We start from the raw sequence: 288358 nt of genomic DNA, 5'->3' as shown, positions 1-288358 counted from the left end.
ACTAGTATACAAATTTAAGGATTTCAAATAATAAAAATTACATGTTAAACTAAAGTAAAACATCCTTTTGAAATTTATTAACATTGTTTCAAAATGACGTATTTTTTTTTTTTTTTTACTCTAAAAGATATAATTTAGATCATTAAATGTCCGATTCCGTTTTTACTTTAGATTTTTAAACTTTTTAATAAACAAGAAAAATATTTCTCTTTTTAATATTGATTTGATTTATAGATTAGTAAAACACATTGATTCAATAGATATGATTTCTTATAGATTGGCAACCCACAGTTTGTCGTAATTCAATAAAATGAATTGTTTTTGATATCAATCTTCAGGAAATGGTGACTGAAAAGCAATTTAAAAGTAATTTGAATTTGTAACATTAATTTTGAAAATTTAAATTTTAAGAGAGCAAAAGTGATAAACACGTAAAATGAATAGAATCATTGACCTTTTAAAAAATCAGCAAAGAAGAGAAAAAATATTTTGTTCTTTTCTCTTATCTGACATAAGCGTATGAGTGTAATGGCCAACAGGTATTAAAAGCCATTGAAGCGTTGTTATTGAACTGCTCGAAACTGTCAGTTCTCAGCAATAGTCACCTTTATATCTACTTCATATCTTTAGTACCTTTCTGGAATTGAGACTTAATCTGATAGAGCAAAGACACTGGTCTAAGCGATATTTCATGTTAGTAGGAATGGATCGTTAGGTTACGACCGAACTGCATTCCAATAATGGTTATTACAATGGAGAGCAGTTTCTCTAAAGATGGATAATGTACTTAAGGAAACGCAAAATCAATGAAGAGTGTTTTTCTTACTTTATTCTTCACAATAGAGCAAGAGTAAAATTAAAATATAAGAAGTTATCTTAAAGAATAATAAATCACTTCCTTTCTTCCAATATCTGCGATTTTTTTTATACATTTAATTAATTTTTATTTAAAAGGAGTTTTATTCATACATTTAATGATAAATCATTTATTATAAAAATTATGATTTTTTACACTAGTATGCTATTTAAAAAGATGATTTTGTATATATAATTTATTCATATTTTTGATATATTTTTGTAATTTGTTTACTCGTTCGCAAAGGTTAAATTTATTTTTCATAGTCTATTGTTTTTTTATAATGGTTTAAATTTTAATTTATCTTTAATATTGAGTCTAAAAAGTAAGATGAATTAGTAGCTTCTGAATTTTAAATTTTTATGATATTCAATACTTAGTTAAAATCAAAATATTAAAAATAGTTATATATAAAAATGAAATTTAGGCATTTATTTGCATTAAATATAAATACACATGAAAACTTTAGAGGTAGACTAGACAACAAAACAAAATAAACAAATTTTAATGAAAATGCTGATAAATTAAACCATTAAACTTCTCCAAATTCCAGATAATGAGTAAAAAATAAAAGCTTTAAAAGCGATTATCAGAATTATTTAATATATTAAGTTACCTTTATATGTAATTAATTATTTTAAAAGCGATTATTCGAAAATAATTAGTAATTAAAAACAAGGAATTTAGTTTAACACTGTTTAAAATATCTTAAAATGTATTAATAATGTTATAATTTGATATTTGATTGAACAGGAAATGTTCAATCAATTATCAATCTTATAAAAGATTTTGAATAAATCATTTAAAATATTAATTTATTGAATAATTTATCAAACGCTTATGAATTATGCAGAAAATATGAATAATTAATAGAATAGTATTTTAAAATTAAATCATTTGCAAATCTGTATATAAAGCGTATTTTTCTATAATGAATATATAATATTAAAACGAATCTTCTCAACTTATTTATTGTAAATTTTTATATTGAATTTGGAAAATTAAATTCATTGATAAAAATAAAAGTGAGGAACTTATGCCAGCAATCAAACCTTTAAAATATTTTCAAATAATGAGTAAAAATTTCAATTATTATATTCAATTTAAAAAATAAAAATCAGAGCGATAAAGTGTTAGAGATTACTCTCATATACATCTATAGCTTAAACTTTGACAAATTGCTCAGAAATCAATAATATCGATTTCCCATAAGGATGCAGAATTAAAGAAATGCGATAAATATGTAATGAATGGTATCGAACCAGAAACTATTAATAGAAGCTAACCTCATGCTTTATTTTTTCTGAAATATTCTTTGGCTATATAACTGATAAATCTTGTAAAGAAATAATAATAATAAAAATAAATACAATTTAACTCACGAATTAATTTAAATTTATAAAAATTAATTATTCTATGCATCGAAATTCGAATTTAACCATAATTTTATTTGTTTTCTTAGTTTAGAATTACAATTTGATAATTCGTTCATTTACTGTATCTTGCAATATGTGAATGATTTTGGGATTGGCAATTACAAATATTACCAAATTTAGCAATAATCTGGGATTTGGAATGAATTAAATTATGAATTGTAGTATCTAAATTTAACAAGTTTATAATTTCTCAGTCAGCCTTTTGTGTCCTGATTAATTTAATCTCAACAAAGAGTCTTTCGCAACAAAGAAATTTTAGGTTTAAACGGTGAAAAATGCATTAAATAGAGCTTAGTACATAAGTCACACGTTCCATAAAAACGGAGAATTGAACCAACCTCCTTCGTTAACAAAATGTATGTGTTAATCATTACTACGGGCCGGATTTGTATGCATTATTTTAGTCTCACAAACACGTTTTGCATTACCATGGAAACTTTTTTATTTCACAAATTCTCAAAATCCTTTAAATTAATTGAATTAAAATTATTTTAAATGTTATATTTATTAATTTAATAATATTAAATTTTAAAAATTTCTACAAGTTTAATGATTTCAACTGTTTTAGCATGTTGAAGTGTTCTTATATCAAAGCAATATGAAGTATCAAACGTCCTAGCTGCCTGAAGCTATCTTTAGCATTTATTATATCGTTTGAGAACGAAACGTTATTATTCACTTTGACACTAAATCCATAATTAGTTAATAACTTAATAAGAGCGTTTACTCATTTCACATCATCTGTACAGAACTATAAACAAAAATATAATAGTACTCTCTAGACTAGTGACAAAACTACAGGACGAGAGAAACTAGGTTAACCCAGTCATTGTCATCTCAAATATCTTGTAAACAATTGTATATATAGAAATAAGTTTCATAGTGATTGATGAGATAGCATAGAAGGTTATAAAAATTTCCTGAGCATGTAATTTTATTCGTAATTGACTTGATTGCGCAAATTCTACATGAAACATTTTATTGCGTGTATTGTGACTTTATATTTCTAAATCCTTTGTTACGTATTTCACTTATTGTCTCATGTATATTCCCTTTCACATAAAAAATGTGATGTAATATACATTAGTAAGATTTACTCGTGGACAAAAGTGAAATATGTATACACTTCAACCTACTGTGTAATGCATATTTAAAACAGTCTAAACGTGTATATATCTGGCATTTCTACTTGCATTTGTATGCTGTATATGTTGCAATTTTAAACGCATGTAAATTCGGCCCTTAATTATTTCGAATCCTGTTTAAACTTTAAAGCACAGATTCCTAGCCTTTTTCTTGCGTTGACTCCTATAAAGGAAAAAAAATTTTTTTTTCAATCGACTTCCTAGATTTTTGTTATTTCCCAAGATTTTGCATAATATATGAAATGAATTATTAAATCGGTTATTGAATTTTCCACTGTTGTTATTATTCTTATTTGAAAATTATCTGAAATTCTCGAAAAAGAACAATAAGTATCTGATTTTTTCCATTAAACCCTTGTGTTCCATCGACCCCTTTTAAAACTCCATTGACCCCAGGGGGTCTATATCGATCACGTTTAAAATCCCTGTCTTGAAGCATCCAGTTTGTACTGAGAGAAGGAAGTGTTAGAACAAGAATTTGAATTCCACCTTGAGCCAGATAAATTTTTCATTAGTTCCTCGGATATATTTAGTTTTGAAGATAGATTTTATTCTTAAATTTCGATTAATAAAGAGTAATTATTGAAACAATAGATTTTTGAAAATTGTAACATAACGAGCAATTATTTATTGTGAGATTGTTACAAAGCCGGGCTGCAATTTTTAATCATATTTTTAAAATTTATTTAATTTAAAATATACTGTATGCTCTGGACTTCAAATTATTAGTGTTTGCTCCTGTACCTAATAATTTTCCTGTTAGAAACAGAGTCATGCCGTCATCTATCTAACTCCTTACGGGGGAATATTTTTGAATTGAACTAACGTGACTTCCAGTTTTCATCGGAAGTTCATCTACGAGGGCTCACTGCCTCTACAATTTTCGTATCTGATCTCGAATTTTATCTATCTAACTTCATTCCCAAGATTAAGGAAAGACATCAGATGGTCAGACGGACGACAGTGGGAATTTATAGATCTACCATTGCAGCCCAATCACCATTAATGTTTGGAAAAAAACCTATAGCCTAATAGAAATATAATCTTATATAAATGACGAACGTAATGATTGAAAATTTCTGAATAAATAAATAATTTTAATAACACGATAATCAAAATATATGCATTAATTTTTTTACATTAATTTAAAAATAATTTATTTTTAGTTAAAAATTCCACATTCAATTATTATAAAACAAATGAAGATCTTAAAATATTTATATTAAAAATGTTTTATTGCCTTTTTATTTTAATATTCTTCTTATATAACATTAGTATTTATACAAAATATGTGTTAATATTATATAAATTGGTAAATAAAAGTATTAATATTTAATAAATGATTTGGAATCTTTGTTAAAAGACTTATCAATAGAAAACAATATTTAGTAGTGTTCATCTTTCTTATTCTTAGTATTTTTTTATTTTCCAAAGTTTATTTTAAAAATTTACGAAATTGTTACCAAATAACAATTTAATGTGTAATTTATATTTTTATATTAATGTTTAATTTACTCAAAATTATTAAAAAATGTTAGTTTTTAAACTTTTTTTGATAAATAAACTGGATAAAAAAATTATAAATGAAAAATTTACGACAAAGTAAATTAATTTTTTAATGAAAAATAGCAATAACAAATTAATCCAATTTTTATTACCAAAAGTAGCGAAAAGTGTTTTTCATATTTTAAAAGATCTCATTCTTGATTTTTATGTTTGTAATTAGTTTAAGTAAATTAGCGTATATAATTTGTTAGTTATCATTAATCTACTTTAATTGACTCATCCAATTAGATTAAGTCAATATATATTCAGTAGAAGGACTCCTAAAGAGAAAATCAGGAAATTAGTCTTTTTCCTGATTAAAAGAAAAGATCTCATTATGTCATAGAAAAGCTTCTCAATTGTTAAGAGAATGAATACGAGGTGAAACTTGTTAATCTTCATGATTTACTTTACCAACTAACATTCACTCCTTATATGTTTTTTTTCTTTCTTTCTTTCTTTAGTTTGACAATATTTGTTAGTTATTGTTAAAACTTTTCTAGTTTATTCCGGATTTAAACATTTATGTTTGCATTGGATTGTTTATTACATTGCAGAAAGTAGAACATTGTGATGATCGTATATCTAAATTTAATCTAATTAGCAATATGCGAACGAAACTTTCAAATGCATGTAATTATTTCTAAAATTTCTAACAATTTTGAATTTATTAGAAGTGTAACAGCTGTAAATAATTTTATTTACAATAAACTTGTAAACTTTTTTAAAATAAACTATACGAAAATAGGGGAAAAAATCTATCTTACAAAGAGCTGCATAAGTTATGAGCATGTCCAAGTACAGGGCAAATAGCCTTGCTGGCATCCCCTGAAACTGAATCTGATTTGTTAATTTCCACATGAAAGGTGTAATAAATCTATTTTCATAAGTGATAAATTATCTAGTTTTGTTTTTATTGACTTATTTATATATTTACTATTAGTAGGAAGAGTGGCCTCACATTTAGACTGGCCGGGTCTCGTTAGTAGACCCTGTTTAAGTAAAATAAAATAGAATTTATATACAAGTAAAAACATTAATATAAATCCTAATAAAATTGTTTAGTTTACTTCAAATATATGCGTTTAAATTTCAACGATTTATATTAACATAAAAATGAAGGATAGAATTATATCTAAATAATCTACTTTAGTATAGTACCAGACCAATTATCCGGTAAACTTGGGATTGGAAGTGGTCTGGATTTCGAGATTTTTGTTTTCCTGGTCACGGGATAAATATATACTTAAAATATAAAAGAAATATGGAAGGCCTGTTTGATTATTTTAGCATTATAGAGTAATATTTACGATGAAAATTAAAGGAAGAAAAGTAAAGAACGTAATGGAATGGGCGTCGTGCGATGGGTACACCATGGAAGACAAAGCGGCGAATTACAGTTGTGCTAATCACGTCAAATTCAAAAATAACCATTTTTCTGGTAATTACGGATTTCTAAAAGCCGGATAATTGGTTCGTTACTGTATTTCCGGAAGGGTAAGATCATCTAACTTCAATATGGACACACCGATAGCAGATAGACAAAAGAAGAACAGGATACTAAACGAAAACTTTCCCTTACATAATTTAAAGTAGAAACCTACCGTATACACAATAATAAAATTTTCTTTTGATTCCACTATTAATTTAAACTTTTGATATTATGATTTTGTTTCTATACATATTATAATGTCTATAATATTTATTTTAACAATACATCATCACCTAATGCCATCTATTAACAGAAATTCAAAGTTTCGTAATAGTATGTGTTAAATCGGTTAAAATAAAATCTTCAAATTTTTAAAATAAGAAATATATGGCCCTTTTTACATTATAAAATAAAATAACTGTTAAATTTTATTCGCTTTCAAAGTCTTTCAAATGTCTATTCTTACTTCGAATAGAGTTCATTTCAAAATTGCTTTTGGAGCTACCATTTATCCAACGATTCTCTTGAAGTTTTCTCTAAAAGATAGGATAAATAATGTTTTCCCTTGTCTAAAATACTATTACTTGACGTCAGTAAAAAATTGTATTTTAAAGTAGAAACATTATAGAAAACGCTTTTATAATAATTTAATTCATTTAATCTTGAGTAACTTTAATAAAAAAAAAGTTCATATTTTTTCTAAATTTATTCCCATTTATAGAATTGCGTTATAGTAGAATTACATGGCATGTAAAATGTTAAATTATAAAAAATAAAATTGAATTAAGTTAACAAAATCATTTTTATAGCCTTTACATTAAAGTAAAAAAATATTTATTAAGTAATTTAATTACCTTGAGTTAATAAATTTAAAAAAAACTACTGCTTTTGACAATAAAAAACAACTTTGTTGTTTATAGTTAAACTATTTTGACAATATTGTGTCTGCTAGCGATTTATGATTGGCACATTACAAGTATCAAATGAGACGTCGCGTTGAAGTCTAGCGAATTTAATACTTGTCATCTATTGTCGACATCAGATTAAAGAAAACGATAAAAGACTTCCATAAGAAAAACAGTAGAAGAGTAATAAGATAATGCATAAAAAATGCACAATCTGTAGATGACAAACATGCATCAGCAGCATCTGGTGATGAATGACAACAATCGGCATCTCTATTCAAACATGAACTGAACACGGAAGTGGCAATGTACGTGCCTGAGGAGCACCTAACAAGAACTCGAAAATGATATAATTTGTCTCTTCCTTTCTATTACTCTTCTAATAACTGTATAGTCACGTTTGCTATATAACAACCATGAAGTGTTTGGATGAGATGTAATATTGATCCGTGCATTAAAATTGCTTTAAAAGTTTATAAGATGAGAAGTATATCAAATACTATCATTTTAAATTATTTCTCTACCAAAGAAAGTTTAGCTATAATTTACTATATATAATCACGTTTCTTTAAATTATTAATATAGGAAAAATAAATTTACTTAGGAGTTTTATTTATATAACTTCACTTCACTTTTGAGCTTTTCTAATTTGTAAAATTCTTTAATTTAATATTTAAAAATTTAAAAGCTGTTTACATTTTATTTTTAAAATATGAATGATAAAAATTTTAATATAAGATTATGTATCCTACAAGCAGTTCTTTTACTTCTACTGATATTCAGAAATTTTTTAAAAAAATTGAATATAATTTTAAAGCATAAAAAAACTAAAAAGTAGAAAAACATATTCTAAGTGAATTGTAGTCCTCAAATATCTGAATATTATTATAAAATATTTTTAAACTTAAAAATAAATTTAGAGTTATATTTTTATTTTTATTATTTAAATGGTTTAGTAATATAAGTACATATTTTTGTTATATGTTTTTTAAATATCTTAAATATAATACATTTATAGTATGTATATATATATATATAACAAATGAACGTTTTATATGTAGATATATATGTGTATTTATGATAATATGTATACACATGGTATACTGCATAGTTTGGGAATTATCAGTTTGTCATTGTCTTCTCGTCTTTAGGTATATTTTTGTGTGTCAACCAGTTTCCGTTTAACCGAAGCGATTTATTATGACGTTTCCGTGTCCTCTCGTACTTTGGCTTTAACTTTAACAGAAACAACTCGTTGAGTTGTTTAGCATCTTGGTCAAAGAAACTAATAGGTTGTCGATAATTCCGATTGCTAATGGATAACAAAGATTTAAATAATGGATACTTTGTAACAAAATCATCACTTGAATCTTCGTGTTTTCATTTTACTCATTAATAATTTGGAATAAAAATCTAGTAAATACTGAAAAATTTATGATTTTCTTTTTGATAGCTTTAATCAGAAATATAAATTTTAATATATTGATGGATCACAAAAATTTTATAAACACTGTTTTTCGTTCTTCTTCATTTCGGTAGAATTATATATTTAAGAAAATTTAAAATAGCTTTATTTTCATATTAATTAAATTAATTACAGCATATTAAATTTTAAAAAATCGAATTCATTTCATTAAAAGAATTAATTTTTCTGAGTTCATTACTGATAATTATACAATTAATTAAAAGAATAAAATCTTGTTAATAATTAAATTTAATTTTATACAACATGTCGAAAAAACAAATTTTTAAATAAAATCGATTTAAAATATTTCGAATTTATAAAAATTATCTTCAAACACAAAACAATTATTCAAGAAAAAAAATTCTACAATCATTTTAATAATTATCTAAAAACAATATGGTAAAGTTTTGAATAAGTTACTTCAATTATATTTATTTATTTATTTATTCGATTGTATAATTTGAGAAAAAAAAAATGCGAATTCTTGAATAATTCATAAAATATATCTTTCTTGAATTTATAGTTAGATATGAATTACTTTCTGAGTTATTGATGTTTACATTATTCACATTATTAGCATATTATACTCGAAATTCTCTGAATAACAATCAATACAGGAAAATGATTATTGTGTAACATTACAATAATTTTCATTAATCAGTATCTGAATATATATATATATATATGCAAGTATAATTTTTTTTTTTTTTTTGCTTAAGTTTTGCTATCTAAATGTAGAGTGTATGCTAATAACTCTCTTCATATGAATGGGTCAAAGTTTGCAAAAGAACTGTTTAAGAATGCAAATAATATTCAAAAAATCCTCATTAATTCTTTTTTCACTTGGAAAATAGTTTTCTATATTTAGCACTTTAGTATTTTCTCTTGTGTAAACATTGAATGTTTTCTTAAATTGAACGAAATATTTTAGACATATATTTTTTCTAATGTATTCATTACATGCATTAATTGCTTCAAAACTTGTACACGAATTTCAAAAATATTCTATGGCATTATAATATCCTACTTATAATACCTAATTTTCATGTTAATTTTGAAATAGTTCATTGTAAACCTTCATTTGTAGTTCTCTTTAAAAATTATATTACTTATTATTTATTTGATTTAAAAAATAGTAAACTGCACTTTTTATTTCAGTTATTAAAAGTAAGAAATTATTATTTAGAATATTTATAAACATGAAATTTAGTTCTGCATTATATATGATGCACACAATTAATTAAAAACTTCTTCCATAAAACCAACAATTGACATCGAAACTGGAAGACAAAAGTGTGATTAAAAGGTAATAGAAGAGTTTGATACAACAATTATAGTTCTTTGTGGCAAAAGTAGATAAGAAAGAATTAGATTTATCAACTTGGAAATGGCAAGTTCAGAAAATCATTAGAAATGTTGGCTTTTTATTTGCAGGTAAAATGGTTTTATATCCATTTAAGTAAAGTTACTCATGGGAAAATTATTCTTACTTTAGGTCTCTTTCGTGTCTTGATCTCCACTTTTGTGGTGTTTAAGATGTGAAAAAAGTAGGAAACTAAAGTTTTATGATAGAAATTGCATCGTATTTTTTAGCAAATAGCCAAGAATTACCCAATTAATTTTGTTTTATATCGTATAATTATTATTAAGAAAGTCTTTTATCTCTTATTTAAAAACAATTTGATATTGCCTTTTTAGGTGTGTCTAATAATCATTAGATAACCTTAATTTTATATTTTGTATTCTTATTTCTGATTCCCATCACATGAATATAAAGAAAAACTATTCCACGTCCTATGAAATAACATTGTAACTATATACTAGATATTATTTTTAAAACAACGCTACGAAGAAGCGAAATATTCATGCAAACTCGCTAGAAAAGTTCATAAATTTTTATTATGGTGTTATTTTGAAAAATATTGCAAGTGAGAGAATATTCATTGTAAAGAAGTACGTGTTATTCGTTAATGGTTGCAATTTTTGCAGTAAAAGAGGGTTCTTTCGTCGTTAACTGCTATTTTGAAACTCGCTCCTAAAGGAATCAACTTTGGTAGAATCTTACCATTATTAAATATTAAAAATAACTTTCTTAAAAGATCACTATTTTATTTTTTTGTAAGAACTGGTAAATCATTTCAATAAGTAAAAATTAAATTAATATTTTAAAAAAACTTTTAAAAATGTAAGTTTTTAATTAAACTAAATGAACATTTTAAAAATTATTTAAAGTGTTACTTAGCATTAAAGAACTTAAATATTTTTATTTGGGTATTTTTTTTATTTAGATGTGTTTAAGTAATAATAATTTTATGATAAATTAAATAAAGTCAAATATTAAAAAAATTTTGGAAAGTTAATAATTAATTTAGTTTGAATTTTGAAATTTTCTGTTATAATTAAATAACTATGAATTAAATACTGTACAAAGTTTGATGATTGTAGACTTATTATAATAATTAAATCCTTTTATTAATTACGTTCAAATAACTGTTTAATAATGGAAAAGAATTATAATAGAACTATTTATTTTCTTCAAAGTTTTTTAAAGATATTCTAAAGACTTAAATTTTTTTTCTCAGTTTTTTAACTTTACTGTGCTAAATGATAGACCCATCTAAGACATTCCTCACATTGCAGCTAACTGCATTTTCCCAAACGTATTGAAGGTATTCTATTTCTTAGAAGAGAATGCAATGAATATAAAACATAAGATTTCTTCTAATTTAAATACAACTTTGAAGAATTTTACTGTTCATTGACTTACTAATTAAACAAAAGCACCTATTTAATAAATTACTTTATAAAACAGTTTTATTTCAGGCTTTAGATAATATCAAATACATACTATATAAAAGCACAACTTTTAACATTGGAATTAATTATAAATGAAATTAAAATTTCATTTATTTTTTTATTAGTAAACTGATGTGTTTTTGTTGTATATGAACTATACAATAGGTAAATATATTTAATAATATAACTATTATTCATGTAACATGAAAAACGTAATGTTTGCTTTACAACACAACTTCTTATAAAAATTATATTTAAAAAAACTCGTATTCTGAAATGTTTCATCTGAAATAAATTAATAAAAAAATATATTTTTACTTGTATAGTTATAAAAACTTTAAATGCAAAGTACTTAAATTTAATAATAAATGCAAGAATTAACAAATTCATTGCATTACATATTTTTAAAAAGTTTCGGTTTGATGTATTTTCATAGATATTTTGTCATCTGTATATGGAAGCTAGACAGGATAGTAATCTGCATAATATCTGAAATGTACGATTAAACATAAACTAATTGGGCCACAATTTGAAAAACAGTGTAGACCTATAAATTTCACTGTTGTCCATATGTCTTTCCTTAATCTCAAGAATGGAGTGAGATAGATTAAAATCAAGACCATATATAGAAAACTTATGCACAATAGATTAACTATATATGAACTTCCGGATTGCACCAGAAGTCACATTATTTCAATTCAAAAAGTTCTCCTGAAACGAGTTAGATGAACGACACGATTCTATTGCTAACAGGAAAAGTATGATGTACAGGGGCAAAAACTACTAATTTGAGGTGGAGAGCATATAATTTAAATTAAATAAATTAAAATATATGATTAAAAATTGCAGCCTGGCATTGTAACGATGTCATAATAAATAACTGCTCGTTTGTTTTTAGTTTTTCTTGGATTTCTAAGTAAATAAACAATAGTATTTTCTCAAACTTAATTTTCTTTTAAAACCAACAAAAATAATTTTTGGAATGGTATTTTTCTTACTGAAAATAACGGAAATTTTAGTGTTTACCCCTTTCAAATTATTATCGCATTATTGAATAAATTTGCAATACTATAAGATGATATTTTAAAATTCATTTTAAACAAGAAACGTGTACACACACATTTTTTGTGAATGTTATATATCTAAATAAATCTACCTAGATTCAAAATTAACTTTTCAACAGTTTACTACTATAAGTGATAGTTTATATTGGTAGAATATGTTAATAATTTTTAAAAAATTAAAAGAAAAAAGCATTTATTAGTCATTTTTCGAGATTGAAGTTTAGCCATCCACACCATATACAATACTGTAATGCATTCACACACACATAAACGTAATTAAATATAGAATTTAATCACATAGCATGATTAAATTCTATATTTAATTACGTTTGTCGGGTTTCGGGATGAAAAGGATAGTGAGGTGGTCCATGTCCTAAAATATCATTAAAATGCATTGTAATCGAACTTAGATATGTTTTCCTCAAAAGTTTCAGCCTTTTATCTTAATTATAAGTGGATTAAATTTGTTTACTTTTATAGATTGAAAGAAAAAAATGATGAATAAACTATTGATTTATCTGTGAAATTAAATACTGCATTATGAAACATATTTTTTTTCACATTAAAGCATGATATTTGCTTATATAATATATAAAATTTTAAGTGCCAAAAATGATTATTAAATATAAAAATAAATTTATTATTATTTTTTATCAGTATAAACTTGTTAATATTTATTATAATATTTCAAGTACAGAAAGATCAATCTCGTTTATCCGGCCGTTCGCAAGTTCGGCTCGTCCAATAATCCAGCATTAGTTGAGTATTGGTTATTACCGGCTGTTACCAAGTCGTAGAAAAGCTTCCTACTAGTTTAAAATATTTAAATTTATTAGAATCTATAAAAATTCAGTAGAAACTTGAAAATCTTTCACAAAAAATTTTATGGAAACTATAGTAGTTTGAACACCACATTAAACGTTGCATGGTATCGAGCCGAACACGAAGACTACACTATATTAAAGATTGTTAAGATCGTCGTCATATTGTAATTTTTTGAGTAGCCTATCTTGCACCACAATACTCTATAAACATAACGAACAATTATTTATTGTGTCATCGTTATAATGCCGGGCTGCAATTTTTAATCATATTTTTATTTTATTTTATTTAAAATATATGCTCCCCACCTGAAATTAGTAGTGTCTTGTCCCTGTACATCATACTCTTCCTGCTAGCAATAGAATCATGCCAGTCAGCTATGTTATTCCGTTCGGGTGAAAATTTTTGAATTAAAACCACATGACTTTCGGTCTAGACCGGAAGTCCCTATATAGTTAATATGTGGTATCTGGTCTCGATTTTCATTGTCTAACTTCATTCTCGAGATTAAGCTAGAACAGACAGACTGGGTATTTATATATCTATAATTTTTTCAAACTGCAGCCCAAAAATTAATTTACCGAAATATTTCATCAAAAATACTGTATTTCTCGCTAAAGTTGTCACGGTTGCTTCAATTTTCCACTAAATTTAGTACATTATTTTAAAAGAATTGACAATTAATTCATGAACTCCTAAATACAATAACATATGAACTCTCATTTCATATTTTATTCCTCTTCTACATATTATATGATTAATATATTGTACTAATATCATCCAGATAAACAAATATTTTTTTTCCAAATGATTAAATCATTGAATTCACCTTACTTCCAGTAATCTTTCCTTAAACCAATATTGGTCCGATCTCATATATGTCAGAATACCAAGACTGTACTTATCTGTATTTATTTCATTAGTAGAATTTCAATTACTCATATTATTAACTTAACTTCCGTAATAGTAATGCATCAAGTTTATAATATTAATAAAATATAATCAGATAGAAAAAATAAATCGGTTGCTAAAAGTATAAATATTAAATTTTGATCTACTGATTATAATTTAACCATAAAAAATTCATTATGTTCTTTTGAAATGAAACTTTTAATTAATCAAATGTTTGATTTTACAGCAACAGTTCATACTTATGAATATATAAAAGAATGTTTACCGTGTAAAATATCTTAAATTTTATTACTGATTTATAATAGTGACTAAGATATAAACTCTGAAATATCATTTCATTCTTTATATTAAAATAAAAAATATTAAATTTTATGTATTAGAAGTATTTGCTTAATTAGGAATGAATGTTAGATCATTTCAAATACTTTTTATTAACAGTTTACAAAAACTTTTACATCATACTGTATGAAAATGCTTAATTCTACATCTTTCGGCTAATAACAGTTAAAATCAACCTATTCTTTGTATATATAAAGCATTAACATCGTAATTATAGATTAAATTTTCATTGAATTTTTAATATTATTTTTAAGATTAAACAATAAAATATAAGCTATTTTTAAGCTAATTTTTCTTAAATACTATTACAATCAAAAATAAGTTTTGTGGTTTGGAAAAGTTAGATATTAAAACTAGCAATGTATTAATATAAATGCCGAAAATCCTCGCTTAATTGCCCATATAAACAGACTAAATCGCCCATTGCTTTCTTAAATGCCCATGAGCGACTAAATGAAACGTTTTCCAATAAAAATTACGTTCAAAACAGCGCCTTACTTAATCGCCCATGGGCGATTAGTTGAGGATTTACGGTCTTTCTCAAAGATATATAAATTCATACTGAATATTATAATTGTTAGAATACTAGATATATTTATTTTGAAAATTTTAAATTTCTGAAACTGTACATAAAAAGTAGAAAATATGAAAAATAATTAATCAATGATTTAAGAAGTTTTAAAGTGCGAGTCAAAAATAGTTATGAACATAAAAAATAAAGAAATAACAAGTTATTTATGAATTAAATAACTTAGTTTTAAATTAGAATTTATAACTTTTTCAAGAAACAATAAATTGTTATTCTTAATTCGAATTTCTAATTAAATGATCCAATATAAAAAGACGATATTAATTTGTGAATATTAACTATGAATGAATTTCTCAATTGAACAAAATTCTATCCTATGAAGCGTATTGCTTATTGAAATGTAATGAAAAGTTAACATGAAAACATTTAAATTTAATAGTTATTTTCCTGTTAACACTTTAAACATTTTGTTAATTACATGAATCTGATATTCGTCTCATTCTGTAACAATGGAACAACCTTATATCTAAGTTATTACATCTATTATTTATATTGATGTTTTTCCAAAATTTTCAAATATTATAATGAGTGCTTTACATTAATAAAATATATTTAACATTAAAAGTATTGTAATTTCTTTCCTATAGCTTTATAAATACACGCTGTTAACATTATACCAACTACAATACTATACATTGCTAACTTCCAATACAATAAGTCTTCAAAGCTTAATCAAGTATAATAATAATAAACTAAATAATTATTTAAGTATATTTAGATTTGAATAAATGAGAAATTAAATTGAGGTTTTTCGTTTTGATCCGAAGAGAGACAAAATTTTCTAAAATATTGACCGCTTATGAAAGTAAAATTGCAAGGATACGAGAAATATTGAACGAGTTCAATATTATATATTTTCCTCATGAGATTTATTTTTCATAATCTCAAAAGGAACATTCAGTGAGATATCTTTTTATTCCCAAATGATCTCAAATGATTACTAAAGAGGAATTTTAAAACCGTCCATTGTAAATAATTTATATTTTTAACATTTCTCCCAAACAGAAAACTTTAATTAATGTTCTATTCAAAATATGAATAAAAATATTCATGCAAGAGAAAACAAAGTTGTATTGAATTCAATTTCGAAAATTCTGATAGAATCCTTCATTTTATGTGATATTTTAATATTATTTGAAGATAACTGGAAAAAAACTGTAAACACAATCTACAGAATTTTATTTCGTTGATATTTTAAAGTTTATATATATATATATATATATGTAAGCAGAGTTTAAAATCTGCTATTCATTAGCACCCCTCCCCTTTAACTCCACATCTGCGATGGTCAAGAATTCGGAGAACTGTGAGGGGTCACGAAGGGGAAGGAAGAGCTTGGACAGGGGAGAGAGGAGAGAAAGGTCACCACTTTTTAGACCGGACATGTGTGTAACAGACGTTGAAGTCATCTGTTCTTGTGATCGCCTTACTTTTTAGTTTAATTATTATATTATTAAATTTTGTAATATTACAAATTGGCGCAGTCGACAGGATTTCAGTACCCAGCTGTATTTATATAGTAGAATCATGCTTTTTAGATTTTTGGTTTAGAAGACCGAAGACTGCTACATTATCTCCCGATATCAACTAGAAGGGGAAGACGAATGGACAGAAATCGACCAAGAATTTCAAGGAATCGAAAATCATGCCGCAATTTAGACCTCGTCGGTTTTTTAAACTGCTATCCGGACGATGACGAATTATCGAACACTATCTATTTCATTATCGGAGACAGAAGGTGAGCTCTATCTTAACAAAACTTTAATACGATCTGTAAGGTATGGAATCGCCAAGACGCGCGATTCCCACCTGTTTGTTATAACGAACTGTCATAACGGAAAAGTCGTTAGGATCGGCCGTTGGAAACGACCGTTAGGAACTTCCGTGGGAAGAACCGTTAAGTTTCGAATCGTCAACCATCGGACGATTGGCCGGCGGGAAGTGACCGTTGGCGGCCGTTGCGGGAACATTCAAATTTGATTGGAGCAGGGTTCGAACGCCGTCGACTATTTAAGTTCGTATCGGATCGGTGTGATCGTATCGGAGGTGATCGGATCGGATCGGATCAAGGGAGATCGTCGTTATCGAGGTGCTAACTAACTCTCTCGTGGGAAGTTACGTGTTTGTGTATGAGCTTGTTCCTGACTCGGAGGTTTTGTTAATGACAAGTCTGTTTGTTCGTAAGGAGTTCTTTCGACGAATTTGTACGGGAATAGTCGGTTGTTGTTCAGACTAGTGTTTGTGCCTAATTAATTGTAACTCTAATTTGGATTATTTTGTACATTTACTGTAAATATAAAATTTGTGTTTTTCGTCAAACCGACTGAGTGGTTATTTTGAACATTACTGGCGCAGTCGGCAGGATACTTTGGATACTTTGGATTACGTTGGATTATCCTGGATTATACTTCAAAGAATCGGAAGAACTGAGCTACGACAGAGAAGCAGACGTACAGAGCATCACCAGCAATTAGACCCAGGTAAATTTTTTGTTTCTCGCTAGCACACAGAGATGCCTAGACGCGCGAAACCGCGGCAGCTAGATGCTAGGGACTGGGAGGATGACGAGCAGGGAACGGCGCGTAGGACAGGCAGGTCGAGTCGTGAACTCGAAGCACGTAAGTTACGGGCCGAGATCGCGAAAATCAAGGCGGCGAGCAAGGAGAGAATCGCGGAAATCGAGGCGGCGAGCAAAGCAAAAGCAAAGGCAGAAGCGGCGAGGAGAGCAGAGATAGAGTTAGAACGACTTAAGTTACGGCTGGGGATCACCGGGAAATTAGACGATACGAAGCGGCAGGAACAGCAAACACGATCCGAAGGACTTAAAGTCAAGGGGAACCGCGACTTCGGGGATAGAATTAGCTTGTCGGGAAACAAGCCGCAGGGGGAATTGGATAGGCCAAGGGAAACTGACCGGCAGAAAAGAGGGTGTCCTGATAGGCGGGTAGACGACGAGGCCGAACGCATGCGACCCAAGGCAGCGGACTGCGTGGTGGTGGAGGTGAGAGCATCCAAACTCTCTTGCCCACCGGGGAGCGGGGAAGCAAAGGATCGGGTCAAGGCAATGCGGGGAGAAGGGAGGCCCACGTACGTAGCCGGATCGAGGACGGGAACCGCTGGGGTCAGGGTGGTCAAAGTCCCCATGCTAAGAGTAGAAAGTAGGCTCAGCTCACAGGTAGACCGGGACATTAGGGAGCCTAGTGGAGTCGCGGCAAGACGAGAGGAGGCAGTTCATAATATCCAACCCGAAGTCGGGAGGTCGCTGAAGGAAGCTGAGACAGTAAGCGGCAGAAATGGTCCCCCAGTTAAGGACGTTTCGGGAACGGAAGCGTCGGGGCCAAGGGAGTCATGGGTCCCTAAAGCGGTGACGGGAACGAAGGAGGAAAGCCAACTCGTTGGAGCCCTCGGTCACCAGGTAGAGGCAGGCCTAGCGTCAGTACCGCTTGGATTGTGGGAGGAAGGACGCGAAGAAACGCCTGGATCGGCACGGGTGACGCGTGCGATCACCAATAGGTTAGGGAAAGCGACAGACGCTCTCTTAACGGAAAGGGACTTCCGAGCGCTGGTAGAAGCGAGAGAGAAAGCAGATTCCGAGGCAAGAAAAAGGGAATTAGCTGAGGAGCAGAGTATATTAAGTGCGGTAGCGGGGATGTTCGTGGAAGCGAGCGAGGCGATTAAACGAGAGCCGCCCGACGACAAAAACCGGGGGATGGTCATAGGACCGCTTGACCAGACACTAGGGCGGCAGCGCACGGCCCAGTGTGAGCGGAGAGCACTGTCTGAGCAAAATAAAGCAGGGGACGCGACTCCTATTGCGAGGAGATATTCCGGTAGCGAATCGGATAGCCAAAGCGAACGACCCGCCGCGAACAGGAAACTGGAGGGCGAGGACGCTGATGAAGGGAGGCCGGGAGTCAGAGCAGTAAAAAATGGGGTAGCTGGGACGCCTCAGGGTCAAAATGGTGGCGTCGGGGAAATAATCGACTTGGGAGATATCGGCCGGGAACCCGCGACGCAGTTGGCGCAACACGCCGATGACCAAAGACGAGCGATCGGGGAAACTAGCGAACCGCTGCTAGGGTTACTGAATGCGACACGGGATAAGCCCCTGGATGCTACGAAGGAGTGTTATTCCGTGGACGACTTGGCCGGATTGATTGGGCAACAGGCGAACGTGATCTTGGCGACCGTCACTCGGGTTCAAAGAAAACACAGAGGTGAAGAGACCCGGAGGTCTCGGGCCACGGCGGGCGCGGCCAGTGGCCAATCGGAACCACCCACACACGTGCTAAATCCGGAGGGAGGCATATCGCCGGTCCGGAAAACGACGGACAACGGTCACAACCGAGCTCGCGGTAAGAAACCCAAATTCCGTGAGAAGGGCCGAGCGACATCTGGTGACCAACAAAACCGGATGACGCGCCGAAGGCGACGGGGACGACCTCCTCGTAGGGGGACCCGCGCGGATAGGTCTCGGGGATCCAAGGGGTCCTACACTATCGCGAGGCATCTCTGTGCGCGGGTTATAGCGAGTTTGCCCGGTTGTACCGGAGGTAAGGGTCAGTCCGCACCAACGGACATGTGTAAAATTGCTGAGTGTTGTTGGATCAAACAGGCTTGGGCTAAGCTCAGTTCGATCCTTGGCCGCGGAGGTGTAAGGTATGGAATCGCCAAGACGCGCGATTCCCACCTGTTTGTTATAACGAACTGTCATAACGGAAAAGTCGTTAGGATCGGCCGTTGGAAACGACCGTTAGGAACTTCCGTGGGAAGAACCGTTAAGTTTCGAATCGTCAACCATCGGACGATTGGCCGGCGGGAAGTGACCGTTGGCGGCCGTTGCGGGAACATTCAAATTTGATTGGAGCAGGGTTCGAACGCCGTCGACTATTTAAGTTCGGATGGTGTGATCGTATCGGAGGTGATCGGATCGGATCGGATCAAGGGAGATCGTCGTTATCGAGGTGCTAACTAACTCTCTCGTGGGAAGTTACGTGTTTGTGTATGAGCTTGTTCCTGACTCGGAGGTTTTGTTAATGACAAGTCTGTTTGTTCGTAAGGAGTTCTTTCGACGAATTTGTACGGGAATAGTCGGTTGTTGTTCAGACTAGTGTTTGTGCCTAATTAATTGTAACTCTAATTTGGATTATTTTGTACATTTACTGTAAATATAAAATTTGTGTTTTTCGTCAAACCGACTGAGTGGTTATTTTGAACATTACTCGATCGGTCGCCTCGGACAGTTCGTCTGACCCGAAGTCGGATGTGTTGGCGCAAATGGTTCAGTTGCAAAAGCTGTACATGAGCCAACAAGCCGAGACGTTGAAGATTATGAACTCTTTTCGGCAAACCATCGAAAAAATGTCATTAAATTCATCTCGCGATACGATCAACATAGAAAAATATGATGGAAAATCGGAGGAAGCGCGTGTTTGGATAATTTCATACGAACACGCGTGTGCATCTCACAATTGGATTACAGACGAACAAAAGATTCGTAACCTTCGAAATTATTTGGAAGGAATTGCCGTGAAATGGTACAATTCTCGAGTATTAGATAAGGTCGGTGATAATTGGGAGGAATGGAAAAACTCTTTTCTTAGTGCGTTCGGACAGAATCGGATCCAACTTTCCATATTAGCGGATATGTGGGAATATCGTGGTGATTCACTATTGGAATATTATTTTGAAAAACAACGGCGTATTCAACTTGCATATCCGGATATTGGGGAACAAAGCTTTATCACCATGGTAATACGTGGACTACCGGCGGATATGCAAGCTATTCTTCTTCAACACAATTTAAACGTCAAAGAAAACTTACGTGTTGGATTGAGCAAATTGGTACCTACAAAAAACTCTGTACCGAGGAAAATTGAAAAAAGGAATAATATTCATGATAACCGAAGTTTTACCTCCGTGAATGAAATTGATAATGGTCCAAAAAACGAGTAAGGAAGGGTTTACCGATTTCTCAGACAAAATCGGATCATTGTCTAGTCACAGATCATAATGATCCCCGCGTGAAATCGAGGCCAGTCCACCAAATCGACAAACACAAGTGGAAAAAAACCAAGAATGGCCGGTTGATTGTCCCGAAAAATATTCAAAACAGCATTATGAAGCGGTATCATGACGATCCGGACAGTGGGGGTCATGATGGGTTTTGGAGGACTTATTACAAGTTAAGGGCACGGTTCTGGTGGCCTAACATGAGACAAAGTATCCAACGTTACGTGCAGACCTGTCCGATATGTCAATCCGTCAAGTTTAAATACCGACCCCGTCAAGACCAACTCTATTTGCCCCCACAATCGAAAATACCCTTCAATACAGTACACATTGATTTTGCGGAGCTTCAGAAACGCAGTGAAGGGGTAAGAATGACTAAATCATTTCTAGTGGTCATAGACGAAGCTACACGGATAACTTATGCTAAAGCTATGAAGGAGGATGTGCGTAGTGTCATCCGTTATTTGGATAATTTACCATTATTCAATAATGTAACTACTATCATCAGCGATTGCGGATCTACCTTTAAATCGGACAGTTTCAAGCAATGGGCCAGAGACAGGAATATCACATTAAAAACCACATCACCTTATCATGCTGCCGGGAACGGAGTGTGTGAGAGAAAGATACGGGATCTCAAGAAATTCCTTAATTGTTATCCAGATTTCAAAGGTGGGTGGAAAAATTGCTTGGATGCTGCAGTTCGCCACGAAAACCGAAGCTACAACTCTTTTTTAGGTTGCTCTCCATTATTCAAATGGCAACGAACAGTTGTTAAGCTGGAAGCTGACAGCGAATTCGGAATTACAGATTTACAATCGTATGAAAAGGAGCGTACCGAGGAACAACGAAAGAAATATAGAGAATCTATCAAAAAATATTATGATAGGAAGCATGCAGGACCATTGGTAAATATTAAAGTTGGATCCTGGATTTTAGTTCAGAGTGGTATGAGGGGAAAACATCCGAACATTAAAGGACCGTATCGTATCGATAAAATAATATACTACGACAACATTCCTAAAAATGTGATGTATAGAACGGAAAATGGAACTAAAAAGATAGCTCACCTTACCAATATAAAATTGTATCATCACAGGGGTGATGACAAGGCTAAGAAGGGGGGTGTAAGCAGAGTTTAAAATCTGCTATTCATTAGCACCCCTCCCCTTTAACTCCACATCTGCGATGGTCAAGAATTCGGAGAACTGAGGGGTCACGAAGGGGAAGGAAAAGCTTGGACAGGGGAGAGAGGAGAGAAAGGTCACCACTTTTTAGACCGGACATGTGTGTAACAAACGTTGAAGTCATCTGTTCTTGTGATCGCCTTACTTTTTAGTTTAATTATTATATTATTAAATTTTGTAATATTACAATATATATATATAATTTCACATATTTTATTTTCTCACCTTTCTTGTTTTAGTATATAGTTAATTTTGTTTTACTTATATTTAGTCACTTGAGGTCTTATTTATTACACGAATGGAAAATAATATGATCTATTTTATTTTAATCTAATCCAGATAGACTTAGTATGATTTAAATTCACGATCATTCTGAAAGTTGATCGTAATCACATTCTACATGATCATAATTGAAATCTGTAAAAAATTTTTAAATCTCCTTTGTAAAGATTTATTAGTTAGACTTAGTGAGTAGTCTTTAAGGATTCCTTTTGTGTCAAAGTAATTTGAAAAGAATCTGCTAAATGATCCAAAATAAATTAGTGAGCAAAAAAAGAAAATTTTAAAATTATAAAATAAAATTTTATAAATTATTTTAAAATAGTTATCATACATCAACACATCATTGTATTATTTTAACCTTTTTTATCATTTTAATTTAGAGCTTCATTGCTTATACTTTTGAGAAAGAATTTTGTTGATTATTATGAAAATATACTATTAAATAATTTAATTAAAATGTATTAAAGCATGGCCATGTTTGTTTCTTATTGCTAAAAGGAACTTGAGTACAACTCACTTAATATATTACATCCTAGTATAGACCATTTGTGTTTAGATTTTTCGTCTAAAAATATTAAAATCTGAATGGAAAAATAATGAATGTCTGTAACATAATTATATTGTAGAATATTAATTAAAGCTGTAGTATGAAAATAATAAAATAAAAGAAATATACTTAAAAATACTTATAATTAGGCTTGCCATAATATATTTTTTTTTTTTTAATCAAACCGGGACAATTTTGAGAAAATACTCGCAACAGAAAATTAAGCCTACTAGGATAAGTACCTATGATTGAAAAAGCTAAATAAAGTAGTTGTTAACAAAAACAACGAGTTACAGGTAATTTTTAAAAACTGAACTAAGCATATATTATTATTAAGAAGTTATTAATATTATCACTAGTGTGAACTTTTTAAAAAATTCTTTGTATCTTAAATCGGTTACATTTAAAATATGACAATATATTTGAGGAATTTTCTATTGCTTGTCTTATGTTTCGCTCATTTTGAGAGATTTTTAATGTTTGAACGTTCACCATGAGTTATGAAAATTCTGAAAAGCACAGTTCATATTTCACTTCGTCAATACGATCACAGACTTTTTTCAATCATCAGAAAACACATGGTTTCTTTTTTGGCATTTTAGAGATTAAATGAATTTAATCTACAGTACGAAATAATCTCGACTAAAGTATGACATGCACAAGTTTGTAAGTTTGTGCAAGTTTCAGTGTTGTAAACTCTAATTGAAACAAAATATTTTTTAAAAAATGAAATAAAAATATTTGGATCTCATAGGCTACATGCTATTATAAATTATGTGAAAAGTATCAGAATGGAAAAATAAAACGTCTAAATTCATTAGGCCGTATGCTATAAATTTTGGGGGAAAACATCTAGACGACATTAAAAGTACTTAGGTCTAGATACGAAATATTTAGAATAACGACAGTGAGTGTAATAGAGGGGATTATTTAGTTGCCAAATCGTCATTTTACTCGAGGCTGCACTATTTTTTAGTTTTTGTATATTCGGCACTTTTAAAATTTTACCAAATAACCAGGACAAAATGACAAACAAGCCGGATCGCTGGGACAACATCGTCAAATCGGGACAATCCCGACCAAAACGGAACGTCTGGTAAGCCTACTTATAAAAAATATCAACATTACATAATGAAGAAACAAACCAAATACTCAAATTCCATATTTTCTTTGGATTAAAAAAAAACATAGACTAAGTTTTCTGATTTTCTTAAAGATTAGGCTATATGTAAATTTTTTCTTCACTTAAGTCATTCTGTGCTATTAATTTGCTTTAACAGCATTTTAACGGATAGTTTTAATTTTGTGCATTAATGACTGACATAGCGCATAAAATCTAAACTGAAGACGTTTCTTTGCAAGCCATACTCTAAAAAAATAACTTCTTATATTTTATAAGAATACTAGAAGTATTTAGATATTCTCAAATAATAACCATTAAACTACTAATTGTAGTTAACACTGTTTATACTTTCTCATTTTAATATTTATTAAGTGGCTTTTTATTATTATTCAGCATTTTCCATCATACTATTTAGAAATTTTTACAAAAACTAGGTGCATGTTAATATTTCTTTCGAAGATACTGGAAAAAAAATGAAAGACACTATATAAAAATTGGAAAAGAACTTTTTATGTATCCGTTACATTTTGCATCACGTGGCTAATATCCAAATTTTAATTATGCCTAATTGAACAGCGTGTTTTTTGAGAAACTCATCAGCAATAAGATGGGATGTATGCTAGTGTAGTCTTAATGACGATGATTCGAGTGCTTGATTACAATTAAAATCGATACGTAAATTACAATATCAAATATAGTTCATAAAAATCTGTTAACGTCTTACAGTTTTTTGATGCTTCAAAAACTATTTAAGTAATTAATAAGAATTTCAATACTAGATTATCTGTTTTTGAAATTGTTTTTGAATAGAACTTATCAACAAAATTTCTGAAATTGTCTTGAAAAGATTTCTTTAATTATTCATTTAAAATCGCTATTTTTTGATAAATACTAAATTTACGTCCGACTTAAATCGTATGACACAGAAATCTTTTTATTGCTGTCTTATTTAAATATACAAAGTAAATAATACTCACAATATGCAAAAGTTTTATACATATTTTCATATAAACGTACTTAATATCTATGAATTTTTCAGAATATTTAGGTATAATGATAGAAATTTATTATAGATGAAGTAGGATGAAACACGGTTTGGATTTCATATATATATAATTATGATTATTTTGTAATAATAATTAAAATTTTAATATTTAATAACTTAAATTTTGAAACTCTCACAGTCAAGAAAATATTCAAATATCTACCTTAGATTTTCTAAATTTAATTATTTAAAAATCCTTCGGTAAAACTTATTTTTATATTGATTTTAAGTTTACAGGAGAACGAATGTAAGAAATGTTAATGGAATAAACTTAAAAATCAACAATAATTAGATAATAGCAACATTAAATTTATTTCTGAATTAAAGTATTGACATTTGATGATTCAGAATATTTAAATAAGTTATGTATTAAATTTTAATACCGAATACAAAGTACTCATACAGTATTTTAAGATATAAATTTTAAAAATTTTAAATTTTGGAACACGTAATTTATTAAATAATATCTGATAAAATCATTTTCAAATACTATTTTTTTCATATTAAGACTACATTTCATAGCCTACATAATAACTAATTCTTATATACTAGAGAACATTAACCAAACTTCTGTAAACAAGTTAGTGTAAAGAAAATTCTAAACTGTGTAATTTACTAAATTAAATATTTTATCGTAAATACAGCATTAAACGCTCAAATAAATAATTAAAATTAACTAGATTATAAACTACTTCAAACAACCTTTACTCTGCAGTAAAATTAATTCTTTACTCTAACGTTTTCGGTTAGAGTAAGATTTTAAGGCAATGTACCCATCGGTAAAGTTGGAGCCATGTTTTGGTCACTTGAGGGACTTTTTATTAGAGAAGGTGGAAAATGCAGCAAAAGTAAGAAGGCAAATATTAGAATTGGCGCACTTAGCCACTTTTTCGTCGTTCTTCGAGTTTGAAGATACTACATACAAGCAGCATAGGGGCATGCCAATGGGTAGCCCTGTGTCAGGGTTATTATGCGAATTAGTAGTAAGATCTCTGGAAAGTAGCAAATTGCACAAATATGAAGGAAAAATATTGCTGTATGCAAGATATGTAGATGATGTATGTATTATATGGAAGGAGAAGCCAGACGTGGAAAAATTTAGTCGAGATATAAACAACAATATCTTCGGGCTGGAGCTAGAAATAGAACAGCAGAGCCATAGAAAAATACATTTCCTTGACATAGATATAGAAGTGGAGGAAGAAGGAAAAATAGCTACTAAGGTGTATCGTAAACCATCGTACATTCCAGAGATGATACCATGGACTTCCCATGACCCGACGAACTACAAGTTGGCAGCCTTCAGAGCACTGCTTAGAAGAGCGTACACGCATTGTAGCAGGATGCAAGACACAAGAAGGGAGGTAGAGTACATCAAGAAAATAGCAGAAAGTATAGGAATAAAGAGTAGCAAATTAAAACGGTTGGTGCAAGAAATAGAGAAAGGTAATAACGAGCGTAAAGAAAAGGGAGAATTTACCATAATGGAGTATAGAGCTCAATTAAGCAACATATAGGATAGGATGTTAAAGGAAAGGCCTGACTCAATGGTATAGCCTTGGGAAAGAAAGGGGGATAGGTAAGGTAGTAGAGAGTGGGGTGGGTGGGGATGAGGAGGGGAAAAAAAAAAAGAAGGAAAGGAGGGTTGTAGGGCGTCTGCCGGGAACTGAGGAGGATGCAATTGAAACAGAAGGGACCGCAAGTAGAAAGTAAACAAAAAGGGGGTAAGACGCGACGGTAACCGATTAGGGGGAGCGAGCTACAGGAATAACCATAGCAGCAGGGAACCGGAGAGAGGAGGTAGAGGTTAGTAAGGGATAGGTGTCGGAAAATGATGCACCAAGATACAGGGTATGGCAAGGAAGTTACGTAGAACGGATGTTGAACATAAAACAGCAGAAATACAAAGACCAGTGGATAAAAATGTAACAGAGGATGAACGGTACAGGATACGGAGATTGTACATAATACGGGGGGAGACGAAATACAGTGGTTATACAATAAGCAAAGAATGTACAGTACATTATACAATGGTAGCCTTATGATAAAGGATAAATAAAATATAATGGTTAAACATGATGAGAAAGAGCTCGATGATGCCAAAGTTAAACAGGATACAACACACTAGGCTGAATAGGAGCATGGTAACACTGCAACGAGGATGTGGAATTATGAGTTGCTTAAGAAGGTCTGTTGATAGTTCATAAGATTAAGGTTGTGAACAAAGTTTGTAAAGGCACGGAAGATTTTCCTATTGTCGATGAAGGTGTTTAGTTTACAGGGCCAGTGGTGCCCGTCTTTTTCCACCAGTTGCCTCAGATGAGAGCGGTGAGTAACGTACTTAGTGCAAGTAAAGATAAGGTGATGAGGGTCATCACCTTCTACACCGCAGTCACACAGACCGTTGCCTTTCTTTAAGAAACGACAAAGGTAGGCCTTAAAGTTACCATGTGCCGTCATAATCTGAGTGAGAGCATGCGAGGTTTCTAGGTGTTTGTTAAACATCCTATTGTTAACATTAGGGATGAATTCATGAGTGATGCGACCGGTGTTGCTTTTATCCCACTCATTTTGCCACCTGTCCATGATGATATTATTAAGTTTGCTACAGAGATAGGACATTGGGAGTGACGAGTGGTTGCAATTCGTTGCAATATCCTTAGCTTTTTTGGCCAAGTGGTCAGCTTTATCATTCCCGACGTTTCCAGAGTGACCTCTTATCCAGTAGAAGTTTATTTTGGTGGAGTCTTCGAGTGCATATATTAACTTGAGGCTGTTTTCAATTATGGGGAGTTTGACATTTTCATTTTTAATTTGATGGAGGGCAATCCGGCTATCACTGATAATATTGATTGTCCTGTGTTGTAGCCATTGGATATTAGTATGAATATACTTTAATGAGTTGAAGATTGCTAGTGATTCTGCCTGGTTAATAGAGCAGTTTTTATGCAGTTTGTATACTGCTTGCCAAAAGTTCCTTTTTGAAGAATCTTCGAGGCATACTGAGGCACCTACATCATCTGACGTTTTCGAGCCGTCGGTAAAGAAGTTGAGGCCGTTCGGGATAGAGGTTTCTTTGAGGTAAAAGTTGCTAGAGATATTATTGGCTGGGTGTTTGTTTTCCATTTTCGTGTTAAGGTCAATACCATTCTTAACAATTTCATTGACAAGAGAGTGGGTAAGATCAGGAAGCTTTAAGTCGGAGATGTGTTTATGGAGTTGATCTTGATTGATGTCTGCTGTGATCATCTTTATGAAGAGATTCTTAATATACCTGTATAAGATAGTCAGATGAATAGGGAGTAGCCCTGCAATAACCAATAGGGCATCCGTAGGAGCTGTTCTATAGGATTTGGTAATTGCAATGGCTGAGGTCCGTTGTGCTGAGAGGAGTTTACGGCGTATGTGGGTCTTGGCAACAGCATGGCCCCAGACCTCACAGCCATACGTGAGAATTGGCTCTACGGCCCCCTTGTAGATTGTCCTGCTGTTTTGATGATTTAAGCCCCAGTAATTACGGGCGATGCACCTAAGTGCATGATTAACTCTAACAGCCTTGTCGTAAGTGTAGTGGATGTGGTCCCTCCAAGTCAGTTTTGGGTCTAGGATCAGACCTAGATACTTGATATTGTTTGTCCACTGGATTTTTTGATTGTTAATTTTAATAGAAGGACGCTTCTGAAGGGGATTCCCTTTAGGGAAAACCATACAGTTACATTTATTATAATTGATAATGAGCTTGTTCTCCTCACTCCACTTGTGCACCAACTTCAGCAGATTATTAGTATAAGTCTGTAAGGTATCATGATTATGATGGCTTAGCAGGATGGCTGTGTCGTCTGCATAGCCTTGAATATATGGGTCTCCATTTAGATTTGTTCCTTTAGTGATGTTCAATAGACCATTATATAGGATATTCCAAAGGAGAGGTCCTGATTTTGAGCCCTGAGGGCATCCTCTGGAGATAAACGATCTATAGTGGATTTTACCAGTCTCAATTGCCATTACCTCCCTTTCCGAAAGGAAGCTGCGAAGAAGTTTTAGAATGTTGGCCGGACAGTTTGTTTTGATCAGAGTAGACAGGATGGCTGGCCACCATGCGTGGTCGAAAGCGCCCTTGAAGTCAATGGTGACCATCATGGTGTGCCTACCTTCGAGTTTTGCAGTCTGAATATATTGGATGATTTTTCCAATGGCCTGATGTGTATTCTTACCTTTTCTAAAGCCATATTGTGCTTCATTTAGGGCTGCCTGATTCTCGAGGTGATGGAGGATTCTTCCCGCCATCAGTGCATCCAGAACCTTCCCAATCACTGCTAGGAGAGAGATTGGGCGATAGCCGGAGGCGTCAGTCGGTGATGAGTTCTTCTCTTTTTGAATGAGTCTAACAGAGGCTTCTTTCCAAAGTTTTGGGAAGTATCCCAGAGATAAACACTTGTTGAACAGTATGAGAAAAGTGGTGGGGATGGCAGAGAACGCATGCTGGGCCATCCTCCAATCGATAAGATCTGGGCCTGGGGCCTTTCTCTTCTTTATCCTTTGAAATTCTTTGCCAATTTCGTTTGAAGTGAAAGGACAATCATTGCAAGTAGTTAATTCCTTTTGGCTTTTTTCCCTCGTGTTTTTATGTTCTGCGGAGTCGTTAATAGGATCATCAGGGGGGAAAAGAGCTGAGAAAATAGCTCTATATGTCTCTCTCAGGTTGGTGGTATGAATATTGGGATTAGAAATGGTGGCCGGAATGGTAGAGGCTTTGTTTTTTTTAATTACAGTATAATATGGAATACTCCAAGGGCCCTTTGAGTTAGAAGAAGTGCAGAAGTTCTTCCAAGAATTACTTCTAGTGCGATTTATGAGAGTTTTATAATCCCTGAAAAGAGTTAGGTACGTCTGCTTAAGAGAGAGTTTAGTAGTGGGGTCTACCTCTCGCACGTAGCGCCTCTTTGCCGCCCGGACTTTTTTCCTGTTTGTCTCCAGTTCCTTGTTCCACCAGGGAGCCGAGGGCTTTTTAGCTTTGATGTGGGTGGACCAATAGAATGCTTCCCTTAGAGCCCTTTGGAGCTGTTCAACAGCGATGTCAATTTCCTGACAAGAGTTGATGCTAATGAGGTCAGAGGGGTCCCACATACATTTGATATTTTCCTCATAATGATCCCAATTTGTGTTGTTACAGATGTTGATGTTAGCAGGGCAGTTGATGTCTGTTATCTTGGTGAGGATGTAAGCATGGTCGCTTGCAGAAACCTGATGCTGAGTCCTGCAGTCGATGTTAAATATGGTAGATTTCCTGTTGCCCAGACATAGGTCGATCCAACTTTTCCCGTTACTACTGGAGAAAGTTGGAAGCGTGCTGACGTTATAGGACTGAATGTCCAGTTCTGTCATAAGTTCACAGACTGCACGGCCCCTTGAATCTTCTACTGGGCTGTGCCAGATCGGTGATTTTGAATTAAAATCTCCACAGATGAGTATAGGGTTAGCAGGGAGTTCTTTAAAGATGTCTCTAATTTCTTGTAGGGGAGCCTCTATTTCCTCCGAAGGCGGGCAGTAGGCACTGATAATAAAAATTTGACGCTCTCCACAGTCAACACTGATCGTAGTGGTATAAATTTTGCTACACTGAGTGACTAGCTGGCAGTTAAGGTGCCTATTGGTTATCATGAAACCTGTGCGGATCGGGTAATTGTCTATTCGTCTAGTGAGGATTTTACCACTTCCGAGCATTGAGACCGTATTATCGCGAAGGTAGGGCTCCTGGAAAACTAGGATGTCTGCTTCTTTCTCAATTATTGCTTGTATTGCATTAGTGGAAGCAGCCATGCTCCGTTGGAGATTGATTTGCAGTATATTTAGAGAACTTTTTGTCTTGTTTTTATTTTTCAGATAGGTAGCTTTTATGTTATTGTCCATACTGGGGGATGGGATAAGAGGAGGCTGACTATTCATAATGGGTGTTGTGAACTTGATTAGCTCTGTGCCATTTTGTTATTGGGCAGTGTTTATCAAATGCATTATGATTAGTATTCATTGCCTTATTCTCTGGTACGGTTTTGTTATAATTGATACAGTTTATACATTTCGGTTCCTTCTGTAGGTTAGGACAGTCCTTAAATTTATGACGTTTAGTGCAATGGCTACAGCGTTGCCTATCCTCACATCTATGTGAGGTGTGCCAGTATCAAGCAACATATATAGAAGAATAGGAATAGAGAAGAATAAAAAAGTAGCATACAGGAGGAACCCTACTGTATTTCAGTTGCTACGGAACGACAAAGCGCCCATAGACAGAATGAAAATTCCAGGGGTTTACAAATACCAGTGCAGGATAAAAGGCGGAATACGGAGCTGTATTATATAGGGGCCATGAAGAGATCGCTGGCGGTAAGGATAGAAGAACATAAAAGAAATGTAAGATGCAGGCAACCAGTTACGGCGTTAGCCAACTATGCGATAGCGGATCCGGACGAGGTGTCTATCAACTGGGACGATGCGAAAATTGTACAGAAAGTGGCAAATATAAGGCAACATAAATGTACGGAGGCGTGGTGTATTGGCAAGTACAATGAAAAAGGGCAAAGCATTAATTTTAAAGAATCGTATCGAATCCCTTCCGCTTGGAGAGCGGCCGGTATACAGCTGTGAAAGAATGATCTGAGATTGCGCAGCCAGAAAGTGTAAAAGCATTCTAAATTGTAAAGAGTTTTTCGAACGTATTTTTCGAAATAACTGTTTTTTTGTCAATCCTGAAGAGGGTTAGTAAAGCTAACCGAAAACGTTAGAGTAAAGAATTAATTTTACTGCAGAGTAAAGGCTTTTTGAAGTAGTTTGTTTGTAGTAATGCAGTGTACAGTACATAGTAATTAAGTAGATTATATTTGAAACTTTGTTCTGTAATATTTATCAATTGAAAAAAACTCTTCAGAGAGATATTTTTATGTAATAAGTATTTTTGGTATGTAAATAAAATACTTTTATTAAAGTGTTTCCTTGTCGTATTAAAGAAATTTTATTTTACTACAGCAATTTATTTTAATTCATTACATATTAATATAAATTACATCTCAAGGCATATAGATTTTTTATTCTTTTATTTATAGAAAAATAAAAACTAATCATGTAATATATTTAACTTAATTGGCAACAAATAAAATAATTTAATTATAAAGCTCAACTAATAATACTTCATTAACTATTGAATATTTTGAAGTTAATAAAATTCTATTGAATTCTTAGTTGGCTTATATTTGCGCATTTTTAACATAAAAATATATACTTTCCGCATTATTTACATATACTAAGTTGACACTTATTAATAATAAGACCTATACTTTTTAATTTCCTAAGCGTTATGTGCAACTGAAAAATATTTATTTAAATTAATTTGAAAATGTTTTAAATGTGTATACATTTCTAAAAAATAAATTAACATTTTCAAATGAAATGACTATTTGGAATACAAATGTGGAAATTTCTTTAGTGAGAACTTCCTTAAAATTTAGACATTTATATTCCAAAGAATCATTTAATTTTAAAATTGTATATTTGTAACACACATTCGGGTGTAAAGAACGTTTTATATTAGAAAAATAAATTTTTCAGTAGCAGTTTGAATTTAAATTAACAATAAATATTAACTTTTTCGATTTAAAAGTATTTGCAGCATTTTTCATGTTTTAAATGTTTTTGTTTTCTTTTTGTATCTATATTCTATTTTTTAATATTTTAAAAATTTGTTAAATTCATTTAATTTTTAAGGTAATTTAATTGTTTAATTTCTTATATTAAAAAAATTTTTGAACTTTAGTTTGCATCGACTATTTGCTGCCACTTTTGGGAATATTTTAAATATATATATATATATATTTTTGGTTATGATTATTATTGTTTTTGGTTGTATTTGTTATTGTTATTTTCACTGTATTGCTTTTAACAGGTTTATTATTCTGCGCTGTATTATTAACATTATTTTATTTTGTGTTGGAATTGATATTCCTGAGTGTAATATGTCCTTTGTTGTATGTTCGTACATACAGGATTTCCTTGTACTAAATAAATATATAAATAAATAATAATAAATTAAAAGTTTGTTGTTTATATTTATTTATTTTATTTATTTATTTAACTGTTTTTTTAATAAATATAAAATTCACTTTTCAGAGAAAAATATCAATTATACAAGACTATTTTTCAAATTATTATTACTTGATTTATTTGACTGCTGTTTTAGATCAACTGTTCAAAACGATTTTATATTTAATTAAGTTTCGCATAATTTAATTCTTTACTTTATTTAACATTTTAATTGTAAGAAATAATTTACTTAATATTCGTAAGTAAATGATATATGACGTTTCTTTTATATAATGTGATTGGATTTTATATAATATATAATTTCTTGATATATCACGTATCAACGTCTATAATTACTAATTAAAATTAAACCGTGTCATTTAGTCATTTCTAAGTCATTTTAGTTTAATTTTTTAAAATAAAATTTCAAACCGTATCTATGCTTTAATTATATTGACAATTTTAATTTTTCAAATAGTAAGGTTATATACATAATTATTTAAATTTAAAACATTAAATTAAAATTAAATTTTAATTTAATATTATCCAATTTTAATCGAAAGAGTCAGAAGAAACATTATTCCTTAATGTTTACTATCCAATTATATTATCCACGTCTTTTCTATTAATTATTTTATCCTTTAAAATTGCCCATTAAAAATAATTAAATAATAAAAACCTTATTATTTAATGAGGTAAATTTACAGTAAACCTAGAAAACTTTTAAAAGTTTTTATGTTTTTCTCCATTTAATTTTTTAAAAAAATCATTTAAATACTTTAAATAAAATTCTATTAAAGATGTAAAAAACAAGCAAAAACTCTACACGCATCTGCAAAATATATATATATATATATTGTTTTCTTCGGTCGAAAAAAATAATTTGAAGATGTATAAAGTTTTAAACAAGAAATAGCATTCGTTCCAGTTTATTTCTTACATAGGTTACATCTTATAAAGGTCTTCTCGTTGAAAAAATAAAATAAAATAGTTCTTTACTTTACGATAGAACTAATTGAAAATTTTATAATACTTGAAGAAATTTTTAAAAAAATTATTAATAAAAATATAACTTTGAATATTTATATATTGATTTAAGGTAAGGTTATAGTATTTCAAATTTTATTTTCAATATGAATTTATAAAATATTGTAAATGGAGAATTATGTAGATCAATATGCTATTCATCTGCTGTTAGATGCAAATTTTGAAATATATTACGACTAATAATTTATTTCGTTATTGTAATTTATTGAAATTTTTTTGTAAGAAAATACTTTATTTAGTTAATAATAAATAAAAGAGATAAAAATCTAGTCCTTATGTAGTCCTTTTCTCATTGTTTGACATATCCGAGATTTATCTTTAATCTCAATCATAGTATATAAAACAATTTTAAATCATATCGATATATTGAAAACGTAATTCAGTACGTTAAATCAAGTTTAAATTCATTTTTTTATCTGGTATTCTTTAATAGTTTTATAACATCTATAATTTATAGATTTTTATAGAATTTTTATACATTATAATTTATTATACCTATAAAATTCTTTTCAATTCAAAAATTGTAGATTGTTGTAATGAATCCTGTATTTTTTAAACTAATTAAAACTGATAATTTAATTACAAAGTAGAAAATAGTTGCTAAAATCTTTATTTGATAATGAAAGACATATAAATATACTACTAATAATAATAAACTTAACGTAATAAACCTAGAAATTAAGCATTATATCAGCAACCTGTTTATATTTAAATATCTGAGTATAATAAAAAGTAGAACTTACCGTCAGGTAAGTTCTACTTTTTATTGAGGAACGGAAGATGAGTAAGTCGGAAATCTGCCAAAAAGGAAAAATTACGGGAAAAAAAGCGTTTGGTATGTTAATTTTTTCTATAAACTGGAAACCGTGTAACGCGGAATAGGTTTTTGAATATAAACAACCGAGTTTAATCCGAACGAGCATCTGTTTATTGTGACATCGTCACAATTCTAGGCTGCAATTTTTAATTATATTTTTCATTTCATTTAAAATATATGCTCTCCTCCTTAAGTTAGCAGTAGCTTGCCCCTGTACATTTTTCATTTCCTTTAACAATAGAGTCGTGCCGGTCATTTATCTAACATTTTTCGGGAAGAAATTTTTGAGTTCAAATAACATGATTTCCACTTTACATCTGAAATTCGTGTATAGATAATTGGAGCCTGCTGCCCCCAAGGTTTCTAAATCTGATCATCACTTTCATCTGTCTGACTACTTTTGCGAGATTAAAGAAAAACAGGCATACAGCGGACAGATAACGGACAACAGTGAGAATTTATAGGTCTATAATTTATTAAATTTCAGCCTAATAAAGCAGAAATTAAAATTCCATTTGTTGTGGACAAATAATTAAAATTGTCTCCATGTATGATGATCGCAGCAAACCATGAGAACCTATTCCGGGAACGAGTTCGAACCGTTTTAGCGAAGCGAAAGTCAGATGAAGAGAAGCATAAAGATTCAATGTGTTTGTTAAGTCTTTGCTGAAATAAACCAAAAGTAGATTTGTAACTTTCAAGATTCGAATGAGATCTATAGATTTATATATTTTTATAGAATTTTTATACATTATAATTTATTATACCTATAAAATTCTTTTCAATTCAAAAATTGAATTGGAAAGTTCCAATATTAGTATCGGAGAACAGAGTTCTTGAGAAGAAGCAAAGAATGTAGCCTAATTTGCTTCAAATACTGGAAATAAGCTAAACCAGTGCTGTCAACTCGTCTTATACGAACTAACTAACTAGCACTGAGTATTGAGAACAAGTTGTTAATATTGTCGGTAATTAGAGATTGAAGTGAATGATTATAGTATTAAAATTCCTCTATAAGTCAGATCAAAGTACAGCTTGATGTCTATATTACTGTAATGCTATTAGAATTTCCGACGTTAGAACGAGACGATAGTTCCTGGCACTCGAACTGATTTGCTCGCTGTCATCTGAGCTCGTAAGGACCACGTCCCAGAACTTTCAGTATTCAAATACATAGCAAAGTTCTTGGAAACAAGTTTTTTTGAATGGAATAGCTTAAATTTTGTATTCGAATTCTCCCATCTTTACATGAAATTGGATTAATTTGTATTAGACGTAACAATAAAATGTTTCTTATACGCAATAAAAGTGATTTTATTATAAAATCGATCCCCTCTGTACGACATTTATCTGGAATAATTTAAAGATTTAAAAAAACACAATAAAACTTGTTTAAAATAGAAAAATAATTTCGGTACCTTGAGATTCTGGTTTACATAGGTTCTGGTATTGTGTATAGGCCTATATAAAATAATTTAACGTATATTTTAATCAATACATAATGAATTATATTTGATAAAATCGAACTATACAAATGTTTATTGTATCCTCAAATTATATTAACTTATCAGTGTAAATGGCAACAATATATCAAAATTTATCAATGTTAATTCTAAAGTTATAAGCATATCTAAGCAAAGTAATCAATTATTTATAAACTTAATGTATCTTATTAGTGAAAATATCAACCATTAATAGCTTTATTATGTTATTTTGATAGAAACAAGCCGTCCATTTTCCTCGAAATGTTTGCTGAAGTATTAATTATGAAACTAATGTAACGCACTTCATGCTCCGATATGGAATCGTCTGCGATTAGATTCGTGGATATTAATTCAGATTGAATCCATTATATAAAATCAATAAAACACAAAGTTATAAATGTTGAGAAAGCTTAATATTGTTGAGATTATTTATTATGTAAATATCATTAAACTATTCTCTTCATAATTTTATAATTTATTTAAATTTGTTTAATTTTAAATTACATATATTTTTAAGAATTATTAAGTTAATATTTTAAATTGAAAATTATTTTAATTAAAAATATAAATTTTGAAGACATTAATACAATGTTTAAAGAATTTAACCTTTTTTATAATAATTATGTAAATAATAACTTTAAATCAGACTTGGATTTTAGTAAGCACAAAATTAATTTTAATATAATTTTCTAATAAAACACTAATACAAATCTTCTAAACTTTACATTATTAATTCATACGCAATATATTATAATTTAGACTAAACTTCAGATTCATATATTTGTGAATAATTTTTTTAAAATCCAAATTGTTATTAGAAAGTTTCAAAAATATTCTGTGTTTAGCTATTAAAAATAATTTAAAATATGAACTCCAGTATGATGGATCACATCACTGTTTAGGGATATAAAATTCAAGACAGCAAAATGTGTTTTGTTCCGGTTGTGAACTTAACCGACGTAAAGCTACTTTGGAAAGATGACAACTGTGTTAACAACTGTGCTACTGGGACACATTTAGAAACTTAGACTTGTACGACCATTACACCCTTACATTCTTCCTATTGCTCCTTTCTGGTCTAGAAAAACTTTGAAATAGTCTAGAACAGAAAATATACCGCACATTATAGCTTGGTCAGTCCCGAATAGAGATTAAATGAAGAGCCAGTCCAACATCATTCATAAATATTGGAGGTTTAGGAGTGGATGCTATTCTTAAATTTCTACCATAGCAAGTGATACCATCGGTACTCAACTAGATTAACTTGATTCATTATTAAATTAGTGAGCATGGAAATATAAGTTAAAATTCATGCAATAAGGACATTAAAACGTGTTTTTTCTCTTTAATTTTGCCTCAGCGTGTTCCTGATTCTAATTAGAACCTAATTAATTCATAATTCACTACTTAAAATGAACATTATTACGATAGTCTCACTTATTTCCATGCTTCCAGATATAAATTCGACCGAAATCTGTAAATAAATACATATTGTTGAAATTACATTTCATTTTATTTTCTCCCAATATTAAATTACAATCAATTGCAAAAGCTTTTTAAATACTATATTTAATATTATCCGTATTAGCCAAGAAAATTTTTATTTCTAGTATCAAATCTCAATGTCTAAGTTATATCTGTGACAACTTTGCAAATATTTTGGGAGGGAAAAGATGAAAATTTTCATATACATGTGAATGTTTCTAAATATTTCACTTTATCGAAAAATAATAATAATGTACCTCTGTCAGGATACATTTTATAAAAGTTTGGACAGACATATGGAAGATAAATATTAAAGAAAAGAAACATGAAATTTAGAAGATTGACTCTCTATAACAAACGGCTTTGTTTTTGTTTTCAGTAAACTTAAATCAGAAAATATTGTCTTAGAAACTTTATCATCAGAGAGACAGTTTGTTTATAAAAATTTTTAATTTCTTTTCTTTAATTTTCTTACGTGTTTTATATAGTCTATATTTCATTATTTTACATTGGTTGCTTCTAGAATTATATTATTTTTAAAAATTATTAATTTTACTATTAAATATATATTTTTTTTCTTTCAGTTTTTAAATTTTATGAAATATCTTTCTCCATTTTATTAGCTTAAAAGTAAATTGACTTTTAATTATAATTTTTAATTCCTTTCCAAATGATTTTTTTTTAAAATCGTGTTTAAATAACGATTAACGCAAAATGACGTTCTTAAATTCAATATTTTAAGTAAAAATTATTCAAATAATTTGAAATTTAGAAGAAAAGAACTAGAGTATTCTCTCATTCTAGTTACATTTTAAATGATACTTCAATTTTTAATATTGTAATAAGAATAATATTATAATATATTTAATATGTAAAGAATTGCTTTTAATTTTGTTGGATTTATTAAATCTTATCTGAATTTTTTATGAAGAAAAGAAAATTTTTGATGGATTTCAGGATTTTTTTAATATAATTTAGATTTACTTTTTCTATAAAATACTAAAATTTAAAAAATTTAAAGTTAATTATAAATATTACAATGAATTTATTTATGCTTTATTATACACACATTTAGTTTTGTTCCTCAGTTAATGAGTATTATGAATTAAATAGAAAAAAAATATGGACATAGCATTCGTTTATAGATATTTTTGAACTGAAAACATTATTTTTTGATTGATAAATACTGCATTCGTGACTTGAATATCAAAAAGTATAATCCGGATTATAAGTGGGTCACATTTCTTTGAAATGATAAGTAGCCTAATCATTGTAACTAAGCTACTTTATCTGACTTAGTGGCTAACTCCTCATATTTTTCATCACTCTAGTTGACATTAACAAATAACAGTAGGAAAAATTAATTTTAAACAATAATTTAGTCGAGTGTATAATACATTTATGTCACTTTAAACTTATTTTTCAACATTAAAACAATCAAGTTTTCAACAGAGCTATTTTAATAATATAATTTAATATAATAATGCTGTAAATAAGAAAGCTCCTATTGTAAATCTTAAAGATAAACAAACAGAGAATTTTTGATATTTTTTTTCCCCTTTAATCTGATAGAAAGGATGGCAAAATTTGACATAATCCTTTTTGATACACGAGGGAAAATAATAATATTTTTACTATAGAATGCTATGATAAAAATTGCTGTTGATCAATCAATAAATAATCTCTTATATCACTATATTGATATGAGAATTTTGATATGAGAAACAAATAGTTTTGTTACGCTGTCATACTATAGGCTTTCATATTTTATTAGTATCAGATGATTACAAAACGATAGCTTCAGTGATTGTCAATATCTGTTTGATTACCTATATAAAACTCTCTCAGATTCTAGTAGATTCTCAATATATTTGTAATAATTTATTAAAGTAAAAGATATAGACATATTTAATATTATATAAAGTCAAACTAATAGAAGTATATATCTATAAATCGTTAAAACATTCTAATTTAAAACATAATTCATAGATTTAAAATATAAAAATTAAACAATAGCCTAATGTATCAATAGATTATTCATAAAATCTTCAAAATATTAAAGAATTAAAGTAATTAAACATGTTTTCATTAAATAAAATAAATTTGGCAACTTAATTTATTTAATTTTTGTAATAAATTTCTATTTATAACTCTCATAAAAATTAAGTTTTATTGAATTGGTAAAATTTGTTATTAAACAGATATAAAATGATTTTTTAACGTGTCAAATGATAAATATTTGATATTACTGATTAAATTGTTAGAGATAAATAAAAGATCCTGTGTAAAATAGAAATGGAGAACATCTAAAATAATCAATTGTTTACTTCCAAAATAAAATGTGGAAGTTTAAATCGTATTCAAATTTCGACGAATAAAATACAAATTTCAAATGATAACACTAACAAATTCTTATAATAAAAATTGGTAACTTTTATGAATAATTAAGAATGACTCACTTGAATCATTATTTTGAAAATTTTACTACTAAAAAATAAAAAATGTGTATATTAATTTTAAATTTTATTAATTACAGAAAAACCAATTTTAGAAGCTGGTGGTTTAAAATATTTCATAAATTTGATTTTTTCAATAAGAAATCCATATATAAATATATATATGTGAACATTGAATATATAGTAAGAATATAATATTAAAGGAATAAATCTAGTTTTCATTAGATTTTTCTTATTAGAATTTTAGATATAAATATTGTTTATGTTGATATATAAGAAATATAGCATTTTTTGTAATATTTCCCTTTTTTTACATTTTTTTTTCCTATTTATTTTCTACAATATTATATTATAATATCAACATTTTCCTATAGAAAAGTATAAAAATAAAAGTTACTTATACTGTATATTTTTTCTATTTAATTAGCTTATTTTTATTTTTCTTGTAACTATAATTAAATTATGATTTTAATATAAAAGGGAAAATATATTTATATATATGTCCTATGTAGATCAAACTGGATTTTCTGTAGATTTTAGTTTCCCGGCTCTGTTGTATATAACAGAGGAAAAGTATGGTGATCGATCAAAAAATGATCTCTCCCAAGATTTTTACAATTTTGGTTTTAAGGGAACTTGAAACGTCGTAAATGAGAAAAATTTGGAGATTTTTTTCTCTATGTATGGATGTTAATGTGTGTGAAGGTGCTCCTCACACTAACATCCATACGATTTTGTTCACTCTTTTTGAAGCTTAATAATTCCTGTGTGTTTTGTCGAAAATTTCTGAAATTTTGCAAAGAGGTTTGTGTATTAAGTGAATAAATGCTGTTAAATTTTGGTGGTTAAAGATCGAGGGGAGGGGAGATAATAGGGTCGTGTGTATCTCCGATAGGGTTGGACTTAATGACGATTTTACTTATTACTAGCGTTTACAATTTTTTATAAAAACCCATCCCTACTCTCAAAATTAAGCTTTTTGCCATTTTATAATAATTAAAAATATAAAAAAGTTTTTAAAATAAAATATCATTGCAGATGGTGCCACCAAAATTTTAAATGGTGCCGGGAAAGTTAAGCAACTCGTAAGGTAATCGCACCATGCTATTTGCTGCAATTACCTTATCTCGTTAACTGTGAATTTTCGATTATAATTGAATCATCGAATGAGCAAGCAATTAAAACTAAAATCCAACTTAAATTAGCAATAGAAATCATAAAAATCGGGTTAGTATAGAACGTGGATCTTTCGCTTCTATGAATGAATCCACTAGCATGAGGCCATACAGTCTACTTTTACATTACATACCTATTTAAAGAAAACAAAGTCCACTTAATTTTCTAGAAACAAAATTCAACAAAAAATTATTTAAATTGATTATTTTATTTAATAAATTAAGTTTAAAATTTTAATCTCTTTTCTCATTTTTTAAGGTTTTTTTTTCTAAGTATTTTTGCATAATTTAATTGCCTAATACAATTAATATGTTATTCAAACATATGAATATTTATTATGTAATGAAAATAAATGTTAAAAAACTATTTTAAATATATTTTTTAAGATGATTTTAAGATTATAATCTCATAAGATGTTACTGTAGGCGTAGGGAACATAAAAATTTCCTTAAAAATATTTTAATTAACTTCACTGTATGATTAATGTATATATCGCTGCTTTTATTTATCATCTTATAAATAATTTAGTATAAATTCATGCTTTACACTAATTTTATAAGAAATTTTCATATAAAATTTTATTACATAGTGTATTTATTTTAATTATTGTTGTCCTATTTTTTCATTGTAAGCAATAATATTTAAAAAACATTGTTTTGTATTCTATTCACTGATAGCCAGCTATCTACAGTACAATATAGCAATAGTCTAAAATTTCATAGTTCTTATATTGCACTTTCTTTCAAATAAATTTTATTTCACAAACAGAAAATGGGCTAAAAACGATCATGAAACAGTTTTAATCTCTCATAAAATGCAAAGCAATAAGAATTGAATTTTATGAGATATATAAGTAAAAACATAAACTGTTATTTTTTTATAAAATAACTATTTATTTTTTGATATATTAAATGCAATAAAAATTACAATGATATACGCGTACCATATCCGTTACTGAAACCATTTTTCTGTTATCCACTGTAAGATATAAGTTTAAGGGGAAAAACTGGTTAAATTATTTAATTTTTTATAATATTTTACAAAATATTGTAATATTACACTAAACCTACTGAATTACTTTATTATTTGCTTTTATTTTTTGTAAACTTTTATTTTATTCTACTGAAATATTCTCCGTAGTTGTATCTATAAGACAGATGTAATACATAATAAAGTCGTTTATCAGATAAAATATAAAAAAAAGAAAATTTTAAATGTATTTTCGAGGAATACAAGAATATACGTGAATAAATAATAAATTTATTTATAATGTATAAACTATTTTATGAACGGAAAATTTCATCGAGAATTGTATGATCATCATCATTATGCTTTATCTCCTAATTATAATTTAAATTCCGTTATTAATCATTATACAGGTTAGTGCCAAAATGTCAATAGCTTCTGTATATATCATATATCTTAACAACAGTCCAAGTTCCATATTATTGAATAAGTTAAATTTAGATATAAAAACATTTGATTAACTTCAGTCCTTCATCATCACATCACAGCATTGAAAATCTCCGTAATAAAATAGACCATAAATGAAGAACCTGTGGATTTTTGTAGCTTCTATTACAGCCTGATAAAATACAAAATGGTATTACTGTATAAATATAAAAAATACTCGGACACTTTCTCAGAAAAATTATCAAACTATTTTTATAACTAAATATTTGCAGTATCAAATGTTTTTTTTTTTCTTAAAAGTTTACATTATATATCATGCCTATGAGATTATTAATATAAAACAATTTTTAGTTATAATTATTTTAAATCAGCAAGAAAATTTTCAAAAAATAAATTCTAACTTATAAGCTTTAGATTTTTTTTTAATTAATATTTTACCCTTTTAACTGGTTATTTGACATTACATTCTTGTTTTTCCAATTATAATTTTTCAAACCTATTTTCCTTATTTACCGACAAAATTATTAAAATATTTAAATGTCAACGTCAATACCATTATAAAAATTAATGAAAATATTCTAAAAATATCTTCAGTATAAATTTTTAAACTGAAATTATAAATAAATTATATTATAAAAACTAACTAATTTAGTCTCTAAAATCAATCTAAAATTAACAATCATCGGTTTTAAGATAAGAGTTTTTTCAAAGTAATTTTTATCTTTTACATTATTTTATTAATATAAAATTAACAATTTCAAATTTTAAAAGTTTAATGTAATTTTTAGAAAATACTAAATTATTAGAATAACTAATAATAACAGTTCCTTTTTATTTAATTAACTATGAATAATTGTGTTATTAATGTACTTATAACTTTCAAAAAAATTAATATTTTTCTTTTCTTTTAATTCAAATAAATAATTATTATTCCTAAAAGGAAAAATGTTTAACAATGAAAGTTCTAATAGAAATAAAAAAAAATAGAATTTATTTGTTTTCACTAAAGTTTATTTCGGAGATTGCCTGATGACTTTTCTAGGTAAGAACTTCTGTATTCTCTTGCTTCACATCGCTATATAAATCTAAGATAAAATAACATGGAAAAAACTCACAAAAGAACTTCAAAGGTCAACTTGAAAGCAGGAAGATAAATAAATGACACTTATGTACTTGGTGAATGATGAGAGGAAAGATACCAAATGCATTTCTCTCATGATAATGATGGGAAGTAAATAAACCAAATTAATCTGTAAAATGTTTTCTCTTTGAGGGATTTCTGTGACTTTGTCTTTAACTTCCTAACATAATTAAGGATTTGAGTTATATTCTATTGACTATGCTAACATATTTTAAAAATAACTTATTACTCTTACTTTCAAGAATTTTTCCTTAATAATTTTAACTAATAATTGACTCATATGTATTTAATAAATATTCTACATTTTATTTTTACTTACATCATATGATTTTTCTATTTCGTCCACAGAGTAAATTGTTATTTAAATAGTATAGGATATATGCAAGTTGTATTTATTACAGAACTGTTTTAGATGTAAATCACAACCTGAAAAAAGATTTTAAAGTGAGATACTCAATTATATACAATTGATTTTAATTACGTTAAAAGTAAAAGAAAAGGAAATTTAGAAAATAAATTTTACTATTTCTATTTCAGGAATAATAATCAGTAAAAAAATATTAATACTGTTCTAGTAACATAAGAAAAAAATTAAATTCTAGACTGATCTGTGGCGATTTAGTTTTCGGAATAAAAAAAAAATTGTGGTTGCAATTCAACGTCAAGTTCTCAATGAAAAAAATTAAAAAATGCCATGACAGTTATCGATATCATGTGACTGATGAGACAATATAACGTAACTCTGGAGATGTTAACTTTCCATTCAAAAAACACTAAAAAAATACAGACATAATCAAGTGGCTACAAAAAACAGTTCTAATAAAGAGTCATACTAAAAAAATACTCTTTATCTCAAACTGCTTAAAGATCGAAATATAAAATTGCTTTGGGATATTCATTGTATTGACTATTGAGATTGAATAAACAATATCCACATTCAAGTCAATTATTATAACGCTGACTGATTAAAAGAAGAAATTATGCTTTATTTGAATAATAATTTTTAATAACTATAAATCACTTATAAATAATAATACAAGAAAGAATTACCAGATAAAAGGATTCACGCAAAGAATTAAAACATAAATGATACGTAGATGAGAAGTTTATTACGCTCCTCTTTATGCGTTTATTTTTATTTTGTGTTTAAAATCTTTGTAAATTTAGCACACAGAATGATTTAAACTTTGTATTTAATATATATCAAATTTTACACTAATAAATAAAAGTAGGCAATAGTCAATGCAATGGTCAAATGATATTTTTCATTTATTCACATGTTAGTTTATTTTTTTTATCATAGTTAGTGGTAAAACAACGAAACTTTTTTAATAAAAAATATTTTACTTATTTCTTACTTAAAGTACGAATAAATTAAAATAATTGTAAATTTAGTTTAATAATTTATCCTTATGTACAAAAATAATTAACTGGATTCCAATTCTCATCATATACTTAAATTGTATTTAATTTTAATTTAATTATACATTACCTTTTGTACAACTGTATTGTTATTTTATGCACAAATCCTTAATTTTTTAATAATTTTGTTGATGTATTTTTATTTACTATTTCTTCATTTTAATCTGCGTTAGTGTTTGTTCTGTGGCATTGGAGAAACAACTTTCTGGCAGTTTTCTGTCTTTTCTGTAATATTTAAAGAAGAGATAAAACAAAAATAATATGCAATTCTTATCGATAATTTTAAAGATTTCTTTGACTTAAATTGAGTTACAAATTACAATAAGACCTTTATAAGTAGATTTATGTTTATTTTAGATTATTAAGTACTGATTATATTATATATAAATTTACAACCTGTTAGCTGCCGAGTTAAATATTTAAAAACTCTTATATATAAAAAATATATACAATTTTATAAAAATTATAATACAAAATATGAAGAATATAAATTTAACAATAAATAATATCTGCAAAATTCCTTCTGAACGTTTCAAGTTTTTCTGATAACACGGTTTAACATGCTAATTTAATAAATACGAATTCAAAATTCATTGTTTTTAATGTTTCTTCTTAAAATATTTCTTCAAAAATACAATTTTAAAACTTTGATTTATAGCTCTTATCATAGATTTTTTTTCCAATTTCTTTTAACTCATCTTTATGAATTAGTAATATAAATAATATATTAATAAATTTGAATGTAATTTTATGAATAAGAGAATATAATAAAACTGATAAATATTTTATTAAATAATAATAATAAAACAATAATAAAAACCAGCTTAAATTAAATATAGTATGTAAATATTTGTAATTTTTGAAAGCTTAATTTATATTAACATTACATTATTATTTAAAATAATAATAATAATACCGGTACGTATTTAAATTTTATATTTATATATATTAATACTTCCTGTTTATATTATATTTAATAAAATTTCCCGTTTATAGGAATAATTTTATTACTTATATGAATAAATTATTCATTTTTATCATTTAAATTCATAAATGTTAATTAATAATTATTCAATGTACTGTTATTTATCTATTTATTGCCTTTAGGTTTTTTGATAGTATATAAATAGCAAAACATTAATAATATAGAGGTTATATATTGTGAAGAAATAGATATAAATCATATAAAATAATCGAACAAGCAAATAAATATCAATTGTCTTGAGTATAAATCAATAGAAAGATTCAAAAATGCTTTATGTCTAATCAATACAGTTAAAATTTATTAAAAATAGATTCTATTAATAGTAAAATAATTAATTTTTAATAAGAATCGTTAAATATTTGCTTCTGTAAATGTATGAATTTCTTATGAAAGCTGTATTTTCATGCTATATCTACCCATATTTAATATTTATAAATTTAAAATTTATTTTAAATCTATAAATATTACATACGAGATTTCTTAAAAGAATAGAAATCTTAAAATTCATAGATTTAAAATTTTAATATATACATATATATATATATATTATAATGTATATAGTTAAATTGGCATTTTAATATTTATAAACCCAAAATTATCAATCAATAGTTTTGAATTTATTACAATAGCTTTAACATTTATAAAATTAGGCATTAATGTTCATTAATTATCTCATAAAGCATGCAATAAAGTATCGTAATAAGTTTAAACTTTATTTTGTTTATATGCTGTGCTTATATCGACAACTGATATTATATTGCAAAGGTCACAGTGTCATAACAATAGCTGTGGTTTTCTTGATGGTTTCTGCTGGCGACCATCGTCCATCATAATGTTTCACCTGCAGACAGTGAAAGGTGTCTGGAAAACCATAAATGTCAACTAGAGACACGTAGAAACTTTTATTACAACACTGAATAAAATATGTTTAATTTCGCCAACGAAATGACGGCATATGAAATGGGAAAATGTCTTTTTTGCAAGATTTTATCAGTTATATAAAACCCTAATACTATTGCTTAATACTACAGTGTGAGAGATAAAACTATTTTTCCCATAAAAAACAGTTTTTAAATGCAATAACTGGTATATTCATTTTTATCATATATAAAATGCTTTTATTTTTAATTTTTTATGATGGAATTTTATGTCAATACTTTATCATTATGATTTATTCTTAATTAAACGAAGATAAAATATTTATATATTAACTTACGATATAATTTAAGAGTATTATTAGAATTTTTGATAAGACATATCAAATTTTTATGTTTTATTAATATTATGATAGAGATTTTTATAATCAAGAAAGCAGTAATGTAAGGTTAGGTTATGAGAAGGATGAAAATGATGTGTGTGTATTCATTTAAACTAAAATTTGAATGTTTTATTTTAATATAATTTAAGATTCAATAATTTATATACAATATAGAGATATTATTATTATTATTATAAAACATAAAAGTTAAGTTAAGTTGTTTGAATTTACATTTAAATCTTATACTTTAAGATTTCTTGAAATCAAAATATAAAACATATTATTTATGCTAATTATAAAATTCATGGCGTACCAAATATATTTTGCGATTTTATAAATTCAACGAGATGATTGATAAATATATAACGCACATAGTTTCAAAGAAAACGTTACGTCTATGTATAAAGAATAGTGAAATTCGTGTTGTTGAGAAAGTTTTTAGAAAGTTCCCATGGGTACAGTGATAAGATGAATGCAAGATTCAAGCAGGCGCATAAAGTATTATGTTAGAAAAGCCAGAGTGAAAGAGGCGTATGAGTCATGTAAGTTGGAAACTATAAATATGTTGGGAATTGGTGAAGAGCAAAGTAATACTGATAAGTAAACGTCAAATATGCGAAACTTTCTCTAACTCTGCAGATGTTGAAATAGCATAAACATAAATAACTACAATATATTCTTAAAGTAATGTACTCAGATGCTTTTTTTCATTATAGTGTACCGAGCATTTATCAATTTTCTGCTTAGACTATTTATAATAAAAAGTTGAAAAAACGAAATACATTTCATAAAAATCTAAATATAAAATACAATAGATTATAATTTTATATTTTTCATATTTTTGCAAAATATTTAAATTACTATACTAAATAGAGTATAACAATTTAACTTTATTATTACCTACTAAAATAAAATTTATCGATTCGGAAAAGAAATATTAACAAATATATAAATAATACTTCAAATGTTAATTTTTCATTTAATTAAATATATAAATTATGAAATTTAATTTTTTTAGATTTTTTTTGTAGTATTTACCAACGTATGTTTACTTTAATTTCATTGCGACTTAAATCATTTAATTGAAATTACTATTGATAACCATTATAATTCAAATTAAGAAATTAATTTAAGAATTGTTAGTTTGCTATTGATATGTTTTTTCGCTTTGCTTAGGATTAAAAAAAATATTTACACTCGAATTTTTATTCTTAACAATCATAACCTCAAGAGTATATTGGATATTGTTATCATAACAAATAGTACAAAACAACAGCAATGATAATGTGAAAAAGATATTTTCTTATTAAATCCTCAAAATTTTCAATATTAAACGAGGAAAAAAAATCAAGTTATACTTGATTATTCAGTTAAATTTATTCGAAATTATAATACATTTCCATTCTGAAGAGAAATTTACTTTAGAAACATTTTAAATATTTAGAGAAAATGATGCAGTTTGTGTTTATATGAAATATTTTATGTACTAAAATGTCCTTAATAACATATATTAGTGGAGAACTGGCAAGACAAAATGACTCTAAAATGACGAGTTCATTTCTCAGTGAGATAGTAAAAGGACATCACATGTCATCTACTATCAGACTAATTAATGTTACAGACAGACGATAGAGATCGTTGCATCTCTATCTCCCTCTAAACGTAGCATGCGGAGACTCTTCTAATAACCTTGACTAATTGTATCGTAGAGAACAATAGAAGCAAACAGTTGACTACAAAGTTCACATTTTCGTCTCATGGGGTTTATGAGAAAAGACAAAACCAGTGGAAATTGCTGTTTGTGAATGTTTAGCAAGGTTTGCAGAATTACTGCTCCTGTATTGAGATAAATCTAATCAAAGAGGCTCCCTGGTGATTACAATGTGAATTAATGTCACTCACATTTTGTCACATTTACGGTACATCAAGTAATATTTTGAAAAATTAACTAAAATTTAAAAAAATATATATACATTTCTAGTTAAACTAATGTAAGAATGACCGAGATAAGGGGAAAAAAAGTCATTTAAAATATTAATAAAATTGTCAGTGTTTAAATGTTTAAAGTAAAATTATTTTGTTTTGATCAATTAAAGCAAAAATTCATTACATGGATTAACTTTCCGCAAAAGTTAACCAATTTGTAAAAGTTCACGGTAATTAGATCACGTGATCGCAAAATAAAATTTTAATGAGGTGAAATGCTTCAGAGAATTAAGGCCAATTTTGAATTTTTCAAATAAGAATCTTGTTCAGGTAAAATATTCAAGAGAAAAGGATTTAAGTAAAACTTTGTTTAGTTTTGTTAGTGAATTTTCGACTTTCTCTAAGAAAACGTTTCTGCAAAATGTATTAAGTTTACTTAGTTGAGAAATGCAAATCTTTTTATATAAATTTCGTGCAGATTTCAGTCTTCTCTTCTAAAAACCTATTTTTATCAGAGCATGTTACAAAGTATACTAGATTTAATGCATTTAACCTTATCTTCAACTGTTTGGGAATACTTTACAGAAAAAACAACTGCAGTAGCCAACTCTTTGTAAACTCTTTACCGAAAATTACATCATTCGATATAAATGTTGACTAAAACGTGAAATGCCCATTTACCACTGATCCAGCATTAAAGTTTGTTATCTGCAGCAAGATAAAAGTTACGCGATCTCTTCTACTATCAATTGTAAACGTGTTTTGATTTCTTAGAGGATGTTAAATAAAATATTTTGTGAAGTTTAGAAATATTTATTTATTTTTAAGTATTGCACGATTTCAAAATTTTTCTTGAAAATAACATAAAAATCTTTTAGAAAAAGCTTTAAATGCAAATGTTTTAAAAGTATGAAATTCCTTAATTTATTCTAGTTTATATTTATTTTTTAATTTAATACAGAATTAAGAAAAGTGAACTTGTGAACAAAATGTGAACTTTCTTTTTTATTAAGAAAAAAATTTTCATTTCACTTATATTCTAGGAACTATTAAGAAACAAGAAAGAAATAATATATATCTATAAAGCATATCTTTATGTTTATAGATATTTCTTACATGTTTCATTGTTTATATAACAACATATTGGTCAGCCAGAATCATCTGCAATAAACAACACAGCCACAAAGTACTAAAAGCAACAATAGAGCCAACTAAGTTTCCTTTAGCTTGCTCTAAGTAGGTCTACATAAATTATGGAGCTAGTAACAGTAAAAACATAAAGCCAAAAAGATATTGACTATCATAGCTAAGATAAAATATGTCTTCGATAAAACATCCTTTATAATGAACCGATCAATTTTTACTCTATATACCGATTAAATAAATCCCTATACTTAACATAAAGACAAATGTGTTTTTAGTGTTGGAGAGAGAAAACTGCCAAGAAGGATATGATGAATCACTTAGTAAAATATTCACGTGTGGACAATTTGGATCTATTTTCGGTGCCTCTTAGGGGCGACACATGGACGTCGTAGTACAAACTTTTGACCGCATGCTACAACTTCGTCAATAAATTAATCGTAGCCGTGTTATTATACTGGAGACACAATAGAAGTTAACAGGATTTATTACTGATGGTTGCCGTAATAATTGCTGCAATACATCACGTCAGCTGGTTCCTCTAATGACAGCTACATCAATTGGTCGTGTAGAAGAGGCCCTGCCATCAACGTAATTCAGTAGCTAAGCTAATGTGGCACAGTCAAAGTTAACACAATACCCGTTTAGAAAGACAAACAGATTGACGAGGGTCACTTATTCGCTCCGTAAATTCTCATATATGACTTATAGCAATTATATAGAGCTCTTGATGCAGTCATTTTCAATACGAAATTTAATGAGTGAAAATTATATCGTAAACAAATATCCGTCTACCGTGAAATTTACAAGTAGTCAGACATTGTTGGCTTCATGAATTCGTGTTTAAATTTTAAGCTACTACAAACACTTAATGCATTTTTCTAAACACTGTAATAGGTAAATAATGTTCAGAACTTTAAATTTAGTGTATCAAGAAATTACAATAATAATTCATTTAAATTCCGATTATTTACGAAAATATTAGATAGTATCTTAAACTACAAAAAATACCAGTGAAGATAAAGTATTAAACATGACTCCATATTAGGCTTATATCAGATATCACTTCAAAATGTTCGATTTTCTGATATCACTGGGTCAATATATATTTTTTACTTACAGTTGAACTACAGTATTGAGTTAAAGTTTTATAAAAATAAAATAAAATTGCTCAAGCTTGAATTGGCGTGGTGACAACTATACTTACTACTTTCCACACGTCGATTAGATGAAAGAACTATCCTCAGATAAAATAATAGCTAAATGTGTTAAGATAAAGAAGCAAAAGTAATAAAGTCAAATTATAAATGGTCTTAGGTATTACCAAAATAGAATCTAATATTTTTATCAAAGAAAGAAAACGAAAAATTATCGAAACAAGCAAACCAAATCAATAAATTCTATACAAGTCTTGTTTTAAGACTTTAGATTTAAAATACTGTATTTATAATCACTTATATAAGCGAATTTCTAGATACTATATTATAAAACACACATAAATATGTTATATAATAATAATTATTATTATAATTATATACATAATATTAGAAGCAAGAAATAACTATAAATGGCAGAAAACGTAAAGTGAACTAAACAAAAGACAGTATTTAAAACACTTTAGAATATTTCTAAATATTAATTACACCGTGGAAATAAATTCCAAATAAATGTATTCATTCGTTTTAATATTAAAAAAATGTATATTTTAAAATTATAAAACAGCTAAATTCAACTATTTTTTGTTCTTAGTTACATATGTATATACGTATATACCTTTTTTCTAATAATAGCAAAGAAAGATTCGATTTTCTTTGTAGATATTAAAAAAAATTTTACCTCATTCTCTCTACACTTACTATTAAAATTAAAAAGTTTGATTAGAATTATTGGCCAATTTATGAAAGAAAACATTTTAAGGAGAAGAGCGTGGTATACATTAATTCAAAATTTATTATGAAACATATTAAATAATTTAATGAGAGATTTTTTGTGACAAAAGTAAATGAAGGAAATCAAATCTTTTCGAATAAAACAAAATATATGTTTATGCATGTATATAGATAGATAAGTTTATAAAAAATATATAAATCTGTTCAAAACGAAAGATAAAAATTGAAACTTCGAATTGAATTAGAATTTATGAAGCAGAACAGTTTACTTAATAAGAAATGATAGAATGAAGCCAGCGTTACTCAACCTTATAAGAGGTTTCCTATTTATGTTACTGAATAATGGAAGTTGGATTACTGAAGGTAAAAATTTAATGCAAGTTATGAATCTTTAAGAACGATCAAATAAAATATTTTATTTTGATCTAAATCATACTAATTGTGTAGGATATGGAAAAATTTTTATTAATCTTCATAAAAAATATAAGTTAATGTAATTTCTGAAATAAATAAATTAGTTTGTCTTTAGAAAAATAACTTTTTAAAATGCAATTGCTTAAAAAAGAAAAATTTAGATTTTAATTAATTTTTTTTAAAAATAACTTTACGAGATTTTGAGTTAATAATACGAAGTAATATTGATTTAATTTTTCTAGAAATTTCAACAAAGTCTGGTTTGTTTTATGGCATTCTGTAAATTCCATACACAATTATCATTCTTTTATCATTGAAAATTGATAAAAATTTATTTATATTTCTAAAAAAATATATATATTCATTACATAAATGTATGTCATTAATACATATAATAATTTCGAAAAGCTTGGTAATATCATAAATTAAATTGAAATGTATTTAATAAAAATTTATTTTTTATCTTTTAATTTATCTTAAGTTAAAACTGATTTGAATAATTAAAAATATCATAAAATTTAGATTTCTAATTTAAAAAGATTAACTAAAATTTAAATATTTGAAGGTTTTATTTAAATTTGCAACACTTCAAATGTATGATTTTAAAAAAAAATTATTTAATTTAAAGCAATGCAATAAATGTAATGAATACCAAACAGTGTTTAAATAATTAACCACATAACACTATCACACAGTTGTAGAGGTTGAGTGTGTCCTTTTTTTTTTTTTTTTTTGATTTGTTGTCTTCATCAATGTTTTCAAGAGGACCAAAATAATCAATAGCACTAATCAATTTAATCCTTGGTCTGTGATACAGATAATGGTTCACGTTTACTAATGATAAATTCTTTGTTATCTAAAGACTAATTTACTCAATCGTTTCCTATTATTATTGTAATATATTTTTTTTAATATTAAATTTGGATATTCTGTCATATTTAGTCGCTAATTTCTAGTAGGTTTCACTTTTGCAAAAAACAGTAACTATTTTTTAATTCTCGAGATTTATAACTTTGTTAATCCAACTGTAAATGTAGACAATATTTAAAAATGTTCAATATTTTTGACATTAATGTCTGCTACTTTATATTTAATACGATGATTCGGTTTGAAAGCTGAAATAAATTTTAATCAAATTGTTTTTTATATAACTTTTAAACATTATCAAGAAAGTCAAATATTTTAGAAGTTTTAATATATAAATTCTTTAGAAGCATGATTATTAAAATGTATTTTAATGATTTTGCTACGTGCTAAATGTAAAATACTTCTCATAATCGACTTCAGGCAATAATTATTTTTAATACTTAATAAATTTATATTGATATAAATGAAAAGAATTATACAGTAGAGAAATATCTCATTAATAATAATACTTTATAGGCAAACATAGCTCTATACGACTATACTTTTTAAATAAATTTTGCAAAGAACGAACTGAATATTTATTAAAATATTTAGAAGAATAGATTACAAGGAAATATTAATTATTATTAATTCTTTAATTTTTTTTCCTTAAACATAATTAAAAACTTTAGCTACAAATCTGTTACAGAAGAGAGAAAACGATTCTCATTTCTCCAATCAATATTGATAGATAGATTTGTTCTTGTCCAAATATTTGTACTTCTGAACTTGTCAAATCTACCATATATAACAAGTATATACAGTGTGTAAATGTGAATTCGAAATTTTTGAAAAGAGAAATCAATATAAACAATTTAATTTGATTTATTTTATATTTTAACGAAGTTTTTTCTTTATAAAAATATTAACTAATTATTCCCCCAATTAAGCTTAAATAATTAAACTTGATTAACACTTCACTTATATTAAACATATTATAATCTATAAAAATATATATTGCAAGCTCTACTTGGCTTGTTCGATACGATTCGACTTATTAATGAGATGAGACTATACTAAATTATTTTTCATTTTTATTACGGTACATATATTGTACAATTATCAAAATTTATTCAAATTTTGTAATAAAAAATGACAAAAATAGATAATATAAAGTAGCGAAATGATATTAATAGAAAAATTTCGATAAAAAATTTATATGGTTCTTGTGCTGTTGAGACCAGACTTCATAAAAGAAATTAAGAAAAGTACTTTTATTCTTTGTTATCTACTACATGAAACGGTTGTGTAACTTCTCTTCCAATCAAAGCAATTGAAAATCTATTTTTGGATTGTTAGATATCTACTTTCAATTGATCAAAGCAACAGGAGGAATTATTTATAAATTCTATTAAAAAATGCATCAGCGGAAAAGTTTAATATTCGTAGCAGCTCAATATTTCTTTTTCTTTCAATATAAATTAAAAATTATGGACTAAAAAACTTTTTATTTTAGCGAAATTAAAATTTTCTCTGTATAAATAACATTTTCCCATTATATAAAAGTTTTTATTAATATATTATTCATAATAATATATTATTATATTGAATTAAATAAAATTAATTTTTGATTTTATGCTTTTAAAAATTATTTAGAAACAAGATATATTTTAGTTAAAAAATTCAATTATTTTATTTAAGTTTAGATTTCAATAATAAACATTTAACTAAAAATTTTCTAATTTTTAGAAAATTAAATAAAAAAATAATCTTACGTTAAATATATGAATTTTAAACTTTAAATATAACTAATAAACATTATTTAATCTGTATAAGTTATAATTATTGACATTCTGATCGCTGGATAAAAATGGCGTTAGACCCGCAAATTAATATAATTGTAGACTTATAAATGTCCACTGTATGTCTGTCTGTTCTTCCTCGATTTCGAGAACCGTGTTAGATAAATGAAAATCGAGACAAGATTAACTACATACAAACTTCCGGTCTAGACCGGAATTCACGTGATTTAAATTCAAATATTTTTCCAAAAACGTTACATAGATGACTCTGTTATCATCAGGAAAAGTATAACGTACAGGAGCTAATTTGAGGAAGAAGGCGTACATTTTAAATTAAATAAATTAAAAATATGATGAAAACTTCCAGCCCGGCATTGTAACGATGTCACAATAATTTTTGCTCGTCATTGTTGAGTTCTGTATGTTGATTTAGGATCGTACTAAACAATGTACTTTATTTTCTTTCAATGTATTTACAAAATGTACGGTTCTATCGCTACTTTTAATTAGTATGCTTTTATGTGATGGAATTGAGCAATACCCCAGTCCAATCCAGCGAATGCCATCCCGTATTGATTCAAAATTCTGTGCAAGCTACCGTACGAATTTTTTTTCGGAGGTCTTCCAGATACCTCAGACTCTTCATCACCCAGCTGTCCCTTATTATGGGCCTGACCGAACTCCCAATGGGTGTGAAAAAGACTCTTTTAATGCCCACAGAGTGAAAAAAAAACCTGTATGCATTAAGTGAGTCTTTTTTCATGTTTTTTCACATTTACATATTTTACGAATCGAAATGTATAACTTGACTAATAAATTTGATTTAGTTTGCTTCTGATATGAAAAAAAATGTCATCGTCTTATTTAGTAAACAAATACTTGTTTAATCATTAACTGAGTTCTATATTTAATATATTAGTACATTTCAAAATATTTACAGTAAATGAATATTTACCATGTAAAGAAATGTGTGAAAAATCAAATAGAAAAAATACATTTAATTCTAGATAAAAGCGAAATTCAAAATCTTTCGGATTCATAGGCTAGACACTAAATAGTTTCAGTAGCTAAACAAATATCTTCCATGTTTATGGGTTTGTTTATCCTGGGAATTGTCCATTTTAATTATGCAATATGTTTAGGAGGTTCAATTCGGTTTCCATTCGACAACAAATACATTGCATGTCTGAGTTCTTTCATTTGTAGACGTTTGATTTATATTGCAAGAATTGTGTTTTCATACACGTTTACTGATAAGTCAAGTACTTGGTTATTTTATGAATTTATTTTCCAAATTTTATTTTTATTTTATTAATATGCGGCAGGAAAAAGGAAACTTATTACATGTACTGTACGTGAAACTTTATAACAAAAACGCAGAGAATTGAGTGAATTTTATTTTATATTTAGGCGTGACTGAAAATATTATATGAAAGTCTTTTGAATATACCATGCATTTAATTTCATTTTAATAAATTTGATAAATATAATTTATTCTGAAAAAAGAATTTTTTGAAAAAATAACATTAAGATAAAGATATATATTTGAATATTTAATTTAGGACATACTTTTTTTTACGTTGCAAACTTAATTGTGTTTTTTATCTCATTTAGAAATTGAAAATATTTACAATTTGTGAAAAATAGACATATATTTAACTGATAATATGCATGTAGATTCTTGCTTTTTACTTTCTAAATTTAGTTTATTTTAAATAAAGGTTACATTATTTTAAAAACATCAGTTATCTAATCATCTACTTAATTTTCTCTGTACTTAATGACAGTACAAATGTCTTTCATTAATTTCAATTAGAATAAATATAGTAATTTTTAAAATTTGTTTTAAATTTATATAATAATTACTCATAATAATTTTTTATTACCAAAAGAACTATTTTTTAACATCTTTTTTATATTCCTCAACATTAGTTTAGTGTTTCAAGATGTAAGGTGTCTGTAACATAATTATAATAAAATATTCATTTACAATAGTGATATTTATAATTATAGACATGAATGTAATTAATACAAATGAAATAGTATTTGTAACTTTAGCTAATTTTGGCCTCTTATGAGCACTGTTTCTCATAGGTTTATTTGATTTTTTCAGAATATTATCTATGAAGTTTCACTTCAGGGTTTAGTTCGATATTTTCGTTTGTTTTATAATTCAATTTCTTGAAATGATGAATATTGAGAGTTCTATTCTTATTCATTTAGATTTATCATTAGTAACTACACCGACAAAGAGGAAAAAAAATTAAACTGATTAAAAACATTTATGAATGATATAAAGTAATTTTTAAAATCTTGGTGATTTTTTAACAATAAATGTTTTTGAATCAATTAAAATAAACTTCTCCTCCTGTTTTATATTACATAAATTGTAGTTTAAATTTAACGTGTCTCAAAATATTTATTTCGGAATAAAAAATAATTATTCAAATAAAATTAAACAAGAGTTAATTAAATTCATAGAAAAATGTTGAAATTTTGTATTTATTTTCTTAGTAATAAAATCTTATAGAATGAAAATTAATTTCTTCGAAGACTTTATTCATTTTAAGATTTATAAAATAATGCCTAATGGCAAGCAAGAACATCTTTCAATTAACAATTACCAGGTAAATGTATATAACAGAACAATTTTCTTTCTTTATGCTTCAGAACAATTACGATATTTTTGATGATAACATAAATATTAAAAATTTTCAAATATTATCGATTTTTCCTCTTTTTATTGCGGTATTTTCTCAGAAAAATCGACTAAGAAGTATTACTGTGTATTTTTATTATTAAATTTTCAATCTCTATTATTTAATAAACTATACTCGGGTTTTGAATGAAAAATTCTTCTAAATTAGAAAATATTTAGCTATTATTTTTTGTTTATAATTTGCTTTAAATAAATTTAATAAATATTATGCAAATTGTGTTTATTTTATATTTTTCTACATTTCCTACGTCTTACATAAACATTAAAAGTTATTCAAAAGCTATATCTTATTATACCGTAAATAAATGAATGGGAGGTATTTATATAATTTTCTAAATAATTTTTAATTAATTCTTTATTCTAGATTTACAGAAAATATAAATTTATAACATTTAATCCATTTCTACACAATTTAATTTAACAATAAAAGTAATTTAACGTGTAAAATTATATCATTTTTTTTCCATTTCTTACAAATAGTTTTATCAAGTTGAAATTCAGAATGAAAATTAAAATCCAAAATAAAATTTAGAACACGTTATAAAAAATTTACGGATACTTATAACAGGTTTTAAATAATTTTTTAGAGAATTTTGAAAAACTGTAAAGATTTATTTTGTTCTCATTCGTAGTAGGTTTAAACCAGGAAAATCTTGTTCAGGAATTTTATTTTTCTCTGAAAAGAAATAGACATTCAATGTGCTTTACTAAAATACTTCCGACATGTTACATCGAGACATTTTCAAATGTTTTTTTTTTTAAATATTTTAAGTCAAAAATAATAATAAATAAAAAAATCAACATCGAAATATTTTAAACTCAAAATCCAATTTGTTATACCGAATTTAGAAGAGACAATTGATTGATTAAACATCTCTTAGGTAAGAAGTTAACTTTATCTTTTAAAGAAGTCATCCCTTTACTTTAAGTTTACAGTTTTATTTACAAATTTCAGTAATTCCTATTTGCAAATGCAAGACAAAAACTTCTTAAACCTTTCTAGGCTATACTTTTTCCTCAACATTTCTTGTTTTTCATGAGAAGTAGTAAAAAGTGTAGAATAAGTTTAATCTTATTTAAACATTTTGTTTTGATTCCTGCTTCTACTTAATTATAATTACTAGAATTTCGGAACAGAATTTATTCGTTCTCGCACTTTGTGATAAAACTATTTAACATTTTAATAAAAAATAAATAAACAAACTTATTGTTAATTAATGATTAATGTAGATTTCCATGCTGATTAATTAAAAAATTAATTAGGAAAACCCATGCATAAAATATTTTTGTTTTCTACTTTTATTAAACGAAGAACAGTCGTCAATTATTTATTATGCATTCTCTCCATTCTAATTAACTTATATTTTTTACTTGATTATAGAACTGTAATAAGAACTGTTCATATAAAAAATACTACTTTAAATATAGAAAATATTTAAATATATTTAAAAATTATAATAATCATAGAATTTAATTGTTTTTTAATACTAAAATTATTAATTTTAGTAAAAAATAATGAATTTCGTGTTGTCAATGAATAACAGTTCAATGAAACAATATAAATCAAAGTAAAAAGAAAATAGAATAAAAGGGCATTTAATTTCTATTTTATTATACAGTAATGATTTTTATTGAATAAAAAATATAAAAAAGTTTTTTAAAATGTCAGCAATAAATAAGAAATAAACAATAAGATTAAGTTCTATATAAACAATTGTTTAAAATATTATTACTTATATTCAATAAAATTTAAATAATACATTTTTTATGTAACTTTTCATGTATTATTTTATAAAAGTAAATACAAAAGTAATTTTTTATAATTAGTTTAATTCAAAATTTTATATTAAAAAAATATAAAAACATTTTTATATAAATAAAATTAATTAAGAATAAAATATTATTTTTATGAAATGAATAATTAAAAAACAAAATAAATATGTTTTTTATGTAATAAAAGTAAAACTTTTTATTTTATTTCAAAATTATATTATTTATTTTTCATGCAGAAAATGCTTAGTGTGTAAATATCTTATTATAATTTATAACATGTTTATTTATACTTAATCAGTCTAAATTTTAAAAATAAAATTTATTATATATCAACGTAATAAATTCCTTATATAATACAGTGGAAACTGCTTAGGCGATCACCTGCATTCGACGGACACCTGTCAAAACGGGCAAAAATTTCTGGCACGGAATAGTTTATACATAGTCTTCGTATAAGTTACCTGTATTAAACGACCACCTGTGTAACGCGACCGCATCGATTTTTGGTCCGAAACAACTGTAATAAGTTACCACTTCCGCGAATATATCCGGTCTAAACTATTGTTCGAACCCATCTGACCAACGTTTCCCCTTCCTAATGTAATGAATTAGTCTAAACTCTTGTTGGAACCCACTCGCCCACCCTTGAAATTAGGTGCAGGTATTAATGAATTAGTCTAGCAACAAAGGAAATTCATTTCAGTTTGTTCGAAATTGTCCGAAAAACGAAAGAAATGCAAAGTGCTGTCATTAGAAGATCGTGTTAAAGTTATCAGAGAAAGTGAAAATGGTTTATCAGAACGGCAATTAGGGAACTGTGGGAAAACGAAATTTATTTTACCGTATACCTACAGTTTTTTTCCTTAGGAGTATAAATTATTGTACACGATACAATTAATCGGCTGATCTCATCGTTTGATAAAATTTATTTTATTTATTTATTTCGAAGCTCATATACAGTACAAGTGCGATAAATAGTTTGTGTCAATCTACCTTATTTCCACTTTATTTAAAAAAAATAATATCCAAGTAATTTTCGAACACAAAATATTCAAAAACAATAAATACATTAATGCAAAAACCAGTTTTACAGGCAACGTTCTTTTTTCGATTCCGCGATTGTCATTGAATCGTATCACGAGAAAAAATAATAAAATCCTTTTATTATTAATTAATAATTTTTCTTGTTGTACTTAAGAAAATATTAAATATTAAAAAATACAGTATTTTAAAGTTAAATGGAGCACCACCTGTATTGGACGACCAACTGTCTAAAAGACCATTTTTTTGAAGGAACCGTGGGTGGTCGCCATAGACAGGTTTTACTCTATATACAATTTTCTTAATTTAATCATATCAAAACTTATATAAATAATTTATATTCGTTCTTCAGATTTAAATACAGTATATCTTATGAAAAGTATAATAATATTATGTCTTAAATTATTATTATTATTATTAAATTGTTATATATTATTAACTTTGTTATTACTTTTTCGGCTCTGTTATATGTAACAGAGGGAAAGTACAAGATTGGTCAAAAAATGACCCTCGAAGATTTTACATTTTTGGGCTCACAGGGCCTTGAAACGTCGAAAAATGCAAAAAAAGGTGTTTTTTTCCTAATATATTGATGTTTGTGTGCGGGTAATACGATTTTGTTCACCTTCTATGAAGTTTAATAACTCCTGTGCTTTTTGTCGAAAATTTATAAAATTTTGCAGGGAGGTTTGCGTATTGGGGAATGATACTATTAAATGTTGATGGTTAAATGTCAAGAGAGTGGAGAAATAAAGGGAGAAGTGTGTCATATCTCGTGTAGGGTAATGACGATTTTACTCGTTTAAGCATTTACAATTTTTTAAAATAAAATCAGCCCTACCCTCAAAATTAAGCTTTTCGCTATTTTATAATAATTAAAAATCTAAATATTTTTAAAAATAAAATATTATAACAAATGGCGTTACACGCAGTATTAAACGTTGTCGGGAAAAGTTAAGCAACTCGTTGCTGGATTTTTTTTTTTTTTTTTTTTAATATTTACATTTTATAAATTCATAATTAATTTATACAGTGTTTTTACGATAAAAATTTAAATAGATTTAATGGTAATTTATTAAACGTGATAAAGTAATTTGTGTATAGAAAAAAGTAAGCAAATAGCTTAAAAAGAAATATCTTCATAAAATAAAAATGAAAAGTTTTATTATATGAAATAATTAACGATATATTCGTCTCTTTAATTAGTATTTTAGATGCTATAAAAGGAAGAAATTTGTATTAAAAATTCGTTTACACGAATAAAAATTTTACTCTAATGTATTTATTCGTTTTGATTTTATTTATTTATGATTTCTTTCTTTTACTGTTTATGAGTCTGTAGAAATAAATGATAATATGCACAAATTTACTCATGAAATTTTCTTTAAAATTTAATTTCTCCTGTCGATATGTTTATGCAGTAAAGTAAATCGATATTTGTTAATATGTTCAGAAAGAACGATTGTTATAACTTAAATGAAATTGTCTATCTACTAATTAAGATTCTGATATTATTTAGAAAATGTCCACTTCAATTTTATATTGCTTTTGGCAACACACTAAGTAGCGCATAAAATTTTATTATTATTACTATTATTATTAATAGAATTCAATAAATTTTAATATTTAACATTACAAAATCTGCTTTTAAATTAAATAAAAATTATTTGCGGTTATGTTTAAAATTTATAAATTATTATTTTAATAAAATTAATCACAGTTAATAATCTAATTAAAGATATTATTGTAATTTTTATTAGCATAAATTTTGTCGATATTATTACCTTTATTTCTTTGAATTATGTAGAATATTGTATATAATTTAGAATAGAGGTATATTATAATATAAACTAGTGAAAATGTTAAACATTAGAGAGAAAATATAAATATAAAATATTTTAAAGTTTTTACAATATTTCAAATGTTTTTCTACTTCGTTAATGACAGAGAAAAACATTCTTAGTTCAAAATTTGCTAATTTAATTAGTAAATTGTTATTATTAGCATATTTTTTGGAGTTAAATAAAATTTTACATCAGGTATGAAGTAACTTTGGCATTTTCTAATGTGACTAATCTTTCTCTTCAATATACTTAAACCTGATATGTTTCACACATATTCTAATGGTAACTTTCAGGTAAGTAAAATCAAGATACATTCACTTTAATACGCCAATATTTTCGTTTTATCAACAACCATTATAATAATTGAAAAAAGTAAATTTTATTAACAATGACTATTGATAGTAAATAAGCTAAAATTTATATTCAGCATTATACTTAGAAAATGCGAACAATTATAAGATTTATAAGAAATAAAATTATTTATAATATTCACCTGTTTTTAAAACTATTTGTTGATTAATAAACCGAAACGTACTCGTATCATTCAGTTTTATACTTTTATTTCTGTGTAAATACTAATAAATTGCTTATCTAAAGAAAAACATTCTGACTTCAGTAATTGAACCTGTAGTATTCTTTATTTTTATTGTTTAGGGATTAAACTTATTTTAAACAAAGTTTAAAATAAGTTTAATCCGTAATACAAAGCTGAAAAAGTTTAAAAAGTTATTTCAGAATATTGGACGAGAAAAAACAACCACATTATGCTGTAATATGATGGAATTATAGACAATATTTTAATTTTTCGTGCATATTACTATTTTACACTTTACTTTTAACGATATATATACATCTATGTAATATCTTCGTTGACTCACAAATCACTTCGTTCACTAGTCGTCTATCCAGTTCGATGTCGAGAAAAAAATGTCGTGTGTCTGTTTTTTTGAACGACTGCGAGACCTGATTTTTTTATGGGTCATTTTATAATTTGCTTTTAATCTTTTTGACTCTGAGCTAAACGGTGATGAACTTAACTCTGTTCTTGTTCTATATGCCCCCTCCTACGATGGACAAGAGGATATTATCGTCATAGTTTTGAAATGCAATATATGTCGGAGTCTTTATTTCTTTTTATAAGTTGCATAATAGGAAACGTTTGACAATTCATTTTACATCTATGTAGTAATGTTCAAAATAACCACTCAGTCGGTTTGACGAAAACACAAATTTTATATTTACAGTAATGTACAAAATAATCCAAATTAGAGTTACAATTAAATATGCACAACACTAATTCCAACAACAACCGACTATTCCCGTACAAATTCGTCGAAAGAACTCCTTACGAACAAACAGACTTGTAATTAACAAAACCTCCGAGTCAGGAACAAGTTCGTACACAAACACGTAATCTCCAACGAGAGAGTTAGTTAGCACTTCGATAACGACGATTTCCCTTGATCCGATCCGATCCGATCACCTCCGGTACGATGCCAGCCGATCCGAACTCCCGATACGAGCTTAAATCCGAGCTTAAATAGTCGACGGCGTTCGAACACTGCTCCAATCAAATTTGAATGTTCCCGCAACGGCCGCCAACGGTCACTTCCCGCCGGCCAATCGTCCGATGGTCGACGATTTGAAACTTAACGGTTCTTCCCACGGAAGTTCCTAACGGTCGTTTCCAACGGCCGATCCTAACGACTTTTCCGTTATGACAGTTCGTTATAACAAACAGGTGGGAATCGCGCGTCTTGGCGATTCCATACCTTACACCTCCGCGGCCAAGGATCAAACTGAGCTTAGCCCAAGCCTGTTTGATCCAACAACACTCAGCAATTTTACAAATGTCCGTTCGTGCGGACTGACCCTTACCTCCGGTACAACCGGGCAAACTCGCTATAACCCGCGCACAGAGATGCCTCGCGATGGTGTAGGACCCCTTGGATCCCCGAGACCTATCCGCGCAGGTCCCCCTACGAGGAGGTCGTCCCCGTCGCCTTCGGCACGTCATCCGGTTTTGTTGGTCACCAGATGTCGCTCGGCCCTTCTCACGGAATTTGGGTTTCTTACCGCGAGCTCGGTTGTGACCGTTGTCCGTCGTTTTCCGGACCGGCGATATGCCTCCCTCCGGACTTAGCACGTGTGTGGGTGGTTCCGATTGGCCACTGGCCGCGCCCGCCGTGGCCCGAGACCTCCGGGTCTCTTCACCGCTGTGTTTTCTTTGAACCCGAGTGACGGTCGCCAAGATCACGTTCGCCTGTTGCCCAATCAATCCGGCCAAGTCGTCCATGGAATGACACTCCTTCGTAGCATCCAGAGGCTCATCCCGTGTCGTATTCGGTAACCCTAGCAGCGGTTCGCTAGTTTCCCCGATCGCTCGTCTTTGGTCATCGGCGTGTTGCGCCAACTGAGTCGCGGGTTCCCGGCCGATATCTCCCAAGTCGATTATTTCCCCGACGCCACAATTTTGACCCTGAGGCGTCCCAGCTACCCCATTCTTTACTGCTCTGACTCCCGGCCTCCCTTCATCAGCGTCCTCGCCCTCCAGTTTCCTGTTCGCGGCGGGTCGTTCGCTTCGGCTATCCGATTCGCTACCGGAATATCTCCTCGCAATAGGAAGTCGCGTCCCCTGCTTTATTTTGCTCAGACTGCGCCCTCCGCTCACACTGGGCCGTGCGCTGCCGCCCTTGTGTCTGGTCAGGCGGTCCTACGACCATCCCCCGGTTTTTTTCGTCGGGCGGCTCTCGTTTAAGCCCCTCGCTTGCTTCCACGAACATCCCCGCTACCGCACTTAATATACTCTGCTCTTCAGCTAATTCCCTTTCTCTTGCCTCGGAATCCGCTTTCTCTCTCGCTTCCACCAGCGCTCGGAAGTCCCTTTCCGTTAGGAGAGCGTCTGTCGCTTTCCCTAACCTATTGGTGATCGCACATGTCACCCGTGCCGATCCTGGCGTTTCTTCGCGTCCTTCCTCCCACAATCCAAGTGGCACTGACGCTACGCCTGCCTCTATCTGGTGACCGAAGGCTCCAACGAGTTGGCTTTTCTCCTTCGTTCCCGTCACCGCTTTAGGGACCCATGACTCCCTTAACCCCGACGCTTCCGTTCCCGAAACGTCCTTAACTGGGGGACCATTTCTGCCGCTTACTGTCTCAGCTTCCTTCAGCGACCTCCCAACTTCAGGTTGGATATTATGAACTGCCTCCTCTCGTCTTGCCGCGACTCCACTAGGCTCCCTAATGTCCCGGTCTACCTGTGAACTGCGCCTACTTTCTACTCTTAGCATGGGGACTTTGGCCACCCTGACCACAGCGGTTCCCGTCCTCGATCCGGCTACGTACGTGGGCCTTCCTTCTCCCCGCATTGCCTTGACCCGATCCTTTGCTTCCCCGCTTCCCGGTGGGCAAGAGAGTTTGGATGCTCTCACCTCCACCACCACGCGGTCCGCTGCCTTGGGTCGCATGCGTTCGGCCTCATCGTCTACCCACCTATCAGAACACCCTCTTTTCTGCCGGTCAGTTTCCCTTGGCCTATCTAATTCCCCCTGCGGCTTTTTTCCCGACAAGCTAATTCTATCCCCGAAGTCGCGGTTCCTCTCGACTTTAAGTCCTTCGGATCGTGTTTGCTGTTCCTGCCGCTTCGTATCGTCTAATTTTCCGGTGATCCCCAGCCGTAACTTAAGTTGTTCTAACTCTATCTCTGCTTTCCTCGTCTCTGACTCAATTTCCGCTCTTCTCGCCTCTGCTGCCTGGGCTTTGTTCGCCATCTCTGCTTTGATTTTTGCGATCTCGGCCCGTAACCTACGTGCTTCGAGTTCGCGACTCGACCTGCTTGTCCTACGCGCCATTCCCTGCTCGTCATCCTCCCACTCTCTAGCCTCTAGCTGCCGCGATTTCGCGCGTCTGGGCATCTCTGTGTGCTAGCGAGAAACAAAAAATTTACCTGGGTCTAATTGCTGGTGATGCTCTGTACGTACGTCTGCTTCTCTGTCGTAGCTCAGTTCTTCCGATTCTTTGAAGTGTAATCCAGGATAATCCAACGTAATCCAAAGTATCCAAAATATCCTGTCGACTGCGCCAGTAATGTTCAAAATAACCACTCAGTCGGTTTGACGAAAACACAAATTTTATATTTACAGTAATGTACAAAATAATCCAAATTAGAGTTACAATTAAATATGCACAACACTAATTCCAACAACAACCGACTATTCCCGTACAAATTCGTCGAAAGAACTCCTTACGAACAAACAGACTTGTAATTAACAAAACCTCCGAGTCAGGAACAAGTTCGTACACAAACACGTAATCTCCAACGAGAGAGTTAGTTAGCACTTCGATAACGACGATTTCCCTTGATCCGATCCGATCCGATCACCTCCGGTACGATGCCAGCCGATCCGAACTCCCGATACGAGCTTAAATCCGAGCTTAAATAGTCGACGGCGTTCGAACACTGCTCCAATCAAATTTGAATGTTCCCGCAACGGCCGCCAACGGTCACTTCCCGCCGGCCAATCGTCCGATGGTCGACGATTTGAAACTTAACGGTTCTTCCCACGGAAGTTCCTAACGGTCGTTTCCAACGGCCGATCCTAACGACTTTTCCGTTATGACAGTTCGTTATAACAAACAGGTGGGAATCGCGCGTCTTGGCGATTCCATACCTTACATATGTCCTTAATATTTTAATTTTTTGTTTTATATTGTCTGCTTGAACCTTGTTTATAAATAGGTCTTATTATACTGGTGTAGTTTCTAATTATAAAAGAGAGGAAGTCTTAGTCAAAAGGTAAAACAAAATATCTTTATTTATACCTGTCCTATTTATAAACAAAATTTAAGTAGACAATATCAATACAAAAAAGTAAAACATTTTACAATTTTGTACGGTCTTATTATTATTATAGGCTCCAATTTTCAGCTACTGATTTCATTTTTCTTTTCAACAAGGACTAGTTCGCCTTTTTTTTAAAGTCAACTTTAAAATAAACTTTATCATAATATTTTTTATTTAGATTGTGTGAAGGTGTGGTCTTGTTTAAAGCCATTTTCCTTTCCAACTTGGGAAAATTACCTTTGATCATAGGTTTAAACGGTGGCACATCATATATTAGGAAACATGAATGAGTTTTGTTATATCATGTTAAATTCTTGAATGACCAGTAATTTTGTTCAACACATATTTCAGTGTTTTTTTTTTTTTGCTTGATGCAAAAAGTTTCGTACATAGTTTGATTTATTCTTTTACATAGTCCGTTTCACTGTGAACAATTAACTGTTGTGAACTTTACCGCAATGTTTTTTTCTAAGAAATTGCATAAATTTTTTTGAGTGAATTCAGTTAATTTGTCTACAAATATTAGCTCTGGTTTTTTCGAATATTGAGTCTTTTCAATTATATCAAGAAAACTCTTAGCAGCTTGTATGCCTGATCTAAAGTCCATACGTATCGCCGTGAAGTGATCTACAGAGACAAATATAGTGCGTGTTGCTTCTAGAATTGTACTTTAAAAGTCTTCCTATTGTGTCGATTTCAATAATTTTAAAAGGATTGGTTTTATGATCCAGCCACGGTTGTTCTTTTAGCTTTAATATTCGATTAATTTTGTTATTTTGGCAAACCGTGCACCGTTTTACCATATTGTTAACATCACCGGTAATCTTGGGCTCAAAACAGTCTAATATCTGATCTCTAAATCGTATTGATTGAACGAAATCTTTAGTGACATTCGAACAGTCTAGAATTTGGTTTCTTGATAGATTTGAGCCACTTTAATATATGATGATCCGTTATTATAGTGAACTTGATACTATAAAAATAATGGTGATGATATTCGATTACCTGTACAATCCTCAAACATTGCAGCTCTGCGATAGTTGATTTGGTAAAGCAATAATTTTCTAGAAAAATGTTCTATAGGGTTGAGTTTATCTTTTTGTTTTTGTTTCAGTACTTCTCCTATCCTTATTTTATTTGCATCAGTATAAAAAATGCATTTTTCCCTTGGGTTGAATATCGCAAGTATTGGGCCAGATATTAATGTTTCTTGGCAGTTTCGGACGAAGTTTGATAATTTTCTGTCCACATAAATTCCGAATTTTTCTTAAACAGTTGGTATAGTGAAGATAACAATTTCGTTGCACTGGGAATGAACTTGTGATAAACATCACTTTTCCGAGAAATTGTTGTAATTGTTTCACATTTTAGGGGGAGGAATTTTCGAATTGACCTTATCGTTTAATGGTGTAAATTTATTTTTAGAGATAACGTGACCCAAGTATCTAATAGCTTTTCGGAAAATTTATATTTACTTAGTTTTAACTTCGTTTTTCTCCTAAGGGTATTTACTACTTATTCAAGATGTACCAAATGCTAATCATAAGATTTGGAATGTGTTAGAATATCGTCTAGATAATTATGAGTATTCTCACGCAAATCAGATTTATTCAACAGAGTGTAGGTTTTATTACACACTTGATCACTCATTGTGACAAAGACAGTTTTATGCATACCTTTTGGATTAATTTTTACGTGTCAGAAACCGAAGCTAAGGTTAAGGATGGGGTAAAGTATTCCGAATCGTATAATTTATCCAATATTTTTCTATCCTAGTAAAAAGATAATTATTAGCTATGACAAATTTGTTTAATTTTCGATAGTCGACGTTCAGGCTAGATTTTTTGCCATCGTGTCTTGTCTACTAGTTACAGGACTCTCATAGGGAGATACAGATTTTATAATAAAGTTAAGCCATAAGTGCATTTTGATTTATTCGTTTATGAATTTCTGATCGTTGAGGAATCATCCACAGGGTCTTAAATTTAAGATATGTTATTTGTTAGCTTAATGTTACACTGTTCTAATTCTAACATCCTATATCAAATTATTCCCTCGAAAACACATTATGAAATTTGTCTAAAGTTGATCTAACCGTTTGTTTTTGTTTTCACCCACTTTATCTGGAATATCTGTTTGTAATTTGTCTCATCGAATAGTTCCGCTAAAGAGACATTTATTTGGTTCTCTTGATTTACATATTTTCCTGAACGGTTCTGCTATAATTTACAGTGATTTCGTTTATTATTTCTTTCTTATCTCGAAAGATACTTTGAAATACTCTAAATTTTTATCCATACTTAGATTAAAATGTTTCATTTAATATAGGCCGAGTAGGAATATTAGGATGCAACCCTCTGATACATATTTTTTATGGTTAAGTTTAACTTGATTCGATCCAAATGCTTAATGATGTTTTTTATCGTGCGCAACATTTACTCTTTCTGTTTCCTACGTGAAAATTTTTGTTCAATTCGTTTGCGAAGCGTTTGTTTACAATATAAACATTTGCCCCACTCTCAGAATACTCGCACCATTATACCATTTATAAGACAAGCAAGCTTGGATAAGAGATGAGATGCACTTGGATCAGTCTTTCAACGGTTCGGTTTGCTTCCTTCTTCTTTCCATGGATGCTTTCAGTTTAAATCTTGTCAACTTATAAATTCTGCACTAAGTAGCCAATCGAACTTAAAGTGGTAGTCGTCTGTCCGGTTCCATATCAAGACAAAGAATGTCCTTAGTCTTTTCTTTAATGAACAAACGGAAGATTTGATTCTCCATGGGTTATTTTACAATTTGGGAGACTTTTTGTTTTTAATACTTTTGATCCGAGGTTAAACAGGTAATCAATTTAACTCCATTTCCTATTCTACATATACATGCATACAGTATACACATTTTTTAAAATATAATCTTTCAATTTAATTTAAGCAGAAAACTTGTTCATAAATTGTCGAAGTTTTTAGATTGATCTGAGATACTTTTTTGTTTTATTATCTCTACTGTATATTTCAGAAAGAGACAAATCGCATAGTCGAGTAATCATTATTATTATTATATTTCTTGAAAGAGTTTATTCGTTTTAAAGTTAGTACACTAACAACCACTAAAGTTACAAGTTGATATTTCTCGAGAGATTGTCTTCAGGTTTTCTTCGCTGTTAGATAAGAAGTGAACAATGAAATGGTTAGTTTCAAAAAGTTAACGGAGATTTTTGATATTGAGAGAAGTATTTTCGAAGAAGGACCTTTTGCAGGAGTGATTTAATAATCTTGGAAATGTCAGATCGTTTATTTATTCTATTTTATTAATTTTAAACAATTTTATAATATAGTTATGTAATAAATAAGTTTTTTCATAAATACAGTATACATTTTTGAATTGTTAAAACATATTTTATATTATTCGTTTATAACATTCAGTGTAAAAATTTACTTTTATAAATTTTCTTCTTTATTTATTTAAAATGAATCATTTCATTTATAGTAAATTTGTTAAATTTAACTTTATTTTACTTAATTTTTAATATTTTATAAAGTGCGAAAACATTGGCAAATCTAAACGCATAAAATTCATATAAATACCCGAAATGGACTTCACTACTTAAACACGTTCTATTTGAATCCGCCATTTTATTCACGATGACCACTTGCTCGTGGTATAGGCCTACACACTGTTTGTATTGCACTTGCTAATTGGTCAATACACATTAAGACGTGTCTATTGTTATGGCACTTTCATACTGATATTTTCCGACGTCACAAAGAAAGATCGTTCTTAGTTTGACACGAACAATGAACTTAGCTTTTTATCTTCTGTTACATCATTATGTTGTCTAATTACTAATTAAGAAATAAATATAAAAATGTGCTTTGATTTCTAGTTATAATATCTCTCAGAAAGCAACAAGTCAATTAAAATATATATTAAAGAAAAAATCACAATACTTTTGAGTATTTCTAAAATATTTAGCATTAAAATATCGACATTAAAAAATATATAGATTATAAAATAAATTGCAAAATTACGGTAATTACGGCTAATAATAATTGTGATTGATAATAAATTTTCTTAAAATGAAAAACGTTTGGAAAATAATACTAGTAATAATTACTTTAATAATAAAATATGCCAAAATTATTCCGTAAATATAAAAAATAATAAATTAATTGTAATATTTTGAAAGTAAATAATTAAATTTTAAAATCTATTTATTATTTGATAAATGCTTATTGAAAATCTGTAAAAAACACTAAAAACCTCTCAATAAAAATAAAATTAATTAAATTATAAACAATAGATATGAACAAATTTAAACATGAATATATTATGTATTTATGGTTGATAAATTTTCATATTTTATATGTTTTCACACGTAGGAAGAAATATGTTTTTTTTATTGAGAAACTTTCCATATTTACTATGAGAACAATATATAATATATATGTTAATAGATCGTATATGAAAATATAGCCTTGGTACAAAAAAATTGAGTTATATAATAGAATAATTAAGAAAAAGGATAAGAAAATTAATTAATAAATTCTTATTTTAACTAGATTTTTTTTTAATAAAAACATTTACAAATGTTCTTGTAAAATTGACTCAAAATAAAATGATCAATGAAAAGTTATCACTTTGTATCAACATTTTAATTATATTTAGTAAACAATTTATTTAGATATAATCTACTTTACCGTTATTCCAAATAGGAAATCCTTCATTTCAGTAGTTATTTCAGCTTCTTGCTATTTCTTTTTAAAAGAACACCTGTCTATAAGCTAAAATTTTTTAGGAAATGTGTTACATATAATTCTAAGCATTTCTCTAACAAGATTTTATTTTTATTAACAAAATAATTATAACAAAATTTATTAAATACAACATTTATAATAAAGAAATAAATGTAGCCAAAGCGTTTGGTTTTGAGCATACAAATAGATGATGCATTTAGAAATTATATTTAAATCTTTTACGTAAACATTCTATATATTTTTAATTTTAATTTATTTATGCTTATATATTATTACATCAAAACAAATTTTTAAATATGTAAACAAGTTATTAAGAAGTTTATTCAAATGAATTATTTAACATATAAAATAACGACATATATTTAATGCTGATTTTAAAACAATTTGTAAAGTGTGTACACGTATATTGAAACATTTATTTTTTTTAAAAATAAACTATTCACATTTAAATTATAAATGCATACAGTTTAGGTATTATAGCTTTTCTATATATTTCTATTGATACTTTGAATCCACTTATCTGTATTTTATTTACATTTAAAGATATTAAATAGTTATTCATAATTTTACTGTAAATAAATATTTGTTTCAATTAGTTCTGAATTTTAAACTTTGTAAAAAGAAGAATTATCTAAATGTCAAATAATTACAATAAAGAAATTTAAATTATGATAAAAAATTTGTATAAGTTTTTCTGCTTTTTTATAATTTTTTTTTATATTTTTATAGTTATATTTCCCTGTACAATAAATTGATTTTAGTATTCATTCCCTTGGTAGCATACTACTTTAATATTCGTTATTTCTTCGAATTTCTATTGCAATCTGTATATTTATTTTTAAAATAAATCTGTACCTTTGTTTTTATAGGAATTTAAATTCTGAAATTTTTAAAATATTGTTTGCTTATTTTAAACACTGTTGATAAAAAGCATCTTTTTCCCTTCAGTATATACTTAAGTACGAAAGATCGATAATTTAAATTCAAAAGAATATTTTAAAACAGTATAAACATTTATTATGTCTAATATTAAATAATCTGAATAATAAAAATAGAAATTATTAAAATTTTAGAATGTTATAACGTAAATTATGATGATAATAAAGTTGTTTTTGAATATAATTTTGAAATAAAACACAAAATACGAAGAGAACAAATTAAACTTTTAAAATTAATTTAGACAAATCCTGTATATTTTTTTCTGTTATTACTGGTGATAAATAAATGAATAACGTGTTAATTAATTATTTTATTTATTTAATTTAAAAAAGGTCAAAGAATAAGGAATTACCTTCTCCAAACAAAAATCACAGAGATAAAAACAATATCGATAAATAGAGTAAAAGATAGAATAAAAAATAACAAGAAACAGGAAAAAAAAACGAAAAAAATACTTAAGAATAAATGGTATATAAAAACATTTAAAAATTAATACATAAAGTAAATAAAATAATGTATAATTTTTATTTATATAACTTTTTTAAAATTAACAAAATCCAAAATTAAATGTTAATAAAACAAGAATAAAATAAAAATCTTAAAACTTTAATTTATTAAAAAATAAAAAACACATATCAAAGATTTCTGTATCTTTTAAATATAAATATAGAAAATTAATTGTATTATATTTTCTATATTTTTTCCTGCATAATCCACTTGAGAACTATTAAAGCATTTGTAGCTAAATGTTTTAACATAACTACATTAGGTTTTTCATCTCTATACCTATTCAGGCTTTAAAGTTACTACATATATATATATAACGTTGTGTGTATATATAATACAATATATATGTATATAAGAGTAAACTTCAAACGTATATCTACAAATATATGTATATATATATATATATATATATATATTATGTATAAATTCATTTCAAAGATTAATATGAAAGTTTTCTATATATGAATAGCAAGTTTACGCATCTTCAAGGCTAGGAATTTTTCAAAAAATCAAAACCATGAATATATTTAAGAACGCGTACAGTTAGTATTCATGTAAAGAATCTCACAAAAAAGTCAGGTTTAGATCGATTCGCGTGTAGCTTATATTTGATTGAAAAAATAAAATTTTCCTGATGTTTTTCTAATTCTAGATTGAGAAAAAATGAATATATATCTGTAAATAAATAATTTTGCGCAAATAAATCACTATATATATATATATTGTATTTCTTTGTTAAATAAACTTTTAAGAAAAAACCTGAAATATTTTTTGTAAAAATTATACATATTTTACTTCAATTTCGAAAAAAATATGACGTAATGAATCATCATAATAGTGTCTAAACGTTCTTAAGAAATTTCTTTAAAGTAGTTTCCTAATTAGTTTAAAATTATTAATTCTGTAAATAAATATAATTAATAATTCCTGAATTTATCACTTTTCTATTATTTTTCTGCTTAATATTTCCAATTCTAGTTCAAATTTTATATAAAAATAGTAAAAAAAAATTATTATTATTTAAATAAATATCAAATTTATATTTTTATGTTATTATTCTTGTTGAGACACAACAGCATTGAAGGAAACATGTAGGTAATGAGCTATTGAAGTCACTGAAAAAATATCACAAACAAATAGGCTAAAACAAGAACCATGTTGGGTTTTCCTATTTATTTATTTATTTATTACGCATACTGGACGGGTTTTTCTATAAAAATAATAATAATAATAGCTTCTAAAAAATTTTACTTTGAAGCCATTGTATAATGGAAATTCATTATAAATTTTTTCGAATATATTTTTTGGTAAAAAGTCCATTTCTGGGTTCTATTTTTAGTAATTATTTTTATTATTTTATTCAAAAGTTCGTTTCTTAAACAAATAAAGTATGAATCCAAGATTATTTTATTTTATGCAGAAATGATCCTATTTATAATTTCAAACTAGTATCCAATAATAATTGTAATTTATTTTCGTATGCAATTTCTATTTCAGAAAAGAATCTACAGTATTTATTAATATTAATATTGAATTGGGTCACTTTAAATTTATATTATTATAATAAAAAGAAAATTCTGCAAGAAGAGATATTATTAAAATAAAGCTACAGGCTAATCGATGTTTACAAGCATGTTCATTGAACACGAATGTAGAAATATTAATATTAATAAAATTATTTTTAATTATTTCGTTCATAGAAAAATACATTTTATAAAAATAAATTAATATGTAATATTTTTATATATCATTCTCGTTAACCTATATATTTTAATTGGAGTGTAGGCTACAAGAACTTTCCTGATTTATTTATACAAATTATCTATTATTTAAAGCAAAAATTGTAATAACCAATTACGAAAATTTTTTTATTTTAATTTTTTTTTATCCTTACATAAAATAATGATTTATTCTCTATTTGTAAGACTGTTTTGATGTTATATACATTAATAAATCTTTAAGTAATATATCATCGTAAATATTTCTTAAGTCATGTAGAATAGTGAATAATTTGATTTATTTATTGAGTAAATATTTTTAATTTTTGAAAATTATTAAAGATATTCTAATTTTCTAGAGAATCTAAAAGAATTTAAATCAAAGTAAATGAGTAAATCTATCTCGTAAGTTATGTGTTGCTTGATAAAACAAGCAACATTATTTCTTATCAGTTCATTTAACAAAAAGAGATTAGCAGTTTTCCATTTAACATGTGCAATGCAATTACTTTACAAAAATGTCTGTTGTAAATCGAAACATATATCTATACACACACACATACCTTAATATATATCCTGATATAAATGTTAAAGTATGTAACACAAGATTTTTATTTCGATAATTTAATTTATGGCTTATATAAGGAACTGTAATATAATTTCTGATATAAAATATATTGCAAATAAAATTGATTGGTAATAATATATATATATATATGTTTTAAAATTAATTCAAGATAATAAAGGTGGAAAATTTTAGAATATATTACCAAGATTTTTACATTAAAGCTTGTATAAATATCTTATGTTTTTAGTTTTTGTAACTCAATTTAATTTTCAAATCAAACTGTATAATTTAATGAGTAAAAGCTTATGCTTAACAATTTCTAAGATGTAATTAAGCATATATTTATTTACATAGAAGGAAAAAAATTAAAGTTTTATTAATTTCTCTCACTTTAAAGATATAAGATTAAAAGCCTCTTTTTTTTCATTATTAAATAGAACTATTTTATTTAAAAAAATTTTAAACATTTTCTGTGTATTTTTAAAGTCATTATTATATTCCAGGCAGTAGAATTAATCATTAATCTTAGAGTTTATATAGTTTATGTATTTTTAATAGATTTGGCTGAAGTTTGATACACAAATTAATTATCTTTAACAACTGTAGTAAAATCTCGCAATATGTCATCTCGTTTAGCTGTAACAAGTGCAATTAATCTAACCAACGAAACTTATAAAGACTGAACGTAAACAAAAGAGAATAGATAGGAAACCCATAAGTGCCTTCAGAGGAAAGAAAAGGAATTCACTTGAGTAGCGAAAGAAAAGTGGAGACAGAGAAGAAATGGAAAAGACTCGTATATCAACCAACTTTGGAACGACACCGGATGTGTAGAATAAACAGAAAAAAGCAATTTTAAACGTAAATCTTTAAGAAAAAATTGTCGTGATTCTCTTTAAGCTTCGACTTAAATCCTATTTATCTTTCAATAAAAATTCTTCGTGTATTTTGTGGGTTTTGAATCAATTGCATGTTATGAGTTGAGTGTAACTTTTCCTTATTTAACATATATATTGCATTGACAATATTTTGATATGGCATAAAGCTTTAAATTTCTTTTCTTACAAAGACTTGTATGTGAAAACTAAATATTCCTCTTTTATACGTAAACTTTGGTTGCGATATCTAAAGCACAAGATATGCTGCGTGAATGAAAAAAATATAAGCTGACTTGATTATACTTAAAATGCTATTTCCAACTCTTACCTTTTGTAAAATACTTAATATTCTCTATAATTTTGTTTGTTATTCCACTAAATCTTACATATAAACAAATTTGAAGATTTGTTGAAAGAAGTAAAAAAAAAAAAAAAACTTTAAATCCTTATTTAATATAAGAGCTTTAAAAAATCTTTTACTTCTATAAATTAGTTTTTGTTTTATTTTTATCTTGAAGATAAAACATTTTAATTTATTTTTGTATTGTTTTAATTAAAATTTTTATTATTAGCATACATTATTCGTTTTATATTTTACTTATACAATAATTGTTTATAAAGTTAATATCTTGTTTTCAAATTTCAATTATTTATTTATTAATTTAGAATAAGATTTATTTTTATTTATATAAAAATTATCTTTATTAAGTAATAGAAAAAACATTTAGTAATAAATATTTATACAGTATAAGCCATAAACGTAGGCGTTAAAAGTAATTTCGAATTTAAGATTTACCCTCAAAATTAAAGCAAAATTGTTTCTGTTAATTAAAATTTAATTCTTTTCTAGATGTAGAGTATTAAAGTATTACTATAGGAGTAATTATTTAATTAAACAAATTTATAATTCTTTATAAGTACAGAATTTACCTATTTAACAAACATAATAATGAATAGAAAAATTACAAAAAGAATCTTATTGGTTCAGAAATTACTTCTTCACTTCAAAAACCTGAAGTAGGATTATTCGTTAAACTTTTTAAATACAAATCAATTTTTATCTTAAGAAAATCATTATAAAATATTACTTAGACAAATATTTTGTAACTTAAATAAGTTCTAACAGAAATAAATGTGGATTTATAAATGCTAGGGAGTAATCAATAATAATAATGTTATATTACAGGTGGATTGTTTTGGCCATCTTCTCCAACTAACATTTATCTATCCTGGGGCTAAAATAAAGTCAAAATTAATTGACAGAGCTCCTACGGGATAACTTTCATTTCATCAAAAGTTATTTGAAATATGGAAACATTTTGCACAATTTCTTTTATTTGTATCGTGAATAATTTTGCTGTATTACGTATTCTAAAATTATAAATATTAACTAATTAAATAATCTACACTATTAATTATACACAATTATATACAAATAACTTGTTTACTTTATTATTTTCTATTGTCTTAAATCATTAAGACATTAGAAAATAATTTAATTATAATCAAAATTGGATGAGATTACAATAAAAGCACCAACTAACACCTGTAATGTAGTTAAAATGAATAAATTTATTATAAGAAAAGAACGTTTTCTATTGTTTTTAACAGCCATCTTCAAGTCGTTCTTATAATAAATTTGTTCAATTTAATTGTATTACAGGTGATAGTTGGTGCTTTGACATTAATTATAATCTCTTCTAGTTTTACTTTCAAAAAAAAAAAAAAAAAAAAGAATAAAATTCGAAAAAATAGGAAAGGTAACACGAAGAATAGATACTAGTTACGTTACTCGAATGTAAATAGAAAAAAAATACATTGACAAAAATGTTTATCCCGTGATAGGTTGACAGTTCTATGTCTGTAGATATGTCAAATTCAGAGATAACAGATATTCAAAGTTTGTAAATATCTACAATGTTCACGTAATATCATATTATAGAACATCTGTTTTTAAAGATTTTTTAATAACTATTCGAAAATTTTGTAATGATTTCGATCTAAATACACGAACACTCAACAGATATAAATAACTTTATATATGTCCTGCATACATTTTTCTATATTTTATTCTGATACTTGTTACAAATATGGATTGAGTTTCTACCAAATATGTGTGTTTTTATTTGAATAAATTTTAACGTGTTCTGTTTTTCTGATTTATTTCTAAACATATAATTTTAAACAGAAAATAAAAAGAAAAAAATGTGAGAATGAGTTTAAAGATTTCTCAGACAAATTTTAGAACGATTTCGTCACAATTATTTTAATATAGATATAAATTTGCAAACTTAACATTATGTAAATATCAAATTAAATATATATAAAAAAGAAAAAGAAGTGTCATGCTAAGTATTTTACTTCTTTTAATTCTCACTCTAGAAAAGTATAAAAGAAAAAAATTGCTGAATGCCATCTATCAACGCAAGCAGACATTCTGACTGCAACTTTAGACAAGTTGGTGCTTTCCTTTTTTGGAACATAGAAGCAGATTTCTACACGGATCGCCAATTCCGTATAGAGATTAGTAAGTGTTATGTGCACTGAAACTAAAGTTCTATGGGCATTTGATGTTCTTTTATTCAAAATTTTAAATGAAAATTTAAAAAAATAAAAAAAAACATTACTGATATTGACTTCGAAATGATTTGATAAACATGCTCTTCTAGTTAGGATAAGTAGTATTTTAAAAATATGTTTCAGATATTAATTCATTGTAAATTTAAAGTTTAAATTATAATATTAATAATTACTACTTTTTATAATTTAATACTGAATATTAGGATAAACTTGGAGCATTATAGCTTACCGAAATTCCTCAAAATCTTATAAGTAGAGATGAAAGAATCAATTTTGTGACGTTCAATAACTAAACTTTAAACGCTAGAGATTATGAAAAGATATTATTTTAAGTACAGATTTTGTTCTTAGAAATGTTATTTCAAGTTCAGTAAACTGACTTTGACAATCCTAAGTGTCATGGTCAACTACAAAGTGCTGCGAGTGATAGAAATCCGCTTACTTCGCTAAACATCTAAGCCCAGATTTAGTTCACTCTTATTTCTGGTTTAAGAATTGTGTCTAGAATATATACAAGTTATTTTTATCTCGAAAACGCCGAAAAAGTGTACAAAAAATCTTAAAATAAAATGATTAAATAACGCTTAATTTAGAGTTTTTAGTTACAATAATTTGGAATGTACTTAATCTGATTTTTCTAAATAAATCAATAATAATAATTATTATTATTATATAATATTAAATAAATTATAAAATTGAATGCAATTAATGATACATATTTGAAACGTTATAAAATTAAAATTCGGTTATTAATATATTTTATAAGAAAATAATCATTCTCTGATGGATTAATTTCGCTTTACGTTCATTATTATTAAATATAGAAAAATGCTTTCATTTTATATAAACAAATTGTAGAAGTTGAGTTTGATAATAAAACAAAAAAAGCATATTAATTACATTTTTGTTTCTAGTTCGAAAACTTTTCATTTTAAGTGCAAAAAGCAAGTTAGTCAACGAATCTGTCAATATACAAAATTAATTGTGAATTCAGTAACAGAAGCAATCTTTACAAATTTCAAGACTGTTAAAGACTTTTTTCGATCTCAACGAAATTTAAAATTCAGATATTTTTTAAAAGGAAAGATCAATTTCTTCAAAACAAACTTTACTATTCTTTTTTCTTTTGTTTTTCCTTCATACTCAATTAGCAGAGTTTCTCTCAATGTATTAAATTTCTGCAAGTTTCGGTTAAAAATTTTCTCCAATGAACATTAATGACAAGAAAGTGGCAATTTAGAATTTCATCGTTAGAAATAGATATCCAAAAAAGGAAAAAGAAACTTAAAAGTCATTTTCTTCAAGCTACATATTAGATCCGATGGGTAAAGAAAAATAAAAATCGATCCGGAAGAAAGAGATACATGAAATCACGAAAGAATTTTCTCATTATGAAATCTCTTACTGTACTGTCCTTTTGTTAAGACAAAGGGACAGTGTCCGCTATTTTAATACTTGATTAATGATACGTTCGCTCATCAGTGGTTTCTCCTTAAGTCTGGAGGTCTTTGGTGACTTTTTTCTCTCGTTGTAGAAATTCTCCAAGTGATCCCTGGGATTTGTCCGTCTCGTCTCCTAGCAACAATCTATCATCCGTCTTTTGCAGCTGATCTTCGCATCATTGAACTATAAGATGACAGCAAAGATATCTGACAGTCCAGTTTGATTGATACGCTAAACATGCATTTACGGTGCATCGTAGAAATCAGCTTATCGGTAATTAAGTGCTAATGTAGTAAATTGGCTTAAATTGTAGTCGAAAATTATCCTTATATATGTATTTGGTTTTTAGTTTGGATAATTCATGCTTATTAACTTTTTTTTCCAAGAATAAATTGCGCAATTATGATACCTGTAGTAATTATTAAAGTTTATGTTATTTTTCAATGGCTAATTTATATAATTAAGCCTCAAATTTTATAATTACGATTTAATAAAATGCTATTTTTCCCGAAAATACAAACTGAATTAAGTTTAATTATTAGTTAAAAATGTAAATTTTTGCGTCTTTAAATGCTTGGCGAATCGTGATTATAATTAGAGAAATTCTAAGAATAAAAAATAATTAAAGAATATATATATTAAAATATATGATATTTTTATAAATTAGATTAATTTTAACATATTTAAATTAAAATATCTTACTAAAATCTTTCTCTCTTCATTAATAATTCGTTAGATGAAAATCCTTAATATTTATATTATATGCAGTTATATTTTTTAAATTAAAATAGTTTCCATTCGTCGATTTAGTTTAAGATAATAAATAAAATTCTCTTTCTTTTGGGGAGGGGAAACTTAGATTTTTATAGCTGAAGTATCTTTTAGATGTCGGTGCAGTTTGTCTCAAAACGATCATAAAGTGCAAGTTTTACCGAAACCTTCATCCTTGTCTGTTCATGTAAGGAAAGAAAACTTCTATGATGGTTATATCATTCCTTGAAGGGAAATAAAAGAATTAAACTTTCTTCTTCGGTTTGAAAATGTTGTAAGTAAAAATAATTTTAAATTTATTATTTTTTATATTAATGCAATATTCAATTTTCATTTATAAAATTTTACTTTTTTTTTGAAAAAAATTTTGGTAGAATCTTTTGCAAATATCATTACTTATTACAGTACATTTGAAAATTTTCTCACTCGACATATTACGAATTCCAATACTTAATTTGATCGGATATTTCAACAATAAAACTTCCTTAAAATTCATGAATAGTATGAATTATATTGAGAAAATTAATTTCCTTATATGAAATTTTAATAAGTAGATTTATACACAAAATGACAATACATCATATGCAATTGATCGAAATATTTTGCTTGGATAATTCAGAATATCTGAAAATTACAGATATTTGTCTGTAAAGTTTGAAACTATCTCTGAATTAAATTGCAGAAAACTGATAAATCAAATCTTTTAATATCCATTCCAGAGATATGAAAATGAAACAGTAAAAAAATTCTGAATTTTTTTTTTATATTTCTTTCTTGTTTAAGTGAATGTTTCTTATAAACGTAGTAAAGAGTTTTGGAGATTGGAGAGTATCCAATCTTCTGTCATTCTGGGTGCAATGGTCGGTAAGTTTTGAGGATACTAGCTGTAGTATCTCTATTCAAACCGTATCTATTCATACATTGTGTTCAACCGACCAATGACCTTAAGATATAATGGAGTCAACAAACAGGAACGAGAAAGAAATACATTTCTATCTGTTTCCCGGTTTTCTTACAAATGGTACAAATTGTATCATTCATTCATTCGGTACAGCAACAAGAAACCGTGTGGCAATTGTCCAACGAAGGTGTCGATAAAGAAGGGCATTTGTTTTGTTATATTCAGTTTACTTTCATAAAAGAGTTTTTAAAAAATGAATTGCAGGAAAAACTGAAACTGAATTGTTAAAATGATTTAGTGTATGAAAGGAAAAGATTGAAACTCAAGTATAGAGATTAAGGATATTGAAGTGAAACTGTTCTATGGAAAATGGAAGAAATAAAAAATAAAATATGAAGATTAGAAATTGATACAGAATACTATCGTTTAAGAAAAATGCAAGAAATTGATATAAGAGAACTGAACTAGTATTGATAAAAAACGTCAGAAGAAGAAATGAAAAAAGTGTAAAAAATTGGTGCTAAGTTAAGCAATAAATAAAACAATGTTTTCCAAAATTTTAATTTATTATCTTTTAAAGTTATAGTGAAAATTTTCAGAATCATTGAAAAAATTCGATCAAATTTTGTCTTTCAAATTTATAAACAAGAAAATATAAAATATAATACAAAACATCATATGAGAAAATTTTGCAAGTAAATTTAGTGAATAATGCGTGTGGTTGAAATAAATGCTTTCCCAATCTTTATATCAAAAGGTCACTTTACAAAACTAAAACCTAGAATGCATTATTAGCAATGTTTTCAAAAGAAAAATTATCAGTATATTCTAAGTTAAGAAAAAGTTAAAGTTTTTGTATATTGAGACACATACAAATAATAGAAACAAAAGATCACATTTCATTAAAATTTAAACAATTCTGGCTGCCGTTTATGTACATATTAAACAGTAAATTATTTTAATCAAAAATTAAAAATTAACGAGTTAAATTCTAAATTATTTAAAAACACTTTTAAATACATAAAATATTCGAAGCAGCAAAGAGATGCTTATCTAAGTAAATTCTAAATATAAAATATATTTATTTTTTAAATAATTACATATATATTTAATTATTTTAAAAATCTGAAACGATTTTCAGCTTAATTATATATATATGATTCATTTAAATAAGACTTTTAGAATACCATCGAATCGTTTAATAATAGCATGTTTAAAATTACAAAAACTTTATAAATTTAATGTTATTTTTGTAAACCGTTCGATATTTTCGTTAATTATTAACTGAGAATGATTAGAAAAAGAGACAAAAACGTTATTAAAACTTTAATTGGCTTTCATAATTAAACAAGTTTTTAGTTATTATGTTTTAATGTAATAAAAGTTAAAATATTAAAATCATATATTTTATCAGCAATTGCAATAGAGAATATTTTATCAAGTTTATGTTCAATTGTATTATTTGCATTAACAAATAAATAATTAGATTGATACAAACTAGTTGGGCTGCAATTTTCAGATTGCAGACCTATATATTTCCACTGTCGACCGCTCGTCTCTCCTTCGTTAATCTCGATAACGAAGATAGAGTAGATGAAAATCGAGATCTGATACGGAAAGCTTAAGTACCAGAGGCCACAATTAACTATATACGAACTTCTAGTCTGGACCAGAAGTCACGTGATTTCTTTAAGTTTAAAAGATGATGAAAATTGCATCCCGGCATGATAACGACGTCACAATACTTACGATTTTTGATGTAGTTTTCTTTCTAATCAAACCAAACTTAAAGCTAAATTATAATAATTTAAAACCGATATAATTATTATAATTAAAACAATTTTAATTAAAAATTTATTCTTTATATACTTAATGTTTGGTAAAATAGATATAATTAAATATAGGACATAATATAAATAATATAATGAGTATAAAGGTAAAGTTCTTGTTAAAAATTAAAAAAAAAATAGTATGCCACTTAAAATGTACTCAAAATATTCTAGTAATTTAAGCTGAATATATCAAATTTTGTGAAGTGAATACTTGTATTAAGCATAAATGAAATTATCAAAACTAAGTCTTAATATAATGTATTGATGTCATTCAAGGAAGTGGAAGGACATCCTGCGGAAATCTGGTCACCCGGAGTTACATCCGGTAACGTGTTTATCTTCTTCCGTTATCTATAGTAATCCTACAGATGTACACATTCATCTACTTATCTCCAAATTTTAATTATCGCAGAAGCTAGAAGCTGAAGCACAATCGACAAAATGTATAAACACATAATTCTGCAAATGAAACTGTTACTTAAAGATAAAATTTGACATTTGTTAGAGACACCAATCAAAATTTAAATTATTGCTGTCATTAGGAAGATAAATTTTCTTTGTTTTCGAAAATTAAATATTCTTTACTGATGTATTCCTATAATTTAAACTCGATATAATTTATTCAATTTAATTATTAAAGGATAATTAATAATTCCAAATTAGGAAATCTAAATAAATCTTCTAAGTTGTAAATTTATTTGCAATTGTATTTTATATAGTAGTATTATTTATTATAGTAATTAGCATAAATAAACGTTTATATTTAAATTAATAAAAATAAAAATAATTATATTTTACTTATTTTAATATTATTAAATAGTTTTAATTAATTAATTGAAAAGATATTCTTCTCAGTTTTAAATCTCATAAATAATTATTAAGATAATTTTAATTATGACTTTAAAAATTTTCTGGCATCTACAATATAATTCTTCATTTAATCTTGAATATTAATTTTTAATTACTATTTTTATTATCTACAGAACATAATATTGTTAAATTATGAGATATGATTAAATTTAATTTCGTTTACTCCGAAATATAAAATACATATAAAATTTAAGGACTATTTTAATATTTTATAGATAGAATATGCTATTCTTTATTATCTAATTAATTACAACAATATAAATAACTATAAAAAATGTTTTCTTTTTTATTTGTATACATTAAAAAACTAATAAGAAAGAACTATAAAAGTTAGAATGGAATTTAATGAGATCTTTACGAGATTTTGCGATTTAATTAATTTTTATGAGAACATTATGAGTTTTGACACTATACTACTCGAATAAAGGAACCAGAAATTTCCCCCAGTACTACGAACTTAGATGAAAGTTTTAATTAATTTATGCTTTTATTTATGTTTCATTTAAATTTATAGATTAGAACTTACTAAAAAGAATGATATTTCGTGTACATTTTCAGACTTTTTCTGTCTCATTTTACAAATATAGTAAAAAGAAAATTATAGTTATCATCATAGACAAAAAAATACTTCAAGATTAAATTAAAACATATGCAAAGATTATAATATATCAGTAGTATCTCTATCTCAGTAGAATAATATGAAAAAAACATCATTGAAAGATTACGGGATTTACTTGAAATAAAACATCTAGAATTTTATTTTAACTGAATTATTTGTTACTGCTTTTATATATTATTTTAATTTATAAAAAAAAATAATATTTGCTACTTTAAAACAGATGTACGATTGTCTAAGATATACGAAATATCAATTATATATAGATCTAATTAAGAAATAAATTTAGTGGTCATATTTTAACTATAAAAACATTTAAATCTTCATTTATAAATATCTAAAAACCTTTAAATATTTCTATATAGCGAAGTTATAAACTAATCTTTCCTATATTAAATTTTCCATTTGTTAACAGGTAAAGAAAATATGTAAGAAGTAAGTTAAAGTGACATCCAGAGAAACCTTTATATTAATTTGAAGTTTTAAAAAGATATAATGATTTGTTTGAATGATTTTCTGTCTGCTGAATTTATTGCAACTAATGTTCGTCTGGATCGAAGTTATTTCGGACTGCACATCTATCTTTTCTGAATTATTTATAAAATTTCTTTAGAGAAATTGCTCTACTCCTTTAATAAAATTGATAATTTTAACTTAAATCTATAAAATTAATCATAAAAATATGTGCCATAAAATATAATAATTATGATAACGTTTAATTTAATTATAAATTCTAATAATAATAATAATAATCCTAATTTTATACGATTTATTATTGTATACAGTTAATAGTATTTCACATAATCAATATTAAACATGTTTTACGCGAACGTTATAAGAAATGGGTGCAAATAAAAATGATAAAGGTTCATCATTGATTTTTCCAGAATAAATGAACATTAAAATAGTATTATCTAAATTTTTGTTATTAATATTATCGTTAGCTGTTATCTATTTTAAAATGAATATTAACTACATTAATATAAATACTTAATGTTCATATCACTAATATATAACTAAACGAATTTATGATCAGTTATTAAACGTAAAATCTATGTTGGATCTTCATCATTGATTCCCATTTCAAGCAAGATTTGTCTTCAATGTCCCATCGGCATTCAATGACATCGATAATAATTATACGATAGCAAATCTAATTCTTCATAGATAATATGTTGAAAACAGTATCAGTGATATCTATAAACATGCTTTGAGTAACATGATTACAGCTAACAAAAGAATTATGAGAGGAAAAAAAAGAGATGTTGTAAATAAGAAAAAAGAATAATTTCATAAAATTTACAACTCAAGGTAACAACTTTAACGCTCTTAAGGAATAAAAGTAACTGATTATTCCTGTGACTCTTAGGTTGGCTGCGATAGATCAATCATTCTTGTCATAACCTCCTGCACTTACGACATGCTGATGACGTCAGACTTAACAGCTTCAGTGTTAATTTTAACGAGTTTAATAAGATGTTCATTATTTTCTTCATAATGCAAGAAAGAACGATATCGTTATCTATAATTATGGGAAAAACAACTCTCCATTTGCATTATTTTTTTCGTTTTCTTTTCTTATCTTAAAATGATGAATTGTAATCAATAACAAACGCAATTATTTGTAAACGAATATTAAATGCTTATTCTTATATAAGTTATTCAATTATTCACTTACATTTACATTGAGAATTTTTTTGCTTTAGAAATAATACTAAATTTTATATTGAAAGTAGAGTTTCATTATATAAATTATCGTAATAATAAATAATTTACATTGAAGTAAGATGATTTTTGTTTTTAATACAGATTTACTGTTTAGTAACTTGTTCAAGGATAAGCAAATATTCATTTAAAAAATAAATGAATCCTTTGGTAACTGTATAATAAATAATAATCTTAATATCACGAATAACAAAACTGCTTAAAACTTATGAATAATACTCAGCTAATTTAATCTTCTGATATAATATTTTAATTACAAACCTTCTATTTTTCTTGATTATAATCTTTTCTAAGTACACAAAATTAACATCTATTAGTAATTAATAACAACTGTTTCTAAATTCACAAAGTGTTGTTATTGTTATAATAGTTCATTTTTTATTCTTTACTATTATAATAAAATGTTTGAATTAATAAGTGTATAAGATATATTCTTTAATTATATTTCCGGTATAATTAAAATAAAATGCATTAATAATTTTTGATAAATTCAATACTTCCTTATGATTTTAAACTGATATTTACAACCGCTAGGTTAGCTAACATTTACTTGCAAACGAGAATGGATAATATAACTTAGGATCGGAATTGTCCACCCGAAACTAACAAATATGTTGCAAGTATCTGACTGCTAACTCTACAATGACTCCTGGGGGAGAAAGAAGATCAAAATGCTTTCCGTATAAATCAGAAAGAGAAGAGAAATGAAGGACATTCATGCCTGAGGAACCGTTATCTCCACCAGCAGTTACAATTTAGCTCCTTGTCTTCAAGGACAACCCGCCTGATTAAGAACGACTCCCAAAGGACATCTGTTTCTCCAGATAAACACGACTTGGGAACGGATGAAAATGAAAAAGAAAAAAATTATTTTATACGCAAAAGTGCATACACTTAAAACAACGATAAATATTAGAAAAGGAACGTGAGAAGCGTCGTTAGTATACCTGAATCATTTGCGTGACTAATTGTAATGGGAGTAAGTGATTATCTCGTCTTAGAGATCTCATCGCCTACTTACTAAATGAGAAACTTAAATTCATTCAGTTACGATTAGTAAAACTTAAATGCATGATAAGGAAGTATTGGTGCTAAGTATAGATCTTTATTCTTGTTTTAATCAGTAAAATTGACGTGTGATGTTAGTAGAAAATTGTTTTAAGACGAATGGATGGGATTTCTCTTATCTCTGTTTGATAGTCTCGTCTAATTTTGTTTGAAGATTTATCTCTTTTCATTTATTATCTTTTAATATAAACCATATTTTTGACTTTCGATGTGTTAAAGATAAGAAGTAATTTTACTTTACTTGAATGAATAATTCTAGTGAGATAAATTTTAACAATATTTTATTCTGCTTTTAATTATTTTCACAAGTTAGCATTGAAAGATGTTAAATAATAAAAGCTTATAATATTATATAAACCAATTTTCACATTTTAATTCTCTCATAACGAAATTTTAATGTAAACTTACATATGATACTAATTATATTTAAAGATAAAAAAAGGTGTCAGTTGTTTAAGGATTGATTCTATCCAAACTTGAAGAAAAAATATTATATTTAAATCATTTAAAGTAGATTATATATCCCGCTTTATATTCACAATAAAATAAAATTTCTTATGAAAAATGTAAGTTATATAATTATGAAACAGATACTATGCTTAATGGAAAATAAACCTATAAATCTTAAAGACGATCAAATATCATTCAATGAAATTTCATTGATAATGTATGAAAAATGAACAAAGACTTTCATTCGTGTTACTGTAAGAATAAAATTGAATAGATATATATATTAGTTTTGAAGATAAATTTTAAATAAATATATCTTCAATAATTATTTTTATTTAATTTAATGCGTAATATAATGGTGTACTTATTTTGAAATAATAAAATTAATTCCATTTTGAAATAAATTGCTAAAAATTTATTACTAATAAAAAGTTTTATAATCATTAAAATCAATAAGCTTACATTTACACCTGTAATTATATTATATATAAGATATAAATATTATAATTTTACAATATATCATTATTATATTAGAAATATAACAGTGAGAAATATAATTTATCACTGTCTTGCAGACTTCATTATGTTCAAATAAAAAATATATTTTATTAAAATTGTTCACAACATAAATATGATAAATTAATGTCAAAATATATGAAAGTATGGTAGATTATTGTTAACATAAATTCCTGTGGGATTATCAGTAAGGATTGACATTAATTGATAGTTGACCTTAACGAGTACTGTACAGTTTCGTCTTAAAAGAAAGTTATATTGCATAGATACAGTAATATTTTACTATATATTCATTGTAAAACTGAAATGTTTGTTTGTTGATAAATTCTGTATTTAAAGAACCACAGAAATACACCTAAATAATCATCAAATACCTATAGAAGTACCAGATTCTCAGGCATTTAAAAGAGTGTAATTTAAAAAGAATTGTCATAGTTTCTTAAGTACAATTTTTTTAATGTATTCGTCTAAGTTATCAACGTAAAAAAATGAATATTCAGAACTTTCTTGTTTGAATAAATTGATAAAGACAGTCAACAACAAAAACATAAACAACAAATGCATAATTTAATGTATGATCTGCTAAATCATCACGCATTTATTAATTAATTTCATTTTAACTTCGTTGAACTTCATTACTTGTACATACTTTCTCATTTAGATATTGACATATTAAAACAAAAATTCATAATACAACTGTATTAATACACTAACACAGTATACCACTTTTATTTAATTCTGACAAAGGAACGGTAGAGACTTTGGTGTTAACCGATATTACTTAGTCACTTTGTATGCAGTATGCTTAGACTATTTAAAAATTCTCAGAATAGTATTTTGAAAGAAATGAAAAGTAGCGAAGTGAGTAAAATTTAAAAATAGTAATTCAAAATATTTATAGAAAAAATTATGTATTCTAAAATCAACATTATTGATCGTATAATTATGTTTTAGTGATAAAATATTTCATTTATAATTTACATTCCAAGAAATTTATGCCAATTAAGTTTCTATATAAAGTAAAATCACATAAGTTTGCCAGTAACTGTTGGCCGCTCGACAAGGGAATCATTAGGTCTTCATTCTGTTCTGGCACTACTGATTGTTCAGGTAAACACTCCCTTGAAAAGGTGCCAATTGGTTTTCTGTCTTATAAAGATATTACGTCATTAAGAGAGAAAAGATGGTTCATGGTTTTACTTCCGGCTTGTTGTTGAATTAAATTGCGATATTTATTAAAATTATTCAAACTTTCCTTAGTTCATTACAACGAACTGAATATTAAAATTTCGTTTAATTTTTCAAGTGTTGTTTCCGCGATTAAATTCATTTATTAATTTAATTAATAAACGTTTAATAAAAACATTTAAACATATTAATTAGTTTTATTAATTTAATTGTGTTTTTTTATGTATTTAGTTTAATTGCTTTAATGACGTTTAATTTTTCGCATTCATTTTTATATTATATCAATAGTTTAAATAAATCAACTTTCCAATATTTTAATGTTTATTATTATACGTTTTATATGTATATATAATGTTTATTATTATTGTTATTTGTTTTAGTAAAATATATTAAAATTTAGATACCTTTTTATTCAAAAATCCTTTAACTGTGTTTGAAAATAATGAAAAAATAATATAGTCAGAACTGAAATTTCTTTCCTTTTTTTTCATAGTTTTGAGAGTTTAACGAATTTATCTGATTGAAAAGTGTCCAATTTTTCCTTTTTCCAAAAATATCTCATAACGATGATAACAGTTGGAACAATATTATTTTTTATAATGATTTCATGTTAATGAAATCTTATCCACGGTATTTTTCTGTCAAAGAAACTTTTCCACTTATCACAGCTTGAAATTAAATACATTTTATGTGTTTTTTAAACTAAATATATTCTTAGGACATTGATTAAAATGAGAGAATCGCAGAGAAAAGAAATGAATATGCTTTCTTCTATCTATAATTTAAAGTTTTCGGATATAATCCGGTGATAAGCATTAAGACACTACTCATTATCGCCTAAGTAAGCAACTCTGTATAATCTTTGGTATTTAATTTAAATCCTACTTTAAAATTTTTTTACTTTATAGCACGATAGGAAGAGAAAAAGAGAAATTTTGAACTTATTTTATTCGGTTAATCTTCAGATTATCAGTGTAGTGGTAGTAGAAAAATGGAATTTTTGGAAAGAAAATTGCAGATAAAAGAGATAAGAAAGCTACTTTTTACGGATAAAAGAATGTATTGGTGTTTTAAATAAGAAAAATATCTTTTATTTTATTTATAATAATTTTTTAAAAAAAACGACAAAAGATGTGAGATTTTATTCAACTATAATATAAATTTTCCATTTGCAGTATCGGCTTATTTCATTTAATCAGTTCATTTATTTAATCAAAATGCTACGGAAGCGAGGTGTATGATCGATAAGAAAATGTAAATTGAAACAATTTTATTAAAACTACTTTTATAGTTAGAGAATTGAAAGAACTGTGACTTATATTACTGGAAGAAGAACAGAAATTAAACGAAAGGATCGTTCAGGAATTGGAAAGAAAAGGCATTTGGTGCCGGCATTTATTCAATTAGCAAGCAAAGAAAACAGCCAAACCACGTCGCAGGTCCATTATAAAAACAAACTGTCTGAACCAAAAGGTGATGGTTAAAGTAAAGAAGAAAACTGGACAAGGAATTCCCATATCTCTTTCTCATCCCTGAGAGATTTCTAGTGCTGGACACGCCATTACGTCTCGTTAAGTACCGTGTAAAGCCTTACCGCTAGGCAGACTAGTGGGAAATGAAATTATCTTCCCCTCCTTCAGCGACAAAGTTGGAAAGTTAAAAGTCGTTACAATTCGAGGCACAATTAAAGTTTAATAGGGCATAGCTGACAGTTATTCTTGCTACGAAGGAGGTGAGCACTTTTAAATATTGTTACGCTCGGTTGGTTCGTTACTTCTACCCATTTTTGGTCATTTTACCTCTCCTTTGCATTTTTATTCGTTAAAAGGTAATATAAGATAAAAATATAAAAAATATTATTTTATGTACAGTTATTTTTGAAAAATTTACATCACAAAATTAAGAAAACAAGCGAAAATTGTTTTAGAACATCCAAACAACAATTAGGTTATGACAATTCTTTTACAAAGCATCAAATTTTACGAAATTTACGTTTTAATACTTTCAGCCGAATCAATATTTTGATATAAAAATATAATAATTAGTTAAGTAATTATAATGTGTAATTAATAATAAATTAAACAATAAAACAAATTTTTTATCACGTGCGTACATGATAAATTATGGTGATTTTTGAATTATAAAAAAATAATATATAAAAATCGATATAACTTAGTATAATTACAATGCATAAATTTACTTATACAATAAATAACGTTAAAAAAATAAATATTTTATTTTGTTTTAATTATATATTACGAAAATTTAGAACAGATTTTTAAAAGTAATAAATCATTCGCATATTTTTTAAAGATTTTGACTATATTTTAAGCATTTATATATGTAATGCTAAATAAAATAATGCTGTAATGTGGGCAAAATGACTTGTTTTGTGTAATTATTATATTAGTTAATTCAATTTCGAGCTTCTTAAAAAGTATTTTAGATGCTTAGTTTTTAAAAAATTTACTAAAACTTTCCTCAACAAATGATAGTTCATAGGCCTTACTATAAATGTGTAACTGTTTATGAAGTTATTTCTCAAATAAATTTAATATTAGTGTAATGAAAATAATAATATTGATAAGAAAATTTTAGATTGTTACCAACAGGTGGCACTGTCTTGAACAGCTATGTAATATTTTAAATTTTATATGTGAACAATTTGAATATTCAATAATTTTATAAATTTACATGCAAACCATCGACATGTAACTATTAATATGTAAAATAAAAATTATTTATTTGATGAATACATGAATTAATTAAATATAAAAATTTATAATTAAAACATTTAATTAGAATTTAATTTATATAGAGAAGATTTAATATTATTCTTATACACATTAATGTTAAATGAATAATTTAGGAGTTAGTAACGAATTATTTTAAAAAATAAAAATAAAAAAATGGCTGTTAACTGTTAAGTATTAATATAAAGTTTAAAAACAAAGTTATTTAACTAGTTTTTAAATATTTAGAATTTAAAAATTACATAGAAAATAAATAAATTGTTAGACCATTTAATTAAAAGTTTTATATAATTTTTTAATAAAGGAAAATTAGAAATTTATTTTTATTATTTATAAAATAAATAACTCTTTTTATGTCTAACGCCTATTTATTATAGAAAATAAATTAAATTCAGATTTATATTATTTGTGTTTTCGATAAATTGATAATTTAACATGCATATTAACTAAAGGCTAAATTGATCATTTTCTTGATAAAGACGTAACATATTTTTAAAAAGTTGTCATCTTATTATAAATAGATAATTCTTATATTTATTAATAATAAGCATTTTATGGACACATTCTTATAACCTGCAGTAAGGAACGAGGTATCATTGCAAGTAGGTATCAGAATGCTCATTGATGATACTTGGATCCTTTATATTTATTTGCAAAAAATGTACACAGATATAAAACATAAGGAAAAGATATATTTTTTAAATATTTATGTGTATTATTGATAATTTTTTTATTTTTGGTTAAAGAGAAGTATATGACCTAGCTGCATCTCTTGCATATGCCTACGATTAACAATATTTGATAACAGAAATTTCATAAAACATTAAATAGTTATAGTATTATACTACTGTTATTAGTTTTGAATAGAAGTATGTATGAAATCCCAATTTATAAAACACGGATACAATTATTAGTTCTAAAAATATGTTATTGCAAAAACTATTTATAGTAAACATAAAAGACTATAGTATACCAAAAGTAATATATCTGCCTTCTTCAGGCAGCCTGTAGCCATTTGTGACTTCCAATGAGGCTTGATAAAATATAAAATAGTATAAGGTTATTACTCTCGTTGTCATGAACTTTGAGCCTTGAAAATGGGTAAAAAATAAAGACACATTTAAATATAATATATTTATATATTTTGTGCATGTTTGCTGAATGCATACAGTTATGCAACCTGCAATATAACCAATGGCATTATGAGTTCTCTCTGAAATGTACAGTATCTCTACCGTATACAATGTATATGTTCATATTTTTGTAGCACAAGGGGGAAAAAACCCAATATATAATTTTTACTATAATATAAAGTAAACATAAACATTTCAAGTTTTAGAGAGAAAACAGCTATTTTTATTTTTGCAATTTACAATACGTAAGCATCATCAAATAAAACTGCAAAAAATCCTATTTCTACAATAGGACTAGATAGCTAAGATTAAACCGATGTACAGGTTATTTTACAAAAACTTCACGTATAAACATAAATTTTAAACATTTAATTAAAAAACACTGACATTCAATTTTATAATTAAATGATTTAGTTTAATTGCATTATTATTATTATATAAAATTTTAACAGTGTAAATATTTAGCTTTTAATTATTAGTCCATATAATAAATTTCTAGTATTTGTTTATATCTAAATATATATATTAATTACATAAAACATTAAAAAAATATGGCAATTATGTAATTATAGTCTAAAGAAAACAATCCTTTCTCTAAAATGTCTTATCTAAATGTAAAACAAAATATCCAATTATCTTTTGTTCTTTTACATGTTAAAGTAAATATCTGATATCTAATTTTCTATAACTTGCATTGTTTTTCATAACAGAATCTTATTTTGAATAATAATTAGATAAGGCTGTGAATACATCAGTAATAGTTTACAAGAACTGGGCTTTACTTTAGGTTAAGTTTAATGCAATATATCAGAAAATTATAGTGATGGATGTAAACAGTTTTGAGTAAATAAATATACTAAATTAATAAACAAACTTAATTCGAATTTCGAGAGAAATTTAATCTTTTAGAGTTTACGTTTAGCATTCTAATTGGAGATGTTAATTTAATTCTTCCAAAGTATAATTATAGAGGTTAAAAATAGATAATTTCTCGAGAATTTGGTATCAATTAGTGTTTCGTTTAAGATGTTTCGTAACTTTAATGCTTAGTTTGCTAGAATATTCATTTGAAATTACTGCTTTGTTTCAGCCATTGAAATCAGTTTTATTTTTTTAAAGATATTTATAAATTATTTGATTTATGAAGAATTATTACGTTTCAATAGAAAGGGATTGATAAATAAAATAAGTCTGTCGATTTATTTTATTTTGGTAGCATCAATTTCGATTTTGTATGAAGACGTTAAGCATTTTATACAGATACGGTTTTAGGTTGTGTTAGACCATAGAGAGGCATGAGCTTGGTGATCCCTTATACATACAGTCAAACTTCGATTTATTGCTACCATTTGTTTGCTTCTGAAACTGACACTAAGTCCAATATGGCGCCAAAACGAAGAACCTCAAACAATAAAACTTATGTATAATAATGATAATTATGACACAAGTTTGAGAGTTTGAAAATCGTATAATTTTGAAGATGACAATGTCGTTTGCAGTGTAAAATCATAACTTAAAAATTCATAGATACTGAAAATTTCTCTATTTAATTTTCATGGGAAGATCCACTCATGAGTATTCATCAGCGATTTACATGGATGGGACTACTTAGGTGAGCGCTATATCGAAATTTGGGGCTGCATATACTTACTAAGTAATATTATAAAAGGTCTAGAATCTTAAGTAACACTGGATTCTAAGTAGTAAGTCAAGACCGAATATCGAAAAGCTTTATATTTATTCGTGTATGAAGCCTCTGAAAGTAAGAGGCTTGAGGCAAAAGTCTGTGTTTACACCTATAATCGCCACTAATCCTCCAACGAATATTAATTCTTATCTTAGGGGGAAAAAAACATTATTTTAAATTAGAGCAATAAATATAATCGAATTAAATAAAATTTATTTGTAATAAAGATAAATTAAAATACGTAAAACTAACAAGTTTCAATTAAATTTAGAATTTTAATTTTTTAATAAAAAAGGATATCGAAAAAAATTCATATGCATATATATAATTATTTTAGACGTAATTCTGTTTATAATAATTAATTTCAAATTATTAGTTTGTCTCTTAATCGATGTCAACTGATCCGTAAAATATTTGACATGATTTTTACTTTCGCAGTAAAGTACTTAAATATATTGATTTACAACATGCTAAAGCAAAAATCTTCATCATAAAATATTTAATGAATTAATTAATACAGTTAATAATTAATTAAGTTAATTATATTAATATAAAAATAGAAATAATTAATGTGACTTATTTACTTAAGTTTTGATAAAGAATTAATGGTTATACGAATAAAATACCTTAAAGAATAAAATAATATATATATATAAAGGTTATGTATATTAAGATTCACTTAATTTCATTAATTTTTTTTCTTTCGTGTAATATAAATTTTAATAGATTTTTATAAAATTTAAACTGTGTAAAAGAATAAAATTTAATACACTGAATGATAAATGTCATGGAAATCTATATTACATGAATTTGTAATTGATGAAACACGAGATTTTGATTTTAAATGAGAATTTAATATATGATATTCTGATGTCACAAAATGTCTCAATTAAATAGATTTATTTTCTAGAGATAGACTCTACGTATATTTAAATGTTAATGATGTGGAATATTAAATTAAATTGCATAAATATACGTTTTTAAAAGTTAGAAATGTCCTGCTTTGCTCTATTCTCAGAAGGTGCATTATTAATTTACTAATATTGAAATCCATAGTAAATGAAAGCTTTAGGTACTAAAATTTTCTTATTTTATAGAAAATTCGACGCTTTTATCAATTTTAGAAAAGGTGAATAAAATTTGCACATTAAAAATTAATGTAGATTATATAAAGAACTCCGTTAATGACTGAATATTAACATCGAATGAAAAATTTTAAATATTAACTGATTATATCTAATGTTGAATATATAAATAATAATTTTATCAAAATTTTTTGTAATCTATCTATAATAAATTCACTGAATAGCACTAGAGAAATATAAATGCGTAAGAACCATTTATCTGTAACAGAATAATCACCTCGGATAAACTAATTTCATGAATTTTGAAGAACTGACATTAAAAATAGGAATCGTATGTTAATATATACAATATTAATTTAATTATCTGAAATCGTCTTAGTGTAATTTGCAAAAATGCAAGGTTTTAAAACCAAATGTATTGTTAAATGATTAATATTAGAGATAAAGATGTGTGCCATACAAACATCAACACGAAAATAATATACATATTTGCTACAGCTCGAATGTATAGAGCATTACACTGTACAACCTTAATAAGAGATGCATGCTTACAAGAGCTGTTTCTTGATTACAGCTATATAGCTTTACGACATGTGAGATATTTAACCCAATTATCTTAGTCTAGATGCATTTTTATATATTTATAAGCGAAATATAAAAAAAAAATATATTACAATAAAATTTTAATTTACGTTAAAATAACAACGCTATTATTTTAAAGTAAATTGTTTAATTTAAAATAATAGAGCAATTTATTTTTTACTTTATATATTATTCTCATTTGTTTAAGTAATTCTATATAAAACAATGGCTTATTTTAAATATATTTAAGCTAATAATTTAAATTTATAGGTTTTAATATTATCATTTGGATAAATATTTCATTGTTTTGTTTTAAATTTTATTCTTTAACATTAAAATTTAATAATATATAATGATATTATTATTATTATTATTATTATTATTTAAATAACACTAATGTGTAGTTTTTTAATTTAAAATTTTTGAAAAACTTCTGTTATAATAATTGTATAAATATTTATTTTCATAAGAATAATAATTTAAATTCTTATAATACTTAAATGCAGTAGTGAATCCACAAAATTTTAATTATATTTTAGTTTTTCCTTCGTCAAGAAATAATTCAATATTTTCTACATTTTCAGTTTTTTTAATTATATTTAGAAGTTTATGATTTTTTAACAAAAAAGAAAAAAAACAACATTTTTCTGGAGTAAACAGTATTTCCTATTACTATAATTTCAGTGTTTTTTATAATATAAACAGATCATACTTCTATCAATAAAAGTAAACATAGATTGATTAAAATAATTAAAAATGTAACATGTAATGTTTTTAAGCAAATATTTACAGCTAATATAAGTAAAATGTAGCTTCAAAGATTAAACTAAGTCATAAATTTATATGATAAAAAATTTTTAAAAATTATGATTATTTTGTAATTTTTATTAGAGAAAAAACTTGTGTTTTCCTTAATTTTTTTAAATAAAATGCGTTATAATGGTTTCTTTATTAAGTTTTGATACATTGTGTGTACATAAAAACGAGTGATGTAAATGAAAAAAAAGAAAAACCAAAAAATAAAATTATGAAATATTATAACTTTATAATATATAATTAATTTTGAACATGTTTTAACTTTTTAAACTTTAATCATGAATATTAATGGAAACTTCCAGCATAAGATAAATGATTATGTTAAATTTATAACATGTTTCCTAACCAATATTATATCATTAAACACAATAGCAAAAATCCATCTATTATACTATCTACAATGATAAAACAACATTCTAACTGGAGCTAAATGTGCACTTAATGGTCTTTATTCTATCCTTTATCTCTTTAATCCTAATAAATCTTAAAATAAAAGCTTCGTATGGCTCGTAAATAAAATGCTAAGTAAACACTTATCTGAGAAATTTTACAATCGTCAAAGATAAAATATCCAAATTGATTTAGAAAATATTCTTGCTATTAACCCAATTTCATTTATTAATTATCAATGAAGTTTATGCAATTGCTTAAATGTAGTTTAGAATATTTGAACTTGATTGCAATTTTCCAATATGCAAATGATGTTTGGCATTGTTTGAGTTTAACGAAGCATTAAATTATCTTCCTTGACTTTATACCTTTAACTATATAAATATTCTGAATTATGCCACGACTAAAATTTTTAATAAATATACTAATTAAGTGGTTGACATTTAATATTTAAGATAAATGTTGATACTTTATCATAATTTTATGAACATTTAACAGTTGTGAATTATTGAATTCCTTTAACATCTTCCAAAATTTAATTAGTAAATTTTATAAATTTATTTTATTTTATTTTTTTTTTAACTATATTAAGAATTAAATAATAAATATTTTGTAGAAATATCCCTAAACACTTCTTTAAACTTAACAGCCTATATATAATGTAGAATACTTAACTGATTACAAAATAAAATATATTTAATTATATTTTATTTATATTCCGCTATAATTAAGCACTATATATATTTTAGTTCATTTTAAGGTTATTTAAACATGTATATTATTAAAAATGTTTAAATTATGAAATAATTAATATAAAGAAGCGATTTCTAAAAGCAATTATATATGCTAATAAATAATTTGATTTTGACGGACTGAAATCAAAAGTTTTTATGTAGCTGATTTATACATCAATTATTATTTTCTCTTGTTGCACAACACAAAGAAACGAAAAGGAGAGCTTAAAAAAAGACAAAGCACGATAGCAGATAATAAATTAAAGATTGTTAAAAGGATCATTAATATTTGACGATTACGGTGAAGGGTAGAAGAACATTAAACCGAATTATAACATTAGACGTAACATAAAATTCTTTTTTTTTTGTGCGAAAACCACAGGTGTTATACTAACATTAAGTGAGAGGAAACGTAAAGCAAATCAAAAAAGAAAAAAATTATACGCAACGAATCGAATTTCTACCTTCTACATCTTCTTTCTTCAAACACAACAATCGACAAATTGAACCGAATTCAATTTGCTTTCCTTCCCTCTTTCAATAACTTCATCCATCCCTCTGAAATCAGTAGATTCTCCCTCTGTTACTGCGCATGCTTCTGGAGAAGAAGAGGAGGAAGTAAAAGATGCGAGTTTTAGTAGTAAACGTAAGCCAACCAGAATCGGTCTGTTCGCGACCTGATAAACAACTCCCGTCTTCCCAATACAGGATAATTCGAAATACTTAGTTTGAAAAAGTTCCAGTAGTAAATTTAATACTTGTCATGTTCATTTTTCATATAATTTCTGTACTAGTGAGTACAAAAAGATCGAAATATGGAAGGTGCAAGTTTTGCTCATATTTTCTATACTGAAGATTTTTTCTGGATTATATTTCAATCATTTTATAATCATGAGGATAACAACTGTGTTTATATTGTGCCTTTTACTGGACTTTATCAAAATCTTGGGCATTTTAAACCCCTAGATTGAAATGAAACTACTTTCCAACTCGAACTCTTTATCATCTGGTGTGCTTTTCTGATTAATTTTTTGTAGTGATTTAAAGAAGGATAAAAATCTACTATATTATCAATTCTTCGTGATTCTGATGAAATCGTCAGCACTATTGGGATCAAAGTCGAGTTCAGTATGTGATAAAGAATGGCTACGTTAAACTTCTTGATGATTTTCTTGACTGTTGCCATTACTACATGGCAGTGGGTGGCTTCCGATCCCAGACGTCTCGCATCCCGCGTGGTACCCACCAAGTATGGGGATTTAAGAGGATATACCATATCTTTGCCTCATAAAAGTCTTCAACCAATAGATGTATTTTTAGGTGTTCCCTATGCTAGTGCCCCTGTGGGGTCGCTTCGTTTTATGCCCCCGGTAACTCCACCACATTGGAAAGGAGTAAGAACAGCCGATAGATTTAGCCCCGTTTGCCCTCAAAGGTATCCCGATGTCAGCAATGAAACAGAAGCATTGAAACGGATGCCTGCTGGAAGGCTCGAATATCTAAAGCGATTGATTCCTTATCTTAGGAACCAGAGTGAAGATTGTCTTTATCTTAATATCTATGCCCCTTCTGGAGGTAAGCGTTTTATTATTTAAGCAATTTTTAAGTGAGACTGCTCTTATATTAACTACATTTGATGGAATTAAATTTAAAAATTTTGTTAAAACCACTAATATTAATAATTTTTATGTAATTTAAAGTAAATTAATATTAGCATTTTATAATATTTGCGCACCTCAAATTTCCATTTTTTATTTTTTTACACAATTCCTTAAATAAAGCGCGAATAAATATAGCTTGTAATTTTTATATTTTTTACTTTATATTAACCTAGACGATATTTAAGAAATGCAATAGATGCTTTAAACGGTATCTTATAATAAAAAATTTAATGTATTTTTTAATGATGATAATTAAATTTGATTACTATGATCGTAGATATAGTCAATCTATGTATGAGTATGTATAAAAGCAATCATCATTAATCTGATCTTATGCGTGACAATTTATCGCATTTTGATAAGAAACACATTAGTTCATCGGCATGAGAATTCTAAAGTAGATATTCTTCGATTAACCTATCTTTTCAAGTACGAGTTCTCAATGTGTTTGGACAAAACGTTTTGACACGCAATTCCATCTTGAGGATTCTCTATCAAACTTTTCATATTTATTATGTTTCACATTGTAGAAGGTGATACACGAAATATTATATTTGAAACGAGCTTAAAATATAAAATTTTATGAAAATATTCCTTAACATCTAATGCATTATTAAATTTATGTTTATGCACTAGTATTAATTTAATGTAGTAGCACATTGTTAATCACGCATTATATACCGTATAAATCGATAACTCCGTTTTAATGGGATAACAGTAATTGATAAAACGTATAATACAACGTAGCACATTACATGTTAAACCAGACGGAAAGCGATTTTATTATCATAGTAACAAGGCGATATGTAAATTATGACTACGGCACACGAAAAGTGTAAAGTGGAATATGTGAGTATAATCAGTACCGAATTCAAATTTCGAGAAGTGTATAGGTCAAAAGAACAATCCGAAACGATATTGGGAACCAGCCATTCGGAAATATTTGCCATAAAAGTTGTTAACGTCATCAGAATATGAAAATTTTTTCTTCATCATGAGAGAGGTGGTGGTAGTTTCAAGTTGTTTCCATGCACATCAGACATTCTGTCAAGATGCCTTTACGTTTTGGCTATCGACTTTTCCTCTTAGATAAGCAGAAAACATTAAAGCAATATCCATGTGATTTTACACTGGAATTTTTATGTTCGAATTTATTTTATTGAAGATATTTTGAATGAATGTTGTACATCAATGTCATCGTCTATTTAAATTAACAATTTAATTTCTCAAAGATTAAATGAGTAAAAAAGAATCTATGATATTTGTAATTTAAATATCTTTTCTGTTCGTGTTTAATTTGAAAGTTTTGTAATACCCGTTATTACTGATGTAATGGTAGAGGTTATTCCAGTTATAAAAAGTTTTAAAACATTCTAAGAATGTCGAAAATTATATTTTAAAATTATTTTGTACTGTAAAATTGTATTTTTAATGTACTATTACCTATTTAAAAAGGACATTACACTATATCAAAAAGTGTATTTAACGACATCGAGGAGATAATATTAAAAAATAAATTGAATATTTTTGAAAATGATATCAAGAAAATTAATTTTATAATTTATTTATAAAATAAACATTGTGAATATGTAAAATCTCACATTTAATGTTTAAAACTGATGATAAAAACATATATTTTCATACTAAGTTGCTAATATATTCACGTTAATTGGTAAGTACATTTTAAAATACTTTAATGGCCGAATTTTATTATTTAACACTTCGAATGCTTTCACATATAATATTTTAAAGAAAGTAAACACATTTACAATAAACTAACACTTTCTGTCGTAAAATAATTATTTTAAAATGGAAATTACTTATGAAAACTACTATCTGTAACTCTATTTACTTCACAAAACATATTTTGTTAGTGTAAGCAAATATATTAGACATAATCTAGCAAGAGTTATGAATACCGAGTCTTTTTAGAAATACATGTTGTAATATTTGTAAATTAGCTCGTAAAATTTTTCTATTAATTTAAATTCATATGAAGTGTTATTTCTTTATAATTTCATATTTATCCGCCTAAAGCATGTAATTTTCTATGTATGTTAGTTTGTAAGACTTTATGGCATTTTTAACATAACACAAATTTCATTATTCTACATCATACGTAAGATGAATATTTCATTAAAATTTTTAAAAAATATATATTAAAGTTCCTAAAAATATATAAATTTTAAAAAGGTTTTAAATTATATTTTTAAAATAATTATTTAAAAATAAAAAGAAGACTTTTTAAAAGTGAGTAATGAGTTACTAGAAAAATAATATACATCAAAGTAGTTTGCAATTGTATGCTCTGTTAAGTATCCTGCATATAAAATTTATATTTTTAATATATACGTTCAAAAATGTAAGTTTATATTAAATTATTTAATATATAATTCATTTATACTTATAAAACTTGTAGTAATATTTTATAGAAATTAAAAAGTTTGGCTAGTAATTCTAGAGAAGATCGGTTAAATAAAACTTATTATGCATTAATGTAAAACATCCGGCAGAACAATCAGTAATGCTAAGCGAGTGGAAAATGATATAAGTTACAGTTATATGAAGTCACAGAATTCATTTCTCTGCTTTACTTTGACGTGAAATGTCGGAAAAGTTAGTCTTGATTGTAGGACAAGCCTGCTGGGTGACAGATGCTAAACTGAATGGGTGAAATGCTTCAGGCCCGAAGTTACTTAATTCCTTACGGCTGAAAGACACAAGATAAGGATAATTAAACAAAGTAATTTAGCACAAGATGCGAACCGACAGCCTCCTTGATAAGGACAAACAGTCCACAACAATATCTGTCCTTCATTTCCGTATTCTAATGTAGAAAATGACTAACAAATTTTGCTAAAACAAATATTTAAAGTAAAATAATGAAAATTTTGTGTGTTAATGTAATAACGAGTAATTAGTGCTGATTTCTAAAAATAGCTGTACAGTTGGTCTGGATACTCTATTTAAGATGCTTCTCATATCTAACCTCTTTCCTCGATTATAAATTTTCTACATCGACGATTAACATTTCATAAAAGTTAAAAAGATAATTAAAAATATATATACGTTATTATATGTAAACCAAGATTTTATATATTTTTAGTGATCAATATTATATTTATCATATTCGAATGCAAGATAATGCTATGATGATAAATCTTCGTCTTCCTTTTTATATAGATCATTCAGGTATACCTTATTTCAGAAGCACATTCGAAAAATGTCTTCGGGATATATATAGATACAGATATACTTGTAGGAATTTTATCACCGGATAAGATGTAATCTAAGATATATCGTTATTTTATTTTATAGATCCAGTCTTACACCATTACAATTCCGTTTACAAAAATGAAACAATTCTTTATACGTGACAGATAAAAATGATTATCCGAGAGGAAATATATAAAAGAAATTGTCACGTTTTCCTTTTACATACTTTTACGCCTCATAACTAATCTTTGCCATTTCTTGCACGGATTGCACTCAATCGTGTGTATTGTTGTACTGGTAGAATGTTGATCGATGTTGCAGCTTGTCTCTCGTCTACTCTTGGGGGAGAAAGGGTCACGAAACAATCGCTGCTTCTGTCATTTTGTCAAACCTTTTAATGCAAACTTTACTTGGAAGACATTAAATCAAAATTAAGTTAGATTGAATAATAAATCAATGAATTTTCAACTACTTAAACAGACAAAGTTATTTTAAATAGTAAAACTTGCTAATGAGCAAGTATAACTTGATAAGTTCATTTCTTCATACTCGAGTTATATATTTCTGGTATTATTTTTAGAAACTTAAAAATTTTCCATTAGATTTTTATTTTTTACTGAAGAAAAAACATTATAAATAAAACCTTTTGTTTCTCTATTTAAATTAAGTTAGATGGATTTAAAGAACAATAAAATAATCCTAATATATTCCCTATATTTCTGTATAATCTCTCATAACTTCTTGGTTTAATATAGCATTATTTTATACTAAAATTTTATATATAATATTTAAAATTTATTTTTAAAAAAAGCAAAGTAGAGTTACGTCTCAAATAATAATCTCAATTAATTCTCAATAGCATATTATTAAAGAATTTTACTAGATATAATTAATAGTAAGCAACAAAAATGTTTGGAGCCAAGTTAATATTTTATGTTTGGAAACAAGTTTAAAAAATAATACAATTTGTTTTCAATTTTTTTTAGCTTTTATATTTTATTTTTCTTTATGTTTTATATATTCTCAATTTATATGCATTTTTTCATATTTCATAAAAAAATCGATTTATGTAGTTATCTCATCGATAACATCTCGGAATATCTATTTCTTTTTCAACAGTCAAATAATGTCCATGTTTTTTCTTAGTATAGCACTCTTGCAAATCCTTAACATGTAACATTTTTTTAATATATTTTTTTTTTTTTGCTTACGAAGCCATAATGCATCTTAAAACACTCTTTCCTTCAGACTCAAATAATCAATTTAACTTCCTTTCCAGTTTAAATTTCCATAATTTAGATACAAACTCTCCTTAAAAATAGAAACATGATTCTAGTAGATATAAAAATAGTATGAAAACTTCGTGTAACTTCAGTTAACTTTTTACATTTGAAAATTGACTTACTAACTTAAGATTGTACTTTTATAATGAGCACATTTAGTCAATTAGAGAATGGATTTGACAAATTCAAGCAAATAAAGAAAAGAAATCTGCTACTTATATGAAATCGAGCACAATTTAATTAATAAGAGTTCATGGATTTTTAATTCTTCCATTACGATTTCCCTACTACTATAATAATAAAATAGCACTCCTAAGAGCAATTCATTTCAGTTGGCGAACCGTAAAAAATGCAATTATAATTAATAAACTCTCTTCTTTCCTTTAGATGAGACATCCTCTTCTGCATTACTTCTTATCCACTCCATTAGCCTATCTTTGTATCGATTGTTTCTCTAGTTGTACAGAGAATATCTAACTTTAATATCATTCTGAGTAATATAGGTTTTTTTTTATTTTTTATATTCTTCACATTGCGTTTAAATAATTTATATTGATCATATGTTTTCTTTTGCTGTTTTTTTTTTCCTTTTCAATTCTGTGACAGCTTCTTAAATAATTTAAAATGTAAAAGCTATTTTTGAGGATAATCCATTTTGATTTAGTATGCATCTTTTATTGGATTATGCACAAATGAAATATTTTCCTGTTTTAAATAGAATCGTTCAACGAATACAAACTTACTGATTCACGAAAATTTATTTTAAATTCAAAAAGTATTAAAGTAAAAGGAATTGTTTGCATAAATGAATCGTTTCATGTTTATAATTTAAACGTGTTGCGACTTTATTTTCTTAAAATAATTAATTTTGTGCAATGATTAATAAAGATATATTATTTTATTATTATTTAAAGTAGCATAAAGTAGCAACATTTAAATATTTTTAGCTAAAATAATAATATTTACTTTAAGAAAAATAGGTTTACTGAATTGTTTATATTTTACAAAAGAAAATGTACTGTGAAACATATTTATGGATATCAGAATTTATCCTAGCACAACGAAATAATAGGATATAAAAATATTTTTTAAAAATATATATTTTTAAAAATGATTTTGTGTTTTACTGAAGGCAAAAATTAACAATGAATACGATACTAGAAAATAAATTATATATTTAAAAATAATGTGAAAGATAGAATTCTTCAAAAATCAAACTCGAAAATAATGAAAAAATAACCGTCTCTACTATGTATACCGTCAATAGATTCTTTTTTATTAAATAAAGTAGCTTACTATACGAACATGTCTTTCAAAGTACTTTATGTCATAGAGTATTTTGTTCAATGGGATTTCTGCCTGATAGGATATATTGTACAGTAATACTGTCAATCTTGGTTCAAAAGAAAACGCTATTGTTTGTGATTTCGTCCATCACAAAACTTTTCCAATCATTCGATTAATATGAATAGATACAAAAGAGCAAAGAAATAAAATAAAATAAAAAAAAATTGTAACTTTACTGATTGTTTCAAAAGTTTTGAAAAATATAACATTGCTTATTAAATATACGCCATTTGTTGATTAGTCGAAATGTATTCCATTTACTCAGCATGAAAATGTGCTATGGTTTGTAAAGAGAAATGTTGAAATTACAGAATTAAAAATAATCTATATTTCAATTTAGTTTTACTTCTTGTAAGAGTTTTTTAAAAGAAATCAAAAAAAAAAAAAATTTGAAATATTCTTAATATTTCGAATTTACTATACATGAATGGAGAGGCTTTTATAGATGAAAATATTTCTATTTACAAAATAGAGAAAAATAGCTTAAACCGTTAGGAATTGATAATTGGGAAAGTTGGAAGAATTCACTTCTTCCTAATAATTTTTACCTTTCTTTCGCTTGTAAAGTAATTATTCTGAATGTTACTTCTCTCAAATAGAGAAAGTGGCAGCTGACGAAAGATAATGATTTCCGATGAACATATTAGTAAAGAAAAAGAAGAGAATCGCAGATAAACAAAACGTCTAACTATCCTTAGAAATCAATGCCAAGTCAGCTCGACTAATAAGTGGCATTACTTCGCTTTGGTCTTAGCTAACTTTCTTTATAACTAACGCAGATGTCATTCACATAAGTTGTGATTGTTAGTCACCTTCGTCATTTAATAAAAGAATACCACCAAACAATAACTACTAACTGAAGAAATCGATATGTTTTATGGTAAGTAAGAGGTTTAAAGAGTTATCCTTTTAATAAATTCTTTAGAATGTATATAATTTTGTATAATAATTTTTTAACTGATGGCCGAAGCGTGACTGAAAGACACTTAACAGTTAAGAAAAATGTTAAAGCTTTAAATTCTTCTGAAAATATTTCATTTGTAGTTTTATTTTAAACGAATAAATATATCACGAAATAAAATATTCATGATGAAAAATTTGTTAGTAGTTAAGTGTCCCCTTAAAAGTATACTTTTGATATTATTAATTAATGATTTATTAAGTTCTATTGCAGGAAAAAAAATAAACATAAAACACTTGTTCTGATTAATTATTAACCTAAATTATATATATATATATAAAGAATTCTAAAATAATCGAGACGTAGTCAATATTTTGTTACGCTTGATAATATAATTCTACACGCTTCCAGTTTGAAACTAATCACAATAACAAAATTAGCTCGAATTGACTGTCCGATGCCATAATCCTGATTTGCAATTAAAATAACCCAATTCAATCAAATGATTGTTTTCAAACTTCAATTTAAAAATTCAAATTTCAGATGTGAGCTGGTAATGATGAAAATTTTCATTGAATTTCAAACTTAATTTGATAATAAGAATCTTAAACAAGACAAAAATTGCTAATCTACAAAGTAGAAATCGCATCTTAGAAACAAAAAGAAAAAAAAAATCCATAGTTATCTCCATGGATAGAAAATAAATTCACTTTGTACACGGATAATTGAAGAAAATAAATTCGAAATTTCTTCTGTATATAGACTATTATGTTATTATTCAGTTTTAATTTATTCTGATTGAAATCATATTAGTAATCCTTAATGCCTCATATTAGAACCCAGAAAACCGATTTTGTCAAAAGTATTACAAAATTCCAGTTTTAATCATAAAAATAAGAACTCCAGTGTTGACTCAGTATAATCGGATTTATCTTTTTATTTCTTTTTTTTTCTTTTTTTAAAGAATTATTTGTTAACGTAAAATTCGATTGGATACTCACCAAATCAATATTTTTCATCAATAAGACTACTTATGAAACACCATAATTAGATTCCAAGAAAAATTACAATCTCGAGAGAAAAAGTTCTTTTCATGTCATAACTTTAAAAACCTTTAGTAATTTTTGTCATCGAACTTTTTGGTTTTTATTTCTTGTTTTAAATCAATATGGTTAGCAAGCGCGAGTTTATAAGGAGTTAATGAAATTTTTTATCGTCATTATTATGGCAGTTATCGGGAATATCGGCGGAAAAACTTGCATGCTTTTTTTTAAAAAATAAAATAAAATAAATTTTAACTAGATTTAAATATAATTTAATTAGATGTTTAGCAATTATTGTAATTTCAGAAAGTTTTCTTACACTTTTTTATATGAAAAATTAAACTTTAAATTAAGGGGAAAAAAATCTAAAGTAAAAATAAAGTTAATCATTACATACTTCTTGTAAGAGCCATAAAATACAAAATATTGATTATATATTTTATGATTACAATGATTAAATATTGTGTTTTTAAATTACAACTACTAAAAATTTCAGTCTAACGTAAATGTCTAAATATATCTATTTATTATTTATGTTGAAAATAAATAGCAAAATAAAATATTTATTTCTTTTTTTTCTTCTATTAATTATTCTATAAAGTTATTAAATATAAAATTTTAAACTAAGGAAATAAAAAGAATCTAAACCCCATTTGATAAATCTTTAAACTTAATAATGCAACGTACTTAAATAAGATTTAAAAGTTTAAAAATTGACATAAATTACAATTTTCAGTTGACAATAGTTTAAATGGAAAATTCATGGAATCATTAAAATAATATAGGTTATCATTAAAATAAGTTTAAAAATATTTCATTTTGATCCCCTTCTAGCAGAAGTGGAAGTTAAATTGCAGTTTGACATCGTTATGTGGAATTTGCACAAATGATTATTTATAAGACCATCGTTATCCACAAACAAACAATAGTCTTAGATTTGAGAAAACATGATGTTACAGGACTGCATTAAGCAAAAAACTAAAGAAATGATGGTTGTATATAGTCTTGTAGAACTCTGCTACTATGGCAATAGGGCTGTCCAATGCCCTTGAGGATTAGGAAATGGCCAAACCCATTAGCTTTACTACTTTCGCTTGTTTTGTCTGCCTTCTCGATACGTTGGATACTCTACGATACTGGAAATGATCAGTAAATTGTATGCTACCACTTATGATAGCGATGAAATAATCATTCTGATTTTCTCATCTCCCATTCATCTACATCATGAACTTATCCACTTCCGTTTAATAAATGGTTGAAATCGTTGGAAAAATTTAGATTTTAATATATATTTATGGCAGTTTAGACAGGAATATGTAACTGCTTTTTATAAGTGGTTTTAAAAAATGTTTTAAAACATTTTTAACAATTAAAACTATAACAAAACATCTTAAAAATTATAAGTGTAGAAGGAAATTTATAGATAAGGAAAAAAAATTCGATAAAAATATTTTTAAAAAATTCTTTTTTAATTAATAATTAAATTTTTTTAAAATAAATAATAAAAGTAATTAACTTATAACATTGTTATTGACACAATGTATTAGCGTGCTTAAATATACTTTTAATTTTAAATTTTTTTATTAAAATTTAAAATAAAACTTTTTTTGAATATATTATTAAAATTATTATACCAAATTTAAAGGATATTTTATTTATTTCTAAGTTTAAAAAAATTAATACTTTAAACTTAAGTCTAGTCGATTTGTGAGTCTATATAAACTAGAAAAATAAACAAACTGATAGCATCTTGTACCGAGAGTTAACAATAAATCATTTAATGGTAAACAAAATTACTATTTAAAAATATTTTGAAATGTTATCCATCTAAAAATACCATTTAAATTTGTAATTGTAACAAATTAAATTTTAATGAGACAGAAATTCAATTGCACAAATAAAATACTAAAAACACTAGTTTTTGTTTTAAAAAAATCATGATGATTTCTGTACAGTAAAAAACAATCAGAGAGGCTAAAGATCATTAGAATCTAACTGTAATTAATGTTTATGGATTCTAATTGAATAATTTAATTGCTAAGGGAGCATTAACTAGCTATTTGCTTTTTATTGCCAACTATGGCAATTAGCATTTATAACCTGAAATTAGTAAACTAAGCTGTTTAATCATAAAGCAAAGAATTTAAAATAAATTTAGAGAATTTTTTCATAGTTTGCTACATCATTATAGACACGGAAAAGTTAAATGATAGATTTTTATCTTTCAAAATTATTATTATTATTTTTTTAAGTTTTAATCGCGAGAAGTAATGAGAAATGATGTTTGAAAAGAAATTTATGTATTTTAAAATAAATTTTATAATACGAAAATTAAAATGTATATCAAGATTTGTACATTTCTAAAATACAAAATAGATTGAGTGTGTTTTTACATTGTATATTACACAATGAAAAAACACTTTATGTTTACTTTTAGGATAAATATGACATATAATTTTCAAAATTCATTGCAATATTTTATTACATTATTGTTATACGAACAGCATCAGATAAAAAAACAATTAACCTTATCTTTGATCAATTATTTAACATTACTGATACTACGAATACATTTTTGTTTTTTTACATACCTTTTAGCTGTTTATTTCTGCTAATTATTTAATCGATGTATCAATTCTCATTAATTTTTATTCTGTTTCTTTTGATATACATCGTAATTAATAGATAGAAAATTCGAATATTCAAGAATAGGTCATTATCCTCAACCGTTTCGCGAAACGAATATTACTTAGATTATAAATAAGACATCGTTAGATATGCTATTGTTGGAAAGATTCATAAGGAATGAAATAACTTACGGTTCTAACCGCCACTAGGCAAAATGAGATATTTAAATTAAGCCCGCAAGACAGTAAAGTTTGGATTATTATAAAAGTATTTACTTACTAGTCTATGATTTTGATTACATCCGTAATGTTACTCTGAATACTTTACAAGCGATATAGAGTAACTCATCGCTGCTTTTGTCCTATACGTTTGAGAAATAAAGTTACGTCAAAGTAATTATGATAATCGTCAAATAATGTCGCTAATTACTTTACATTTTTAATACATTTTATTACATAATAAATTCGTTTTAAAAATATAAATAAATAAGTTTTATTAGATTTATTTAAATTAAAATGCTGAATGTACAAATACAGAATGTGATTTTTATTTAAAAATATTGGTATTTTTATATTATAAACTTAATCTAGTATTTTTTTTAATAAAAAAAGCATATCTCTTGGAATGTTCTTTACATTCGTTCTTCACGTGAATGCTTAAATTCCATTTGGATTCAAGTTTACTCTGATATAAATTGAAAATGATTAAAATAAATTTATTATTTTATTTATTTTAGATTATAAATTTTTAAAAATAAATTTAAGATTATTATACTTTATTACATTATATAATTATGTTTAATGCCATAAGAATTATTTCTGTAAAAATTATATTATAATTAAAGTAATTAAATCTTTTATCCAAAACAACTGCTGTCAATAATCGCATATGGGGGTTATTCAGATCGTATAATCTGTGTTGACTAAATAATGTTTTATAATAGTAACAACACAAAATTTATGTTTTATCTCCAGAGAGAAAGATGCAGATCTAAGGAATGCTCCAAAGATCATAAACAATTCGGATATATCTGCATATGATATGAGATATTTAATAATTTTATCAAAATCTTATAATATAATTAGAATAAAAATCACAAATGGGATATTTAACTCTTCATGCTGTTCTGAATTTAAATATAATGGACCTTCTGTTGAATTGTGTTTAAATAGTCTAATTGCATGTAATCTTTATTTTAGATTCAAGAAGAATATATGAAATATAAAAGCAGATATTTCTGTTTAAAAGAAATATTTGAAGATTTGTTAATGAAATTCTTTAGAAATTAATCATATATATTTACATTGACAATTTTTATTTATATACATTTGTTTAATAACAACATAATTAATAGCAAATTAATGTTTTTGCTACTAATTATTTACATTCTATTACAGCTTAAAATCTATTTTATTGAGCATTTAAAATTTTTGTATTATTAAAAAGCTATCCTGTTATTATTATTTTTTAAAATAGAATAATTAAATTCGAAATTATAACTTAAATTAAATAATTGTTATTCATATTATTGTTATTAAAATAAATACTTCTGTTTGTTTAATCAATTATAAAGTTTAGTAAAAGAAGGATGAAAAAATTCGAAGGTTGTTCAGAATGGTAATTCGTTTTTCTGCATTTTAATTAACCATTATATACGCTTTTAGTATCTTAATGAGACTAGAAAGAAGTTCAAATGAAAAATGTTCATTTATTTATAGATATATTGTACTTAACCTGATATAAGAGAAGTCATTTCCTTTATCCATGCAATTGTCTCATTTTTCATAGATTTTTGTAAGAAAGTTTCTAACATGTGCTTCATTCTATACTATATTTTATATAAAATAATTCATATTTCACTTTATTATTTACATGCTGGCTCATTAAATCTCATTTTATAAAGACCGACATTAATTTAAAAAAATAAAATAAGATATATAGAATTTATTTCAATTAAATCTTATTTTACGAATGCGTGCAAAAATTTTAATATAAGATGAATAGTAGGTAATTTGTACTTTTTTTTAAAATCTATTTTTGTTAAAAGATGTTATACTTTGTTTATTATTTAGTCTCTAGAGAAGCTTGTTGTAAGGAGAAACGTTCTGCTTTGATGATAATTTTTTATCGTATGATGTAATAATCCCATTAAAATTTTTCGTGCGTACATTTTTATTTTTAATATTACTCAAAAATCGATGTAATTACAAAGAAAATATAATAAACCATTTTTTTAAATTTATAGTTACAAATAATTTTTTTTTTAAATTTCAATAAAAATTTCTTAAAATAGTCATTAAAAATTAATGATAATTTTAAATTGAAGTTTAATAATTATAGCAACATATTTTTCTAAGAAAATCTTCAATAATGTTATTTAATTTAATGATTATTTTAATGGTATTTTAAATATAACAAAATAATAATTCTTGTTGTTCTGTCTTAAACATAAAAAAATTTTATTTAATCTTAAGACATTTATTTAAATTTAATGAAATTTTTAAATTATTCATTTGAAAATATATTTTTAAAAAAGTTCTTTTTAATAAAGCTAAATGGTTTTTATTATTCTCGTAACGAAATTATTTTTATTATTGATGTTTCATTTTTAAAATATAACATGTTATATGATATACTTTCTAAAATTTTAATTTAAAATTTTTCAATAATGCTTATTACTATCAGGATATTTAATGAATAAAACTTTTTCTTTCTTATAAAAATAAAAAATTTTTAATAATTAAAGTTATCAGGACAGGTGAGATACTTCATTTTTACTTATTAATTTTCTTTTTAATTTCTTATCAGTATGAGGTTTTACGTTAACCAAATTTAAATAAAATTACAAATTTTACTGGAGATAAGTAAAGTAATATAATTATATATATTTTTAACGAAACTAATCAATAATAATCTTAAATGAAATATTAAATGTCTTCCAATAATTACAATAACCTTATTCTTAAATTTCAGCATATAGGGAGATAAAAATGTTCTATAAATAATTACATACATTCTTAAATGATTAATTTTTTAAAATTTCTGATACCATTTATATCAGAATAAATCAATTATCATACATTATAGGAAACTTTCTTTGCCTCGAGCCCTATTCGTGTCTTCTTTATCAAGTAATTTTTTTTATTGGGAATGTTTTATACATAAAAAAAATTACTTTCTTAAAATAAAAACTATTTTTTTTTCTCTCTTTTCTTTTATCATTTTATTTTAATGTTCAAGCTTGATGAGAAACAAAGTTTGATTTAACAAGGAGTAAGGTTTCTGCTTATTTATGCATATTACTAAGCTAAGTATTAAAACAAAAACTCAATTTTCCATTTTTCTGAAAATAAAATGATACAAATTATTTATTAATTGTACTTTAATTAAAATTAACTGAGTATTTAAACACAATACATAAAAATTATATAACTTAATAAGTGTGTTGGATTAGCTTAATATTATAAAAATGACGGGATGTAATTAATTTTATTTAAATACTTAATTTTGGCTTATTTTTAAAGTTTTTAATATAACATAATACACATTTTCGAAATTAACAGATAGTATGCTGCGCAGATTGAAAGAACATAAATAATTATAAGTTGTCAAGTGATATTACCAGTTACAACATAGTTCGATAGAATCAGAAAAAAAGACAATGTTACCTAAAAGGTAATGTCCCGTCGTTTGACACAGTGTTCAATCACAGACTTCACTACTCACTATAGAGGTGTATATATTTCAGTCTTGTATAGGCTAGGCCGTTATTTCTGTACACAGAAGATATATACTACTGGTAGAGATTGAAGCAACGACCCACTATGTTAGAACGGCTCTCTAAATCACTACAGCAGCCAAAAAGGGAGATTGAAGTATACTCTCTCTACAGATACTGCTTGTTCTGGTTAACTTTAAAACTTCCTCTCTTCTGTCGTAATAACTACATAAGAGTAATGCACCTTACATCGTTTTATTTCCCTCATATATGCTATATATTGGTTGTAGGCTTATAAACACCATTTAGATTTCTCTTTACTGCAATAGAGATTACATTATAAAATATATAAGAAAATGCTTTACTAAATAAAATTGACTATTTGTGAGAGAATATCTTCTATTTTTGTAAGAATCGCAATATAGCTGTATATCTTTTTTCTGAATTACTGTAGTGTCCTTTAGCTTGATGAATGACTTTTTTTCGATTCTCGAACTTAAGTGAAATACCTTTACTGTGATAAAAATAATTTCAGTGTTTAGTCAGTATATTTGCTTTGTACTAGGCAATATATTCTAAATAAATTTCTTATGTTTTGCTACGAGTAAAAATGCTATTAATTCCTTATAGCATAATAACGTGTAATTATACAAGGCAGAATTACATCTGCTTTAAAATATTGTTATATTTTAAAATAATGTAAGAAAATATATGCTAAATTAATCATATTCTTAAACTAAAAGCTCTAAAAGCTACGTAACTGTATTATTTAAAATTTTATATTTTAAAATGAAACCGATTTTTATGCATTTTCATTTAAATGTAGCTTTGTGTGAATATCTGTATTTGAATTAACATATATCCCTGTTTAGCATAATATTTTTCAGAGTATATGCCTATCTTACATGAATTTTTTTAATGTATTCTTGTCATAACTGAGATACAATTATTTGTGCTAAAATATAAACTTTTAGAAAAAAAATCTTTAAAATGGATAAAATAAGCTGATAGAATTTCCTACAGATGTAATACTAGAGGAGATTCTTCTCGCGTATTTCTTTTTTACTGAACAGCATATTTTCTTGCCCTTTATTTTACATGCAATGGATTGAAATAGGTGTTAGAATAAACTATTAAAAACAATCTATTAGCTGAAAATTTAAATAGATAAGTAGTGAATTTAATAAAAATATTCTGTGCTAATGGATATAAATGCAATTTTTTTTTATCAAAATGAAAATGTTTCATTGTTCTAAGAATTTAATAAAATATATATATTTTATTCGTAGTTATTGACCTATAAATCGTTAGGACGTAAATTTATATGGATTGTCATTACATGTAGTATAATTACGTAATAGGATTAAGTTCAATTAATCCGGATTGTATTGTTCGTTATCTAATTTGCTATATCTGATAAATGTATTTAGCATACAGCTTAGATTTTAAGTCAAAGTTAATTAATTCTCTTTTTTCTTAATTTCGAATTAAAGCTTTATTGCTCTAGATTTGTTAACGTTAAATATCTTAGTCATTTTTTTTTTCTATCGAATTATGAATTTACAGAATACATATTTGAATTTCTAGCGATTAAATAATTATTTTAAAAGGAAAATTGTGTAAAAGTACTTATGTAATTTTACTGTCCAACTCACTGTTGAAATTATTTGTAGCATTAAATTAGAAATATCATTTGTTTTAAAATTTGATGTGTTTTTCGTGTTCCTTAACATTTTCGATAGTTTATATCATTTTTGGAAGTAAAATTAGGAAATTTCATTTTACACATCGGTTAATAATTACATAACACCATCTGTGGGTAAAGAGGAAAATCAAGTCGTTCATCTTCCAAAGATCACGTTTATGGTCCAATTTTCTCCAACAGATTAAAGTACAAAGTTCTGTTTGCAGTTTGATGTTAAAAAAAGCTTAGATGTCGTAATTTATTCTCAGTTCATAAATTTTATCTAGTTCTCAAACATCTCTTCGGAAAATCCTTATGTTGACACTTTAAGTTTTTATGTAACTTTTCTTACACTTTACTTATCTGATATGAAGAATTTTGACGGGGATAATTGTAAAGGAGTCGTTTTTTGGGTAAAACAAATTATCTAATGGCTTTATATTTAGTTGAAAGAAGACGTTATGGTAGAAGTTTTCTGGCAAACTGTAAATCTTGGGTTCTTCATGCAGCGGAACAAACAGGTAAAGACAGAAAATGACAGCATTGCACTCCACTTTTGATTAGTGTAAAATCAGATCGATCGACTGGAAAATGGATTGGTTATTTTCTTATTCTTTTACAATCAACCAAAGTAATTTATTAAAATTCATAGGTAGTGCAGTGGTTAAGGATAAAGATATCGTTTCAACTTTTATAATAGAAGAGAGAAAGGTTTTAGTTGTTAGTTCTATAAAAGATGAAGTTGGATTTTATATTGCTTTTTGACAAAGAAGATATATAAAAATTTTTGTGCAATGTTTTTGCAATAACATATATTTTTAGAAAACATTTGTGTTAATATTACATTTGACATTTCATTTCCTAACTTAATAACTAAATAAGTGTACATATTTAATTATTATAATTGTTGTTACAATAATTAAATATGTAAAATTCTATTTTATCAATAATTAATTAATAATTAAAATAATTTAAATATGAAATTCTAAAACTTTCCATGTAATTTGAAATGAATAAATAAAATGTCGAAAACAGTAGCCCCTCTAAAATAACAAAAAATAATAGGATTTTCATAGAAAAACAAACACAAAAATATCTAGTTACAATATAAACTATCGGTTAACGTGTTAATATAATTGATTATATACGTATAAATTTAAAAATTTTTATTATCTAATGATTCAAATTTCAGTTTTGCATCCTCAAATATTAATTTCTATATACAGTTGTATCTCGTACTTTGAATGACTCTAACTTTGAGCATCACGGAGTTCGAACGCTAAATTCCAGAGTAATTCAACTCAGAGTTCGAACGATGCTTCTATGTTCGAACTATGCACGCAGAAATAAAAATGCGCTCCCTGCCCAATATGTTGTGCGCCCAAGTTGTCTTTCGCTCTCTCTGCGAAAGCATCTCTTCCGTTACGCTCGTATATTTTTAGTAGTACTTTTGCACTGTATTTTTTGGTGTTTGGTTATATATATATATATATATAGCCACTATCCATGAACCATGATATCCAAGAATACTGTGGAAGCAACGAAACCTAAGAGGACGGTCGTAGTATCGACGATTGAGGTAGAAAAGAAACTTACTGAGAGGCATGAAAGCGGTACATTTATGGAGGATCTGGCGGCCATGTTTAAGATGCTGAAGTCGACGTGTGCATCATTCGAAAGAACAGGAAAGCAATGTAAGCAGCAAACGTGGCTAAAGGTGTAACAACTATGTCCTACAGGAGGTAGAAAAACTGTTGCTTGTGTGGATAAATTAGAAGCGATTGGCTGGTAATATCAGCTCCGACAGGATCATTTGTGAGAAAGCCAAGCAATCTGCATGGTGACCTTAAGAAACGGGACATCACACCACTCCTCACTAAGGTACAGTAAAATCAATTTTTATTTTATTATACAGTATTTACGTATTTCGTTTATTGTTTTCATGTTGTAATTTATTATTCAGGGCATTTTATTGTGTTATTTTTACCTTAAATTATATGTATTTAATGTTTAATTTTATCGCAATGGGTATTGTTTAAGGCCCGGGAGCGGATTAATTCACTTTCCACTATTTTTAATGGCTAAAATTGATTCGTACTTTGAACCATTCACAGTGAAATGACCTTCTTGAATGAATTAAATTCGAAGTACGAGACACCACTGTACTTGAAATTTTTTATTATTTATAGTTTTTGAATTGTAGCCTGTATCTATTATAACCTATATAATTATATATATAATTAAATAATTGAGGCGGAGCATTAGCGAAGCCTCTTCTATATGACTTACAGAATTCTGTTCATTCTTAAAATCTGTTTGATCGAATTTGATTAAACTTTATCATTTTCTGTTAATAGCAACGAGGAACCCAAAAGTCTGATAAAACACGTGGTACCATAACTTCGTTTTCGAGATATAAAATCATAACACGAGCGCGCGCGACAAAGCGATATCGCACGAATCGCGTGATTTTGTCAAGCGATGTTTCATTTATTTTTTTAGGCTTATAGAATTGAGTTCGTTCTCAAAGTTTGATGAACTATTTTGATCAAACTGTGCCATTTTCCATTAACTGCTACGGGGAATCCAAAAATGTAATGAGGATCTATTAAAATATAAATGATTGAGCACGCCTAACAAAGCTTAGGCCTAGGGTCGAAAATAATAATCGTATTACCTAAGACCAACAGAAAATAAGCGCGAAAAACGAACAAAACACAAGAGCAAAGCAATCGCCATCGATTGCTTTTGTTCTCGTTCTGTCTTCAAGTGTAAGGATTGTCTCTCCCTACCGGGCCAGTGCAAGGATCCTGTCTCCCCATGGCCGGCAGATACAAGGATCACCTCTTCTATGCCTAACAGGTGCAAGGATCGCTTCTTTCTTTCCGGCTCCGCCTTTATTTTATCACGATGCGACAAATTCGTGCTGTGTCCTAGTTAATTATAGGAATCATATATTCTAAATTTATAATACTTCATAGAAAATAAATAAATATATATCAAAGAGATTATTAAATTATTTTACCTTAAGCAATCGTGAAGCTTAAAATTTTCAGAATTATGAATATTAATTTTTGTTTTGCGAGAGTTTTGTTATTGCATACGATTTTCGAACAATTCTCAAATTACTATCACTGTTTAAATTATTTATATAAATATTTAAAAAATTATTTTATGCATATTTTAATTTTTTTTAAATAATAAATAGGCCTATTCAATTCTTTTCAATTTAAGTTGAAATTATACTATTTTTATTATTTTGGAAATTTAACGTCACTTTTAAAATACTAAAATATCTACGGTAATTTATAAACTTATTTATATCTCTGCTTTTTTTTATAAAGTATGTTTCTAAATATAAAAGTCGAAATTTTATTAAATAAATTGAGCATTGTTAAAATATTTTATCAAACTAATAAAAAAAGTATATTTTGCTGCGAAAATTTCTTATGAAATCATAAATATTTATATGTATAAATGTTTTAATTTTAAATATCATAAACTTGGCAATTATATATTTATTTAAGCTGTAATATTTTCGACCTAAGTTAGGCTATCTTTCTCACGTTGAAAATAAATAGAATGCAGAGCTAAAAATCAAACATATATTAAAATTATAGAAGAAAATCTAGATTATGCATTTAAAATTTGAATTTTTAATTCTCTATAATCATAATTATAAATTATAATTTTTAGTTTCAAAGTATTCGTCTTACATTTGCTATATCTTCTACTCAAGCTTTATATCTTTATTCTTTATTGCAGTTAATACTAATATATATTTCTGTAGATTATGCTAATGGGATGTACTGTATCTATAATCTTTGTTAGAGAGAATAGCTGTCTACAGTAACTCTTTAATAAATAATAATACATCTTTTAATTAAGATTTATTAGACATTTAACTATTATCTCGGAAAATTTTCTGAAGTTACATTATAAAATTTAAATTGAAAATCGCTTACGAAAGTTTCTTGTAAATAATCTTTGTATATTTGCTTCGTATCTAAGAATTATTTTGAATAAATAACCATAAATATTATTACATTAATAAATATAAAATTAGTTTCCTTAAAAGTGTAAGTTTTCATGCAATTTATAATGGTAATTCAAGTTAATTAAAGCATTTCACAAAAAAACTAAATATGACATTAGATTTTTTTATAAATTAAATTAGATAATAAAATTATTTAATATTAATTAAATACCTTATATTATTAACTATAATAATTCTTAACAAATAAACTAAAATATCCTAGCTTATAAAAGTGTTTAAAATGTTTAATTTATATTAAAGATGTTATGAAAAGCTTAAAAACATTTCCAAAAATAAATTCATTAAAAATTACATTTACTTTAAATTTATTATTAAATATTTTTTATTTAAAATTTAAACATATTTTTAAAATTAAAAAAAAAAAAAAAAAACTTAAATGTTCAGATTTTATTTTCCTTAAAGACAAACTAAGTTTAATGCTTACATTTTTATTATAATTTTTTATGTAATTCAAAATCAAATAATTTTTATTATATTCATGAATATATAGATTTAAAATATAACATCGTAGAAATTAAAACTATAAAAGTAATTAAATTTATTAAGAAACATTACACAAAATTTAAAAAAAAGTAAATAAAAATTAAATCTAATAAATGTATGCTTTCTTTCATACATTTTTATATATAAAATTAATTACACAGAGCAGCTATAATTTTTCAAATTATATTTAATTAGCCATTGTCCTAGGTGTGAAAAATATTATTAATCAATCATAATTCCATAACTTCATCTAATTAACATTTTTCTTTTGTGCTGTGATGTGAAACTGTTTCAATATTTAAAAAAAAACTGAATAGATTGCTGAATGAAATTATTATAAATTAAAATAATTTTATTAAAATATTTAGTTTAAATAGATTTAAAATAGAAAAAAGAAAATTGCTAAAAGTATTTCTAAAGTATACGCATTGATGTTATAAGACTTTGCGTGATGTAAAAGTCACTTATATGAGACAAACAGGCCAACACGAAAGCAGCTGTATTTATATTAAACTAAAACTTTTTTTCTCTTCAATATAAAGTTTAAGATAAAATTATGTATTGGGTTATTAAATAAAAATAATAACAGATATTTATTATGGATTTAAGTTATAAAACGTATTTTTTGTGCTAAATATAAATTATTTATTAATATTTTAAAAACATTTTCTGGTATTAAAATTCTTTAAATTACGTTTTAAAAATTACTTATTTATTATTAATCTAATTTGAAAATGAAGTTTTAATGTAGATGATATTATGTAGTAGTACGTTATGAATATTTAAAGTTTGTGCTTAAATCAGATAAATAAAATGAGGTCAGCATTTCAAATCAGCAATGAAAACAGTACTAAAATTTAAACATTACAAATTGATATAAAATATCTTTCAAAGCTTAATTTATAAAAGTAATTTTTCCAAGCGAATAGATGCCTCGTTGTCTATTGTGTAAAGTGTACGGAAAATTAATCTCAATTCAACATTGTTAATTACATTCAGCATCGTCCGGAAGCGGCGAAAAATGTTCAGTTTCTAACAGATACTACTGTAGTTAGATTCTCCCAAGAAATGATCTTTATCCTCCATTCTCCAAAGATTTCCTTTAGTAACCTACTTCAAGTTGTAAAGGTGTTACCAAAGAAAAAATAAATAAAGAAAATTAGTTTCGACAAAACAGAGCACGAGTGGCTTAACAAAAGATCACAATCAATGAAGAGTTTAGTTACGTGATTGCTTTAGACAATAGAACAAGTTTTACAAAAGTATAATCTGAAAAATATGATTACATCAAAACTTATCACTTTGCCATTTTGATATTGTGCAAGAGAAAAAGAAAATATGCGAAACAATTTTATTCATACAAATTTCGTATCACTCCTGAATAAGAACAACGTTAATAAAATCGAAATATGTCTTATCTCGATTATAATGCGCACTTATTTTTGAACTTTACTTGTCTTTAAAATTGGGATACGCGTTATAATTTGGCACAAAGTCGACTTATTGCAATCTCATTCGCGTGTATTACTCCGCACTCTGCTTGGCAATTCGTCGATATAGACGTGGTGCACGTTTATCCCACTACTTCGGTTTTGGTTTCGGAACTCAAAAAATATATCTAACAGATGAGTCTCCTGTGAAGCTAAGTTTAAGCGCAGAGTTACCAGCTATGCTGAAGAACGTTCGTACAGATACTTCAGTGTGACGCTACTTATCAGGAAAACTTCATGCTGATACGTACGGACATAAAATCTCTTAAAATGTTAATTATAGGTAATTTTGACTGTGATTTTGTTAGTCGGCAAATTCTCTATACTTGATGATGGAGTCGGTGATAAATGAATATTCGGAAATGTGAACATCATGAAGCATTGTAAAACATTACAATAAAATGTGTTTAAATATATTTCTAAATATATATATATATATATATATATAATATATATTCTTATATACTTTACACATCCGCGTAGTTAGTGATATAGTGCGCGCATTATATTCACGAACTAACTTTGTTTTCGGGTTAGACGTCTCGAAAATAGGGCACATTATATTCATGAAAACATGGTATATGTATACCATGTTTTCATGAATAGATCAAACGTCAGTTAACTGAGATACACTTTTAAGAATATTATATGGGAAATTATATAGTATATGGATCCTATTTATGCTTAATTTTCTATTAAAAAGAAATGCTGGGTTATTTAGCTATCATGAAAACTTAAAATAAGTTTTTGATAATTATTTTATTATATTAGATTAATAAAAAGAACAAATTAATGGTCAACAAAACAATATACAATTGCTAAATATTTGTTTTTAATGTACATTTTATACATATTTAATAGAATTATAATTAGAGTTTACAGCTAATAAAATCGGAAATTTAGAAAGACGAAGAGGAAGATAACTTAAGTAGGCTTATTTATGTGTAGTATAGTGTAAACTGTGACTTTGTACAGTTCCGACTCACCTTTATAAAATTTAATTAAATAATTAAATGAGTTTTCATTCAAGATAATTATTAACTTCGAGTACAGATATCATAGAGTTACATTCGTATGGTAAAGTGCTAATTAGTTGAACTGGTATACAGAACTACTTATTTATCTTTTGTTATTGTAGTATCATATTCTTCATTTGTATACATTTCAATTAACTGTGCAACTTTCTTACAGATAATCTATATGAATTTATCTATAATAATTTAATATTTAATATATAAAATATAATTTATAAACTTGTAAAGTAAATATTATTATTCTTTAGGCAAAAGTTTGCGAATTATTCACTATTCTTTAAAATGAAAATTCAATATAGATATACAAAATTTCAGCTTATTTGTTTACAATATTATATTTGTTTGAAATAGTTTCTAGTAAAATTTAAGTAAACCTTAACTAACATCATGTTTGTATACTGACTTACTGTTTATGTGAAAGATATTGAACAGTATTTCAAAGATTACTGGAAAAAATAAAAAGTACATAAAATCATCATTGTTTTTTATTCATGCATCAAAAGTGTAAATAAAAAACAAAGAATGAAGAATATCAATCGAGATACTATTTTAAAAGACCTAGATCTGTATATTATTAGTCAGAGAGAGAATATATGATTAAAATTCGATTCTACAGATCAATTTGTTTATCATTTCAGTTGAGTGTTCCTGATTAAAATAAAGAGAAATTTCGTATAACAGTTTTGTATAAAGATATATAATATAAGATCGTTAAAACAGACAGACATAGATCAATTTTATATTAATTTTTATATTAATATATTAAAAATTAGAATGACAGATACCAATCCACTTTCAGAATAATAACTTCAAAGTTCCAAAATATTATTCTAATCATTTAATATTCTGTTTTTCTGTTAAAATTATATATAAAAAATACTTTTATGGCAAGTTATTTTATATAAATACTAGCTCAAAAATGAAAAAAAAAATTGTAAAACATTTATTAACTAGAACGAACTAAATATCTTCAATTTTGGTATCCATTAACTGTGTTATAGTATCGTACAAATCACTGCAAACGTGATAGCATCATTTTATTTACTCTAGTTTTTACGTATTGTCACACATAAAAATCTCTTCATTCGGACGAGATATTCCTACAGAATTTGAAAGCATTTTTTAAATGAGAATTTAACTGAAATTTTCCTGATGAAATATTTTCATTTCATTGATTTCAACAAGAATGTTTATAAAAACGGATACTTAAGTATTTGACTATACTCTGTTTTTAAAAATATAATATACCAATAAAAGCTATAATGTTATTATTCTATATTAAATACAATTTATATTAGGCTGTATACTAGTACAGTATTTGATATTCAGAATATAGCTTGTGATTGGCATTTATGCTATAATACATAAGATCCAAATATAATACACGTTTATTTTAGTGTTTGCAAAGATGTTTTTGCATATAAAACACCATTGCAATATGTATACTGCAACGAAATATATCAATGCTGTAAGGATATTGTATATATAGACGATCTGTACTTGCAATTAGTAATGATACAATATAATTATATAAAGTACAATTTAATTTAATGCTTCGTTTTAAACAAAAATATTTTAAGCACTTGATAAGTTGAAATTCAAATCTAAGTTATATATTAATTCACTCAAAAATTTTATTAATATTTATATTTCTATAGTAGAACTGATGATTTTAAATATATATATATATATATAATTCTTGTTAAATGAATTTGGATAAAATTTTTAAATTTAAATTTATGAAGTACACAAGAGATTTTTGTAATATAATTAGAGATAAAGGCTTTTTATAATTTTAATTTCAAAATATTATAAAATTGTAAAATTTATAAGAAGAAAACAATTTAAAGAATTCTAATATAAAATTCTTTAAAGTTGATACTCGAAAAGTTTAGTGTTAATTTACATTGACATACTTAATTTTGTGAAATTTCCTTCCTTCCTTTATTCCACTAGTAATTTTGAAGATATGGCTGTAAGATTTCCTCTGATACCAGTTTATTTACATATTATTGTTAGTTAATGAGTAACCGAGTGACAGAGATATTCGCTTTTAAAAATTTATATATTTTAATTTGTAAAATGGGGGCAAAAGTTACCACTTCAATTTAAACATTAATAATTAATTTTATATAATGTATATATTGCTCTTCCACTTTAACATCAGTTAAATCTTACATCCAAACGCTACATTAATAAATACATATTTACAATTTAATTCATTTTAAAACTAATAAAGTTTTAAAATAAAATATAAATGAATAATTGTTAACTAAATATATATTTTTTAAAATTTTTAGACAATTCAAAAAATTTACCTCTAAGTAGATTTTGATCTCATCTTACCAATGAAAGTTCTATCAAACCTCTGATCTATAATTTAAATGTCATCTGTTCGTGATTAGCATATCAAAAGATCATTAGTAACTTGGTTTACTTGAAATGTTTGTAGAACTGAAGTGTGCTTTATTTAAGATATCTAAAGAGTATTTTATTTATATTTTAACCGAAACTCGATTAAATAGTCAGAAACTAAAAAAGTTTCCTTTTTTTTCTGTTTTTCACTCTCTCTTAACTGATGCAATTCATGAACTGTCAACTTGACTTCACCAGTTATATAAAATTAGTTTTCAATTGCACTTATTCTCTTATTTAATATAAACTTTGACTAGACTCGTTCTTATTATAGTCGAAATTTTTAAGAATAAATTTCGTTTGAGTTTAGAAAAATTAAATAAATAAATAAAAATTTTCTTACAATGAATTTTCTTAAATTTTAAAGTACTTTTTCTGATCTTTTTCAAATAAATATTATATATTTCCAAATTATCTACTTAAAATAAATGTTTATAATTTTTAAAAGAGAATAGAAAAGATTGTATATTCTACTATTGAATTCAACAAATATGAGAATTCAAGTGCAATTTTCAGTTGAAAAATTGAATGTTTGTTTCTAGTTTCTTACAATAATCAAATTGTTGAAATTTTCAAGAGAAAACATTTTATTGATTTAAAAAAGAAATGGAGTTCAATTTTGAGCTTTCATCTAAATGTTGAATGTTTAAATGAAATTCAATTTAAGTCAAAAAACTTATCAGAAAAATCTTTCAGTTTTCAACACAATAAAATATTTGTAGCTTCGAAAAAAATAGGAACCATTTAGTTTTATGTTTCAACGAAAAAGTTTGTATTTTGTTTTAAATTTCACATACAAAAAAAGCAAATATCTTTTCTTTGTTTAAAGATAACGTGTTAAAACATAATGTATTTGATTTAGATACATTTTCTGTAATGATATGCATTATTTGAATCCGTCATCATTTTCAATAGGATTCTTCACGCATTCTACATTAACATTGTGATGAAAAATGAATATTATTATTACGCAAATAATACGACAAAACAAATCATTAAATTTCTACTTTATTATTAAAAAGAACAAGCTTTTTTTTTAGTTATTATACAAAGTACATCAGACAAATTTGTTTTCTCAATAATAAAGAAATGATAGAGATTGAAAGGATTGCGTGGAATCGATGACACATTTTGTAATGATTTTATTTAATTTATTTTGTGTTAGTGTAAAATCTCTCTACACTCTTAAAACAACTTTTGTTATAGCAAAACTGTCTGTCATCGAAGAAAGAATTCAAGGAGAACAAACTTTTATCACGTTATATATGAGAATGGTAGATCGAAATGGTATCCTTCTGAAACCCAATTTCTCCCCTATAGGGGATGGTTAGGTTAGGATCTCAACTAACATCACCTCGAGAAAAATCCGCAAACCCTAGAGGCTTCTCCTCCTTCCATTGATTTTCCCATTAAACAGCATCTTTGGCTATCAAATGGAAAAATCTATAGGCTGGTCGGACGGACAACCTGTGATGAGGTTTGTCCGAACGGACTCGGAGAAGCTCAGTCTAATGGATTTTCTACCTGCTGTACCGTGTTGGGCTGATAACCCCCTCAGCTCCTCCAAATTACTCTCATCCCGCTTCTTGAACAGCCGATCTGCATGCAAAGGATCGTTTATTATTAAGTCTATTGAGAGCTATTTAATGTAATAGGATCGCATGTTTAAAACAAAAAGAAAAAATTACATTTTTACTCAGAAAACAGAAAAATAAGCTTCCTGCACTATACCCTAATGTCTTAATAATAGATCAAAGAAAAAAAAATTAATTTATAATTATCCCAGGAGCACCTATTGGTTAACCACGTTCCATAGAATAAATCCTTCATCAGGATGGACTTTAATTTTTATGCCCAAAGTGATCTAAATAAAAATTCATGACAAAAATCTTAGTCTATTTTTCAAAGCTATTGGAGATAAAAATTAAAAATTATTAGAATTTTATTCAGTACGTAGTTTTTGAAACTATCAATAAAATTAAAACGAAATTTGTTAAGGTGAAAACGGGATATTTTATTTTGTTAATTTAAGAGCAAGATAACATCTAAACATTCAAGACAGCAATGCCCACATGCAAACTAATAAATCAGAAATTAGCTAACTCTACAGAAATTTATCTTTGATCGAAAAGATATGCAAAAAGATAAATACATTGTACTTCATCACAATAAATTTTACAAACCCAGATTTGAAACCAACACTCAGTTGAAACAAATCATCAATTTTCAGTAATCTTAAAGAAGATTGCAAACAAAACTTTTTCTAAATTTATTTTATTTTATTATTTTTTTTTCGAAAGCTACTTTTATGCATTGTGTAAATTACTCATGTTCTTGCTTCTCTCTCGCTTTTAATATATTTCCAGCCAAAGTATTTTACAACAACAAACAGCTGATAAATTGAAAAATGGGTGCAAGCAGAATAAAGATGTTCTTCATACGAGTACTCAAAAGAAAACACCAGGAAAAAATTCCACCAGCTTTATATTGAAATGCAACAACAGAGCAGAAAACTTGCATTTTTCAATATAAAGATCTTCTCCAATACTTTAAACTGCACGGCTGTAATAAATGTTCAAAATGTTCCAATGTCAAATTATTCGTAAAATAGGAAGGAAACGATAAATAAAACTAAAATGTGTGCAGCGAATCTTGACTATAAAGTTTTATTAAACTCCATACAAATGCTATAGTTGCCTAGATCCATTGTGCTTCTTATATTGTATGGCTTGTCATAAAAATAAGTAGGCCTATAACAACATTTCTGTTACAGATTTTCAGTTATACTCTTTAACAATATATTTTATCCATTATGCAACAAAAACGATCATAATTCATTGATTTCATATAATTTTAAGGAGGATTCCGTATTAGATAGAATCTCTTGATAATATCTGACGTTCGGTTGATCATTCATTCTCCAAATGCCATCTCTTTGTGATGACATCTAAAAAATAATTTATTTTGGATTTATGATATACTAGGAATGCATGTAATGTAAATATATATAGATAATAAATGTTTAGTTTATTGTTTAAAGATTGTAAAAATTTGATAGACTAATAGTTAAAAATAAAATTTATTTATGTAATATTTATTATTATTGTTTTTGAATTATTATATGCGCTGAGTCAGGGGATGTTTAATAAATAAAATTCGTATAAAATTCTTTAACCTCTTTATTATGGAAACATTATTTCGAATTTCATAAATAGTTTATATTTCTGAATATGTATTTTTAATATATGCTTATAAAATATTTAATAATTTTAAGGGATTTAATTAATTAAAAAATGCGTAAACACTTTATTGAATTTTAAAAAATGAACAATGTTAGCAAAAACTAAATAAATTAAAATTTTTAATTATAAAAAGAACTATTGAGAAGTAATTAAAATTATTTCTCATTCTATAACAATGATAAAGGTATAAAATTTTTATTTGTAATATTTACTAATTTTTAAATAACCAATTAAGATTAGATATAATTAGAAAAAATAATAATAATTTATTTAAGGGATTTAAAAAATAATTTCAGCTGAAAACTTGTCCAAACATTTTTTTAACAAAAGCAAACGTATGACATTATATTATTATATTAGTTATTTATTTAAATAAATAAAAACTTATTTTATTAACATGAAATATAGAATATTTACAAGAGTTTTTTAAATGCATAAATAAATAATTTAAAAATAAATAAATGTTGGAATAAAGTAACAGAATATAATACAATTGACAGATATTAAGTAGATTAAGTTCATCTTTCCTAAATTTTTTATTTCATTCTGAATTTTGATCAATTTATTACTTATTGAATTATCCTGATACCATGCTTCGATAATTCTCCACATTTACTTTTAATAATTTATAACTTATACTTTAAATCATTACTAAACTTTATTACTCAATAAATACATTAAAGTAATTCATTTAAAATTAATTTCCCACTGATTAATAATAATTAAAAATGCATAAGATTTTAAGATAAAGAAAATTAACAATAAGAAAAACATTTGCAGTTAAGAATCAATTATTTGTATAAATGTATTTATAGCTATATATTTTAGTATAATTGAATTATCAGTTATTATATCAATATTTAATTATAATAGTTTGTAAACTTATCATTCTACTTTAATCTAATAAAAAAGCATGAAAAATTCATTCTATTTTCTATTATGCTATGTGTATAATTTATTAGAAGAAATAATAAATGCTTTTTATATAAAAATCCTTTAGATTCATGTTATGTAAAGTTATCTAATACATAATATAACATAATTTTTATGTTTAAATAAAGTAATAATTGTTAAGATGTTAGATTCCCTGTAAACTGTCTAAATGAAGCAACAATAATAAAATATAAATAATACTTCGTAAAAACATTTAACCGACGTGAGGAACGAATAATTTTCTACGCTAACGTTTTCGGATCCCTCCTGAGTCCTTCCTCAAGCTATGTTCGACAGAAACTAACCTTTAGAACGAAGATCAGTCGTTTATGGAATGAAATTTGAAGTAACGAATTTCAAATTCCAACGGGGGAATCATGTGCCTCCAGTTCGAAAACTAAGGTCGTTACGTAATGACTGGTATCTCATAAAGATGGAATACGTAAATTTTCTTATACGAATAATTCCGTATTATCGTGTCAGATGTCTCAAACAACGCGCGTTACAACCTCCTAATTCTTATAATCATCCGCGCATGTTTACTTTCCCTCATCTTTCAGTAAGTGGGCTTGCCACGCTATGGATAAGGTTATTTCATCCCTGGAATAGATGGGAGTAGACGAGATGTAGGCCTTGCAGATTTCAATCTGTTCTAACCACTTGAGGTGGTTCGCATATGATGTTGTGATAAGGAGCTTGGCGTTTGCAAAGTCCGCGGAGATCTGTTTCTTCCATCTGACTCCAACCGCCCGTTTCGTGGTTCCAATGTATACTAACTCCCTGTCACAACTATGGTCGGTGAGCGGTACTGCGTAAACCCCGGGTAGTTTGTCTTGACCCGGGCAGTGGCCCAGGAGATGTGACAGGGAGTTAGTATACATTGGAACCACGAAACGGGCGGTCGGAGTCAGATGGAAGGACCCAGGAGGAAGGACCCATATAGCTTGAGGAAGGACCCGGGAGGGATCCGAAAACGTTAGCGTAGAAAATTATTCGTTCCTCACGCCGGTTAAAGATTTTTACGAAGTATTATTTATATTTACTCCGGTGTGCGTCGAGTATTATTATTAATAATAAAATAATTGATACTAATATTAGTATATAAATATAATTTCTATATTTTAATTGAAAAATTTAAAGACATAAAAATAATTCTGAACTTATGATAAAAAATCGTTTAATAATTACATTAATTAGTAACTTTTGAACAATAAGATAATTAATCAAAATCTAAACACTATAATTAATTAATGAAAAATTGCAAATTATTCAAATATTAATAATTATCCGAAACAGTCAAAACGAATTTAATAAATATAAAAAAAAATTCAAAACGTCAAAAATAATTGTGTCATAATAAATTACCATAACTAAATTCTTTTTATAAAATTAATAAATCAAGCGTGCATCATTGATTTTAGAGAAAACAAAAGTAAAGAGGTAAATACTTTTGAATTAATCAATATTTGTTCAGGTTAAGAGAGATAAAGAGGATATATAAGATGAAACCACAGAAATTTAACTCATCAGCTGATTCAAACACAATGTTTGTCTAATGTTAGAATTAAGTTCAGATTGAAGCGTACCATAAATCTTTAGAAATAAAATGAATTTGGAAAAATGCAGCTTAAACACTTTCTCTTATCATTCATTAGCTTTATGAAAATAAAATTAATGAGTCCGATAAAAATGATGTAAATTAAAAATATCATTTAAATTTGTTTTGTCTCTCATTAAATTTTAAAATAAATCTATTTTGAATTCTTTTTAACTTAAAAAGTTCGTAGTTAACATTTAATTTGTGTTTAGGAGGAAAAAAACGATTTTATTTCTTGTGCCGATCTAACTATAAATAATGTTTATGCAGTAATTAAATTTATTAATTTAAAAATTAACGCATTAAAACTCTATTAAAGTGATAATTTATATATAATTATATCATCATTAGTTATTATCGTAAATAGAAGCAACCTTTCTTATCTATAGGAAATTCGCACTTCCTAGGAATAAGAATGACCGACTAGTACTTTGAGTTTAATTTAATAGTTTATTGTTCTTATGTGTTAATGCGTTCATTATAAACTTAATGGAACAATAGCATAATAGAGTATTTCTTATAATCTCGTAACCTTATCTAGAATTCAAATTTTTTACAGAAAAATATTATATTTCGTACAATGTGAATCAGTGCTATTATTGTATGACGATACGAGAGGATTGACCATAGGAAATCATAAAACTTGTTGAATTTTTTTTTATAAAAATCATCCCTACCCTCAAAATTAAGTTTTGCCATTTTATAATAGTTAAAAATATAAAATATTTTTTTAATAAAATAAGATAACAGACGGCTTTACCAAAATTTTAAATGTTGCCGGGAAAGTTGAGCAACTCGTTGCTGGTTTATTTAGATTAGTAAGCAGAAAAGTTCCTTCTTTTGTGCATACCGTAATCTCTGTAAATGAATATATAATGAAAAACTCAAATAAGTGCAGGAAAAAGATTTGAGAGTGACCAACACCTTATACACCTGTATATACGATATGTAAGAGTTTTTTTTTTTTTTTCATCCATCGCACTAGTTACTGTATCCACACTGATACAGTGGTCAATGTGGGTGTGCACATTCTAATTTCGACCTTCCTAATATCGATTCTGGTTACACTACAGCTTCTGTATCTTACATATGAGTTACACGTATATAAAGTTACATTCAACAAAATAAAGAATTTAAGAACCTGTGCGGATATTTTATTTTTATTTGTAACACGTTTTGTAAAATATTTCAGTAAAATTATAGTTTATTTAACACTTTTTGATGATGAAATTATTACTAGTTGTAAATCAGTTTTAATAACAAAAAACTCTATAATATTTTTATCATTAGTTTCAAATTCATAATAATTTCAGGAAAAACGTCTAAACGGAAACTTTAATCCATGTTGGAATATTCAACTTTAGTAATTTATGATCTTTATTTAATATGTATTATATATTTATTTATTTTTGTATTCTTGTACAAAATTATATTAGGCCTATAATCAGCAAATATATACGATTTTGTTATTTTCCTAAATTTATTTTATAAGACGAGGAACAAGAAAATACAATTTTCAACGTGCATTTGTATTTTCTACATGAATTCTTAAGTACTTAATTTATTGATAACTTCTGGTTCGTATTACTACAGAAATCATCTATTTTTTTATATTTTAATTTATTTTTTGTTTATGTGATGAAATATATTTTTACCATTATCTATTACGCTTTTGAATTCTGGACGAAATTATAATTTTAAAGTAATTTATATCATATATTTTAAAAACAAAATATATCTATATTTAGAATGATAATTTGTAAGCGAATTTACTCACAATGATTTATTTAAATTTATTCTACTGTTGGTTTTTTAATATTAATTCTTACTACAGAACATCATTTAATTTAATTGATTAAAATCTTTTATCCTGCTAATGTATTATTTTCGAAATAGAAAAGTAAAAAAGTTGCTTTCATCAGAAAAACTGATTTATATCAATGATTTTATTTAAATTGCTTGTTTTAAAACCGTTTAAAATATATATTGTTAATATATTCATTCAAGTCGATTTATTATTTTGTCTGGTTAATTTCATTAACATAACTTTGTGATATACCTGTAAATTATTTTCTTTTGAACAATATTACATCGTTTCTCAACTATTAAATTAAATGTATATATATATAAACATACATACATATATATTAACTTTAATATTAATTAATATTAACATTCAATAACAGTGGTTTTCAACTTGGCTACCCCGTAAATTTTCAGTACACGGTTTACCTATGCCACGAAATTTCTTGATACTCAATAATTAATTTAAAATTTAAATAAATTATTGCATATCAAATGAATCATGCACATCATAATAAAACAGAATGCTGACGTTAAGAAAAAAATCTACTGATTTATAATGAGAGGGGAAAATACTTCAATAAGTCTATCTTATTAAAATTAAACCATTACCTTAAAAGAGCATGGATATGATGACATGATACTAATATCTCAAAAATTATTACAACCGTATATTAAATTACTATGTCATATATATATATTTATAACGTAAAATAGTTTAAATTAAATTCTATAGCTTGAAGTATCCGACAAGCGTAAAAGTTATTAGAACCACGCAATACAAATTAAGTAACTCCACGAATTTTAGAAATTTGGATTAGATTGGGCTACAATTTGAAAAAACTGTAGACCTATAACTTCCCACTGCCGTCTGTTTGTCTGTCCTTCCTTAATCTCAATAAAGGTGTTAGATAGATGAAAGTCGTGAACTGATGTGGAAAGATCTGATGAAAGAAGCCTCGATTACCTATAAAAAGTTTTCTGGTTTTATCTACAAGTCATGTTATTTTAATTAAAATATTTTTCCGAGAACGGAGTTACATAGATGACCGGCATGACTTTGTTGTTATCAGGAAAAGTATGATGTACAGGGCCGAGACAAAATATGTTCCCTCAATCTCAAATTAGTAAAATTAAATAAATTTAAAATGTAATTAAAAACTGCAGCCCTGCATTTGTGACAATGTCACAATAATTTTGCTTGTTGAAATTAACTTCATTCGAAGACTTCAGAATCTTAAAAACTATATCATAAATTGTACTTTAGTTATCAGAGAAGGATCTAACTAATAATTGTGTTCGGCACTATGAATGAGAAATAGGAAATAATGTTCTGATTAGAACATGATACAATATTAAACTCTCTGATGTCATTCATTTCGGACATATCAATTAGTATTATGCCAGTTATTTGTATTGATTTGATAACTTGATTATATCCTTGTCATATTTTCACTTTTATAAAATAAATATCGAATTCGATACCTATCGTTATGTATAAATCATTTTTAATATTGTTTTTATTAGTAGTGTTTATAATATTAATTCTTCTGACACAATGATTTATCATTAACAACATAAAACAAAATGTCGAAGCTTATACAGGAGCTAGAAGTTTGACGTTAATAAAAATTTAAATAGGTAGCGTGTAGAAAAAGTTTGCATCTGTCTAGAATAATTGTCGTCGTGAGAGCTGCACAATTTGTATAATTTGTATAGATCAAAAATAAAAAGAAGAAGAAGAAAAAAGGAAAAACGATCAATTTCAGTTACATTATCCAGGTTTTATTTTCAATAATTATATTTACCCAAACAATAATCTATATTTTAAAGTTCAGATAGTTCTGGAAAGGGTCTTCTATATTTTTTGTATTTTATACTTTGTTTTCCTTTCTTAGTATGAGCTGAAAAAGGATCTTCCTCGTGATCTATACTCTTGATATAAAAGTAAGGCTGTCTGAAAACTGACCAGTCTTGATCGATCATGATCTTTCAGTATTTTCTTTACGAAATGGAATGACCGATCGTGATCGATGCGAAACTTTATACAGCCAAAACAGTAAATATATACATTATGCAATATAATTCAAATGTTGCCCAATAATATTCATTAGTATATAAATTTTAATTAATTAGTTCTGAAGCTCCATGTGAAATTCATTTATGACGTTAACATTGTTTTAAATATTCATTTAGAAATATTAACATTACTTTGAATTTATTTAAAAACGCAAGAAAGTAATACATTTTCAAATCTTAATCAAATAATAAAGACGTAACAATTTTTTATATTTTTAATCAATTTGAACGGATATGAGTCCTTCATATTTAAGTTATATTAAATAATAATGTATATACATATGAAGGATCAAGTGTAAGAGCAAGAAGATTTGAAGGAATAATAATAATCGATTAAAATGAAAAGAAAAAGCCATTTTTATAATGTTTTATAGCTAATATTCTAAAAGTTTAGTATAATTTTTTTAATATAAGAGCATATTTTGGATTGTAACAATTCATGATATTAAATTTAAAACATTCTTAAACACCAGCAGGAAATGTCATATAATGTTAGACATAAATAATATTAAATTAAATTTTGAAATGGCCAGTTAACTGTTTTCACTTATATATATATATATATATATATATATTATTTAATTCAACTTTTCTCAGTGATGACCTACCACTTTAGTGTATATGATGACCTATATACTAAAGTGATAGTTATTTTTTGCACATCTAAACAATATTTCTTCTTTTAAAATTTCTTTTCCAATACTGTTTATAAACTTTTATGTTATATTTCAAAAAAACAAAACAGAAAATTCTTTCAAAACCTTTCAGATAATTTTAGTTTTCTTTGATAAAAAAAATATATATTTTATGTTATGAGATAGCCCTCTTTTTTCATCTACAGGTTTTCTCTTTCAGTATTTTATTTTTACTACGTCAATATCAAAGCAATATCATGCAAGCTTAATTTTATTGAGGCGAAACAATGTTGATAATGGCAAAGTGCCTAAGTAAAGAACTTATAACAGTTTATTAAGCTGTGTAAAATATATTTAAATTCTTTCCTTGGATATATTTTTAAGTAAATTCTATTTTTCTGGCTTATGTATTTATTATTTATTTAAAAAAATAAAAATAAACATTTTATTTATTAATATTATTTTTTTAAATTGAGATTTATAATAATTAATAATTAAATAATTTCAGAAAATAGAAATTATAAATATAAATTTAACTGTATTGCTTAAATCGATTAGTTGGTCGAGAACATAACACAGAGGAAAGTGCTAATGAATTTTTGGTTAGAAAGCCACTTTAAATTTTTTTTTCTTCTCCATTATTTTGGGGTTTTTTTTCTAATTACGGTTGTAATTTTTTTTAAATTATCATATGAAGTTACAGTCGTTATCCAAATAATTTTAATTATATTTTATAGTTATTTAAATTTTAAACAATATGTTAAAGTAAGGTTTGAGTGTTTTTACATCCCATAAAAATGAGACAATTTTGACTATTTTATTGTTTTTTTATTTATAAATTGCTTATAAAAACCATGTAAAAATTTACTTAAGAATATAAAGTGTATTTTATTCTAAAAATAAACAAAATTAGTTTTAATTATTAATATTAAAAACTTAAATACGATTTTAATTAAAGTACAGTAGTTTATTTTTAGTAATTCGATTCGTCTTTTTTTTTTCCTTTAATAATTTTCTGTTAGCTATCTGAAATTTAAAAAATATTAATTATCATAGCTTCAGAAATTCTACTAAATATCAGTAAACAAGTTACAGGAAAAGTCGAAAATGTTTAACGATTTTCATAATTTTTGGTTTATATAGATTAAGATTTGAAGAAAAGATCGAATTAAAAATAAAGTATTTACATTAAAAAAAATATCATAAATGTATGTTAAACTATGGGGAACCTTTTAAGAAGGTTATCTGTCAAAATTAGCTTTTATTCTTGACGTAACAGTAATTTCAACTCAAAACATTACGATGATTACCAAACCTTAATCTTATTATAATATAATTTAAACATATACATTAATTTTAAGTTATTACAAGTTATAATAACCTTAAACATTTTTAATATTCAGAACTGTATAAGTTGTTTATATATTTAACAATTTTTTTTACTACATAAAGTATAAATTTAATAAAACTTTCTCATCTTAATGGAAATGTTACTTGTGTGAAATGGAAATTTTAAATATTTAAGGATATAAGAATAATTTTTTTTTAAATTTAATAATTACTTTTAACTCGAGAATTGTACTGTACATTTCTGAGACCCAATTTAAAAATGTTCGAATGAAGAAAAATTCTAAAAATGTGTTCACTTATATCTTTTACTCTGGACTATTAGTAAGATCTTTCGTGGTTTTTAAAATGTTTTTCAGGAACGTTAAAATATCTGGACACTTTAGCAGATAAATGTCTGCCTATAGCAAACTCAATGTTGATGCCTTAGTCCTCAAAGGGTTTGTTCTAACCTAAGAGTTAATATAGTTTAGCTTCAGAGTGATAACCTATAATCAGTGAAAGCCACAAAGGGCAAAGTCTTTAATTATTAATTATGATTTTAACACGATAAAAGTTAACTCGAAGAGTAAATAGTTAAGAAAATGAAATAAAACAAACTTAATTATATAATTTTCAAATATTATATCTAAAATTTTTAAGATTAATATTTTATTTATTAGTATTAACATTTAAATTTAATACATAAATACTAATTATTATTTATTTTTCGTTTAAATTTATTATCGAATTCCCGAGACCAGTTTAATCTTATTCAATTATTTAAAAAAAAATATTTAATAATGCAAGATTAAGTGAAGGTGGTGAATCGAATGTTTTCGAAATTAAAATATTAAATTCCATCAGAATTTTGATTTTTAATTAATTTTAACATGGATTCAAATAGAACTTCTACTGTGTGCTGCAGCTTTCATTATTTTCTTATTTTATTATGAAAAACAAATGCAATATAAAAAAAATTATTACAAATAGCTTTATTTTTTTAAATTTTTGTTTGGTGTTTCTATATATGGTTTGAATTAGTAAAAAATTTAGTCTGTGGATGATCAGAGTTGTATTTAAAGTTATATACTGCAAAATGTTTAGGGATAATTGCATACAAATTCGTAATGAAATGTTTTGATTGTAGATCATCTCGCAGTCAAATCAACTCGATAACAGTATCTAACAGTGATTAAGTAATGTAATTACAATCATATACACGAGTAACTAAATGATAGAAGATTATTCAAAAAACTATTTAATCTGAAAAGTACTGTTATATCGTAATTACAAATTTAGCTATCGTAATCTAAATTCTGAAATTTTGGTTGTTAATTTAAAGTTGTTAATAAAGTGGTGTCTTTGTGTTAAATATTTCACAGGAAAAAAATTCATATAAAGAACGAGTTACTTCTAAAATTAATTAATAAAAAATATTAATTCATATACAATTATGTAGTTATTATTGCCTTAAATTTGATAAAAATGTTGATAATTTAACAGGGAATTAAACTGTTTAAACATTATAAACATTATCTATAACGTGATTATAATTTAAATAGTTAAGTAATAAGTTGAAATAAAATTAAAGGAATGAGTAACTTATTCATTAATATGAAATTTTCTTTTAAAATAAAATTAAAAGCTAAATTATATAATTTATTTTAATATTTTAATATCAACGATATGAAGAAATTCTGTAATAAAGAATTAAAGTTTATTATGAACACTAATTGAGAGGAAGTATCAACATGTGATGTACTGTACAGTACGTATATAATGTGATCTTTCAACACGTTAATCAGAAGATGATATAATATTGATTCTGAAAGAAATCTGATTACCTTTAAAAAATGGAATATATTTATTTCGAAAAGTTTGTTTACGAATTTTGTCAAAGTTCTAGGGGTACATAAAATAGCTTTTAAAAGCTTTTTAACCCTGTAATGCATATGATACACTGTACTGATCCATATGGTTTATTTCAGTCCACTATGTAAATATATGTTGTTATTTGTAAAAAAATTTTAAAATATTATACAGTATTTTGGAAAAACATATGTTTGTTTTATAAAATATTCTTTCTCAAATTTATATATAAAAAAAAGTAAAATTTAAAAAATTCTTAATAAAATAAACTTTAACGTTTATTTCAACAACAAACTTCTTCTACAATGATTGCAATATTTAAAAAGTTGTTTACTGTTTAAAATATTTATATTATTTTCTTTTTTCTTATTTGAAAAGAAAACATTCTTATAAGAAGACATTTTAAATACAGCCTACAAAATTTACTGTAAAAAATGAAGAAAATTATATTTAGGATATAAATAATAAATACAGTTTACAGCATAGTTTCAATTTTTCGCTGATCCTTTAATTTTTTTTCTTTTTAATTTGAAAATGTTTTTTTTTCTTAAATGCACTTTCTTTTTCTATTAGTTATAAATTCCAATTCTGTTACAAATCTGTAGAAAAACAGGAAAAAGATTCTTTTGTCGAGTCTTTTCCTGCTGTATATCCAGTTGGGGTTGTAGTGTTTTAATCTGATGCACGCAAAGCTTTCATTTCCCTCTTGGTTTCCACTTCAGCTTCCTTGACTTAGGGAAGGCGAACAAATCTGCATTAGAAAGAAGTATTTCAAAATAGCAGGAATTTGTTTACATCGATTACAAATGATACAATTAGACAGTGTAAACCCACGTATTAGGATATTTTAAGTAAACATGTACATACCGAATTTAATTTTCTAATGTGGTTAATTTTTATTAAAAATATTGAAAAAGATTTTTGGTTCGATTTTTTAAACAAATTCTATTTTAATATTAAGCTTATCTGGATATTATTTTATTTTGATTAAAAGTATAAATTCTATTTATTGAAATTATAATCTCTTTCTTTAACATGTTGAGATTTTTAAAATTGATGGAAGAGTTTTAATTAAATTTTTAATAAATTAATCTATTATTGTTGGAAGTATAATTAAATCTAAGTTTATATGATTCTTGTTATTTTGTATATTTTTAGAAAATATTTAATTAATCAATATTATATGTATTTGAAAATTTAAAAAATATAAATAATTGATTGATAAATATAATTTTAAACAATTTCGTAATAAAATTATAAATAAATTATTACATATTCAAGTAAACAAATATTTACTTGAAAGACAAAAACTTAAAAATCAAATATTTTAATTTAGAATAAAGACTTCGAAGAAATTTAATCGATACATTGAAAATATTTTCTAAATTAAATATTATAATTAATTTTAAAATAATCGAGTTATTGTAATTTAATAAGACTCAAATAAGGAACTTAACGTTAATAAATATTTTTCATTCACTCTATTTTATTTTATTATTATTTTTCCTCTCTCTCTTTCTCTTTCTAACAAAATTGTGTCATATAAAAGTGTAATTGGAAAAATAGAAGAAATTTACATAAAGTCTATATAAATAAAATAAGAACTAAAACAGATATTTCCATTTTTTTTGTCTTAATTTATTTCATTTATATTATGTAACTGTAATTGTAAATGTTAAAAATAAATTATTTTGTCGTATAGATTCTAAAATATTACAAAAGAGAGAGAACGAATTTGTAAAATATTTTAAAAAATAAAACAAGTTATTAAATTATTTTATAAAATTATCATCATTTTGCGTGACTGAAAGTTATAAAATTATAAAGAATTCGTATTCAAAAGCAGACTACTAACAATCGTCTTAATGTATACATGTTTTTTCTTTAACAGTGAATTATCCTGTTTACACATTCCCCATCTCTTACCCATCAGCAGATTTACTTTTCATTCATATACGATTTTCAATATCAGCTCTTTCCACAGATAACTTTTGTATTGAATTATTCAACACGGAGCAATAAAATGGATGGTTTTAAGTTGCGCGCACATACACACACATACACAGGCACACGCACACACAAAATTACAGTAAAAAATTTGAATATCGAGTAGATATTCCCCCTAGTGGAAAATCAGTTGCAAAATGGCGCAATCTAAATCCACTTTTGGGTTGAGACTTCTGTTGGTAGAAAAACTCTTCAGACTTTATAATATCTTGTCTAGAAGGACATCAAACTGTCACTGCTCCATCTATATATTCAGTTTGCTTTATAGGTATGATAATAAAATGATTTCTAACAGCAATGTCAGGAATATAAATGATAGTACTAGCTCTATGCAGAAGCAATTGATTTGTTTCTGCTTTGTTTTAAGGGATGTGCTGTTCTTAATGAATTTAGTCTCAAAACTCATTCTCCTGAAAACAATTAAATCTTCGCTGAATAATCAATTGTGTGATAACAGTCAAGAGAGAAAAAAATTCTTTTATTATCTAATGAACTGTGAAGATGTAATTGTACAGTAATCTTACAGATTAAGTGCTACCCTGCGTGCAGTATGCTAAGTGAACAAGATTTTTTAGTCTTAATCTTACTCTCTCACTGATTAAAGAGGTTAACGTATTTAAATATTCTTTTTATCGAATGATGCTTGGCTGATAAAGTGGAAAAGTACTTGTTGGAGAATAGTTTAAAATTACAAATTTTTCTCTTTTCAAAAACTGTATTTACTTAATTTTACAACTTTTACAACTTACAAAACTTTTATTTCATATTAAATTATTTTTAAGCATTAAACAGGATTTCATATTACATGCATTTTATTATTTGAAAAAAAATTAATATACTTAATCTAAAACTTAATGAACATAATACCTTTTATAATATTTTTTACATTTTATAGATTAATTATTTTTAATTATCATAAAATGTATTTTTATCCATATACCTAATAACAAGTAGTTCAAATATTTAAATATTTTATATATAATGTATTAGACATGACGTTTGATGACCAGAAATAATGAATAAATTTAATTATACTTTAACTGAAAATTAATATATTATTTACTATTGTAGTAAATTTTATTATTAAAGAGAAATTAATATTTAATATTCTAGATCATTGTTAACAGAGCAATAATTAATTGCAAGAGCGTAAGTATAATAAAATAAATTTATTTAGTATAATAATATTATTATTTAGAAATTATTCTGCTTTAATCAAAAACTCATTTATTAATTTAATACAATATTACTTATAGTTGCATTGAAATGATTACAAACTTATTTAAATGTAAGGAAAAACTTAAAAAACGGGAAATCCTTCTTGATTCAATTGTATTGGTACGATTTAACACCATTGCTAAAGCAAATTCTAAATTAATTGCAATTTAGATGAAATATATAGAATAATTATATACAAAATGGAAAGGATCATGGTGGAATCGATTAGATTTGTAACTGCTACCACAGTAATAGCGGAGTAATGCCGCCTGGCAAAGGTGGTTCTACCACCTGCGTCCGACTGGCCTGTTAGGAAAATGATTCTGCTGCAAACCATAAGATCTCACTAGAGAATGTTACATTGCTTCAGTTACAACCGCATTAGACTCAAGGGAACAATCAAATTGTCTACAGCTGCATTTAGTGGACACGTGCCACTTGGCCACTTGCTAAATGCATATGCACTACAGATATTTATTACTTGCATTCGATCCTATATATGTATTTGCTTTCTTCATGCAATGCAAAAACTTTTCTATAACTTCCAATAGTGATACGGTAGTCTTGATAATGGATATTTAAAAATTTATACCCCTTTACTGCATGCTAATAAAAACCACTAAAATATATTGTAACCGATTCAGGGGATAATATATTATGCATATATTAATGTTAATATTAACTAGGAATTCTGAATCTACTTTCTAAATGAGAAAGATGCTTGCTTAAGTCAGTGACTAATCAACTTAAGTACTTCCTCAAATGATGAAGATAAATGTGATTAGTGATTAACTGAAATGAATCATGTGTAAGATCCGATTGAATTTATTTTTTTATGTATTGTAAATTACATTAAAGTATAACTAAGTTTTATAACATCGAACTGAAATGAATGAATCGCGTCAGTATAAACAGAAAATTTGCAATACTTAAATTTTTTATAGTTGATTTCATTTAATTATGCTCATCTACGTGAGCTTATTAATGCAGCATAAATGAACAAGAAAACTTCATAATTTTACTTGTAGCTTTTGTTGCTTATACTTTAATTGATTGTGATTATAAATTTTTTATATCATCGTCTTGGTACCTTAGCTTATTATAATAATTCGCAATTTATATATATCAACTATAAATATATAAAGTTATATAATAATTTTAAAAAGGACTACAATTTCATAAAAACGAGATCTAAAATAATTAAATTATTCGAATAATATAAAGAAATAATACGAGTGGATTTAATAAAAGAAACTCATATCGTATTTAAACTCTCAAATATCACAGTCAGTACTTTTGTCTCAATTAGTGAAAGTTGATATTGTACTTGATATAATGAAAGTTGACATTCCACTTGATAAAGAGAAAGTTGAACATCAATTACAAAAGTGATTAAAAAGTAATGACATCGAGTGTATTATTTTCTACATTATCTTATATCACATAATGCGATTAAATAAATATACTTAAGATGTGGGCTTATCACATGACCCAACTTCTCGTATACAGTATCATGTGACTGATAATTAAGTGCAGGTGCCGGTTGTAAATATAAAGATGTATAATTCAGAGAGCATTTGTTGCAATAAAAGGATTTTGAATGTCGTAGTAGTTTCTCCAGTCCATATCTTTGATGGAAGGATCATCAAGGAATGCACCATATTCGACACAGCGAGAAATTTAACGCTAGATTGATTCCGAAACACTTCTATGTGAAACAGAGCGAGAAAAATTCGTTTTACTCGTCTTCCAATTCCCTCAAGCAGTTCTTCTTACTATGCATTCACCACTAAGAATAAAAAACACACAGAAAGAGAGAAATTACTGAAAAAGAAAAGAAGAGATAAGCATTCAAATGAGCATCCTTCTTCCTAAAGCAGATTTTTGTAATCGCGAGTTCACTTTTTGCTTTTAGTTTTGTTTTTTTTACATCATTTTCTTCACGCTTATGATAAATAAGTGTCGTAGTTTATAACGACAGAAAAATTGAATCGTGTGACGAGAAGAGATCAAAAGAGTATGACTGAAGAAGCATATCGTCATTTCAGACGTTTGAATAATGAAAACAATGCACAAAAACAATGTAATTTCTTATTTAAATGTAAGAAATATTTATTTATTTAGAATTTTAGTCATTCGCCCATAAGTTATACAGACATATTGCATATAAAATCGTATCCAATAACAAGATTATTTCATGATTATAACGAGTAAATTTTGTAGAATTGCGGGATTAAGTTTCCCATTCGAATGCAATCAAATATTAGACCTTTTACGTAGGCTATATAATTCGTATCATAATTGTATTTACAGTTCTTGGTTAACAGGCAGTTAAGTAATCAACTATTTGTTGTAGCTAAAAATATCAATATCGAGTTAAACGTATGACTTTCTTTTGTGATTTAAATGTCATCTTCATAAACTTGAGTACGTAGAAAACTTTTAATAATTCGTGAGAGATTAAACGGAACTCAATTAATTTTCAGAAAGTTAATTAATTAAGAGAGTAAAATTGCCAGACTTTTAAACGATATTCAAATCCGGTATAAAATTATGGAAAATATTTTCGGAAAGTAAAAATAAAAATTTGACCAGAAAGTAATTAATGACGTAATTAAAATTTTGTAAAGCTGAACTTTTTTAAATTTAGAAAATAGAAATTTTTTAAAAAAAGTAAATAAAATTAGTCGATTGGTTCCGTTTCGTAAAGAGTTTCTATATAAATCACTCGAGTAAACATGCAGTAAACACGATCACGTGATTTTTTACAACTATTATTCGCCATCATGAGATTAGTGGACTCTACATAACGACTTAATTAAAGCAATAATTAAGTGCAAATTGTTAAGTAAATGCAACTTTTTTAATCTCTAGAAAATTTCTATTCAAATCTGTCCTTTTAGACACACAATATGGTAATTTACCGTTAAGCGTAGCATGTGATAGAGATTCCTGCATTACATCTGGAAAACATTATCATCAGTCATGTGACAGAATAATACCTCACTTTAATCACACGACATTCTTAATCGTTCGTTCGTTATAATTCATATAATATCCTTAATTCAGTCTAAACTTATCAGGTGGCAGATAGAATTTTCCTCTTAATTCATAATTATGACAAAACAATAATTTAGATAATTGCAAGTAAATCACATGATTCAATGTCAGTATTTATAAGAAATAATCGATCATTCATCACTTTTATTCACGTGTTTCTTTATTAGAACTGTTTATCTACTAAATTATATCTTAAAAACGTTATTTTAATCATTTAATTATATTTTAAAATATTTTACAACTTATTTAATATTATATTTTGGATAAAAGTGTGTTAAAGTTGCGTTTCGGTAGAATTCTTTTATAATGTCTTACATGGCAGTACTTTATCACTATCATGGTCATGTGATCTGTCTAAGCACTTAACCGGAAAATCGATAACTGATCATTGGATATGAAGTCATCGTTTTGTTTATTCTGAGTGAGTTGACTCTGAATCATTCCAGATACTCTATTCATTATTTAAGAACATAATAAAATCTTGATTTAAGAGCGGTAACCATATTTATATTCGCTCATTTTTTTAAATAAAAGAAAATATATGAAACATATCAGGTTTCTACTCAATTTATTTTATGAATTGTATATACGGTTGCATATACTTGGTAGTTTTATTTAAGTGTATAATTTTATCAAGTTATAAAACAAATATTAAATAATAATACTTCATGAAAATGGAACTTAAATATTAAAAATCACTTTTATAGTTACGTAAACATTCTAAATATAAAGCTTTAATCATTTATAAGCTGTAAACACTCATTCTGCAATTGGAAAATTTACTATAAGTTAGTATAAAAACTATTAAACTCAATTTTATCGATTTCATTCATAATTAAATACACTTCGTCTACTCGTTGATATAAAAGAAATTATAAAAATTTTATTTTTATTTTATTTTATACAATAAATCAAATTCTGTTAAACATTAATCATATATTGGTAATTTTGAAGAATTAATTTTTAATTTTTTAATTTTAATATTCTTTCGTGTTAAATGATAAAATATCACACGAGAAATATATTTTATATATTTTTAAAAATTACTACTAACATTTTCGTGAATAAATATGCTGCAGAGATGCACACTGAATGCAATTTTTATCTATTATTTTTTGAATTGGATTTACCACGTTTAGTAAAGGATATTTGGTATTAATTCGATAGTTGTTCTCATATTATAGCTTTTGGCAATTAAAAAAAGGAAGGTAAGCTCTTTCTTATTGACGTCAATGTCGCTAAACTCGATTATCTTCTCAATTGCTTCCAAACTAATCCTTCGGGAGTCGTTAATGCAAGTTTTTCCGATAAACAATACTATTTCTTTACATAGGTGCTCAAATAATATTAAAATCCTAATTTTAATATTAGTAATAAGAAATTTATTTATTTATTCTGTAATGTAATCATGCTAATAAGTTAATAAGCGATTAACTTTCAATGACATTAAAATATCTATAAAAATATAATTCGAAATCTTTGTATACAGTAAACAATTGAATTTTTTTAAATAGTATTAGCGTATTAATAACATTATAATAATTATTATAAATGTAATTCTTATTCTTTAGTGTATTTTTAATAAATTTCTGATAGTTTTAAGTATAATTCAACTCGGTCCCAAGTCCATTACCCAGTAAATAATTCGATAAATGAAAAATTTTACTTTTTCTTTCACTCATTAATCACTAAAAGATTGAAAAGTTTCGTTTCTTGTCGAGGTTATTGATTGTCCCTTTTCTTTTTCCTTCTGCTGAAGATTTTTTGAATGAAAATACAATGAATGAGTTCTTTATGCGGAAGTAAATTCGGTTCAACACAAATGATACATCATATGATAAATTTAAAATTTATTATTTGCAATACTCCAAATTCAAATTGATAATTCATGATTTATATTATTTTTGAATTTTTATTAGAATTTTCTTGATCGATTTACGATTAAGTTGACTTCTTAGAATCTAGTAATAGAACGATTAAACTATATACATTTATTACTACAAAATCATTTGATTCTTTTTTCTTTTTCTTCTCTTCTCTACTTTTTAACTGGATTTGATTAATTTAAATTTTAATATAGTAGTTCCTAAACAAATTATATTTTTAAACAAATATAAATCTTTACAGAAAAAGGTATTCTTTTTATTAATATTTTACTTCCATTATACAATTGAACTTTTGAACAAGCTTTATTAACATATTAAAACATTTATATATACGTTTTTATTGCTGAAGAAAAAAACAATTATGAAAAACAGAAACATTTCTTAAATTAAGATTCAGTAGAAGTTTCAAAGCATATGAATACATAATTTTATTATTATTATTATTTTATATTATGAAATACAAACAAGATTTTATTACTTACATTTTTAATAAATTATCTCTAATATTTTAATAAGCTTTTTTAAATTAATTTTTTCCAAGCTGTAAACTACAATACAAAATCGTATAAAATATGTAGTGGATATAAATTAAACTATATAAATTATGCAAAATGACTTGTTTGTTTGAATAAAAAAAACTATATGTTTTCTATTTTAAATCATATTTTATATAAAATTTTCAAATTCGTCTTATAAGTAATTCAACATCGTTCAAAATTTATTGAGAAATTTGTTGTATAAAACTTTCAGTTGTTGTGATGATAAACTCAACTTGTTAATATGAACATTTTAAAGTTTAATTTTAAATATAAATTTTATAGCTTATTTTATTTTTAATTTACGAATTACTGAAAAAAATTTATATTTATTACATTAAAGTTAAAAAAATCTTTAATAATAAATATTAATCTAGTTTTTGACTACTTTAACAACCGCAAAAAATCTATAAACTAGCAAAAAATCTGAAAAAGATCTCAAAATGTATCAATTATCATTTTCTCTTCTATTTTTTTCGGATTTTTTTAAGAATCTGCTCACTCTTAACAATCATTATCCTTTTTTCTCTTCTAAAGAAAAATGGTATTTACTTTCAGGTAGAGATTTCTTTGTTTGGTTTTCACAAGCATTTCATTTTAATTTCCAAGTCTTACAACGTGTTAAAAAACTTTGTGTTATTAAGGGAGATATATACGAATGGTGCTGAAATGTCAGTTTGAAAAAAAGCAGAACTTCTACTGTTTGAACGATTTGTTACAAGCTTCTCTTCAAACCTCAGGGAATTCCTGTCGTATGTCGTCACACTTCCCATCTGTATCCACACTTTGTTCGACACAGAGGCACCCTCTTGTATTTCTGTATTTCCCAGAGGAAAGAGTCAACAAAAGTAACAAAAAATATTCTGAAATAACTTTTTCTTACGTACGAATGTAAAGATAAATAGTATGTATCTTAATTCTTTTCCTATGCTGGTTCATTAATAATCTTTGTTTGGTATAGAAGCTGATACAAATTAAATTTCTGTCAAGGAATAAAGCCATTATTGGCCATTAATGTTTGATTATTAATATATATGAAAGTCTTAGAATAAGTTCATTGCAACGATCATCAGTTTAGTTTAATGTGACCACATAAAATAGAAGACTTTTGTAATGTTTTGTGATTCTTAAGATTGATAATAGTATTAATACCTTTCAACTTATATAATAGAATTTTTCATAAAGCATAATTTAAAAAAATGCACGTATATATACTCATCTTGTCTGTAGCTTATCTTATAAAAAGCTTGAATTTGTCAAAAAATATTTTGATAATGAAGATTAAAATTATTATATTGTATTAATAATCAATTATATAAATTATAATATAAAATATCAAAATTTTTAACTGATTTAAATTTATTATAAAATACATAAATTAACTACACTATATGTATGCTGCAAAACACCCAAATCGAGAAATATTTATATTTATTTCGTATTCAAGTGAACTGATCAAAAATTTAGATAATTAATAAAAATTTAACTGGGTATATCAATAGAAAGTCATTAAATGCTAGCTAGATACTTAAAATTATTTTTAATAGTCAAATAGGCAACTTACACAAAAAAAACTCATCTGGTATGACAAAGCTTTTATATAAAGCATTAGATTTTCAATTCTAATGAAGTTCGCCTTCTTCATTGATTGAACCTAACAATCGATTTGTAATGCTACAAAGATTAGCAAATAAATGGAAATCATCAATTTCTATCAATTCGTAAGAAACTGTTCTTATATATATATATATATTTTAACCATTTGATTAAAGAAGAAATATAAACAAACATTCCATGCAAAAGACCGGAACATGTTATGCTAAAGAAATAATTTGGCAAAAGAACAAAAACATTGGTCAACCGATAATAAAAGATGTAATATTTTCAGAAAAACGAAACTTTTATCTTGGAAACTTCCGAATTGCTTTCAAAAGAATGCACAGACAGAACAGGAGTTTTTCTTATGGCTTGGTCTGTTTTCATGCTCACCAAATAGAATCTTCAACCTCACTTGCTATGAAGTTAGAAGTCTTTATTTTTAAAATAAAATCTAGAAATGGAACGTTTTTATGATAAATATTTCCAAAAAAAAAAATAAATAAATAATAAAATTGTTATGCTCAGTTTCTAGCATTTACAAATAAAGTTATAAAATATTTCCGTAAAAACTCACATCAAATTATAAGTAAAACTTATTATTTTATATCTTAAAATGTTTAAAATATTTTTGATTTAATATACTGAATATGCAATTGTTAATTTATTTATTAAATAAGAACGTATTTTGAAATTACTCGATATAATATCCAAAAACTAATAATAAATTAAAATGTTATTGGAAATACGAAAAATTTAGCTTATAGATGTTATATCTAATGCATTTAAAAATTAAATTTTAATTTTTAATTGACTTGGTTTTAAATATTTAAAAATCCTTAAAATTTGTTTGATATAATTCTAGTTCAATAACCTTTGACTTTTACTAAAGAAAATGAGTTGAATTTTATATTTACAAATAAATATAAATATATTATATTTTAATAATTAGAACTATTATAAAAGAAATTATTTGTGCACATTATTTTTTAATAAAATTTATTAATTTGATATATTTAATTAACAGAATATTTTAATTAGTTTTTATAATTGTTTTATTTGTTTTTTAATTCAGTTTATTCCAGTGTACTGTAAAATTACTCAGTTACAGTTAATATAATGTGTTTTAATATGGAAAATTACTATACAATATATAATTTGCTATAATCTAAATTAAACTCTTTTGGTAAATCAAATTTCGAGATTATTTTATAAAATATTTTCAAGAGATACAGTGGATTTGTAATAACTTAATAAAAGTAATATTGAAATAATAAAAATATAATAAAAATCAAAATGCAATTAAATGAAAAATAAGAAGAAAAGTAAGAAAAAAGCAATTAAAATAAATAAAAAGAAGAAACAAAGAAAAGAAAATTGAGTAAAATAACACAAAAAAGAAAATAAAATGAAAAAAAAGTAAGAACGTAACAAAACAAATAAAGCGGAAAAGAAGAAAATTGAAATAAAGTAAAAAAATTTAATAAAAAAAGTTAACGAAAATGATCATAATAAAAAAATAACAAAATAAAACCATAAATTTAACTTTAATGCAATGAATAATTGCATATAAGTGTATATTAAATAGCTTAACGCGAATAAAAAAAATAAATTATAGTTCTACTTCAGATATAAATCTGAATGAGGAAATATATCTGGAAAAGAATTATTAAGTTCAGATGTGATAAGACATGCAAGAATGATCAATATGATATGCTGGGTGAAATCTGTTGGAAAATATTTTCGCAGGCAAAAGTAGCAAACGAAATTTGGGAACAACAAATAAAAATGAATATATTAAGAAAACTAAAAGTTTCCTAAACAAAATATGAAAATATAATTTAAGATTTTCGATAAAATTAAAAAAAAGAAAATTATTTAAAAACTATAAATAAAATGATTAAAATATACTTACAAATAAAATATTTGTTAATTAAATTATTATTATTATTACAGTTTAATTTTGCTTTTTTGAATCTTTACTTACTTGACAGCATTCAATGTAATCTTCTTTTTCACAGAGAACTAACCTATTACTTTAATAAAATATTAATAAAGTAATAAACTCTAACATTAATAACATTAATATTACAGATTATATAATTTTTCTTGGTATATATAAAATATTAACTAATTAGTTGATTTAATTTTATCTTTTATATATATTTTTTTATGATCTTATTAAATAAAGTTTGTTACGCTTCTGTAACAGGTTTAATCCTTAATTATAATAATCTTTAGTGCATAAGATATATTATAAAATAGTATATTATTAGTAAGAAATATTTGTTTTATTGTAAATAAGAATAACTGTATAAAATAAAATTTTAGTATATCAAACTTATTCAGTTAATTCTTTTTAATATTTAATGTTTTAAAAATATAATTTGTATCTAAAGTTAAAGAAATTGTATTTAAAATACTAATTTTTACGTTAATTTGTAAATTTTTTATATAAAAATTATTATTAAAAGCAAAATTAATTGAATTTATTCTTTTTGTCTTCATTTTAATTATAAAGACACAAGAAATTACAAAAACAGTTAATTATTTGCAAGTAAAACCTAAAATTAAAACTAAGAAATATTTAGTTACATTTAATAAATATTAATTTCATCTTGTCATAACGTAATTAATAAAACTTGTCTTTGTTTTTTCATTAATTAATACAAAGTTTTACATAAATTTTATTCTATGACACTTGTTTTACAAATGTGATTGATTTTCTTTCCATCTCAAAATTTGCATGATTATTTGCTATTCTAAATAATCCTGTAGAATGATAACGATTGTTTTGGAGCATAAAAAACATATGTACCAATTCTTTAGGGACGAATTTCATCACTATTGTACCACTTGTGGCGGTTTAAAATTGGCTCAATCTACTTAGCATGCATCTTGTATTACTCGGATGTTTCTTGACATTCCTTCATTAAAAATCCAAGTGTCGCAATGTGCATGTTAAATAGTATTAGCCAGCTTTATTTGGTCACAAATGGCATTGTGTCTCGTGTAATTCTCTCATTTACTAAATTTTACATCTAGTATATACTAAAGTTTCTGAAAAAACCTTAGAGATGTAAATAATTTTATATAAATAAAAAAATGTAATTTTTTTCTCGATATGTTTGTTTATTAAACAAGAAATTATAAAACAAGTATTTCCCTAAACTTTTATATTTTTTAACTCCACAGTTAACAAAACTCGAATGTTGTGTAAATAAGAAGTAAATGTAAATTAAATCTTTTTACTTTAGTATACTTATTTCTTACGTGTTTAATATTGAAACTCTATTAATTTGAAGTTTTTTTTTCCTTCTCCCATAGAGAAGGACATAACAACAAATCTAAATTTAATGGTTGCTTCAAGTCATGTTCACAAAACAAAACCCTCGAATTTACTACATTTCTTCGTAAGACAAACGGATCACTAAAGTTTCTGAAACAGTCTACATTTCCAACAATTTCTTTGTTGCAGAAAAATGCTTGAAATAAAATCGCAAAGTATACAGCACACGTGGGAATGAAATACATCACCTTCCAATTTCGGTCGATAACGCTGCTCTATTCTGAACAGTAAATGGAAGCTTGGGTTCTCCAAACAGCATTTGTCGTTCACTCGCTTCATTTTTTGAGAGAATACCGGATACTATTGAAAATGCCGTATTTGAGTAATATGGAATGCATATGATGTTTATTTACCAAGTAATATCCTCTCTGCATTATTTGCTTTCTGTGTTTTGCTTTCAATTTCTTTAAATTTAATGTTTTTTTTTACCCCGTTTATTTTCATAAAATTATTAAAAGTATCGAATAAATAGATATCAGAACCATTGCTTAGAATTAAAAGTAATATATTATTATTTATTTTTTTAATATTAAAATTTCAGACAATATAAATTAAAGGATTTTTTTATTTATAATTTGATTTCCTTTTAACTTCGTTGTGTAAAACCATATTTTCTTCATACATTTCCTTCCAATGGTATACAATAAAAGATTCAAGAAGAAATATGTAAATTTCAGTTCCCTAAAACAATTTGAGAAAAAATAATATAAATATATAAATTTATTTTCAGGTATAAAATATAAACAGACGTGTATCATAAATTTTTATGGCTATTCATTTCCAAAATTTTAACTTATTTTTTTCATATGAATCTATATATGTTTGGAATTCAGAATTCATTCTGAGAAGTAAAAATACATTTAAGAATTTGATAAATTTATGCTGTTATTGTAGTTTTTGTGATAGATTTTTCTGTGTTTGTAAGAAATTTTTATGCGAATAGCCGATATATATAGATTTTATAATTTTCAAGAATTTCCTAATCAATCTTGTAAGTATTTAATGTTTAATTTTACTCTGTTAAAAAATAAAAAAAAATTAAAATTTCGAAATTTTGACTGTACATCTTAATTAAAATTTCTATTATAAAAATATAATGTCAAGTTTTATGTTAAATTGCTATTGATATATTTAAATAACAGCATAACAAAATTCCTAAAAAATTAAAAAAACTAATAATAATTTACTAAAAAGTTCAATTGCCACAATTAAAAGCATTTAAACTTCTTTTCAATTTATAATTTTATGTTATTAATAACAAAAATAACATTTTTTGGTGCATAAAAATTTCACGTATTATAAGAGTTTAGTGATAAACTGCAGTCAGGGAAATATATGGAATATATACGATACGACTATATAGAATATGAAAACATCTTCAACAATTATATAAAATCGAGTAGTGATATTCTGATTTTTCAGTATATTTCAGTTATTATATCTATCTAAGTTTTCAGTGATATACCTTTAAGATAAAAAGAACAAACAGCCACTCTTATGACTTCGTGAGATGAATTCTCTAGCAGCTGTCAAAATGTTTGAGAAAGAAATAACCGCTGAGAAAGATGAAATATGAGGCAATAACAAATAACTTTTTCATAAAATAAAGTAGAAACATTATTATCTTGAATATTTTTGAATATATGTAACATAGATTTTCATATTCAAGAGTATATAAGTTTATATTTCAAGCGTGTAGAAGAGAGTCTATATTGAAATATTTTATAAGTTACGGTTTTCCAAGCTACATTTTAAAATACATTGCTAGGAGTAAAGTGCTTGGTCGGTGTTATCTTATATCCATGAATCGATAAATCAGTGTTTATTGAAAAACTAGATAAATTAGTTCTGTCAAATGCTACTCCGGTAATAATTTTAACTATTTTAATAAGAAATAATACTCAATTTAATGAAGTATAATCGCATTAAAGATTTTTGTATGTATCTAGTTCATCGGTTCGTTTATTAAAAAATACAGAATGTTATTTTTAAGATTCCAGTACAGCAATTCGGTAATATCAGTATATTTGAGAGTTTAGAGCAGTTTTGACAAGATAGTCATCCAGGGAACAGTCCCAAAATAAGTTTTTGTTTCTTCACATTGATTCGAGAAACGTGTCGTATTCGTTTTGTCACTGTAGTTCACAGCCATTGTTTCGTGGATATTAACCCAGGAGACATTTGGGAAAACTCAAATGTATAGTTGAAGCTATTGATGACAGAGTACTGTTGCGAACAATGCTTAAAGCATTGCCTATGTGGCAATATTTTACTGTCAGCCTAAGAGAGTGACATCCACTTAAACGATTTCAATTCTTAAAAGATTCTTAATATGGAAACTCAGCCAGGTCGATAAGCGAGTTTCATCTATTGTACTTCGACTCGTACCCCGAAGGATTCGATAAACAAATTAACGTATAAATATCTTCTTTCTTGATTTTTATATTTTATTCCAATGCAAATTTGTCTTGTTACGTATGTTGTAAATGACTCTTGTTACTGTATCACGATGTCTCATCATATAATTTCTCCTAGAGCAATTATTGTTGAATAGTGCTTAACTTTAGATAATTATTGGCTGATAAGATAAATTTAAACTGCCGCATAAAATTTGTATGTTATCTTAATTGAATGCATCTCAAACTTAGCCGGCATTATTTCTGGATAAAGTAATTTGCGGCTTTTTATATCATGTTGAATAGCGTTGTCGATCAACTACTTTTTAATGTATGCCCTATCAATACAGTACTTTAATGCTTAATTTTAAGTTTAGTTTTAAGTGTTTAATCTTTATCTGATTTTACTTCTGAATCTTTTGGATATGCAATTATCATCTAGCTATCATTATAAAATATTTGATTATTTTTAATTATTAACTTTTGTAAATATACAGAAACGATTAACAATGTTTTGTATTATTGTTATCAATCTGCAATGCATCTATTTAAGTAACAATTAGTGACTAGATAAATTTCATTAAATAATATAAATATGTAAAGTTTTAAAATAAATGTGTAATACATTTGTACAGTATTTCTATATCTATTATTTTGTAATTTAGATCTATAGAATAATTAATTATAATTAAGAATATTAAAAGATAATTGAAATATATCAACTTCCGAAACAGTTTATATTTTCGGTTGAATAAGTAAATTTTCCTGCTAGTTCAATAAGTGAAAGTATATTAAAAGTAAAAAAGAAAGGGGAAAAAACAAAGGAAAAAAAGCATTAATAAAATTTAAAAAAAGGTTTACTTTCTAATAATTAATTTAAAATAAATCAATATGTAACATTTTTTTAAAAAAAACGTGCTAAACTTGATGAATTCACTCAGCAAAACTTGAACAAACTTCGTTAAGTGCCTGAAGTTTGTCTAACTTCCGTCGTGTGAATTAGATCGAAACTAGACAGGCATTTTATTATTGTTTACTTTTAAACAACTTTAAAAGTAATCAATTGCTTATATTATCTAATACAAAGATTAGCATTTTTCAATGAATCTTATTTTTCTTACCTCCGTTGAACTGAAATAGATTTTATTTGTTTCGAAAACTGATGACTGCAGCAATCTTAGAGTATAAAGACAGGAAGGTCAAGAGACTATAGATATGAAAGGCACACAGTATATATGTTATTCCTGATACTTTAGAATCAGACTTTGTAAATGTATTCAGAATTATTTGTATGATATAAATAAATTAAATTATTGAATAAATATATTTTTAAAATTTCATTACTATTTTAAAGGTAAATTTTTACACGAAAGTTCTGAATTTTGGCTTAAAACAGAGAATTTTTATTTGATTTTTAACATAATTATTATCATTAATTTTTAAACAAATAATTTGAAATTAAATATTTATATTCTTTTAAATCGCTTAATTTATCTTTGAATTTTTTAAATGAAGCCATTGAAAAATTTCGATTCTAAAACTTTGATAAAATCAAATATTTAATAATCAGCAAACCTATTATTATTATTTCATTTCTCTATGAAATTATTATTATAAGTTATTTTTAAGTCCTTTCATCGAACAAAATCAATGAACATTATTAAAATATTATTTTTAACAATTCTAACAATTGATTTTCATCGATCGAAAGACAAAAAAAAAAATATTATAATTTCATACGGAGATTACTTTAGATTAAATAATTAAATTTATTATTTTCGAATTTCTAAAAATAGAATTAACCTAAAAAATTTTAAATCTCATTATGTAGAATTAAATAAAATGAAACTGCCATTTAAGATATCTGTTTATCATATTCTTATGGCGTCGATTTTAATAATGGTACAGATGATTAAACAATGAAATGGATAATGTGCCGTAATGGCTAGTTTATTCCTTCTATTTTATTTTGTTAAAGAATCTCATTTTTTACAAACCGTGACCTAAATTGTTTAGCTGAAGTAGTAATAGCAACATGAAAACCACAAATCTAGTCATTCCTTTCCATAAAAGATTTACCAAATAGTGTACATAAAAGAAATATTAAGAAAAAAAATGGAAAAACTTTTCAAGTATAATATGTTCCAGTTAAGAATTTAACTGTTTTCTCAGTGAACTGTTAGGGATAAGATAAGAATTAATGATTTCTTTTTGCAGAAATTTAGAATGTTTAATTTCAAAGTAGAATGTTCCTGTCCAATAGGCAGTTTCTCTATTTAATATTGCTGATAAGTAATAGGAATGTTATAAATTGCGAAAATTCAATCATACTTGAAACTTTTAGTTAAGATTGTTTGAATCTAGTGAAGTATATATCCTAAAGCAATTCTGATTAATATTCAGCCTTAAGGAAATTCTATATTTCACTTTAATTTTGATATCTGAGGAAAATATCTTATGTCGAGATAAGTACAGTGTATAAAATGAATTTACACTTTCCAAGTTTCGCAATTTTATATATATTTAAACCTCGCTGGATGCATTTAATAACGTTCATGTGTAATTATAAAGTAAAACATTTGAAATTTTTGGACGACATATAAGATGAAGAAATGATTAAATGCATTTTACAAAATGTAAAACTCTTAAGTTTTTCTTTTTTTTTAATACTTTAAGTTAAATTTTTGAAGAATTAATTTAAAAAACTATATTAGGAAAAAATTTTCCTGATCATTTTAAAATGTTTTTCGTGTTATAGAAAATATCACGAAGTGAAATTTATACATATATTAAAATACTGGTTTATGATAAAAAAATTTTTAATGTTATAAATTTTTTAAATAATTTGATGTTTTTAATGTATGAAGTTTTAATATTTATTTTATAATATAATAATATTAACGGCCCTTAATATAATTAAACAATTATTAATTTATTTTTCATAAGATAATCTCATTTACACATTATTAACATAAACAATTTTATGTATTAATACACAAAATTCTAAGTCATGTATTATAATTTTAACTTTTATTATAGAAATAAAATATTAGTTTTAATCATTTCTAAAATTAAAATGTTTATTTAAATACGCTTTTAATAATTATTTTATATTAAGTAATTTATAAATTAAAGTAATTTCTTAAAATTGTCATCTTAGACTTAATATTTTACTAAGTAACGCTTTGATTCAATAAAACTTATGGTATCTTAATATCGACTTTTATATAATATCAGAAAATAGTTATTACATTCGATTACGTTGCTAAGAACGAAAATCATCTGACCTATTGTGACTCGATTTTTAATAAAGGCATCAATTCTGTTCTGAAGTAGTAGCAATCGATGTATCTATAGAAAAATTAAATTGTTAAACACTTGAAGCGTATATTATTTTTATCAAAATCTTAATTTTAACATTAATTAAAGTTTTTATACGCTGTGCATATATTATTTTCTTAATTTTTACATTTAAGATAAAATATTTAACATTTTAAACTACTGTATTTATTTTTATTAGTGGAATTCTTTTAAAAATTAAATTAATTATAAAAGCTTTTAATTTGTGACTTAAATTTCTACTTAATTAATTCTTTTATTTAAATTTGAAATGCATTTTTATTTATTAAAAGTAGTAGCGGTAGTAGTAATAATAATAAAATTTGTATTATTAAATCTTTTTATTGTGATTCATTACTCTATTAAAACAAATATTTTTTTTATTTCTACTTTTATTCACACGTCATTCCATTGTTTTAAAGCCAAGAAAACATTTTAGTTATCTTTTCCCTCCTCTCTTATTTTGTTTTGCATAAGATAGTCAATGGCCACAGGTAATCATCTGCTTCCTTAATAGCATGTGGTATCCCTAGAGAAATATCTTTCCCTTGACAATATTATGAGCGTAATTTGACTCAATCTGTTAGATATCGTGATGTTTTTATAAACAAAAATATCACTTTCTTAATTTATTTCTATTGATTATATATATATATATATATATATAATTTTTATTTGCTCTTAATAAAAACGTTACTTTAATTATTTTCTTTATTAATAATTAGATTTTGTTTACACATACTCGAGAAAGAATTTAAGGTTGTTTTCCATTTATTTCTTTCCTTTATCTTACTTTTTGTATAATATTTAATGTAGAATTTTTAATATGAAAAAAACTGAATTTTGTTACATTATTGTTGATGAAATCTATTAATAAACATAGGAAATTGCAATTATTTCATGAACCTGAATGATAATTCATTGCTTGCATTTCAATAATAAACTGTTACTGTTATAAATTAACGAAAAGTAAAATGTTAATAATAAACAATCGAGAATTTTACATAACAAAATTTCTCTAGAGAATGACCATTCATTTTCATTTACATATTTAAATTAAAAATAATAAAAATTAATAAATAAATAAAACAAACCACTTCTTTATATGAATAAAAACAATAAATTGCTAACAAATTTAAAACAACTTTTAACGGTATTTTTTAAATTTTATTTACTTATTTATTTGAAAAAATGTCATAAATTTTTTACCTTAAGCATTTTAAATTATTATAAATTATCTATGCTGTTATAAAATATGAAGAATAGGAATAAAAATGATTTTTCTTCTTTATATAATTTGTTTACGCAGTTTTTATAAATTATATACTTTATTTCATTAAATAATAATTAATAAAATTTAAAATTATTAATAATTTTGTGCTTTTAATATACAAAAAATTACTTAAGTATTTTTAATAAATTATATTTTTCACTCTCAATTTTATGGTTTAAAATAAAACAATAATGAGAATTAAGTTTTTATATTAAATTAAACTAGATTTTCTCTGATTTATACAGTTTAAAATGAATAATAAATAGATTTTAAACGTATTGTTTCATTTGGTATACTGTACTGTATCAAAATTATTTGAATAATGTTACTATTATCAGTAATTACTTGGTCTCATTTGATATAACAGTGACCTTTTTGAAATATTTCTAATATAAAGAAACTTTATATTTGAAATAAAATATATATTGATATTAAAGTTATTTATTGTATAATTTGAAACAGAGAAGAAGTAGCAAAATTAAAAATTTTGAAATAAAAATAAATAAATAAATAGAATCTGAATTTTTGAGATATGTATAAGGTTTTATATGAAGTTTATAGTCTTATAGTGTAATAGTCTAGAAGAATGTTAACAAATTTCTATTAGAAATTCATGTAATATTATCAATACGCCATGCGTAATTTTACGAAGAATTACAAGTCTTCATTTAATTATTTTAATGTTTCATAATTAATTTCGTCATCAATTTTTATAGCTACAAACTTATCTAAAATCGAGAAATCACGGTGAAATTTTCTATAATTAAAACGATTTCAATTGTTAATTAATGTTTTATCTATAGTTAGTTGCGTTTTTTCTTGTATTATTCTGTTTAAAGAAAACTAAAGGTAAAAATAATTGTTTTAAAATTTTTTAAAAATATTTATGTAAAAATATATTAAATATGACATTTAAACGAAACTTGAAATTGAATCCCAATCTTTATCTTTTCTTTTATCTTTAAAAATTGAAATCTTGAAGTTTCAACAGATGTTCCATTGAATCTATTTACTAGTTTTCTGCTATAGTATTATTGAATTTCGGTGACGTCATGATTTGCATAAGATTGCACAACAAATATGGCAACAAATATTCTTTAATATCATTTACGTGACAATAACAATGTCAAACAAGTTTCTGTGTACAGAATTTCTCACAACTACTCGTACATGACCAGCTGTTAGGTGATAATGAAGTCCATCACGAACTACTTGCGTAACAAATATTAGAATTAAGAATATATAAACTTTCCTTTCGAGATATAGGAACAAATCTTATATTCTTGTTGTTTAATTTTATCAGTTTCAAATTTTAATCATTCATTTTTCATCTGTAAAAAAGATCCAAGGAATTTTTTCGCTCCCTAAAAATTTGAATTTTATCATATTATTTTAATATTTATTATAATAAAATTTGATTATATATATTTAAAGATTCTACTTTATCATATTAAGCAAGACGTTTTAAAAATTTACATTTAAATTTTAATATTATTTTAATTTTTTGATTTAAAAAACTCGAATTTTTGATGAAACTAGAGGCAAGATATTTCAATTTGTTTATACATTTTAAGATATCATGAACACGAGTTGTTTGTTACGAGATGTTTTTATTAAATATCTATTTGTTTTCTTTGCCTTTTAATACATTTTTATATAATTTAAAATATTTGATATCTATTCGTGTTGATATTTGTTAGAGAATTGATTAATATTTAAAACGATTACAATAACATCGTTTATTGTAAAAATTATAAATGAAATACTTTATTTTAATTTTTTTTCTATAATAAGGTTAATTGAGTAGCACAGAACAGAACCGAATGGAATGTCATGATGCAAACCTTAAGCTTCATATAGTGCGAAGTGAATTGATGATGATGTTGATGATGATAATTTATTTAATTAAGGAATTTATATCTATTTTAAAGATATCAGTAACGTAGAAACTTACAAAATGTTTGTCTAAAACTTTAATTATCTTATTCGATAATAAGTAAAATTACTCTTCCGCATTCTATCTTAAGCTACAGTTATCTTAAGCTTTTCGTATGAAAAGATCGTAAGGTCAAACCAACAGTTTATATAAATTATGTTTACAACTAAGATAATTTCGTTTCATTTCTAGATTTTAAAAATTTTCTTTTTGAATCCGAGCCAAAATTTTTATCGATTATTTAATGCTGAAATCAACTCTATTCAGCTTTCACATTAATAGAGTAGAACTTAATTTTCATGAAAAACTTTCTTGTTCATATTTACAAATACACTCAGGCACTGTATATTTAGATCTGCCAGTTTTAATACAGAATTTAAAAGCTTTTCCGAAAATGAGATTTCATTAAATTCTGGTCAATTTTACTATTTTTTGTTTTTTTATTAAAAAATCAATTCACTTAAATGTGGTTAAATATTTTCCACATCTCAAATAAGATATCACTTCCAATATTATAGCATTAAATCCGTTAATCTATCAGGCAAACAGTAATTGAGAAGATAGTAAAAAAAAAAAAAAAAAAAGACAGGAGAGAAGAAAAAGGTAAATTCAGTTGCATCGTTGATAAATGAATTAATACTTGCAATATAGTATAGTTATTTTAGATGTAAATTTGTAAATTTTAAAAGTATTGAAGAAAGAAATCCTCTTAATTGCTTAACATTTATTTACTTTATTTAAATTTTTAAAACTTTTAAGTTGTATTTATACGTTATTTAAAGCTATAAATATTTATTGGAGTTGTACACGTCCTATTATAAATTATTAAAAAAGTAAAAGTTACTACTTTATTATATTTTTAAATCCTGAATTTTTTTTTTACTGTTTACAATAAAATGTGAAGAAGTGCGAAAAGCTATTTTTGAACACCTTTCTTCGAGAATAATAGGATTTTTTCTTGCTGAATATATTTCATCAAATAAAATTTTTATTGCCAACTGTTTTGGTTTTTTAATATTTTATTAGAAATATAAAAACAAAAGATGTAAAAAGACATTTAATATTATATAATAATTTATATTAAAAGTAAAATAGAATAATTAAAATCCCATATTTTGAATTTATTTATTTATTTTTTTAATTCTGTATTTTAAAATATGACGTAAACTATTTTGTATTGGTTATCTCTATTAAAAAACTGTTTAAAATTTAGATAATAATAAAAATGTTTTTTGGAATTGCAATTTAAAATTTCTTAGTCTTGATATTTGGATACATAGACAAAATTTTAAGTGAATAAAAATTTTAAAATATGGCGTAAATATTATCAATAATATTAAGGTTCATTGTATTATCACACACTTTCCTAATTGATGAAAAAAATTGTTTATTATATAACATGATCTATCATATAGAATCTTGACACTAAGCTCCTTTAATACCCTGTCAAAATGTCTTACACCTAAATACTTTTATCTATCAAGATCTAGTTATTCTGCTTCATATCTTATTATAAACTCTTAATTTTTTACTTAAATTATTTTTTTCTACATTATATTCTTTTTAATATTTTTAAAAATTTTTAAAAAATTTTGTTAAGAAATGTTAATTTAATGACAAATTTTTAATCATTATTTGTAATTCTAATAAATTATTTTTTAACGCAGTTTTAAATTTTCTTATCGTTACATTATTATATTTAAATTATTTCGTCAAAATATGATATCTGCTTTATCATTTGTTTTGATACAGTAAATTATATATTAAATACTATGAATATGAACTACAAATTTGTGTTTATATACTTGAAATCTAATTTTATTGTATGAAACTCAAAGTTCTTTTAATTTTGTTTAGTTATTTCTAAACTGATAGTTTAGAAATAAATTCATAAAAGAATTAGATGGAGTTGGTGTAATTATCAAGGAAACATCCTAATCACTGATGCAGGACATGTTGTAATAGGCCCAATTGATTTCTACCAACAATTTAGAAATGTTCATAAGTGAAGTTAATCAATGGTGAATCGAGAATAATTCACAACATTATGAATAGAGCACAAGCTAATCCTATAGTTATTTGATGCTCCATTCATTATCCTTTGACATATACTAGAAGTTAGACAGAATAACGTATCATTGATTACCGAACTAAATTATTGATTTTCTATTATTTCTCTAAATGTATGATCTTAATATCTTTCCAAATATAATACTATTATTATTAATTAGAATTAAATATCTTTATGAAATACTGAAGTTTGACGGTTTGTTTAATCAATTACAGTATCTGTTTCAATTAAAGGTATCTTAAAGCTCTTGGAAAAATATATATAAATGTTCAAAGATAAACACATACACATGTAAATATATTTTTATCTTTATGCAGTTTAAACTTTTTGATTATTTACTAATTAAATCATACAAAAATTCTTGAGTCTTTAATCTTTCAGGATTAAAATGATTGGCACAACTTAGTCAAGAAAACTATTTTTCCTATAAAAATTCTAGAAAATTAACTAATAAATCAAGATTATTCAATTTATTTTGTAAAATTATTAAATTTTCTATTAATATAATGTGTATAAATATATATGTTTTTACATACCAACCATAAAATAAATATTTTTTATAACTATTATATAGATATAAAATAATATATTTGGTTATTAAAATATAAATAACTACAATAATTTTAATAATTCATTTATTTCCTAATATTTTACAACAAAACTAAAATAACCAAACCTATATTAATAATAATAAGAATAAATCTAAATATTAATTTTCATTCTAGCTTTTCCTATAAATTATTCTTTACTTAAAATTTTTAAAAATAAATTGTTGTCTATATATTATCGAAAAAATATTTATATTTGTTATTTTTATTTAAATTTTTTTAATATAAATAAATTGCAACAAATGAATGCTAACTCAGTAGGAAAATATACGATATGAATAATTTTATAAATACAATGACTAATATATCCAATATTTAAAGAGAATTTTCATAAAAATTCAAATTAATGAAATTTGCATAATATGTAAAGAACCAAAGTGCATTTTAAACATAAAAGCTTAAAATCATAAATTTGTTTTGATGATTAGTAGTAAACGATTTGGAAGATGGCTTAGTGAGATTTTTCTGAATCACTTACACAAATAGGAGATTTTCATTCTTCTAGAATAAACTATTCTAGTAGAAAAAAAAATAAAATAAAATATCTTTAGTGGAAGAAAAGAATATTTATGAAGTTAAAAATAATGCTTTAAAATTTTAGTAACACTGTATCTAAGATCATAACTTTATTACTAAGGTAATAGGATGGAAAAGTAACTATAGATTGTAAATCTTTGAAGAATATATTGTAAACAAGAATGTTTTGAATAAATATAGATTATCTCTACGAAACCCCACATAAATTATATTAGTTGAAAATGATATTTTTACTTTTAGAATTCTTAAATATAAGAATTTTGACTTTATTTTTATAAACTGAATTTTTGGATTTTTGTCAGTTTAGGTTTGCTTTAGGCAAGTTTGCAAGAAAAAAGATGATTTTATACAATATTACATTGAACAGTACTTGGAGTACCAAGTTTGTTTTTCTATATAAGCAACATTCTTTATCTTGAAAAGTGCTCTTGACTTTTCAATATGGTAGCTTTATCCATATAGATATATATATCTATTTGAAACATATTTTTTGACCTGAAAAGTATATTTTAACACAAATATAAATATTTTATTGGCTATTGATTTAAATTTTAGAACAATAAATGTAACTGAAAAATTAAACTATCAATATTAATGTTTTACTTTATTCTTTTACTTTGGAGCTATTTTTGTCAAAAAATAAAATATAATCGATCGAATGCACGTTTAAAGTATTCTGTGATATAAAGTTTTTTATTTTTAGGTTGTTAAAGGAAAAGAACACAAAATTTATAAGGACTCTTAAACTATCTATATTTTTTTTAGTAAAGTACAATAATTGTATAAAGAACCTTCTATAATCAGTATTTAAAAGGATAAAATTTTCATTACTAGTCATTGAAAGTTTGTGTTTTTAACGACCAATAATGAAAAGTTTATCCTTAAAATCTTTAAGTAAAACCTTAAATTTAAATATATTTTTGAAAAATTATCATCATTTGATGGAAATTTTTAATATAATCGATTAGATAATTACCATATTTTTTACTAAACATTTATTTAAAATATAAAATTAAAAAAAAAAATACTTTTCAGGAATACGCGCGAGAGAAAACCTAAGTCTATATTTTTAAGCAAATGAGATCTTTTATAATCACTGATATTTTCTAATAAAATTGAAAATTTAATAATATAAAAATGTGAAATATTCTAATGAGAGAATATAAGAAATTCCAGAGATATATTGAGTGTCTTTAAAAATAAGAACAAGAAGAATATTGTTGAAAAGAATTTTTGTCAAAATGCCTTCATTTTTAAGGAGCAATTTTCTAGTAGTTCCTCCCCATTCCCCCGGGAAAACTTATGCAATAAATATTTTGTTTTTATATATCCTTCAATCGTTTAACAGAATATATCTACTTTTTAATTTAAATCACACACACACAAAAAATAATTTTTAAACCAAATGTAATTAACAATCGATCTTTCATCATAAGACAAATGGCAAACGCACAAAGTAAATGTTAACAAGATTACAAATCGTTTACAACTAAAAACAACTAACATCTTTCCTTTATAAGATTCTCTTAATCGGATAAGAACGGATAAGTTATACGTACTATTAGTTTGTTTTTGTTTCACAAAATAAATTTGTGTTTCAATAAAAGAATTAATGATAAAATATTTTCTACTAATTAAATGATCTTTGAACAGATTATCACTGAAAAGATTTTTTGAATAAAATGGCTAATAAAATTTGTTATTGGTCATAATATTCTGCTTAATTTCATCTTAACATCTGCTATATTTGTTATCAATGTTTTCACAATCTTATAACTACCATCTTAAACGACCAGTCATATTCTTCCTATTTTTTCATTTTAATTCGTTCGATACTCTATAACATATTATTTTTTAAACTATTTATTTTAAATACGTCCTCAGGAAATATATCAAAGTGTATTTTAATAGTTCGTGATTAAAAATTTGCTAATAATAAATCGACTTATAACAAACAACATCATTAATGAATAATATTATTATGAAATGTCTGCATTTTTGTCATATGAATAATTAATATGAAATCTAATTATTAAAATCAAAGTTAATTTGTTTAATATTTTACACAAATTATACTGATAGTATGATTAAAATAAGACAATTTTATGAACTTTATGATATGAATCAATATATTTAATTAATATTTTAATATGAATCTAAAATATGAAATAAAAATATTTTTATCTTGTTTTTTACATTGTTTTATTTTAATAAGAATCTATTAAAAAAAAAAGAAGTAAATAAACAAGCTGTCGTGCATATGGTCTCCATGTGAAAATATTTCAAAATCTCTTGGATATTAACGCACCATTTTGAGGCAAGATTTGATATAACTTATCAAAAATATAAGGTTGGTGCTATAGACCGAGTAGTGATTAGCATGGATCTTTTATTGGTAAGTCTCAGTCTTCTCTCCTGATACATCATTACCAGAGTTTTCCTAGTTAATGAAACGTCGGTTGCATAGGGCAGTGTAGGATATCGACCCAGTTTCGTCTCACTGGGACTTTTTCTCGTCCTCCTAGCCGCAGCTGTTAGCAAAAAAAAAAAAAAAAATCTCATATTTTTTGCTTACACCTATCACGCTCTTGTTTTTTATTTCTATTTTTTTCCCAACACCAATGCAATATCTGCAGACGTGTATGGAATTATTAGCAATATACTTAGAATCAACAAGCCGATTACCATTTGACAATAGAAATTTATTTCTAGATATTATTATAGAGTAAATGTTTTTATAAATCATTTTAAAGTTATGATATAAACAATTTTTAAATATTTATAAAGAATTTGAAATTCGATATTTTAAAGAAAAATTATTATTTTGTTACAATAAATACATTTCTTTTCCCTGGAAATTTCATCGATCCAATTGTTGTAGTGATAAAATTAAGCACGTACTTTATGCTATTAGATTAAAAAAAAATTATACATATTTATTATATTTTATATTAGGTTTTTTTCAATTATTTATATTTATATTTTTAATCAATATATTTATTCGTGTATTTTAAATAATATATTTTATAAATATTTTATTAAAAATCAACAGAAAGTATAACGGAAATATCAAAATTGATTTCTCTTTATTAACACAAATATCTTTTATAGAAATCTTTTCAATTTTTCAACTATTTGTTAATGATATATTTTTATTTCATTCACTGACGTTTCTACATATGAATTATTTAAGAATTTTCAACATTAATGTTAATTTTCAAGCTTGATTTATCGAAAATTTTAAACTTTTGTGTTACTTATCAATTATACTTCTTAAAGTATAAGAATTTTCAAGTCTAAATTGGCTTGTGATAAAATCCAGAAAATTAGTATATTTTTACATTTTTAGGAAATTAAGAGAAAGCAACATGTACAAAATTACCATCTGGAAAACTCAATAATTTCCCAAAGACGAGTTATTTCTTTTTTTTTCATATATCCAAATCAATTTATATAAAAGCCATTATTCTCCATCAAAATATATATTCTTGGTTTATATAATTCCTAAGCTTTAGATTAAGAGATTACAGAGTAGGCATAATACTATAATGCATTAATACTTTAATGTTTGTTTATCTATCTTTATAAATTGATAATGGTTTCTTATTTGGTATTATAGTCTCCTTTACTTTTCATTCTTATTTAATAAAATATTATTTTAATTCTATAAAATAGATTAATAAATTTTTATATAAGTTTAGTCTTAAGCTATACTTTGAACTGTTCGTCTAGAATAATAGTTATCCGGATATATCAAGAAAAATATCATTAAATTTTTCATATCTTTATTATTAAAACTATTTTTAAAATTGAATATAAATATTTCCAATTCGATATTTTTACTTATATATTATTGATAGAACGTATGATAGGCTACTGGAGATAATACTACTATTGTATTGATACAACAATAAAAATGCTATACTACTACAAATGCTTAATAATTACAGTATTTTCAACTTTTATGATTGATCTCTAATAATTTATTATTCATATTTTTTAAAATTAATATCAATTTTTCTTTATATTATTTACATTAGAAATAATTAATACATAAGATTATATTCATATATATCATTATTTTACAAATAATTTTAAACATACACAATATTTTAGATATAGCTATTAAGTTTATTTGCTAATATCAAGTTTTCATTAGTTTCTATAGAGATTTAAATACTTCTGCATTAACATTTTAATATATTTATATCAGTTTACTGATTTGTGTGAGGTCTTCAAAATGTAATGTATTATGTCTTAAAATATAGTGATTCTCAACCAGTATAAACAGTGCAAACTTCTCGTTACAAAATTTTAAAAAGAATTAAAAAGTGTCCATTTTTTGTACTTTCTAATATTATTTGTCTATTTTTTTTAAAATAAAAACACAGGTCTTCAAAGTTACTTTTCTTTTATACATATTTCAGTACATTTGCTAAGACACTGCTCGTTGGTGTGCCACAAAATTGTGAATGATTGTGAAATGTGCCAGTAGATCGAAAAGTTTGGGAATCGCTGACAGATATAAGGAATATCTATGTATTCATATATGCCATAAAATTTTGGTATGATTCTAAGTTTACAGTAACAGAGAACGTAACGATGTATTTTATTTTCTGTTAAGCTCATCGTTTTGTACATTTTAATTAACTCATTTCTGCCAGTAATTCAGAATAATTTCTAATATATTTGTTTATATAGATTGTGAATTATATCTATTTTTGGTGCTATTAATCTTCATCTCTAAAAAATTTAAATTATTTTTAATATTTTACATTTTCTGGGATTAAATTCAAAATAATACGTACAGCGCATAGATAAGTAAATATAAAACTTTTAATATAGTATAATGTTCTTACAAAATCATATCAAATATACACATATGAATTATTTATATAATTCCTATTTTTGAAATTCATCTCGAGTTTTGAGTTATAAGCTGAATTGATAATTTCAGAAAATATAATGCCTACGGTTATTACTATTCATTGTTTTATTTAATCTATAAAAGTTTCGCTTATAAATAATTGAGATATAAATATTTATACTTAATTTAAATTTGAATTGTAACAATTTTCGCATATTTTATTCCAATGTATTCATCACTTCTATGAGTAATACTTATTGTTTTTGAAAGAAGTTGTTTGTAATTACAATATTATATAAAAATATTATTTTTTTATTTACGTAATAATTAAGAAAATTATTTATAAAATCGGAATTAATAATATAAAATTAAATATTACAAATTATAAATATGTGTTTAAATTTTTAAAATAAAGAAATGTACTGTAAAGAAAATTATTATTTAAAATACAACAACAGCGAAATTATGCTGAAAAATTTTGTTTTTATTAAAATAATTGTTGTCGTTCATTGCTATTTTATATAAAACAAAACTAAAATCTAAAATATTTTAGTTCGTTTTCATTTTTATGCAAATTTCGAATTTCTTGGCCGAATAATATAATATGGAAAGCAGCAGAATTTTGTAAACTTCAAACTAGTTAGAGAAGAAAAGAATTTTGAACATATAAATAAAATTTTACAGTGGTTGTTAACTGTATTATTTAGAATATTAAAATTACTTTAATTCCCATATTTTAGTAGTATATATTATTTTATAATTTATAGTTAGAATATAATATCTTTAAATTGTTAAACAGATTACATGTACTATTTTAAAACTACCAGTACATTTGCGTTGAAGATTGCATTAATGTGTTGTACATTAATATATTTAAAGTTTTATTTAAATATCAAAGATCCATATTATAATTTTATACATGTTTTATATTATTTTTCAATTACAAAAATAATACAAATGTATACTGTACTGTACATCAGATATAAATGTAATATAGAAGGACATATACATGGCATATGAGACAACCGGTTAGCCAGGCCGGTTAAGGTATCAACCTACAGTTCTGATTAACCTGGGATTGTCTCCGGGCCGAGGGATTTTTCATGGGTGGTCAGTTCTGGATACGATAGGCTCAGTCCCTCACTACCCGTTTTTCCCCATTGTGGACCCACTCGAACCTACAATGGTTACTAAAAATTTCTCTTAGTGCACGAGAGTAAACTGGAAAAAATATATTTACACTTTTAATTTAAATGCAATATTTTGGAAGAATATAAATAATATGATAACAGAAAACACAAGAACAAGTTATATATAATAGTATATATGTAAATATCATTTAATTATTCAAAGAGAATACATTTAGAAATTTTGTTTATCATTAATAAATTTGGAACAGAAACTTATGAGTATTGTATATTAATTTATTTCAAATTCGTATCTACAAGTACATAAACACTAAGTGCAAACAAAAATATTAAAGTTGTAAATTTAACAGAAAGCAAAATGAAACAAACAAAACATAAATTTTAACTTTTATGATGTATCTTTGAATAAATACACTATTACAATATTTTCATTGTAATTAGAAGCACTTGAATCTCCTAAAGAATATAATTAATGCTAAATTATGATTCATTTTCTTTTCTAACTTCATGAAGATCGTCACGTTGCTAAATTAATAAATGACAAATTTTGAGTAATGTAACAAAGGATGAACAGAATAAAACATATGACCAAGCAAGACGCTAAACAAGAAACGGCGCTATGAACTCTCCTAATAGATAATAAAAAATTTAAAAACTTGTCAACGAAAAGTTTAATATTATGTTGACATTAATATTTAAAATGTTAAAAACACGAAACTACTGTTTTATTCATATTATTGCATGCTGTGAAAACAGGCACAACTGTATATATATATATATATATATACTGTTATACAGTACGTCATAGCGCCTCTGCTATAAAAGACGTATTAATGTTTCAAAAGAAATTATATAAATTTCAATAATTTTCTCGTTTCATTAACAAAAGCAAAAATCCAGCAACGAGTTGCTTAACTTTCCCCGCAACATTTGGTGGCGCCATCTGTTATGATATTTAATTTAGTTTAAAATATAAAAATGTTTATTATTATAAAAAAAACTTAATTCTGAGGGTAAGGGTGGGTTTTATAAAACACTGTAACTGATAATAATGAGTAAAATCGTTATTAAGTCCGACTATACTGGAAATACACACAACCCCCTTTATCTCCCTACCCCTCGACCTTTAACCACCAAAATTTATCATCATCAATCCCCTTAATAAATAAAACCTCCTGCAAAATTTCAGAAATTTTCGGCAAAAAACACGAGGGTTATTAAGCTACAAACAGGGTGAACAAAATTCATCCCTCCCGCACACACACTAACACCCATACATACAGAAATTACCCCCGAAATTTTTTGCATTTCTCGACGTTTTATGTTCTCCAGTCCAAAAATGTGAAAATCTGGGGGTCATATTTGACCGATCGTCACACTTTCCCTCTGTTATATATAACAGCCTGGAAAGTAAAAATTAAATATGTATTAAATTAATGTATAAAAGAAATGAATATACTGTATAGCCTGAAATAATTAAAATTTTCTTATACTATAGCACGAAAAAACATATTTTTAAAATATAGAAAGCATTCGCTTCATGCAATAAGCTTTATAAAATATGTAATTTTTCAATCAACTTTATAAAATTGTATAACAACACCACAATACACTTTGTTTAGTTGAATTATTACAAGAGTTAGAATTAATCAATAATTAATTAAACTTCAGACATGTTTTAAACAGCTGTAGTAAGGCATTCGAAAAGAATTTTATATTTGTAACTAGTAGTTTTAAGTAGATTTTTAAAATAAATATGGCGGGTAGTGTTTTTCTAGAAGGCTCTTAAATCAAAAGTTATAAGGATTTATTCTAAGCAATTGTGATTACTCTCAGGAAATCACCTGTTTTTTATTTAATGTTTTTTATGTTTATGTCGTCAGTTTGAAGTATTCTTTCAGCGTAAGTACGTAATATTACTTAATATATTGTAGAAATTTTAATGACAATGGTATATGCAATTATTTTCAGTACAATCATATTTTTATTATTGTAATTTGAGTATGCATCCACAGAGAGAATGTACCTAGAGAGAAAAGCTGACAATTAGCTGGGGCCACAGAGATTTCAGAAACATTTATTATAATTCAATAAATTCCTGTATATTAAGAAAAATTCTTTATTCTTATCAAATTTTATTATTTAAAAAATAAAATATAATTTTTAAATGCTGTTTGGTTTTATTTAATATACTGTAAGCTTCAAAAAAACAAGTAACTGGCGCAACTCTTCATCCCTAAGAGATTCCGTATGTCCACAATAATCTACAATTTATATTTATTTCGCTTATTTACAAAACTGTTATTATTAGCTTTTAAAATGGTTTTATATTTAAAAAACAATGAAAATAATTTTATAAATTCAATAATTTAAATAAATAATTCGTTATAAAGTTCGTTCAAAACATGGTTTTATTAGAAAAGAAAAATATTTATTTAAAAAAATATATATATATATATATATATAAATAACATTACTTTTATTTAAATTGTATTATTGATGATGATGTCAGTAAAACAAATAAATATAAAATTGGCAATTTATTTAATATTTTTATATTTAAAATAAACTTGTACAATTGAATTAATATCGAAACAAATTAATAATTTTCATAATAATCGTTATAGTCTATATTTTTTTTATTGAAAGAGTAATTCTAATTTTATAAAAGTTTATATGTAAACTGAAATTCTCATATATAAAACATTATTTTTTAAAAGTAATAAAAATATTATAAAGCTTTTATCATTTGTATTCAACTTTAAATTTTAATTTTATATAATTTTAAATATTCGCAATTATAATAAAGTAATATAAAATAAAATACGATAAGTATGTTTAATTTAAAATACATTTGATATTCGAATAGTTAAAGCATAAGTTTATTTTTAAATGAATAAAAAGTAATTAAAGAAAATTTAATCTTTATTTATTTTAAATTAAATATTTTCCTAAGATTTTAAATAAAACGAAATTTTCTATTTTAGTTTTTTAAATTCAATATCAAAGAGATGTAGAATAATTTCCCGAATAAATTCTGTATATTTGTTTAACAATTTATATTAGAAGGATAAGAGTCAAGAACACATTTTAGAAAATTCCATTAATATGTAAATTTTCAATTATTTCTGAAAGAAATGAAAATTTATATCCTTGAAGTATTTGGGATTATTAAATTTTTTACAGTTATCATTTCTTTTATAATAATTTTTTTATTATTTTTATGAGTTTGTGTTATCTCTGAACTTTTAATTTTTTAAAATTATTTTAGTAAGATCTGAATTCTAGCACTTTAGGTTATGTATACTTTTAAAATAACATATTATTTTTTATAACAATTGGAAGGGATTTCTATAATTAAATGTGGCATTCCACGCTAATTAAAATGCTTAGATTAAAAATATTAATCTGAAATAATTATCTCTAAATATATTCGTGACTTCCTGTTTTACTGGAAGTTCGTATATATCAATAGTTAAACTGGATCTCCTAAACTAGTCTTTCCATATTTGTTCTTGGCTTTCATCTATTCAACTCTGTTCCTGAGATTAAGGAACGACGGACAGACGGACGACACTGAGACTTTTTAGGTCTACAATTTTTCAAATTCCATCCCAATTAATAGTTCTACGTTGTCATTTTTATGCAAAGTATAACTTTAAAATAGAAATTACCATTAAAATTATTTTGTACTTAATTATTTTAGGTTTATTTGTAAATATTAAATAATGCTTTATAAAATATACATATAAATGTTTCAAATTAATTAAATTGATGTTGAGAAAAACTCAATTCAAGTAGGTTATAAGTTTCATTAAATGTACAAAGAATAAAATGTGATTAGGGAATTCATTTTCCTATTAAATTTCTCTAAAAGTTATTAATAGACCTTTAAGGAATTGAATTTAAGTTTTCTTTTATTTATTGTTAAAGTCTTACAAAATTTTATAATGATTAATGTTTGATTAAGTTTTGTTTTATGTTTTGGAAATAAACTTTATTTTACATTGAAAGAGAATAATGCAAAATATAAGATTTGTAATGCTGCGAAAACCCTATAGGAATTCTTCATAAAAATATTCATATGTATTCTACTGATATATCAAGAAATTCAATTAAAAATTGTTTATAGTTTATTATTTCATGTCTTCATTATTATTATTATTATTTTTATTAATTTATATAATTTTGAATATATCATTCATCCAACTTATAAAGAAGCTTAAATGATAGTAATAATAGGAGAAAATGAAATTTGTTATTATTATCAATATATCAGATTTTATACTTATAAAATACCTTCCAAAAATCATATGTAATTTCTTAAAATTAAAAGTTATATAAATCTGGTATTCGTATAAAATTATTTGCAAAATTTTGTATCAAATATATGTAAAAATTGATAAATAATGCTATTTATCATGAGCGAAAGTGCACACTTTTTTATTTACAATTTGTTCTGCCTCATTAGTATATCCTTAAATCCCAAGCCATTGGTCTAAATCCCGATCAATCTTTATCTGAGAACTGAACTAATTGTTTCATTGAACCACCGAAGTCAATGTGGATTAGATATCGACCTATAATTGCGAATTGCAGTTTATTGAACTTAAAAGACGTTGATTTATAATTAAAGATTGAAGATATTTCCTTTATAGTTTTCGAAGAAAGAAGTATTTTTAAAGAAAATAAAGGCTATTAATGATAATACTTAACTTAAAATATCATTCAATTATTTATTATAATTTCTTAAAATAAATATTTGTGTAGTATTTTTCAAAGACTTTTCTCAGGTATAAATGTCTCTAATTAACCTTATTAATTAATATAAAGAATTTAATACAGTAAAGTTGTGATTTTTTACCTTGTATAAATCATTAGTGAGCTAATTTTGTGAATTTTATGTTAATTTCTTGATAATTTAATAAAATATTTGGAATTATTATTTAAATATATACTTAATATTAATATAAATAGTATAAAATAAATATTTTTTAACATGCAATGATATTAAAATTCACATTTAAAAATATGATCAATTAAAAATATTATTTTATACAAATCATTATAACATTTACGAAGAGACAAGAAACATTAAATGAAACAGTGGAAAAAATTAATAATTTTTCAGAAATTTAATTATAATATTTAAAATTAAAATATTTAAATTAAAATATTTTAGTTTTGAATATTAAATATGAATTTTTTGAAAATTATTAATTAGTAAAATAAAAATTTCAAAAAGTTCAGAATTAAATACAAATAATTTAGTTCAATATTTTATTTATATTTAACCACGAACAAATCTTTTTAACGTTTTTTATATAATTAATTTTTATGTAAAAACTAATTATATAAATAAAAAAGTAGTTTTAAATAACAATAATTAAAAATTGAAAAAAGTAAAATTTTTTTTAACAGATTACCACAAAAAATTAATTAATAATACTTCAGATAGAAAAATTAAAATGTAATTTCTATTTAAAAAAATAAAATAACAACAAAATAGTAATAAAAACATTCAAAAGAAGAAAAGAAAGTACAAAGCGTAACGTTAAAATTAAAAATTAAATTTAATTCAACTTATCAAGTGAAAAACTTATTTTTTAAAATTTTTATCACAAGCAATTAGAAATTTTTATATTTTTCAAAGAAAAAAATGAGAAAAGTTCTACTTTCGTGAAGTCAATTTTTACATTTCAAGTTATCAAGAAGATAATCACGTTAAGCACGTTTAAGATGAACACTAATGCACTTTACTTTAATGAACAACAATTCGCAAAGGTAACACTTCCGACTCAGATGTAATTCACTAAAGTATTCTTCCGGGAAAACTTTGTAGATATTCAGCTTTTGTGTCAAAAACTTTATCGTTTTCAACATTTGCAGTCCCTAAAAAATTGACAATTTACTCATTTACACAGTAATTAACGAACAATTATCTATCACAATTAAGTTTTACATAAACTTACATCCTAGTTTATTATTTTTAGACTTAGTAGTAATCATTCTAACAGTTGCAAAGATGTGTTTTAGAGACTTCATACTGCTTGAAGGTAATTATGGTCTACTATTTTAGCCATCTACATTACATTTCATTAACATCAGTATCAAATCTATTTTTACAAACAAAGTATTTTCCTAAGCTAATATATGGATGGTGTTAAAATTAACTGTGATTTATAACAAATTTTAAGACTTTTTTAAGCAAACTTTTAAGCTTAAAAAACAAATGATATGTTGTTAATATGATAATTCTATATGAGATTTTTATGTTGAGAAATTTAATTATTTTTTAATCACTTCATATTTTTGTAGTACTGTATTTAGAAAAAATATAAGCATATATAAACTGAATAAATAGTTTTTGTTTCCCTTTATTTATTTTATAGAGCTGTTTGCAATTATTTATTGTGTATAAATATGCTATTAAATGAACTTTGTTCTTGAAGTTTATGTCTCTTTCTTCTTCCTCAACTATTTTAAATAAAGAATTAAAAATAAAACTATGACTACTTTCATACTATTCTATGAATCTCAACTATTGATGATGATAATTAATTATGAAAAAAGAAATTTATCTTTAAATTTTAACGGCAAATTATTCTATATGTAGTAATTAAGTATGTCTAAAATAAAAATGTTTGTATTTCTAATTAAATTTGTACTTACATTTTATCTATTCAAGTAGCTTACTGTAAATAAGATATAAATTATGTATATAATTCTAGTACTAATATAATTTAAAATAATAAAATGTTTATTATGCCTACAAAAATTCCTAAAAAGATAGTTTTAATAATTAAAAATTTTTTCATTTTTTCAACTTAAAATTTATAGATTATGTTTCAGTGAATACATTTTAAACTTGAATAATTTTAAAAAAACAGTCTTTAAGATATTTAAATACAAATTTATATACGACTAACAGAATTTTGCAAATTTTATTTAAAACTTAAAACTATAGAAGGTTTAGTTTTAATACTATACATAGTTTTGATAATTAAAAAAACCTACTAGAGTATAACGTAATGTAATAAAAAGTTTCATGGTGAGTTTCTTCTAAAATAAAATTTATTTCAAAAATATTATTAAAAATCTTGTAAATTTACACGATTTTCATCTTAATTCTACTTACGAATGTATATACTTAAAAGTTTGTTATGGAATTTAATGAATTTTAGTAGTAAAATCGTGATAAAATCTGCAATATTTTACACAGAAAATCGGATTTTATTCATTTTTCATTCAATTTATGTAGTAGTATGACACTTTAGGAAGCTCCATTTTCCACTTATATAATCGAGAAAATTGATGAATAAGAAACAACTAGCAGATTTTAATATATGAGAAGTATATTCCAAACATTTCTTTGTTAGTTCTTCCTTCTTTATCACTTCATTCATCGATTCTTTAGTTCTGTACACTTTTTCTTTTTATCAGATTAAATCATAACAACTGGTATATTTATTACATCATTAGAAAACCCTAGATAATGGATTTTCCTGAAAGGTAATACTTGAGATTGTTACACAAAAGATAAAAATCTCTCTATATATATATTAATAGAAGATTTTATCCAACTTTTTCTCTGCTGCACATGTCTTCATTGATATTCTGTGTACCCTACATTTGCAATATGGAAACTCTGTTAGATTTAGTATGCAAATCTGATTTCTTTCATTTGATCAGGAGATTTACCGTGCAAAAAATCAACTTTGTTGATGATAGCTACTCGATTAAAATTCAGTTATTACAGGTAATGGTATAGGCTACCATGTATTTCTATCTGATAAGATTGAAAATGTGTTTTGACTTAAAGTCAAAATACATAATATGTATATTTTTAATTCATATATTTTATGTTCTTTCTAACTAATTTTTAAATGAAATTTTAATATTCTGATTATTATTTTATAAATTTTGGAAGTTTTTTAGAAAAAAAAATAAGTACATAAATAAGTAAAAGTAATATGTAGTGAAACTTGAACTTAAGAAGGGATTTAAAGCTTGTTTGGTCTCTAATCCTTGTCAGCTTTAATGTTATTTTTTTCTTTGTAAGATTTTCAATTTTCTCTATAAGAAGTCTATAAAATAGTATATAAAAATAGATTTCAATTTATAAAAACTTAACTGTTTTTATACAACAAATTTCTCATTTATTTACTATTTTCATTACTTCTAGTAACTATCAACATTATCGATTTTAAAAATGCATATTATTATGAAATCTCGAGCATTTTATATAAAAATTTACATAAATGCCTGATAAATAAAATAATAAATAAATAAATGAATTATTATTAATTTTTAATTATTTTAATTGAAAAAATATTAGCAATAAATTCAATTACACAAAATTTATTTAATGATTTATAATAATAATTGTATACAATCAGAGTTTACGTTACAAGTACAGAATAAATAATTATATTAATTAAATAATATTAATATTCAATTTATTAATTGATTTTGTTTCATTGAAATTATTCATTTTTAGATTTGATCAGATATATACAAAAACAAAAGTTTATTTAAATATTACTTTAAGAAATGTAAATACTTTATTAGATTTTTTGAAACAATAAGTTTTTAAAACTAAATCAGAAAGAAAATAAAAATTTAAAATCGTTTTAAGTCGAAAACTGTTTTTATCTTTGAGTCATCAAAATATAATTATTAGAGTTCTTTAAACTCTGCCTTTCTGTACTTTTTTCGATTCGATGTCTTTCTATTTTCGATTTCCCCATGCTACCATAGAGCAACCTAATCAGACTTTCCAAGATATAAAAAAACGAATACTATAGTGGTTTGTTTTGTTTTACGATGTTTTAGGTAGAAAAAAAAAGAAAAGAAAATATTTCAGTGGCTAAATTTAGATCTAGTAACACATAAAAAGACCGAAATGGAAGTTAAAGTGGTCAGTTCTGTATGAACACAGATCAATTTTTACATTATTTTTCGATATAAAATAATAACAATAATAGCTGTAATTATTATGTATTAATACATTAAAAGTATATAATGATAAAGATTTATTAAATATTAAAAGTTGCTTAAATCATTAATTTCATTTGTAATGGAATTAATGATTTTTATTCATCAAATATTATTTATACAAGTTCTCAATCTTTAAATATATATATATATATAATTAATATTGTTTTTACTTTCATTGAATGTTTATTAATATTAAAGAAATAAATATTCCTATATTTAGTCTTTTGAAATGTTCTATTTTGAATTTCCAATATGCTTTTTACATTCCGTTGTTTGATTTTCTGTATTTTCCTAAAGTTTCAATTTTAGTTTAACATTTTCTTTTTAGTATTTTGTTTCTTATCTATAGTTTCTTCATTGAAATTTTCTTTACATTTTGTATTTCGTTTAACTTTTTAAACATTATAACTAAAAACTTTATATATATATTTCTGTTATACGCTTTTTAAACTTCTAAATTTTTTAATATATTTATTTTATTTACTTGGTCTTTCTTTAATCAGTCTTCATTTTGTTATTTCATCTTTAGAATATGCATTAGTGTACTTTCTTCTACATTTTATTTATTTTTTATATATATATTTTTTGCTTTGTGTTTTTTTTATCTACGTATTATTCCATTTCGTTAATTCAGGAAAAACTTTATTAACGTATAAGCCTTACAAAAAGTTTGGATAAAATCTTAAATAAATATTATTTCATGCTATATTCTAAATGTAGATAACGAATGTTTGCTCTTCAAAATATATATATATATATATATATATTTAAAATTAACAGTACTTACATTATTTTTTCGGAATAATATTTTTTTTATGACAAAATTTTTATTTTATTCCGCTGCTTTTAATGTGTGTTACGTCTGTCTTAATGTATAACTGCATAAAAAGCATTATTTCTATGTGAATTTCAAGCATATAAAAATTTATAGGGACATAAAATGACGAATAATACGAGTAATAATATTAAATTTATTGTGCTCTTTAATAGAAGAATTTTCTTTATTCGAATTTCATTGCTTTTCAATTCGAATGTAATTTTTCCCCCTTTATTGTATTCTGACGTACTTTCAAAAAGTGATTATTAACTTATGAAAAGTTTTCTAATATTTTTGACAATAACGATTAAATTTTTTTCTTTTTAAAACTGTTTATTTATGTTTACATTTGTAAATGTACTGTACTTTTTCATAATTCCTGTTACTGGAAAATATAATTTTTATCAAAAATAAGCGATATATATACAGCATATTTCGTATTATATCTGCGATAATATATGAATCTACTAACTAGTGTTGAAAAATGCATGTATGTGGGTACTTGCATATGAGCCTAACAATATATGTAATCAGTTTTTTCTTTTTATGGTAACTGAAAAAAATAGCTTATAAAGATCGATTTTGGAATCAAAAATTCGTCATATTCGTGTGATGAAACTTATTGATTTTCAGAATAGTTCAATAGTAGTAACGAAAGTTATTAACCTTCGTTTCTTTCTTTCGCCTGGCGTTATATATTCTCATCTCGTCATATCTTAAAATGAAGATGCATGAAAATGCAACATACGCATCTGCATTGCGTCACATATCGCAATGTTTCAACATCTACATAGATTTTATTTTGATTTTTAGGTTTCATTATTTAATATTATCATATTGCATTCAAATGTTTATTGCGCATTACTTAGTTAATTTAAATATATTATCGTTGTAATTATAATAATTATTAAAGTAAATAATGTTAATTTTAGATGCAGTTTTAGTAGAATTAGCTTCCAGTTTTCGTTTAAAGCGTTACTTTTTAACCTAAGTATTTAAATTTAAAAAAATTCTCGGTTAATGTTACCTTAGGTAGCCAAGATGGCGGCTCGTCTCTGATTCCTGCAAGAAAACAGTGGGACGCACGTTCTAACCTAACCTAATCTATTCTAATAATTTGGTTGCTAATAATTATGGTAATTTATTAGAATAGGTTAGGTTAGGTTAGGTTAGAACGTGCGTCCCACTGTTTTCTTGCTGGAATTAGAGACGAACCGCCATCTTGGCTAAGGTAACATTAACCAAATTCTCTGTAAGAAGAGTATTCTACAAGAAGAATTCTCACATTGCAACAATTCAAAATTACAATTAAAAACATTATACAATAAAATTTAAGAGAAATCTAAGAAATGATAAATAAACATGGGTTAATACTTTTCAAGTTAGGTTTTGGTTATCTATGCATGGAGAAGCATTGAAAGTATTATAATATCCATAAAAATTTTATATGATAATAGTGTAGATATTGTTTTTAGAGTTTTTAAGTAATAAAATTATTTAATAAAGGCTTAATCTCGTTATCATCAACTAATAATGGAGATTGTATTGTATCGAATTAAATCTGTTGGATTCTGGCATAAGCACCAAAACGAACAAATTCAAGTGTACGATTTAAAAAGTAAAATTAGTTTTAATTATATCAAGAGTATTTGAATTTATTAACATGTGTCTAGTCATAGAGCCAATGACCTCAATGAACTGAATGTTAGTCATAATTTAATACATCAGAAATATAAACGAGAAAAAGTGGCACTTTGATCCAAAATTTGTATGAAAATGCACGAAATTCAAATTAGATTTAATTGAATCTATCATCGTGACAGGAGAAGCCTGAATGCTAACGATTGAACAACTGACAGCTTTATTGCTATTAAACTAAATAGAAAATATCGTCAATATCAAAAAATATATATGTATCATTAAATAATAATTGCGACATTTAGGACGACTATACAATATGTAAAATAAGTGATCTAAATATCAACTGATTCTTAGAATTTTAGAACTTTTTAGTAAACAGATAAGTTACAATATTACAATACAATATTATAATATTAATATACAATATTGTAAGTTACATTACTTATAATATCTTATAGTCTCCGTTAGTTTTTATAGCATTTGTTATTCTAATGGATATCGCGTTGATCAAACAAGTTTCGAATAGAATGACTTTCCAGGAAATTTTTTCTATGAGAGTTCTTACAAACCAAAAGGTATAGTTAGTCTAAATCTAAAAGTTTTATAAGATTTGATCACTTGAGGCTATTGACATGATCAAGTCAAAGCACACAATTCCTGTTACTGTATCCGATTTTACAAAGCCGTATGCTTGGGAACGAAATCTTGAAGAAAAGCAAGACCGCTTAAACACTATTTATTGAGCATGATTCATTTGTAATGTTAAAGAACATTTTTGGTTAAATTTAAAATAAGATTAATTTAATTCGATAGATATTCAATACCTTCAGAAGAAACATAATCACCAATCAGAAACTGTTTGCTTCCATATTTTTAATTTAGGAATAATATATTGTGTACCGAAATTTTGCAACCTTTCTTCATTTATTTCGGCATACGTCAGAAACGAAACGGTCTATCTTGTATTTGTCGATCTAATCATTTTCTTCCAAGTATTCAGAACAAATTCATTGAACTTTTTATATAATGAATCTACTGGTTTGAATTACTAAATAAATACCAAACACCTCATTACCAACAAAAATATTACTATAAAATACGAAGTTACTATGAAATACTTTCGGTCTAATTTTTCGAATGCATTAAAGAAATCGTTTCATAGTGAAACGGGTATTTGAAAGTGTGTTCCAATCTGCAAGGACCAAAATTAAAAGCGTAAAATTCACCAAATGACGTTAAAGTATAATAATACTTCATTGAACTTTCTTCTGTTATTAAAAAATGTTTGTCTCAGTTTTTCAATCTCCTATTATTCAGGTGTCTTCTCTCTGTTTAATTATACAGTATAGTTCCTGGATATTAGTTTCTTGCATCTATAATAGTTGAGCATATCCCCATTTTAATCATCCAAGTCGTTACTTATCATCACGCTCATACAATCATCGCAGTCAGTCGGGAGAAAGTTTAGAAATGCCTGGTTTACTTTCTCTTAAAATCTTTCAGACAGTTGATTGACTAACTGCAACGTTTGCAACAAACAATCTGGTGAGATAGCCCATGGGATAGGTGATATAAGATTGAATCTCTTGGGCTTGGAATAGAGCTTCACTCTAAAATAGTAAATGAATCTGTCAGCAATTACCGCTTTATTTGTGTTCACTGTTCAAAATCGTTAGTTTAAATATTTCATATATTGTTGAAATGCTGATATAATAACTTGATTAATTTTATTATTGAAGTCACCGTAATGAAATAAATATTTTCTTCGTTACCTTCAAATCTCGCTCATATAATCAGAAGATTTAACTTGGGAGATACATTTAATTAAAAGCATTCTTGTAAACATATATTTAAATAATATAGTTTAAGATAGTAGGGTCATGTCAAATCCAAAATGTTCGTAAAATGTTCTATGTACCCAGATAAATCATAGCAACTATACGTTTCATATTATTTATACGAATCATATGTTTATGTATAAATTAATATAAACATATTGTTAATATACATATATGATTTATGTTCTAACTTATTATAACCTAATTCGTTCAATAAAAGCTTGTTTAACGTTATAAATGTTAAAATAATATAGTGGTTTGAGAATGCTTTTGTTTCTGTAGGGAGACATTTGTTCAGTTCTGTTTATTTATTCTGAGACCTGCAAATATAATTCTTTCATATTTTACATTTTTAAGTTACGAATAAAATATATTCTTTTATTTATGTACAGTATTAGTTATAACATTTATTCCAGTATAACAAGATATTACTATTATAAAAAGAAAATTTTATGCCTTCCCTACTGTGTTGCAAATTTTCTGAATAATAATAAATAAAACTACAGTATCTTATTATTATTTATTATTAAAAATGAAATTAGTATTTTAAAACTTGATAATTACACTATTTAAATTAATTCAGTAAAAATTTTTCAAAATTCTTAATTTAATGTACTAAATTAAGAATTTTAAAAATATTTACAAGAGTTTACATCATTTTACCAATTTAAATATCAGTCTATTCCAATGTCTTAAATAATATTCTTTAAAAATTTTTGAAAGATAAAAGACCAACATAAATTTCAATAAATTTTAATTTACAATTTAGAAAAAAGTTTATTAGTGCCATGTTATTAATTGAGAAACATGCGAGTTATCAATTTGTTCCAGGAATAATTGGATTGATATCATCACTCTATCAATTTCACGTAGGATTTATTGGACGATAAAGATAGTGAATCTAGTATAACCATTAACCATCAGATGTTACATGGCCATAGATTTCATGGAAAAATTCCAATTATCGAAAGTTCAGCCATAGGCAAACATCATGATAATTAATATGGAATTTTATGTTCGTTTCATTGAGAATTATTTATGAAATTTGGAATAATAGAAAAGAAATGAACTGATTTATATTTTTATCTAGATATTACAGTAATGAATTATATTTTTAGAAAGCATTCTGAAGGAGAAATGAAAGATTGTCTTCTCAAAAATATAATAACATAAATAATAATTACGTCTAATATTGATCCACGATTTCATTTTCCTTCATACAAAACATTTTAATGGAATATCTATAAGACGATATTATAATTTAATGTTATTAACTTTTATTAACATTGTACTCGTATTTCAATTAACTTACGAAGAAACGGTATACTTATCTTAAAATTTAAGTTTTGAGAAAGTTTTTATCTAATATATTACATCAAATAAGTAATGTAATATTTACCCTAATTATATGTACATGTATGTGTGTGTGTGGGTATAAAAAGTAAAAAAATAATAATTTTAATAGAATCTGCTTCCACACTTAACAACCTATATTATTCTTAAAAACTTTGATATTAGGAGGAAACAAGCTTTTCACGATATTTTTATGAAAATAAAATTGTAAATGTAATATTTACTTACCTATTATTCGAATTTTGTATTATTTTATAAATATCGTAGAAAATTTGAAAAAAATTATTTTTTACTAATAGCCATTTTCGTGATTCTATAATTAATACTTTTTTTACAATTAATCAAATGAGTAATTTATTATAAATTGTTTCGTTATTCGAAAAGAAAATCTAGGGAAATCTAGACAGCGGAAAAAGTAGGATATGAAATCGTGTGAAAACTAAAAGATTAGTAGTATTGTCATGTTGCTTCTTGATTCCTATCAATCACATAGTAATGACGTATGTTCGCGAGTTTTTCGTCCATATTTCGTGCAACTGAAACTCGTTGTTTTTGAAAGATTTTACTCTTTCAGTCAGTGTTTATCGCAAGTATCATATGAAGTTTTTAGATATTCCTATTAATGTGGGTAATAATGTGTTTTTTGCTATTTATTTACTACATATATAATAAAAAATATAGATAGGGTAACTTCTCACTTTCCAAAGCTGGATAGAATCAAATATAGCTTTTGGGCTATCCCGAACACTTTCTTAGGCCATTCAAGTACAGCTTTATAATGCCCGGAAATGTTTCGAGATTACTGTATAGTATATTTTCTCAGTTTTTCCCGTAATACTCTACAATATTAGGTTGCCATTGTCAGGAATAGATTCTGATCATGACAATCTAAAATTGTAGTCGTTTACTATTAGAGATCTTCATATCTTTTTTTTTCTTTTTAATTGACGAACGTATTGTATTTTAATTTCTATGAATATGTGTAAATAAATTAAATTTCATAGTTTTATTTCCTTTGTCTTCCAAATTTTGGTTACTTTCTAGCTCTCCGTTTTTCCTCCTGGTACCGTCCACTTTTACCTCGTGACACAAGGGAATACCTGACATTGCTTAGTTGTTTAGTTTTTTAATCTTTGAGATTTTCTTCTCAAAGATTAAAAATAATGTAGAATAATGTAAAATAAAGTAACCAGTTTTTTACTAAAAACTTCATAATATACATGTAAATTGCTTAATTTTTCTTGTTAACACTATTTCTAAATGCCGAAGAATTAAAAAAAATACAGCTTTTTAATATATTAGATGTTAATTTATAGCAATAAAAGATATTCCTATTTCTAACTCTGATATATCAAGAATCGTAAGAGTTTCATGCATTAGATACTTCAGAATTAATTGATGTTACCTTAAGTAAGTTAATTTAATTGAAATCTATTCAATTGTAAACAACGTTATTTTTGGGATTTAAATATTTTCATAATAAAATCAATAACGAGTCTTATGGTTATTAAGAATAAGCTGTAAAGACAAATTATTGTATCAGTGACTGAATTAAATTTCATTAAAAGAATGTCTGACTTGTCTCAAATAATTTAAAGTTTTTAATCTACGGGCAGAAGCAAATATAAAGCACTGTTATATTTATTTTGATGACGTTTTTATCTTATATTTTTGCGTATTATAGAAATATTTACCTATGTACAGTACATGTACAGCACTTTAATCTAGATCCTCATAACTTTCTTGTGATGAGATCTTGTGAAGATCGAGACTTCGTTCTTCATCTCTCAATCATGCTAGCCAATCCGATTGCTGCTTATGTCACATCGTAATGGGAAAATTTTGAAATCAACGATATTGCTCAATAAAAACTGAAAATTTAATCCAGTTCTGGTTATTGCTTATTTCTAACCGTTAAATTAAATAAAGAATAATAATAATGAAGAAAAACTAGAGCTAAAAAAGCTTGTATTTTATTGACAGTAATAAATTTTTAAAATGTGATTCCGTCTTATTAAAGTAGGGAAAAAAATATATAAGAATTATCACCAAAAGATCGAACGGAAGGAAAAAAACAAAAAGGAATACAAAGACACATATAATTTGATAACATCAAGGAATGGGCAGGAAAAAAATAACAGACATTGAATGTAAAAAAATAGCTAAGGATAAAAGTGAGTGCAGATCTATAGTCAGCGACCTCTTAGAGGAAATAGAGAGAGAGATCAAATCATGGGCGTATTTATCAAAAATTTATATTGTAATGACTGGAATTTTGAGTTAATAAATAATTTAAATATTCACGCATTAAAACCATTTAAAGATAATAATATAAATTTATCAATTGTTATCTTACGTTTTATAAATTGACATGCTAAAGGTTATCTCTTTCCTATTTCACGACTGTATCTATAAAATTTAGAAAATCATCTTTTTTTCTTTTGTACAAATGCGTAAGCAAACAACTCTTTTCTGAAAATATAATAGTGAAGCGATAAGTTTCTATCGGCTATTTTTATATAACAGGTAAACAGGAGACGAAAACTCAGCAAAATAAAGTGTTTCTGTTAAAGTGAAAACTAAGCAGGATCATACATTATCGAGTATCAAGTTACTTGGCACAATATCCTTCCTGATGTTCTAATGTTTTGTTACAAGAAGAATTTTAGTAGTATATGGTCAATAAACCTACAAAATAATCAAATTAGAGAATGAACTATAAGAAATAAAAATAGTTTAAAATACATAAGACACCTTGCTAAACAATGTTTTCAAATATATTTCTTTCCTATCTTACATCGAACTATTCTATCACATATCACAAATTTCATTAAAATAATAAAACGTTTGGAAAATCAATATACAAGCATTGTATTGTTTTATTATTTACAATATCAACAAACAATAAAATCTTATATCAAAAAAATTTTCTGTGGAAAAATACATATAGGATGCAAATATTTTAAATAAAATTTTTATTTAAAATTCTTGAGAATATATTTTACTTCTAGACATCATGATTTGCTTTTAAATATGCTATCTTATTTGCTATGCATTTAAAAGGGGCTTTTGCACATTTTAATATCTTTTTCTCAGAGTTTGTTTTGTCTTTTCTGTTTCCTATTTAGATCTATAGTTAATTTTCATTCCAAAGGTACACGTGTTTGCATGTTAATAGCCAATTTGTTGCTTTTGTGGAACCTTCTCCTTTACGCGTGCTACTATGTAATCAACTTTTAGTGTATTTATATGTGAACGCCTGTTTCTAATTATAGTGTAGTTTACAACGTTTTACATTTAAATTCATTAAATTTTAAAACAAATGTGGAAAGTGATATACAATAGTCTAAATAATTTCTTCAATATTCATCTTTATTTTTAATTTCTACACAATAGAAACTACAAATAATTTTTATAAAATTGTCTAACAAAACATCTTATAAAGGTTTGTTTATAACAAATGAAATTGTTATATTAATTAATTTTAAAAATTTAGAAACTTGTTTTACTATGTATTATAATAATTAACGACTGTTTTTATGGGTTAAAATAACCCAATAAACTCAAAAAACACAATAAAAAATCCAATAAAATGAATCTATTGTTTTTGATGTTAAAATTTTGGAATTCAATGTAATAAGAACCTAAGCAGGTCTTATTCAGTTATTAATATAATAAATATTTATAAATTAAACAGCTTTACCAACCACTGCAAATTACATCGTATACAGAATTTATATTGATTTTGGTAAGAAAAATAACATTAAAATTACATTAAGTTGTTTATGATAAATATTTTAACTTTTTAAATATGTAAAGTAGATAAATATCATTTGAATACAACGCATTATTTCAGAAATAGTGTAAAGCATTGATAAAATTGGTTAGATCTCTACAATTTTAAGCTGATTTCTGAATTATTTGCGATAAATCTAGACATGAGTAGATATTACTATTATAAGCTCAAATAAAATTACTATTTTATGTAAATCCTAAGTTTCTATATTTATAAATATGAAAATAGAATCTTTTGACACAGCAGAATCTAAACAATTTCGCATATCCCCAAAAAGTCAAATCTTATGTAAAAATCAGCTATTTCGATAATGCCACGTATCTATGCATAGACATGTTTCCATGGTATCACTTGGCCAATAATGTTGGACAAGTGATAGATTGAAACTACCTCTATGCATATACCAAGAAGATCCGTCTTCGGCTTGTTATTTCTTAAGATAAATCCAACGTCCAAGTTACAGGACGAAAACAATACTAAATTCCTTCTTTTCTTTTCACATAGATTAAGAGAAAAGTAAAATTATTTTGAAAAACTTTGCCATAAATTGAAATTCTGCTTAATTATCTTTTTTTGACAAATAAATACGCAAAAAATATATCTAACATATCTTTCGTGTTTAATTATTTCATTCTGAGATCCTCCAATTATAAAATTATTAATTATACGATATCATAACCAACTGTTAAATCAATTTTCTATAATTAAATAACCTTAAAATGGAGATCAAATCTATCAGAAATAAACATTAGAACAGCAATAATAGATTAAATTCAACAGTGAATAGTTTATAATTAATTCAGCTTTGAATCTATTCGAAATGATTCCGCTTTACAAATCTCTTCGAGTAAATCCTTTAATTTTATTTAAAATCGAAAATAAATAATAAATTATATATAAACTATATATCTATAAATTGAAAATTAATTTTTAAAATTTTAAATAAATCTCTTAATTATTCTATTAAATGGTATGTTTATGGTCTAAACACTTACAAGCTTCTTAAAGAAATTTTAAAATATATGAACTAAAAAATTAAAAAATAGAAATATGAGTTACAAAACATTAAAAGATTTATTATTTAATATATTTCTATGTTAAATATTTATGCATAGTCAGAATTTACTTAAGGTAAATATTAAGTATTTGGGCCTTTCGAGAAACATAACTCTCCTAATACATGTTTATACAGTATATATATTACTCGTGTAAACATTTTAAGACATATAATTAATGTTAATTTATATAATATTGATTTACATTTATATTATATAATGCATATATTTATGCACGTATATATGTAATATAAGATATTATATAGCAAAATTATTATTTAATGTATCAATCATAATGCAAAGCTTATATCAAAATTATCATACATATTAAATAGTTTTATATCAAAATAATCATTATAAAGATATTTCAGAACTTCGACATTACATAAAACTTAAAAATAGATCATATGAATTAAGGAAAATAATGATGCTTTAGTAATGATATGTCTGTAAAGGAAAGTGCATGAAGTTAATATTATACGAGTAAGATAATATAAATTTTCAGAATACAATCATTTGAAAAAATAAATTTTTATATTAACTGGAAAGTATATTATTAAACTGTAGCAAAAATGTTTTTGAAGAAATGTATTACCTTCTTCCGATGGTTCATCAAGTAATTGAAAATAATATCTTAAATTTATATTTAACATGTTATTTACAAATACTTGATTAGAAAATTCATTTTGTACGGATTTCACTGTAAATAACATTTATGATTGCAATTTTTGTCTCAATAAAACATATTTTCAGAAAGATTAAAAGAAAAGTTAAATTCTAAATTCCGAAGTAATTTAAATTAATAAAATTTAATTTTCTAGTAAAATTGTTAAATATGTAATAGTGAAGCTTGAATTTATAATAGTATTTTGCTTATTCAGATGCCCACATAATTTTCGTAGTTGGAAAGATCAAAGGCTATTAAATGATAATATAGTTAGAAATATAAACAGGTATAGAAATGTAGAAATATGTAAAATATTAACATAATTTCTATTATAATTATTATTTAAATGAATCACATTAATATAATTATTGTTACATGAGAAATAGTTTCTAGAAAGGAAACCAGATAAATTATAAACAAGAATAATATCCTCATTATGAAATAAGAGGAAAGCAATAAGGATATAGTATCATATGTAATTTTCTCATTACAATTCTATTATTGAAAGATTGATTTAACTATTTGAATAAAATAATATACAGGTATCTCTCGTATAACACGATAGTTACGTTCCGAAAAAGTACCGTGTTATGCGAATACGTGTTATACAATGGACTAATGCAAAACAGGATTACGTTTCAGAAGTTAGTTACGAAAAAGAATAGTGTACTTTTGTTAAGAGAAATATGTTTATTAAAGCAATTGATAATTCATTTCCAATTAATAATTAACCAATAATCGCAATTAAACGTGCTGTATCAAGCGTTAATATTAATTTTAGTTTTATTTTTACTATAAATATTTTTCATGTATGACAAAATAAAAAGATGTTATTAATCGAAAATTTCTAGCGATGTTCTAGCGATTCACGATTGTTCAATCGAAAACCGAACAATTGCCCCCCCCAAATTTGTGTTCGAATGCCGAATCATTCGAGTTGGGAACAGTTCGAGTACCGAGATACCGCCATATTTCGTTCCTCATTTTTACGTCGTCATACCTACGGTTAAAAATAGTTAAAAAATTGTAAAATTTTGTACGGAGGATTTTCCATATTCACGAACCGTGTTAGAGCAAAACCTGAAACTGTGTTGTACGGGGATATCCCCAATTTTCCAACCCTGTTAGAGTGAAACCTTATTGCAGAAGTGCCGTGTTATACAAGGGATACCTGTGTGTACGTTTTGTGAGATATATTTAAAATAATCACAGGATTTACCAAACTTAAGCAAGCAACTGAATTTCATATTGTAAAATATTACTACTGAATTTTCTCTAAAACTTTACCTTTAAGAAACTTAAAGTAAATTACTTTTAGGCCTTCAGATAAAGAATTAAAGGAACAAATCATACAATTAATTTGGCAAGTGATAACAAATTCATTTTAATAAATTTTATATTAAAAATGTGAACTTGTAAGTGGATAAATGCTACGAGTAAAAGAAGTTTTCGAGAACGAAATAACTGAAACATTATTTACGTTTTGAAAAGCTATATTATTCGGAAAAATCTAACGAAAAAAAACACTGTAATTTATGTTTTAATTTGTATCCTAAGGACAACTTTTATTGGAACTTTTCACAATAACTCGATCTATTTTTTTCTCTGTTGATGTACTTAAATATATCTATACTTGTCACTTTCAATTTTGATTTTGGATTTTTATCTTTACCTTTCACTCAATTGTAAAAAGTAATATAATTACTTAATAAAATATTATTTTTCTTTATTAATTGTAATTCACAGACTACTTACAATTTTGCCGTTGGTACTTATATGGAGGAACAAATTCCAAAGTTTATATATATACGTGTGTGTGTGTGTGTGTGTGTGTCTATTTTAAGAAAGCAAAATATAAATTGTAGTAAAGAAATCGAAATCAAATTGAACTATTCCATTTTTGACGTTTTTTACATTCACTGTCAATGTAATGTTTCCTAGAACCTACCATTACCAGAAATGTTCTTCAGCACCGTTTAATAACGGCCTCAGGAAACAGAAAGTCGATTTAAAACCGTAATGTTCTCTTTGAACTACGATTTAGCCAGTCACACTGAACATATGAGATGGTTATATTGTGCTTGTCACCAGTAATATATTTCCAAAAGAATAAAAAAAAAAATGTACAAAAAAATTATAGTGTAATAAATATTTAAATTTTAAATAGTATCCACTTTAAAATTTAACGTATTTTATGACTGATTGATAGTATTATCGATCAAATTCAAATTTTTAAATACATTTTAAGAAATGAAGTAAATTTTCTTATTATAAAGATGTAGCGATTTCATATTTTGCAAATTTATAATTTAAAATTGAATTATATTCAAATAAATATCCAGAAAGTTCACATTTGGAATAATTTCGATGATAAGAATATAGCAAAAGGATTAATCAATAAAATGAATTTAAATATAAAATAAATTTTAAAGTAGTTTGTTTGATAAATATGAACTTGAATTCATCGCATAAACATAAATCATATGAAGACTAAGAAATAATTCCAACCGATATATAATAGAAATTATAACATTTAAATTCACCTTCATATTATTGTTTCAAGATATATTTTATGCATGCAAGACTGATTCTTGCACAATAAAGATTACAAGTTAAAAATTTTTTTAAAATCTTGTGAAAAAGTATTGTGAATTGTGACAAATTGCTAGCATCGTTTTAACAGATATATATAACAATAACACTTATTTTGAAACAAGGCTATATCCATCAGCCTATTTTCAAAGTATCTCTATTATAGTTCATGTATTATTCAGATTTAGCAGAGGAAATTTGAGGTTCTTCAATCTGTTTGGACAAGTTGGATTTTAAGATCTTTAATTTGGGCATATTTGTTTTCAAAATGCATTAAAGATATCAACAGAAAACATGTAATTTCTGTAGAAATTCTTCATATCTTTACTTTTTCTGATAATACTTAAAATTAGAAACGTATACGCTTGAATAAATTTTAAAAGTCAAATAAAAAAGGGATTTTATTTCTCTGTTACACTTTCAAACTTTTTTTATGTAGAATATACAAATGCTTGCTATTCGTTGTCTCCAGTGTTTAGATGTAAAATTTCGAAATATATTTAAAATTGTTTAATAAACAGGCAAAGTGTTCATTTGTAATTTGAGTCCTGTTCATTATCGTAAATAAACTATAACATTCTTATAAAGTAAATTTTTTTGTTAATTCGCGTGTATGTGAGATGTTTTCTATATGTTTAAATAAAAGTTCTTGATAATTTACTAAGTGTTTATTAGTAAATGGAGATAATTACACCATTTTCTTAGCAAATTTGCTATTAATAAGACCAGTAACAGTTGCATATGTTGAATCATTTAGAACATCCGCGATCTCTTAATAGACCTATCTTAATATTAAGTGCATTTAATAATTAAAGCATGCATTAGTTTGGTGTTTGTTGCATATGTAAGACTAGAAGCAGATATCAAATATTGATTATGTCATGAATATATTAACATTTGAACATAAAATCACAATTTACAGCTAATTTTTAATAGGTAATCTTCATAAAGATAATAAAATAATGATCATTAAATTATCCTTTATTAAGTATAATTGATATATATATTTTTTCCTTTTACAATATTATTTTGACAACTTAATCTGGGAGTGAGAGTGTAGAACTTTAAAGATCTTTTCCACTTTAAAATCTTCGCATACCGTTTGAAGCAAGTATCCTTGAAACTGTCTATCTTTGGTTTAAAGTATTGATGGTATTTAATGGGAAAATTATTGGAGAAATAACAGAGCTAAAATTTGTCGATAAGGGATATCAATCTCCCAAACAAGTAGAAAATCGATCAGAAACTGCTGTTTGTTCGTCTTGGTTCGAACCTAGTATAGTATGTGTTAACATGGTTGAGTGGTTATCGGCAAACCGTGAAATAGGAGTGTAACGGATGTCAGACTGACTGTCAGCTTCAAACACATTCTGTGACTAGGTGTATCATGCAATTTTCCTGATTTTTAAAAAAATTTAAAGTAAAAAATTTTATTGAAATTACTTTATTACTACGTAGTGTTTTATATAATTTTTTTTTAAAAAGTATCTTGTCAAACCGTTTCTTTTAGAGTGATAATGCACTTTCTTAAAAGGATGAAAGTCATGTAAAAGTAGGATACACCAATAAGTTAGGTGAATTTTGATTGCTTCCTGTTTAAAATCGAGCTTTAACATAATATAAAATTGATAAATATATAATTTATTATACAGTTAATGAATATAATTTTTCATATTATACTTACTTTTAAGTGATTATTAAATTAATACATTATATCAAACAGAAACTGTATATACTGTATATATAATGATTTAATTTAATACAAAAGTATTGAAAAGACGTGAACGTCAATATTTAATTATGTGCTCTTTAATTTAGATAATTAATTAATTAATTTTTTTAACTTAAAACTCAATCTTTTATCTTAGACAATCAAACTTAAGAACTAACAATGATAATCTGAAGAGTAAAGTTGTAAAACATGTATTAGTTTATACTGATACTTTAATTGTGTCTTTAACGCTATTTCAATTTTAACATATTTCATTATACCAATAAAACAAGGTAAGTTGAAATTCCATTGCACCTTTTTAGTTAATGTTGGAAATCATTTTCAAGATCAACAAAAAGGTACTAATTACTATAAGAATTTATTCGATAATAAATAGAATATTTACTGTGAAATATTTCGAATGTTTACTGTCTATACCAGTTTATTTCAAAGAAAATATTGCTTATATAAAATCATATAAAAAGAAATAAATGTCGATCTAAGCCAAAATACATCTCTCGACGTAACTTGAACACGATTTATTTCTTTATGAGAGCTTATAAGTATGTAATCAATTTATCATATATATTTTAATAGGGTTTAATACAAGTATTAAAAATTTATTATTTTCATGCAATGATATTTATTGATTTTCAAAACAATTCAATAATCCTCGAAATAAGAAGTTATTAACGTTATTTATGGTCACTTATATCGCAGTCACATTTATAACGGATACATTACTATATATTAGTCCATATATATAAAAAAAAAGTTGAACAAAGCTATTTTTATTGATAATTAAAAATTATTTTCAAAATAAATTTAAATTTACATCCAAATCAATTTATTAATATTTATAATCATTAAATTTCTTGAAGTGAGTTTGCTGTTTTATATACATTACACTATATTTATCTCTAAATTTATTAATCTTTAAAATTGAAGTTAATGTTAATATAATTTATTAAAAACATAAATAAAATTAATATTATAATAAAGGAACTTCCTAATACCGATTTAAATTAATGGATTTTTTATAGAGTTATAATTTTCTAAATAAAGTTTCAAATTCGTAGTAGTTTTTGCTTAAAACTACTACGAATTAAGTAATTAAAAATGTACATACTTCAATGTTACAAATGTCAAACTTACATAAAAATCCTTAGAAATGAAACAGATATTTCTTTCCCTAACTGCAACTAAACTAAAATACTGTATTAAGAATTTCGAAACTTAGATTTCAATGTAAATAGTTTTACAAAGATATCACAGAGACAGCTGGTTTGTATAAATTAATATTTAATTAATTAGGTAATTTAATTAAGATGAACTTTTTACTGAAACTCATCTTAGTACATTATCTCATACATGTTACATAACAAAGGAAATATTTACGCGTAGCAAGATAAACAAATGTAACAAAGAATATATTTATTTAAAAATTTTCTATATATTAAAATCATCGCAAAATTGATAATTGCATCTCGACTTATTGTATTGAATATGTTTCTATATGATGAAGAATTAATCTATTAGTGTATACAATAAGAATTTTTGATTCATTTAGTAGCATATATTTGTACAGGAAATAATATTTACAAAGTCACTCAAGGATTTCTAATCTTTGTTTCAAGTCTTATTCTCTTTGTTAATGCCAACTCTAATTAATTCTAGAAATAATTTGAAAAGATAGCTACAAGTAATTAGGTACAAATGTAAAATTCATTTATTTACACTTTCCTATTAATATTAACTTAATAATTATTTGTAAGAATAGCGTTAATTATTTTTATGAAATTAAAGCTATCTCACTTGTCTTTATTTTTATAACTAATTTTGCTAATTTTCTTTAGTATACTGTATTCACAAATAAGGATGACATGAATGATTTTGTTACGAAGCAAAAGAAATTTTTAGTGGTCTATATTTTAATTTTTAAGTGAAAAAGTGTGATAAACTTTATCACGCGATCTTAATTACATCGAAAAAAGCGAAGTTCCTTTCTTTTTCATAATTTTATTTTCATCCCATTAGCATAAACATTACTAAATAGCATGATATTTATATGCATTTTATTATTTATTTTAAAAGTTTTCTTAAATATTTTACATTAGTAATTTCGGTGATATTATTAAAATTTATTTTTATATTTTTCCTTTTTTATTTTATTTTCTGTATTGAATATATAAATTAATTTTTTATAATAAATTCCATAAATACCATAAATTCAGTAAAAATATAATTAAAAATTATATTATATATCACATAGTTTATACGTAAATTTTTATCTTGAATTTTTATATATCATCAATCAAATTTATTTACGTAAATAAAAAAAATCAATGTTATCTTTATAATTTTATAAAAAATAATTTTAAATGGTTGTAATAAAACCCTTCATAAAAACTGTGTTTATTCAATATTTTATGGAAAGAACTTTCTTCTCGACTTCCATTAATAGTTCACAAATAGATAATAGATCAATTTTAAAAGATAAGATGCATTACTCAAGCTTAAAGTCAAGTTTGAAGAAAAATTATGGGATGCTCCACACATTTTCAGTGAAGTTTTCAAGAAGAAAAAGAATCTTGAGAGTGAGTGACTGGATTAGAAAAATGAGATGGTTGTGAAAAGTCGAAAATGGTTAGGTTTTTGTTCTGGAAATTTAACACTGATACCAAATAATCGAGGAATTTGTGGTAGAAGATTTCGTTATAATATGCCTTATTATCTAAGGTGAAGAATGAAGCTTCAAAATAATAGAAAAGTATTAAAATTTATATAAATTGTTATCATTTATTAGCAAATCTGATTAAATGATAACATATTAAAACTAATATGTAACATTCAAAATAAAATCAAACAAAAATCTTTTTGTTAACATTCTTTTTTATTAAAAGACTTAATGTAATGACTTAAATATTGATTTATACCCAGCAATTGTATTATTACATCAAGACAAAAGAATTGTTGATTTCAGACACTTTTGAATTTGTTTCTTTCTTGAAATTAATTTTTAAAAATAACCAAAATTCTAAAAAAAAACTTGATTTTTTTCAAAAGACTTGTTGTACCTTAAGAAAATTTCTTGAAATCAATATTTTTACTATTAATATATTGTCATTATCCATAGTTTTATTGGTTTTATATTAAAATCATCGTTAAAACGTTTACATTTACAGCTATGTCTAATAAAAATTATTAACTTTAAAGTTATTGAAATCACATTTATGATATATTTGTAACTAAATAAACGATTTTTTTCTGTAGTTTTTATCACATTTTACATTTATATTATATCATTTTTAGGGCCTAGATACTTCCAAGTAAGAAATACTATATATTATATTTATGTTTTTATTTCTAAAAAATAATAGAAAATATTAAATTTTAATCTTTAATAAAGACAAAAACTGCATGATGTTTATTAAAAATTATATTATTTACTTTACTGTTTAACAAGAATAATATCAAGAAAACTGTACTAGGAATGATTCAAACGCATATAAATTTTGTTAAATATAATTTTTTTATAGTATAATAAAATTTAAAAATTAATTAATTTAAATCAGCATCGAATAATCACACTTTTCGTTTTATTTTATATTAAAAAAATATTTTAGAATGTTTTCTTATCATCATGATTTACGAAATTTTTCGTAAAACAAAATATTGTTTAAAAACCTTTCCACCAAAATGAATTTTTCGAATACAGAATTTCCTTATATAAAATTTTCAATATCAAAAATATTTCTTTCGATATTTTATAATCAAAATTTTCCTATTCATTTCATTTTCTGTCGAATTTTTTTAATATATATATGTATATATATATATATGTTTTAACCAGAATTTCTAATTTAATTTCTTTTTATAAATGAAATTTTCTTTAGTATAATTTTTTTTTCGTTTTGAAATTTCTAATATACCTTTATTTTCAATTAAACCTCTTCAATCATCAAAATATAACTCTTCTCGTGCATCATTATAATAAATTTCCCTTTTAAATCAATTTTAATAATAAATTTTTCCCGATAACATCAAACTTACTCTACTTAACCGTTTGTAACGATTTTTCTCCAAACTCATTATGAGAGTTTTTCACCTTGAACAACAAAAATTTCTACGGAAGCCACTTCTGGTGAAGGGTTTCTCATCGAAAGAAAAATTAATTCTTGCAGTGAAAGCGATATCTCTTGCTCAAGCAGAAACATTGCGAATATCACGCTCTCAATTCAGCGACCACTTACTTCTAAAAGAAAGTCTCCCTAGTGCATCATAACCAATTCTCTTTTGCATTGTTAGATTCAACGTTAAACCTAATTGCCTAAACTAATGAACGGGTATGGATATTGGAGAATAGAATGTAATTAAATATCATCAGAGTTGTAATCACACTTCAACCGAAGTATACGTGTGTTCTATTTATTACCTCTTACTGCCAACGTAAACTATTCCTAAAGAGAAAATATATATACGACTTTACGAGTTCTACCATTCTTTTTTCTTTTTTTTTCGAATAAAAACCTAAACGAGCTCGGCGATCAACATTAATTAATTCTTTTTTACTTAATTAAATTAATGAATTGAAAATTATGCTGTATTTCGGTTTCTTAAACATGGAATATAATTTACTTTTTTTTCCTTCTTCTTCTTCCTTCATTTATGATAAAGAAAAAGAATTCTAAATACTTTTTAAAGTCAAAATTAATTTTTGTGTTTGTTTTTAAACCCTCGTGAGATACACAACTGTACTTATTAAATTATTTCTGAAAATTGGTATTTTTTTTTTGTTTTAATCTTACAATTTCATTAATAACCGCGTAGATATAAGAATATATAATGCATTTTTCGGTTCTGTAAGCAATTATTTAAATTTAAGGAAATTCTATGTGACAATTCAAAAAAAAATGAAATGTAAAAAAATTGCCAAAAGTATTAATTTAATTTAAATTAAATTATGAAATAAAAAATGTAAATATGTATATATTTTTATTTTACGTTTTTTGGTATTGCTTGCTTGTTTTTAAATAATTTAAGAAATCTCTTAGGTATGACTACAGATTCGTTCGTGTGGGTTGATGTAATTAGGATAAATATTAAAATAATAAGTGCATAAAATTTAAATAAAAAGATCCTATAAAATGTTCAGTTTACTGTCTGTCATCTTCACTTTATGAAATTCATTGAAGAATATTTTTAAATTTAAATTTTGTCACAACGTTTATTTATTTTTATGTGATTAATTTTTTTTTTAAAAATAAATTTTTTAATAGTAAATAAATCATTTTCAATTTTTCTTCATCTTTAAATCATTTTTCTCATTATTTATAACTCACTTCTTAAAAATTGTTATTTGTTTTTTAGTTTATTATCAGATGTTCAATTTTTCATTCTTTTAATGTGAGAATATTACTGTAGTAGTAATCAGTGAATGATTTATTGTGAGATTCTCTTAATGTATCATTCACTCCGTAAATCATCGATTCATCTTTGTGACATTGATTCCTTGGCCAAGATCTCTTATTGCACCTCAAAAGGACGTTGTACTTAATGGATGTTGTGGCTTAAATGTAATTTAACTATTGTACTATCCACTCTTCTGAAAAATTACAACAGCATGTAACTTTTTATTTAAAATAATGTAATAAAATATCTCGTTTACTTTTATTCTTAAGAATAAGTGTTCAATTCTACGAGTTCAAGTGAATTTTGTTAAAATTAATGGTTTTAAGTATTTTCAGCTTTTGAGCAATTTAACCATTTGATATAACTTTTTCTTCTAATAAATTTAATGTTTCGTGAGTAAATAGGCATTTTTAAGTTTCCATTTTTACAAAGTAGAATAAGAATGCTGATAGCATCTTTAATTTATGATTTTTTGGTTAATTTTCTTTATATTATGGCTAGCAATAATTTTTAAATCTAAAAAGTATTATACGTAAGTCAAATATTTTATAAAACTTAAAAACATTAAACGAAAATTTGATAGCATAATAGCATTAAAATCTATTATGCAAACTGGAATTTATTGTTTTCTAAAGTTACAAAAATGAAAACTTATAAAAATTCTAAATGCATTTTAAAGAATTGGAGAATATTTTATATATTCTGTAAGGCCTTTTGCTTCTTATAGCTTGTGTAAAAGATCTCAATTTAGGCAATTCATTCCCCATTTACCATTCATGTGCGATCCCATTACAGGTCGAACCTCGTCATATGAGTCTGACCTGTAATGGAATTTGTTCGGGAACTAAGCAACAACTTCAACTGGCTGTAGAATATCATGAAAGTATGTATCAAATCCAAATTTTGCATTTGTGTAATTAAAAATATTAAGTTTTAAACTTGTTAATGATTTTCTTTGCTTTATAATTGAAAAAATATAAATCAACAGTATAATTTCAAGTTTAAAATAACAAAATTCTTGAAATTTTAATAATAAAAATATTTCACATTAGCATTTTATGTTTTCTGACCTTATGAATATATATGGACACACATACAGACAAATTTATAAAGTTTTTAAGATATTCTGTAGACAATGTACGTGTATGCACTCAAGTTTGATTAGAATATAATAAAAAATCCAGTTTTCATACAAAGATAAGAAAATAAAAAATATATTATAAATTAAATATTTTTCGTAAATTTTCAATACATATGATTTTACTTGTTATCGAATCCATCCGATCATTTTAATTGTTTAGCATAAAAATAACTTTTAAGCAATTAGCTGCACTATATTGCTTATTCATGTTATGCAAATACAACAAAAAACTATGTAATTTATAAATGTTTTTCATGCATGAGATTTTAATTTAAAATGAAGTTAAATATTTTAAAGACACATAATGCAATACAAAAACTTTTCCTAGCTTATTTTTTCCTGCATAATTACATTTTATACCACTTTAAAAAGGTAGTAAAAAAACCTATTCTTTTCAAGATTGTATTTGTTCAAAAATTGGCGCTTCAGTTCTATTTTATTTTTATTATACGAATTATTCAAATTATACAAAACTAACATTTTTTTTCTAAATTTATAAAATAACTATTTTAGTTTTAAAATATTTTTATTTTATCTTATATGTAAATTAACCTTTAATATCAATTATTTACTCTTATGTTTTGGAATAGGAAACACAATTTTTCATTTTAAATTTTGCTAATATTTTAGTATTTAGAACTATAACAATTTTTAAAAGATGAGGATTTATATTAATTGAAAGTTTTTAAATAATTCTAAAATATTACACTAGAAAATCTGTGCCTAGAACGACACTTATCGATTGCAAGTAAACATTTATCTCGTTCAACAAAAGTCAATTTTTTTAGTATAAAAAATGTATTAGATCTAATAAAGTCAATATAATTAATTACTTAATGAAAAGAACTTGAATATAAAAAATTGAGAATCACTTCCTCAAAATGAAAATTTCTATCAGAGGTAAAGCTAACCTTTGTGAAACTTCCAACTTTTTTTCTTATATGTACAGTACATTACACTAGTAGCTTGAATACAAAAGTTAAAAACAAGTAGGCTGGTATTTAACTGAATTTTTCGTCTATTTTATCATATTTTGTTGAAAATTCATGCAGATTTATTCCATTTCCAGTTTATAATTTTATTGTTTGAGATGATTTTATCCATAATTTTTAATTGTTTATTTATTTATAGAATTTTTAGATATATTTTTTTTACAAATTATAAAATTTATTAGTCTATAATTTTATAAATTCAAGACAGAACAATAATTATTATTAAATTGTAAACTTTAAAATATATTTTTAAGAGGAGAAAAATATTTAAAACTCAAGTTTTCAACAGGAAAAACAAATAAATAAATAAATAAAATATAAATAAGAGTTTTATAAAGATACTATCCATGTTTGTGTATACTTTCAGTTTTGTATGTGTACGTAAAACTTTAAATTTTCTTTCGAGATTCATGAAAATGGCTATTTGCGTTGTCAATAAGCATTGGATTTTTAAAGTGGGAAAATCGTTTTCGTCAGCTTTATCGTCTTGCCAACATGTTGACCATTTGTTGTATCTACAAACTTACGGCTTATGTTATAATTCGATGGTTTCATCAGTTTTACAGTAGAAGTAAAATAGCGCTGACACTGCTTTACTTTAATCGCTGTAGTTTTATGTCTTTCCATAACTGGCGCCATAATACTGCTAACCAAAACGTATTCTGGGCTATGTACCCTTTCTCTATTGACTGCCGGATATGGAAATTTTTCACTAGTCTCTCTCTCTACTACTACTACTACTCAACCTGTAATCACGTGGTTTGATGCGATCATAAAATAGGCGATCTTTCATGTGTCGCTACAAGCAGAAGCAATCGAGATGGTTAGATCATGGCTTCTATCGTTGATGTTTGTGCGTGAAAGAGTATTCTTTGCTGATTTTTTATTGTGTACATTCAAATCGAAAGATTGATATTACTCCTTTTTTATGTAAAATACAAAATTTCAATCTGATTTGGTTTAAAGTTACAAGAACTTTTTATAAGGAAAATAATTATATGAGGTATTCCTTTTTTAACCTACCAGTTTTCTGAATATATCAAAATTTTATATTGTGTAAATTATAAAAATAAATTACTTTAATTTTTTTTTCTAAAAACAAGGACTAATTTAATTAATAAATTTTTATAAGTATAGCGAAATAGTATAAATTGATTACAAATTACTTGATTAATGTTTAACTTTTAAACTTTTAATAGTTTTAATAAATAATTTATATTAATTCAATATAAAATTAATAACTATGCGGCTTCTTTTATTAATTTCTTTCAAAGTCTATAACACTATTTGATAAATTTATTTCTTATATCCAAATGTTAAATCTAGAAATTTATTTTATTATATTTATTATTAATTTCTAAATATATTTGTAAAGACGTAATAAATGTAATTTTTATTCGTTGTTTACCATTTATTTGACATGGTTTATTTTTAGATTTAGTGGGGTTTTAATTCTACACTTACAATTAAATAAAATAACATCTTTATAAAATTATTAGCAATATTAAAATTTCAGAGAGAATAAATCCTTGTAAATTAAGTTTATTTTAGGAAATATTAAAATGCAAGTTAGTAAAGTAATTCCAAAATTATACATTTTTAAATATATATAGCCTATATATTGTCTTTTTATTAGTGAAAAATTGAAAAAAATTATAAAACTTTATACTTACATTAGTATATAATATAATATATGCAAATATATATTTTAAATTAAAATTTCATGAATAAACTATGGTTATTTTCTGTTTTTAATTTAAAATTATTATATCGGTACAAAAATAAAATTTCTTATTCTTTTATTAGCTATAGTGTTTCATTTGAATTGATAATGTTTCTTTATTAACAATTTACATCATAGAAATTCCAATATTCATCTCACCGATCATAAATATGTTTGGTTGGTTACAATGTTTTATTTTGCTTTCATCAAGATGTAACTGTCCTTCCTGAAATAAGGTTCTGGCTAAGTAATTGTTTGCTTCTATCTCTTGGGAGAAGAACATATCTTTATCATCATTTTCATATTATTAGCTTCGTTAAAAATATTTGTATAAGTTTGTAGGTGAAATATTTCTTATCATACCATCATATAATATTGTGTTTTCTGAGTTAAAAAGTATATAAGATATCAAACTAAATGTTTGTACCACTAAATTAATTGTCTGAAAATAAATATAAATAAACATTGTCATGAATTTGATTTTAAAATAGTTGCAATTTATCAAACATTTAGTAGAGAGTTAAGGAAAGAATCGTTATTTATATATTGCTAATACTGCATCCAAATGTTAAATTTTATATTATCAGGAGTCCTAGGACCGGAATTTTATATTATCAGGAGAAACTGGGGAGTCCTGGACACCGGAAAAGCCAGGAAAAAATAAAAAATACTGTAAAATACTAATGATAATATAGTGTAAAAACTAGTTTATGTTTCAATACTTTCGTGTAGATGAAAACTTGTTGTTTTGAAACATGTTATTCTTTCAATTAGTGTTTATCACAAGTGTCATATTAAATTTGTAGATGTCTTCGTAAATATGGATTGTGCTATTTATTTATTACATATCAAAATGTAGATAGGGTAACGCCACTCTCTTTCCATAGTTGGTTAGAATTAATCATAAAGATTTGGGACTGCTGCGAACAATTACTTGGGACAATCCCGGACAGCTTCATAGTGTTCAGGTTTATCTCGGGGTTACTGTAATAATCTACAATATGAGATTGCCAAGAACTTTAAAATGTAGTCATTAAATATTTGATATGTTCATTTCCCTTTTTATTCATAAATTGACATATCTATTGTATTTCAATTTGTAATATATGTTAATAAATTATATTACATTTATGTATTTCTCTTTTCTGGAAAATTTTGGCTACTTTCTAGATGTCCGATTTTCCTTCGCGCCACAGGGGAATACTGGACATTGCATAATTGTCTAGTTTTTTAACCTTTGCGGAAAACAGGTTAGATATTTTTAATTTTGTATACTAAAAAGTAATCAACAGATTAGGGTATAAATTGATACATAAGTCTTGTACTCTAACAACTCTCGTGGTAAAAAAATAAAATTTATTTTGTATAGAAATTCCTCAGTTTTCATTTCCCTAATTAATATAATGAGTGCCTAAATGTAAAAATATAAAGCGGCTAAAAGAAATGAATAATTAATGCTAATTTAAATTATTTATTATAATATTTATAAAAACTTTTGAAAGCCATCAAGTAGAAGTTTTTTGAAATTATATTTTGTATTAGAAATCTGTAGTTAAATACCGTATATTGAAAATTTCGATGTTTTGACCTTTTATCGTAAAAATAAAATTGAAATAACTAAATTCTACTTAAGTTATATATAAAAACTTTTAGTATTCAAATTTTAACGTAATTAAATTTCAATTCTACTTCAATTAAAAACTAATCTTTAAAAAAAAAGGATAATTACAAATCAACTTAATATAAGTCAATAAAAGTTTTAAAAATCAAAACAAACCTTTTAATGAGGAAGAAATTTACGAATTATCTTGTTTTGAAGTGAAACTTAATACTTTTATGTAAAATATAATAAAGTGATAATAAGGATAAAAGAAAATTTACAAGCTAATATGTTATTCTCATTAAAAATATATTTGTGGAATATAAAACACTGAATTAATTCTTACAACTATAGATTGTAAATACATTTCCTTATTTCAATTATGATCTTGATTTAGTAAACTTCATTATTTGCATAGTTTATTAATTTAGACATAGAAATAAATATACTTTTTCTCTCCGGCTATATAATCTTTGTTTTTTCGATGGTAAAACTGATATATAAGGCAAAAGAAAAGAAATTATTCTAGACTGATTAATATTCTTAACCCACAGAATAAACCTTAGGCTAAGGCATGAATAGTTACAAAAATATCCAACAATAATTAAACCTGCTGTTTTTATCTATTTGTTATTTATATCTAATTAAATAACATTTCTTTCTAAATTCTATTTTCAATTTTTATTCAATTTAAATATTTTAGTGTGTCTAATTTACTTTAAATTGTTTAGTGTGTATGTATTATAAAAATGACTTTTTTTAAGTTACGACTAATCTACTCTTTTTATATTAAAAATTTATTTAAAAAATTTTTTTAAGATATATTTAGCGGAGTTGAAGACTTGCATTTTTTCTGTTCTTTATTTTATATTTGGTTTAATCTTTCTTGCGAGTTTTTTTATTTATAATTTGGATAATGAAGTTTTAGACTTTATTTAATTTTTTAATAAGTTAAAGATATTTTTTTTCATTTCTTATTTTATTTGCAACTTTTTCTTCTTATTATTTTTTTATTTTGACTTTTTACATATTATTTGTAGCTTGTTTCGTAACTCCTTAAGTTTGTTTATTCAGTCTTTACAATAATTTATTAAATTTACTACTATTTATTTCTTTAAAATTTTTGAATTTAATTTTTTTTATTTAAATCATATTTATATTTTAAAATTTTTAAAAACAAAATTTAAATTCCTTTGGCATATTTTAATACAAAAATCTAAAAAAAAAAAATATCAAAGTCTTACTTTTGACCTTTCTTTTTATTATTTATAAAATTTTATATATTTTTCTCCTATCAACTCTGTTAAGAAAATTTTATATTTCATCTTATTTTAATTTAAATTTTATGATGTACCTTTATTGATTTTTGAATTTTCTAATTAAAATTCCATAGACCTATATTCTTCGTGTATTTATCTTCATTATAATTTTTTAACTTTAAAAAATTTATTAAAGATAATAAATTATCATTACTTCTGTTTACATAACTTTTAAATATATATTTTTTAATTGATTAATTAATTATAAACTTCATTTTAATGTAAAATAATTAATTATATTAGAAATTTTATATTAAACACAGTTTATATTTAATTTTTCCAAATTTTCATTAAGATGAAGTAAGAAATAACTTTTTAAGAAAATTATGTTTACTGTACAAAAAAATATTAATTTATAATTCTTTAAATTTAAATATTTTCATTACAAATAAAAATTGTCTATTTGTCTATCATTGTATGCTTTATTTATAAATCAAATAATAATGTCAGACGTAATTAATACATTAAAAAATTAGCATTAATACAATAATAATGTACAATATACAACAATAATATAACAATACATTAATAATGTTTAATATTAGTTAATTACAAAAATTAAAACTAGGCCCTAATTCATGAAATATAGAGATGAATATAACGCTTTGAAAAATGTCATATTTTTAAATACTTAAAACTTAATAAAGCTGATATAATTAAATTTAAAAGATTATATGAACATATGCTGTAATTTCTATATATAGGATGGCCAAAAATTCAGATAACTGATAATTCCTAATACAGGTTGGATTAATTGACTTTTTCTCACAATACAGGATGGTTAAATGGTTAGAATATTTTTTAAAAAGACTGAACAACAGTAATATCTAATTGTTTGTCAGTTAGTTATAGAAATATAGAATAAAATGCATTATTTTTATTTATAGGCCTAGGATAAATTTCTGTAAAAAGAAGAAATCATATCTCTAATTAATGTTTAACTATTTAGACTATTCATCTTATTAACTGTACAGAAAATATTCACATACAATGTAGTTTCTTTAGACTACAATGCTTAAAACGGTTCTTATAAATAAAATAGAAAAAAAAGAAAAATATAAATAAACAGAACAAGTTAATGTATTTAAACAAACAAATTAAAATAAATTATATCTTATAATATTTTATTTAAAAAATGATTTATAAAAACATCATATAGCAGTTTTCCAGCATTTTCCACTAGCGTGTCTACTCGAAGTATTTAAAGGAAAGACGATATATAGATTTTTATATCATGCTACTATGTCAATATAATCGAACAAAACGAGAAATAAAAAAAAAAATCTTTATTCAATCACCGCCATAATTGATGAAGTAAGACAAAATGTGTTATTAATTGAATGTGAGGTACAATTTTTTAAAATTTCGATTAGTTTAGGAAGTATTTATTTAATTTAATTGCAAAATTCTAGTAAATTGTAAATATAGTGCTTTATCAGATTTATTATTTTAAAAAAATAAATCAATTTTATAATAATAAATATTTAATTAATTCTATACAGTTTCTACACTTGATATTAAAATTACTTCATTCTTTATTTTAGAAAAAAAAATCTCTTTTGTAGTTTAATTAATTAAACTACAAAAGAGATTAATAATTCACCTTATAGAATATTCAAAATTCAAGAAATTTTCTTGGAACGAGATTGTCAATCGAATAACTAAAAATTTGAAGTTAAAGAATGCAAAAGCACAGCCCATTTCAATTTTATTCCCTACTATCATGACTTTACACGGTTATATGGCAATAAAATGCTATTTCATTTTCACCATTAATTTTAAATTTAAAAGAATTGTATGTAAAGTTGTTTGTGTGATGTTCTCGTTTGAATAACTTAATATTAAGAATCAACCTTTATTCTTATACTAAGAAATCGTATGTCAGTAGTTTATTGACTAACAAAATCATAGAGCATGCGATCTTCCACAGATGGTTTCGTCATGAATTATTCCTTACCTATTGGTCTTTTATACTTTTACTTGATTAAATTTTGTTTTTGATTCAAAATGGAATATTTATGTTATTCATTTCAACATTGTTTAAAATAAACTTTTTTTTTATTTAGTTTTCAATATACTATATATATATTACGTTTATGATAATTTTTTATATAATTATACCAAGTTTAAAAGCGGTTAAAATAGATCATTTAATGCGTTAATTTGTACGTTCATTATGCTAGATGAAGCTCTTTAGGATCAAAGCTTATTAAATTTCTTGTTGTCAGTAAGCTACCATTTATTAACAGATTTATTTTCAGTTTTAATCGGTAATTCTACAGCTATTTATTTTAATATCGTCTATATTATTTAAGTTAGATAAGAATAACTATTCGATTAGATAATTTATTTAAGAACAGTTCAATAGACGTAGAAAGAGAAAAAGAAATATTATTATTACTTAAAAATTTATATAATATTAATTGTATTAAATTTATTATTTAGTGTGAAAATATATAATAGAGCTAAATAAATTAGAAATATATATTCATTAGATTAATTTATTAAATTATTAATCATTTTTGTAGTAAAAAGCTTTTTCATTTATTAAATTTTTTAAATATTAATGTACAAAAAATGGATTATATATTTAAGCTGATTAAACTGAATTTTACTTTCCCGATGTTTACATAAGATAGAAAGTTCTTGATTTGTTTTTACAGAAATGATTACCATCGTGCTTAAAATATATATCAAAGGAAATTTTTAAACTTTTTAAATGTATCATATTTTATAAAAATGCTAATTACATACAAAAGTACTGAGCATATACCTTCGATTATGTATTCTTTTTGAAGTTTTAATATTAAAGTAACACATAATAGGGTATAAAATGCATTTTTCACAAAAAAGTGTATCAAAAATATGAAAACTTTGGAAACTTAAAACCAAAATTCGACTTTAGATTTCTTTTGATAAAACAAGAACTAAATCCACATAATTCACAGAATCGATATTATAGAGTAGAATTTCGGATGGTTATTCTTTTATTAACTTTATTTATGGCTTTTTTAGGTAGCCATATCGATCTATCTAGACATATTTTAGCAGAATTTACCCGTTCCGTTATGGAATTTCTTTTATTAATCTTTAACCTATTCATTCTTTTTTTTATTATTGGATTAATAATGCGGTAATGAAGACCTTTAATTGTTAAGTCATTAAGAAACATAACCTATTAAAAACGCCCATTGAAAAAAGTAGTGATTAGGGAAAGTTTTTGTCTGGGTGAAAACAATTACCCGAGGATTTTGAAAAGAAGCTTTGATTTTGGAACATGTCACCGACAGAATCGTAATTTTACTTAATAGTAAAGTAGAGGACAGCAGGAGGGATCAAAGAGGAAGAAAGGTTGAAGCAATTTCAAACTTCACACCCTCTTTTACTTGATATATAACTTTGTGACCGACCCCAAAAAAATTAGATGGAGAAAAAAGTAACAGAAAAAGAGGAGCTAGTAAAGAATAGAAGACTTAGTAGTGCACTTCACACATCCTTCACTTCAAAACGATGTGAACGAGATTAAAACAGAGAGCCGACAAATGATAGGCGGCTCTTCTGTGAGTGACTGTGGCAGAAAAACATGAAGTCCATGGTGATAAAGCCCCTTTTATCGTCGGACTAATATCGGTGATGGTCTGGTCGCTGTTCTAGATGGTCACTTATCGCGTGTCTTTTAGCTTCACCGTCATCTGCACCTGGAATCTGATGAACTGTTTTGGTTGGAGATCCAACTAAAATCCTCTCGTTGAGAGTAGGAAAGAAGAATGGGAAACGGAGATAAGACAAAAGGCAAAGAGATCAATGACAGCCATCATTTGTACCTCTCTCGGTGATAAGTAACGTTTGAGCTCTCTCTACTTTATGCCTCCGGTTCGTGTCCAAGTAGTTTTTTCGCCTGCAGCTTTAATAATTTATACGTGGATGGTCTTCCTAACAGTTTATTTTGTGGACTTTGTGTTTATAAAATAAAACTGCTTGTATGCATGCTCTGTTTATTATTTATTATTTTATACACAATTTTTCAAATAAAATGTTTTTATAAAAAAATAATAATAACAATAAATATTTCAAAAACAAAAATATTTGAAAAAAAATATTTAAATATTTAAAAAATTTGTAAATAATAATTATATTTTTTATTTTAAATATTGTTTCATTATTATACATACTGTATACATATATAAACAAGTAATAAGAAGTCTATTCTTTAATTATTAAATTTTAATAAAATATTTATAAATCAAAACTTGGAATATCTTATTAATTTTGATTAAAATATGGAATTTATTTAAAATTAATTACAATAATAATGCGAAATGTGTTAGTTCACAAAGACGCATTTCGCATATCTTACGATGATTGCTTGAAATATTTTATTGCTTTTAAGATAAAAATAATTATTGCTGATTAATTAATTAACTAAATATCATTAATATTAAAATGAATAATTATGATTCATTTTTAAATATGTATATATTTGCATCAGGTAATCGAGATAATGCGAAGTTTCCAGTCATGATGTACATACATGGTGAATCATATGAATGGAATTCAGGCAATCCATATGATGGAAGTGTTTTGGCTAGTTTTGGAAATGCCGTTGTGATTACCATCAATTATCGCCTTGGTGTTCTTGGTAAGTATTTTGTTTTATAAAATAATAAAATTTCATATTATATAAATTCAAAAAATAATTTTAATTTTTACTCCATTATCTCTTGCTTACATTTACAATGTTACTTTTATATTGATTGATACTTTTAACAATAATTAAATTTATTAACGTTACACATAATTTACAAAAGATAATTTCAAATTTTTAAGTAATTTTTTATTAAATTTATTTCTTTTTGTTTTATAAAGAATGGATTTTTATATTAATTTCATTAAAATTTTAATGCAATTTTTATTAGTTTTATAAAAGAAAAAGTTAAAAATAAAAACTCAAGTAGTTTCAAAAATAAAATGAAATGAAATGTTAAAAGAAGATATGGATATAATGGAAAAAATGCATAGATTTATAAATGCAAATTATAATAATTTGACGATTTCGTTGAATTATTTGAGAATCTAAATGTGAGAATTGGAAATGCATGAAACTTGGAAATTAATCTCTGGGTGTGGTGTTTATTAGATCAAGATTCTATTTGTGCTAGAGATATATAACGAAAGACGTTGAAATAAAAGTTGTATGATGATTAAACTTTTAAACCTTCATAGAATATAAAGGATGATACGTAAATCATGAGGGATTTAGAATAAATTTTAATAAAGAAATTGCAAACACAGTTGTATTAACGAAATGAATTTAAAACGATACTCAGATTTATTAATAAAATAAATTTAAGAAGTTATTTAATGAAAGCCATTAAATGAATTAATGATAAAATTTCGATGTGAATAAAAGGAAAATTAAACTTTAAATCTTCTAATGAATCTGCGTCTGCAAATAAATATGGTTAACTGAAAAGTTATAAAATTTAAATACATTTAGCAAAGTAGACAATACATGGGTGTCTTCTTAAAAGGACAACATAAGAAGACGCCTACGTATTGTCTACTTTACTAAATTTATTTAAATTTCGTAAATTTTAAACATTTATTTTTCCTGGCAATTTTTATCAAATAGTTAACTGAAAATAACTATTAAGTATTTATAAAAAAATAAAGAAAATAGATATTCATATACAGTATATATATTGTAACTATTATAAATGGAAATTTTGTACAAAATAAACGAGTAGATATCTTAATTTTTATCTATTAAATTTTATAATTACAATTTTAACATATAATGAGTATATTTTAAATTTTTTTATCATTGATTTACCTAATTTGTCTTCTATTTTCTATATTTCTATGAATACATCTCTTATCATCGTTTATTTTCAAAACTACTTATTATGTATTACTAGCTAAATTTAACCCATTCCTTTTATTCTATCAATTTATAGGAATTTAATTAATTATTTTTTACTTTTTTATTAATATAAAATATTTTAGAGGGATGTTAAGTACTTTTTCTTTTTTATTAAAAAGTAATATGTCAATAAAATCTATTACTTTCGTCGCAAAGAACAGCTAAAATTTATTTCTACAATATTCATAATAAATAAAGTTAGAATTAATTATAATTTTCTTAAAACGAAGACGTGTAGAATTTGAAAAAAAAAATTAAAATTAAATGAATTTAATATCGCATCTGTTATCTTTAATAAAACTTATATGCTTTAATATAGCTCATTGATTAGGGGGTCCATCCAAGGATAATTGGATTTACCTCTAATACCATATACTGAACATTATCCATGTTTATTACATCAGTTTTGGATACGAGGAATACTAAATAGCCTGCTGCTTAATAAGGCTAATTTCTTTTAAAATTAATTAATGGATATTGTATTAAAGATCGATGAAATTTTGTTACAATGATTAATTATCAAAAATAATCGATTTAAAGTTACATCTAGGATAATTAGTAATAAGATTATTCTCTTAATTTTTTTTCTGTTAATAATATTATACTAGTTGCTAGAATTTACGATCAATACTTTAAAAAAATTAACAAACTTTCTATATATTTGTATCCAAAGTGTACTGTAAGTTATGCATAATGATACTAGGAACACAGTAACTTACAAGGTGACCTAAGTGATGTAGTTGCTACTGAAAAGTTTATTACTAAATTCAAGATTGTAATCACTGAATATATTGTAGGCAACAAAACAGCAATACGTTATAAAAGTTTTGGTTAAGGAAAGCTGTGATATTAGTTAAAATTTACAAGATCTTATCTGTCAGAAGGCATATTTATAGCTATTTCGTATGCATATATCGAAAGTAATAATTAATTAACTTCTTTCTTTTTATATAAAATCAATTAAAGTATTACATGTATTCAAGAAGTTTTTTTACTTGAAATTTTATATAAATATGTATGATTATATGAAGTGAAACTTTTTAAACATTACTTTTCATAAAGTCTAATGTTTTACGAGCAATTATTTATTGTGACATCGTCACAATGCCGGACTGTAATTTTTAATCATATTTTTAATTTATTTAATTTAAAACACATGCTCTTCACTTGAAATGAGTAGTGGCTTGCCCCTGTACATCTTACTTTTTCTCTTGACAATAGAGTCGTGCCGGTCATTCATCTAACATCTTTCAGAGAAAAATATTTGAATTGAAATAACATGATTTCCGGTTTTAATCGAGAGATCGTATATAGTTAGTCCAGGCCTCTTATTCCTATGGTTTTCAAATCTGGTCTCAGCTTATCATCTATCCTTAATCAAGAACGGAGTTAGAAAGACGGACAGATGAATGACAATGGGAATTTATAGGTCTACAATTTTTTCAATTATCTTCCTCGGATATTTATCTATATTAATCGATTATGCTCTTATATATTCGTGATACATTCAAAAAGTTTTGAGGTTGGTGCTGTATTGCCAAATGTATTGATATGAAAACATTTTAAACAGCCATATTCATACACTTCTGCCAATTCTGGTACAGCTATTCAAAACACTTTTGGAACTCTTTTTTGGTGATCTGTTCCATAGCAGCTTTTGCAGCATCTTCATCACAGAAACGCTGCTCCTTTAAAAGTGCCCTCATTTTTGAGAAAAGATAACAAGATACGAGGTCAGACAAATATGCTGGGTGCAGGAGCAATGTTATATCCATTTTGGCCAGACAACTTTGTAATCTACCGTCCCTATTTTTGTCTGACCTCAAACCTTACTATTTTTACTTTCTTTCTAAAGATGAAAGAATTATTAAGGGAGCAACGTTCTGATGATAAAGACGCTACGAAAGATTCTATGGAAGAACGGGTCGCCAAAAAACCGTTGTACGATCGTTGGCAGAGGTGGCTAGCTGAGTATGAACGGTACTTTGAAGGTGCTGTGTTTAAAATTTTTCATATCAATTTACTGGCATTAAAATACCAGTCTCCGAACTTTTTACAATGTGTGTGTGTGTGTGTATGTATTCTTTCAGAAACGATACAATTTTTTTCATTTATCATTTTAAAGAATACTCATAATTTCATTTATTCTTTGCATATTTCTTTTATTAGTTTTTGTATAATGGATTTTAATGCGCAATATATTAAAAATATCATGGTTTTTTCAATAAAAAATATAATAAATGATCGAAGCTCATGTCCAGCCTGAAGAATAAATATAAGTACTTTAAGGCATCCATTAAATTCACCATCTGTATTATGACTGCCGACTTTTGAAAAACTCTAGGGATTAAGATTTTCAAAAAGTCCGATATAGCTTCAACCTTATAAACATTTATCATCTTTTTAAGTATCTTGAATCATCATTTTAAGTATCTTAAAATATATATAGAGAGATATAGATATATATATTTTTTATGTTTATACATTTTATGAAGAATTATTAAATGTTTTAAGATGAAAGAGAACTTCGAAAATTTCAAATATTTTAAAGATAAAATAATAAAAATATGGTAGCAATTATAGCAAAGAAAGAACCTTTTAAAGAATCAAATATTAATAGGTATGCTTAAATGTTGACTAATGGTCAAAACAAAATATCATATATTTTTGCTTGATATTTAACAGAAATAATTTAGGAAAATATTAAAACAAAATCAATTTTAAGGAGCTGAGACAAGAAATTTTGATAGAGATTTCAAAAAAACAATTATTATTGAGACTTTTAACCGTAAGCCATTTTAGCGACGGATCCCGGAATTATATGGGTGAAAATTAACAAATTATTAACGAGACTAACGACGACGCCATGCTTCGTCTGTGTTTGCACCACAGCAAAATAATAATGATTACCTCGTAATATCAACACCATCATCAAGCTTACTGTAACAAATTTTAAGGTAGGTTTAGCTTAAATTGTTAATTGAGAGTTTGTTTATAGCGATAAATAGAGAAACAAATAGCCTAATTAGCTATCTTGATCATTTAGTACTGAGAAATAAACGACACGAATACGTTGAGTTCTTAGTCACTGATTTTACAAACAACAATTATTTTTATTTAGTAAATGTAATTAATTTATAATCAAGTATACAGTATTTTATTCTGTCTAAGAACACCATTTCAAAATTAGAAATTTGAGTATTTTTTCTAGTGCCAAAACAATTTACTATTTAAAAATTTATCCTCAATAAACTGTGATTAAATTTGAGATTTTTATTTAAAAATGTGGAAAATGTGATATTTTAAGAAAAAACTTTATTGATAAAGAGATGCTATTTTTAAAGATACCAGAAATTTATTATTTTAATTAAGAAATTAATATAAAATACGTTAACAATTAGTCGGACATTTAACAATACATATTCTAAATTTTAATTATCTTGATATTTAATATCTTAGACAAAAAGTTAAAAATTTGTTATACAGAAATATAATAAATAATAATATAAACAACTTATAAGTTTTCATATTTACAAAACATGAATTAAATATTGGAAAATAGGTCTATTTTACAATAAGTTAAGTTATAATAATGTAGTTATACGTGGGATTTTTCTCTTAAAAGTCGTCTTCAAAAGATAAATTTATTTATAAGCATTAAATGTTTATATCTCTATAAAAATATCAATTTTGTCTTAATTTTATGAATGATTTTCAACAAAATAAAGTTATATTTTTGATAAAACTTGATACTCATTCATTCAAACTGGAACATTTCGGAAGAGGCGTTAAAATCATACTCCGATTTTCATGCTCTCTTACCTTACTCTAAACTAGTTCATGTGAGAAAACTTCAGAGATAGTGACATATTAAAGAGGCTATTTCCGTAGAATTACCGCAGTGTACCGCAGCTTATATTTTGTACACGATGACGTCAAGAAGACAGCAAGTGAAATAAATTTAATGGCAATAAATATTTTTCTTTTACTTTTTGAAAATGAATTAGAAGATTTTTACAAAACGAATTTTATATTTTTGTAAAATATAATATAAATATATTTATAATTTTTAAAAAATTTATTATTTAATTAAGTATATATTTAAATTTTCTAATAGGCCTACAACTCAATTTACGCCTTTATTTGTTTAGATGATTGTAGGATTGATTGAATAAGGCAACGCAACACATGGGCAATCTGTCAAGGAGGATGCCTCCCGGGAGGGTTTTCTATGGGAAACTAGCTCCTATTTAGGTGTTACACACGTGAATGAAACCCGGAAAACTTCAATATAGAGTTGTTATACTTTTCATAGTTTAGTAACACAGTAATATAGTATTATGTCTCTGCTCATGCACTATATTTCGTGACACCCCTGAAATGCCGTTGCCACATCCCTGTAGAAAACCACTGTGTTATAGCTTCCTTGCTTAGCTTCTGTATTCTTAATTTAAAAAAATACTATAGTATAAATATATTTTATAACAGAATATTCAAAATTGATATAAATAATCTGGACTTTTTGTTACATTGTAAACATTATACAAATAACAGACATTTATATATTTTAAGTAAATTACGTTCGAAATTTGATAAATATTTATAAAATTAGTAACTCCGTTTAAAATTCAAGATATTATATGTATATTTTACATAATTAATTAAAGATTTAATAAAGTCTAAATAAAATTAATATATAATAAAAATGTGTAATCACTTGGCATTCTACAGTTTCAATTTCCTTAATAAATATGCTTGAGCTAAATTCCGTTGATTCAATTATGTTGAAAGTGTGAAGAAAATATTTTTGAAAAGGTGGAATTCCTGTTCTATTATAATCAACGAAAAAAACACACTAAAATATTAATTATTAACGGTAACAATTTAACGAAATTAAATTAAATATTAACATTTTATCCATACTTAAATAATGTCTATATTTTTTCAAATCTAGAGTTTAATAATTCAGAAAGGTTCTACGATAAATAATTTACAAATAAAATTAACTTTAATTAAAAAAGAATAATCTATTTATGGTTTTAGTATATATTTTTTTCATTATTTATAAATTAAATTTTATCGAGTTTTTTTTTTCGTTTTAAAAGTTAAAATTGAATAATATATTATCATCTAATATTTTATATTTTTCTAGAAAATAGATATCTATATTATAGTTATAGAATGTGCATAACGATCTGGTAAATCTCTTTTACTTTAACTTTTATCTGAGATACAAACTCTAACGATCCATGTTGGAATAATGGTTGTGATCTGGTGATTCTAAAAATCTCCTTTTTGGTTACGTCAAAATCGAATTGGTCACCTGTTGCTGACAGTAAGATTCAGACTGGCCAATTTCCTGGCAAATGGTAACCAGAGAAGGAAAAAAAGAATCATTCTTGTGTGTTTGTCAGGAAGTCAGGAACAGAAAGATTTGTTACAGACAAGAGACAGCGTTATTGTTGTTGGTTTTTGTTTGTTCAGATAATGTCTTTTTTCTCGCAACTTCCATGGCAGATCGTTCATCTATCTGATTGGATTGACATTCTTTGCTAGTTTGATTAAAAGTGAGGTATTAAATTCCTGTTGATATAAAAAGTGTGTAACATTACGTGAGTTTGAGTATTTATGGAAATTTTAACCGTAGAAATTTTCTCTGCAGTATTAACTTACAAAAAGCTAAAATTTTACTATAAAAATTGCAAAAATCTTTTTTTAATAAAAGTGATAAATAGATTTCGTTAAGTAATTTGTTAGTTTTTGCCTGAAGTCGAATTCTTTCTATTTCTATTTTCCCCTTTCGTCTTTAATAGTTCTGCCATTTTTTTATTGGGTTTAATCTTCTGTTAATTCTTTCTTTAATCTTCAGCTTTTCATTTATTCTTTCTAAGAAAGACTAAAGAAGTATGACAACATCGAAGAAGAAAACTAAAGCAATGAGTTAAACAATAAGAAAGTATAAGTCAGGAAAACCAAAAATAGAGGAAAAGAAAGGATTTTACAAATCGCTTTCTTTTCCTCTATTTTTGTTTTTCTTGAACATTTTATTACCTTAGTCTTTTATTTTAAGATGAATTAGTAAAAGCCCTATTTTTGGATTTTATATTTATTGAATAGTAACCTCTTCAGACAACTAGAAAAATTATAAAAATATTTCGACATATTTTCCATGAAACAACCAAATTGCTATATACGAATTTAAAAAAAATCATGGTTCAAAACTGTGTTTCGATTAATAAATCATATAATAATTTTTTAAATGTATATAAATTTTAAAAACATTTCAAAATCATTTTACCTTCTGACTGTATTTCAGTAGCCTTGAAGTTCGTGCAATCATTTCAACTTATTTATTTGGAACTCGATTATAAAGAATATTTATTTTAATATATTTCGGCCAACTTGCGATATCTTATTTAATGTTATAAGTTAAAAGTAAGAAATATTCTTGAACTCTAGTGATAGAAATTTATATATTTTACACCGCAATTGAAATATTACATCTATAGAGCCATAGACACATAATAAGAAGAAATCTTACTCTCTTTCTTCACGTCATCAACACAGCGTTAGTTATGTTGTTAGCTCGATGATGCATTTGAGAAGCATCTTTCCTTTTTTCTTTTTCTTTTAAAGAGCCGGCTATCATTATAGCAATACGAGCAGTAATGCAAGGTACAATTACAAAACACCATTTCTGAATTCTTGTCACAAGTGGTAACGAGATTACGATGACTCTTATTATCCTGTAATGTCCGGTCTGTTCGCTTTCGGGAAGTAGACTTTGTATAGAATGTACTACTATCGATCACTAACGTCATAAAACTTACTGGCCGTATCCTTAGGCAACGTGTGTCGTATCTCTAAAGTTCAGGTATGTTATAAGGGAGACAGAGATGTATGAAAAACTCACTTCGTTAAGTTTCTCTCTTTATGGCTGTTTTACATATCCGAAGTCATGTAAATCTAAAGGAAAGTTTCCTTCTCCAATTACATCTGACATTTTACTGCATAACTTAGATGTAGGCTCAACGCTAATTTTGCTATACTTTGTTTGGGGCTGCGAGTTTTATTTACTTGATAAATGTATTACTTACTAACGTCAGAGTATAGGAAAAAAATTTTTAAAGCTTTTTGTCGTTTGTACTTTCTGTTGAATGAGGAAAGTTATTTATATTTTGAATATCCGTAACATTTTACGATTATTTTATATCTAACTTGATTAATTTTTATATTTATATATACATTTTATCAACTTCATAATAACATTTTCTTCGTCAAAAACTATTAAATTATTTTATTATTTATCATTATGAATTTTCATTACAATTTTCTACGATTGACGTTCTGTATTATTATCAATATTAACTATATTTGCTATCATTAAAACCATACGTAAAGTAAAGAAATTCTCATTTTTGTAAGAATAATTAATTTTGAACAATACAAAATTTTATATGAAACGAGAAAGATTTTATGACTATTCTTAATATTTTGTTCCAAAAAATACTTGCAATTTTATTGATTTTCTGATGTTTTTCTCAGTACTTTATACAGACGAATATTAGATAAGATATTATGAAACTCAACATGATCTCATTGCTGTACAGGAATATTTATAAAGGTGTTATAAATATAAACACTTTAGTTCCGAGTTCTTTGATAAATTTTACAAAATAAATAAATGAATTTGACTTCAACTATCTTGAAAAATATTGAAAATACTTATATTGTAATTCTTGTTTGTACTGAAAACCTAATTTAATCCCAAATACTGTATGATATTTTCTGTAATTCATTTTCTAAATAAAATTCTGAACAATAATTTGGTAGTCTAAAAAAACTTTAAATTCGTTTTATTATTTATTTATTTTTTCGGTATATTTTAAAAGTAATTTCGAAGTAATAAGCTATTATTATGATTATTAATGTTTACATCATTATGGCTTTAATAAGGGTTTAAGCTTGAAAGAATCATCTTATATAAGAAATAACAAGATAATGCATTTAAATACTTTTATGCAATGAGCAGAAATAATAATTTTCTGTTTGTTAGCGTAAATAACTTATTAAAATATCAACTTTTAAGCAATATTGCTTTAACATATGTAGATTTTATATGTTAATTTTTATAATTAGCAAAATAATTCTCAAATAATTTTAGAGATTAAGAAAATTATTTTATTTATATCAATTTAAATTCACTTGGTATAACTTTATTCACTGTAAATATATACGATGTTGGATGTAGGTGATATTTTAATATAAAAACTATTTTGATATAATACATTTTAATAATTTATATTATAATATTTTACATAAATGGTTTGATGTTAATATTAAATTTACAATTACAGTAAAATAGTCAATATACAAATTAATTAAAATAACGAAGAATGGAATATAATTTCTTTTTATATAATTTTTTCTATTTAATTCTTACACGTCTTTTTCCGTATTTACTTCTTTATTTGAAAAAAATAATATTTACTCGCATTATAATTATCATTATCACGAAAAAACATATTTAACTATCAAATAAATAAATAAAAATAATCTCTTGTTTATAAAAATTAGTATAAAAATAAAATTAAAATAATATAAAGGTAGCCTAAATACATAATGTATATATTTTGACAGTTTAATTTCGTTCAAAGTAAGTTGGCATCGATCAAAAAACAATGTAAAAATAAATATAAAAGCTTTTAAGAATAACTCTACATAAATAATAATATAATCTTAGTATTTATTTTTTCCTCGTGATTTGATGTTGATGGAGAAATCGAATAAGATGTAAAAAAAATCAATGTCCCAATAGATCCATTAAAAAGCACGAGGACAAAAAAGACAAAGGGGGATAAACGAATTAATACTGAAATAAACCGGTAGGAATACACGATAAGTTGAAATCCATTTTAAAAGTTAATATAGAATGAAAAATGTGTAAAACATTAAAAGATATAGATAATGTTTTAAAATATTTTAAAGGACTTTGTATATAAGCAGATCTTTTAAGCAGTTTTCAAAGTGAAACAATTCGAATATTTTATTAAATTTTGTTATTTTTATTAAAAAATCATATATAAAACAAAATAATTAATGAATATTTCGCTGTATAACTGAATAAATTAACGAAATTTTCTAAAGAATGCTTGTATTTATAGGAATGTATATATAATTGCTCGACATAATAATAATATTTATAAATGAATAAAGTAAAATCACAAAAAAATTATTATTATAAATGTAGCAAGTTAAAAACATTTTAAAAATTTGGATGAATTTATCAATTCTATTAGCAATTTATAAGCATAAATAAGGGAGAGAGAATAAATATTTAGATATTAATTAATAAAAATGATTAAAAATTGATCGTTTCTTTATTGTTATATACAATAGCTAGAATTTTAAAAGATAATTGTTTAAACATTATTGTAATTTATTTGAAAATAGAAATATTACTCAATGAATGTGCTCTATATCATACTTAATTACTTCAGTTTAAAACACTTTCAATATGTAATATATTGGTTAGATCACGTGACAGATTGTGTTCTCTTAAAACCATAATGTTTTCTTGTTTTACTCAGATATTAGACACATAAGCTTGATATATTCGAATAATAAAGAGGGATGTAATTAGAGTGGCGTTCGGTAAGAGGAGGAGGTAAATAATAACTGTTGGGACCATCGGACATCGTAAATTGCAGCAGTTGCTGTTACACCCGGTTACAGTGACATAAGTTACGTCATATTATCTTCTCTTCCAGATAAAATGGTTGGCTACCCAAAAAACTTATGAAAATCTTACGTTTTTTTTCCCCATCTTATGAAAAGGAAAGTTAAGTGGCAGACTGATTTAACGAGTTATTGCCTTACATTGAGCTTATATATAGCAGCCGCACTCGAAATTTTGTTTTAGAAAGTTACTGCTATATTTTTTGCCTTGTAATAAAAATGATGTCCTTTTATTTCGAGTTTTTGCATCGTATTTTATATAAATCGCCTTTTATTACTGCTACCTTATAGCAGTATAACTAAACTGAATTATCGATTTGTAATGTCGGTTAAAGAAGAAACAATAGGAGGAAGATATTTGGTATAAAGGGTTTTCTGTCTGGTTGATGCGTAACAGTTTCTAAGATTTACTTGTTATTGTTCTGGATAAGAGGCAAAAGTTTGTCATATGAGAACGTAACCTTTTTTTATGCTAGTTTCCTTGTTAAGCACCTCGTTATAACGCATCATTAAGGTTTATAGCTAAACGATGTAAATTTTTTAATGCTTCCTGTTTGAAATTTCTTCCTTTTTTAATAAGTATAATATAAGGAACAGAAGACACGAAATTTCGAAGGAGTAAAATGAATTTCCGTTCCAGAAAGGACATTTAGTATTACAATATCTACAAAATGACCGTCTGAAGAAAAATAAATGAAAAATTTACTATACCGAGGTCAAGATATCGCTCTTAGAAAAATGACATTACTTTAATAATTTACATTTTTAATAAAAATAATAAGTTTCATTTATTTTTAATGAAGATCATATTACTGAAAGTATTCAGGATGCTGAAATGTAATAAAATTATATAAATATAATCAATTTTATATTTGAAACCCTTGTTAGTATAATTATTATAGACATTTTAAAGCTAAATTTTTGATTTAAACCTGTTCCAGCTATAAAATTATAAAAAGTTTGATATTTATCCTTCATTTTTAGGTAATTATCATTTTCTGAAAATATGCTTATGATTGCAAAATACATCTTATTAAATCTTAATGGCGGTTCTTCTCTATGTTTTAATATAAAAATATAATTAAATGAATATTGAGTTATAAAATACAATAATAAATTTTCCTGCAAATTGAGCAGACAATAGAAACATGAATAATCTTACTAATCAGCATTGCTAAATGCACCACTACATGAAATCTACCTTTCAAATATAAATTTAACTTTTTAGATATTATTTAAATAAGTACAATGGAAGTTTTCTAGTGAAAGAGATGGACAAACTTCTATAATTTTATTAAGCATTTATAATTTTTGTATATAAGAAGCGTAAACCAACATTCAACTAACAAATCATTAGTATTGTTATACGGTATTATTAAAGCTTTATTTATTTTTTTTACACTTTCTAAATTTCCTAATTAAACCAATAAATTAATATAATTTATAAATTTTCCATTTTATTTAAATTATGTTAATAATGTTAACTAAATTAAAATTTAATGAAATTTTGGTTGAAGGAACTCAAAATATGTTTCGAATTTAATTTCTATTTTTGTTGCTCTTTTTATTTTTATTGAATTTTATTTGTCTTGTTTAACATACCTGAAAAGTGAATTTTTCAAAATATTTGATTCGAATCTTAATACAAAAGATAAACTTATAAAATTAGATTTTTATACATTATTTCTGAATTAAGTTTGTTTATTGTTTAAGTGAAAATTCAGCTATTCAGCTTTTAAATTAAAAAAAAAGAAGTAAAAAATTGCCTGATTTACTAGTTTGTGTACAAAGGTATTAGTGGTTTTAGTGGTTTTGTTAGAAGCAAACTAATGATATATTTTAGTAATCTTACACACTTCTAATTTTTCATTTATTATCGTGTTTATTGATGTTTCTAATTAATAAGATAGTAAATCACTTCGATCTTGAATTATGCTGTTCATAAAGATTGTAGATTAATTAATAAGTTTCAGTAACGATAAATATTTCAATATATCGCGTTACACTTTAATAAATATTACATTCTTTATAAATTTCTCAGTCTCATATTTTGGTTTAATAATTTGGTTAACCAAATATCATTAAACTAAATATGCTGTGTAAATAACAGATTTGCAATTTACTTCGTCATTGCTTAAAGAAAAATAAATACATGAAATTTCTATTAACACTGAATATTTAAATGCTGTTAACGCGTTTACTTTCAGAAATTATGTTTATTTTACAAAATAAATGTTCTAAACTCATATATTTGCATTTCTAAAAATTTACATTTTATAAAGTTAATGTGTTTTGAAGTATTATTGTTATTTTTTTTATATTATACTTTCACTACATTTCAAGTGTTTTTTTTTAAATTCTCAATAGAAATGACTTTATCAGTTTAATTTTTTTTCAGTAAATTTACATTTATTTTTTACCATTTGTTAATTTTATTTTTTCATTGATAGAGCATTAAAACTCAGAAGTCGATGTAAAAACAGAAAAAAAAAACTGAAATAAATACAAATAGTAATATAGAAGTTGAATAAATATGATAATTTTTTACAGTGTCTATATTTAAATTTTAAAATAAAGTTCGAAATTCTGTCTTCGAAGACAGGATAAAATGGTTATTTTTTTTTATTTTCAGGTTTTCTTCCTGTTAAAGATGGAACAACAAGAGGTAACTATGGTCTTATGGATCAGATAGCAGCTCTACATTGGATTCAAGAAAATGTAGCAGAATTTGGTGGGGATCCACACAATGTTACTGTATTTGGTCATGGACACGGTGCGGCTTGTGTAAATCTTTTGATGTTGTCACCTATGTCTAAAGGTACATTTATTTAGCTTTACGACAAAACAACTTACTGTACATAAATTTTAAATGATTTCAAAACTATATTGTAAAGAAAGTATCCTATATTTATGATCTTTAAAATAAATGATGTTTTGTTTAAAAATTCAACATAATATTATTATTATTTACAGACGGCAATAGGAAAGCAGGTAAGTGCAAGAAAAGCAACTTTATAATGAGATTCTTCAGATTATATATGTTAGTGTGCCCTCGAGAACTATAATTTATACTTTTATGCGTAAAATTAAAGCACAAATTCGGGAAGATTGCTTTAAAATAGACATAAAATGAATAATATAACGAAATATGTAAAAATAGTTTTTAATCTCTACATCTTATAACGTTTTATCCTAGAATTATCAAAACTGTAAGAGACTGTTTACTTTTTAAAACATCTGATATGTTAGAAAGTACCCATTTGTCTCTCATAACACAAAAATTTTGATAAACAGATCTAAAATTAGGCGATAATTAAAGCTATAAAAATTATCAGTAACTTCAAGTTTATGTAATTATGCTTATAATTAAATTGGGCTCGAACTAAACATAATCATTTTTTAAAACTTTTTATAATTAAATTAAACTCAATTAGAAACTCTATTCATTTTTTACAATTATTTTTTAGCAATGAAAATTATTAAAATTGTAAAAAAAATAGTAGAAAACATTCAAGAAATTTTTGTATTTTACATATTTTATTTTAAAAAACCGTTTATTATTCAATGGAAACTGCGTTAAACATTATGAAGTTTTGAATTTTGCGTTAGAGTTTAGTTAGCTTAAAACTGAATTCCTCACATTATAAAAATTTACATTATAAAAGGTCATTATTTGTATAGATTACTTTGAAAATTTTTACAAAATATAATTCAAAATTCTTTTTAGAATATAAATTTTGTAAAATAAGTTTTGTTCTTAGAGCTTTTCAATAATCCTTTGAATTTTTATTGATGAAATTACTTTATTTTTTACAAGTATTTAATTATAAAAGTTTTTAAAAGTTTAAAAAACATTGTAATAAATTTTGAATATTTTAAGTCTTTCAACAGGTTTATATTTCTACCAAGTTATATATTCTGTATACAATCCTTAATTCGCACACATTAAATTTAATAAAAATATAGTATTATAAAAAGCATACAGTAAGACTATAGTATTAATACTGTAGGTTTACTCTCTTACTTCTTATATACATTATACTTTTCAAATTTGGTAAATACCATTAGTAAATAATGGTTTTGCATATTAAATGCATCAAATCTGTTCTCTATTACTAACTAAATATTTGTAGAGATGTTTGTGAGAATTCTAATTTGAACACAAATCCCTCTTCTCACTAATGTAATGCGTTGTTGTTGTCGCATGAAATGGAATTAGTATATGTTCCTCTTTCTTGATATTCCTTATTTATTTTCTTTTTTAAAAAATTTAAATTCTTTTTTTAGATTTTTTAAAAATTATATCTTATAAGATTATATTCACAATTAATTTATTAAATAATAACAAAACTACTATAATAAAATGTTATAATTTTTTCAAAATGATTGAATGTAAATTCAGCTATTTTGTAGACATTTAATGAATTTATGTACGAATAAATTAATGAAAGTAAACTAAATTAATATAATCAATAAAGTAGCAATTAACTCTTGAAAAATAATGGAATTAATATAGAATTATGCAGAATATTTCATTTAATGATATATATGGAATTAACTTTGATTTAAAACGAAATTAGATAAGTTTTAATAACTTAAAACTTATTTCATATTCTCTTATTTATAATTTAATTATTAAAAGCATGTAATTTGGGCTAATATTATACACGACAATCATTTTATTTGGTATTATTTTTAATTAATTGAATATCTCTATCAGAGTTGTTAACAAAATTAATTTATTTAGGCCTATATAAATTTTATATTAAAAATCGAATTAGATTTATTTTCACTAATCTCTTATTATAATTAGTACAAATTAGTAATTTCGAATGCAAACTTTATATAAACAAATTAAAATTTTCTATGTTTTATAATTATTCTAACAGTATTATTATATGTAATCGTAAGATATATATATATAACACATAATATATAATATACCGTATTTTACGGACTATAAGACGCACTTTTTTCTTCGAAAAATTGCCTCCAAAATTCAGGTGCGTCTTATAGTCCGTAAAATATGGTAATACATTATTTATAAAAATTTCATTATCCATTGCTGAATGTCTCAGTCTAAAGTATGACTGGTGGGGTTAACACCTGCACCTTCCACAAACTGGTACAAACTGAGATGACACGAGCCCCAACCCAGGCCTCGTGTCATCTCAGGTATCGCTTAGATATTTTCGTAGAATGTAAGAAGTTTCGAAGAAAAGTGTTTTTTTTTTTTCCTTTTTGTTTTGTTTTTTTTTTTGTAAATCATACGTCTAAAAGTCCTTTATTTGAAGTTCCTCTAGATATTTCGTTGGTTCAGGGGATACGATACCCAAAGCCCAAATAACGATGGCGTAACTTTGATGTATTTGTTCCACAGTCATGTTATTTCGATGGCCAAATCTTGGTATTTATTCGGTTTTTCTTGCTCTTTTGGAACAATCCTTGGATCACATAGACTGAGAATTCAATTAAATATACTTTTTCTGATATAGCGTATGTATATATACTCTATGCCTATATATATATATAAGTATAAGTATATTTTATTATTATATATATACACACAAAATTTGTTACCATAATATCCATAATATACTGTAGAATATGTTATCGCCGAATCCGAGAATTTTGTTTATTTAGAGAAATAGGCAGAAATGTGCGTAATTTGTGAAAATCGGTAGCTGATGTGCCGATCTCACGAGTTTGACAGCATTCCTGCCAAATTTACGAATTTGACAATTGCTTCAAGTGATATTAGGACAGCTGTGTGATAAATGTATGAACTTACGTATTTTGGAGAGCTTTCATGATGTTTCGTTTTCACTTACTGTTGTTTTGGAGTTTCTAATTTGAAAATTTTTCTATAAATACTTACATTTTTCCTCCGTACACACGATTAAACCCGAATTTAGCATTTGATGTTACATTCGTACATAAACTCTACGTAATGTCGAATGTAAAATAAACGTCCTTTAACTCTACAAAATATCCAAAATTAAAAATGATAAAATTATCATCGATTAAAAACTGTTTCTACAGTAATTCTACGTTATGCTAAATTCACGAAATTATTGCCGATTTTACAAAATCAGCAACATTCCCGGATTTACCGTTTGCCGCTATGTCGAGTGCTACACTAAACGAAAGAGTCTCAAACAGTAATAATTAAAATATTGCCTACTAATTAAATCTGTTTGAGAGTTTGAAACTCACGTGATTTGCTAATAACAACTCGTTTGCAGTACAAAATAGTACAATTAGTAATTCGCGTGTACTGTACGATTCAATATTTGTAGGCCTCCTATATAAATTATTACCAGCAACTATGATCGAGAAGTTCGATCAACATTAATCAAAAACAATATCAATTGAATTTTATACTTGGAGTAATGTTTAAAATATAACCACTTAGTCGGTGTAACGTAACACAAAATTTATATTTACAGTATATGTACAAAATAATACAAATTAGAGTTACAATTAATTATGCACAAACACTAGTCTGAACAACAACCGACTATTCCCGTACAAATTCGTCGAAAGAACTCCTTACGCACAAACAGACTTGTAATTAATAACACCTCCGAGTCAGGAACAAGTTCGTACTAAACCACTGGAGACTACTTTATCCAGATTTCCGTAACGTCCGACGAGAGAGTTAGTTAGCACTTCGATAACGACGATCTCCCTTCGATCCGATCTTCCCGATACGAATCCAGCCGATCCCGATACGGACTCACGATACGAGCTCAATACGATACCACCTCCGTTCCCGCCGAAACTACGGCTTAAATAGTCTCAACGTTCGAATCGTCCGCCAATCAAACTTGAAAGTTTCCACAACGGCCGACAACGGTCACTTCCCGCCGGCCAATCGTCTGTCTGTCGTCGATTTGAAACACAACGGATCTTCTCACGGTCGTTTCTAACGGCCGATCCTAACGGCTTTTCCGTTCTGAAAGTTCGTTATAACAAAACAGGGTGGAAATCGCACGCCTAGGCGATTCCAAACCCTACACTTGGTAAAAAGAATATTTTTCAAATAAATAAATTGAAATTTTAGTATGACAAAAAGAAATATTGAGTCTTTTCAAAGATATGGAAGTATTAAAAATCATAATGACGATATGTTGATTGATATAACATGCTAATTTATTCGAAACATAAGTAAATATAATTAATTTATTTTAATTTCTAAAGATTTTTAAGTGTATTTAAGTTATGTAATTAGCATAATAATTATATTTTAATATATTTTAAAATGATTAAAAAGTTAATTTTTATTAAAATAATTTTAAAATTTAAAATTTTTGAACTGTCTATAACATTTGCAAATCAAAAAAAAAAAAAAAAAAATATATTAACGCTGCAAAATGTCAACCTATGACACTAAGTATTGTTTATTCTAAATTTATCATAAGGTTTATTTCTTTTCTTTAATAGAGTAATAAAAAAAAGCTAGTTGAAGTTTGAAAAACTATAATGATATATATTTTACATTTTATAAATTAAATGAATAAATTCAGATAATAATTGACAGATGTCAAAAATAATTTCGATTTTCAATTAAGAAATGTTTACTAAGTTATTATAAGACTATAATCAATAAACGATTTCTATAACTTATCATCTTAATCAGATAATTTAATATTGATTCTAGAAGTTATATAATTTATCGGAAATTCGAAATTTTATTAAAGTATTTTTCATTTTTAATCATACATAATGTATAATTACATGTTTTAATCACATTACATTAATAAATAGGCATTTTATCAAATTAAAATGTACACTTATGTTTTTGAAAAATGAAAGTTTTCTCATTAGAGTAATTTAATAATTATCAATTTAATTATTTTTAAAATATTTCATTAAAATATTAATCGTATTTTATAATTATTTTAATGTAAGTTTTGACGTCTTTCACTATATTATAAATCTTATATCCATTATTCTTCATTCTTATATTTTGCTTGCTCTCATAATCTAAGGCTTTTATTTTATTTGTTATAAGGCATTATTGTCAGAGATTTTGTCTTTCAGAAAAGGATATGAATATAAAAAGCAAAAACATTTATGTAATGGGTTATAGCCTATTTAATATATTTTAATAGCATGTGATATTTTTAAATTAGACTATTTATTATTTTATATTATCGTACATCTTTCTTACATCATGTTTATAAAATCAGATTGTGTAGTTGCTTAATTAATTTATTTAATCTTTACGTGACTTTCAAGCTAGGCATATATTGCCCTTGCTCTTATATATCTATAACTGATTTCGCGGAAGTTTGATAGCACCTTTAATTAACACTTTTATCTCACACAAGTACTCTCAACTTACTCCAATAAAATCTTTCTAGGAATTTCTCTTCTGTTCTTACATTTACACTTACATTCGTCAATATCTTTTATCTAACTTTTCTCGAGTTTTCCTTATTCATTTATTGTTTCTATTTAACCAGAAGTCATAACGAATTTACTTTTTACAATTTTTCCATATCCTCATCTTAAATTTCTTGAATTTGAAATTTTATGCAATTTAATTAAATTTACTATTGTAATTGAATATTCATAATTTTGGTAGTCATGAATTAAGCTTATCTATGTCAAATATTTTAACTGAAAAAGGTATTGAAACCGTATTGTTATTATTTAGTAGTATATCACAACATAATGAGTTGTTTATGGATAGTTATTTACATTTATATAATCTCCCACAAATTTGCATCATCTCTCATATCAATGACAACGAGTCAGGCCATTCAAGTATATCATAATATTCATTTACATTCAAATGAAAATTTACTGCTATAGAGACAAACACAAATTTAACAAGGACAAAAGGTTGAGTAAATTCATAATAATGAGTACGTAGGAGCTAAAATTTATTATTTTTATGAGACTATTTTAATTTAGTTTTCAACACATATAGAAAAAATATATATAATTAAAAATATTAATAGTATCTCTCATTTATATTATTTTATACATCATATGTAATTAGACAAATGTACTTTCGAGTAAATTCTACACTAAATATATATAAAATTTTGATACTTTTTCTGAAAATTTTATATAAAATATTTTACAATAATATTTTATATAGTAGCAATAACAATTTTCAATAATTAATTCTTTACATATTTCGTATATAACAATTATTTTAGGATAAATATCTTCCAAATCTAATAAATAGCATTCCAGTAGATAATATGATATATGTTATAGATTCTTGCAGCAATACCATCAATAATAACGCTGTACTTATATCCACATGCCTTTCTTCATTTAAAGAAACATTTCTTGTAATACAATGTAATCTTCTCGATCCAAAGTCTTTTTTTTTTCATTTTTATATTGAATATAATTTCTAATGCTCCGTTACTTGTCTAATTCTTTCTTATACTCAAATTATGTAGAAGTCATAATAAAGAAAATTTATTCGTTGAATCAGTTCAAATACCATTTCTTCAAGCGATAATATTGACAATATTAAGTTTATTTTTCATATCTGTCAGATAATGGAATAGATGTATAATATATTGAGATCAATTTACGTACAATACAATAAATTTATTGAAGGATAAAATGTTTGTTTAATTATTATTAACTTATTTATCCATATTAAATCGTTTATTATCTACTCAACTGATCGGTTGTTATTTGCTTTTCAAATAATCACAATATTTCTCTAGAGACTTTTGAAAATGATTGTTATTATAGTAATAAGTTTCTTTTGAATATTCGGTAAATTTTATAATTTTTTCCAAAACTTTCACATGAATATTATCTGCCTTTTAATACTTTAATTAATTTAACATAATACTTTTCATTTTACAATTAACGAGCAATTATTTATTGTGACATCGCCACAATGCCGGGTTGTAATTTTTAATCATATTTTTAATTTATTTAATTTAAAATATATACTCTGCACCTCAAATTAGTAGTGTCTTGCCCCTGTACATCATACTTTCCTGCTAGCAATAGAGTCGTAACTACGGTAACTCCTTTCGGAGAAAAAAAATGGCTTCCAGTTTGCATCGGAAGTTCATATAGAGTTAATCGGTGCCTCGTCTATAATCTTTCCATATCTTGTCTCGACTTTCATTTATCTTACTCCATTCTCGAGATTAAGGAAGTACAGACAGACAACAGACAGACGATAGTGGAAATTTATAGGTCTACAATTTGGGCTGCAATTTTTACAAATTGCAGCCCAACAATCATCATTTTTATTTATATAAATTATGCAAATAAACTAATATTAGGAATTAAATTTATTTTATTACTATATTATGCATTAAGATTTCATCATAAATTTTACTTATACATTTGCAGACAGAAATTCATTACAATAATTAATGCTTCTATTCATAAAATATTAATTGTAAAACGATAATTGATTGTAGATTTACCGTTTCATTATCATTAATCGTTTTAAATGACAGATATCGTTCAATAACTGATACCCAGTTAATCGTTATTAAGACTTATATTAACAACATTTGTGAAAAGATTTATTATTAATCTTTCTTTTAAGGATTACCTACAACTTATTAAAGATTACATTTAATGAAATAAACAGGATTCATCAATACTTGATAAATTAACAATTAATGAGAATTTTTATTAAATGTCCTATCTTCATTTGACTGAAAATTTTGAAAGTAACATTAAGTAGTAAATTTATTTTTAATTTAATTAATAAAGTATTGTAAAATCTTTTAGAATTATGGATATAAATAGTCAATACTGCCTCGATTGTCCTTTCTAAATGGAACGGAAGTAAGGTGGATAACAAAATATCCGAATAATATGAAACCATATGAGTTGTACTTAGGGTAACCAGGAGACCTTTATTTCGAGGAACAATCCTTTATTTTAGTTAAACTATCCTTGTCTTTTGTTGAAAGGAGAAAGCACCTAATTTGTCTTTTATTTTTCAATGCCTATGTTTCATAATAGCAGTGACAAATATTTCTCACAGCCCTACGTCTTCACTATTAAATATTTTAAATTTTAAACTAAAATCTGGAAATATTTATATTCACTATAAAAACTAATTTTTAAATGAAAATCTAAGAAATATAAACAGAATTTTCAGTTATCATAATTGAAAATAGCTTTTTAGTGAAACTCAGTGAAAAGAATATATTGTATTTCCCCTTTATATCTGTATTATGTACATAATCTAGATAGGTTGTGATGAGCCAATTAATGCCCTTCAAAATGTACTTTAGAATAGTTTATTTCAGGGTCGTCTTCTCTGCTGTCTCTAAGATGTTTCGATGAGCTGTCTTAATACCACAAAGTTTACATTGGGATCTGTCTAGTCCTATCTGAAGATCAATCCACGACTCCGGATTTGCAGTTGTTATATATCTTCCTCGATTCTTTCTCTCTGCCAGAAGAATTTTTCAATTAATTTCCTTAATCAAGTTTGATGTTCTGACCAACCAAATGTTTGTAACCCTACCACGTAATGGAAAATCTTGTTTCCGTCAAGCGAGCACTCTGAAAGCAAAGATACCGACAGACCAATTTATCGAATGGTTTTATAGTGTTTACATAGTTGTCTGCTCTTTAATAAACAACTCAAAGCTGTTCTGAGCTGGGTTTAGATCTATATCATTAAATCATCAGATTTTGACAGATTCAGTAATGAAATAAAGACATAAAAATCTTCATTTATTCGTTTTAATCTTAGTCTAGTATATAGTATGGTCAGTTAAACATCTATCCAGAAGCAAAACAAATCTTTCCAACAATGCACAAGTGTATGTATTTGATTCATGTTTGTTCCAGCATCCAAAATGTATATTATGAAAAATCATCTTTAAATTGATTTCAAAAGGAATCAATTTAAGACGATTTTGCGTAACATACAAATAATCCGACCGTAAAAGATAATAATATTGAAAACATACAAGAAAGTGAGGTCTACTTTGTTAGACAGCAGATTGAAAACGACCGCCTTCAACGACAATACAAAGATGTAGACGGTCGAACGTGATGCAATAGATGACACGTAACATTCCTGGAGTCATCGTTTTACAGGTCTGTCCTATACGTCTCCAGTTTGCCAACCTCACGTGGCGCTGCTAGGTACGTATCATACAACGATCCTTGTAGGTGACCAAAGGAAAAAATCCTGAAGGTGTCAAGTCTGGGGAAAATGGTGGCCATGGAACAAGACCGTGTTGTGTTCTATCCAGCGGTTGCCAAATATCTCTGCGATCCAGCGGCGCGCCATTATTCTGGTACCAAACCTGCTGTAGTTGAGCCAATGGTAAGTCATCGAGCCATTCGTACAACGTCGTGTTTAGGATGTTCAGATATCGATCACTACTCAGGGTGCCATCAATGAATACGAGACCGAGATTTTCATTCCAAATTCTACAAAAGACGTTTAGGTAAAACACACTTGGTGTCGCGCGCATCGTGGAGCAGCTCTGCCCAGCGATGCATAATATGGAGGTTATCCATTCCATTCCGGAAAACAGTGCTTTCTCAGTTCATAAAATGTGCTAAAGATGTTGTGGTTCGTTAATGCTATAAATCTAACATCAATGTTGCATTGGATTACTCAGATCAATGCTCAGCATCCTATCTTGTAGTACTTGTTGCAGTTAGCAGTGGAATAGGTGCACGCCATAGCGACGTAATTTCGATGAATTTGGGCTTGCTGCAGTTTACAACTTAACCCAACAAATGTTGGGAAGATCTCTTGTTGCTGGATAGATGTTCAAATGAACGCTCCGTTTAATTAAAGCGTTTCTATAAAAATAAGATGTTCAAAAGGTGCAAACATCATTGTAAGCAATTTCAAACTGAACACGTTATTCAATCAAAGGCAACTTTTTAAATACTCAGCATAAAACAGACAAAACAGTATCTGTGTTTGGATAATCAGAATTATATCCCTTCGTTTGTTACTTTATCAAGTTTAGAATTAGTTTTTCAGTTATTATTACGAATACTGTGGCTTACGAATATTTTATTTGCACTAACTCATATTTTCCTCTAACAAATGATAAACAAATAAAGTGTAAATAAACAAAATAAACGCTAAATTGCAATAGAAAAATAAATAAAAACGAAATCACAATACTATAAAATTTATATAATAAAATAAATTATATTCATATAAAAATAACAGAATTTTGTAAAATAAATATATGGTTTTATCGAAAGCACGGAGTAATGTTCAAAATAACCACTCAGTCGGTTTGACGAAAAACACAAATTTTATATTTACAGTAAATGTACAAAATAATCCAAATTAGAGTTACAATTAATTATGCACAACCACTAGTCTGAACAACAACCGACTATTCCCGTACAAATTCGTCGAAAGAACTCCTTACGAACAAACAGACTTGTAATTAACAAAACCTCCGAGTCAGGAACAAGTTCGTACACAAACACGTAACTTCCAACGAGAGAGTTAGTTAGCACCTCGATAACGACGATCTCCCTTGATCCGATCCGATCACCTCCGATCCGATGCCAGCCGATCCCGATACGAACTCGATCCGAGCTTAAATAGTCGACGGCGTTCGAACCCTGCTCCAATCAAATTTGAATGTTCCCGCAACGGCCGCCAACGGTCACTTCCCGCCGGCCAATCGTCCGACGGTCGACGATTTGAAACTTAACGGTTCTTCCCACGGAAGTTCCCAACGGTCGTTTCTACCGGCCGATCCTAACGGCTTTTCCGTTATGAAAGTTCGTTGTAACAAAACAGGTGGGAATCGCACGTCTTGGCGATTCCATACCTTACACACGGTATTTAATCTACAATTTTCAATAATTAAACTTTAGTCATAAAATTAAAGTAAATACATATAGATTTTAACAATATTAAATATTCAAAAGGAAATACATTGTATATCTTTCTCTTTGTTGAAAATTTTTTTATTTGAATATTCACATTAATGAATTGTATGAATTTTAGTATTTATTTATATAATTAACTGATTATTTTATATTACATCTATTAGTTAAATAATACCGTCAAAATTGATTTGATTCATACAAAAATTGTTTGTAAATAATACCCTAAAAGACTAAGAAAATTAATTGATTCATCTACAAGTAAAATGAAATTATGAAATTCAAAATCTAAAATATTTCATAAAAATATCAATATTTTAATTTTATATCTGTGATTTTCTTAGAAGATTTTTTTGAAATAAAAAATCTTACAAGGGGAGGATCAGAACGTATTTTAAAAATATGGGTAGCATTGGTATAATTATTCTGCGGCAGGAAAATCTATTGCAAGAAGTAAAGCACTCGACCATTGATTCTATACGCGTGTTTTTGCGCCCGCCGGATGTTTTTTTTTTTTAATTTGGTTATTTTGTATTTTTCACAATAAACTATTATGATTTTCCAGCTAATGTTATTTTCAAGCGAATAATGTAGTTATAAATTTGTGGCGTTAATATTAACTCGAAAATCATCGCAGTTTATAGTAAAAATAAAAAAAAAAATAAATAACCAATTTAAAAAAGAACAAAAATCTCCGGCGGGCCCGAAGACACGAGTATAGAATCCTGTACTTCCTACGATTTTCTCGAATAACTTTACAGAGGAACAGTTTAGTGTCGCAGAATAACTATACCAAGACTGATCCAAATCTGTGAGATACGTTTATGTTCTTCTGTTGTCAATAAATTATGCTTATAGAAATTCTTAAAACTATTTTTAAAAAATTCAGCAACGAATTGCTTAGTTTTCCCGGCAACATTTAAAACTGCGTGTGAGCCGCCATCTGTTATGAAATTTTATTATTAAAAACTTTTTATATTTTAATTATTATAAAATGGAAAAAAAGGGTAGAGATGGGTTTTAAAAAAATTGTAAATGCTATTAAGGAGTGAAGTCGTCATTATGTCCGACCCTACTCGAGATATGACACACGATCCCCCTTTATATCCCCACCCCTTCGACCTTTGACCACCAAAATTTAATAGCGTCAATTCCCTAATGAAGAAACCTCCCTTCAAAATTTCAGACATTTTCGACAAAATGTTCAAGAGTTATTAAGCATAAAAGAGGATGATAAAATCGTGCCCCCCGCACTCACTAACCTCCATATATACAGAAAACTCTCTGAACTTTTTTGCATTTCTCGGCCTTTCAAGGTTCCCTGAGTCCAAAAATTAAAAAAATCTTGGGAGGAGTCATGTTTTTGACCGATCGCCATACTTTCCCTCTGTTATATATAACAGAGTCGGAAAAGTAATTAAATTGTTTAACATTCCCAGTCATGGGAAAATGTTTAAACAATAATTCAATAAAAGTTTAAATATAAGTTAGGCAATCATTTCTCTTATCATAACGTTGATATCACGGAAAATATACGCTTGAAGTACAACATGAAGTTTTCAATGAAGATAAGATACGCGTTTAATTGTCCGCATTCAGTGAATTTCACATAATTTATAACAAACTAAACGTTTAAAATATTGTAGAAATACTTTAATTAAAATGTAGATAGAATAATTTGTTGAACAAATTGTTAAAGAAATTTCTAAATTAAATACTTACAAAGTAAAATTCATAAATATAGAACAAAATTTTCATTTTTAAGGCAATTTTTAAAGATTTGATCTGATTTAAATATTAAAAGTTCAGTTTTGTATGTAGGACTATTTTCTGTTTTGGTTATTTTTAAAAAATTCAAATATATTTCTTCGTGTGATTATCTAAAACAAAAATAAGAAAGGAAATTCAGAGATTTTTCAAATAAACAAAGTGGGTTCAAAGTTTTTTTATTCTTACTTATGTATCATTTATGTAATGAAATAGTTTGATAACTAGTTAATATGCCTTTGTGTCCTTATCTTAATTTAAACTTATCTCGTCTACTAGTACTTTATCAATTAACAGGACTTATTATACTGAATTTATGGATGCAGCAATTAGGTCTTACAGGTCAGAAATAATATTGTTTATTTAAATCATATGAACACATACACTTTAACATTGTGTTTCGGACCCGTTTGTCTCTCATCAGCAGGCATTTATTTTAATTGTAGAAAAGACATTTTCTACAATTAAAATAAATGTCTTTTAAATGCCTGCTGATAAGGGATTATCAAAGTGTATTAATGCAAAAAGAACTTTAATTTTGTTAAAAGAATAAAAATGCTTAGATTATTTACAAAAATTAAATGTTTTTAAAAACATTTCTTTGAGAATTAATTTACTAGAAAGAATGTTATTGAGGAATATCTTTTTATCACATTTTCAAAATTCATTTACTTAGGGTTATCTTTAATTTGCAATTATAGAATTTGATGAAAAATTTTATAAATGTTAGCTATTCATTTATGTAATTTTCTATCAGATAATTTAAAAGTTAAAGGTAAGGTAAAATAAAAAATGTTTCTTTAAGGTAAAAGTTATTGAATGATTGAAAGTAGAATCAGAAAATCTACAAAAATAATTTATTTTAAAATGATAAGAATATATAATAATTTTTCATTTTTTCATATTTGCATATAGGATATTATTTTTTAAAATTTATAATGTAATGTTTTTTATTTTATCGATTTTATTTCATTCAGTTTTAATTTATTGTAAAAAATAAATAAAATAAATGATTTTAAATGATATACTGTATTGTGTTTCAAAAAGTAATTTAATTAGAAATGAAAATTATTATATAATTCCATAATATAATAATTTATTGCTATTTATTAAATTAATTTTTAAATTGTAATTCCAATTCGACAAATACATCTTAAAATATCATTATAAGAAACACCATTCTCAATTATCTTCATCCGCAATAAGTACTAACCAACATGAAAGATATTAAATAATCCTTAAAATATTATTAAGAAAATGTATACTTTTAATACTATGAAACTAAGAATTGAAAATTTAAGAAAGAGACATATTATATATATTTTTTGAAATATTATTTAACCTTAAAAAAGCATATATATATATATATATATATATACTATAATAACTCTTGAATAATGCACTTTTTAGATTTGTTGAATAAATATAAATTAGATAGTTTAGTTATTGTATATTTTATTACAATATATCTTAAATCAGGCTCTCATAATGTCAGAAATTTCAATGATTTCATTTCGAGTTTTCAAACTGTTTATTATTTAGCATCCATGCATCGATATCTTTGAATAAATGATATGGCAATGTTCACTAAGAATTAGTTGAAAATATTGCCTATGATAATATCTCTCGAGAATATATCAAGAAAATAATGCACATAAGTGTATCTCTTAAAGTGATATTTCCTACTAAAAATGTTTAAATTTGGATGTTGAAGTGTGTCCTAATTTTAGAAAAAGCCTGTGTTTCTATTGGCTAAAACGTTCAATTAAATGCGAATTAATAATACTAAACTCAAACAACTAGAAAATAGAAAGAAGTTTTAATCCCTGATATTGTATTTGTGAAAATACAATTACAGATAAATTAGTCATTTTCCTTAATACATTGATAGTTAAATTATATTTTATTCTGATGTTCTTCCTGTGTGAATCTTGAATAGTACAGAGTTGAGAAAAATAGTAGTAATATATGTTTACAATTTTAATAATTGCCTTGTTAAACTACAAACATAGGCCTATATTAAATATAAAGTATATCGTAACAACAATTGAAATAAATTGCAAAGAAAAAATTAAATATCATGAAAGATAAATCGGTAATTTTAATTTTTGAATTTCTTATTAATCAAACAAGACATCTAAAACATATTATTAGTATTATTATTTTAAAAAGGGGTTATTTACTGTATATAAAAAAAAGTAAATTGTGAAATTGCCGCTACTTGATACTTAACTAAAGGACAACGATTAGCCAAATAAAAAGAGTTTACAGTAGAAACATACAATACACCTTATCGCTGAGAACAAACAATTTATTACATAAAACTAACGTTTTCGGCCCAATTTATGGGCCATCTTCAGGTAACAGCTGTTCGATTCCGATACAAAATCGAACACATTCAAAATAAAACCAAAATAGAACATACGTTTAAATTAAACCAATAGAACAAGCATAGTACAAAATAATAAATAACAAAAATTAAAATAACACGAAAAATGTAAATGAAATTAAATAATAAATAACAAAAATTAAAATAACACGAAAAATGTAAATGAAATTAAAATACATATAAAATACTGTGACTGGACCATTCGTTTTGCATTAACCCAGAAGCCTATTGAGTGACGGCAGACTCATTATCACGAGTGTTACGTCTTACTATGTATTTCCAGGATGACGGTAACACCGTCGCATCCTTATAATTTAAACATCTGCCAGCCAAACTCGCTCTGTAGATTTCACATTTCTCAGTTATGGACGACAGCGTTGGCGAGTGTACTTTTACAAGAATTTTGGCATTTTCCCATTCTACCACTGAACCATCTGCTTGCGCCATTTTGGATAACGCTGTTGTGCACCTGTTTTTTGTGACATCGTACCGATGCTCCTTTATCCTCACTCCAAGGTTTCTATTGGTGACACCTACGTAGTCCCTATCGATTCCCAACTGGTCATTTTTGTAGGGAATTGCATATACTCCCGCCTGTTCTTTAACACCAATTCTTTCTTTGTCATTTCTAATCAACCTATACACTGTGGGGGCCCTTTTGCATATTAAACTGGCGTTTTTGTGCCTCGCTATTTGCTTCATAATCGGGAAGAGACATTTATTATATGTAAACTTTGTGAAGTTACCCCCAGACTCCGGTTTCTTCTTAGAACTGCTCCTAGGCTTTATGTACGCCGCTATTAAACGTTCTATAGTTCTTGTTCCAAACCCTAACTCCTTTGCTATCTCTTTGATTCTACCCAGCTCATTCATCGTGTCCATTATATTTGAGCAATATAAAAACGCTCTTCTGATTAGGGCCCTAAATGCGGATAATTTATAAACCGTTGGGTCATTGGAACTCGCCGGAATATACATCGGATCATGTGTGGGCTTGATGTACACCTTCGTGCATAAAGCTCCATTAAAAAAAAAAAAAAAAAAAAGAGTTTAGTTTAAACTTTAATTATATGAAAACCATTACTATTTCTTTTTTTAAACTCATAATAATAATTATTATTATTATTTTAAATTGATCGACTGAAGATTTTATTGTGTAAAATAAGCGTTAAATAAAAATTGTATAAAGATGTTCTCTAAAGACCATTTACAAAGCATTGGAAATAGATATATTTATCTGTTTTCAAATGGCATTTTGTGTTTACAATTCTTTCTATATATATTTTTAGTTTTCTGTACATATTGCTATCCTTTTTTTTCTTTGCTTCTTGCCGTTTTGGATAAATCACTTTTTCAGAATTTCCTATACAATTTGTACATTGATTTCCTTTGCGGAAAGCTCGAATAAGGAATTTTTTTAAACATATGACTGATAAAAGTAAACAATTTAACTCCATTTCCATACTTGATCATTCTTTTCTGTTGAACTGTTGACAAACGTTCAATAAAAAATAATATAAAATAAATGCATTTAATTATTATTTAAAACTACTAAGTAGGTAAATAATATAATTACATTACTTTTAATTATTAATTTTTATTTTTAAAAAAATATTTTTTCTTTATAATTTGAAGAGAGGCAATTAATTATTAACTTACTTTTGATTTATTATTTATTTTATCTCTTATTTATAAATCGATAATGATTGATATATTGCTCTTAATATTACCTTTAAAGGCAGTTTATGGAGCATTTTTGAAAAATCAGTTTTTATCAAAAAATTATGATATACTATGGTATATATTGGATAGAGTAGTCAAGGCAAGCTGTACACAATCTTGATCATAATAAATTGTAGTGCTTTAAAACTTTGATTGATTAGAATGCTTCAGTTAAAGTTCTGTTTAAATGACCATTCAATAAAATATTATTTCAGAGTAGATATAATATGATCTGATTATAAACATTCATTCGATATTTCATTTACCAAATACTTCTTTCCAATAACATCATAATCATTGTTCTAGTGGAATGTTGAAGGTAAGATTTTCCGCATGTAACAAACGAATGTAGTTAAGTGAATTTATTAGATAGAAGGAAAACATGTGTCTTTATAGATTCAGGAAAAAACATATGTTTTTATTGGTTGTTTATAAAATTGTTTTAAATATAATCATTTTAGAAATTATTGGATTGTATTTTAGAAAATTATTAAATCCTTATTTTGATTTTATCTTAAAAACCTTAGATGAATTTACGATCGAATCAGAACTAAAATTTATATTGGTATTTAGCCTGTATACATTAAAAATCGTTTTTTTTTATCTATAAAAAAGAGCGTATAATCTAATGAATATTTTAAATAAAATTCTAAAATAATAATTTTAGGCTCTTCGAAGCTTTTCTATTTATTTAGAAGCAATTTTATTACATTTTTTACATATATCTGACTGTAATTAAAAATAATTAAATTTTTTCAATGCGAAATTCTTAAAAAAAAAATATTTTTTTTATTTAAATAAACACGAATAAAATATACTTAATTTACTTATATTTTGTTCTTTTTACACGAATTATAACAATCAATATAACACAATATCAAAGCAATTGAGTAAATAGAAGCATCCATGTGTGCAAGAGAGATAACTTAATCAAAAAAGTCACATAGTGATATAATTGTGAAAATATGAGCTTACCTTTCATTAATAGATTTTTATCGAAAAAAATTTAAGAGATAAATTATGACGATCAAATAAGATATAGAAGTGATAAAATGACTATAAAATCCGATCAAAAATTTGGCATACAGTTATATAGATAACGGTTTTAAAGCGCATTTATTTATAAAAATAAGAAAACAGAATATCGAGTTGTACATTGAACGAACGTTATCAACAGGGACAAACATCTCAATTGTCAAATGCTAGACATTACATTTACTACAGATTGTGTCAAATTGCCGGAACAAAGCAAAGCAATTACCAGTTATATCGACATAAAAATAAAGAGATAATGATAAAGCTTCTTTCATTGGGAAAAACTGGATAGTCTCATTTCTTTCGTTTTCTGTAATAGAAGGAATTAAATAGAAATAATAGCATTTTCTGTAGCATTTCCGCTTTTATGCACTGAAACAAAGAATTGAAATTTTAATAAACTTTTCACGATTAGACCTTATGCTTGAAATTGAATGAAGCTGTTGTTATTAGAAGTATACATTCATAATACAATAATGTAATCGGATTATTCATTATATTTTTAAGAGTAAATATTTAATCCTATATTCAATTTTCTTATGCAGAAAGGTTGATCAATTTATATAATTGAGGTTAAAGTTATTAATGATATTTTCGAAAATATAAAAAAGTATATTAGGATTTTAATAATAATTTTAAAGAAAACTTTTAATATTTTAGATTTCTGTCGAAGAGGAATCATATTTTATGTTCTTTAATTTTATTTATGCTAGTTAGTAGTTTTGCCATCTTTACTAATTGTCTTTGAATTGCTGCATAGCTTGAAGATGCAACTTACAATTTTTTTTTTGTATCTTTAAATTATATTTAAAAAATCAAATGAAGCATTTAAAAAATAAATCATGCTATTGAAATTTTTAAATAAAAAAGTCAAAACAGTTTAGCATTATTTATATATAATTAATTTTAATCTCAATATTTCGAATTTATTTTGATTGAAATTTTTGGAATTCAAATAGTATATTGTAAACCTTACAAAAGTTTGAACTTTCCTCTTTGAATTTTAAGCAATATTAAGAAAATATGAGGAAAGTATTTCATGACTAATTTGCTGCAATAGTTAGAAATTATTTATAATATTTTAAAGTTATAATATTTATTTATAATTTAAAATAATAAGCTTTATAAATAATTTCCGTGTTTAAATTCTTAATATTTTGTTCAGACAATAAAGTACATTTTGTTTAAGCTATTGTTTCGTAACGAGTTTGTGTTTCAACAGAATAAAGGCAACAGAACTTGATCAATAATCGATTCCTTAAATGCAATTAAACCCTCATTAATGGTATAAATAGACATTATATTATATATATACATTACGAAAATATAATATAAATTTATTAATTTTTAATTTTAAAAACTAAAATATTGTAATTTATTGGTTAATCAATCGAAAATTGCTTCAGATCGACAAAAATGCTTTGAATTATAAATGTTTTCCGGCATAAGAAGACGTATAAAAATGAAATTACTTCTAAAGTTTTTAATTTAGATGACATTCTTGTATAAAATGCTATTCTATTAAATTTTTTTATAATTATTACTTAACACACAGATAAAATTTGTTTAGATTATTTGCATTTACAATTGAAAAATTACAAAATTGCCAGAAAAATCTTTTACTTATGGAGTGGTATTTATAATTTGTTACTGTTTATAGTAGTTAAATAATTATATTTAATAATTATTTTATTTATGTGTAATTTAAATTATTCTTATTAAGTATTGTATATAATTTTTTTTAAAATTTTGGTAATAAATCTTACCTTTTTAAAAGGAAAATTTAATTTAAAAATTTTCTACCAAGATAAAAAAATAGATTAAATATTTATACAAGTACTGTACATTTAAGATGCAGAAAGGAAAAATAAGAGCAATATTGATAAAAATAACACGACTAAATTGGCATTTTTACATTTTTAAATTGATTTTTCCCTCCTTCAGGAAACAACTGTTTGTCCCTTTTTTTTCTTAGAGATGTAGAAAATGATTCGTAAATTATACCAGGAAGAAGAGAAAATTTTCTCAATTATTGGAGTAAACTCTTTCCAAATCGGGAAAGGAGACTTTATATATCAAAATATATAGATATATATTTAGAAATTTCATTTTCCTTTTTAATGAACAACACAAGAAAATCCAATTTAGAAGATTATTTTGCAACATTTCCAGAAGAAATAATCGAAATAGTATTTTGTGCTTTACTGTACAGTAAACCTAATTACATCAGCTGTTCTGCCATCTGTAATCGAATCGCGTTAGAGAAATACTCTATCGAGTCTCAACATCAATATCCTACCCTCTATTCAAATATACCCTCTATCCAATTCGGTAATATTGCTAGTCGCTGCAGGTCGAAAAAAGTTCTATTCTTGACGATGATAGAGATGATGAAATTTACTACAAACTATCTCTAAGAAGTCTTGGAAGAAATGGGAAGTTCTAACAAGAATTCACTATCCGTTTATGTGACAAAAAAGGTTAGTAAAACTGGATAGACTTTTCAAGAGATAGTTGATAAAACAATGTACTAGAAAACCATTCACATTTATTCAGTAAATAAATAGTATTATATTTATTCACTAAATAAATGTAATTTAAGTGACAAATAACAATAAAAAATTATAGTTTATACTTTTTCATTATTTATTACTTAAATTAAATTTATGGAGAAGAGAAATAAATGTTTCAAAATATAGATATATTTTCTTTTTTTTGATTTTCTTGTCTTTTAACGTATCGTATTAAATGGTATTTAATTAGATGACAAGTTATATATTTAAAAGTTTTTAGATTGAAGAATTAATTAGTAGAATGCATAAATTATATTTATATTCTCTATAGAATCTAAAGCTAACACATGTTTCAGTTATTACTTATAATGTAAAATTACTTAGTTGCTGCATAAAATAGAAAAAAATCGTAAATTTAATTAATTAAACAGAAAAATATTTTTTAAACAAAAGAGTTATTCACTCAGTTAAATTTCCATTGTTTTTAATCTGCTAATTAAGGATATTGATCTTTATACAATCTTATTTCTCTGTGAAGTTATGATTCAATTGTTTTAAAAAGAAGAATAGATTCTAATAAACAATTAAAACTTTAATATTTATTGAAATGTCAAATTATTTAATAAATATTTATTTATCATCGTTTATAGAATTTAAATTTTACATTCATAAAAAATTGAATAATTCATTTCTTTTTAATGCCTATAAATAAGACAAGATTTTATAATAGTTTTAGACAATTTATTTCTACATTTATAATTCATTTTGATAATTTTATTTACCAAATTTGAATGCAAAAATTCTATAAATATTCACAATTTTATTCAGTTAAGGAAGAATATGTCATTTAAAAAAATTCGATACTTTAAAAAACATTATCATTAAAGGTTTATTATTATAGGCATTATTTAAAATGGAATATTTTTTCCTTTAATTCTCTTATTTATTATAATAATAAAAAAACCGATTGTATTATATTTTGTAAAATAAAGATTACATCATTTTAAATTCTATTAAAACAGATTTAAATTTATTTTAATAGAAATATTTCTAAGAGTTGTTAAAGAGAATGACAATGTCTTACAAAATATTTTTCCATGAAGTTATTGCTCACTTATTGTATATATAATTAAAAAAATAGATTAAAGCAATACATTTTTACTTAATGTCTATAATACGCTTAATAGCATCCGGACAGAATAAGACTTTTAAACAATTATTAAGGGAACGTTAACAGTTTAACAAAGAATAAAATTTTAATTTTAAAATGAGAGGATTAAAGCATCTTGTAAGTTTTAGAAGTAAGAAATAATAATGGATTCAGACTAAAGGATTCTTATTAATCCTGCATAATGTGTTTAACAATAATGCTCATTTTACTTTAATGCTGTTGCTGCGTGTTAAATGTTACTCTTACATTAAACCTCCCATTAAAATTTAATGACGGTTCAAAAAATAATAATGAAAAATATATCTTTAACGATCTATTATTATTTTTATCGTCTTTTTTAAAGATTTCGATCATAAAATAATGATTTTTGAAATCTGCTCTTGTCTATTATCATTGTTTAAATTCAAGACAAATTCTTAATAATATTTTTTATACTGCCTTTTTAATATTTATTACAAAATTAAAAAAAATTATTTTATAATAAAAATTTTAGATTTATGATATAAAATTTAAAAAGTATTTAATTTTAATTCGGTTTTTTTTATTAGTTTTTTGTTACTTTATTATTTGATTTATATATATAATTTTAATCTTAAAAATTTAATTTGATAGTTATTAGTTTATTTATAGTTTAATTAGTTCATAGACAAAAACAGGCGTTTAATAAATTCTATTAAGTGCTTTAAATTATTTGAAATTAAAAGTTATGAATATTTTAATAATATATATATATATAAAAGTTTAATTTAATATATAATATTTTGAACTTATTTAAGTGAATAAACTGAAATATTATTTAATTAAATGATTTAAAGTTTTTAATTTTTGTAAATTAATTGTATTCTCACACATTATTATTTGTTAAATAATAGTGTATATTTTTAAATAATATATATTTCTTTATAACTAAATAAGAATTTATTGAGATAAATCTATATAAATTTTAATAATTGGATTGTTGCGAAGTTTATAAATAACGAAACGATCGAGGAAATGTCTTTTTTTCCTAGTTGATGATGGCATGCTTGTTAAATCTAAGTTGTGCGATGAGAATAACAAGTGAATGATTTAATTTTTCAATGGATACGATTGAAGATTATCAGGATGAATGAGTTGTTCATAGCAAGAATGACAACTGCTTGTTGAAATTCTTTTCAAATTTTGAAGAAGTCTAAAATCTTGAAAATTGATGATTAAAACGAACGTAAAATTTTTTTGAGTATCAATTTTAAGTAAGGAATATCAGAAAGTTTTTTGATTCGATTTGCCAACTTGATTTAAGTTTTGGAATATCGAATAAAATATTATAGAAGAAAATCATTTTAAAATGACAAATTTTTAGAGTAATATAAAATTAAATTAGTTATTAAAATACATATACAGTATACATGAACACACATGTACTTCGTAATTAAAACCTTAAAAACACCGCAAGTAATGTTCAAAATAACCACTCGTCGGTTTAACGTAACACGAAATTTATATTTACAGTAAAATATACACAATAATACAAAGTAGAGTCACAATTAAATATGCACAAACACTAATCCAACGACAACCGACTATTCCCGTACAAATTCGTCGAAAGAAACTCCTTACGACCTCCACAAACAGACTTGTAATTAACAGCACCTCCGAGTCAGGGACAAGATCGTACTAAAACACTGGGGTTTACTTTCCCAAGATTTCCGTGGCGTACAACGAGAGAGTTAGTTAGCACTTCTATAACGATGATCCTAATCCGATCCGATCCTCCCGATACGAACTCAGCCGATCCCGATACGAACTCACGATACGACCTCCGTTCCCGCCGAAACTACGGCTTAAATAGTCCCAACGTTCGAATCGTCCGCCAATCAAATTTGAATTCTTCCACAACGGCCGCCAACGGTCATTTCCCGCCGGCCAATCGTCCGTCTGTCGTCGATTTGAAACACAACGGATCTTCTAACGGTCGTTGCTAACGGCCGATCCCAACGGCTTTTCCGTTATGAAAGTTCGTTATAATAAACCAGGACGGAAATCGCTCGCCTAGCGATTCCAAACCCTACACCGCATTTTTGCTTAATGTATTTAATCTTGCTTACTAAAACAACCATTTAATTGTTTCTATAAAATAAATTTGTAAATACAATTAAATGATGATAATGTATATTCAAGTAATTCAATCCAAATTTTTTTAAAAATCTTATTAATCTTTGATCTTTGAATAATTCGAAAAAACATACCAAAAAAGCAAAAAAGATTTATATTGAAATAAAATAAAAATTTTAATATAATATATAATTGTATAAACATTTTAAAGGTTTAAATTATTTTTAAAATATAAAATCCGAATAACAATTATTTTAAAAATTACAGTACAAATTAGCTATATTAATTTACATTAATTTAACTCTTAATGAATTTCCATACCGTCCTATTTTGTACTAATAAATTGAAATTAATGTAAGTATTTTCTCTGCAATTATTTACTATCGACTTTTACAAGTAAGTTTTACAAATAAAAAAATGAAATATTATAACATTGTTTTCGACCCAAACCAATTACGAAATTTATCCCACTATCATGATTCGAAGATAGCAGAGAATAACTATATTTTATCAATATTGACCTACTGCATTAATCTGTAATCCATATAGTACATTGCCAGCAGCATAGCATGGCGAAAGAGAAGACTTTCCATTTATAGCTGATCACATTGAGGTCACAATGATATAAGTAGATGAATACAGTACTTATATTATTGCAATCACATCTCTCCAGTATATTCTTTTTCGGCATGTTGAATTGTCCATAAAGTTCTTTCAGTGTGATATTATTATTATAAGATTTTTCATATATTTAATCAAATTTTCTGTGTAGCTAATACATCTAAATGGTATAAGATATCACATAAACCTTGATCAGCATATTGTTTATTCTTTCTAATGTTTTCGGCCGTCGTTTGCGGCCATCTTCAAAATTGTGTACAAATTGAATAAATAGAGTATCGAAAATATAGCATATAAGTTATACAAAATGTATATTGAATATAGGTTTTTGAATTTGGTTTTGAATATTTCGAATATATCTTATATTGAATTTAAACGTACAGTGCATTCAATGTAAAAATATTTACATTGAATAAATGTTCAAAATTTTCTTTTTCACATCGAAAATTTGAATATATATTATATACAAATAATAATGTATAAAATTCTATGATCATTTTAACAATCAATTTAAGATTTCAATAAATTAAATTAAGCATATGACATTATACTATATATTATATACCAGTTTTAATATGATATAAGAATTTTTACATTATTAAATACATTGTTTTAGTGCACATTTAGCACGAAATAATTTTAATTTGATTTTTTCTGGTTTTATCTTTTGACCTGTAAAAATTTTTAAAATATCGTTTAATATTTTAAAAATTTAGATTTACAATATGATACTAAAATACATTAAAGATGATCACAACAGTTATTATTATTTAGACAAATTTTAAAAGAAAATAAATAATCGGACAAATTTCTAAATAGAGATACAGTAATTTCTTATTATTTGTTTAGCGCAAAAGAGATAGAATTTCAGTGGAAATGATAATTGGCATGACACGTCCAAAAACCTCCTTTTGAATGTTTACTATTTAATGTTTGTCTGATAAATTGCTTAACAATTAATGAGGATTTCATCTTGTCATCAAATGCAATTTTCTTGCATCGACTATACCAATATACCAGAAGGATTGCCGTTACATTTCGATCAGGAATGATTATGATCAGATATTTGGATATGCTATGAAAGTGAACAGCAATTAAATACAGAAATAAAAGCGATTATCAGTTCTGTAATGCAGCTTCTATAGCGTACATAACTAAATTCTCCATTGTAAGTTTCAATAAAGAGTAATGCATTGCTTTTTTTGTTCCTGTAATTCTGTTATAATACACTTTTTCATAAAATAATTTTTATTTTTCTACTCAATATATGAATTATTCTGTTTAGAAACAACTTGTTTTAGTAAATTTAAAAATCGTAGCATTTTAATCATTATGTTATAAGTTATTTCACAAACCATACTCTAAATTTTGAACCATTAAAAAATAAGATTAAATAATAGATTTTAAGCAAAATCTTATTGACTACACATTACAGAAATTATATAATTATAATAACAAATAATGAAAATTTATTAAATTGTGTAATATTTTCTTGATTGAATAAAATATGTTAAGGCTTAAAGTACAACTTTTTAAATGTAACTTTCTTATTAAGTTTATGACATACGAAGAACTTTTCTTCGATTTCTTTGGGTAATATATTTAAAAGTATTAATATTTTAATAAATAGACTTTTTTTATTGAAATTAATTGCTAATATAATTTTTATTTTTACTTTAATTGATAATTATTCTCATTAAACTGAACATCACAAACATATATAATTACTAATATTCTAGTTACTGATAAGATAAAAATATCATTTAAATTGCTTTTAATTAAAATAATTCACGATAATGAATTTTGATAAGAGTACGTTGCTAGATTATAAAGCTTTATATTTAAAAGTGTTCCTATAATATAATCGAGTAAAAATCAAATAACTTTTAAATATTTTTTATTCCATTTGTAATTTTTTTTATATATTTCAACTACAGGTAGTGTTGTTTTATTTTAAATTAATTACTTTCGTGTATGAAACACACAAACAAAAAAAAAGCCTAAAAATCGATGCAGATTTTTCTTTTGTATTTCTTAATTATCGATATAAAAGTAGAAATTAAAAAGAAAATAAAATTTCTGTTGAAAGTTTTAATCATAATTAATTGGTAAAAAGAAATAACAAATGGAAAAAATAATTACTTTAATTTATATAAGGAATACAGATTGTGAGTTTTCCGATATTCTATTAATTTTATGGTAAATTTATTCTTATTTTAGTTAAGAGCTTCTATTAAATGTTAATTTTAATTTATGCTAAGAAATTTATTACGTATTTAAAGCAATTGCATTTGTTTCTGTTTATGTTCGAAATGTCATCTCTTCTAATTAGATTAAAATAAGCTAAATATTTTATTGTACAAAGACAATTTTATATAATTCTTTACTATATTATCTCGTATCACAATTATAAAAATTCGAAGTCACTATAATGAAATTATTTTAACATAGACATTCTTTTATATCATTATCCTTTCTTCCACCTTTAAAATAGAAAAATATAATTAAACTATTTTAGGAATTTTTCTCAAATAAATTAACATAATTAATAAATTCAAATATCAAAATTATTTTAGAATAATCAAAGAAAAAAAGAAATAGACATTAAATAATAATGAAAATCGTACATAACTCAAGCATAATATTAAGACACATTATTTAAAACTGCTTTTTATATAAATATTATTTTAAAATATCAATTATATTTATTAATTTAACCAGTCGTATTACCTTATTTAAAAATTTATAAACTGACAAAAGTTACTACTTGAAAATAGCTGTTAGATTCGTGAGAGCGCTTTAATTAAAAGTTTTCTATTTGATTCTTTAAAGTAAAGACAGTGATAGGAAATTAGCAATTCAAAAACATTACAAGAGTAGAATGTGTAAGCATTCGATAAAATTTATTTTATTCTACAAGCTTAGATTAAAAATAATCATCAAATCAAATAAGAAATTTTGCTATATTTGGCATATTTTAGAAACTATTTTTAAATACTTTAACAAAAATTATATTACTAATGCATTTTTTAGTGATAAAATTTTAAAATATTTTTAATTTTGAATCTAAATATACTGAATATTTGTTTTATAAATTATCATAAAGATTCAAATACACGTTTAAATCTTAATAGTTATTATTATTTAAATGTTTAAATGATTCCAAAACATAACTATCAAAGCGATCTTAAATGTTTTTAAATATTAAAATAAAATTATTATTATTTACATTGTTGTAACAGATTCAAAATCTCATTCGTTCGTTTCTGTCATGACTTCAATTAAAATTTTATTGTTTATTATAGTAACATAAACAAAAGTTGATGTGGGAATAAACAATGCTAGTTTTAAAAGAAACTAGTTACGGAAATACGATACAAGTAAAGATGTTATTGTGGAAATTCTGTAAGAGTCCAAATACTACATGTCAGGTGTTGTTACATTCCAACATTCTACTACACAATAACTGTCCAAAGGTAGCGTGTTCCTTGTATTCCTGAAAGATGAATCAATGTTATTTCGCTTGTGATGACAGGGTGAAAGTAACACTAGCTGTAAAACTTTGTAGTTTAGTTAATAATATCGATCATAAAGCTAAAGTATTGCTTAAAAATATTAGATAAATTTTATATTCAAATATATAATAATATGAAATTTTAAAATATAGTCATTTAAGTTTATTTAATAAATTGGATAGGCCTATAAAATATGAATGTTAGATTTTTTAATATATTAATTTTGAATTATCTTCAATGCTAATGATTTTTAAATAAATAATTTTATAATTAATTAGAAAAGCCTTACTGTCCTTACAATGTATTATCATTTAAAGTCGTCTACGTGGACGTTATTGATTAATAGGACCTTGTACTGGTGTATTGGCACAGTAATGAGAGTTAATTCAGTAAAATTTCTTTATTTTATCACCTGTAGTAGCAATATCCGCGGATATTGCTACTACAGGTAGACGACTTTAAATGAAAATAATTTTATAAATTTGATTGTATAAATGAATTTTTATTAACTATTAAAAATTTTATAACTAATTACATATGTTACATTTTTATGAAAATGAATGTTATGTGTAATATAGAAATATACAATACTTAACAATGATATATAAACTGCACATTTATTATTATTATTATTATTATTATTCGGTTAATCTTTATAATTACAAATTGTTATCAAGTTCTTGATTTAGAAGTTTATAACAATTTATAATTGTGAAGATTCGTCATTCTTAATTCTGTCTCTCATTGGATGTGAATGCAATGAAAAACAGAATTTCTTTGGATCAATATAGAAAATAAAACGTTATAGATTTTCAAAAATCTCTAGTATAGATAAACAGCATACTTGTAAAAAGTACTCTTATAAATCGCAATAACGATTCAAACAAAGTTCTAAGAGTAGCATTAGTTACTTGAAAGCAAAATCTGTAGAAAGATAAAAACACAATACGCTCATATCGACAAGATAAGAACTAAAGTGCACACTTGTATTGATATGCTTTAAAGTCTTAGATGTAATCTAAAATATTTACATTTAAATATAAAGAAATTTATACTTAAGTTAATAAACATTTATAAAATTTTAAACAAATACAGTATATTCATTTTTCTTTAATGTTATCAATGTAGAATTTGTAACTTTCTTAACTTTTAATAATGTTTATTATATTAGTTTCATTCTATGTTAAAAATATACCAAATTTTCCAAATGTTTTTAAGTTTGATTCATTGCAATTTTAATTCGATTAATTGAATTTTATTTGCTCGAAAGAATATAGAATATTGAATATATACTAAATTTTTACCGGTATCTAAATAAATAAATTGTGCGTTCTCTGTTATCTTCAACTAAAATGAAAACCTATCAAATTTTCTATACTGTATCTATATATATATATATATATATATATATATATATAAATGAAAACCTATCAAATTTTCTATACTGTATCTATATATATATACCGAAATAAAAAAAATTACTGAGATTTCTTTTATACTTTTGTTCAAAAATATAATTTTTCACTTGAGAAAATGAAAATCTTACAATTCACTTGAATTGATATTTGAATATTTAGCATCATTTACTATACATTTCTTTTCTTGTAGTTATAATATATAATTATAATTAAATTTTAAAAAAATCAGTTTAATATATTTAAATACTTAATTTAAAATAAATCTTAAATATCATATAAAATTTTGTGCTAATTTATATTCTATATCTAATAAATAATTATTATGTAGCCATAATATAATTAAAAATATATTTAAAGATTTTAATAAGATTACGCTCTTTACGTGATATTATTATTAAGTTAACACATATTTCTGTAATTTTAAACATAATTAAAAATGATCTTTTAATAAATATTTTTTATAATTTAATATTTTGATTGTTTATTTTATACGCATGTTCTAGTTAGAAATAAGGCAGAGATAGTTTTTTGCCTATCACTGCCATATGTCAAATGGTAACACGTGTATCCCCACACGCAATATGTTTAAGCAGAAAATATTCATAATTTGGCAAGTTCATAGCGGAAAGAAGTTTTTAAAATGATATTTCCGAAATACACACGTAGTTCTCTTATTATTTCGAGCATTTATTAATGAAAAAAGCCCTCATATAAGTTATTATTAAGAAAAAAATTATTATATAGTTTCTTGGTTTTTTTAAGTTATAATTTTTAAAAATAACAAAATATTTCTTTAATTTTACGTTACTAAAACTGTGTATCCTTTCAAAATTTAATAATTTGTCAAGCTTTTTATTAATTAATAGCAATGTTAATTTAATTACGACAATTTTATTTATTTATTTATTTATTCGTTTTTCTTAAAATTAAAATAAATGTATTTATATACTTTAACATTTAAAAATATTTTATTAAAATAATAAAAGTTATGATTTATGCAATATTCTTGAGTGGGGATTTTTCAACTTGCACTTCAACATTCTAAGTATGGGGAATCATGAAAGTGCAATCATGTTGAAAACATAAATCACTGAGTATGGCTAAAAAAATTGAAAGAAATGTCCAATCAATATGTCAATGAACTAAATAAGAACCAAGTACTTTTTTGCATTTACATTATTTTTAACTTAAAAATGTATTGTGTAAATGACATGAATGATAATTTTTCGACTGTGGGTTGTTAAATTCTGAAATGAAGCAGTGTACGATCGTAAAATATGGAAAGTATAATCATAAAAATTTATCGATTTAGAAATATTATGTAAGACCAAATATCACTTTTATAACTCCAGCGATTGTGCATCTGGAAAATTTTTAATTAGATTTATTATAGAGTAAATGTTTAGTGTAATTATTAGCTAGATAAAATTAAGTTTACATTTTTTTTCGTACGATAAAAAAAACTTGATTAGAATAATTAAATTTTTAAGTAATTTTTGTATTTTTTGTAATGTTACAACTAGAAAACGAATCAAAGTTTAAGTTGAATTTATAAAATGTATGATATAATATAAATAGGCTTGCTAATTAGGTAAAATATATTTTAAGGAAAAATATTGATTAAGATGTTTTAAAGTTTTCTAGTATTTAAAAAATTATTAACAAGATACAATTTCATTCTTAATTTCAAAATCTGTAAACTTTTGATTTTAATTAGTCGGCTAAATCCTCTAATTTTACATTATTTTCCAATAGAAGTCTTCAAATTATTAACCAATATCAATAAAATTTTCTCACTTATTAAGAGTGTAGAATTACTTACAAATGTCAAAATAATCGAAAACTATATAAAATAGTATTTAAACCTGCCATTAGAATCATTTAGGAAAAGAGCCTTACTAGTCATTTATCCTTATTAAAAAGCTGTAGATGGTGCAGTACTTAGTTAATATTTGTGGTTAGGAGTGCATTTGCTATATAACCTGTAGCGGGATTGAAGATTCCCAGTAGACTAGGGGACTAATCCTGGTGGATTACAGGATTATTGCACACCATCCACTGACCGGAAGTATATCTGATTGGAAGTGGAAGTAGAAGGATTAGCTTTTGGTCTCGAGATGTCTAGTCAGCTGAAGGTCTACGAGTAATAAGTGGTAGTGACATTACTGCCCTTTATTTATCGGTAATAACGTATAATATGTGGTTAGGTTTCTTTATATAAATTACGGCAAAGTAATTACTCTTGGTGAATTAATTAAGAATTTTTAAAAGAGTCATATGCAGAGTCCAGATTAATATCATTATTCTCGTTCATCTCTTCTTGCTAATAATTTAACAAATTTATATGATGTGTTGTCAGAATATTAGCTAAAATAATATTTAAAATAACAACTGGCTCCATTATTCTAACATACTTATCATAAAATAATTAAGAATGCAACCTTATTACTTTTCCTATTTTTATTAATTCATATTATTATTTCAACATAAAAGTATATAAAACTAACTAAACATTTTATAAATTATAAATATATTTAAAAATCCCTGATTCCTTTCCTACTTTCAAGTATCATAAATACAATTAAAAAGAATCAAAGTTATAAATCAGTTTTTTAACTACTTGAAAATGCTTACATAGCAATTTCCTTCAATTTTCTCCTCTCAATTCTTATATAACCGAACAGTTTTCACAAAATGAAAGTTATTTAAATCAATGTTAACTTTTCTTGTTAAACTCGATAGATTTTTTCCAAAAGCAAATTTCGTATGCTCGACAGGAAGAAAAACGTTAGAAAGGAGAAAATTGAATTGAAAAATGGAAAATGGTAAAGTATGAAATAAACTTATCTATAAAAATGATTTCTCAAAGGAATTCTTGTCCATTTGTGTAAAGCGATGTCTCTTTATCATATAAACAACATGCATGCTTTATGTGATGAGCACACGTGTTGCACAGATTTCTCTTGTGGCCTATGTAGGCACTTTCTTAGGTTGTGGTGACTGTCCAGGCAATAAAGACTGCTGGTGTGATGTGGGTGTCTCTAAAAGGCAACATTATCGACTGTAAACGTGGTAAAATACCGAGAATTCCATGACTTGGTGCAGTACCATTTTTATTACGCTCAGACACAGTTTATTGGATGCTAGCTGAGTTCGCCTACTTAGATATCTCTACCGGAATCGTAGAATGCCTTTTTTTTGCCCCTTTTTAACAAAATTTCCAGCTTTTATTTTCTTTCACATAGAACTAAAACGGAAAAATCTAAAAAAAATTCTATTAATAAAACTTCAAATGGATTGGAATTGCTGAATTTTTCTTTCTTTTTTTTAAAGTTTAAATGTATTTTTTTAACGAAATAAAATTTTATAGAGAAATGTTTGAAAAATACCTTAAATTATTTTCAATTTTAATTTTATTACTTTCTCTATTGTGTAATAAGTTTCTACGATCGAATTATAACTTATCCAGTTGAATCATTGAAAAAAAAAATATTACTTTGTTGTCTAAGAAGTTGTGTTTAAGTTTTTAAAACGCAATTTAATTAAAAATATTAATGAAACAAGCAACAATAAACGAATTATATAACCATGGAATAATTTAATTATACTATTACTTTTAATTTATCAGACATTATTAGTTACAGATAATGATTGGTAATTTTTACAAATGCAAAACTTAACGACTGACAATTGAATAAAATTACGTTCAATCAGTGAAATTTATTCAAAATAAAAATAATTATGGTAAACACAGATTAGGCTATTGTTAATTATTAATGAAACATTATTAAATAATTGTTATTTAGCAATTTTTTCCAATATTAATTAAGCGCATGTCATTATTATTAAGTATCTATAACGAGGTAATAAGTTTTAACTCATTTTGTTATTTGAAATAAATCAAATCATTAAATTAGCATTATTTTGTGGAAGAATTATAATATATCTAATGCTATTAGCCATTATTAATGAAGGAAATATATATATATATATATGGTGTAAATTATTGATAAAATTAGGAATAGCATTGTATTGTCTAAATAGATTTGCAACTTAAGATATTGATCCGCTTTCTATACTTCGCTAATTAAATATTATTGCCAAAGGATACTGTAATTATTAATTTGAGTTGATTTGATCATATTTAAATTAAGTAGTTAGTAGAGCTTGGCATTATTAATACAGAATAAAATTTATTTTTATCGTGTAATTTACCATTTATAAAAATAACTTTTTTTATAAAAATTCTAAGTTTGTAAAGGCAATAATTATGTGAGAAAATTGATTCTTATGATGTTATTTTTTATATTTTTAGTAACTAGTATGTTATCTTTAGCGTAAGCTTTAATTAAAGCATTATTAAAAGTTAAACTTTCTGAATTGTTGTTTTACACTAGTTACTTGAAAGTAAACACAGTTTAACGTATATATTAAATGATAATTTTTCTTAAAATATAATAATTATACATTAACTTGTATATTTTTCTTTATTTTTAGATTATTTTAACGAATATTTATTTTTATTTCGAATTAACGTTATTAATAAATTAATTTTTAAATATAATTTATTAAATAATAGAAAAAAAATTAATAGTAATTGGAAACATAATCAATGTCATGTATATAAAAGAGTAATTTGAGCCAATACTTAAGTGCAATGACCTTAAGCAATGATTCTCAAACTGTGTTCAGAAAAATTGCCCCGAGTGTTACACGAAAAAAAATTTTAAAGTTTTTATTACGAATTTATTCCAATATACTACAACGTATTACATTATTCGTAGACAATCCCATGTTTATTATTTTATTCAATACGATAAAGTTTATTAGCTTATTGCTTTATTATTTTGTGAAAATAGTAAACATGGAGTTGCCAATCGATTTTTGAATGTATTGATGCTAATGCTCGTATAATAAAAAGTATATGAATGATGTTCGGCTGCCTCAGAAATGTTGAGAACCGCTGTCCTTAAGAATGAAACAAAATTTAATGAGCATGGAATGTAAGCGTATTTTTCCAAATATCTGAATAACATTGACTCTAAGTAATACAAAAGATAAATATGAAAGTTTGAAAATTTTGAAAATGATATAAAATTTAATTCAAATTTATGTTAATAGGAAAATCTTACAGAAATTTACAGAAAAATTACTTATTAGATAATCTAGATTCCAATATTTTATTATCTTTATCATATGTAGATATAAGAAAGATTCTTTTTTACAGATTTCGCTGTGTATCTAACAATTTCCAATATAGTTCAGTAATTATATTACTAAACAAATCTTTCGATAGATTACTTTTTAAAGTTTATTATCATATTTTTCTGTAATAAGTTTAATTGGAATTTTGATTCAATAACGAGAACAGAATGTAAAAAAGTATGTTATTAGAGCAGATAATAAGAAAAAAAATGCCATCATTTCTCATAATTTTAATTGTTTTATGTCATCAAAGGACTCTAACTGAAGGCTTTGATTTGTAAATATTTCAATATTTACAAATCAAAGCTATTTACTTCAGTTAAAAAGTTCTTCTTTAATGATGTGATAATTAATTTCATCATACTCTCGAAAAAATATTTTAGGATATTAAAACAATAAATTTTAATTTCACAGTCTGCGTAAACTTATATGATCCTTGTTAAAAAGTTTACTGATTAGAAAGGATGTATAACGAGTACAACGTACAAAGAAAGTCAGGGTTCGTTTTTGTCTAATAAATCTTTTTCTACCCTGGGGTCCAACAGGAGATAGAACAGACTTCGTATTTAGTGTGAATGGAATCCTTGCTCTTCTGATAGAGGTATGATATGCTGTCATTATGTCAAGTAAGAGTTAAAGGTTATTGCTCAGAACAGCTTGGAGGTAGTCATTAAGATTTGATTTTCCATTCTTTTCAATTCGGCAAATAGCTATCAACTCATCTTGCGTTTGAATTTAAGAGATTGCGAAAAGTACAACACTGAGATAACATATATTTCGATAACTACCTTTGATTACGAAGTTAACCTGTAATTAAAGAATTTATCAAAACTGGACTTTTTCGATAATTTTTCAAATTGCAAACATATATTTTAATTGTTACTTCGTATGTGAAAGCGGATCCAAGAAGTTCATTTGTCCAGATCAATCCTGGCTAAATAACTTATTACGTTCTTCTACGTGCTGGGTAATGCTCGATGAAGCTTACATTTTGGCAATTTTACAAAAAAACAAAAAAAATTAGTCTAAGTAAAATATAAGTTTTAGAATAACAGAATAATATATCATTTTATTAATAATATAAAAGTTTGTTGCTTTATCTCATCTTTGCCATCCGATCTTACCCGAAATCCACTGAATCTTAGTATTTATCTATATACGAGAAGAGGCAAATGCATTCAAGAGTGAAGGGACTTAAAATTTGATAGCTCTCCTACCTTTTTTGACGTTCTCAGAGGAATTACTTTAAGCACTATGTTTTACTTATCGATTATGTATATGGATTATCTATGCTAACGTCATTTATTCCACATGACATATTTTATACAGCATTATGTTTCATTAATTTTCTATGCAATTTTATCCTGTTGTTCTTTTCAAATCATATTCAGTATAGATTGTAATGTAGAATATAAATATTTAGCACATAAACTAAACGATCATCTAAAAAAAATAAAGAGTTTGATTATTTATTTTTTAATGAATAAATAACCGATCTTTTAATTTTATTTTAGACACTACTAAGTTCTATTTTCGGATCATTAACGTGTTTAAGAATGATTTTGTGTATAAAATAATTAGAAAAGAAGAACTTTTTTAGATGGATTGGCAGAGATTATTTCTTTTGATACAGTAATTATAGAAGTCAATATTTAATTAATTTTATTTGAAGATGACTCAAATAATTAGGAAAATAAACAATTTAGGAAAGTAAGCTATTATATTTAATACTTAATGGAATAGAATGAGATGCGATACGTAATAGAAATAGACGTGAGCGATGGCCTTGATACTTAATGAAAGTAGGAAAGGTAACGATGATACTGATAGTGATGGAAATACTGACATGGTAAAAATTACTCCAATACTTAATGAAAGCAAAATAAAAATAATTTTCCGTGACAAACTTAATTTTAATTTTCTCATATTAATAAATAATTTTGCTTTTGATAAAATATTTTAAGATAATTACGAATACTATATTATGCAATTATGTATTTATTAATGAAGTTGTTAAGTATTATAGACTCTATAATTATATATATATATATATATATACGTGTAATGTTTTACTTAGCATTAAATAAAATTGTGATGTAAAACATTTTATTAAAAAAATCTATTAAATTTATAACATAAGCAGCTGTTAAGAAGTAAAAATAAATACATTTTAATTGTAGTTTATCGTTATATAAGTTACATGGATTTTTATTAAATAAACATTGTAATAAACCTTATGATATAAATGAAAATATCAGCGTTTAGCATTTTTAACTCTTTGTTTAATAGCTGTCAAGTCAATAAATATGTTTATAAAAATTGATAAATTTGAATTTTTAAATAAAATTGGATAGATGGATAGAAATAATAATATATGTTAATAAAAAATAAATCTTATTGTTAAATTTCTAATTATTAACTGTTTTGCATATACTTAAATTTTAGTAGCAATTAAAAAAACACACATTTTTTCAATGTTTTAAATATAAAAAAAAAACTATTCGAACTTATTTTAAGTATTATATCTATGTAAAAAGTTATTTATTATTAGCATTTTTAACACCATTACGTAAAATATAAATTTTTTATAGTTTAATATTCAAATTGGAAGATATAAAAATTTTAAAATTATTTTTTATTTATCGTTACAATTGTTACTTTATTCAATACGTGAAAATATTTGTAATATATTCTGACGTTTACTCTGAAAAGAGAAGATTATTTTGTCTATTAAAATTTTTTTTTTAAATTATAAATTTTTGGATGTATTTTAATGCATTAACACCTCTTAAATGACGTTAAGAGGAGAGCCAGGGAGGAAAATGATGGAATTAGCTACATACTAGAATGTAATCCGAAACTTGGTGGTGGAAGACATGCGATTTCACGCTTTCTTCCGACAATCAGTTCAGTTATTTAATAAACTATTATAGTTAAATCAACATCACATTACATTAATTTCGATATTTAGATCTATTCGTTTGTAACTCATTTAATTTTACCGACACTAACAAAAGTTATATATGCAAATAAGATATATAAATATAGATTTTTGATTATAAAAAAACGGTTACAATTATAATTTCCAACAATTTATTGGTTGTTGTAATAACCATCTTTTACAGGAAAAGAGAAACTGTATTCAAAACACCATCGTTAACTTTATTTTAAGACAATTTTAACCCTCTATCGGAATGATGCTAGGATTAACATTAATGTAATAAAGCGTAGACATTATTCGTGACCTAACGAGATGGTAGGTAATTATGAGGCTATGTGAGAAATTCTCTGACGTAGTAGCGTGCAAAGACTTCTAATATACTCATAACAGTCAGGATAGAGTAAAGTGAATAACTGCTAACAATTTACACGACATTCGGCTTGTGTATCTAGACAATAATGTGATGTTACTATACGAAATGTGAACTCGATAACAATATAAATGCCAAGAAGGATTATAGAGTAGCAAAGAGCGTCATATCCAATAATGGATACTTAAATCCTATATAATAAAATAAAGCTTGATAAGTTATATGCAGATAATTATTACAGAAATTTTACTATACTTCAAACGCAATTATTGAATTAACTGCTATTGATTCCTATGTAAAATTCATATTAAAGTCCACTTCTCTAAATAAATTATTGGTTATCGAATTACTTTTCCTAAGAATTTTTAGTTGTTAAAATGTTAAGCGGAATGCGTAAACAATTTTTATGTCCACGAATAAATTTATTCACTTTCCTATTAAATTTTAATTGCTAAAAACAAATTTTTGATCTGAAACAAGAATTTTATGATTTTTTAAATAAAAATGTCATAATTTTAAACTTTACTATAAATCTATCATAATAATATAATATATATATCGTTTTCCTTTCTGATAAAATATTAGAAAACATTACTTTATTTAAAAATATTGAAATATAGGCCTACAATGTTTCGAAATAAAGTAAGTTCGTATTATCTTAACACAGTTTAAATAAATATTAAATTGAGAAAAAAAATTATGCTTCTTAAATTTTTTAACACTTGAATACTTTCTAACTTGGCAATTTCTGCTAATAATTTCAGGCTTATTTCATCGAGCAATCCTGCAAAGTGGATCTGCCCTGAGTCCATGGTCAATTGCTCATGACGCCCACACTTACACTCGTCACTTGGCTAGAATACTTGGTTGTCCAACGGAAGAAAGTTTACCTTTAGTAGAATGCATGCGACAGAGACCAGTAACCGATATCATGCGGGTACAATTGATGGTACCTGAACATCTGACTGCCTTTGGACCCACAATTGATGGGATCATGGTGGTAGATGATCCGGCCACAGCTATTGAAGACTACGGTGAATTGTACGGTCATTACGACTTACTGTTTGGTGTTACAAGAATCGAGTCTTATTTTCACTTCTCCGCTCACGAAGATAAATTTGGCATTGAACTCGATCGAAGGGATCGTCTATTACGGACTTTAGTAAGAAATCTCTTTACTTATCATCTCCAAGAGATATTTTTGACTATTGTCAACGAATATACCGACTGGACTAGACCCGAGCAACATCCGATCAATGTGTTGGATGGTACAGTCGATGCACTTGGAGATGCTTTGATCACTGCACCTCTTTTCAGAACTGGAAATTATCATTCTACAGTTCACGCCAAAACTTTTGCTTACGTATTTTCTTACCAGACTGAGATTGGTGATTATAATCAGAGATTAGGTTGTATACACGGTGAGGATTTATCCTACGTTTTTGGTGCACCTCTTCTTGGTTCTCTTTTTCATTTTTCACATAATTATAGTAAAGCGGAAGTTGCGTTATCCGAAGCAGTTATGACGTATTGGGTCAATTTTGCTAGATATGGGTAAGTTCATCTTATTCTATTATTTCCTTTGAAACATTATTAAATTTATATTTTGTATTATCGTTATAATAAGATTCTATTATTATGTATAATAAAGAAAAATTTTTAAAATTTTATTCAAACATTTTTATTAAATAACTTTATAATAATTTTATTCAATTGTTTTCGATATTAAATGATAATTTTACATAAGAATATTTCATGTAAAATTGTTAGGAAATAAAACAAATATTTTATTCTGCGTAAGAGTTTAATAAACGTGACGAATTCATTAGAAATATTAAAGTTTATCATGAGTATAGTTTTTAATAAATTCTTTAGTAGAATAATTTTAAAATTAAGTATTCGACTGGCTTCATAGTACATTTCAAATAAATTCATAAATTTTATTAAATCTTTTATAATTAAGATTATTATCGTTAAAATGCCTAATTAGTATAAAATAATAATTATTTTATATTAATTTTTCAAAGTTATTAAAAATTTATTGTGTAGATATTTAATGAAAAATAATGCCTTGAGAAAGTTTTACGAAGGATGAAACAATTATCCCTTTGAGACAGATTTTTTTTACTATTATTTTATACTTTAAAGAACAATAAATAGATTAATTATAAAAAAAGAGTATGTTAAATTAATTTAATTTTTGAATAAAATTTTAAACTTATAATGACATAATTAATTATTATACTGATTACATCAATGCATCATAAAAGAAAAATGATCTTAATTTTATTGCTTTGAGAATAAATTGAATAATTTGAAAAGACTTTTATAATAATATCGAAAATTTCTGTTATTTAACACAAACGAAGATTTGTTTCAATGATTACCAGAAAATAAAGCTTTAATTCTCTTTATCTGTCTCTCACATGTCGTTACCGTGACGTTCCTTTCTGTCCAGTCAATACATTCAGTAATGAAGCATCGATTCACAATTTACCTTCTCTTCCAATACAACGGAATTTTTCTCAACATTTTCGATACTTCTGTGAAAAGATGGATAGCATATTGAAAGAAATCTATTGAAAAATAATTCATCACAGATTTTGTAATGGTCCCGATGGATAATTAATTTTGTAAATTGATCGGTATATATTATTCTTTATGTAATATGAATGGTTGTATCAGTGAAGATAAATATTCATTGTTTTATTATGGCTTTAAAAGTTTACTGTGATATATTAAACTATCAATAGTTAATACTATACGTTTCAATAAGATACAAATTTGCTGCTGTAATTTAAAAAAAAAAATTATCCTGTAACGATCTTTTTAGCTTTCGACAGGTTTATTTTATTACTATTGTTATTTTATCAATGTTAATTGTAAATTTAAATTATAAAAGGCGAGCTCTAGAATATATCAAAAAATGTGAAATTTTTTCCTATATGATAATATAATAAATTACATTTTACTCACGTGTGACATTCTATTTTTATGATGACAATAATCATATATACTATATAATTTATTCTTGGAATTGCTGTGAAGATTTACTTGTTACCAAATAAGATACAAAAATGGTTTACCTAACAATACCTGTAAAATATTAAGATATAGAGTAATAATATAAGATATAACTTACAATAATAATAGCAAACTGCTTACAGCAACTTGCTATTTAGATCAGAGTTAAACTTACCATTTCTAATTTCTTATTAAGATAATTATAATATAATCTGATTGTCCTTATAATTATAACTTTGATTATGTGATATGTTATTGATTAATACGAGTTATGATAACATGACGTGACAGTAACTAAAAAATAATGTATGTTATAAGTTGCCAAACTCGAATTACGTTAGACACAATAAAAATATGTGTAGCATCTTTACGTTTTATTTTCTGATGTACAAGTAAACAATATAATTATTTTTTTAAATGTAAATTTTATATGATTTTTACAATTATAAGCAATCTTGCTTCTAAGGCTTTATAACGAGCTTAAATATTTCAATAATCATAATTATAGGCCTACACATACTACAAATCAACGAAATTTATAAAATATGTATTTACTAAAAATTATAAAATATGTAATAGTGTTTTAATAATTATTAATTTTCCTTCAATAATTTTTTCTTATCACTTTCAGTGATAAGAATAAAAGTTATTTTAGTTTTGAGAGTGAATTGAATAATTTAGTGTGTCTCTTTTTTGTATCTTTTTCAATATTTCTCAATTATATTATTATAATAAAATTAAATATTTACTGCAAAACTTTCACTGCAATACGTCTTAACAATATATCGTACAGTAATTCATTTATTTAAATTGTTTTCTTTCTTCAATTGCAATTTTAAACAATTCTTTTTTCAGTTTTTAGATTACTTCTCTGAGTTCAAAGAAACTTTTGAAAAAGTTGCATCGAGTAATATCGTTATACATATATAAAAAAAACTTAACACAAATAGTCATAATTGTATGAAAGATGAACACACCGGAATAAAAAAATTGTTTTAGGAAGACATGAAAAAATAAGAAAGTTAAGAAAATTTCCGACTTCCACCAGGTGGTAAATCGAAAGAAGATTAACATGTGATATGTCAAGATGAGGACCGGACTAAAAAATATGAAGCAAAAACATAACAGAAAAAATACACATAAGGATAAAGTAGAATAGAGTTAGCTGCCATCGCGATAAGGACGTATCGACAAGGTAGCTGAGTTTTGTCAAGATAAATGCATTTTTTTTATTTTATTTTTTGCTCTCTAGACTTCGATAGTACTTTTTGAGACGAATACCAGGAACCCAGATTACGGTTTCTCTCTTCAGTTTTATGACTCGTGTTGTTTGCTTCCTTTTGTTGTCTACCCAGAGGCACTTAAGGTAATTCCTTCCAACACCTGGCATCGGAGAAATCTCTCTTTAAAACAAACTTTTCCTTTTATAGGTTTTCTACTTTATACGAACTTTACGGTAAATGCCCTGCGTGTTTACTAGTAAGTAATGAGGTAGTAAAACTGATCAAAGTTTTTTTTATGCTATTTCCAACACGCAATAATCGATGTTGCATTGAAAAATTACGTTACTTCTATATAATACGTACTCGTCGATAGGTTTATTACTTTAAAAAAAATTGTTATAACCGTATACTGACCATACGTGAATTATATAAATTACCTTAACTCTTACATCTTGTTTAAAATTAACAATGGGTTGTAAAAGGAAACTGCGAAGTTAAAAATGGTTGTAGAAGATAAAGATACATTCTTTATACGCCACATTAAGCTTTTGACGTACAATACTACGTTTGTCCGGTTGTTTTGATCATACTTTCTGCATAACTGTTTTGTATGTGAATCCAGTCGTTTAAGATGTGATTGAAAGTATAAACTGACAAAAACGTGGACGTTTTAAGAGGGAAGTTGTGGTATGCCATCTCAAGAAGCCGTCAGAAAGTTGGCACGCAGCCTTACAAAAAGGAATACAGTTATATAATCTTCGAATGGCGAAGAAAATGAAAACAAACGATCGGAGAGGAAAGTTAGGGCTGTACTTGCTACTAGCCTTATCACGTGATTTTGATACAAATATCTTTCAGTCTAACAGATGTTGATGTCTCAAATTTCAACCCACGACCGTCACTTGGCAGAAAGGAAGTTCGATATGTTTCTTTCGTTTTTCGATGTCATTTTTTTTCCAAAAAATTTAGAAAGATTTTACGCGTTAAGCATCTGTCACACTGAAATTGTTCCTTTCGATTTTTTCCAATTCTAATATCTTGCAAACAAGAAACTTTACAAATGGTTTATCTGATTTGTCTGCTTTTTATCAATCATTTTTATCGGAATTTGTAAGCATTTAACACATTTCATTTTTAGCAAAGAGAATTTTCTATTTAAAATATACGATACATAAAATGTAATTAACTTGGATAATATTTCTGTTGATTTTATATTAATTAATAAATCCGCGTAAATAGAGTTATTTATGAAATTTAAATTTTATGATAGAGATCCCAATATACTTCCAACTGAACCTGACAGTTCCCCAGAAAAAACAAGAGGACGATTTGACAGATTAGTTTGGCCACCCTACGAAAAAATACACCAGAGATATCTTATGATAGGTATGAATGATCTTTTAAATAAAATAAAATTATATAATTTGTAATTAATAAAAATTATTTTCAGCTATGAAGCCCAAAGTAAAAGATCACTATCATGCACACCGGCTTTCTTTTTGGTTACATCTTATTCCAAAACTTCATCGAGCTGGGGATTCAAGTGTTGCTCCTCAGCATCATTTGTTAGAAGACCATGACAATCCGAGAACTTATGATGGAGTAGTAAGACAGCTGTCTCTCACTATTCCTTCTATGTCAACAATAGTGCCGATAAACACTCCTCTACCGGAGACGAGTAGCACTGTTCAAATATCCAGACATACGGAACCAACATGGACTACAGAAAGAGCTACAACCTTCCCTACCGGCTATAACACTTTATCTAGTGTAACCACGGCTAGTGTGTCTACAATTGTTCAGCATAACACGTACTCAACAGCATTGAGTGTGACGATAGCCGTGGGCTGTTCACTACTCATTCTGAACGTTCTCATCTTTGCCGGGGTGTATTACCAGAGGGATAAAAATAGAGTAGACACCAAACTACACCACAGAGACAGCAAGGTAAGTAAACAAGTATGTTTTCCTTTGATCATCTTCGGAAGTATAATTTCTTATTAGCACAATATGGTCATGTAGGGAGTTGTAGAAAATGGATATAAATCCCAAAATGGCTTTGATTGAATGGTTAAGATTTACTTTTGCTGTCTCTAGTTTTTGCTAACTGTTGTTTTTTAATTTCGATTCAAGATAATGTATATATATTATATAATACTTAAGATTCTATCAATATTATTTAAAATTTAAATTGCGTTTTAAATATTTTTCCTAACAGATTATTTAGAATAAGTGCACTTCAATAAAAGTTAATAAGTTATAAATATATAAGTCAAGAAAAATATTTATTTTATAAGTTCGGAGGAGTTTGTTATCCTTCTCCATCCTACTTTTCAGCGTTTTGGTTTTCATAATTTTCTAGATTTTTTCCTATTTTAAATTTCTTTTTCTATTTTCAATCTCATCTTTCGTTTACAGATTTTCCACTTGAATTTCATGTTTCATCTTATTGGCTGTTTTTTTTTTCTTATTCTATTAAATGCTCGAGTATCATCAATATTTCTAACGAAATTTCTGATACAAAAATAACACGTTTAAATTTTAAATAATATTATTAATTTTCTTAAAATATATGCTAATTTTGCTAAATATCTATAAATCTTCTTCTCTAATAATAAATATTCTTGCATTAAATTTCCAATATTATCCAACATATTTTAAGATTCTTGTAATCATCTATCTTACTCCAATACTGTTAATTCCATTATGCAAAGTTAGGAATTCTGTAATATATCATCCATTCATTTATAAGGCAGCACGGTAGTGATTTTCTAACATTCTAGAGGATTATTGGAGAGAAACACAAACTTAGAATTTGATGTTAACGTTTTATTTCTTCATACAAGGGAAATTCAAAGCTATCTCATTTTCTGTTTCTGTTTTTCATCAGTCATACAATATTTGCCTCAAGCAAAATCGTTAAGTAAGAGTAAAGTAAAAAAATAAAAATTGTGTTGATGCGTTCGTCTGCATTTTCTTGGAATTTTTTGATAAGAAAAACAAAATTGTTTAAAGAAAACAATAAGATGCAATATTTGATAGTCCCATATTTTTCCTAAAGGCAAAAAAAAAGCTTTACTTATTTGTAAAGAAAATAGATTAAAATCGATAGCATAGTAAAGTTCTAATATTAAAATTTTAATATATATATAATAAACTATATTTTGAAATTTCCTATTCAGTTTTCATTCTGAGAAACTTTTATGTAAGAATTTTATTTCTCTACTTTAAAGTTTTTAGATTTATAATGTAGTACATTTTATAAATTTATTTTTTAATATTATTACTTCATTTCAAAAACATACTGCTTATACTTAAAGTACTCGTATTAATCATTAAATATCAGCAATTTCAGTCCATATATCTCTCTTATACACGTCATAACAAATATTATATTCATTTTTCTCAAGTTACAACTGTCTTTTCATAAACTGTTGATAGATATTTGTGTACAGGGTACATATAATAAATTAAGTAGGTGTTTACAACACTTCTGTTTGAGAAAAATAATGTCAGACATAACAAATTATTGCTAAGCTATTATATTTATGATTTGTTGTAAACACGTTTATTAAATTATTTTTTTATTGTATTAATATGTTCAAAAAATATTAAATCTTACTTTATAAATTTAAAATAATTACTTAAATCGTGCACTTAAAATGTAATGCAATGGCTCAATTTCATGTTTTTAAGAAGAGAATTAACTGCAAAATATTTATTTTTCTAATCTCTTTCTGTTTTGTTAATTAAATAGAATTAATTAAAACATTAAGAGTTGCATATGACTGTAGATGTAAATATTAAAAATTTAATATCTTTTTATTATTTAAAGTAATGTACGATTATTATTTATATAAAGCAAGTAAAATTGAATTATTTGTGAATTTTAGCGTGTCTATTTCATGATTTTTTCGTATAAAACACAAAATAATTGTTTTAAATGTTTTTTTAAGAATTTACTCTTTTAAGAATTTACAATCTTCAATAACTGAATTAAGCCCTAAAGAAACGTGGAAAAGAAAACTTGACAGTATTTAGAGGGCAAATAACTAGAAGCTGTAACGCGCTAACGTTATATGTAACTATGACAACGACCTATTTGGACGATGTCAATATAAATATTTGCTCAAATGTCAGAAAGTCATAGAATGAAAAGAGTTGTTTTGATTAAAGTAAAGCTTTGACGAATAAATACTAAAATATACATTATTAATAAGAAAAGAAAATGTTACATTTACTCATTTAATGTCCTTGATCATAAATTGTAACAATTGATGCTGTAATGATTCGAAATTTTCATATTATTACCATGAAATGGAAGCTTTACAAAGTAAGGCAATAATAATAAAAATCAGAAAGAGAATCATGTTTCATAGCCAATAAAAGAATTTTGATACGCAATTGAAATGATAATAAATGAGGAAAATAAAAATTTTCTTAAGGTAAATTCATTTGAAGAAGAAATCAGTTATATATATATACTGCCTAAAATATGCATTATCTTCAATGAGAATTATCATACTAAACTCGTTATCTAAATTATTATTACCCTTGGAAAAAAAATTTATTTTATTAATCCGGTCTTGCAATAGATTTTACAAGAGATCGATACAGCAAATGCATAAACGAAATTTGTCTGTTTTCTCACAAAAGTTTATTGTATTATCTATAAACAGTAATTTTTTTGGTGTCAAAATGCTTCAGAATTCGTTTTGATGGATGTTCATAGCTTTTTCCTAAAATAAATATGCAATGCTTTGAAATGTGTTTCTGGAATATATTCAAGTAGAACTGAAGTCTTTAGATATATATGAGTTTTGATATATCGTTTAGAATACAAAACAGCTCTAGAATCTAACCTAAACTGTGTTTCAAAGTTAACTTTATAATAAACTCTAGTGTACAAACCACAGTTACCAAACAAAAATACAGGCTACCAACAAAAAAAAGAAACAAAAAATGCTTGGCTCCAGCCAACATATCACCTGATTAATATTAACTGTTCCCAGGATAAAGTTAAACGATCCTATATCAAGACAGGATAAGTGTGTCCCGGTAGCATAGTTGGTTAATGCATTCTGCATGAATCCAGAGGACGTAGTTTAGCCCGCATTGGGAGAAAACTCATTTATTCTGTCAGAGTCATTGTTTGTTTTCTTTGGGTGGACATGCGGTTTATATATTAGGTGTTACTTTTTTGTTAATAATTTCCAATTAAGATATAAGAGTCATCTCAGAAATACAGCTTATTATATATGATGTGTTTAAATCATTAAGCTGAATTAATAGCATTTTAATTGATAGACAAATATTCTTAAAGTAACTCGTAAGTAAATACTCAATAGTTGTTAACAACGAAATTTTTATTCTTTGATACATAAGTGTCAATGAAGTCCTAACTATTTTAAAGCTGTTTTTTTCATTTTTTTAAAGGAATTTAAAGCTTTTTGATCTCAGAAGACATGAAATTTGATGATAATACTGAAATTAATTGCAGAAGTTATAGAAATAGAAATCTTCTGTTTACATAGATTGTTTATATAATTTTTTCTTAATATATGTAAGGAAATGCTACTGTAGTCTTCTGATTTACTAGCGTAATAAGCACAAAATTGAGTTAAACCTTTACCCCTTTTATATTTTTATCTTGTATTCACACTATTTTAAATAAATAACGTGTATACAAGACAAAAGTATAAAGTACAAACTAGATTTATAAATCTAAGTATAATATAAGAAAAACTATAATTTGAAGAGAGTTATGAAAATATTTCAGTGTATTTAATTAATTATAGCTTGTGCTCTTAGCTAACAAATAATAATAATAAATCATTAAGAATATTTTGATATATAGGCTACAGTAAATAAAACTTGTGAACTACAGGTAATGTTTTTAGAATTTTTAGAAAATTTTCATATTATTATCAAACAACTTTAAAATTGTCTTGTAATTTTAGTAAATAAACAAAATAGTATAATTTATAGTGTTATATACAAAAATATAATTTTAGTAAATAAACAAAATTTTAATATAGTATACGGTATACTATACTATATTTAAATTTAAGGTTAGAATCATAATTTTAAAATATATGAGTGAGAGAGTTATGACATTACATTTTAGAACTTTTTAAACTAAAAAATACTAGTCGTATAAAGTAAACTATTAATGTAAATATGACGTTTCTATATTAAATAAATAGGTAAGATTTGATCGTAGAAACGTTATTTATTTTAATCTTAAAACATATTTAAAGAATCGAAGAATGAAGGGAAATAATTTTATTTTGGTTTTAGATAGAATTCAAGTCCAATATTATTTTGTGCGTTTCTTGTTTATTAAATATAATATAAAATTTATAATTTCAAAACATAAATTATAAAATATTTTATTTTAATCACATACTATGATTGTATTGTCAAGTTTAATATAATTTTTTAGAAGATTTGAAAGCTTTTTTTTTTTCTATTAATAGGGAAGACGACATCCAGAAGGGGAACCATCTCCAGTGACGGCTACTATCAAACAGTTTCCTTTGAAAGCACCTCCACCTTCACCAGCTTGTCAGCCACAGACTCTAGAATTTCCACCACCCCCACCTAACATGTTTGTTCCCAAGGTACCGCTTAAACCTAATACTATTCAGCCAAAAGACCACGCCGAGGGACATGTTCTGTTTTCGGCAGGAGGTGCAAAGCCATATGGACGTCAGACAAACACCCAAGAGATGAGAGTTTGACATTTTCACTGGTGAAATAAAAGTAACACGTGCAATAAGCCAGTTCGAAAGCCTTCCAAGAGAGAATGAGGTGTCCGAATAAATGGACATGTGATTCCCATGTGGAAATGCAATTTGAGGGTCGAGAACATGCGAAAAGGAGAAAGAATATAGATCATAATGTATGTTGTGTAAAGTCAGGAATTTGTAAAGTGATCAGAAATAAAGACCTTCTTAGTATGGTTGGATTTTTATTTCCCTTATTTCCTTTTCTTAATAAAAAAAATGCCAAACTTTTATCACTTTTTTAAAAAAAATTACGGCATAGAAATACCCAGCATCATAATCGAATTTTGTTATTATTCAAAAGGTGTTGTTTGAAAATCGATCTGGAATGTTCTCAAAACTCAATATTTTTAATATAAAAAGTTTTTAACTCGTAAAATTTTATAATTTTTTTTTCTTTAAAAGTTATACAAAATTCTTACGTTTTTCTAATCATAAAAATTCATAAAAATTTGAATTAATAGAAAGTAATAAAATAAAAAAAGTCAACAAAAATTTAAAGCTCAGCATTCCATTTACACTTTATAATTAGAACTAGAAAAATAATAATTTTTAAATTATTTTCTGAAAATGTTTATTTGAAATATTTATTCTTTATTTTATAACAAAAATCGGAAGTAAAATTTAAAAATTCATTCATTTAGAACTATTAAAATATAATTTTTAACTAATTAATTATTTCAAGATGTGATATTTTTTATAATAAAATTAATGAACCTTTGGTTTCAAATTACAGAATGTGAAATCAAAAATTTGAATAATGTTATTTACAAAATAATGATATAAATTTTTTAATAATTTAAAATTAATTAATTTCATTATTCTTATTATTATATCTAAAATTAGTATTTTATTGTTGATATTAAAAATAAATTTTCTAAAATTGAATCCTTTACTATTTTTTAAAATTTACTTTTTCGTATTTAAAGTCTATTTAATAGTTTAACATGATTTACATGTTGCAAAAAAAGGAGAGAACAAGAGTAACAGAGATATCAGACTAACTTAAAGATTGAGTTACATTGTATGAAGAATAGAATTTCTGGCAAAGAGAAACCGGAAGTAGTGTGACGACATCTGTCGTATTTCCGAATCACGTCACGTTTACGAAAGTAAGGAGTTATTTAGTTGGACAGGAGAACGAGAGCACCTCTCTTCTTGGCTACTCTCATTCTCAAACACTCTACTACCGATCGATGGCCTTCTAGTTCCGGTCTGTTCCTCTTCTGATTCCAATTCTGTCTAGCATGCCATATTCTTTGACAGCCGATGGTTTCAAATCAACCGAATGCGTACAAGAGGTTGGCACTAACTTTATCCCAAACTTATCCTTTTGCTATAATATACTAAGTTATATAATACATGCTTCGTTGAGATATATAATATTTGCATTGTTAGCAGTTTATCCAGAAAGAAGAGTGCATTAATGGTTGTTTATTGTGTCTATCCACTTACCTTTTTATGTTCTAGAGTCATACATTCATCATTATTTTATCTCATTCTACTCTATTCATCGATGAACACTTAATAACTTAAATCGCTAAATGAGAACTTAACGATAATAAATGGAGTATTGAAACGAAAGTTTTTATATATATAACTCTTTTCTTATTTATATAAATCGTTTATTAATTTGATGATTATAATCATCCTTCTTCTGTAACTATCGTGAAATTTGTTAATCATAAGAACAGAATTGTAAAAGTTAAAAGTAAACAATTTAAACACACAAATCATTTATTTTTATCACGTAGGCCTAATACTTTTATTTGTTTTTAACAAATAATTAATATTTAAAGAACATAAACAGCATAAAACGTAAATAAAATATTTATTTTTTGAAAATCTGTTAGAATCAATAAATCGATTTGAAAATCTTAATTATCTTATTAAAAAATATGTTTTTCTCAGATTTTCCGAACTTAATCAGAATTAAGAGTTAACTTATTAAAATTATAATTATAGCACAATTATGTTTTAAAATTATAACGATTTAAAATAATATATCATTTAATTAGAACAATTTATAAAGTTGATACTTAGAAATCCTTTAAGAAAGTCTCTTAAGTATAGACAGATCTATTTAATTAGACTCGTGTCAGATGGAGATAAATGGTAACCCTACTGATAGGTCCCGATTTACCCATTAAAAGAACCAGATTACCCTCGAGAATTTCAGTCCCATACAATTGTCCTGGGAGCATAATTATGCTAATTAATGAAGAAGGAGTATATTTTAAGCCAACCAGTCTTTCTAGCAATAATATCATTCAAGTATTAACATTGATCTTAAAGAAAGAAGAATTGGAGTTAGAGAAAGAATTACGCTCTTCCTGGATGCCATTAATGTCAAGTAAAGGTCATATAGTATCCCACTGACCTTATGGGACTTATTGTGGTGGCGAAAGAACTCTTCCGTTTGGTTAGAATTGACTCCTAAGACCGAAGATACGCTATGATAAACTTTGAGCCACCTGAATGCATTTTTTTATTGGCATGGCTGCCTCTAATGTTTCGATGACCCTTTATTCTTTCAAATCCTCTGGCCTTTTTGTAGCATTTAAATAATTGAAGCTTTAAACTTTCTTGACTATTTTTTAAAACTAAGATGTTTTATCAGTGTGTTACATTGAATTCATATATGAAAATACGTAGATAATATTTTAAAATTTCATTGTGTTTAACATGTATGTTAATATGATACAATGTAGTATATTAGTATAAACTAGTATGTTAATATGAGATGATGTAAGTTATATGCATTATAAAGCAGGGTATAATTTCTAAATTCCTTTTATAGTTATTTAATCACATTATAATATTTCAAACATATTATTTTACAACATTTTTTTATTTCAAATTTCAAAATGTATCCTTTTTCTGTAAAGTAGTAAATAGAGCATTTCCTGGCTATCGAATGTTCTTTTCTAGTTTCAAAGTTTAGTTTATCAAAATCTAAAAGATCTCTAAAATATCTCCCAATAAATAAATGCTAATAAGTATTTTTAATAGAATATAAAACAAGAAGCTGAAAATTAAACAAAAGAAATTACAAGGAAATAAAATTAAATTAATCCTCTTAATGAAATCCGGCAAATTTCTACCTGTTGCTACTGTTTTTATAGCTTTAAAATAACATTACAAAAACAGTATTTAAATATATTTATTAGATAAGTATTTAAATATTTAAATTCTACTTAATATAAATGCATTCTGTTGCCCTTTCCAGACGGCTTGACCTGTATAACAATTATTAAATTTACTAAAACCAATAAATATCATAATGACTTTAATTTTAAAAAAAAATTAAGAATATCTAAATTTATAACAAGTCATGATTAAAATTAGATTTAATATTTTTAATACATATTAAATTTTATTAAAATTTCAAATTAAAATTAATATTGATCGTAAATAATAATATTTGGCAAAATACATATTTATTAGACTATATTATTAAAAGTTTTATAACTTTTAAGATTATAATTTAATTGTTATAAATTTAACAGAGAAGAAAGCCTTTTCTTCCTTCAAAAATGATAACGATTTTCCAGTAATAAACATAAAAATTTCAAAAATTTCTCCTTGTAGATAATTATTAGCACTCACTTTATATAAATTATATAAACTTTTTCATTCTAATTTACACGTTAAAATTTAAATTTATATTTTAATTATTAAGACAAAAATCTTTCTTAAAAAAATATATTGTTGTAACTTGGGTAAAATTAAATTGGAAAAAAAAATTTAATATATCTTTAAAAAGGACAGTATTTATTGCTCATTTAGGTAGAGTGAGTAGAAAAATTAAAAAAATATATATTGGCATAAATGTTCTGAGGCTTTTGTTTCTTCAATATTTATGGAACTTGAGTGATAACACAGACAGCCAGTTTCAGATGCATAGCAGATGTAAATTTTCGTTTTATTGCTATTGCTTTCGATAAGAATGTTATTGGGTGGTCTTTGATGCGCGACTTATTGCTGGATTAAAGCTGCACTTGCAGTAAAAAGAGTAGCCATAAAGCAGGTTTACTTGTCCTTCCTTTCCATTCCATAGAAATTCTCTTTAATATCTGAAAATTTATTTTCTACACAAGCAGTAGAAAGATTAATATGCATCACTTACTATTTCACTCGAATCATCATATTAACTAGATTTATTCTTCGAAATCATTTATAGTAATTAATTGAACGGGACTAAGATTATTACTCTATTAACATAATTACTAGAAAATGACATTATATCTTATTTTCTCTACTTTAATAAATTTTAAGCCGTTAAAACTAAACAACAACTATCTATATTAAAATTATTATGTCAGATGAATACAAAATGCGACAAAACTTTCGCATTAAATATTTTTATTATTCATAATAAAAATTTTTAAATATCATTTCACAATATCTCAATTCTTATTTAAAGTATTTATTTTTTATTTATAAAAGTTATAAATTTTGTAATCCGTTTTCCCCGTGGTTTGTTTAATATTCAGTAGGGAAAATAGTTTAGTTGTGTGAATTTTGCATTGTGCAATGTCATCCATCAAAAGTTTGAATTTCTTATAAATTTAATGTTCAGCGGTTGTTTATGAATAAAAGTCTATCTTTTTTTAGTTCGCTCGAAAATATGAGAAATTAAATTAAATTTTAACCAGTAAGGATAGAGTTAGAGAATAACAGACAGGAGCGGTTCTATTTTTTTCTTATTTTTGAACTTTAGTTAAGTTCAAAAGTTAGACACAACAAGTTCTATAACAGTATAAAGAATTTAAATACTTTTAAAATTAAAAAAAAAGACATTTTAAAAATATATTTTTTTTTAATTTTTTATTTAATAATAATTTGCTGTAGAGGATCATAACCCTGGCAAGAATTACCAAGTATGTCTTTATAAAATATAACACTACAGAATAAACGTTAAATTTTACTGTAAGAAATCAAATAATAATTATAAATAAAAATAATTTTTTAGTATTTACAAAAAATGACTTCTACGTATTAATTTTCAAAAAAAATTCTTAAATTACTAAATGAATTTTATATATAATAAATAAATATTACTATATATAACAGAATTATTTAAAAAAAGCTCTTATAATTCGCTAAGAAAAGTTACATTTATCCATTTACTGAACTTTTGTTTTAACATAACGGTCAAAATTAAAATATAGACCTATTTATCTAAACATTTATATTTATGTAAATATAAAATATGGAACTGAAAGCACAAATGTACTAAGGAATATTGTAATAAAACTTTTCTTTTATAGAACTATCATAAAAGCAACGGAATGTAAACTATAAATTTCTCCAGAATGAACTAGTTGTAGATGCACGGGAGTAAAGCTATAAAGGAACCTGTACAGGGGCAACAGGAAACTTGAACAGAACGAATAAAGTTTCTAGAAACTTTTACTAGTGTTTATATGATTATTAAAAGATGGATTACATAAACAAAATCGAATATATATAATAATTTATAACGTACTTTTGCTATATATATTTATTACTAACATCTTTACATAAGTTTGTTAACGTGTTTTTATCATACGTTTTCCCATTTTGATATATGACAGCGCAAACAATTTTATATTTTTCAATAGAAATTCATATTCTGTGCTAAACTTTTAGTCAAAAAATAATATTTAATTATTTAAAAAAAAATTCTGTTCTACAAATTAGAGGTTAGATTTTTGTATTCACTAAAAGTTACAAATATAAATGCAAAAGACTTTAATTAAAAATCATTTAAATCTTAGATATTAATATTAAATAATCTAATAAATTGCTCATACGAATCTCGTAGCAAACCAAAGATATACATAAAACATTTAATTATATAAAATTAAGTATTTTAAAAAAGCTCTTCATTAACGAGATTAAAAATTAAACCAAACGTTAGTTTTACATTTGCATAATTATTATCTAATATTACATTGGCGAATATTTGTGTTGTAATAGTCATTTCTTAATTCTGGTCTCACAGTCCAATTAGGAATTCATTCCTGTAATTAATTGCCTGTCCCGTAACTAGACATCTCCACAATCGGGGCACTAATTTTCCACTCTCTTGCACTAGAAGAAAAAGACTCTAATTGGGAATTAATTAATTCAATGGTGGGTACTTTGAATGCTGAATATAGCTTCTTCCATCGCTAAACATCTCCTTGTTAGATGAGGGGGACGTAACATAACAATTACCATTTTCTCATCATAACGTAACGCTCCATATGCGTTGCTTCAGTCATTTATCTATGACAAGCAGTTTTCTACTCTACCATTATAAATTAAATAATGCAATATCTTTTTTTCTATAATTTTCCTGTATTAAAATTTTGCAACAAGTTCAGTAAATTGTTCATCAATTATATTTTTATAATTATTAATAATCTAATCTGAAAAGATGATCATTAATACGTTTATTAAGAAATCTAATTTCATTTAATTTTTTAAACAATTTTTCTAACAATTTTTTAAAGTTTGTTCTTTTATATTTAAAACCTGGAGCATGGCAAACATTTCAAATAATTAAAATATAAACTTTAAATTAGTTCTTACGTAATTAAATTTTTAAATGTTTGTATTTTGTTTTTTGGGGAGCCAAAAGCAACTATTTTGCCAAAAAATAATGTCAATTTGACATGTAATTACCGTAATCACTTTTCCATCTCCTGCGGGTCAAAAAAAAAAGTTAATCGAGATATAAAGCAAAACAAAATTAATTTGTTCAGTGAAGTTTAACGAAGAATTCGAATCATGTAATTTATATTGGACAATATATCGAAACTACACTAAATAACGATAGCAGAATCATAGACTAACAAAATTTCTGACATTCCATTCCTATCACGAATTGAGTTTCTTCCATTTTGGAAAAAGATCTCGCGGGTTGTTTGACATTCTCGAGACGAGTACGGATGTCACGTTTTAGCTGCTATTGTTGTCCTCTTCGCTACTTCTATAATCATGTCACGCCTATTTCTATGGTTGCCCTCACGCGTGTTGATGTCCTGTCTTTTATTGTCGTAAATAACGATATGGTGACAGGTCACGTATAATACCACCAAATCTCGGTTCCTGCTCTCTCATTATGTCTTACTTTTTTCTTTGCTTTACCACTTTTATGCTGAGCCTTATAATGTGTTTCCATTTTGTTTAACCCATGTTCACGATATCTACTTCCAATTGTTATTAATGTTTTCAAAAATATTTATTTCCTATTAAATAGATTGTTTTTTTTACCTGAAAGATAGCATTTTATTTGTAAAAGGCAACCGCACATTTAGCATAAAAACTAATTTAAAAATACGATAAAATAGGAATCGTGAATATAAAATGTGACCGATTTTCTTATCAAAATGTTTTTATTTTAAGAGTATTTTAAATGTTTTTATAAATGGTTTAAAAGTTCTTTAAAATATTATGTAGTGTTAACTACATAATATTTTAAAGAATACGGTTTACACGGTTTATACGTTTATACGGTTTATACGGTTTATACGGAATACGGATACGGTTTATACTGTTGTATAGTAAACCGTATAAAAGTATGAATGTAATAAAAATTTAAAAAGTTCTTTGGTTTTAATTAATGTAAACACGTAAAAAGGAAAGAAAAAAAAATTATTTTGAATTATGTTATAGACTAATTTCTATTCTAAACTCTAAATCTAAGAAAGACCTGTTATGTTTACTAAGTTGAATAGGGAATTTTTAAGTGTAAAAAGTGCAAAAACAAACAGCAAACAATACACTAAACGATATATCTTCATTTAATCACAATAAAATTGTGATAAAAATCAAAGTTTAAGTAGAATTAATTTCTGAAATAAAAATCTATATTTAAAATATAGATAGATTAATAAAGTTCTTTTTCTATATAAAAAAAAAAACTTACTTATTCTTTGAGTTGTATCAAATTTAATTATGAATTTTAATTATTTATTTTCTAAATTAATTAAGATAAATTATTTTATAAGGTTGTAAAAATTTTGTATGCATTCTTACATTAATTTACTTATCGTCATCATTATTTTGACAAAAATGTAATTAAAATGAAAAAGAAATATTGTTATGAAAACACTACAAAAATCCATCATTTTACAAAATGTGTACTTTAATTTCAATTTTAAAAGAAACATTTATAGAAAAATCCATCAAACAGTGGCTTCAAGATAATTAGAATGTTTTTAATATTAATATAATTAAGAGAGATTTTCAAAAATTGATGTTAATTATATATTAAAAATTTTCTTTCGTGACAAACAAATAATGACCAGAGATTTTGTTAATAATTTAATTATTATTCATTATTCTAAAATTAATTTTAGATATTTAAATAATTAGGATATTGGAAAAAATACTGTAAATACTAAAATTAAAAAGTCCTTTCATTCTACTTGCAGTTAGTTTTATCTCTTTTGTTCTCTTTCATGAAATTTCACACTTTTATCATTAATGTTGTCATTAATTTTCTTTAAAATATAAATTAATTGCACTGAAATTTTTATTAAATAAATAGATTTTTAAACTAAAATAATTAATTTTGATATTGTTCAACAATAAAACGTTTTTCCCTTTTGAATTTTCTTCAAAGCTTGGCTATTGACTAACCAATAATTTATCTAACAATAAAATGAATGAGGAAATATAAAGTAAATTTATCTGAAAATTGCTTACAATAAAAACTTTTATGTTGTGTTTCCGAATGTGTTCATCTTAACGCATAGAAATAAGGCATTTAACGAATAAATTTTCTTATAATCCGGTAACATCAATGATAGAAATTAGTAAAGACCAATATAAATAAATAATTCTTTAAAGTAAATCACCGAGAATTTCATTTAAATTATAATTTAAAAAAATTGCAAGATCTGAAATTTAGTATAAATACCTACAAGTTGCGTGAGTAAAGCAATAAAATCTCTCTTGTTATCGGAGACAAGTTTGTGTCAAAAAAAGAAACGAATGCAAAAATTTATAGTCTACTCGCAGAGCAAACAAACACATACATCCAGTAAATAATTTATATCCTAAAATTTATCTAAAGTAATTCTAAGATTTAATTCTCTCGACTGAGCGAATCATGTAAATGTTATTTCTATACCTGTATGCTTGTGTCTTGTTCTATCAATTTTATGTATATCGAGTAATGATTTTTATTAATTTCCTTACTAATTTAAAATTGTTATATTTCACAATCGTCTTCCGTTTAGCAATAAATTTTCCCTTTATCTATAGAAACTTCAATCTAAATTGTACATTGTTTATATTTTTAAATACAGTAACCCCTCGTTATATCGCTCTTGTCCGGAGACAAAAAAAAGATGCGATATAACAGAGTACTAAAAATTCTGGGCTTATACTAAACAGATTGTACGTGCTATGGAATCTCTATCTTCTATTCTTTCATCAGCAAATGTTTCTGATATAAAATATGCTTTTGTAACACTGACTTTTATTCGTGGTTATATCGTATTAAATGACGTTTACCTAAACATCGATACCACGTACGACCATTTACCATTATTGTTTCTTTAATAATTGCATTTAAAGATAAATACTGTCGATATAAAAACAAATTATTAGTCGAGACTTTATTGTACAGTACTATATCTCACAACTTTATGTGAATCGACGTCATACTGTCAATTTACTTAAAGGTATGAAATTTCAAATTTACAGAAACTTGTAAATGAGGAGACAATACATAAAATCAATAAATAAAGAACTTTTAATATAGAAAAGGAAACAAATGATAATTGATCTGTTTGTCTGCTTTGCTTATTTATATCTTGGCGAATTTATTCTTTCACCTATAGTGATGTTTTAAGGACAATGACAGAATAAAATACTGTATTTCGTTGTAAAAAGAAAATCGATGGCAATTGGTAATTTAAAATTTATTGACTCGAGTGCCTTTAAATTTTAGGGGACCAAAAAAAAGCGTGATATGTCCGAATCCGCAATATAAAACGTGAGGCTACTGTACTGTTGTTTTAATACCTCTAACATTACATACAAAAAAAAATCGAATTTAAACTTTTTTAATTTTATAACAATTAATTCTTTTTTATTATATTTATTTACATCTACACGAATCGTGTAAAATAAAACAGATAAATAGAATTTATATCCAAAACTTGCTGGTTTTATATAATTAATACATTAAAGTAAGTTTTACCTGTAAATATTTTATTTTAAAAGAAAAATTCATTCTATCATAACATTATTAAATAATTATGTCTTTCAAGCGAAAACTTCTTTTTCATAAACACTTTTCAAAGTTAAGAATAACAATAAACGGTTTAATATTATATTTTTCCAAGAAAAACATTTTTTCCCCTTAATTATTTCATATTTCTTAATTAATAACATCAATGTTTATTGTTTAAATTTATCATTAATCAGTAAACCGCAAATTTTATTATATGAAACTCTTTTTTTGTTAGTCTATTTTTTCTGTCGAAATAAATTCAACAGTTTTTTACACATTTGATTAACAAATATTAATATATTTTATGTTTTTTTTTCATTAATAAATAATAAAGGAATATTGATACTTTATAAATTTATTTAGTCAATATCATTTCGATTTATAAATGTAGTGTTGGGATAAATAATTCAAATTTAAATTTATTTTAATCAATAAATAAAGAAAAACATTTCAAATCTATAATTATCTTGTAAAAATTTAAACAAATTTAGTAGAAAAATCGATTTTTGTTCCTTATAATCTTACAAACATTCTCACTATTCTCAATTTAATAGTCAATCATAAACTAGTTTTTGTTTAAATTTTATTACATAAACATAGAATCTGAATATTAAAACATCAAAAATAAAATCTTTTTTAGTCGTGATTAAATAGAATAAAAAATAGCAATGAAATTATTAAATCAGTTTTGATATTTATTTACATAACACAGAACTTTTGCTTGTATTTTTTTCATTGTATGGCATTAAATACACTTAACAATAGCATCTACAAACAGTCCTGTTTTACAGAAATTTTTATTTGTTAAATTTTTATTAGTAATAAAATAGAGAAAATATTTTTACAATCAATAAAACTATGTTAATGTACCTCTTATTAGTAATTACTTCTCCTGTCCAC

At 25.4% G+C, this 288358-nt stretch overlaps 1 protein-coding gene across 2 annotated transcripts; it reads left to right on the top strand.

Moving 5' to 3' along the window:
* Window positions 1-101620: 101620 nt before the first annotated feature.
* LOC136985615 (neuroligin-4, X-linked-like) lies at window positions 101621-277395 on the top strand. Of its 2 annotated transcripts, XM_067282931.1 has the most exons (8): window positions 101621-102578; window positions 214424-214573; window positions 228228-228413; window positions 228569-228586; window positions 266969-267758; window positions 271722-271837; window positions 271902-272398; window positions 276931-277395. In XM_067282931.1, exons 1-8 carry the CDS (start codon window positions 102146-102148, stop codon window positions 277192-277194), a joined length of 2454 nt encoding a protein of 817 aa, XP_067139032.1. In that variant the 5' UTR covers window positions 101621-102145; the 3' UTR covers window positions 277195-277395. The 2 variants fall into 2 exon arrangements, with proteins under 2 accessions (XP_067139032.1, XP_067139033.1); XM_067282932.1 differs by lacking the exon at window positions 228569-228586.
* Window positions 277396-288358: the final 10963 nt, after the last annotated feature.

Source organism: Centruroides vittatus, unplaced genomic scaffold (genome assembly GCF_030686945.1).
Source record: "Centruroides vittatus isolate TY-2023 unplaced genomic scaffold, ASM3068694v2 contig_973, whole genome shotgun sequence".
Classification (NCBI taxonomy): Eukaryota; Metazoa; Arthropoda; class Arachnida; order Scorpiones; family Buthidae; genus Centruroides; species Centruroides vittatus.
This window is presented reverse-complemented; position numbering and strand designations above follow the sequence as displayed.

What these genes read in the sequence shown, in the direction of transcription:
- LOC136985615 (XM_067282931.1), top strand. Translation starts at nt 102,146, where the DNA reads ATGGCTACGTTAAACTTCTTGATGATTTTCTTGACTGTTGCCATTACT. An exon ending in GTCAATTTTGCTAGATATGG is followed by an intron (nt 267,759 to 271,721) that starts GTAAGTTCATCT and finishes ATTTTATGATAG; the next exon opens with AGATCCCAATATACTTCCAA. An exon ending in TACACCACAGAGACAGCAAG is followed by an intron (nt 272,399 to 276,930) that starts GTAAGTAAACAA and finishes TTCTATTAATAG; the next exon opens with GGAAGACGACATCCAGAAGG.